Consider the following 282,846-nt stretch of genomic DNA (forward strand, 5'->3'; position numbering starts at 1 on the left):
TATACTAAGTAAAGATTTCATCAGTTTGCACCCACACAGAAACACAAAGTGTAAAAATACTGTTTCAGTACTAGCTATAGCATTACTTCACATTGGACAACCCATTAAGGACAGATCCCACATGGGACGTAAGTACACAGTGACTCTTGATGTTGATTTAACAATTTAACACTCTTGTTTATGGCGTCAGTAATCTCCCTAGGCTCTAGTCATGAGTTGCCGAGGCTATGGAAGCCTTTAGGGTTCACCGACTTTGATCTTATTCTGACAGGGTCATAGTCAAAGTGGAAGTTCTCTCCTCCCTTCAGAGAAAGGTACCTCCTTCTTTGATGGCCCCGTTCTTTCCACTGGGATCACACTCGCTGAGATCTTTCATTTAGGTCTTCTTCTTTTTTTTTTTTTTTCCAGAGTGTCTTGGCTTTCCATGCCTAAAATACTCTCATAGGCTCTTGAGCCAGATCCAAATGCCTTAAGGGCTGATTCTGAGGCCAGAGTGCTATTTAGGACATCTGCCATTCTATGAGTCTGCTGTGTCTCCCCCTGAGGAAGTTTAATTGTAAGATGGTAAATTTCTTATGTGTCTTTGAGAAAACCAAATTTCTATATATAAAGCACTTAGGACAAACCAAAAACAGAATAAGAACTCTGTTATTATAAGTTATTAAACAGCCTCTCCCAAGTTGTGGCATAGTAGGCTAAGCCTCTGCCTGAGGTGCCAGTATCCCACATGGGTGCCAGTTCAAGTCCTGGCTGCTCCACTTCCAATCCAGCTCACTGCTAATATGCCTGGGAAGGAGTGGAAGATGGCCTAAGTACTTGGGCCCTTGCACCCCCATGGGAGTCCTGGAAGAAGGTCCTGGCTCCTGGCTTTGGATCGGCCCAGCTCCAGCTGTTGTGACCATTTGGGAAGTGAACCAGCAGATGGAAGATCTTTCTCTCTCTCTCTCTCTCTCTCTTTCTCTCTTTCTCTCTTTATCTCTCCCTTTCTGGTACTCTGCCTTTTAAATAAATAAAATAAATATTTTTAAAAAAATAAAAAAGCATTCCCTAATATTTTAATTATTTTTGATTTTTTTTTACTTTGAATAGTGGGAACAATCATGTTTATCTTGTAGTCCACATTGTGGTTCTCCTCAACTCCTCTGTGGTACACAGAAATGTGCCTCTGAGATCCTCCTTCAAGGAAGAACCTGTTATACCACTGAAAGGAGTGAAGTCAGTAGCCAGTCTTCACCTATCAAAGCTTTCAATCTGCCTCAGTTACAACTCAGCCTGTATACAGTGACTGAGTAATGCTGAATGTAAAGATACAGCCATTTTAACCTGGCCTGGGCTGCTCTCATTCTGGAGTTCTCCACCCAGTTCAAGAATATTTGTGAGGCTGCATCACAGCTGAATTTCTTGTAGGGTGAAAAAGGTCAAGGAAGGAAGCCTAGGCCCTGCAAATACACTCCTTAGGAGTGAGAAGGAAGTAGCATCTTATTGGGTCCAAACAAGGGCTCCTGCCTTGGCTTCATGTGCTATGGGTTGGAATTATATGAGAAATAAAGGTTTATTATCCTAAGTACTAAGGAGGCACTTCTGGATTCAAGGAGAAATTTCTCCCTTCTATCTGCCAGCTTAAATTTACAAAGCTTACCCAAGACCTTTCTGGCCTTAGTGTTTAGTTATTCTGGGTCTCTGGGGTCCTAATCGAAACTGGAAAATGGGAATCATGGTGTAGAATTGACAGATACAGCACAAAAGCCTCAAGAATGACTACCCGCCTTGGTGAGCACATCACAGACCCTCCCCACCATGCATCTTCCTTACTATTTCCCTGTCTCCCATTTTAACTATAGTTGTCTCCCATGGTTTCCTATCTTATTTCTGGGACCCTAATTCAAGCATCTGGCTTTGGAATCCAACCACATGGAAGTGGCAGGGACTTTCTTCTCCACTACATTGTGACAAACAGCCCTAACAGGATAAAGAATTCTGGGGCCATTGCTGTGGTACAATGGGTTAAAGCCCTGGTCACAGGCCCGGTCTGCAGCACCTTCCTCCCATATGGGCACCAGTTCTAGTCCTGGCTGCTCCACTACTGATCTAGCTCCCTGCTAATGTACCTGGGAAAGCAGTGGAGGATTGTAGGCAGCCTTTGGACAAGTCAAGGCTAATCTAGGCCTGTGGAGTTCTTGGGATAAGAAAGTCACATATTCCCATCCTGAAAGAGGATGTTAATCAAGAACACTCTGTTAAAATTATCTGTGTTATCAGAGCCCCGATAAGTTGCTTACATTTGTTGTTATCTTTTGTGCTTCTTTGTTCTGCAGCTGGTTATGTATAAATACTGCTAGGACTTTAAAATAAACAAGCATTGATCAGCCTTGTTGTCTTGGCTCCATTCTCTGCCATCTCTTGTCCCTCTTTTCAGTCCCTCTCCCTCCCTTAGGTTCCATTCAACTGGGGCGGCAGGCCCACAAAGAGGATGGTCCAAGTCCTTGGGCCCCTGCACCCATGTGGGAGACCCAGAGATCTAAAGGAAGCTCCTGGCTCCTGGCTTCAGATCAGCTCAGCTCCAGCTGTTGCAGCCATTTGGGGAGTGAACCAACAGATGGAAGACCGACCTCTCTTCTCTCTCTCTTTCTCTCTCTCTTTATCTCTCTCTCTCTCTCTCTCTTTCTCTGTCTTTATCTTTCAAATAAATTTTTTAAAAAAGGATAAAGAATTCTGAGATTTTCAACCTCAGCACTGTTAACATTTACAGCCAGATAATTTCTTGTTTTGTGTGACTGTCCCATGCATTATAGGAGGTTTTTCAGTGTCCAGAGCCTTTATATTAGCCTTCTTTGTAGCCTTGACAACTAAAAATGTCTCTGAATACTGTCAAGTATCCCAGAAATATTTGTATTGCCCCAGTTGGGAACAACTATGCAATAAGAACCTAAAGGGTTTTTGAGCAGTGAGCATGGGGTGCAACAGATTAAGTTGCCACTGTGGACACCCACACCCTGTATCAGACTGCCCAGTTCAGAGTGTGCCTGGTTCCAGTCCCAACTACTCAGCTTGTAATCCAGTGTCCTCTTAATGTTACCCTCAGAGGCAGCAGATGATGACAGCACTTGGGTCCCTGACACCCATGTAGGAGACCAGATGGAATTCCTGGTTCCTGGTTTTTTGCAGGCATTTAGAGACTAAACCAGCAGATGGAAAATAAATCTCTCTTTCTGCTATAAAAATAAATTTTAAAAGTAAACATTTTAAAGGGTTTTAAGTAGGAGAGAGAAAAAGAATAAGATTTTTATGGAATTTGGGAAAGCTTTGGGTTTTTTTCCCTAATGCTCATTAAAAAGATCCAAAACTATGGAAAAATATAAAAAGGAAATTTAAAACACACCAAATCCTGCCATTTAGATGAACTTCTGTGAACATTTTAATGACCATCCTTCCATGCATATGGACCTACAATTAACTTCTGTGCATACAGTCTTGCATTCATGATAATGTACAATCTGTACACCCTCTTATAATCTCCTTTCCCATTTAAAATCTACTGTGGGCATCTGTAGAGATTTAACTTGACATGATTGCTTACATCCTAGACATAACTGTCATCTTGCCTTCTAAGAGATCTTAGAGGGCATTCCAAGCCCTTTGATAGGTTAAGCAAAGTCGTTAAGATTAACCTGCTGTTCTTAACTGAAGCACTTACCTGATGCCCAGAATGTCTCTTACCTGAAACCTGGAATATTAATATTTCTTTTAAAATCCAGGTGCATTCTTCTTAGCTAAAGGCCACCTCTGTCTATAAAATCTTCTCTCCTATCTCATGGCCTGGGGACTCATTCTCTTTAAATCACCTGAGACCATGCTGCCATCTGTAAACCCCATAATAAAATACACTTGATTTGTGGCCGGCGCTGTGACATAGCAGGTAAAGCCACTGCCTGCAGTGCTGGCATCCCATATGGGAGCTGGTTCAAGTCCTAGCTGCTCCACTTTTGGTCCAGATCTCTGCTATGGCCTGGAAAAGCAGCAGAGGATGGCCAAAGTCCTTGGGCCCCGCACCCAAGTGGGAGACCCAGAGGAAGCTCCTGGCTTCTGGTTTCAGATTGGCACAGCTCTGGCCATTGTGGCCAATTGGGGAGTGAACCAGTGGATGGAAGACCTCTCTCTCTCTCTCTCTCTCTCTCTCTCTCTCTCTCTCTCTGGCTCTCTGTAACTCTGCCTTTCAAATAAATAAATAAATCTTTTAAAAAAATACACTTGATTTAATGCTGGATTTGTCTACCTCTTTCTTTGGTTCCTTGGCCACTTCTTTTAGCAGCCAGTTCATTTGCAGCCAGCTCTCTTGCAGCCAGTTCTAGACCAAGTTTTCCCAAAACTACATCTTCCAAGGTCAACAAGTATCAGTCTAGTCTAATAATTAATTTGTATAGTATTCATTTGTATATAGTTAGAATCAAGACTTACACTCAATCAGGTTCCTAAATTTTCACCATTCTAAATACCACTGCACCAAGTCCTTGGGCCCTGCACCCGCATGGGAGATCAGGAGAAGTACCTGGTTTCTGGCTTCGGATCAGTGTGGTATGCCGGCCGCAGCACACCGGCCACAGCAGCCATTGGAGGGTGAACCAATGGTAAAGGAAGACCTTTCTCTCTGTCACTCTCTCTCACTGTCCACTCTGCCTGTCAAAAAAATTAAAAAAAAAAAACCACTGCAATTAACATCTTTGAACAAACATCTCTGCATAACTTGAAACTTTCAATTTCACAGTCAACATTTCTTATGTATTTAGGATTTTCCCAGGATCCAGAGCTTCAGACACAGATCTTCTTTCAAAGATGTACAAAAACTGGTAGAAAGAATATGAGTATGGAACAGAATAAAATGTGGCAAATGGTATGGAAATGAGAGTGGTAATGTTGGCAAAAATGAACAGATAACTGACAGGACGTTATTCACAAACATGGGCCTATAAAGTTGTAGTATAAAAGTTATTCTCAGGCTGGTGCTGTGGCATAGTGTGCCAAGACTCCACCTGCTTCAATTTCATATGGGCGCCAGTTCATATCCCAGCAGCTGCTCTTCCGATCCAGCTCTCTGCTATAGCCTGGGAAAGCAGTAGAAGGTGGGGCAAGTGCTTGGGCCCCTGTGCTCACTTGGTAGACCCAGAAGAAGCTCCTGGCTCCTGGCTTCGGATTGGCCCAGCTCCAGCCATTGTGGCCATTTGGGGAGTGAACTAGCAGATGGAAGACCTTTCTCTCTGTCTCTCCCTCTCTCTGTCTATAACTCTGCCTCTCAAGTAAAAAAAAAAAAAAATTTAAAATCTCAGCAACTTTTTCTTCAATGACAGTACTTTTTTAACTAACATAATTCTTTAGAAAGCTCTTATTTAATAAATATAAATCTCATAGATGCAGCTTTTGGAATATAGCTGTTCTTCCCCCCATACCTGCTTTCCCACCCTCACTACTGTCCTACCTCCTACTCCCTCTCCCATCCCATCCTTCATTAAAATTCATTTTTGATTATCTTTATATACAGAAGATCAACTTAGTATATACTAAGTAAAGATTTCAGCAGTTTGCACCCACACAGACACACAAAGTATAAAGTACTTTGTGTTTGAAGACAAGTTTTATCATTAATTCTCATAGTACAACTCATTAAAAACAGAGGTCCTACATGGGGAGCAAGGGCATAGTGACTCCTGTCATTGATTTAACAATTGACACTCTGCTTTTTGTGTGTGTGTGTGTGTGTGTATTAATTCTTTTTTTTTATTCAACTTTTATTTAATGAATATAAATTTCCAAAGTACAGCTTATGGGTTACAATGGCTTCCCCCCTCCCAAAACTTCCCTCCCACCCACAACCCTCCCCTTTCCCACTCCCTCTCCCCTTCCAAACACATCAACATTCATTTTCAATTCTCTTTATATACAGAAGATCAGTTTAGTATATATTAGGTAACGATTTCAACAGTTTGCCCCCATATAGCAACACAAAGTGAAAAAAATACTGTTGGAGTACTAGTTATAGCATTAAATAACAGTGTACAGCACATTAAAGACAGAGATCCTACATAATATTTTTTTTTAAAAATTGATTAATTTTCGGTAACTGAAGACTCGGGAGAGCGGCAAGATGGCGGAATAGGCAGGGAGCACACTATTAGTCCGGAGGAGAGACAGTTTAATGTAAGTGGAGATACTGCAGGGTCAAGGAAGAGTAGGGGATGAAACAGCAGAGGAAACTCTTCCGGAACTAGTGATTCATAGTGGACCTGCGTGGAGAGCGTGGGAGCCCAAGTTCGGGACACCAGCGGCAGACTCAACACACCAGCGCTGGAATGCGAGGTGAGCCGAACCTCAATAGCCCGAGACACCAGCGGGAAAGCGGAAAGAGGAGACTAGAGGGAACGAGGCTTGAAACCCCGTGGGGAAAAGTTCACCAGGCTAACTAGAAGAGAGAGAAGAAAAAAAAAAAGTGACCGATATGGACACGAGTTTCTCTCTCTCCACTCACCCCTCAAGGCTAGCAAGACAAAGAGCAGGCGCCATTTTGGACATACGTCATAAGCAAGGCGACCTCAGGTCTGCACCGGCCCTGAGCCTAGCAGAAAAACCTGACTCTGGGGGGAGGGGTGAAATAACAGGAGATTAGCATCTAACTTGGCAACCCAGTGGGAGACTGCAGGAGAATTGGAGCCCACACTGAGGGCAGCAGAGATTCCCTGTGTGGTCCTTGGGAAAGAGCTTCCGATCTCTGGCTCCTGTGGGTATATCATTTGCCTGCTAACTACCTCCAATTATGTTCAGCTGTGCGGAATTACTTCCCTTTTGAATCAAAGAAAGAAAGATTTACCACACCTAACCTGGGAGTGTCATCTTTGACACACCCTCAACCCTGAGGAACCAAACACAGCTCTCACTCCACACTCATCTCAAGCCTCTAAGGCTCCACTGAAAGCAGACAGTCCACTTAATATAGAGCCATAGTGTAACAAGAAAAAACACCACAGTGAAGAAACCAAATTTCTCCAATATGCCAAACAACAAACGCAAAACCCGAGGTAACAAGAACAAGGAAGACACTATGACGCCCCCAAATGAAAAAGACACCCCAATTCAAGATTATGAAGATGATGAGATCGAAGAAATGCAAGAAGCGGATCTCAAAAAATTGATAAGAACATTAAGAAGTTCTCAAAAACAAATTCTTGAACTACAGAAATCCTTAATGGACAAGATAGAAAATCTCTCTCGTGAAAATGAAATATTAAGGAGGAATCAAAATGAAATGAAACAACTAGTAGAACAAGAAACAGTGATAGTGACTAGAAATCATAATGAAATGAAGAATTCAATACATCAAATGACAAACACATTAGAAAGCCTTAAAAACAGAATGGGCGAAGCAGAAGAGAGAATATCGGAATTAGAAGACAGAGAACAGGAAAGGAAACAGGCAAACCAAAGAAAAGAAGAGGAAATTAGAAATCTAAAAAATATTGTCGGGAATCTACAGGATACTATTAAAAAACCGAACATTCGGGTCCTAGGAGTTCCTGAAGGCATGGAGAGGGAGAAAGGATTAGAAGGCCTTTTTAGTGAGATACTAGCAGAAAATTTCCCAGGTTTGGAGAAGGACAGAGACATCATAGTACAGGAAGCTCATAGAACCCCCAATAAACATGACCAAAAGAGATCCTCACCACGACACGTCGTAATCAAACTCACCACAGTGAAACATAAAGAAAAGATCCTAAAATGTGCAAGAGAGAAACGCCAGATTACTCTTAGAGGATCTCCAATTAGACTCACAGCAGACTTCTCTTCAGAAACCCTACAAGCTAGGAGAGAATGGCGAGACATAGCCCAGGTACTAAGAGAGAAAAACTGCCAACCCAGAATATTATATCCTGCAAAGCTCTCATTTATGAATGAAGGTGAAATAAAGACCTTTCACAGCAAACAGAAATTGAAAGAATTTGTCGCCACTCGTCCTGCCCTGCAAAAGATGCTTAAAGATGTGTTACATACAGAAACACAGAAACACGGTCACCAACATGAAAGAAGGTAAAGGAAGGAAACCTCACACCAAAAGATCACAGGAATCTCAAACTATATATTAGAAAGTATCTTTGGCAAATGGCAGGGCAAAGTTACTCCTTCTCAATAGTCACATTGAATGTTAATGGCTTGAACTGTCCAGTTAAAAGACACCGATTGGCTGATTGGGTTAAGGAACAAAACCCATCTTTTTTCTGCTTACAAGAAACTCATCTTTCCAACAATGATCCATACAGACTGAAAGTGAAAGGCTGGAAAAAGATATACCATGCCAACAGAAATGAAAAAAGAGTGGGCGTAGCCATCTTAATATCGGACAACATAAACTTTACCACAAAAACTGTTAGGAGAGACAAAGAGGGGCACTATATAATGATTAAGGGATCCATTCAACCGGAAGATATAACGATTATCAATGTATATGCACCTAATTACAGGGCACCAGCTTATTTAAAAGACTTGTTAAGGGACTTAAAGGGAGACTTAGACCCCAATACAATAGTACTGGGAGACTTCAATACTCCACTCTCAGAGATAGACAGATCAACAGGACAGAAGATCAACAAGGAGACAGTAGATTTAAATGACACTATAGCCCAAATGGATCTAACAGATATCTACAGAACATTTCATCCTACATCTAAGGACTTTACATTCTTCTCAGCAGTACATGGAACCCTTAGAGGATTGACCACATACTAGGCCATAAAGCAAGTCTCAGCAAATTCAAAAGAATTAGAATCATACCATGCAGCTTCTCAGACCACAAAGGAATGAAATTGGAAATTAGCAACTCAGGAATCCCTAGAGCACGTGCAAACACATGGAGATTGAACAACATGCTCCTGAATGAACAATGGGTCATAGAAGAAATTAAAAGAGAAATCAAAAATTTTCTGGAAGTAAATGAGGATAACAGCACAACATACCAAAACCTATGGGATACAACGAAAGCAGTGTTAAGAGGAAAATTTATATCAATAGGTGCCTACATCAAGAAATTGGAAAGGTACCAAATAGATGAGCTTTCAAGTCATCTCAAGGATCTAGAAAATCTGCAGCAAACCAAACCCAAACCCAGTAGGAGAAGAGAAATAATTAAAATCAAAGAAGAAATCCACAGGATTGAATCAAAAAAAATTACAAAAATCAGCCAAACGAGGAGCTGGTTTTTTGAAAAAATAAACAAAATTGACACCCCATTGGCCCAACTAACTAAAAAAAGAAAAGACCCAAATCAATAGGACCAGAGATGAAAAGGGAAATGTAACAACAGACGCCGCAGAAATAAAAAGAATCATCAGAAATTACTACAAGGACTTGTATGCCAGCAAACAGGGAAATCTATCAGAAATGGACAGATTCTTGGACACATGCAATCTACCTAAATTGAGCCAGGAAGACATAGAAAACCTAAACAGACCAATAACTGACACAGAAATTGAAACAGTAATAAAGGCTCTCCCAACAAAGAAAAGCCCAGGGCCAGATGGATTCACTGCTGAGTTCTACCAGACATTTAGAGAAGAACTAACTCCAATTCTTCTCAAACTATTCAGAGCAATCGAAAAAGAGGGAATCCTCCCAAATTCTTTCTATGAAGCCACCATCACCTTAATTCCTAAGCCAGAAATAGATGCAACATTGAAAGAGAATTACAGACCAATATCCCTGATGAACATAGATGCAAAAATACTCAATAAAATTCTGGCCAATAGAATACAACAACACATCAGAAAGATCATCCACCCAGACCAAGTGGGATTTATCCCTGGTATGCAGGGATGGTTCAACATTCGCAAAATAATCAATGTAATACACTACATTAACAGACTGCAGAAGAAAAACCATATGATTCTCTCAATAGACGCAGAGAAAGCATTTGATAAAATACAAACCCTTTCATGATGAAAACTCTAAGCAAACTGGGTATGGAAGGAACATTCCTCAATACAATCAAAGCAATATATGAAAAACCCACGGCCAACATCCTATTGAATGGGGAAAAGTTGGAAGCATTTCCACTGAAATCTGGTACCAGACAGGGATGCCCACTCTCACAACTGCTATTCAATATAGTTCTGGAAGTTTTGGCCAGAGCTATTAGGCAAGAAAAAGAAATTAAAGGGATACAAATCGGGAAGGAAGAACTCAAACTATCCCTCTTTGCAGATGATATGATTCTGTATTTAGGGGACCCAAAGAACTCTACTAAGAGACTATTGGAACTCATCGAAGAGTTTGGCAAAGTAGCAGGATATAAAATCAATGCACAAAAATCAACAGCCTTTGTATACACAGGCAATGCCATGGCTGAGGAAGAACTTCTAAAATCAATCCCATTCACAATAGCTACAAAAATAATCAAATACCCTGGAATAAACTTAACCAAAGACATTAAAGATCTCTACGATGAAAACTACAAAACCTTAAAGAAAGAAATAGAAGAGGATAGAAAAAAATGGAGAAATCTTCCATGCTCATGGATTGGAAGAATCAACATCATCAAAATGTCCATTCTCCCAAAAGCAATTTATACATTCAATGCAATACCAATCAAGATACCAAAGACCTTCTTCTCAGATCTGGAAAAAATGATGCTGAAATTCATATGGAGACACAGAAGACCTCGAATAGCCAAAGCAATCCTGTACAATAAAAACAAAGCTGGAGGCATCACCATACCTGATTTCAGGACATACTACAGGGCAGTTGTTATCAAAACACCATGGTACTGGTACAGAAACAGATGGATAGACCAATGGAACAGAATAGAAACACCAGAAATCAATCCAAACATCTACAGCCAACTTATATTTGACCAAAGATCCAAATCTAATCCCTGGAATAAGGACAGCCTATTCAATAAATGGTGCTGGGAAAATTGGATTTCCACGTGCAGAAGCTTGAAGCAAGACCCATACCTATCACCTTACAAAAATTCACTCAACATGGATTAAAGACTTAAATCTACGACCTGAAACCATCAAATTATTAGAGAGCATTGGAGAAACCCTGCAAGATATAGGCACAGGCAAAGACTTCTTGGAAAATACTCCAGCAGCACAGGCAGTCAAAGCCAAAATTAACATTTGGGATTGCATCAAATTGAGAAGTTTCTGTACTTCAAAAGAAACAGGAAAGTGAAGAGGCAACCAACAGAATGGGACAAAATATTTGCAAACTATACTACAGATAAAGGATTGATAACCAGAATCCACAAAGAAATCAAGAAAATCCACAACAACAAAACAAACAACCCACTTAAGAGATGGGCCAAGGACCTCAATAGACATTTTTCAAAAGAGGAAATCCAAATGGCCAATAGGCACATGAAAAAATGTTCAAGATCACTAGCAATCAGAGAAATGCAAATCAAAACCACAATGAGGTTCCATCTCACCCCGGTGAGAATGGCTCACATTCAGAAATCTACCAACAGCAGATGCTGGAGAGGATGTGGGGAAAAAGGGACACTAACCCACTGTTGGTGGGAATGCAAACTGGTTAAGCCACTATGGAAGTCAGTCTGGAGATTCCTCAGAAACCTGAACATAACCCTACCATACAACCCAGCCATCCCACTCCTTAGAATTTACCCAAAGGAAACTAATTTGGCAAATAAAAAACCCATCTGCAGTTTAATGTTTATTGCAGCTCAATTCACAATAGCTAAGACCTGGAACCAACCCAAATGCCCATCAACAGTAGACTGGATAAAGAAATTATGGGACATGTACTCCATAGAATACTATACAGCAGTAAGAAACAATGAAACCCGGTCATTTGCAACAAGATGGAGCAATCTGGAAAACATCATGCTGAGTGAATTAAGCCAGTCCCAAAGAGACAAATATCATTTGTTTTCCCTGATCGGTGACAACTGAGCACCAAAGGGGAAACCTGTGGAAGTGAAATGGACACTATAAGAAACAATGACCTGATCAGCTCTTGTCCTGACTCTAGATGTACAATGTAATACTTTATCCTTTTTAGTATTTGTTGTTGTTGTTGTTGTTGTTCTAGTACTAGTGGTTGAACTCTGTAATTATCACACAATTATTCTTAGGTGTTTAAATTTTAACCGAAAAGTGATCCCTGTTAAATTTAAGAGTGGAAAAAGAGAGGGAGGAGATGTACAATTTAGAACATGCTCAATCGGACTTGCCGCAAAGGGTGGAGTTAGAAATGTGCCAGGGGATTCCAACACAATCCCCCAAGGTGGCATGTACCAATGCCATCGCACTAGTCCAAGTGATCAATTTCAGCTCACAATTGATGGCTCTGATAGGTCTAAGAGTCAAAGGGATCACACAAACAAGACTACTGTCTGCTAATACTAACTGATAAAATCAAAAAGGGAGAGAAAGATCCAACATGGGAAGCGGGATACACAGCAGACTCATAGAATGGCAGATGTCCTAAACAACACTCTGGCCTCAGAATCAGCCCTCAAGGCAATCGGATCTGGCTGAAGAGCCCATGAGAATATTTTAGGCATGGAAAGCCAAGATATCATGGAAAAAAAAAAAAGACCTAAATGAATGATCTCTGTGAGTGAGATCCCAGTGGAAAGAACGGGGCCATCAAAGAAGGAGGTACCTTTCTCCGAAGGGAGGAGAGAACTTCCACTTTGACTATGACCCTATCGGAATAAGATCAAAGTCAGCGAACTCTAAAGGCTTCCATAGCCATGGCAACTCATGACTAGAGCCTAGGGAGATTACTGACGCCATGAACAGGAGTGTCAAATTGTTAAGTCAGCAACAGGAGTCACTGTGTACTTACACCCCATGTGGGATCTGTCCTTTCGTGTTGTCTAATGTGAAGTGATGCTATAACTAGTACTGAAACAGTATTTTTTATACTTTGTGTTTCTGTGTGGGTACAAACTGATGAGTTCTTCACTAATTATATACTGAATCGATCTACTGTATATAAAGAGAATTGGAAATGAAAAAAAAAAACCTGGTGTTAAATTGGAAATGGCATAGAAAATTAAATTTTTTAAAAAATTATTATGTAGGATCTCTGTCTTTAATGTGCTGTACATTGTTATTTAATGCTATAATTAGTACTCCAATGGTAGTTTTTTCACTTTATGTTGCTATATGGGCAAACTGTTGAAATCTTTACCTAATATGTACTAAACTGATCTTCTGTATATAAAGAGAATTGAAAATGAATCTTTATGTGAATGGAAGGAGAAAGGGAGCGGGAAAGGGAAGGGTTGCGGGTGGGAGGGAAGTTATGGGAGGGGGGAAGCCATTGTAACCCATAAGCTGTACTTTGGAAATTTATATTCATTAAATAAAAGTTTTAAAAAAATTGATTAATTTTCTATGCCATTTCCTATTTAACACCGGGTTTTTTCATTTCCAATTATCTTTATATACAGAAGATCAACTCAGTATATAATTAGTAAAGATCTCATCAGTTTGTACCCACACAGAGACACAAAGTGTAGAAATACTGTTTCAGTACTAGTTATAGCATCACTGCACATTAGACAACACATTAAGGACAGATCCTCTGCTTTATGATGTCAGTGATCACCCGAGGCTCTTGTCATGAGCTGCCAAGGCTATCAAAGCATTTTGAGTCCACAAACTCTGTTCAATGACAGTACTTCTAATAATCATTTGTTTAGATGCCTTTTCTCTATTTCCCTTGCTCCCTGTGTGCATGCCAGAGCCAGCTATTTCTTCTTTACATGTTGTATATTTATCACATGGCCTTGCACTGAATGAATACAGAGCATTCTCCAAAACAGAAAGAAGGGAGACTCATATAGAAGCATGAGGGCTGTGGATACTAGTTCAAATGCCCCCTCAATTTGCCAAACTCAAAGGCAGATCAAGAAACAGGATGGAAGAGGAGGAGAAAGGAATAGTAAGTGGATATGTACTTTGATGATCCTCTCTTTCTCTTCTGAAAACCTTATCCCAAGAGAAATATCAACACTTGTTCAGAAGGGCATTAAGGATGAATCCTAAATCTTACATGTATGATGTACAGAAACATTTTACTCTCTTCATCTTAGTCTATAATCTGATATAACTCTCAAATCTCCATCCATTGGTTAGATGGAGAGGAAAAAATTAACTCAATTTCAATCTAGTTTAAATTTAGTTCAATATCACCATTTAAATATACTTTTAAGAATTATTTGGTCCCTGTTGGGTAAAAGTGTACTTGATCATCCAGAATGTCTTTTCTTCCTTCTTTCTCTCCCCCGTATAGAGTGTGATGTATGCCAGCCTTGTGCTTCTTATGTTGTAGTTGCACCATCTGCTGGTCTCAGAAGCATAATTCTTTTTTTCTTTTTTTCTTTTTTTTTTTTTTTTTTTTTTTTTTTTGACAGGCAGAGTGGACAGTGAGAGAGAGAGACAGAGAGAAAGGTCTTCCTTTTGCCGTTGGTTCACCCTCCCATGGCCGGCACAGCCGGCACACTGCGGCCAGCGCACCGCACTGATCCAATAGCAGGAGCCAGGTGCTTCTCCTGGTCTCCCATGGGGTGCAGGGCCCAAGCACTTGGGCCATCCTCCACTGCCTTCCCAGGCCATAGCAGAGAGCTGGCCTAGAAGAGGGGCAACTGGGACAGAATCTGGTGCCCCGACTAGGACTAGAACCCGGTGTGCCAGCGCCGCAAGGCGGAGGATTAGCCTATTGAGCCACGGCGCCAGCCATAAATAAATCTTAAAAATATATATATACTCAAGTAAAGCTAATCTAAATCTCTTAACTAGAAGGAAGGAATGAATAAATGACCAGAAAATTGATTCGAGTTACAACTAAATGACTTTAGTTATGATTTTAAAAAAGAATATGTATTTACAAAATCCAAACCTTAATCAAAAGCAAATGAATGAAACTTATTATATGCAAATTTTATCAGAATGAAGATTTTTTAATTTTAGTAAAAATGTTTCTCTCATGGGTCTGAATAAATGTTCATAATTAACTTACCTCTGTTTCATATTGTTTTTCTTCTTATACACAACATTACTCTGTTGGAAATAAATACAAAATTTTATTTTCCTAATTCCTGAAATTATATGAAATTTACAACTGATACCTACATGAATGAAAATATTCATTAAGTTTTTTCTCATTACTAAAATTAATGAAAATGCTCAGAAAAAACACATTACAGAAAATTCTATCTCCCATCAGTATTTTTTAAGTTATAAATATTCAAATTCAAGGATATGTTAGATGAGTAGATGAATATTCATGATGTTGCCATAAATCTGTCACATGGATGAAATCAGACAGCATCATTTTCAATATTTCTTATCAATAATCTTATGGTTTTCTCAACAAAACTTTAGGAATGATGTTTTTGTTGGATCATTTGTTTCAACAATTGTCAGTAATTAGAAGAGATGGGGTCATTAAACAAAATTACTATTCTTGCTCCCCTCTGATGCTAAATGTCATTCTTAACAAAAATGGGGACAGCGCTGTGGCACAGTGGGTTAAGGCTCCAGTCTGCAGCGCTGGCATCCCATCTGGGCGCCCGTTTGAGTCTCGGCTGCTCCACTTCCGATCCGGCTCTCTGCTGTGGCCTGGGAAGGCAGAGGAAGATGGTCCAACTCCTTGGGCTCCTGTACCCATGTGGGAGACCCGGAAGAGACTCCTGGCTCCTGGTGTCAATCGGCTCAGCTCTGGTCATTGTGTGATTTGGAGAGTGAACCAGCAAAATGGAAGACCTCTCTCTCTCTCTCTCTGGCTCTACCTCTCTCTGTAACTCCGTCTTTAAAATAAATAAAATATTTCTTTTTTAAAAAATCATGCTAAAGCATGGAAAAGGAGACTTCACAGACTCCAATATTTTGACATGTTGCTTTGCTTGATCCCCTGGAATTTTAGTAAGAGCAATGTATGATCATGAGATTGTAGATGGGCAAAGAAATGGCTTTCTTCTTTAAAATGAGAGAAAGGTCAATGTGGAAGAGGAGGTGGGAGAGAAAGACAAAGGTTATTTCTACTACTGACACGTTCTTGAGTTGATCCATTTTGGAAAAGAAACATGAAAGTTGCGGACCTGGAAGAAATCTGCTAAATTACTCATGCATCCCCTAGAAAGTCAGTATGTACTCTCCTGCAGATGTGCATACCTCATGGCTTGATGTGGTAAGTTTCAACACATACTTATTGAATGAATTAAAGCAATTGGAAATGGAGATGGCAGTGAGGGTAGAAGTACTAAAGACACTAATTACTGAGCTACAGTGGAATTCAAATGTAATGTCCTCTCTCCAAGAATAAAATCTCTTTTCAATGTTTTTCACAGAGACCTTCCTTAGTTTCCTCATCTACACAATAACTCAGATGCCTTTAACCTGGAGGCCACACACATACAAAGAGTAAATAAATAAAATTCATGGTATACATGACTTTGGATCACAAGACAAAAAAAAAAAAAAAGCATGCCTTTATTTTCACTGACCTGTTACAAAAGGTTGACTGAATGTAACATTTTCTTCAATTTATATATAGGCAGAAAATCACAATAGTATTAGTAGCAATACTACTTCACCAGTAGAAATCACAGATAATTTTGTATTATATTAGTTATAAATGTTTCAAAATATCATTTATACTCAATACTTATACTCAATACTTATCAATACTTTGAAAAATTATAGTACTTACTACACCCACAACTAGATCTTATTATTTAATGCATTAGCAAAACACCACATATTGTATCACCAATTAGGAGATTTTTTAAAATATCCTGATAACAATATAATTAGTTTCAGTTTTAATCCTTCATATTGCATTTTAGACTTTAAAAACCATTATTCTCCCATGTAGGACCTCTGTCGTTAATAAGTTGTACTACGAGAATTAACTGTAAAACTTGTCTTCAAACAGTACTTCATACTTGGTATGTCTGTATGGGTGCAAACCGTTGAAATCTTTACTTAGTGTAGAGTTGGTCTGTTGTATATAAAGTTAATTAAAAATGAAGCTTAATGAAGAATGGGATGGGAGAGGGAGTAGGAGGTAGGACAGGAGTGGGGGTGGGAGGGCGGATATTAGGGGAAGAACCACTATATTCCTAAAGCTGTACCTATGAAATTTGTATTCATTAAATAAAAGCTTTTAAAAATCCATTATTCTCAGAATAGGATTTGTCTGTCTTGATCAAAAAGCACCACCAACAACAAGAATTGTTAGACTGAATGATCAGCAAGGTTCCTTCCAAATTAATGCAGTTTACAGATACCATCTCCTCTGATGTGTCTATTCTCCAACATTTACTTGATTTAAGAGTTTCTAAAATGGGCAAGTAGAAAATAACAGAACCAATATGCAGTGGTTAAAAAAAAAAAAAGTCAGCTAGGTTCAGAGAAAAGAGACAATACAAAAACAAATCAGATGTTTTGCAAATAATACGGACTGAGTTCTACTGTACAGGAAGAAGTAAGCTGGAGTGATCTTTTTAATAATTCAGAACCAGTAGTAAAAGGTGTCAGAGACAAGCATTTACCACAAAGAGGCAAAATTAGTGACACCTGGTGTGGAGATATGATGAAAGCTATTTAGGGACCTGAGCTCTGGCGCAGCAGGTAAAGCCACCACCTGCAGTGCTGGCAACCCATATGGGCACCAGAGTCCCGACTGCTCCACTTCTGATTTAGTTCTATGCAAAGGCATGGAAAAGCAGTGAAAGATGGCTCAAGTCCTTGGGCCCCTGCACCCATGTGGGAGACCCAGAAGAAGTTCCTGGCTCCTGGCTTCAGATTGGTGAAGCTCCAGCTCTTGCGGTCATTTGGGGAGTGAACCAGTGGATGGAAGACCTCTCTCTCTCTCTCTCTCTCTCTCTCTGCCTCTGCCTCTCTGTAACTTTGCTTTTCAAATAAATAAATAAATCTTAAAAAAAAAAAGAAAGCTAGTTATTAAGCAATGTGCCTAGCCACACAATAAATTATGAATAAATAGCTATCAAATGAAAGAAAAAGGAAGGCCAGCATTGTGGCACAGCAGGTTCAGCTGCCTACTGCAATGCTGGTATCCCATATAAGCACTGGTTTGAGTCCAGGCAGCTCCACTTCTGATTCAGCTCCCTGCTAATGCAACTGGGAAAGCAGTGGAAAATGGCCCAAGTACTTGAGCCCTTGCCACCCTCATGAGAGACCAGGATGGATCCCTGGCACCTGGTTTCACCCTGGCCCAGCCTGGGCTGTTGCAGCCATTTAGGGAGTGAGCCATCAGAGGGAAGATCAATCTCTCTCTCTCTCTCTCTCTCTCTTTCCCCCCTCCCCAACTCTCTCCGTAACTCTGCCTTTCAAATAAATCAGTTGAAGAAAGGAGTGAAGGAAAGAAGAAAGGTAGGGAGGAAGGGAGGAGGCAAGAAGGGAGGGAGGGAGAGAGAAAGAAGAGGAGAAGAAGAAGAAGAAAAGGAGAAAGAGAGGAAAAATTGCTGCAAGTAAAGGTGAAATTATCAAGGGACACAGACAAAAAATTCAAAGTTCTATTTCTTATGATTTTTTTTTTACAAATTTGTATTGAAAGACTTATGAACAGAAAAGCACAGTGCTAGCTTGGGGGTAGAGGCAAAGAGAAAGGAGATGGGATGCATGAGTCAGAGTCTCTTTCTGACCTTGAAAGACCTTATAATTTCAACAGCAGGCAGTGGATCTCACTAATAATACAAGGAAATGAAGCAGGGAGGGGCAAGAGCACAACATTAAGAGAGCAAACCAAGTTAGAAACAACTAGTCACCATTTCCAGAGTGAAACATAACCATAGAGGGTTATGCTGATTCTATCCAAATTCTGTGTCTGTCTGCAGCCCTAGACCATCTTGCTTTTGTTGCATGTATATCAGGAGCTTATTTTCTATATTCAACAGCTTTATAAGGTCTCTTGTTTCTCTTTGAGATGTATTTTAACTTGTTGTTATCCTAAATATCCTAGTGACTCTCATTATGAAAAACTCCTTTTAACTAAGCTTAATATGATCATCATTCTATCAGGTACTAGAAACAGGCTGTAATTTTTACAACTCTTCACAAATCAAGATTTTAGGAATAAAATCAGCAATTGTTTTGGGGCCCAATCAACAATTGCTTACCAGAATCACCACTAAATCCCTAACTGAATACCGAGTTCCCTAGAGTGGCTTCCAGAGCACTGCCTCAGAGAAGCTTCCACAGAATAGGATGTCCCAGCTGTTCCACTTCCAATCCAGTTCTCTGCTATGACCTGGGAAAGCAGAGGAGGATGGTCCAAGTCCTTGGGCCCCTGCACACATGTGGGAAACCCAGAGGAAGCTCCTGGTTCCTAACTTCAGATCTGCACAGCTCTGGCCAATATGGCCATCTGGGGAGTGAACCAGCGGATGGAAGACCTCTCTCTCTCTCTCTCAATCTCTCTCTCTCTCTCTGCCTCTCCTTCTCTCTGTGTGTCACTCTTTCAGGTAAATAAATAAATCTTTTAAAAAAAAAAAAGAATAGGATATAAGCATTCAGAGACTCTCTGTAGTGGTGTGGGCAGACACAACCCTCTTCTTCCAGCAAAGGTTATGAAAAACAATCAAAGATTCTTCTAAACATTGTGATCTTATTCAGCAGACTCACAAAACATTGCTTGAGATAGCTTTTCTCACTCTGAGAAACTGACTATAGTTACCACCAACACCTCCTCAGGCGCTCAACCTGGACTCTGATTCATCAGCATTATTACAAGTCCTAGTTCAGCCAGAATACTCAGATAGATCCATTCTGAGTACCTTCCCTCGAGGGTCAGCTGGACACTCAGAGCCAGTGGGTAACACAGGTTGGAAAGTGAGAACAGGGCACAGCTCTGTGATATAGTAGGATAAACCTGGGCCTGTGATGCTGGCATCCCATATGGGTGCTGCATGTCCCATCTACTCCTCTTCTGATCCAGCTCTCTGCTATGACTTGAGAAAGCAGCAGAAGATGGCCCAAGTGCTTGGGCCTCTGTACCCGCATGGGAGACCACAAGAGGCTCCTGGCTCCTGTCTTTGGCCATTGCATCCATTTGGGGAGTGAAGCAGCGGATGAAAGACCTTTTTCTCTGTCTCTCCCTCTCTCTGTAAGAAAGAAAGGGAGGGAGGGAGGGAAAGAAAAAGAAAGAAAGAAAGAAAGAAAGAAAGAAAGAAAGAAAGAAAGAAAGAAAGAAAGAAAGAAAGAAAGAAAGAGAGAGAGAGAGAGAGAGAGAGAGGAAGGGAAGGGAAGGGAAGGGAAGGGAAGGGAAGGGAAGGGAAGGGAAGGGAAGGGAAGGGAAGGGAAGGGAAGGGAAGGGAAGGGAAGGGAAAAGAAAAGGGAGGAAGGAAGGGGGCTGGCACCATGGCTCACTTGGCTAATCCTCCGCCTGCAGCGCCGGCATCCCATATGAGCGCCAGTTCTAGTCCCAGTTGCTCCTCTTCCATTCCAGCTCTCTGCTGTGGCCCGGGAGGGCAGTGGAGGATGGCCTAAGAACTTGGGCTCCTGCACCCACATGGGAGACCAGGAGGAAGCACCTGGCTCCTGGCTTCAGATTGGCACAGCTCCGGCCGTGGCAGCCATTTGGGGGGTGAACCAACAGAAGGAAGACCTCTCTCTCTCTCTCTCTCTCACTGTCTGTAACTCTACCTGTCAAATAAATAAATTAAAAAGAAAGAAGGAAGGATGAATAGATACAGTGCAACTTGGTGCAGAAATAAGGAGTTGAGCAGTCTTCAAAGAATTTTAAAACAGTAATAAAATAACTAAAAGTTAATGTGCTTTTTAATGTCATTTATACCTACAACAATTCTAATGTAATGATATAATAACCCTCAACAAAAAAGCTTTCTTGGTCTAATTTTTTAAAGACTTATTTATTTACTTGCAAGGCAAAGTTACAAAGAGAGGGAGAAACAGAAGGAGAGATCTTCTATCCACTGGTTCGCTCCCCAAATGGCCACAACAGCTGGAGCTGGGCTGGTCCAAAGCCAGGAAGGAGCTTCCTCCAGGTCTCCCACATAGGTGCAAGGGCCCAAGGACTTGGCCCATTCTCCACTGCCTTCCCAGGCACATCAGCAGAGATCTGGATTGGAAGTGGAGCATCTGGGATGCCAATTGTTGCTCTTGGTCTAATTTCTATACAATTGCCAGGGCAACATTAGGTGTAGAGGTTACAATGCTGCTTGGGATGCCTGTATCCCACCCATGTCATAGTGCCTAGTTCAAGTCCTGATTCCTCCACTTCTGATCCAGCTTCTTGCTAATATCACCCTTGGAGGCAGCAGATGATGCCTCTACAAAGGAGACCTGAATTGAATTCCAGGCTGCTGGCATTGACCTAGCCCAACCCTAGATGTTGCAGGTATCTGAGGAGTGAACCAGTAGATGGAAGAACTCTGTCTCTCTCTGCCATTTAAATAAAATGATAAAATAATGTAAACAATTGCTATGATTACCATTGAGTTTTAATCATATGTGTGCAGGCTTCAGATTATCACTATTTTTTAACATATTTTTTAACTAAATATTCTATGTAGAAGTTAATGTGAAAAACTAGTAGATACAGAAACTCTGCCATACAAACTAACTTTGGTGGTAAATTCATAATGATTTGTCATGTTTCAAGCTCATTTCCAGTGCACTTCATGACTCCAACCACTTAAATATAATATATTCCTGGTTTTAAAACAGCAGATTGAAAATAAATGATCTTAATTATATGGGACTTTTCTATTCTTTTTTTAAATAGATTTATTTATTTGAAAGTCAGAGTTACACACACACACACAGAGAGAGAGAGAAGGAGAGAAAGAGAGAGAGAAATCTTCCATTTGCTGGTTCATTCCCTAACTGGCTGCAATGGCCAGAGCTGTGCCAATCTGACACCAGGAGCCAGGAGCCCGAAGCCTCTTCTGGGTCTCCCATGTGGGTGCAAGGGCCCAAGGACTTGAGCCATCCTCTACCACTTTTTCAGGCCATAGCAGAGAACTGAATTGGAAGTGGAGCAGCCAGGACTCAAACCAGCACCCACATGGGATGCCCTCACTGCAGGCAGCAGCTTTACCCACTACACCAGAGCACCAGCCCCTCTATTCTTTTTTTTAATTAATGTGAAGCTTCAAAGGAGGTTAACCTGACACAAAAATATAAAGATACTTCAAAAATGTCTCAAAAAGTAGAATTAAAATATAAGTTCATTTTGGTTCAAAAAAATTTGAAATCCATGCATATATAAGATCTTCAAAAAGGCCATGGAAATGCATATTATGAAAAACCTGCATTTCAAATTCTTTTTGCATGAAAATAAACATCTTTTCATTCTATTATCCACAAACTTTTTGAAGTACTCTCAGAACTACAGCCAGAATAAGCTTTGAATAACACACAGTAAAATATTAAGGTTTAAAATTTTCAAATTTTTGTTGTTGTTGTTATTTTCATGCAAACTGTTGAACTCTTAGTAGAGAGTTGGTCTTCTGTGTATAAAGTTAATCAAAAATGGATCTTAGTGGATAATGGGACTGGGAATGGGAGACAGAGGAGGGGGTAGGAGAGTGGCTGGGAGGGCAGGAATGGTGGAAAGAATCACTATATTCCTAAAGTTATACTTATGAAATGCATGAAGCTTATATTCCTTAAATAAAAGGTTTTTTAGGGAAAAAAATAAAAAATAAAATTTAAAAAATTTACAAAAAGAGAGTACCATGAGAGAAAAAATACTAAGGGGTCTTCAAAAAAGTTCACAAAAAAAAGTTATGAAAAAACTATATTAGATTTAAACTTTTTTGGAATGAAAATAAACTTATCTTTATTTCTCAAAAAATATATAAATAGATATAATTTTCTTCCTTTGGGGAGTGAACCAGTAGATGGAAGATCTCTCTCTCTCTCTCTCTCTCACTCTATTTCTCACTCTCTCTGCCTCTTTATAAGTCTGGCTTTCAAATAAATAAATCTTTAAAAAAAGACAACAGTTTGATACTTCAATTATTTTCACCATGTGATACATCTACAACAGATCAAATGTCAATGTCAATGTTGATTTTCTCCGACTTTTGCAAAATAAAATCTTTATTTTAAATATTTAATATTTATTTGAAAGGCAGAGTTACAGAGAGGCAGAGAGAGAGAGGGAGGGAGGGAGAGAGACAGAGAGAGAGGTCTTCTGTCCACTGGTTCACCCAAATGGCCACAATGGCTGGAGCTAGGCCAATCCAAAGCCAGGAGCCAGGATCTTCTGGGTCTCCCATGTGGGTGCAGGGGCCCAAGGACTTGGGCCATCTTCTACTGCTTTCCCCAGTCCATAGCTGAGAGCTGGATCCGAAGTGGAGCAGCAGGCACTCAAATCAGCATCCACGTGGAATGTTGGTACTAAAGGCAGCAGCTTTACCCACTATGCCACAGTGCCTACCCCTACAGAAGAAAACCTTAAAAGTTTTTCCTATTTAGAAATTTACGATGAGTTTTCCATGAAAATATCTGAACAAAATTCTTCAACTATGAAAATAATTGAAAACTGCACAAATGGTTCCCAAAGAAAAAACATATGGAAGGTATTGTAACTTCTGGAATTTACTGTAAAGTATGATTTGTATAAATCCTTGCCAACGTACCCACGTTTATGACTTTTCTTGTGAGTATCTCTTGCTTCATGAGAAAGAAAACTTCCAAAATAAAAAAATAATAAGTGTTATTTGGTCACCTACAAGCAGAGTAACAAATATAATTACACTGTCTAAAGAACATGATTATGTATTAGTTATGAAGGGCCCCATAACAAAGTAAAACAACTGTGGGGCTTGAAACAACAAAATTTATTGTCTCACATCTCAGGAGGTTAGAAATTAAAAATTATAGTATCCACAGGTTATGTTCTCTGAAAGATCTAGGGAAGGATCTATGATGTTCTCTTAGCTTCAAATGTTTTTGGTAATCCTTGGAGTCCATTCATTAACTTGCAACTATATAGCCAGACCCTCTCTTGATGGTCACAAGCCATTCTCCTTGTATGTCTTTGTCTTTGCCATTCTTCACCCTGTGTGTCTGACTCTTCATTTGCCTTCTTTTCACAAACTCACCATTTTTCATTAACTGTCCCTCCTATTTCAGTATGACCTTACTGTCATTGATTACATCTGCAATGATTCTTTCCAAATAAGGTCACATTCTGAGGTACTTGTGGCCGGAGTGGGGGTGGGGGGGAGGGAATGACAGTTCAACCAGTAAAGAGTAATACTAGCAATCACTGTAAATTTGGAGACGTTGTGGGACTGGCACTGTGGCACAATGGGTTAAGCTACCAGTTACGATGATAGCATTCGGTATCTGAGCAGCCGGTTAGAGTTCTGGCTGCACCATTTCCCACCCAGCTCCCTACTAATTCATGTGAGAAGGCAAGGGGAGATAGCTCAAGAACCTAGGACCGTGACACACACGTGGGGCATCCCAATGGAGTTCCTGGCTCCTGGTTTCTGCCTGGCCAGACCTGCCTATTGCGGCCATTGGGGAGTAAACCAGCAGATGGAACTTCCACATCGCGTCCAATCTCCAAACCCCACTGCCCCATCGTTCTGCCTTTCAAATATTTAAATGAATCAAACTTTTCAAAAAATTAAACTTGCAGAGATTCAAAAGTAAACTATAATGCTATTGCACATGAACAGATAAATGTGTAAGTATGCTTTTTACCCTTTCGAAAAATACAGAGATGTAACTTAAAAATGCTAGCCCATTACTCTTCTTAGCGCTGCGATTTTTAACTGCGATGACTACTTCCACAACAGAAAAGTCTCACTATCTGAGTTTCTTTCCTGGGCTTCCTGGTTACTCATTTCGCCATTACTACACCCACCGGCGGCCCGCGCTCAGTCAGCTCGCAGCAGCGCGACGCCTCCAGGCGCGGCTCCCTCAGACACTCACTTTCCTAGTCGCTCCGCGGAGGAGCCTCCCGTCGGCCTAAACGCCGCCAAGTCGTTTAGGAGGACCCGAAGGCCGCCGCTTGCCACACTAGGTGGCGCCTCGCTCCCTGGCTCGCCGCGGAGCACCGCCTCACAGCGAGGGAAGCCGGCCCAGCTCTCCGCCTCGGGAAACGCTCAACAGCCCTTCTCCGCCCTGCCTCAGACTGCCAGCGAGGCAGTCCGTGATACTCATGCGCAAACACGTCCACCACGCACCGGGCGCCGGCGCATGCGCCCCGCAGCTCCTCCGCCCGGCCCCTCCCCTGGCGTTTCCAGTTCCGGCCTCCGAGGGGAGGGGCGGGGCACTGCGAACATGCGGCTGTCGGTCGCGGCCGCCATCTCCCATGGCCGCGTATTCCGCCGCCTGGGCCTGGGACCCGAGTCCCGCATTCACCTGCTGCGGAACTTGCTCACGGGACTGGTGCGACACGAACGCATCGAGGCGTCATGGGCGCGCGTGGACGAGATGAGGGGCTACGCCGAGAAGGTAAGGAACGAGGCCGGCCTGTCTCCGCGCGCGTCTAGGCTACAGGGGCGGGGTCTGGCTGAATTTGGCGAGGAATTGGACTGCTCTGGTAAACCCTTCCCCAAGTCTGAATCACGTAGGATCCTAGACTGGGCCCACTCCCCGGCGCCTCAAACCGGACACGAGTAAGGGCTCCGTAGTCACGGGCGGCCTGAATTAAAGATCCTTGAGTGGCGGGATGAATTGATTGCGATCTCCTCGCAGCTCATCGACTGTGGGAAGCTGGGAGACACCAACGAACGAGCCATGCGCATGGCTGACTTCTGGCTCACGGTGAGTGTGACCCGCCTTTGCCTCCCAGATGCACTGCTTGCTCCCTCAGAGGAGGGGATTGTTGGAGGGAGGGGGCCGGGCAGAGAGTTAAGCTCTGCCATGTGGACCACTGTTAGGAACTAAATTGGGAACTTGTGTCGTAAGCTGAACCCGATGCGACTATGCATACGCCAGAATGACCTGTGAATGACCCCTCTGTGTAATACTTTTGGGGGGGCGTGGGGGAGGTCTGTGTGCATGTGTTTGGACCCTACCTTTGGGAGTAGCTGAAAATTAAATGCCTCTGCAGTTGTACCTGACTCTACTCTCTCCTGAATAATTCTCCCTCTAGGAGAAGGACTTGATCCCAAAGCTGTTTCAAGTCCTGGCCCCTCGGTACCGAGGTCAGAATGGGGGCTACACGAGAATGCTGCAAATCCCGAATCGGAGTGAGCAGGATCGGGCCAAGATGGCTGTGATCGAGTATAAAGGGAACTGCCTCCCACCCCTGCCTCTGCCTCCCAGAGACAGCAACCTTACACTCCTAAACCAGCTGCTGCAGGGACTGCGGGACGACCTCAGGCTGAACCAGGAAACAAGTATTCACAGCTGCCACACAACTCAAACACCAGGAACCTAACGGGCTGATGGGTCTACAGCTCTCAGTGGTGCCATTGATTACAGGCCTCTGCTGCTCTTTTATTAATGTCTGAGAAGACCTGGAGTGAGAGTTCTGAAATGGACAATCTTAATGGGGTCCAGAATCTTCTGGCCCTTGACTTGCACAGTATATAAAATTCCTTATGTGAATATATGTAAATTGATTTTTTTCTTCTTCCTCTGGGGTTTCTGGAGAATGAAAACTAAATGCTCAGTCTACCTGAGAGAGTAAATTCATGGCTTGATTTTCTGACTCTTAGTTTCGGGTTCCGTGTGTTTAGTATAGTTTATTTTTGTTAATGCCATTTTAGATGGGATACATCTTATAATTCCAATGTTGCTCCTGAAGGTGATTATGTTTTGACACCCAGCATAGAGAGTGAGCCCTTTAGATTCCTTAGAGAAAGATTGCTTTTGATGGGTGGGGCAGTAAAATCTACAAGTGAAACTTTGTCAGTCCACTTTCCTAGGAACCCTCAGGAGACCCTGACACCATTCCTCTGTTTCTCAGCAGGCTCCCACTTTACTCTCGTGTGCTTCCCTCCACTCCTGAATGAGCCTCAGAGGAGAAGACGTAAAAGCTCAGCTATCCCACTACCCTGACCTAAGGGGTGGAGGCGTTCAACAGAGGAAGTTGGATTTCAGATTAAGCTCTTTCCTCTTGGTGGAGAGGGGAGGGGATAAAGGAGAGAGTTGAAGTAAGGAGGATTAGGAAGTTAAACTCACTGGGAATTTCCTGGAAGTTGTTATTGTTGTCAAGTCTGGGGCTCTCTGGGAACTCAGAAAAAGGAAATCCGGCTTCAGAATGGCTTGGGAACGTGAGAAGCAGAGAACTCCTTTATATCTACTAATTACTGTGAAGCTGGGCTTGGCCCAGGCATGCTGCTCCTCCCTTATGTTCAGAGGCAACTAGGGTGATGGTTGCTTTCTCTTCATGAGAAGGCTTAAATGGGAGCTACTACTCCTGGCCTCAACACTTACAGCAGGGCCTGATGGTTGCTATTTCCCACGTAGACTGGTAAGAAGTTTAGCTGTTAGAGTATTTAGCCCACTGAATGCATCTATTATTGGAGTTTAATAAGTAAGGTTAAGAGGAGAGAGGTCACTGGTCTAGTGGTAAGACATGAACTTCAGAAACAGAATTATTCTGGTGTAACTTTACCACAACTGCCCTAATCTGAAACTTGGCTGCTCCAAACTTGGCTCTCTACTTCTTTCCCTTTACCAGTGTGTTCACAAAGTATTGCCAGAAAACTTAATGCAGTAGACACTAAAAACATTTTTCAAATAAACCTAAATTCACTCTTCCCTTGCTTACACTAGAATATAGAGAAGAAATAGCCTCTGCCGTCAAGGAGTTCATAGTCTAATCTGTTGTCACACCATTCTCAAGGGACACTGCATCCTCTGTAATATTTTGGCCCACATAAGATTACCTGAATCCTAGAACATTTGCTAACAGCTCAGGGATAACCCAAGGGAAATAAACCACAATGAATCAGAAATTAGAAATCTGGCCTGTAAGTGACAAATTTTTACTTCCGTGGAATGTTCCTTCGAGTCCATCCAAATTCCAAACCCAAGAGAACAAGAAAAATGAGTCGCCTCTCACGTTGTCAAAGGTTCTCCATCTTGGGTTCTTAACAGTAAGACTGACAAAGTAGTGCCTCCCGTACACACACAGATATGCAGATAACAAATTGTAGTCTTAACACTAATTTTAAGAGGAAACACCAAACCAGACTGTATCCTTAGCATCCGTCTTCAGTGGAATTAGCAGACCACATTGATTTTGTTTCCATAATCTCTTAAATCTACAGTCACCTTTCCTAAACAGATCTAAGGCATGGCTCTCCTGAATTACTGCACTTGCCCCCTAATTTGCCTTGCTTCAGGCAGAGCTGTCATGATAGAAAATTAATCATTTTAATGTCCTGCTAGCTCCTGTGGTTCATTCTTAAGAAGGCCCAGCTGCTTTTCTGTGATTTCCCTTTATAACCAGGCTTTGCTCACTACTGCAGCTACTTTCCTGGCCTCTTAATTTTATTCTCCAGAAGCATAGAAGCCCTTGTTTTGGCTTGTTTCTCTGTGTACCTACCCTTACTACCTTTTAGTTCATGTAGTCCCTACCACCCAGAAAACCCTTCCACTTTCACCTACCTAATTATATTTGAGTAGCTCCTCTGCCCCCATAACCTAAATTCATAGTCAAATTAGGTACTTCTACAGTGTTTCTGTAATACTTTGAATTTGCCACATTGCATTACAGTTCCCGACCGTGAATTGGTTCCCAGACATCCAAGTCTAAGACGGTCTTGTTATTTCCATCTTTCTGCTGATGGGTTCAGGATAGACAGGCATAAAATTTGTGGCAGTAAGAATCCTTGTTCTGTTGTAAGGTTAAACTGGCAAGTTACTCAGTGCTAACAGGGTTCTGGCAGTAGTATGGAAATGGCACTGAAATTGTGAATTAGAATAATAGAAATAACAGTACCTAGAGTTCTTCAGAGGTGAAGTCCTAGTTATGCTGAGATAATCACTTTCATGCTTATTTCTGTTTAAACCTGGCTAGTCTGATAATTGTTCCCAAAAGTAAATACAGTAATTTGTGTCCTGTTTAACCTTTACTGTTTTATCAAAAACCATTTTCACTATGAGTTAACAGACTAAATATAATTTTACATTGCCACTATGCATTTACATATATGACTGAAATAGTAATGGATGCTTCACAAAATACTTATAGAAATATGCACACTAGTATTTTTCTACTGTATTCAAGCTCACTTTTTAAAATGCTGGTCATAATTCACTAAATTGATTTACAGTCCACTAATGGATTACAACCTATTTTTACTGGTCTCAACCAGCATTCCAGTGATAAAACCATTGCCTTTGCTAGACAAACTCCAGATATTTCATGACACAAAGGCTTTCTATGGCCTGGTCTGAGCCACTTGACCTCCTACCATTATTTGCTACCATCCTTCATAGGAAACTACTTGCTATTCTCTGAATATATGGCAATTTTACGTGTGATGTTCCCTTTGCTATAATGCTTGCCCTGTTTCAAGTCAGCTCCTACTGACTCAAATCTCTGCTCAGAAGAAAAGCCTTTTTTGAAGTCTCCAGACTATCACCCTCCAAACAGGGCTAGCTACCTTTATGTGTGCTGTTGTAGTCCTGTGAGGTATACTTGTCAGAGCATTCAACACCCTTTACTACGTAACTGATTCCTTCATTCAACCAAGCTTCTGAAGCTGAAACTAGGAGGCAATAACTACTGTAAGGCCTGATACACAATAGGTGCTCAATATATGTTCATTAAATGAGGAGAAGTAAACTATATCCAGGCCATATTCAACTCTGCCTAAGCCTTAACAAAACTAAAAGATGGTACTATGTGCAGGGACAGTGTTAGGCTATACTGCTAAGTGTCCAAGGCAAAAGAAATGGTCTCCTTCCTCTACAGGAACTTACAGGCTAAAGTGATTGTCAAGAATGTAAGTATATATCTAATTCATTTCTCACATTTTAAATAACAATTTCCTAGAATATTCCTAACCAATCCACAGGCAGAAAACACCTGTACATTTTCCAAGACTGCCAAAAGCTGAAGGGTGACCCCTGTGTTCACTTAATTCCCTAGGCAAAGCTCAATGTTACTCTGGTGGTCCAATTTCTTTAGCTTTCTTTTTAAATTAATATAGGGGCTGGTGCTGTGGCATAGCGGGTAAAGCCACCGCCTGCATGCCAGCATCCCATATGGGTGCCAGTTCAAGTCCCGGCTGCTCCACTTCCTATCCAGCTCTCTGCTATAGCCTGGGAAAGCAGAAGATGGCCCAAGTCTGTGAGTCCTTGCACCCACATGGGGGATCCAGAAGAAACTCCTGGCTCCTGGCTTCCGATCAGCACAGCTCCGGCCAACTGGGGAGTAAACCAACAGCCAACTGGGGAGTAAACCAGCAGATGGAAGACCTCTCTCTGCCATCTTTCTCTCTGTGTAATTCTGACTTTCAAATAAATTTTTTAAAAAAGTTAATATAGCCACTTTCATCCATGCTGTACATTAGATGTCCAGAACTTGTTAGAACTGAAAGTTTGGATACTTTGGCACTCACTGTGCCACACTGTTTCTGTGTTTGACTTTTTAAACTTCCACACATAAGTGAAGTCACACAGTATTTGTGTTTTCTGTCTAACTTTTCACTTAGCAAAATGTGCTCCAGGTCCATCTATATTGTTATAAATTGCAGGATTTCCTTCTTTGTTATGGCTGAGTGAAGTTCCATTGTGTGTGTTTGTATGTATGTGTGTGTACTGCATTCTCTACCCATGTGTTGACAGAGAACTTTCTGAATTGTGGCTATTGTGATTAATGCTACAGTGAACACAACAGTGCAGATATCTTTTCAAGATACTGAGTTCATTCCCTTTAGATACCTACCTGGAAGTGAGATTGCTGGATCATATGAGAATTATATTCTTAATTTATTAAAGAACCTCTATACTGTTTTTACATAATGGCCAAACCAAGTTTTGTTCCCAGCAACAGTGTACGAGGGCTCCCCTTCCTCCCATCCTTACCAACAACACTTGTTGCTTGTCTTTTTTTTTATAATAGCCATGCTAATAGGTGTGGGATATCTCATTGTGGTTTTGATTTGCATTTTACTGATGATTAGTATTACTCAGCATGTTGAGTAATACTTTTCTGTATTGGCCATTTGTACTTATTTGTCATTTTTGGAAAAATGTCGATTCAGAATGTCCATTTTTTAGTCAAATATTTTGGTTTGGTTGGTTAAGGTTTTTTGCTTTTGAGTTGTCTAAGTTCCTGATAATGTTTTTTTATATCAATCTCTTATCAGATATGATTTGCAAATACTTTGTCCTTTCCATAGATTGTCTTTTCTTTTTGTTGATTGTTTCCTTTGATGTGCAAAAGGATTTTAGTTCCATGTAATGCAGCTTATTTGTTTATACTTTGGTGTCATATCTAAAAAATCGGTTTCATATCTTACATTTTAGACTAGTCCATGGGGCCAGCACTGTGGTGCAGTAGGTTAATCCTCCACCTTTGGCACCCACATCCCATATGGGCACCAGTTCTAGTGCCAGCTGCTCCTCTTCTGATCCAGCTCTCTGCTATGGACTGGGAAAGCAGTAGAAGATGGCCCAAGTACCTGGGCCCCTGCCCACATGGATGACCTGGAGGAAGCTCCTGGCTCCTGGCTTTGGATTAGCTCAGTTCTGGCCCTTGCGGCCATTTGGGGAGTGAATCAGCAGATGGAAAGCCCGTCTCTCTTTCTCTCTCACTGTCTATAACTCTACTTCTCAAATAAATAAATAAAATCTTTAAAAAAAAAAAAAAAAGACAGCCAGCACCGCGGCTCAATAGGCTAATCCTCCGCCTTGCGGCGCCGGCACACCGGGTTCTAGTCCCGGTCGGGGCACCGGATTCTGTCCCGGTTGCCCCTCTTCCAGGCCAGCTCTCTGCTGTGGCCAGGGAGTGCAGTGGAGGATGGCCCAAGTGCTTGGGCCCTGCACCCCATGGGAGACCAGGAGAAGCACCTGGCTCCTGCCATCGGATCGGCGCGGTGCGCCGGCCGCAGCGGGCCAGCCACGGTGGCCATTGGAGGGTGAACCAATGGCAAAGGAAGACCTTTCTCTCTGTCTGTCTTTCTCACTGTCCACTCTGCCTGTAAAAAATAATAAATAAATAAATAAAAGACTAGTCCATTTCAAGTTAATTTTTATATGATGTAAGACAAGGATCCAGTTTCATTCTGTGACATTTGGATACTCAGTTTGCCCAACATCATTTATTGAACAGACTTCTTTTCTCTTTTCTCCATTGCATATTCTTAGCACCCTTGTGCTGAGATTAAGTTGGCCACAAAGATTAGTTGGCCACAGATGCCTGGATTTATTTGGGGGCTCCCTATCTTGTCTCAATGGTGTAGGTGTCTGTTTTTCTGCCTAAACAATACTTTTTTGATTGTTACAACTTTGTAATGCAGTTTATAGTTGGGAAAGGCAATACCTCCAGTTTTTTCTTCAAATACAGTTGGTTGTCTTCAGTATTTTGTATTCCATATGAATTTTAAGATTGTTTTTTCTATTTCTGTGAAAAATGCCATTGGAATTTTAATAGAGATTGAGTTGATTCTGTAGATCATTTTGGGCAGGATGTATGTGTGAACATTTTAATAATACTAATTCTTACAATCTAAGAACAGAAGATTTCTTCCCACTTATTAATATAGGGGCTGGTGTCTTCAGTTTCTTTTTTCAGTGTCATAGTTTTCAGTGCACAGATCTTTCATCTCCTTGATTTAATTTATCTCAAAATATTTTAGTTTTTTATGTTATTGTTATTGTAAATTAGATTATTTCATCTCCTTTTCAGTGTCTTAGTTATACTATTTGGCAGCCACTAAATAGTGAGCTCCTTGAGGGAAGAGATCACATCAAATTCACCTCTCCCACCACCAAGTAAAGAACATTGAACAAAATAAGCATCTAGGGGCCGGCGCTGTGGCATAGCAGGTAGAGCCGCCACCTGCAATGCCAGCATCCCATATGGGCGCCGGTTCAAGTCCCGCCTGTTCAACTTCTGATCCTGCTCTCTGCTATGGCCTGGGAAAGCAGTAGAAGGTGGCCCAAGGACTTGGGCCCCTGCACCCACATAGGAGACCCAGAAAAAGCTCCTGGCTCTTGACTTCAGATCGGCCTTTACGGCCAACTGGAGAATGAACCAGCAGATGGAAGACCTCTCTCTCTCTCTCTCTCTCTCTCTCTCTGCATCTCCTTCTCTCTGTGTGTAACTCTGACTTTCAAATAAATAAATAAATCTTAAAAAAAAAAAAGCATCTGTAAATGTCTATTGAATGAATCAGCATGTTATACTGAGTTCTTAAGCCAACTCTGCATTTGGACTTAGTAACTCTTCCCTTCTCCTGTTTCCTCCTATTTCATCTGAAAAAGAGCTTCCTGCAAAACTTTTTCCTCATTGTTCACACCTAGGTAATGTATGTATCCTTAAGGATATCCTCTCTGTGCTCTTAAATGCATAGGTATAGTGTAGCTCTCTAACTCTGGGACATGAATTTGGTGGTTAAGTCTGTGACGCTCTAATAGTAGAAATGGTCTTGTGCTTACAATTTTTAAACTTTTCTGACATTTTGCATTCTGTTCAGTCATATATCTCTTTAATATAAAATAGAGCTTTCAGTTTTTATAAGTTAGATATTTTATATCTCACACACAAAACTGCCTAACAAAATTGGTATTCTGATAAGACAAGCCTTATTTACTCTGTAGTTTCACATGTACCTTGGTATACCACTTATATACCCCACTTTGGGAAGGAGTTTATTTCTGTTTGCTTCAAGAATATGTAAACGCAAAAGCTGTATGTAGGGATGTCACTGGAAGCTTGAATGACATTGTCCTGGCTTAATTTCTAACTATGCTTCCTTTAAATTATTTCAGAAGCTTCCTTAGGATTCTTTTCTCCTTTTATCCCATAAAGAACAAAAGAAAGGATGGTTCAGTGTTGTATTTGCTGACTTGGAAATGCCTGGGAGCATCTGGATCTTGAGAAAGAGGTTGTTACTGGGAGAACAGATTTGGGAGTTGTCAGCAATTAAAGCTAAGGAAATGGATGGAGTGACTCAGAGTGCAGAGGGAAAGGAGGCTGAAGTCAGACATTAGAGAACAGACAGGATACAGAACTTAAGAAGGAGACTGAAAAATTGCCTTTAGGAGAGAAAAACCTGCAGAATTCATCAGAGTACTTACCGTGGTTTCTTGTACACAGGAAACACTAAAAAAGAAAAAAAGAAATTATCAAATACATTTACTAGGCTTATTCCTTCTCCCCTTTAAAGTACTATGCAAATATAGACAATACAAGGATGACCCCCTCAAAGGTCTAAAAGACTAGCTGGACAAACAAATCATAAACAAGTAAGTACCAAATAGCAAGATAAGTACTATGAAAGTAGTTGCACATGAAGCAAACTAGAATAGCAAGAAAAGAGTTGGTTGATGTGGAACTTCGCAGAAGAAAAATGCTACATACAGCTGATTCTTGAAGAATGAGTGGGAATGCATCAAACTTGAAGGAGATAGGGCAGCTGGGAGGGCATGCCAAGCAGCAAGATCTGCAGGTTTAAATACACTGAATTGTGAAACAGTATGGAGTGATGAGAAATTTCAAGTAAGTTATTTGGTACAGCTGGGACTTAGTATTTGAGAGAAAAGTGGAGAAAATGAAGCAGGAAAGCCAGGCAAGATCAAATTACAAAGAGCCCCGTAAGACATGATAAAGTGTTTGGATTTTATCCTGGATCCTAAGGAAAGCCACTGAAGGATTTTTAAATGGAGAGAAAAGGGATCAGATTTACTTTTCAGAAAGACTGTTCTTGCATCAAACTGGAGGATAGGTTAAAGGGGCAAAACTAGAAGCAAGCAAACCAAATAGGTTAGTTTAGGAACCCAAGCAGAGTTATTGAAAAATCAGACTGAGCCAGAGGCAGGGTGGATGGAAAGAGGCTGACAAATCAGCTGCCATAGGAAAGGTGGAGTAGACTACACATTGTGTGTCATTATGTGAGGTGGAGGAAAAAGTTAAGAGTCAAGCATGACACCAGGTTCCTGCTTGGATAGTTGGAAAGAGAAATAATTCCATGCACAGAGAGTGAAGATGGTAGAGGAGAAGCAAAACTGGGATTGTCGTGATGAATCCACACAACCAGCCCACCCTACCAGGCCTCTGGCCCTTTCAAGACCACATTATCATTACCCTTCAAATTTTATCCTCCAGTATCTGACTCCATAAACTCAGTTTGTCTCTAGCTCCCTCAGACCTCTAGACACAGATATCAAACCTTAACCTCTTGCAATTCTAATCCTTTGGACCCTTCCTTTTCCCCTCTGTGCACAAAGATTTTCCTCCTTTTCAGCCAATCCTGAATGTCATGATCCAACAATTCAGCATTCTCACGCCAGCCCCTATTCAGTCCCTTGCCTTTTTTCCCACCCATCTTCTAATCACCAGATTTCTGTACTCTTGTGCCTTCATTGTTGAGCACTCCTAGGGATAAAACAAAAATCACACACCATTAGAACTGCTACCAACAGAGTTGGCCCTGAACACAAGCTGGGTTGCTCACTCCTACCACATCATTGACTCTTACAAATTTTCAATACTTTTCTTAAACCCTTATATCGCCTTCACCTCTTATTATCAGCTCTTAAACTCACTGCCTACTTCTCAGAAGAAAAAAAAGTGGGGTTTATATGCATGGTCTCTTCAATTTCTTATAATCTTAACCCTTATCTGTACCCAGGGCCTAAGCAATTATTGAAAAATATATTTACTGAAGACAGTTCACCAAAGGACAAAGCTACCCAAAGGCCAATTCATCAAATTTTCCAAATTTATCCACCTAAAAAAATTTTCTGATATATTTCAAAATCCAATTTGGCGCAATTACCAACTTGCCAAACTGTTTCTATTGGTCATTTGCAAAGTTTATAGCAATGTGTTCCATGGAAGGATTTAACAGCTTTGTGGAGTCTTTGGGTTTTTTTTGTTGTTGTTGTTGTTTTGTTTTTTTAGATTTATCTTACTTATTTGAAAGACAGAGTTACAGAGAGAGGTAGAGTCAGAGAGAATCTTCCATCTGCTGGTTCACTCTCCAGATGGTCGCAACGGCCGGAGCTGCACCAACCCGAAGCCAGGAGCCAGGAGCTTCTTCCAGGTCTCCCATGTGGGTGCGGGGGCCCAAGGACTTGGGCCATCTTCCATTGCTTTCCCAGGCCATAGCGGAGAGCTGGATCTGAAGAGGAGCAGCTGGGACCAGAACCAACACCCATATGGGATGTGGGCACTTCAGGCCAGGGCTTTAACCCACTGCGCCATAGCGCCGGCCCCAAGTTTCAGTTTTATTTAGATTAGTTTCACCAAAGTCTTTGCATTAGATTAATTATACAGCAGATTTAAGCTCAACTCCATTTAATGTCACCTTTGTATGTGATACGTATTTCCAAACACTTAGAGCTCATAGATAATACTCATTTGATCAAGCTGATAAACAAACATATGAATTAAAAATTAGTTAAAAATGAGCCTTTCCAAGGCAAACTTTTCTTATTTGAAAGGTGGAGTTACAGAGAGGGAGAGGCAGAGACAGAGACAAAGTCTTCCATCTTCTGGTTCACTCCCCAAATGGCTTCTCTCTCTCTCTCTCTCTCTCTCTCTCTCTCTCTCCCCCCCCACTCCTTCTCTCTGTAACTCTGTCTTTCAAATAAATAAAATAAATCTTTAAAAAGTATATATATATATATATATATATATGCAAAATTCCTCAACAAAATACTTGCAAACCAGATACAACAAAATAGAAAAAGAATTACACAGTATGCCAAGTAGAGTTTATCCCAAAAATGCAAGATTGGTTTACACCCTAAAATCTATTCATATAAAATATCATTATTACAGAGTAAAAAACAAAACCACATAATCAACTCAATAAAGAAAATATATTTGACAAAATCTGGTATTTTTTCATTATAAAATACTCAGTAAAGCAGCCAAAAAGGTAAGCCCAATAAAAAGCATATATGAGGGCCAGCACTGTAGTGTAGTGGATGAAACCACCACCTGCAGTGCATCCTATATGGGCACCCATTCGAGTCTGGCTGCTCCACTTCCAATCCTGCTCTCTGCTATGGGCTGGGAAAGCAGTAGAAGATGGCCCAAGACCTTGGGCTGTTGCACCCGCATGGGAGACCCAGAAGCTCCTGGCTCCTGGTTCCTGGCTCCTGGCTCTTGGCTCTTGGCTCCTGGCTTTGGATTGGCCCAGCTCCAGCCATTGCAGCCATCTGAGGAGTGAACCAATGGATGGAAGACCTCTCTCTCTGCCTTTCCCTCTCTGTAACTCTGGCTTTTTTTTTTTTTTTTTTTTTTTTTTTTACAGGCAGAGTGGATAGTGAGAGAGAGAGAGACAGAGAGAAAGAGAGAAAGGTCTTCCTTTGGCCGTTGGTTCACCTTCCAATGGCCACCGCGGCCGGTGTGCTGCGGCTGGCGCACCACACTGATCCGAAGGCAGGAGCCAGGTACTTATCCTGGTCTCCCATGGGGTGCAGGGCCCAAGCACTTGGGCCATCCTCCACTGCACTCCTGGGCCATAGCAGAGAGCTGGCCTGGAAGAGGGGCAACCGGGACAGAATCCGGTGCCCCGACTGGGACTAGAACCTGGTGTGCTGGCGCCGCTAGGCGGAGGATTAGCCTGTTGAGCTACGGCGCTGGCCCTGTAACTCTGACTTTCAAATAAATACATAAATATTTTAAAAAAGAAAAAAGCATATACAAAAAAGAAAAAAGCATATACGAAAACCTCACACCTGGGATTAGCATTATTGTGCAGCAGTTAACATGCCAGGTGGAACATCTACATTCCTTATGAGAGTGCCTGGGTTCAAGTCCCTGCTCCACTTATGATTCAACTTCCTACCAATAAATACCCTGAGAGGCAACAGATGATAACTCCCTTGCACCTGTCACTCATGTGGGAGCCCCAACAAATGATATCAGAACAAATGGATATCCACAGGCAAATAATAAAATTGGACCTCTACCTCACACCATATATAAAAGTTAAGTGGATAACCACTTTAAGTGTTAGAGTTGAAGCTATTAAAACTCTCAGAAGAAAACATATCAGTAAAGCTTGCCCTTGCTTTAGACAATGATTTAGATATGACACCAAAAGCCCAACCAACAAAAGTTGGATAAATTGAAATTCATCAAAATTAAAAACTTCTGTTCTTCAAAGCTTGCCATCAACAAATGAAAGGACATTTCACAGCATGGGAGAAAATAATTACAAATTACCTATCTGATAAGGAACTTTGTATCCAGAATATATTAAGAATACTTACAACTCAAAAGGAAAAAGACAATCCAATTTAAAAATAGGAAAAGGATTTGAATAGACATGCAGTCTATTGAATAGATAGATATACAGTCAGTTTCGGGTTGCACAGAATGTGGGTGTCATATCTGGTTCTCACTGTGAAGACCAAAGAAAATTTTCTCATACTTTCAGAAGTAGGACAGGAAAATAACATGTTTGAAATATGCCCAGAACTCTGTTCTTTTTTTTTTCTGGAGATATAATGCAAATTTTTAGTTTTTGATATCATACTGTAAAGCACAATGAAGAAAATCGTATTTAAAAAGAGGGTAACATTTCTTTGGGCGATAAATCCAATAGAATGCTTCCTGTTCAAACCTATATCTAATGGTGATAATTTATAAACTAGTTTCTAAACAGATGCACATTTTTAAAGATTTACTTCATTTATTTTGGGGAAAGGGAAAGAAAGAGAAAAAAAAATTATTCCATTTCCTGGTTCACTCCCCAAATGGCCACAGCCACCAGGGCTGAGCCAGGCCAAAGCCTGGAAATACATCTGGGTCTCCCACGTGAGTGGCAGGGGCACAAGTACTTGGGACCTCATCTGCTGCCTTCCCTGGCATATTAGCAGGAAGCTGGATCCAAAGTGTAGCAACCAGGACTCTAACCAGCATTCTGAAATGGGATGCTGGAATCACTGTGCCCCAACGCCAGCCCCCAGATACAAATTTTTAATAAATGATAAAAGCTAAGTTTTGCTCAGGAATACTAGTATTCACATACCATGTAGGTTGTTTTATAGCAGATACTGAAGTTTGCCAAGCTTCAGACAGCAAAACGCTAAGTTGTGAGTTCAGTTTTGGCCAGCTAGCTGTTTCCCCTTATCCTGGAGTCTCTGATGTCATCTACTATTGAGAGCATCCTATCACCTTCACTTCTCTTCTCACAATTGAATCCACTATGGTAGATTCTTCAAGTTCTTAAGATGCAGGGCCTACCAAAAAGCTTCCTACAAATCCACTGGATATCACAATGTTCTCTCTGAAACATTCTATTGCTTCTCCAATTATACTGTTTCTTTCAGGTGCTGCTTTATTGCTTGTTTCTTACTCTGCATTTTTGTTTTGTTCACATCTTTAACTTTATTAGTAAAAGTACTTTATTTCCCTCTTGTATGTGCTTTATATAATGTTTTACAAAGTCATGAAGTTCACAGCTTTATACCAAAATGTAAGAAGGCTAGGCTATTTGCTTATAGATATTTTTAAAGTCAAGTCATCTTAGTTATTCTCAACCATATTCGTTAGAAAAAAATCAGAAACCAAGGGTGCTGGAGCAGCTCTAGGTTATAAGAAAGATCTCCAACTGCCTTTTCTTCTTGTCCTTCTCCTTCCCCTATTCATATGGGCTGTGACCTTGAATTCAGAGAAAATCTTTAGTCACCATGTGACCCAGCAGTGCCACATACTGCAGTTTGGAGGTGAGAGACTGTAGTAGGAACTCAGTGTAGTCCAAATCACCTCCAACATAGCTTCTCTACTTACCTCTTAAAATAGTTCTCTTAAATCCTGAGGATCCTATTAATTTGGGGGCAGGAATTACACTCCTATTTTATAAATGTGGCAGACAGGAACAAAACTTTTAAGTAAGCATATAGAAGTAGCAGTTATTTAAGCAAACCAGACACATGCTGTTCAAATCACAGTGTTCACATCTTCTTCAGCTCCCTTCTAGTCACTGTGCACATAGCCACTATGACTGGCAATCAGAAGGAGAAGAAACCCACCACCTACTGCGGTTGCTGTGAGTTTTCCAACTTTCCGGAACAAAATTCCTGCATACCAGTCAGTCATACCACCCATTACAATCTGGGTAACTACTGAGTATGTTTCTGCCGTAGGTCCCAAACTGTGGCCAAATGCTCAATTCCACCACTGGCATCTTGTTGCATACTCAGTTAAATCCAACACTTTGTAAGAGTTGTCATCACTTTCATATTCTTGGGGAGAGGGTATCCAAGTCGCCATGATACCACTGGCCCACAGTGCTTTGTTCTTAACAAGACCTGCCTCACAGGAAACTATTTTACCAGAGCCTAAACAACTTGAATTTTACTGAATCATAACCAATGTGGAGGAAGGGAATTACTCAACTTCAACCCCCTCCAGCCCTGGTCTCTTTAATATGCTGTGTGTTTGGGAGAAAGGAGTGGTGCGGGAGATGAATGGCTGAGAAGCACTTGTGAAGATCACAGCCCAGGGATACAGGCTCACTAAAAGACAGAGACTTAATCATAAACTACAGAATTCTTCCATTTCTCCTCATAACTTTTCACCACATTAATAGGACTCCTGTTTAACAACAGAGTTAGAGCTTAAACAAATGCAATCCTCAAACCCTAGTTAAGAAGGAAACTAGGAAAAGCCAAAGACACAGGAAAGACAAAAACAAGAACAACAGAAGAAAATTTAACCTCTGACACCACAGCTACAGCAAACAGTAAACACAGACTAGCTCCTAGCCAAATGAACATAAAACGACATGCTAAAGGCCTCTCTACCTCAATTCCTTTTCCTTCATAGGTCATGCCCACGTTCGGCAAAAAATTACAAGGCCAAAAGTAAAAACACAATCTCAAAAAACAAAGCAAGCATCAGAATTAGACTCAGACTTGCAAAAGATTTGGAATTATCACACTGAAAATTTGAAGTAATAATGATTATATACTTATTACATCATTATTAATAATTAATATTATTATATGATAATGCTTGCTACATCATTATTATATGATTAAGAATACTAATGGAAAAAGTGGATAACATGAAAGAACAAATGGATAATATAAGCAGAGAAAAAGAAACTCTAAAAAACAATATAAAGGAAACATTAGAAATTAAAAACATTTATAATGGAAATAAAGAATGACTTTGATAGATTTATCAATATACAGGACATGACCAAGGGAAGACTTAGTAAACTTGAAGACATATCAGGGGGCCAGTGCTATGATGTAGTGGGTAAAGCTACCAGCTACCACCTACAGTGCTGGCATCCCATATGGACACCAGTTCGAGTCCCGGCTGCTCCACTTCTGATCCAGCTCTCTGCTATGGGCTGGGAAAGCAGTAGAAGATGCCCCAGGTCCTTAGGCCCCTGTATCCACGTGGGAGACCCTGAATAAGCTCTTGGCTCCTGACTTCAGATTGGCACAACTCTGGCTGTTGCGGCTATCTGGGGAGTGAACCAACGGAAGGAAGACCTCTCTGTCTCTCTCTCTGCCTCTGCCTCTCTGTAACTCTGCCTTTCAAATAAATTAAATGAATATTTTTTAAAAAGATATATCAATAAAAATTTATTAAACTGAAAAGGCACAGAGGGCCTGATATTGTGGCACAGCAGGTAAAGCTGCTGCTTGCAAAGCCCACATCCCGTATCAGAGTCCTGGCTGCTTCCAGTCCAGCTTCCGGCCAAGACAAACGGGAAGGCAGCAGAAAATCATGCAAGTACTTGGACTCCTGCCAACCATGGGAGAGGAGGATGGAATTCCTGGCTCCTGGCTTCAGCCTGGCCCAAACCTGGCTGTTCCAGCCATTTGAGGAATGATCCAGCAGTTGGAAAATCGTGTGTGTGTGTGTGTGTGTGTTTCCCTCGACCATCCCTCTCTGTCACTGTGATTTTTTTAAAAGATTTATTTATTTATTTGAAAGTCAGAGTTACACAGAGAGAGAAGAGGCAGAGAGAGTGGAGTCTTCCATCCACTGATTCTCTCCCTAATTGCCAGCAACAGGCGGAGCTGCGCTGAAGCCAGGAGCAGGAGCTTCTTCTGGGTCTCCCATGCAGATGCAGGGGCCCAAGGACTTGGACCACCTTCTACTGCTTTCCCAGACCATAGCAGAGAGCTGGATTGGAAGTGGGGCAGCTGGGACTTGAACCAGCACCCATATGGGATACTGGCACTTCAGGCAGCAGCTTTACCTGCTACGCCACAGTGCCAGCCTCTATTTACTTTTTTTTAAAGATTTATTTTATTTATTTGAAAGGTAGAGTCACAGAGAAGGAAAGAAGACAGAGAAAGAGGGCATCGTCTGCTGGTTCACTCCCCAAATGACCACAACAACCAGGGCTGGGCCAGGCCATAGCCAGGAGCCTGGAGCTTCTTTCAGGTCTCCCATATGGGTGCAGGGACACAAGCACTTGAGCCATCTTTCCCAGGCACATTAGCAAGGAGCTGGATCAGAAGTGGAGCTGGGACATGAACCAGTGCTACATGGGATGCTGGTGCTGCAGGCGGCAGCTTAACCGGCTGCGCCATAATGTCAGTCCCAAGTCACTGTGCTTTTTAAATAAATAAATCTTAAAAAGAAAAGCAAAGAGAAAAAAAAGGATGTTAAAAAATAATATTTGCAATAACTTCAGGAAAACAACAAAAGATGAAACATACATCCAATAAGAAGAGAGAAAGAAAGGAACAGAAAACAATACCTGAAATAATAAACGATGAGAATTTTCTGAAATCAATGACAGACACCACGCTATGGATCCAGGAAGCTCAGAAAACACCAAGTATAATAAATACTGAAAGACACCTATACTTAGGCATATCAAACAAGAGAAAAATCAAAGATGACAAGAAAATCTTGAAAAAAGCCAAAGAATAAAATACATCAATTTTCAATTCACATATGAAAAAAATATTCACATTAGGAAAATGTGAATCAAAACCACAAGATACCATTTCACGCTCACTGGGATGCATATAATTAAAAACAAGGAATGAAGGTTGGCAAGGATATGGAGAAATTATAACTTTTATACAGTGCTGTTGAAATGTTAAATGGCACAATGGCTTTAGAAACATTTTGACAAATTTTCACAAATATTTCCTTAAAACATTAAGCATAGGGCCTAGGGTTGTGGCACAGTGAGATAAAGCTGCCTCTTAATATGCCAGCATCCCATATCAGAGTGCCAGTTAGAGTCTTGGCTGCTCCACTTCTGATCCAGCATTCCTGCTAATGTTGCTGGGAACAGAGCAGAAAATGGTTCAAATACCTAGGACCCTGCCACTAATGTGGGAGACCAAAATGGAGTTCCTGACTCCTGGCTTCAGCCTGGCCCAGCCCTGACTGTTACAGACAATGGGGTATAAACCAGCTAATTGAAGATATCTTTCCCCACCCAGTCCCCCATCACTCAACCTTTTAAACAAATAAATAGGGCCGGCGTTCTAGTCCCGGTTCTAGTCCCAGTTGAACACCAGACGATGCCCTCTTTCTCTGTCTCCTCTCCAAATTCTGTCCCGGTTGCTCCTCTTCCAGTCCAGCTCTCTGCTGTGGCCTGGGAAGGCAGTGAAGGATGACCCAAAGTCCTCCTGCACCCCCATGGGAGACCAGGAGGAAGCACCTGGCTCCTGGCCATTTGGGGGATGAACAAATGGAAGGAAGACCTTTCTCTCTGTCTCTCTCTCACACTATCTAACTCTGCCTGTCAAATAAATAAATAAATAAATAAATAAATAATTTTTAATGTTAAGCATAGAGCTATAGGTATAATATACCATACCAGCAGTTACAATCTTAGGTATATACCTAGGGGAACTGAAAAGATATGTGTATACAAATGTTCATAGCAAGACTATTTGTAATAGCCCAAAGCTGGAAACAACCCAAATGTCCATCAACTGATGAATGGATGAACAAAATGTGGTATAGCCCTACAATGGACTATAATCCAACCAAATGAAATGTAAGTCTGATACATGCTACAATGTAGATGAATATTAGACATACTGGAAACAGTACGCTGAGTGAAAAAGCCAGATACAAAAGGCTACATATTCTATGAATCAATTTATATGAAATATACAGAGTAGATAAATCTCTAGACAGAAAGTAGATTATTGGTTGCCCAAGAGTTGGGAAGAGGAGAGAACAGAGTTACTGCTAATGGGAGCAACGTCTGGGGTGTGAGTTTGAGGGCATGAAATTTCCTTTTGGATGATGAAAATATCCTGAATTTGATTGTGGTGATATATGCATAACTCTCTATACTAAAATACAATGTGAATTGTACACTTTAAAAGAATGAACTTTGGGGCTAATGTTGTGGTACAATGGGCTAAGCTGCCACCTGCAAGACCAGCATCCCTTATCAGAGTGTAAATTCAAGTCCTGGCTGCCCCACTTTCCATCCAGCTCCCTGCTAATGGGCTTGGCAAAGCAGAGGATGATGGCTGTAGTACTTGGAGCCCTACCACCCATTTGGGAATCCCAGATGAAGTTCCTGGCCTCCTCACTTTGGCCTCCTGTCCTGGCCATTGTGGGCGTTTGGGGAGTAAACAAATGGATGGAAGCTGTCTTTCTCTCTGTGACTCTCCCTCTCTCCTTATAACTCTACCTTTTAAATATAATAAAATAAATCTTAAAAAAAAAGAATGAACTTCATGATATCTCAGTAAAATAAAAGAAAACCAAGTAAAAAGATAACAATTTAGAAGTAGTAACAACTACTTAATCAATAATAAAGATAAGCAGGGACCTTTCTACAATGCAGTCTTCCTATTGTGATATTAATGGAACTAGAAGCAATCTCTACTATATTGTTTACCAACCAGCATGAAAATCCAGTATGGTCATATTGTAGCTCACATCTAAACATCTGCTAAAATTACAAATGCACAAAAAATTTTAAAGAAAAAGGCAAATTATTGGATTGAAAAATATTTGGGAGAACCTACACCCCCTCCAGATTGTTTATAAAATTTTTGACATTTGAATCATTGCACAACACTTGTAGAGTAAAATGTACAAGAAAACCCTATTCCCAAAAGTCTTAGAACTGAAGCAAGGAAAAACTTAGAATACACTGAACTTTGGCCAGCCATGGCAGAATGACTTCAGTGAAACAGCTGCAAATAAATTAAAACTAAAACTGGGCTAAGCTAAACTTAAACTGGTCAGCTGATACTTTGTAGAAATCTTCAAAAGTAGTTAAAATCAGCCCAACCATGCATACTATTGTAACTTTACACATAATTAAGAGAAACAAAATCCAGTAAATTAACACAATTGATTAATTCCAGCAAACTCATCACTCTGTGAATTAGATTCAGAGAACTGGCTTTCTTGACTTCCCATCCCAGAGGATAGAAGTCCTTCCTCTTCTAATATAATCCCTACACCTGTGTTCTAGATTTCATCTCCCCCTGCTTTCTCTGGCTCTTGCTCTATGGCCAATAATAGTTTCCTTTCTGAAAGTCTCTAGGGGGAGTTGAAGTCCTTCAGAGCCTGGAAAACATACTTACTCTTGAAAGATCCCAACTCAGTGCTCCACTTTGGCCATTTTTTAACACTCCTGCTCACTTCCTCTTGGGCTGGGCTCTCTGGAGTTCTAATGGCTTGTGACTTCTCATGAGTGTTTTGAATAAGGAGCTTGGACTTGGAGCTGTCTGGAACCAAGCATTGATGTTACTCAGTGCTGCCTCTTCACTGAGGAACAAATGAATAACAGCTAGTGAAAACTGTCTGCCTCCTTCATGTCATTCAAGATCATGGTTCACAAGGCAGGTCTTTTGGGTCATTTTCCCTTTCCCATCTGGTCATCCCCACACTGCTCTGCCCCTCTTTGCCCCTGGTTAATTCGCCCTCCTACTGCTATTCTGCCTTTTAGCCCTTCCCATCATGGGCCCACCCTTCAATCTTTCCTTTCATTGAAATCTTCACTTCATGGTGGAAAAACCCTAAATTCTGTCCCTTTAACCACCCCTAAGCCTCCAATTCTGGTGCAAGGGATCTGGCTTTTCCTAAGAACTCCACATCTACACTTTCTTCCAAGTCCCTGGAGAGGAAAGAAGATTCTCCACTCTCCAGGCTCCCCAATGTCCAAATAGCAGCAACTCCTCCTCCGTCTTCTCCCCTGAGGCATTGACCATCGTGTTGTCGTCTTCTTCTTCTTCTTCTTCTTTTAAGATTTATTTATTTATTGGAAAGGCAGAGTTACAGAGGGGCAGAAAGAAAGAGAAAGAGAAAGGTCTTCCATCCACTGTTTCACTCCCCAGATGGACGCAATGGCCATGGCCAGAACTCCCTCCAGGTCTCCCACATGGGTTCAGGGACCCAAGCACCTGGGCCATCTTCCACTGCTCTCCCAGGCCACAGCAGAGAGCTGGATTGGAAGTACAGCAGCCGAGACCCGAACCGGGATGCTGGCACTGCAGGTGGTGGCTTCACCCACTATGCCACAGCACCAGCCCCCTGAGAATCGTGTCTTCTTATACAAGCCTCTACCCTCCTCAGTGTTGTAAAATTACTTTCCTCTTTGACATCAGGGACTTCATTGTAGATGTGTTTATATTCTCTGTTCTCTCACTAGCATCCTCAGCTCCTTGCATGTCCTTTAGGCCTGTAAGGCCACCAACCATCATTCCCCTTAATAATGTCTCAATCCTTTAAAGCTTCCCTTAAAATTTCTAACATATTGCCTTCTTCAAGCCCATTTTTCATAAAATTCAAATTCTTCTCCAGAAAGAACAGGATAATCAGGGAATGATGGCCTCGGTTATCTCCCCTATCTTCTTCTCCCACTGTCACATACCATCACTCATGCACTTATCTGCATTTTCATCCATCTAAAGGAGGAGGTACTTCTCTTCCTGTGAACTACCTATGCCTCCTGTTGTCTTGGTTAATTCTTCAGTCCCTCTTCTCTCCTTCTAGGACCTTGCTCTATTAGCCACTGCCTCTCCATTAGCTCCTCACCTGCAGTGTTAAACATATTCCTGTTGCTTTCTTCCAAACCAGCCCTCCCTTAACACCCCTCACTTTGCCTCCAAATCCCCTGTTCTCTCTCCCTCTCCCTTCCTCTCCCCTCCTCTCTTTCTCTGTCTCTCCCCCCCCCCTCATTCTCCATCTTTCCTTCTCCCTCCCCCAGGCACTCACTGAATTGCAGTCCTTGATTCTGATGTCCCACTAACATCCTTTATTCTTGAACAACAATCTCCTTCATGATGGTCATTCAGTTAACAAATATTGACTGAACATCACCTACATGTAGGTATAGCATATATGTGCTACAATGTAAATAAACCAAGTATACTGTTGAATGGAGTATATAGACATTTAATCAAATATTCACATTCCTGGTGGTAATCACCACCCAGAAGAAGTACCAAGAACTACGAGAACTCATCATATGACCTAGTCACATAGCTCAGGGGAAAATGTCTGTTGCAATGATGCTTCAGCTGATAACTGAAGGCTAAATGAGGGCTGATATAACAGAGGAAGGGACAAAAATATTCCCAGGGAAAAGGACAAGTATATGCCAAAGCATTTTTAATAATCAGTCTGAATGGAAGATACCATCTTTCAAGTGACATTGGCACTTGAAAGTGACCTCAAATCTGGTTTGAGTCTCAGCTGCTCTGCTTGCCATTCAGCTCCCTGCCAATGTGCCTGGGAAAGCAGCAGAAAATGGCCAAGTGCTTGGACTCATATGGGTCCTGGACCCAAATGAGAGACCTGGAAGAAGCTTCTCTCTTCGGCCTGGCCCAGCCCTGGTTGTTGTGACCATTTGGGGAGTCGATCAACAGATGGAAGATCTCTCTCCTCTCTCTGTATCTCTGCCTTTCAAATAAAACAAATAAATCTTTTTATTTTATTTGAAAGGTGGAGATACAGAGAGGCAGAGGCAGAGAGAAAGAGAGAGAGACAGAGAGACAGAGGCAGAGAGAAAGAGAGAGAGACAGAGAGACAGAGAGAGAGGTCTTCCATCTGCTGGTTCACCCCCCAAATGGCAGCAATGACCAGAGCTGAGCCCATCCAAAGCCAGGAGCCAAGAGTTTCTTTCAGGTCTCCCACATGGGAGCAGAAGCCCAAGCACTTGAGCCATCTTCCACTGCTTTCCCAGGCCATAGCAGAGAGCTAGATCAGAAGTGCAGCAGCCGGGGCTCAAACCAGCTGCCATATGGGATGCTAGCACTGCAGGTAGCAGCTTAACACCCTATGCCACAGCACCAGCCCCTAAATAAATAAATCTTTAATAAATAAATAAATGTAAGAAGGTAACTGGAAGCTTAGTTAACTCATTCCCAATAAAGCAAAATATCATAATGCAAAAGCAACTAATTTCTTTAAAAAAATCCTAATATCATGATAAGAAGGACACGTCACCTCTGTGGTATTCTTTCTCAGTCAAATAATAAGGAAAATATCAGACACATCCAAATTGAAGGACATTCTACATAATGCCTGGTCAGTATTCTTCAAAACTGCCAAAATCATAAAAACAAGGAGGAGAAATTGTCAGAGACTAGAGGAAATTAAATATGATGACCAAATTCAATGTGGTTTCCTGGATTGAATCTGGGATAGAAAAAAGAATATTAGTGGAAAAACTGGTAAAGTCTGGAGTTTAGTTAATAATAAAGCACCAGTGTTAACCAATGTGGGAACTTTCAGTACTATCTTTACAACTTTCCTATTCATTTAAAATTACTCCAAAATAAAAATATCATATAAAAGACTAGTATTTTATTTTGACAAGCAAAAATAAAATGAAATGAAAAACAGAAGTTAGAGAAAGTCTTAATGATAATTCACACTTCTGGTTCCAGGAGCAGGCACTGTAGTGCAGCAAGTTAAGCCACGGACTGCAACACTAGCATCCCATATGGGTGTGGGTTCAAGTTCCAGCTGCTCCACTTCCAATCCAACTCTCTGCTAATGCTCCAGGGAAGTCAGGGGAAGATGGCCCATGTGCTTGTGCTCCTGTTACCTAGATGGGAGGCCAAGATGGAGTTCTAGGCTCCTGGCTTCCTCCTGGCCCAGCTTTGGCCATTGTGGCCATTTGGGAGAGTGAACCAGTGGATGAAAGATTCTCTCTCTCTCTCTCTCTCTCTCTCTCTCTCTCTCTCTCTCTGTCTTTCCCTCTCTCTCTATAACTCTGCATTTCCAGGAAATAAATAAAAGTTTCTGGTCCCACTCATTAGTCATCTCTGGATTTGCTTACATGAACCAATAAATCTATCCTTCTTTCCTAAACTAATTCAAATTGGGTTTCTTTCAAATGCAATTACTTTTTCAGTCTTATTCACTATCACTACTATTTCACCTTCATTCGCTCCTTATTTCATTGTGGCCCAGTATATTTCCCCTTCTCTCCTGGTTATCAGCTCTATCCTGGCTCCAAAATCTAATGGAGCCCTCTCAGACTCACCTTACAGCTGTACTCTGTCTTGACATCTCTCATGCTAGTAGCCTTCTCTTTCCTTGACACACTGAACACTGCTGTTTGATTCCTGCTTTGTTGGCTGCTGCTCAATCTCCTTCGCGGCTCTTCTTTTTGTTACTTTTTGTCTTTAAAGGCTGCCCAGACACACCCGTCTCCTGCCCCATCCTTTTTTTTTTTTTTTTTTTTTTTTTTTTTTTTTTTTTTTTTTTGAGACAGGCAGAGTTAGACAGTGAGAAAGACAGAGAGAAAGGTCTTCCGTTTTCCATTGGTTCACCCCTCAAGTGGCCACCACGGCTGGCGTGTTTCGACCTGTGTGCTACATGAATGCCAAGCCAGGAGCCAGGTGCTTCCTCCTGGTCTCCCATGCGGGTGCAGAGCCCAAGAACCTGGGCCATCCTCCACTGCCCTCTTGGACCACAGCAGAGAGCTGGACTGGAAGAGGGGCAACCGGGACAGAATCCAGCACCCCGACCGGGAGTAGAACCCAGGGTGCCAGCGCCACAGGCGGAGGATTAGCCTAATGAGCCGCGGCGCCAGCCAACCCCATCCATTCTTAGAGTTACTCTTGCCATCTATGTATTGGTGGCTCTGGAACAGCTACCCTTAGCTCAGTTCTGTCTTCTGGGTTCCAAATTTTGTACTCAGCCACCTGTTGGATACCTTCATTTAGATGTCTCAGTACACTTCCTCCCTAACCCCCCACAAGAAACCTTTTATTTAAGGAATACAAACTTCATGCATTTCATAATTACAGCTTTAGGAACATGGTGATTCTTCCCACTGTACTTGCCCTCCCACCCCCTCTTCCATGCCTCTTCCTCCTCCCAGCCCATTCCCATTCTTATTTGTTACCAGCATCTATTTTCAACTAACTTGATACACACAAGTAAAGAGTACAACAAATAGTATGGGGGGAAAAACTGTTCCTCAACAGTCAAGACAAGGGCTATTCAAGTCATTGCTTCTCAAAGTGTCAATTTCACTTCTATAGATTACCTTTTAGGTGCTCTATTAGTTATCACAGGTCAGAGAGAACATATGGTATTTGTCCCTTTAGGACTGGCTTATTTTACTAAGTATGATGCTTTCCAGTTTGATCTGTTTTATTGCAGGTGACCGGATTTCATTTTTTTTTAACCTCTGTGTTAAACATATGTCCATGGTGTACATATCCCGAAATTTCTTTATCCAGTCTTCAGTTGACAGGCATTTAGGTTGATCCCATATCTATTGTGAATTGAGCTACAATAAACATGGGGGTACAGATAACTCTTTCATATACTGATTTCCTTTCCTTTCAGTAAATTCCCAGGAGTGGGATAGCTGGGTCATATGGTAGGTCTATATCCAAATTTCTGAGGTATCTCCATACTGTCTTCCATAGTGGCTTTACCAGTTTACAATCCCACCAACATTGGATTAGGGTACCTTTTCCCCCACATCCTCTCCAGCATTTGTTGTTTGTTGATTTCTGTATGAAAGCCATTCTAACAGGGATGAGGTAAAACCTCATTCACATACACTTTTTTTAAAAATTTATTTTATTCATTTGAAAGGCAGAATTAGAGAGAGAGAGAGAGAGAGAGAGAGAGAGAGAGTTACAGAGAGGTCTCCCATCTGCTGGTTCACTCCCCAAATGGCCTCAATGGCAGGCACTGGGCCAGGCCAAAGCCAGGAGCCAGGAACTTCTTCTAGGTCTCCCACATGGGTTCAGGAACCCAAGCACTGGGCCATCCTCAGCTGCTTTCCCAGGCACATCAGCAGGGAACTGGATCAGAAGTGGAGCAGTTGGGACTTGAACTGGCACCTAAATGGCATGCCATTGCTGTAGGCATTGCCTTTACCCTCTATGCCACAATGCTGGCCTCTTACATACATTTTTATAAAAAGTAAATTATTTATTATTTACTTGAGAAGCAGGGTAGTTAGGAAGAGAGAGAGCAAGAGAGACAGAGACATAGAGGAAGAGATCTTCCTTCCACTGATTCACTCCCCAATTGACCACAATTGTCAGGGCTGGGCCAGGCCCATGTAAGGAGCCCAAAACTCCATCTGCATCTTCCACATGGGTGACAAGGGTCCAAGTGCTTGGGCCATCTTCTGATGCCTTCCCAGGCATATTAGCAGGGAACTGGATCAGAAACAGAGTATGGGTCAATATGGAATACCAGCATTGCAGGTGGTGGCTTTAACCCCCACACCACAATGCCAGCCCCTCTCACATACATTTTCAACTTACCACATGCAAAATCATATTTGTTATCTTACTTCTCTTTCTACGAATCTATTCTTCTTCCTGTTTTCCCAACTTAATGAGTAACATCACCAGTGTATAACTAGCAATAGGGAGGCCATCTTAGACTCTCCACATTTTACCTCTGACTTCTAGTCAGTCACCAGTATTACAGTTTCATCTCCATAGTTTCTCTCATATCTCACTCCTCTTTTTAAATTCTACTATCACTACCTTAGTTTTGACCCTCATTATAAGCTGGGCAATTGAAACTGATTCCTAGCTTGTTTCTTTTCATTCTCAATATTGCAGACCAAATGATGTTGATGGCATATATACCGGTCATTTTAGTTCCCTTATTAAAGAAATTTTAATGTTCTCAGTTCCTGGGACTTTTGCATGACATATACTATCTGCCATGATTTGGCCCTGTTTACCTTTCCTGCGCTATCTGCTCACACTGGTTCATGTGCCAAACATTCAGCCAAATCAGTGTACTCAGAACCATCACCATCACCACCTTGACACCACTCATGCCTTTGTGACTTGAACACACTGCTGTTCATTCTGCCTCAAAGTCCTTTCTCCAACTTCCTTTCCTGTGCCACACTTCTACTCATCCTTCAAGACTCCGTTCTGCTGTCAACTTTGTGACACTATTTGCTGATGTCCCAGCCCTGGGTTAGGAATCCCCTCTATGTCCACAATCAAGTGCCTTCCTCTAATATCATCATTTCTGGTGCCAGTTTGTAGGTCTGTCTTCATAGCTTACAGTGAGCTCCTTAGTCGCATCTTAATTAGCTATGTGTTTTAAGTATAGCGCTGGCACTGAGCACTTAAGTCTGTATTCAATAAATGAAAAAACAAAACAAATAAATTTGTTTTTCTATTTGAAAAACTGTCTTATCCTCTAAAGTTCCTGTCCCCTTCCCCTTAGAGGTCTCTCTCCTTCCCTGTAGTCAAGCTTTTGGAAGAACAAGCCCTACTCCAAGCCTTCAATGTCTCACCCCCCTCACACTCCTGTATTACTGAGCACTGGCTAGCTTCCATCCCTTCCATTTCACCTACCCCACTGTCTACCAGGTCATCAGGGCCCCCTCCTGGCCAAATCCAGTGGATATTTTTCAATCCTTACTTCCCTGACCTCTATGCCATTCAACACTGATGTCCACTCCCTGCTTTGTGGCTTCTCAGCCTTTCCCTTGGGCTCACTGGCACCACCTACTTTCTTTTCTTTCCCTTCCCTCTCTTCTTCTCACTTCCCTTTGAGACCTGTTCCTCCTATCCTTTAAGTGTTGGAAACTCTCAGGATCTGTCCCAGATATTCTTTCTCTGATGCATATGCTTTTCCCTAGGTAAAATTATTCATTGCTTTAGGGTTTTTTTTTTTTTTAAAGATTTATTTATTTGAAAGAGAGAGAAGGAGAGACAACAACAGAGATCGTCCATCCACTGGCTCACACTCCAAATGGCTGCAACACTGGATCCAGGCCAGGGCAAAGCCAGGAGTCTGGAACTCTATCCAGGTCTCCCACATGGATGGCAGGAGCACCACCACTTGAGCCATCCTTCACCACCATCCTAGATGTATTAGCAGGCAGCTTGATCAGAAGCAGAGCAACCAGGACTTGAACCAGCACTCTAACATGTGATGCTGGTGATGCAAGCAGTGGCCTGACCAGCTGAGCCATAATACCAGCCCCCAACTCCTTTAATTTTACTTACCATCTGTCAAATTTTTCATACCAGACAACCCAAACCTAAGGTGATTCCTTGTTTTCTAAATGAGAAAATGTGAAAAGCTTAAAAAAAAAAACTATTTAGGAAGCAGAGAAATAGAGACAGATGGGTGAACAGACAGCTCCCATCCACTGGTTCATTCCCCAAATGCCCACAATGACCTGGTCCTGGGGCTGCAGCCAAGACCCGGGAATTCAATCCATGTCCTCCATGTGGGTGACAGGAAGCCAAATATTGAGCCATTACCGCTGTTTCCCAAAGTCTACATTGACAGGAAGCTGGGGTCAGGATCCCAAGCCAGGAATGGATCCCAGGCACTATAGTGTGGGTCAGGAGTATTCCAACCAGTGTCTCAACTGACAAGCCAAATGCCTGCCCCCAAAAGGCTTTTTTATTTATAGGTGAATTTTATTTATTTTAAGTGCACAGTGACAGAGAAAGATGGAGAGGTAGAGAAAGAGATCTTCCATGCGCAATGGCTGAGGCTTGGCTTGGCTGAAACTAGGAGTCTGGAGATTTATCTGTGTCTCCCACATGGGTGAAAGTCCAAGCACTTGGGTCATCTGCTGCTTTCCCAGGGGCACCAGCAGGGAGCTGCATCAGAAATGGAGCAGCTAGGATTTGAACCAGTGCTTGATATGGGATGCTGGTGTCATAAGCAGCAACTTAACCCACTGCACCCCAAACCAGTGGCCGCCTTCTCCCCTCCACCCCAGGAAAGCTTTTGACCACCCTGAAAATGTATGCCTTTAATGATGATCATGAAACAATCAGAAGTCTACTTCTACTAATTATTGGATCTTATTATACATGTTTAAATTCATGTGTCATAACATGATGTATAATTTTTTTTCTATTTTCACTTTTTTAATTCAAGTGCATGCATACTCCTAACATGCATCCTCAAAAGTAGTTTCTTCTTCATTATTTCAGGATCACTCTTTCAGCCATCCTACACATGTCCCAGAACGAATGACCTTCTCTTCAGTCTAAGTGAAGGCTTTGGGAGAGGACACAGCACAGTTGGAATCCACAGATGATGCAGTCATTGGAAACTTTATCCCAAGTCACAAGTCCCATTTGCATCACATTAGGGCAGTTGGTTTTTGGCAAGCATCCTGCAAGAGTATGTTCATGACTCCTAAAAAATCACTTGATGTATTTTTAATTAGTGTCTTAAATAGAAGTAGAAAATGTATACAGAAAAGGGTGCAAGCAAGCCATGTCTCCCTCATTCTTGTCAATGTGCTGTCACAAAGTGAAAGTTTGACACCACTCAGGTCAAGAAATAGAACATTTTCAGCATCCCAGAAGCCCCTCCCAAATACTACTGTATTGCTTTTTAAAGCAATCTTTAAAAACTGTATTTAGAGACTTCCAACACATGCAGCTGTGAGGTCATACTGCCAGGAATAGTTACCAAAGCTGTGTTAAATTTCTTTGACTAGGGATTCTGTGGCAGGTGACCTCTACAAGCATTGAAAATAGCATCGTTGAGGACAGTTCAGGTTAATGGGTCTTGCCCAAACATTAAAAACAGCTGGAATGTATTGGGCATTTACTGTGTGTGCCAAGTGCATAGTGCTTTGCATATATAAAATAATTGAACCCTTAGACCCACTTTATTGATGAGAAAACTGAGGCAGAGACAGACTATGTAACTTGCCTAAAGCCACACAGCTTGTGTAAATGGCAGAGTCTGGACCCCGAGCCAGGCAGTCTGGCTCCAGAGTCCACAAGCTTAGTCACCATACCATACTGCCCTATCCAGTGGTTTGTTGTTCAAAATAAAGTAAATGAGAGCAAACCCTGTAATATGAGAGACTTTGTAAGGACTCAAATATAAGGTTACTCCCTCTTTCCTGAGGGATGATTTTGGAAAAACAAAAAAGCAAAAACCTCACCCTATATTCAAGCTTATACGGTATTTGCAGATGACTTCCAAATATTTATGTCCATCCCAGACCGCTCTTCTAAGCTGCGGACCTACCTACCCAACAGGCACTTCAAAGTCAGCAGCCCCAAATCACAAGTCATCATCTTTCTAGACCAACCCCCCTGCAACCTATTGCTCCTTTTGTCTAACACAGTGAATGTCACCACTATCCACGCAGCTGCCCAAGCCAGAAACTGGGATGTCATCAAGGACTCCAGCCTCTCCCTCACTCTTGTCTTCCAAAATCACACCCCTTCTACTTGAACTAAACCTTTGTTCTTTCCCCGCCTCCACCCCCCCTCAAGTTCCTGATTTCTCTGTGCCTTCCCTACACACCGCAATCCAGAACACCTTTTCTGCCTGCAGCCGTGTCACAGTCTTAGGGAAAGGACAGAAAGGGAGAAGTCTCATCTCTCCCAGCTCCTTCAAGTTTGCTTAGTCTGCACGTCTGTCTGATTTCACCCCTCCCCATTTTTGGTATCACACTGGTCTCTCAAGACCCTTCTCACCTCCCTGAGCGATTTCTTTCTCACTTTATTTTTCTGGGGTGTATTCTCAGAGTCAGACACCCCCACCCCCATCCAGGAGCTCTTCCTTGCGATACCTCCCAGTGTCCAGCCTCAAACTGGGGATAGAGGAGGCAGTGAGGGAGAGAACCCGAGGGATGAAAGAGAGAAAAAGAGTCAAGGCAGAGGATGATGAGACGGGAACTGGGAGACGGAGACGGGATGCAGGCAAGGGGCAAGAGGAGGGCAGCGGAAGGGGGATGCGAGAAGGGAGTGGGGAGAAGCAGTGAGGAAGGGGCGACGATGAGGAGCCGGGGAGCCGGAGAAAGTTGGGAAAGTCGACGGGGAGAATTTGATGTGAAGAGGCTGGGGAGACGGGATGGATGGAGCGAAGGGAGAGAAGAGAAGGGGAGACAGACAGGGAGAAGGGAGTGGAGAGAAAGGGAGAGGGGAATGGAGATGAAGACTGGGAGAAGAGAAGGGGACCGTGGGGGAGAGGAGGGGAAGGAGGGGACATCGGGGAACTAGGGGATGGAAGAGGACGACGACGAGGGGCAGAGGAGGGAGGATGTAGAGAGCGGGATGGGAGGAGAGAACCGGGAGAAGTGACCGGGAGAAGGGAAGCGGACCAGGACGTGGGACGGTGCGGCGCTGGGGCCGGATCCGGCGGCGGGGACTGGGGCCGGGAAGTCGAGGGGCGGAGGGAGGGCGGGCGGCGGGGGCGCCTGGGCGCGCAGCGCAGTGGGGGCGGGGGCGGGGGCTCTGCGGGCGGAGGGGCGGGGGCTCGGGTTACCGCGCGGAGGGCGGGGGAGGGGAGGGGAGGGGGCTCGGGCCGCGGCGGCGAATCTCGCATCCTCCGCGGGGCGGCTGTGGAGGAGGAGGCGGCGCCCCGGCGGCGGCGGACGGACCGATCGACGGCCAAGGGCGCGGGGACCGACGGCAGGCTGTCCGGAGGGGATTGCGGGCCGCAGACCGACGGACTACGATGCGCGGCCGCAGGCCCCGCGCGGGCGGGCGCTGCCCGGGGGGCTGACCGCAGCCGGACGGCGCCCCAGCACCGGGCACGGGAGCCCGCGCCGCGCGGAGGTCAGTGCCACGGCCGCCCGGCCCGTCCGACCGCGCCCGCCCGGCCCGCTGGCCTCCCGGGGCTGCGGCGGCGGCGGTGGAGCCGGGGGCTTTGTTCTGAGCCGGAGACAATGGGGGAGGGGGGGCCTGGGCCTGCGGGACGGGCGAACGTGAACGTGAGCGTGGGGGCAGGGCCGGGGTCTTTGTGTGCGTGTGTCATCGAGTGGGCTGTGTGGCGGCGCGCGTGTGCGGGGAGTAGGGTGCGGACAGGGTTGTGTGTGCCACTCCGAGTGTGTGTGCATCTTCTGAATGTGAGCCAGTGCGGTTCCCCGGGAGGCTCTGTGTGCATGTGCGTGTCACTCCGAGGGGGTGTGGGTCGGGATGAGTGTGTCATGGTGAAGGAGCCCCTGTGAGGATGTGTGTGTGTGTGTGTTGCCTAGCTCTGTAAGAGCCATGTGTCAGAACGTGGAGGATGGGTGTGTGACAGAGACAAACTGAGACAGAGACAAAGAAACTGAGGGGTGGGGGGAGCAAAAAGCAGCAGAGGAGAGAGAGTAAAGTCTCAAGCGGAGGCTGGTGTTGTAAGTGGGAGCCAATGCCTGAGCAACTCCTAGGAGTTTGTGTCCAGGATGCCTGGATCAGAATCCCGTGCAGGGGACAGAGGGAGGGCACCACAGGCCTGGGTCCCACGAGGAGGGGGTGGGAGGAGGGAGGTCTAGAAGCACAATGAATTCAGTGTGGCATGGGCTGGGCCAGCAGCCACAAGGTCATAGGCCAGAAAAATATTGTCGCTTATGTCAACTCCTCAAGTACTCACATGGGACATAGTCACAGCCCTACTTAACTCACAGGGGACACTGTCCCAGGCCACATACCTCCTCCAGAGATGCCCTCACAGCCATCACACACCTCCAGGAAGCACTGTCAGACCAACACACACCCATAGTAGACTGTCAAACCTACAGGAGATGCTCTCCTGTCAACAGACTCCCATGGCAAAAATATTGCAATCAGCATATCCCCAGGGGGTCGTTTTTAGGGCCAGCACATACTGTGGGAGACACTGTTGCTGCCAACAACCTCTCAGGAGACACTGTCACAGCAACACACATTCATGGGAAATGCTGTCACAGCTAGCACATCATTTAGGTTTATACACTGACCAGAGCTGTTAGTACATAGCAGGTGTTCCTGAGGCCTGGCACTCACAGTAGGCTGTGTCATAGTCACCCTTACCACAAAGCCACTTATATAACCCCTGGGAGACAGTCATAGGTGACACACATACACTACAGGGAGAGCTTCCCAACTGCTGAACTCTTACAGAGCGCACACCCTTATTCTGTATCTATAGACTTCCCAGACTTAACCTCCAGTTCCTTGAAAGCTTTGAGACCTGAATCAGCCTTCCCCTTGCCTTCAGTCCTGCCATGTCCTAAGTGTTCCTCCATCACCAGCCTCATACTTTGACCTCCTATGCTCCTGCTCCATTCTTCCCTCTCAAGCACCACGCTGTAGAACTGTTTGATCTCTAAAATTCTAAGCTCCTGAATTCCACTCTGCCTGTAGCTCCCTAGAACCTCCTAGCTTTCAGATGCCCTCATTCCCATTATGCCCTCTAACCTCATAATGACCTCCTGCCCTGACCTTTTCATTTCCTCCTTATCCACTCCTTCCTGGGTCTTTGCTCTTCTTCCAGCTCATATGCCAAGGACCATGCATTCAGCTCTCCTTGGCCACCTCTGTTCCATTGTCCTTGAGCCCTCCTATCCCATAAATTCTCAACCCTACTGAGTGATTTCTCAACAACTTGGAGAAGCAATACTTATATAAATTCATGCTTCTATAAATTCTACCACTTGGCCCTCTGTAAATAAATCATTAACTTTCATTACTTTAAAAGCAAAGAGAGAGAGAACACAGACATACAGACAGAGTCTCCTATATATACTGATTTTCTCCCCAAATGCCCACAAAGGCCAGGAGGCCAAAGGTGAAGCTTGGAACTCAATTCACGTCTCCCACATGAGTGTCAGGGACCCAAACTACTTGAGCCATCACCTGTTGCCTCCCATGGTGACCATTAGCAGAACCTGGAATCAGGAGCAGAACTGGAACTCAAGTCAATGTGCCCCGACATGGGATGTGGGCATCGCAAATGGCATCTTAAATGGCTAGACCAAATACCTACCCAAGAGGAAAACTGTTCTGTTTTCTTCACACTCTTTATCCCATACCCTTCACTCCGTTCTTTTCAGTAGATTAATTAATCCATCCAATTCATTTATTCAACAAATACTAAATACTCTCCTAGGCAATAAAAAAAAATGTGATAAGAGCTGACATTATAAGTTGAACAAAATGGATGTGGTCCTTGCCCTCAAGGTGCCTGCAAGCCTCAGGATAAGTGTTGTAACTGCTGCACTCAGCAGGGGAACCTAACCAGGGTACGGAGGTTAAGTAAGGCTGTGACTATGTCCCATGTCAGTACTTGAGCAGTTGAGGCTCTCTGGAGGAAGTGGCATTTGAGCTTAAACTCGATGGACAAATAGAAGTCAATCAAGAAAATGAGAGGTGATACAGAATGGATGGAGACAGTTCCAAGCCAAGGGAGCAGCATGGAACAGCCTAGGTAAAGGTATTGTGTATCTCAGAGATGAAGCATTCAGTGAGTGTGGCATTTATAGAACAAGGGGAGGTAGGTGGAGGCTCAGACCATGTAGGGTCTTGTAGGCCACAAGAAATGATTCATTTAACCAGTGAAGAATGGGGAGTCACCAAATCAGTTGAAGCTGGGGAGTGATAGGATCAGACTTGTCTTAGCACTCTGATAGTGTAAAAGCTTGGAGGAGGAGCATGGAATTAGGCACACAGTAGGCTGTTGTTGTGCAGCCTGATCTGGAGTAGTGGCAGGAGAGAGGGAGAAAGTAGAACTCAGGAGGAGCTCTTCTGACAGTGGCTTCAGCAGGGCTCAGAGACAAAAGGGACATGCAAGGTGGGGAGAGGAGAGGGAAGAATTAGGAGTGGACAACTTGTCCCCTCCATTTGCACTCCCTCAGCTTTCGGCCTCCTCCCTCAGATTTTTACCTGCATCTTACAGTGCTCTCCTTTGTATTTAAGGCCAGTCCTCTACCTGCAATATGGCTTCCACTCCTCCACAGGGACTTCTCTGTGCTGATTACTCCAGGTCTTTCCCGAGTCTGCAGTCTCTCTCCCTCTCCCATTCCTCCTGGGAGCACATAAAGATCCTCCGGCTCTCCTCTCAGTCCTTACACCGTCTAGCCATGTACTTCAGGGCCACATTTGTGTTCTGCATAGATTAGTAACTGTTTCCACTTCATCACTTCCCTTTACTCCTGCGCTTCCAATTAAGAGCTCTGGCAAAGTGAAAGTGACCTCTCCCCTGCCAAATCTGGGGGATTTTTCGAAAGTCCTCCACTGCTTGACCTCTTAGCAGGAGCTGACATTGTTGCCCTTTCTTCCCTTTTGTTCTTTTTTTTTTTTTTTTTAATTATTTATTTGAAAGGCAGAGTTACAGAGAGGCAGAGGCAGAGAGGAGTCTTCCATCCACTGGTTCACTCCTCAAATGGCCTCAATGGCTGGAGCTGAGTCAATCTGAAGCCAGGAGCCAGGATCCTCTTCTGGGTCTCCCATGTGGGTGAAGGGGCCCAAGGACTTGGGCCATCTTCTGCTGCTTTCCCAGGCCATAGCAGAGAGCTGGACTGGAAGAGGAGCAACTGGGATTAGAACCCAGTGCCCATATGGGATGCCGGCACTGCAGGCAGCAGCTTAACCCACTGTGCCACAGCGCCAGCCCCCAAAATAAATAAATCTTAAAAAAAAAAAAAATCCTACACTGTTTATGGGATGAATAAACCCAGCAACTCAGAATGGCCACAATGGCTGGAGCTGAGCCGATCTGAAGCCAGGACCCAGGATCCTCTTTTGGGTCTCCCATGTGGGTGCAGGGGCCCAAGGACTTGGGCCATCTTCCATTGCTTTCCAAGGTCATAGCAGAGAGCTGGATCAGAAGCGGAACAGCGAGGACTTGAACCAGCACCCATATGGGATGCCAGCACTGCAGGCAGCAGCTTTCCCCCCTACTCCACAGCACCATCCTCTCTCTTTTGTTCTTGTCTTTTGGCTTCTAAGCTACCATTTTATTCTGTCAACCTTCAGTGAGCAACCATGTACCAGCTACACTGCTGGGTGATGGGAATCACTGTTCCTGCCTTCAGGGAGTTTACACGTTTGGGGGTGGAGCAGAGAAAAGCAAATGAGCAGATGACCACAGTATGATAGCATTTTTGCTGCTTCTGTCTGCCAGAGCTGCGCCAGACTCTATCGCAGATCACTTTGAGAGCTCCTTATGTGTCTGGGTGAGCCACCTCATTCATTTCCAGGGCTTTAATAATCATCTGCAGGGTCGAGGAGTATTACTTTGCAGCTCCAGATCTGCATACTGGCTCCCTGCTAGATCTTTGCTGTATAGCTCCCAGGCCCCTTAACATCTTCAAACCTGAACTCATCATTCCTTCCTTCCCTAAATGAGCATTCCCACTCAGTTTGCAAGCTAGAAACTCAGAAATTAACTAGGAACTTCTCCCTTCTCCAGATGTCCCATCATTCAGATAATCCTTTGAAACCACTGATTTCCACCTCCTCTCCGGCAGTCTTGGATATCCCATCCCCTTTCTCCCGCCACCTCTGCTGGTGCTTCACCTCACCATCTCTTCATACAAATGTTTGCATGAGCTTCTTAACTTGTCTACCTGCACTTCTCGTCTTTTCTCTCCCAATCCATTCTTCTCATTGCAGCAAGAGAGACCTTCCTAGCTATGTCACTCTCTGCTCGGCATTCCTCAGTGTCTTTCCATTTCCCTTGAACAAAATCCCTACCGGCTAAGGAGGCTTGTGACATCGTGTTCTGACTCTCCCCAGCCTCTTCAGCCTCAGGGCTGGTCCCATTTCCTTAGTCCCCTCACAGTTGGAGTTCCAGCCATAATGAATTCCTTCTAGTTCCCCAAAGACATTGCATTCTTCCATGCTCCTGGCCCTTTGCGCATACTGTTCTCTATCTGAAAGGCCCTTCACTCCCTTCCTTTCCTAGCTAATCCCTTCCCATCCTCAGATCTGCTCTCAAACTCTACTTTCCCAACTCTACCAGGCAGGCTTGAGCTCCTTCTGTTTCTCTGTTGCTTGCTTCTTCCTTGTTCAGTCTCCCCAACAATGCTAGCACCTGGCAAAGTTGTGTATTGTTCATCTTTTGACCTGAGGTCCTACACAGGTGCTTGGCAGTGAACAAAGGAATGAATACATGAGGCTCCTCGCAGAACATCTCTCCCTTGGTCTCAGCTGTCCACATTCTTGAGAAGTTTTCACAGAATTCATTTACCTCACTGGAGACATTGCCACTCCTTTGCCCTATAACTTACTCTTCCTCACCACATGCTCTTCCCCTCTCCCCCTTTCACCTGGCCTTCTCATTTCCCAGATCTTCTTCCTCAACCCTCTCCTCGGTGTACTAAAGGACCATCTGAAGTTTACAGATGCAAGTCCGTTGGACAGGTGTCTATTGGGGTTCCTGGAAGGAATGGAAGATGCAGAAGCTGCGATCTGCCTTCAGGCCTCCAGACACTACAGTGCCTCGCCATGCCCTCCATTCCTCTAAACTTCTCCCCTGGAGGTGCCCTAAGCTACTCCTTCACCCCATCACTTGGAACCCTGGCATCCCTGTCCCTGCTCCCCCATCTCAGGTTCCCTGATTCTTGCCTCTTCCTTCAGCTCCAGTGTCCACGCTTCCTGGGTAACCCTCTAACAACAAGGCATTTTCAAGCACTGCCAGTCAGAGGGCTTCCTGGTTCCCTGTGTCGGCTGCTGAGGGCATCGTCTCAAGGGCTCTACTGGAGCCCTCAAGCCTCAGCCATGCTGCCCCTCTCTGCTCCTGTAAAGCACAACTGCCCTTGTTTTACTCACTAAGCTGCTTGAAGAAGCTTGCTATCCCTCAGAGCCTAGGACACACCTCCCATATGGTTGATGAGAAAGAAGACCAGAGGGGAGAGAGAAGAAAGTGGAGAGGGCTAACCACACCTTAAACCTTCCAGCCACACCATTTATGACCTGAGTGGCTGAGCTTCTCTGAGCTCACCAGGTGAAAATGAGGATAACAGAAAGACAGTTATCAAGTGTTCAGCAATTCACTTAATTTTACTTCTAACCACTCAGTCCTTCAAGCAGCCCTTCAACCTCCCCCTTCCCAGAATGTCTTCCCTCTTGACATCTCTGGGTTGCTACACCTGCCAACTTTTCTGTCAGTTCCAGCCTCACTGGCCTCCTCTGCATCCAAGACTCCAGGTCAAACTGTGACTGCCCATCCCCATCACATCCAGCTCCCTCGTCTGCCCTGTCTATTCTTGTCCAGGTCTCCCCACCCATGCACTCCGTGAAGACAGGAACTTGATCTGTCCGAGCCCTTGCTCTGTCTCCAGTGTTTACTATGTCATTTGGCACTTGGCAGATCTTCAACAGTTAGTCGTTGAATTAATCTATCAGTGAATCACAAACATGTCTTGCCCTGGACTCTCCCCTTCACACATTTCCTGGAGGCCTCCAAGCATCCCCATCTCTCGCATCTTGCCCTGTGTTCACTTGACCCTCGACCTCGACTGGGAATTGCCTCAACCTTGCTCTCCTCCTCCTCTAACCCACTCCGTGCACACTGCCAGATTTAGTCTCCTAACGTAGAAAAGCTTCGATCATTCTCCTTCCCTATTCTCTGACCATTTAGCTGGGCATTTCAGTGTTGTACCAGAGAAGCGGTGTGGTCCAACAGAAAGGATTAGCTTTGCAGTCTGCTTGAACTCCATTCCAGATGTCTGCTTCCTCCTGTAAGCTGCATTCTCCTCATCTGTGAAATGACACTATTGCAGACTGTGTATTTGTGTGTGTGTGAGAGGGGGGGGGGGGGAGGGAGAGGGAGAGAGAAAGAGAGAGAGAGAAAGAGAGAGAGAGAAGCTAACATTTATTGTACCATCTCTGTGGGCCAGACACTGTGGTAAGTTTTTTGTGAGCACTGTTTCATTTAACTCCCATGCCAACCACTTAAGGTATCCACTTTTTTTTTTTTTTCACATTACTGCAGAAGAAACCAAACTAAGGCTTAGAAACATTAGATAACTTTGCCCAGAGTTATGCTGTCAGTGGTAGGGTCGGGACTTGAACTGCTGTCTGACTCCAGAGCCCATCATCTTAACCACTAGGATAATAACCCATGCTTGCATGCTTATAAAAACTTACTGTGTGCCAGATACTGTTCCAGCTACTCAATACACTGTAGTGAGTATTATTATTGTCCCTATTTTGTAAATGAGGAAATGGAAGCACTGAAAAATTAAGTGGCTAGCCTAAAGTCACACAGCTAGTACATGTGAAGCTGTAAATACAGCCCAGGGTTTAGCCCCGGATCCCTGTCTTAACCACTCTCTGGTCCCACCTCAATACAACATGTGAGGGTCTTCAAAAGGTTCATGGAAAATGTGTATTATGAAAAAACTATGCACAAATATCATTTTTGCACCAAAATAAATGTATATTTAGTTCCATTTTTCCCACAAATTTTATGAAGTACCCTTATTGTGTCCCTGTTCTTGTGGGTGTGTAACCATGTATTGAATGAATCTAGGCTGATGGCTGGTCTATGGCTATTTGTAGATGCCTTCTTTCTCATTTCCCTGCATGGGGCTTGCACCCTTATCATGATTCTTTCCAAGGTCACAAGTGACCTCCTTACTGCTAAGTTTAATGGGCTATTTCCTAACTCACTTAAACTCTCAGCAGCACTGGACACTACCCACCCCTCCCTGCTTTCTGAAATGCTCCAGCCCTTCACTTCTGTGACACTGACTCCAGGGAGAACAAACGTCTTCTCAGCTGCCCTTATCTGTGGTCTCCCCAGGCTTCTGTCCGAGACTTGCCACTCTCCACATCCCATCTGATGGGAGTCTCCACATTTATGGCTTTCAGTTACCCCAAGATATGTCTGATCCCACATCTCCAATCCAGGCATCTCTCCTAAGCACCAGATCTCCAAGTCCAAGTATGCCCGGGACATGTCCACATGGGGATCCCCACAGGCACCCAGAAAGTAGTTTCTCCTCTGCAGTATCCTGATGGCAGCACTTCGGTGGTTAGGCCAGACGCCTGGGAGACCAGAGTCTAGAGCCCTTCCCCTCCCTCGCTCTTGCTGTGCAGTCCGTGGCCAAGTCCTGTCAACTTCACCTCCTCACCTCCTTCTTACTGATGTCTGCTCAGCCCCACTGCTCCTAACCTGGAATATTACAGAGGCCTCGCACCTGGCCCCTCCTCCCACAGGTTCTCTTCCTACTTCAAGCCTCCACTGTCCTGGTAGGACTCTCTCCTGTCGGTCTATTTCCCTGATTCTGTCAACATGGAGTGCGTAGACCTGGAATCAAATTAAGACTATGTTAGTTCAGGAAAACTGTTTCACTCTGAGCCTCAATTTCCTCATTGGAAAATGGAAGCTGGGATTCTTTCCTCACAGGATGATTAAATGAGATACTGTCTGAATTGCCTGGCATGGGGCCCAGCATTCTGTAAAAGCTCAGAAAATGTGCTTTCTCTCTGCCTCTTCTGCTCAGCCTCTCCCGAGAGAGTCCTCCTTGGGAGGGACAGAGCCAGGCCAGGAGCACAACCTCTGACTTGTCTCTGGGACACCCAGGGCAGCTAATTTGTCAGCTTTCTCCTCCTCCTGCCCTCACCCTCTCCCCTTCCTCCAGCCTGGCCCCTGCCTCTCCTGTCTGCCTACCCTCATCTCTCCAGGCCTGGCTGTGCTATTTGCACTCACCTCCAGCCACTTCCCTACTTCCTCCTGGAGCACAGCTTTGCCCTGTGATCCCCCCAGTCCTCCCTCCAGCCCACCCCTCTGTCGGCTCCCACATTGCTCCTTGGCTCCCAGGTACTGCAGACACACAGCTCTGCCACACAGTTTCATCCCCCAGCTCCCCCCACCCCACACCCACCACCGGGCCAGAATTCAAGGCTCTCTTCCTCTTTCCTTTAAGCCTGGCTCTGTTTCCCCACCTCGCTTTGCTCACAGAGCCTCCTTTTCTTCCTCCACTTCTAGCCATTCTGCCTTTCGTAGCCCCCCTCCTCACCCTGTTGTCTTTCTGGTCCCTGCCCCTTGCTGGCCCTGGGACAGGAAGTGGAGGGAGGAGGCCTAGGCGGTGCCAGCTCCCCCAGTCTGCTTCCCCTTCTGTACCTCGGGCCACTCCTCTACTTCCTCCTGAAGCACCCCCTCCCCTGTGGTCCCCCCGTCCTCCCCGCAACCCACCTCTCTTTCCTCTCCCATGTTCCCCCTTGCTCCCAGGCCCTGTAGACAAATGGGCTAGGGGTGTGAGGGGGGCTCTGTTAGGGAGGGGGAACTGACATCACGTTTCAGGCCCCAATGAACAGGCTTGCCCCTCCCCCTCTTAATGAGAACCAGCTGTGGTTCCAGAGGCCCAGATGTGGGGAGAGCCGGATAGAGTCAGAGGACCAAGTAACAGGACGGCAGGGGGTGGGGGGCTGGGGTCTGGACAGAGTGAGGGCATGTAGCAAGGCAGAACTGGGTGGCAGAAGAGATGTGGCAGCTCTGGGTAGGAGGCAGCATAGATCGGGGAAAGAGACAAGATGGATAGGGCAGGAAAGATCTGGGGGAAGTAATGGGACAGGCCTGGAGAGGGAAGAGACAAGAACGGGGAGGAGGAGCAGGTCTTAAGGAAGAGACAGTGAGAAACACTGGACAGATGGGAGGAGATGGTGCTGAGAAGAGAGCTGGAGAGAGGATGAGACAGTCTCGGGAGAGAGTCTGGAGTTCGGGTTTGGAACTGGAAGCCTTGGAGCAGGAAGTGATGAGGCATAGTCCAGACAGAGGCTCTAGGGACCTGGAGGTCACAGCTGCAGCCGCAGAGCTGACCACTAGTGCCCCGGCAGCATGTGTGAGAGCGTGCCTGCGCGTGGGTGGGTCTGCAAGTGTGTGCGCGCGTGCCTGCCTTGTTGGTCTCTGCATACATGACAGGGGCCCTGTCTGAGGGCATGGAAGGGTGGGTGAGTGTGTTTGTGTGTGGGGGGGGGAGGAATAACTGAGACTGTGAATGTGCCTGTCTGTGTAAAGTCCATGGGAAAGAGTTTCAGTGTGGGTGTTGATTCTGAGTGTGCATGCCTGCATATATGTGAGGGGTGGGTTCCATGTGAGTGAATATGTGCTGTGTGTGTTAGAAAATTGTTTCCATATGCGAGAAGGGGTGTCCCTTTAATGTGCAGTGGCTATCTATATGTTACAGCAAGCCTCTGTGCATGTGTATACAGGTGTGTGTTGTGTTTCTGTCTGTGTGAGAATTCACCTTTGTGGATCTCTCATCCACGTGTCTGGCAGCGTGAGAGAATGTGCCAGCCTGTATTTGGATCTATGACTTTGTGAGTGTGCACTTTTGTGTGTCCACTGTGTAAGTGTGCTGTGTAAGTCCGTAGTGCACAGAGACCAAAGCTGGATAATGAGGGGTCTACACAGGTTGAGGGAAGGGGCTGCTTTTACACAGAACATTTGCCTGAGCCTGAATCCCTGCTCTTCAAGGCTGATCATTCACCTGGGTTTTTTCTCATAGCATTCATACATCTTTTCATTCAGAAAGGTTATTGATCATGTTTTGCCCTGCTCCTTGCTACACATAAAGGAGAATACAATACAATAGCCAGTTGTCTTGGTGGGGAGACAATTATAGCACAGAGTGTGATAAGTGCATTCACCTCATTGTTATCTTCTCTCCAGCAAACCATTGCTGCTTTCTTTCCACTGACTGCTAAAAGGAATACGACCAGCCTCAACCCTTGATCAGTCACTGATCTGGGCCCCAGAATCATCCCCATACACTCATGCTCCCTTCTCTTTGAGTCATCCTGACCCCCCTGTTCTGACTTCTTCAACCTGTTATTCCATATGGAACCTCCACAGGCTCCTCAGACTGGGCCCATGGGGCTGGGGTGCTTAGAGCCCAGAATTCTAAAGTTCAGATGAAGGCACAGAAGGAGTCCCACAGGGAATGGAATTGGGGAATTAAGGAAAGAGTCTTCTAGATACTCAGCCCTGTGCTCCTTGCTTACAGTCTCCTAATTCTCACAAAATTCCACAGGGTAGATGTCACCATGGCCACTTTACAGATTCGGAAAATAACACTCAGACTGGACTTAAAAACAGACTGAACTCCAAAGCACCTGGTCTTTTTATTGCCTTACACAGATGGGAGAGATAGGGGTTGGAAGTGTAAGTACGGGAAAGGTCAGAAGCCCATCTGCTTTAGGAGGACAAGAAGTCCTAGAGCAGAGCAAGTCAGTGAAGATCAAAGACACAGGTCCGTAGCCACAAGACTGACCACAGTGGCTTCTGACCACTATAGTGTGCTGATGTGGAAGCATCAGCCCTGTCCATTTGTTCGGCATTGATTACTATTATGATGCCTCTACTAAATGCAGGAGAATCAGAGTAAGACGTGTCCCTATCCCCCAGGAGCCTCCAATCCAGTTCACAGGTAGACACACGAACAAACCAGGGATTCTCTGCAACTTATTATCAGCCCTTAGTATCAGTGTGTGCCAAACACAGCAGGAACCCAGGGAAGAATACAGTAGACCCTGCACAGGGCAGGGCATGATGATATAAGAGCAGAATCCACAGAAGACAGGAAATTTGAACTGGATCTTGAAATCTGAGCAGAAGATGGTCATGAGAAGAGAATTTTTAGAAGATATCTCAGGACATGAGAATGTCACATAGAAGGCAAGTAGTTGGGAGGGGGTGAGGTAATAGTTTTACTGTTGGACTATAAGGTGTGGTGGGAGAAGGTAGTCATGGAGGACACTGGAGAGGTTTGGCAAAGCTCAGACTGCAAAAACACATAAAAGATGGTTGGACTTGATCTTTTTAATTTTTTTTACATTTTAAAGATTTATCTTATTTTATCTTTTTAAAAAAGATTATTTTTTATTTAGTTGAAAGGCAGAGTTACAGAGACAGGAGGAGAGACAGAGAGAGAAAGATCTTCCATCCACTGGTTCAGTTCCCAAATCATCACAACAGCCAGGGCTGGACCAGGCCAAAGCCAGGAGCCAGGAGCTTCTTCTGGATCTCCCGCATGGATACAGGGGCCCAAGCGCCTGGGCCACACTCCACTGCCTTTCCAGGCACATTAGCAAGGAGCTGGATGGGAAGTGAAGCAGCCAAGTCTCGAGCCAGCACCTATAAGGGATGTTGCTGTCACAGGCAGAGGACTAACCTTCTCTGCCACAAGACTGGCCCTGTTGGACTTTTATCTTAAGTCAGAAGTTCTGTAGCTAATCTCCATGAAATCCTTGGAGCTGCAGGCATAAGTCTGTACATATGTATTACCTGTATTTGTGTGTGTGTGTGTGTGCGTGCACAGAAGGGTAACAGCTTTCTGCTGTCGGTACTAGGGAAACAGTACGAGCCTTTTACCAGGAGTAGTTTGGTTAGAGTTGTGTGGCTCTCTCCAGTCAAGTTAGATAGATTAGTGTACCCAAGCTCAGAGGCAGAGAGACCAGTAAGGAGCTACTGCAAGAAGAGGAAGGAGAGATGACGGTGCTTAGACTGGGGAAGCAGTAATGCAGAAAGCAAGGAAAGAACAACCTGGAACTATACCTAGTTGAAACAGTCATGTTTTAATGACTGGAAATCAGGACGTAAGAAAAGCAAGAAAGCAAAGAGAACTTCTGGATTTCTGGCCACTGGGATGGACGGTGGCACTATTCACACAGGAAAGGGAACGGAAAGGAAAATCAGTTTGAGGTGATGCTTGGGGGAGTCTAGCAGATGGCTGGACATACATCCAGAGCTCTCTGGAGCTGAATATGAGGATCGGAAGGTCAGCGGCAAACAGATGATATGTTTTTTTAAAAAAACTCATTTGCTACACTTGAGTCAAAGGCATGGGAGTTGAAAAGAGCATCTAGGCACACAAAAGATGCAACCCAAGACTGAGCTCTGGAGAACACCAGTTGTGAAGAATGGGCAGAAGAACTTGCAAAGGAATTGAAGAATGGACGACAGGGAAGCTTGATGGGAACAGGAGAAGGGGTGAGGGGGACGTGTGGGTGGGGCAGTCATAGCACGAAGCCAAGAGGAATTGGCTTTGAGGAGCCAGTATAAGTGGTTCAGTGGTCCAGAATGCGCCAGTAAGATGAAGGTTTAAAAGTGTAGCTGGATGTGGAACATGGAGATGATGGGAAGCTTAGAGGGAACGATGTAAGAGGAAGCCTCACAGCCTAGAGGGAGGAGGGTATGAGAAGTGTGAAATGGAGATGAAACAGCTCTGAGATTGGTAGCTTCTGGATGTTCCTCTTCCCTCCTGCAACAGCTAACGAAATGTCATTTCAATGTAGAGATGTCGTGCTGTATTGTTTAGAGAATAATGACAAGAAAAAGAAGTTGGTGCGTGTTCAGTACAAATGCAAATTTCTTTTACCAATATTTTCGATATAGAATTGGTTGAATTGATAGATGCAGAACCCGGGGCAGGGGGCTGGTTGTACAAATATGACTCCAGGCAAGATTATCGGTTTATTGATGCTGGAAAGTGGGCATGATTACATGGTTATTGAGGCTGAATGAGAAGAAAATGAGAAAGGACTGGCCATATTTTTTAAGCCCAGAGATAGAAGGAAGGGAATATATCAACATTCAAGCCTGAATAATAGGAAGCAGAAAACTCTGCAGAGAGAGAGTGTTCAGGGTGGGATGGGAGCCTACTGGGGGAAAGACAAGAGGGAGCCTTGAAGAGCCCTGAAGCAGAGATCCCTGGGGCTGAGACGGGCTGGGCCAGGGTTGGAGGACTGAGCATTTCTGAGTTTTGATGTGGTCTCCATCCTCGTGTGGGCTGTTGATCGCTTCCCTGGCATGATCATTTTCCATCTCCTTTTCTCGCAGGTCAGGGAACCTGAGTTGGAACCAAGGCCCTGTTTGAACGTGATCCAAAACCTGACATCAAGTTGGGCCCAGAGCCTGATCTGGAGCTGGAGCCCCAGCCACAGCTGCGCAGTTCCTACCATGCAGAAGGAGCCAGGCATTGCGCCTTCCTGGCCTGGCATGAAGAGCCCCAACCCCTTGCTCCTGCTACCACTGCTGCTGCTCCTGGCGGCCTGGGTGCCAGGTGCCCAGGGTCAGGCAGGAAGCCTAGACCTGCAGATTGATGAGGAACAGCCAGCTGGCACACTGATTGGGGACATTAGTGCAGGACTTCCGGCAGGCACAGCAGCACCTCCCATGTACTTCATCTCTGCCCAGGAGGGCAGTGGCGTGGGCACAGACCTAGCCATTGATGAACACAGTGGGGTCGTCCGTACAGCACGTGTCTTGGACCGTGAGCGGCGGGACCGTTACCGCTTCACTGCAGTCACTCCTGACGGTGCCACCGTGGAAGTTACAGTGCGTGTGGCTGACATCAATGACCATGCTCCAGCCTTCCCGCAGGCTCGGGCTGCCCTGCAGATACCTGAGCATACAGCTTTTGGCACCCGCTATCCACTGGAGCCTGCTCGTGATGCAGATGCTGGCCACCTTGGAACCCAGGGCTATGCACTATCCGGGGATGGAGCTGGAGAGACCTTCCGGCTGGAGACACGCCCCGGTCCAGATGGGGCTCCAGTGCCTGAGCTGGTAATTACTGGGGAGCTGGACCGGGAGAACCATTCACACTACATGCTGCAGCTGGAGGCCTACGATGGTGGTTCACCCCCGCGGAGAGCCCAAGCCCTGCTGGACGTGACACTGCTAGACATCAATGACCATGCCCCAGCTTTCAATCAGAGCCGCTACCATGCTGTGGTGTCTGAGAGCCTGGCCCCCGGGAGTCCTGTCTTACAGGTGTTTGCCTCTGATGCTGATGCCGGCGCCAATGGGGCTGTCACTTATGAAATCAACCGGAGACAGAGTGAGGGTGATGGGCCCTTCTCAATTGACGCACACACGGGGCTGTTGAGGTTGGAGCGGCCGCTGGACTTTGAGCAACGGCGGGTCCATGAACTGGTGGTACAGGCACGGGATGGTGGGGCTCACCCTGAGCTGGGCTCAGCCTTTGTGACTGTGCACGTGAGAGATGCCAATGACAATCAGCCCTCCATGACTGTCATCTTCCTAAGTGCAGATGGCTCCCCCCGAGTGTCTGAGGCTGCCCCGCCTGGGCAGCTGGTGGCTCGAATATCTGTGTCCGACCCAGATGATGGTGACTTTGCCCACGTCAATGTGTCCCTGGAAGGTGGAGAGGGCCACTTTGCCCTGAGCACCCAAGACAGCGTCATCTACCTTGTGTGTGTGGCTCGACGGCTGGACCGGGAGGAAAGGGATGCCTACAACCTGCGGGTTACAGCCACAGACTCAGGCTCACCCCCACTGCGGGCAGAGGCTGCCTTTGTGCTGCATGTCACTGATGTCAATGACAATGCCCCTGTCTTTGACCACCAGCTCTACCGGCCTGAGCCTCTGCCTGAGGTTGCATTACCTGGCAGCTTCGTGGTGCGGGTGACAGCACATGATCCTGACCAAGGTACCAATGGTCAGGTCACCTATAGCCTGGCCCCTGGTGCTCATACCCGTTGGTTCTCCATTGACCCCACCTCAGGCATCATCACCACGGCTGCCTCGCTGGACTATGAGTTGGAACCTCAGCCGCAGCTGATTGTGGTGGCCACGGATGGGGGCCTGCCCCCTTTAGCCTCCTCCGCCACAGTTAGCGTGGCCCTGCAAGATGTGAATGATAATGAGCCCCAGTTCCAGAAGACTTTCTACAACGCCTCACTGCCTGAGGGTACCCAGCCTGGAACCTGCTTCCTGCAGGTAGGTAGCCCTCCACACACACACAGCCGGTAGTGTGGTGGGCAGGGTTGGGACAGGACCGAAGGAGACCTCAGAACAGGTGCCAAGCCTGTGGGTGCAACTGCTCATGTGGCTGTGCCATAGAGTTTGAGCTCCAGAGTCTGTGTAGAGGGTGAGGGTTAAGGAGAAGATGAGAAAGCAGGGTGAAAGGGCTAAGGCAGGTAACCGTAGAAGATGGGGGAACTAAGAATAGATGTAGAGGAAAAGTGTCTAGCAGTGTCAGGAAGTAAAGGAGACTCTCTCTACAGTCTCAAAGCTGTTCTACAAGACAGATATGTGGACTTTTCAGACCCACTCAGCTCGTATTCCCTGAGAGAAATCCCTGCATTTAGGGAGTCCTCCATGCCTAGTCCCGTGCAGGCTGTGCTGGAAGAAATCCCTGTGTCTGCCCCTGCGGCAGAGCCTTGGTGGGACACCTAGTCTCAGGCATGAGGACGGGAGATAACGAGAGCTATCCAATGAGATCCTGATGTGCACAGCAGGAAGACCTCTCAAGGGAGGAGACAGGAGCTGAAGGGAACACAGACCGGCCACAAATCAGACTTGGAAGAGATGAAAGCGGAGAGGCAGTCTGAGGACAGATTTCAGAAGTCCCTGGGCACAACACTGTGAGGGCTTAAGGCTTTCCTTGAAAAGCAAAAGAGGTCACTGAACTTGTTTGAGCTGTGAAAGGATTGATCAGATTTTTAAGAGTTTATTTTCTTTCTTTTCTTTTTTTTTTTTTTTTTTTTTTTTTTTTTGACAGAGAGGGTAGTGAGAGAGAGAGAGAGACAGAGAGAAAAGTCTTCCTTTTTGCTGTTGGTTCACCCTCCAATGGCCGCTGCGGCCTGTGCATTGTGCTGATCCAAAGCCAGGAGCCAGGCGCTTCTCCTGGTCTCCCATGGGGTGCAGGGCCCAAGGACTTGGGCCATCCTCCACTGCCTTCCCGGGCCATAGCAGAGAGCTGGCCTGGAAGAGGGGCAACCGGGATAGAATCCGGCGCCCCAACAGGGACTAGAACCTGGTGTGCCGGCGCCGCAAGGCGGAGGATTAGCCTGTTAAGCCACGGTGCCGGCCCTTGATCAGATTTTTTAATCAGCTAACTAGGTTTTAAGGGTAAAGGATGGATTGGATCAGTGGGTGAGTGATAGATCATTCCTTCATTCATAGGTTCAAGGATTTACTTATCCACTGTAAGCCTGGAGCTATGCTTGGCCCAGAGAACAAAGAAAGGAGACAGTCTTGTTCCCAGGCAGCTCCTAGATCAGGAGATGGGCCATTAACTAGTGCTGCACAGGAGGCATGCGAAGTGTTGGGGAAGCTCAGAGGACAGACCTTGAAGACTAGTGAGACTTTGCCAAATGGTGAATACAGGGTGTGTGGATGAAGACTCGAGGCCTGTAAAGAAGCTGCTAAATATATACCAGGATGACCTGAGTGTTCAAGAGCAGCATTGTTCAGGTTGGCCTCAGCTGTACTGATGAGGAGCTGGGGGGAGACAAGGTAGTAGACATGGAGCAGGTCACATGTTTTGACTTTATCTTAAAAATTATAGGGAGCCAATGCCAATGAGGGGCTCTAAAAAATCTGTTTTGTCTTTTGTCTGCACTATAGAGTATGGCTGCAGGAGAGACACTGCAGGCAGGGAGGCCTCTTAAGAGACTAGTGATTTCAGTCCTTATGTCTCCAAAGTCCACCAGATCCCTCAGTCTCTCCTCAGCTGCCTCTTGACCTGGACTTCCAGACCAGTGTTGGGGCCTGACTGACCCCTTGTCTTCCGGCCAGTCTCTGGATGTTGCCTGTCTGGTGCTATCCAGCCCCCAGCACCCACTCTCCCATGTGTTCATGCTTCCTCTTGGCCAGGGCTAGTTGATTACTGCTGCCAAATTTCTTCCCTCCTCAGTTGATCCTGAAGTAAGAGAGCAAGTTTCCAGGTGGTGTCCTGGAGTTTTTATTATTAGCAACCATGGAGAAGTAGGGGTAAAAAATGACCACTGGGGCTTCAAAATTATCACAAAGTCTTAACATTTGACTTACTTACTGTGTAAATAAATATATTTATTGAATTTGCACCATGTGCCAGTCACTATGTTAGATTTTCAGAATACAGAAATGAACGAGTCACCATCCCTTCTCCTATCTCCTGGCGTCCAGAGGGGAGATTTGTGTGCAAAAAAATAGTTTTATTACAATGAGAAAACTCCCATACATACATATATAATAAGTATTACATAGTATAAAATATGTATTTTATATGTAGTATGTATACATATAAATACACACATATAAAAATACAGGTAGACAGACTGTATGTTTTCCTAGAGAACGGGACTCTTGATTTGAGACTTCAGGATGAGCAGTTTATAACAGAACCGGATGGGTGGAGGGTTTCACACAGATGATATGCATAGAGAAGTGGGAAAGCCTGACCAGCTCAAGGGCCTACAAGTGGCTCAGTATCTCCGGAGTCTGGAGATGTGTGAGATGGAAGAGTGAGTGAGTGATGAGATATGCAAGTAGGCCAGATAGTGAGAAGCTGAAACAAGGAGTTCAGGATTTTTAAGACATCAAAATATCTTTGAGTATAGGAGTAATGTGGATAAAAATTTTTTTTTTTCTAAAATTGTAGTCAATATACAGCAGTAGTTCACAGTTTTGGTCCCCTAGCAGGGACATTTTGATAATGTCTAGAGTCATTTTGATGGTCACAACAAGTGGAATGCTACTGGCATCTAGTGAGTAGAAGCTAGGGATGCTGCCAACCATCCTAAAATGCACAGGAAGCCCCCACAATAAAGAATTTTCTGCTCCAAAATGTTAGTAATACAAGATCAAGAAAATGATGGGAGAATATATTGGAGGGTCAGATCCCTTTATAGGGACTTACAGTAATCCAGGGGAGAGACGAGTTGGGACAGTGATAATGGCAATAGAGAGGACAAACAGGGTTTACTTAGTCCTTAGCTGATTGATATACCAGGCAAGAAAAAGGGAAGAACTGATTTCTGGCTTGAGCAGCTGTGTGGATGGAAGAGTCATTAGAGCAGATTTGGAATGCTCACGAGTTTAGTTTTGGACAGGTTGTATTTAAGGTGCCGGCAGGACATCCAAGTGATGTTGAGCAGGCATCTGGATATACAAGTTTGGCGCTCTGAGGAGTGGTCCAGGATGAAAGTACAGACGATGACTAAAGCCATGGAAGTAAAAGAGAAGGCTCTGAGAGAGCATGTAGAGAGGGGAGAGTCGAAGATTGGCTTCAGGAAACAATGGTGAGTAAGAACAGGCAGAGTGAGGGGATGCGGAGGAAGACTGAAAGGTGGAGAGGCAGCGTGAGGAGAGGCAGAGAGAGTGGTGTCCAGTCAAAGCCGGAGGTACCTAGGATGGAGGTTGGGATAGGCCAGTGCAGTTAGAGCTCACAGAGTTGTTCTTCCTTTGTTCCTTGAACCAGTGCATCTGATGAGAGCAAGGAATAAAGTGGGGGCCAGAGGAGAGGAGTGAAATTTATTGTAGTTTGGGGGTAACATGGGAGATGGAGCTGACCAAGGTTGAACTAAGAAGCTAACTGGGAACATGCCGAAAATGGAGACTATGTATTTGCAGTGAAACCTCTGAGCAGGGGCCATACAGGCCAGGAAATCCAGTTCTGCCTTGGTCACTTCCAGTCAATAGCTATCCCCCATACCTTTTGGGGTCACTTCCTGACAACTTCCCCCCACCACTGTTTATTGCTTTCTTCCTGCCGCAAGTCAGAGGGCAGAGGTCTTTAGCAGCTTCTGGAGATGGTGCTGCAGTGGGGTTGCTGTCCGCTGGGATTGATGTAGGGGGAAGTCTGTCTCCTGGGATATCTGGGCTCCCAGCCACCAAAAAGAGTTGGAGCAGGAGCTGTTTCCAGGGTTCGGCTGTGGCAGGGTCTTAGTGTCTCTCAGGAGGGTAAACAATGGCACAGATCACTCCTGTCAAGGGCCTGGGCAACACTCAGAAGTCTTTGGCCAGCTTTCTCTGTGAGCACATTTTCTGTCTGAGAAAGGGCACTGTCTAGCTTCCTCTTGCAGTGTATCATGACCCCAAGGTCTTTCTATCCACAAAGAGCACTCTGTCACAGGCTGTAGCAGTGAGCACCAGCTAACCCACTATTGAGGGTCCAATGTGCACCCTATGTATTAAACTTAGTATGAAAGAAGGTTTTGTTACAAAGCAGGGCAATCAGAATGTCTGTTTACTCAGTGAACAAATATACTCTGAGCACCTACTGTGTACCTGGCTCTGTCTTAGGCTGAAGATGCATGAACCACATCCATACACCCATACAGAAGACCCTATAGCAATCAGACCCTGTTATTAATCAGGTCCAACTCTGTAATGATCAGATTTAATGAAGGCCAGATATGTAATATCGGCCTCAAGCATTCTGTCGGGCAGGTCTCTTCCTGGGCTGGTTATGGGAATTGGTGAGGGCACCAGATCACTTCTGACACCAGATATGGGGGAAGGCTTTCCCCACTCACCAAGCAAGCAGTCCATTCTACCGTGGACACAAAGAGTCCTCTAATTTAAGAGAATTCTGACACCACCTACCCAAGACTGCCCCTTCCCACCCTTTAGATGCAAGTCACAAGCCCCACAACATTCTGCCTGTGCTTCTGAACCACTGGCTATCGGGGTTCCCACAACTCCCTCGTTAGGGTCAGTTAATTTCTCTGAATAGGTCACAGAACTCAGGGAAACACCTGTGCCAGCTTGATCATGTATGAGATGGAGAGGTACACAGGGCAAGGGAGGGGGAGGGGCGCTGAGCTTCCCTGCCCTCTCCGGAGGGCTACCCTCGAGGAACACTGCATGTTCACCTGTCCAGAAACTCTCCAACCCTGTCCTGTGGGGGCTTTACAGTGACTTCATTGTGTCAGCATGATGGCTATAGACTGGGTGGGGAAACCCAGCAAGGACTGTCTGCTCAGATTCTTCAGCATTCCTTCCTCATTGGTATGTGGCTGGATCTCTCTGGAATGAGGAGGATCTTAGGGCCTACTGCTGGACAAGGATAGGTCAGAGAATGTCTTTATAGTCAGCCAGAGGCCAGGAAAGATTAAAGTTTCTATGACCCGCCTTAGGGAAGAGAAGTTCTAGTTTACAGTGCCTGCCTTGGGAAGGGAAGTTATTATAAGCCAGGAACTGTAGATGAAAATATATATATACATATATATATATACACATATATATGTATATATATATTATATAATAGCTTCTCTCTAAAAGTTATTTAAAGCCCTAAAAATCTGTATTCATTGCCAGCACCGCGGCTCAATAAGCTAATCCTCCACCTTGCGGGGCCGGCACACTGGGTTCTAGTCCCGGTCCAGGCGCCAGATTCTGTCTCAGTTGCCCCTCTTCCAGGCCAGCTCTCTGCTGTGGCCCGGGAGTGCAGTGGAGGATGGCCCAAGTCCTTGGGCCCTGCACCCACACGGGAGACCAGGAGAAGCACCTGGCTCCTGGCTTTGGATCAGCGCAATGTGCTGGCCGCAGCGCGCCAGCGTGGTGGCCATTGGAGGGTGAACCAACGGCAAAAGGAAGACCTTTCTCTCTGTCTCTCTCTCTCTCACTGTCCACTCTGCCTGTCAAAAAAATAAAAATAAAAATAAAAAAATCTGTATTCATCACTCTTACAGTCATTCATAAAACATGTTCAGAGAAATGAAAAATTTGACTTACCCAATACACATATTCCCAGCTAAGGTTGAAAAGGTGACCCGCTGCTTTCTTGTTTCAGCTGTCCAGGTGTCCTTTTTGAAGTCTACTTAATGTCACTTTAAGTAGACATTTTAATGCTTTTTGTTGGTAATTTGCTCTTTGAAATGGTCCCCAAGTGTAGGGCTCAAGTGCTTATTTAGTGTTCCCAGGCACAAGAAGGGTGTGATGTGCCTTAATGGATAAATGAGTTCTAGTGCTGTTGACTGAGTTCAGTTTAATGAATCAACAATCTACATTAGATAAGGTATCTTTAAACAGAAAGACACATCAAACAACATTATGTATTGACCAGTTAACAAAAAACCTGGGCTTAGGTGTTGGTCCATGTCCTACTTGTCCCTTCTATGTGCCCACCATCCAGAGACTCTGGGTACCAACTGCTCTTTCTCTGGCTTTTCTGGCCAGCAAGAGGGGGCATCACTCACCATAGCCTTTCCCCAGGTGACAGCCACAGATGCGGACAGTGGCCCATTTGGCCTCCTCTCCTATTCCTTGGGTGCCGGACTTGGAGCCTCTGGGTCGCCCCCATTCCGCATTGATGCCCGCAGTGGTGACGTGTGCACGATCCGGACCCTGGACCGTGACCAGGGACCCTCGACCTTTGACTTCACAGTGACTGCTGTGGATGGGGTGAGTAGGCAAAGCACGGGCAGCTTGGGATATCAGAGTGGGATCCTTGCCAAACTAGGCCCACCTGACCTATGGCTGCATGTCTCACCAGGGAGGCCTCAAGTCCATGGTGTATGTGAAGGTGTTTGTATCAGACGAGAATGACAATCCACCTCACTTCTATCCACGGGAGTATGCCGTCAGTCTGAGTGCCCAGAGTACACCAGGCACAGCTGTGATGAGGGTCCGTGCTCATGACCCTGACCAGGGCCCCCATGGGCGACTCTCCTACCACATCCTGTCTGGCAATAGTCCCCAACTCTTTGCCTTGGATGAACAAACAGGTGAGATTCCTTCCAATCCCAGGGCCTGCCCCCAAAGCCCCATTCCCCACTGTACTACCTCCATCTCCCATTACCCTTCCATCCTTATTCAGTTTCCTTATATATCTCTGTTCCTATCCCTCCTCCCAGGGCTGTTGACTGTAGCCTGGCCCTTGACCAGACGGGCTAATTCTGTGGTGCAGCTGGAAGTCGGAGCTCAGGACGGAGGTGGCCTGCAGGCAGAACCCAGTGCCCGAGTCAACATCAGCATTGTGCCTGGAACCCCCACACCACCCATATTTGAACAACTACAGTATGTTTTTTCTGTGCCAGAAGATGTGGCACCTGGCACCAGCGTGGGCATAATCCAGGCACACAACCCACCAGGTATCATTTAGCATCATACCAACTTGGTGCCACACTCAGATATCCCGGTATAACCCTCCAGTACCATCTCAAGGTACCCTAGAGTATCATCGCAGATAGCCCCAACACCAGCTCTGGTACCAACAACCAGTACCTCCTTAGGCACGGTGCAGACATATAAATATCACCCTAATGCCAACCAACATTTCTGCCAACATCTTCTCTTAATACTTTGAAGGGCACAGATGTGGGCACTGTTGAGCCCTTTTCGAGATCAGAGTCTGGGCCCTGACTCAACAGTACCCCCCAACACCTCCTTCCTGACCCTTCTCTTCTTCTTCCTAGGTCGCCTGGGGCCTGTGACCCTTGCCTTATCAGGCGGGGATCCCCGGGGGCTCTTCTCCCTAGATGCAACCTCAGGGCTATTGCAAACATCTCGCCCTCTGGACCGAGAGCTGCTAGGACCAGTGCTGGAGCTGGAGGTGCGAGCCGGCAGTGGAGTACCCCCAGCTTTTGCTGTAGCTCGGGTGCGTGTGCTGCTGGACGATGTGAATGACAACTCCCCTGCTTTCCCTGCACCTGAAGACACGGTATTGCTGCCACCAAACACTGCTCCTGGAACTCCTATCTATACACTCCGGGCTCTGGACCCTGACTCAGGTGTTAACAGTCGAGTCACCTTTACCCTGCTTGCTGGAGGTGGTGGGGCCTTCACTGTGGACCCCATCACCGGCCATGTTCGGCTCATGGGACCTCTTGGACCCCCAGGAGGGCCGGCCCATGAATTGGAACTGGAGGCCCGGGATGGGGGCTCCCCACCACGTACCAGCCACTTCCGACTGCGGGTGGTGGTACAGGACCAAGGGACCCGTGGACTGGCTCCCCGATTTGACAGCCCCACCTATCGTGTCGACCTGCCCTGGGGCACCACACCTGGAACTCAAGTCTTACAAGTGCAGGCCCAGGCACCAGATGGGGGCCCTGTCACCTATCATCTTGCAGGAGATGGGGCAAGTAGCCCCTTCGGTCTAGAGCCACAAAGCGGGTGGCTGTGGGTGCGTGCAGCGCTGGACCGTGAGGCTCAGGAGTTGTACACACTAAAGGTAATAGCAGTGTCTGGGTCCAAAGCTGAATTGGGCCAGCAGACAGGCACAGCCACTGTAAAGGTCAGCATCCTCAACCAGAATGACCATAGTCCCCGCTTGTCTGAGGAGCCCACCTTCCTGGCTGTGGCTGAGAACCAGCCCCCTGGGACTAGTGTGGGCCGAATCCTTGCCACTGACCGAGACTTGGGACCCAATGGACGTCTGACCTACAGCTTGCGACAGCTGTCAGAAGACAGCAAGGCCTTCCGTATCCAGCCCCAGACAGGTGAGCAGAGGGACCGAAATTCTGAAACTCCACAGCCTCATCCCTAGACTAGTCTCCCAGCTCACATCCCAGCTGTGAAAACCAATACCTGGCGGGCGGGTTCAGCTGTGGCATTCACACCCAAAATCCCCAAACTCCAGCTTCTTAGCCACAAGCCTTAGGCTGTGCATCCCTAAATACCCAATATGTGATCCTCATCTTGCCCTCCCAGGAGAGGTGACTACACTGCAAACCCTGGACCGCGAGCAGCAGAGCAGCTACCAGCTCCTGGTGCAGGTGCAGGATGGAGGGAGCCCACCCCGCAGTACCACAGGCACCGTGCACATTGCAGTGCTCGACCTCAATGACAACAGCCCCACCTTCCTGCAGGCTTCAGGGGCTGCTGGCGGGGGTCTCCCTATACAGGTATGTGAACTGGCAAGACTCTGCCCTGAGGAAGTATGAGAGGGAGTGGGGAATCTCCCCATAGAGCTGTAGGTGTAGGTAAGAGTGGAAAAAAAAAAAAAAAAAGTGGGATCGCTCTATCAGCACACAGGGGAGGGGAACTCTGACTTGAGTTGTCTCAAGAACAGTAAGGAAAGACAACTTAGGTGAGTTATGTCCCCACAGATACCAGACCGCGTGCCTCCAGGAACACTGGTGACGACTCTGCAAGCCAAAGATCCCGATGAGGGGGAGAATGGGACCATCCTATATACACTCACTGGTATGGGGTGGAGGGCAAGGGGATGGAGGATGGGGTACCTTCATGACCTACTCATGCCCTAAGCCCTTATGCTTCCGCTACCTGTGCCCAGGTCCTGGCTCGGAGCTCTTCTCTCTACACCCTCACTCCGGGGAACTGCTCACTGCAGCATCCCTGATCCGAGCAGAGCGGCCCCACTATGTGCTGACCCTGAGTGCTCATGACCAAGGCAGCCCCCCTCGAAGTGCCAGCCTCCAGCTGCTGGTGCAGGTATGGCTGCCCTTCCTACCGTCCGCCCACCTCCCCTTGGCTGTTGGCTGCGGGGTGGGGGTGGGGGGGTGCTCCATCAGCTCCTCTCTGTTCACCGAGCCAGCCAAGATCCCCTTTTGCATGGTTCCTCCTGTTTACCTCCTCCCTCCCTGGTTCACAATAGGTACTTCCCTCTGCCCGCTTGGCGGAGCCGCCTCCGGATCTCACCGAGCCAGACCCTGGAGCACCAGTGCCTGTCGTGCTAACAGTGACCGCAGCTGAGGGGCTGAAGCCAGGCTCCCTGTTGGGCTCGGTGGCGCCGCCGGAGCCCGCGGGTGTGGGCGCACTCACCTACACGCTGGTGGGCGGCGCCGACCCTGAGGGCACCTTCGCTCTGGACTCGGTCTCTGGGCGCCTCTACCTGGCTCGGCCTCTGGATTTCGAAGCCGGCCCGGCGTGGCGCACGCTCACTGTGCGCGCCGAGGGACCCGGCGGCGCGGGCGCGCGGCTGCTGCGCGTGCAGGTGCGCGTGCAGGACGAGAACGAGCACGCGCCCACCTTCGCGCGCGACCCGCTGGCACTGGCGTTACCGGAGAACCCCGAGCCTGGGGCGGCGCTGTATACTTTCCGCGCCTCGGACGCCGACGGCCCGGGCCCCAACAGCGACGTGCGCTACCGCCTGCTGCGCCAGGAGCCAGCTGCGCCCCCGCTCCGCCTGGACGCGCGCACCGGAGCGCTCAGCGCTCCGCGGGGCCTTGATCGGGAGACCACACCCGCGCTGCTGCTACTGGTAGAAGCCACCGACAGGCCCGCCAACGCCACCCGGCGTCGCGCAGCGCGCGTTTCCGCGCGGGTCTTTGTCACAGACGAAAATGACAACGCTCCGGTTTTCACCTCGCCGTCACGCGTGCGTCTCCCAGAGGATCAGCGACCTGGGCCCGCGGCGCTGCACGTGGTTGCCCGGGACCCGGACTTGGGCGAGGCAGCACGGGTATCCTATCGTTTGGCAGCTGGCGGGGACAGCCACTTCCGACTACACCCGAACACTGGTGAGTCGGGCTGGGAAGAGGGCGAGCGGGAGCGTGGATGTTGTGGAGGGCGTGTTGAAGCTTCCACCCACCTGCCTTACCGCTGCTCGTTTAGGAGCGCTGTCGGTGGTGCGGCCTCTGGACCGCGAGCAGCGAGCTGAGCACGTCCTGACCGTGGTGGCCTCGGACCACGGCTCCCCACCGCGCTCCGCCACGCAGCTCCTGACCATCAGTGTCGCCGACGTCAACGACGAGGCGCCCGCTTTCCCGCAGCAGGAATACACCGTCCTCCTGAGGGAGAACAGTCCCCCTGGCACATCTCTTCTCACTCTGAGGGCCACCGACCCCGACCTAGGTAGGTCCTGGGGTACGAATTGGGAGAGGGTGAACCGAGGCAAGAAAGCGTGTGTTTCTGATCGCTCTCTCTGTGTTGCCCCTTCTCAGGGGCCAATGGGCAAGTCACTTACGGAGGAGTCTCGTGTGAAAGCTTCTCTCTGGACCCAGACACTGGAGTTCTCACGACTCTTCGGGCTTTAGATAGGGAGGAGCAAGAGGAGATTAACCTGACAGGTACGTGATGACAGGATGTGGCAAACATCAGTGTCACATACACAGAATCTTCCTGTCCCCACAAAGTGTTACCTTCTAGAAGCTTCCCCCATTACAGCACAGCGGGGTACTTCTGAGAAGTCTAGAGTTTGCCAGGGTGCAAAGTGAACTGGATTCTCCAATGCAGAATGTCACAGCTATGACCTTTAGGCCTCTCTGAGATTATACTGCTACCATTTGACAGAAGAGCGTGTTGATATTGAGTACCAGAGAGATCACATGACTTTCTCAAGCTAACAAAGCTTGGAAGTGGCAGGGCTGGTACTTGAGCCCCAATTTTTTGACACCTCATTTAGTACTTTTGCTGTCACATCACCACTATTCCAGGATACATCTTGCATGCACCAAGCATGGGAGATGGGAAGGAAAAGAGTATCTTCTGACATGATGTTATGACACGTGTTTGGTTATATGTGCACATACATGGGAGGTATGGAGAGATGTGTGCACCTAGCAAATAGGTTTGAATACTCTGCAGTGTGGGCTTCTCGATGGGTTTGGAACAGGCCATACCTCCTTGATTTTGCTTCTCCACAGTGTACGCCCGGGACATGGGCTCTCCACCCCTGTTAACTCATGTCACAGTACGAGTGACTGTGGAGGATGAGAATGACCATGCACCAACCTTTGGGAATTCCCATCTCTCCCTGGAGGTCCCTGAGGGCCAGGACCCCCAGACCCTTACCGTGCTCCGGGCCTCTGACCCAGATGTGGGAGCCAACGGACAGCTACAGTATCGAATCCTGGGTGAGAACCAACCCCGTACCCACTAACCCAGCATCCACTTGCCTGGTTCTTGGCACCTTGATGGCCACTGTCAGCTCTAATCAGTGTTTCAGGGTCTCCTTCCCCTCTTTCTATATCTTTCATTTTTCCTTTCTTGCATATGTCAGAGTATCTGGTTATCTCTCTAAGGCTATCTAGCTCTCCACTTCTCTCTATGTCTGTTTTTATTTTCCTATCTCTTTTCTTTTTCATTTGTCTCTCCCTGTAAAGCTGTCATTCTCAAACTTTGACCTCAGAAACCCTTAACACTCTTTAATTTTTGAGAACCCTTAAGAATTATTGTGTGATATATCAATATTTACTGTATTCAATACTAACACTGAGAAAATTTTACAGTATCATTGCAAAAGAAGCCAATGAAGTTTACTGCTAGGTGTGCTTCTGCACAGACACAAGGGAAATGTTAGAATTTCTTGGACAATAATGCGGTTAACAGAGATTACAACAGGTGTAACTGAAGGTGGCCAACACACACTGAATCTGAAAACACACATATTCATGCTCTGAACTTTTTACCTAGAATATATTCCAGCAAACACAGTACAAAAACACACATTCCATTAATCAAGTGATAATGACGTTGCATGCCATGTAACATCTGCAAACTTCACATTTTTGAGTTAATGAGAATGAAAGAAGCGTATAATAGCTTAGTGCTGTGAGGCTCATCTTGATCTCACATGTGTGAAAGAGTCTCGAGGCGGTGGGAGTTTTGCTCAGCAGTGAAGACACCAAGTAAGACTCCTACATCCCATATTGGAATGTCTGGGTTCGAGTTCTGCCTCTGCTTCTGATCCAGCCCAGCTTCCTGTGAATGGGCAGCCTGGGAGGCAGCAGTGATGACTCAAATTCTTGGGTTGCTGCCACCCATGTGGGAGACTAGATTGGTTTCCTGGCTGCTGCCTTTGGCCTTACCTAGTCCCAGATGTTGTGGGCATTTGGGAACAAGCAGATAGAAGATCTGTCTGTCTGTCTCTCTGGCTTTCTCTCTTTGTGTCCCCCACCCCCATTCTGCTTTTCAAATAAATGGAAACAAAAATATTTTTTAAAAGAATCTCAGGGAAGTCCTAAGGGTTCCCAGCTATACTCTTGAGTATAAACAGTTGCTTTTTCTTGTCCCATCCATGTTTTTCTGTGTTTTTCTTTGTCTACTTCTCTGTTTCTTGGCTTCTCTCCCAGAGTCTCTTCTTTCTTCCCCTTGCCCATCTCTTTCTGCTGTTGCCCATTGGTCACCGCCAGCCTCGTGTGCTGACCCACGTCTGTTTATGTGTATGTCCTTTTCTGCAGATGGAGACCCTGCGGGAGCCTTTGTCCTAGATCCTGCCTCTGGGGAGTTTGGCACCATGAGGCCACTGGATCGGGAGGTAGAGCCAGCATTCCAGCTGCGGATAGAGGCCCGGGATGGAGGCCAGCCAGCTCTTAGTGCCACTCTACTTGTGACAGTGACAGTGCTGGATGCCAATGATCATGCCCCAGCCTTTCCTGTGCCTGCGTACTCTGTGGAGGTGCCCGAGGATGCACCTCCAGGAACCCTGCTGCTGCAGCTACAGGCTCATGACCCTGATTCTGGGGCCAATGGCCATGTGACCTACTACCTGGGTGCAGGTACAGCAGGAGTCTTCCTGCTAGAGCCCAGCTCTGGGGAACTGCGCACCGTGACAACCCTGGACAGAGAACAGTGTCCCAGCTATGCCTTTTCTGTGACCGCAGTGGATGGTGCAGCAGCTGGGCCCTTGAGCACCACAGTGCCTGTCACTATCACAGTGCGTGATGTCAATGACCATGCTCCCACCTTTCCCACCAGCCCTCTGCGCCTGCGCCTGCCCCGCCCAGGCCCCAGCCTCAGTACACCAACCTTGGCTCTGGCCACACTACGAGCAGAAGATCGTGATGCCGGTGCCAACGCCTCCATTCTATACCGACTGGCAGGCACACCACCTCCTGGTACCACTGTGGACTCATACACTGGGGAAATTCGTGTGGCCCGCTCCCCTGTAGCCCTGGGCCCTCGGGATCGTGTTCTCTTCATTGTGGCCACTGACCTTGGCCGTCCAGCTCGCTCTGCCACCGGTGTGGTCATTGTTGGACTGCAGGGAGAATCTGAGCGTGGGCCCCGCTTCCCCCGGACTAGTAGTGAGGCTACGCTCCGTGAGAATGCACCTCCAGGTGGGTCCCCACCATGTCTCTCAGGTTGTATCCCTGGGTGGCTAGGGTTACTCACTGTGACTGTCCTCCAAACTCCCCCAGCTAATGCTCATTGTCCAACCAATGCCATTCTGTCTTCAGGGACTCCTGTTGCCTCCCCCAAGGCTGTCCATGCAGGGGGCTCAAATGGACCCATCACCTACAGCATTCTCAGTGGGAATGAGAAGGGGACATTCTCTATCCAGCCTAGTACAGGTAAGGGATGGGAACAAGGACTCTGAGTGGACAGGCTTCTGGGGAAGCAAGAGCTTTGGGTCAGAGGAGGCTTTGGCGGGGAGGAGCTGCCTTTGAGTGAGGGACCTCAGTGAGGGAGGTTCCAGGGTGTGCCGGGGGCTGTCACTGATGCAGTCTGTTTCCCCTTAGGAGCCATCACAGTTCGCTCGGCAGAGGGGCTGGACTTTGAGGCCAGTCCGCGGCTGCGGCTGGTGCTGCAGGCAGAGAGTGGAGGAGCCTTTGCCTTCTCTGTGCTGACCCTGACCCTGCAAGATGCCAATGACAATGCTCCCCGTTTCTTGCGGCCTCACTATGTGGCTTTCTTGCCTGAGTCCCGGCCCTTAGAAGGGCCTCTGCTGCAGGTGTGGGGTGTGATGGGAAAAGGGGAGGCAGGGGCTGGTGGGACTCATCCGTGGCCAGGCTAGTGTCAGCAGCTTCCTACGTTCACCAGGTGGAAGCAGATGACCTGGACCAAGGCTCTGGAGGACAGATATCCTACAGCCTGGCTGCATCCCAGCCAGCACGAGGATTATTCCAGGTCGACCCAGCCACAGGCACTATCACTACCACAGCCATCCTGGACCGTGAGATCTGGGCTGAAACACGGTGAGGGACAACCCATCCTAGGTCTTTCCAGTGTCAAGCCTGATCTTGCATTACCCTCAGTCCCTAGGCCACACCCTGAATTCCCCAACCCCAAGCTCTGTCCAAGGTTTCTCCTTACCTCCAGACCCCACCCCCTGATTAACCTCTGTGTCCAGGCTGGTGCTGATGGCCACAGACAGAGGAAGCCCAGCCCTGGTGGGCTCAGCTACCCTGACAGTGATGGTCATCGACACCAATGACAATCGCCCCACCATCCCCCAGCCCTGGGAGCTCCGGGTGTCAGAAGGTGAGGACTGGGTAAATGAGAGGTCTAAAGGGCGGCAGAGGCACTCTTCCCGACCCTGGAGCTCCAGCGGTGCCTGGAACCATGCCAGACAGCCTTGTCCCGTGTATTCCAGATGCACTGTTGGGCTCTGAGATTGCACAAGTAACCGGGAATGATGTGGACTCGGGGCCGGTGCTGTGGTATGTGCTGAGCCCATCTGGGCCCCAGGATCCATTCAGTGTTGGCCGCTATGGAGGCCGCATCTCCCTCATGGGCCCCTTGGACTTTGAGCAGCGTGACCGCTACCACCTGCAGCTGCTGGCACATGATGGCCCTCATGAGGGCCATGCTAACCTCACGGTGCTTGTGGAGGACATCAATGACAATACCCCTGCCTTCTCACAGAGCCTCTACCAGGTACCGACAGCCCGGGATGTCCCCATTTTTGGCCCCAGGGTTGTTCCTGCTGGAGGGGAATGACAGACTAGAAGCAGGGTGGGTTGGATGTTGCAGTTCATCCAGGGATGAAAGGGTCCCAGCTCAGACCAGCCTTCCACGTCCTGTGAGATATGTCTGGGTTCTGGATCCAGAACACCCAGAAAGGGGGAAGGGGATGGTGGGCATCACTCTTTCAGATACTAAGGAGTCTGGGTTTAAAGTGGGATTGGATGCCAAGCAGAGCTCTTAGGAGTGGCTCCAGAGCAGAGGCTGAGTGGACAGCTGGGAAGCCTGGCCATGAACGATTTTCCTTTTACCTCAGGTGATGCTGCTTGAACACACCCCCCCAGGCAGTGCCATTCTTTCTGTCTCTGCCACTGACCGGGACTCAGGTGCCAATGGTCTCATCTCCTACCACCTGGCTTCCCCTGCTGAGGGCTTCAGTGTTGACCCCAACAATGGTACGTCTTCCCAGGAACTGACCCCTCATCTTGGACCATGCTGGGCCATATTCTGACCTCATTCCTAGAACATCTGAGCCAAAGTCTTGACTCCTAGATCTCTGAGCCAGGGAGCATATCTTCTCTCTTTATTTTAAGCCATTTGCTAACTACACATCTAGAAGCTGAGCTTTAGATCCTTGGGTTATCGCATAGTCGCTCAGCACACAGCCCTCCATTCCCCAGAGTCTGACTTCCAGAGCCATTGCCTAGACCCTAAGGGCCACTCTTCTCTTGACTCACTCTTCAGCCACTGCTGAATGTGTTTCTTTCCTTTCCCATCTCATCTCAGGAACCTTATTCACAACAGTGGGAGCAGTGGCCCTGGGCTATGAGGGACCAGGAGTGGTGGATGTAGTGCTGGAAGCACGAGATCATGGGGCTCCAGGTCGGGCAGCACGAGCCACGGTGCACGTGCAGCTACAGGACCAGAATGACCACTCCCCAAGCTTCACGTTGCCACACTACCGCGTGGCTGTGACTGAGGATCTGCCTCCTGGTTCCACTCTCCTCACCCTGGAGGCTACAGATGCTGACGGAAGCCGTACCCATGCTACTGTGGACTATAGCATCATCAGTGGCAACCGAGGCCAAGTCTTCCAGCTGGAACCCCGCCTGGCTGAGGCTGGGGAGGGTGTTGGACCAGGCTCCCGGGTACTGGGCTGCCTGGTGCTGCTTGAGCCTCTAGACTTTGAAAGCCTAACACAGTACAATCTAACTGTAGCTGCAGCTGACCGGGGCCAGCCACCCCGCAGCTCAGCTGTGCCGGTCACTGTCACTATACTAGATGTCAATGACAACCCACCTGTCTTTACCCAAGCATCCTATCGTGTGGCAGTACCTGAGGACACTCCCGTTGGAGCTGAGCTGCTGCATGTGGAGGCCTCCGATGCTGACCCTGGCCCTCATGGCCTTGTGCGGTTCACACTCAGCTCAGGAGACCCTTCGGGGCTCTTTGAGCTGGATGAGAGCTCGGGCACCTTGCGACTGGCCCACCCGCTGGACTGTGAGACACAGGCTCGACATCAGCTTGTGGTTCAGGCTACTGACCCTGCCGGGGCACACTTTGCTTTGGCACCAGTGACAGTCGAAGTCCAGGATGTGAATGACCACGGACCAGCCTTCCCACTAAATTTGCTGAGCACCAGCCTGGCTGAGAACCAGCCTGCAGGCACTCTTGTGACCACTCTGCATGCAATTGATGGGGATGCTGGGGCATTTGGCAAGCTCCACTACAGCTTGTTGGAGGCTGGGCCGGGGCCTGACGGCCGAGAGGCATTTGCACTAAACAGCTCAACAGGGGAGTTGCGGGCACGAATGCCCTTTGACTACGAGCACACAGGAAGCTTCCGGCTGTTGGTGGGTGCTGCCGATGCTGGAAATCTCTCAGCCTCTGTCACTGTGTCCGTGCTGGTGACTGGAGAGGATGAGTATGACCCCGTATTCCTGGCTCCAGCTTTCCACTTCCAAGTGCCAGAAGGCGCCCGGCGTGGCCACAGCCTGGGTCACGTTCAGGCCACAGATGAGGATGGAGGTGCCGATGGTCTGGTGCTATATTCTCTTGCCACCTCTTCCCCTTATTTTGGTATCAATCAGACTACAGGTGCCTTGTACCTGCGAGTGGACAGCCGGGCACCAGGCAGTGGGACAGCCAGCTCTGGGAGTGGAGGCCGGACGCGGCGTGAGGCACCACGGGAGCTGAGACTGGAGGTGGTAGCGCGGGGGCCCCTACCTGGATCCCGGAGCGCCACCGTGCCTGTGACTGTGGATATCACCCATACTGCATTAGGTCTGGCACCTGACCTCAACCTGCTCTTGGTGGGGGCTGTGGCAGCCTCCCTGGGAGTTGTGGTGGTGCTTGCACTGGCCGCTCTGGTCCTAGGGCTTGTTAGGGCCCGCAGCCGCAAGGCTGAGGCAGCCCCTGGCCCCATGTCACAGGCGGCACCCCTAGCCAGTGGCTCCCTTCAGAAGCTGGGCCGGGAGCCACCCAGTCCACCACCCTCAGAGCATCTGTATCACCAGACTCTCCCCAGCTATGGTGGGCCGGGAGCTGGAGGACCCTATCCCCGAGGGGGCTCCCTGGACCCTTCACACTCAAGCGGCAGAGGCTCAGCAGAGGCTGCAGAGGATGATGAGATCCGCATGATCAATGAGTTCCCCCGTGTGGCCAGTGTGGCCTCCTCCCTGGCTGCCCGTGGCCCTGACTCAGGCATCCAACAGGATGCAGATGGACTGAGTGACACATCCTGCGAACCACCAGCTCCAGACACCTGGTATAAGGGCCGAAAGGCAGGGCTGCTGCTACCAGGTGCGGGAGCCACTCTGTACCGCGAGGAGGGCCCCCCAGCCACTGCCACGGCCTTCCTGGGGGGCTGTGGCCTAAGCCCTGCACCCACTGGGGACTATGGCTTTCCAGCAGACGGCAAGCCATGTGTGGCAGGTGCACTGACGGCCATTGTGGCTGGTGAGGAGGAGCTCCGTGGCAGCTATAACTGGGACTACCTGCTGAGCTGGTGCCCTCAGTTCCAGCCACTGGCCAGTGTCTTCACAGAGATTGCTCGACTCAAGGATGAAGCTCGACCGTGCCCCCCTGCTCCCCGTATTGACCCACCACCCCTCATCACTGCCGTGGCACACCCTGGAGCCAAGTCTGTGCCCCCCAAGCCAGCGAGCACGGCTGCAACCCGGGCCATCTTCCCACCGGCCTCTCACCGTTCCCCCATCAGCCATGAAGGCTCCCTGTCCTCAGCTGCCATGTCCCCCAGCTTCTCACCTTCACTGTCTCCTCTGGCTGCTCGCTCACCTGTCGTCTCACCATTTGGAGTGGCCCAGGGCCCCTCAGCCTCAGCACTCAGCGCAGAGTCCGGCCTGGAGCCACCCGATGACACAGAGCTGCACATCTAGCTGCGGCCCAGGCTGGGCCCCGACCTGGGATGCACACCGTGTCCCCAACGCAGGCCCCACTCTGAGCCTGCCCTGAGCAGCCTCGAACCATGACTGGCCATGGGGAGGCCACCACCAGGCCCCGGCTCTCCATCCCAAACTCCTCCATTGGGGGCAGGTCCGACATTTCACCCCAGCCCCCTCAGAGCAATAGGACCAGAGGCCATGTTAGTCACTGACCTGTGGTCAGGTCCAATGTGGGGAGAAATACGAAGGAGGTGGTAGCCCTGGGTTCTCAGTGAGGGCTTTCTGCCCTGTGCCAGCACCCTGAGATGGAGCTGAGACTTTATTTATTGGGGGGTAGGGGGTTGGGGGTGGTCCCCCCAACCTGTTGGGGCCCAGCTCCTTTGGGTTCCTCTGACACCCCTGCCCCTGCCCAGAACAAGTGCCAATTCTCACTCTGGAGCCTTAATAAACTGCAGTTTGTATCCAGCCTCCGGCTCTGTTCTGTGGGGATGACTGAAAGACACCTGGATCCGTGTTGTGGACACCTCAAGGGGCACAGGGGTGGTGCACCTGGGGACATCAGGATTCCTGCCTGAGGCCGACAATCATATCTCTCTGCCGTCTATTTTTTTGCCTCTTAATTGAGCAAGAAATCATTCTGGGGCTTGGCTGTAGCAGTAACCTGGAAAGGGACTGGGTTGGGTGGGGAGGGATCCTAAGGATGACAACCTGAGGATCTTCAAAAAGGTGATGCTGGATACAAGAGTAGTCCAGTGGTTTATTTGTTTTTCTTGGACCACTAAATAGCCACATTGTAATAAGAAATCGCATTTGTGGAGTCTGCCATGTCAGGCACTTTGCTGAGCAGTTCGCTTGCGTTATCTCAGTGTAAATTTTCTTTGCAAGTCCATGATGCAGATCACTTATATAATCGCCGTCAAATATATGAGGAAACTTGGGCTCTGAGAGTTTTCTTTCCCCATACGCAGCTAGGAAGAAGTCAGGTTTGTGGGCCTCCAGAGCTTGTGATTCTCTAGGGGCCAAACTCAGGCAGCCTGTGAGAAGTACTGGGCTTACCAAGTGCTTGACCGGCAGGGGAGGGAGAATCTGAGCGGCAGCCCCGCCTTTTCCAGCATTCAGGACAGCCCCTGTGAGGGAGGAGCCAGCACTGTCAGTAGTTACTAGGCAGCCTGGAAGTGCCGGTGGAACAGAGAGCTCATGTGATCCATCACATGACAGCAGACCTGCAGAAAGGCGGAATGGGACTCCGAGGCTGGTGAGAAATGACGGGAAGGTTGGGGAAAAGGGAGCATGCCGGAGGGAGTACATGCTGGAGGTGGGAACGCAGTGACAATCCAGCTCCCGCTGAAACCCACCCGCTCCTCCCTGCAGCCTCCTAGGGCTCCTTGCCCTCTTCGTCGCTGGCAAATGCAGTTACAGCCCAGAACCTGACCAGCGGTGGACGTGAGTTAACTTAGTACCGATCGCCTCCCTCGCAGTGCCCTGTTCTGCACCCACTGTTTTGGTTCTAGTCTCCCTCGTCCCGGTACCGTAGGCTCAGCCCCAGGTTTCCAAGCTCAGTCCCCTGTGGTTGCTCTCCTGTGGTCCATAGCCACTTCTGAGATCCTACCCACGATCTCAGCTGCTAATCTGGAACTTTCCATGATCCATATTTTCCATTCCCACCCTAACTAAGTCCATGTCCGTAACTCCTGACCCTGCAGGCTGCCCCCAGGCTGGGTGTCCCTAGGACGTGTGGACCCCGAGGAAGAACTGAGTCTCACCTTTGCCCTGAGACAGCAGAACGTGGAGAGGCTCTCGGAGCTGGTGCAGGCTGTGTCGGATCCTGGCTCTCCTCGATACGGTGCCTGTTGGGACTGGGGGCAGGAAGTGGGATGAACTGGAGGGACACAGGGCTGGGTTGGGCATGGGTTGGTGCAGATCATGTCAGGGTCATGCTCTCTCAGTACCTGTCATGGGGGTAGTATAGGGAAGATGAACAGCAGTGGCTGTTATTGAAGAGTTTCTGAATGAGTACAGTGGAACTTAACTTTCCAAAATTAACTCACATTCTTCCCCCAAAACTTTCCACTGTGTTTCTCAGTCTAGAAACCAAAAAGTGGATGTGGTTAAAAGCATAGGCTGTATGACCAGAACTGGATTCACATTCTGACTCTACTGCTACCCAGTTACCAGAAAATGGGGAATTAGCACCCAGTACATGCAGGTTCTCATCCACTCAAGTTCTTCCCCCACCTCCAATCCCTTCTCATGACCTCCTCTGTTCAGACGATAGGTGCCACATCTACCTCCTCAATCAATTTTGTATTAGTCCACTCTGGCCATCCCCCAGTGCCACCAACTCAGTGTTTTCTCTCTCCCGGACTATTGCCCAGCTCCCTCACTGGCCTGCATTCTCCTTCCTTCCAGCCCACTTCCCTCTGTACTTCCCACCGAGCTCCACAGCACTCTCTGCAAGGGTCAAACTGGATTGTGCCCTTCCCTTGGTTAAAGTCCTTCATGGCAGGGGCAGCATGTGTGAGGGAGAAGGATGGAGGCAGGGGAGAGGGGCAGTTTCAGATCACCCAAGAGGCGAGAACTAGTTTATATGGCTCTATGTAGGAAAAAGTGATTCACCATCACATTGAGCTTAAAACTCAACAAATAAGAATATTTGAGATAAACAAGATATTATACTATAATTGATTCCAAAAAATTCAAAATTTTTTACTGGAGGCAAAACTAAAATGGAAGGTTTATGTTTGTTAAACTTTTATTTTCACAACCCCCCCCCCCGCCTCCCCTCCTGCCGCACCCCCCGCCCATGATCATGGCAATGCAGGCTGGAGTGCAGCATTTGCAACCTACTGGCCTTAGGATAAATCCATATTCTTGGTCATGGCATTTCAAGTCTCTCCAGCATCTTTTCTCCTGCCCTCCACATGCAACAGTACCTGCAAAGCCTTTCTTTATCCTGCTCCAGGCTCCCTAGGAAGTCCTGATGTCTCCTGGTTGGGGTCCAAAGACAGAAACTTAGAAAAGCAAAGAATAAAGGCAAGATACTCTTCTGAATCTCCATAGGAAAATACCTGACCCTAGAGGATGTGGCTGAGCTGGTACGGCCATCAGCGCTAACCCTCCACACGGTCCACAAGTGGCTATTGGCAGCTGGAGCCCAGAAATGCGATTCAGTAACCACACAGGATTTTCTGACTTGCTGGCTGAGCGTTCGGTGAGAGGAAATGATTGTCCGTACAGAACACCAGTCATCCCATGAGAGACACAGAGACTAATTGTCCCAGTGGGAGGGATTTGGGAGCTTGCTGGGAGTTTGTAGGTGGTGCCTAATGCAAGGGACGATGACGACTGACTGCCAGCGATGCTCAGGGAGCCTCCTCTGCTCTATTTTGTGCTTTCTGGCTTCTGTTCTTCGATCTCTGACATCCAGACAGGCAGAACTGCTGCTTTCTGGAGCTGAGTTTCATCGCTATGTGGGAGGACCTGCAGAGACCCACGTTGTAAGATCCCCACATCCCTACCATCTCCCTCAGGCCTTGGCCCCTCATGTGGACTTTGGTAAGCCCAACAGGGTTGGTGGGGCTTAGGCCTTGGGGCTGGAGAAGTTTAGATTCTACTGGGGGCATGGGATGGGGTCAGAGGTAAAGTGGGTGTTGAAGCCTGTAAGACCTCCTTTTCAAGCCTGATCCCTCCTCCACAGTGGCAGGACTGCACCGCTTTCCCCCCACATCATCCCTGAGGCAACGCCCTGAGCCACAGGTGGCTGGGACTGTTGGCCTGCACCTGGGAGTGACCCCCTCTGTGATCCGTGAGCGATACAATTTGACTGCACAAGACGTGGGCTCTGGCACCACCAACAACAGCCAGGCCTGTGCCCAGGTGAGCCAAGCAGAAAGCCCCAGGATCCTGACAACTTCCCCAAAGTGCTCACAGTGTCTTTCCACCCGAGTTTACCCTCGTCATCTGTGCTGTGACTCCCTCCATAGTTTCTGGAGCAGTACTTCCATGATTCAGACCTGGCTGAGTTCATGCGCCTCTTTGGGAGCAACTTTGCACACCAGGCATCTGTAGCCCGAGTGGTTGGAAAACAGGGCCGGGGCCGAGCCGGGATTGAGGCCAGCCTAGATGTGCAGTACCTGATGAGTGCTGGCGCCAACATCTCCACCTGGGTCTACAGTAGCCCTGGTACTGCCAAGGGGACCAGCTGGTGGGGAAGGGGGTGGGAGGGTGGCTGTTGATCCCTGCTCCATCAAGGGGAATACCCTGAGCTGGAGAGAGTGTGACAATCCCTCAATGACTACCCTTGTGCCCACCCCTCAAAACAAAACCATCCAGGCCGACATGAGGCACAGGAACCCTTCCTGCAGTGGCTCCTGTTGCTCAGTAATGAGTCAGCCCTGCCACAAGTGCATACCGTGAGCTACGGAGATGACGAGGACTCCCTCAGCAGTGCCTACATCCAGCGGGTCAACGTTGAGTTCATGAAGGCTGCTGCTCGGGGTCTCACCCTGCTTTTTGCCTCAGGTGACCTTCTACCCTAAGTTCAGACTTCCCTCTGCCCCGCCTACCCTCACTAAGAGCTTTGACCCCACAGTGATCCATGTTCCTTGTCTCTGACTTTTCATCTAAACTCAGACTCTCAACAGAGACCACTGAACTGACCTCTAAATTCTGACCTCCTGCAATAATAACTGACACTTGAATTTCCCTTCTAACATCTGAACTTACATACCAACCTCTGACCAACTAATAATGAGTGCTAAACTTGCTCTCGGTCCCAGGTGACAGTGGGGCCGGGTGTTGGTCTTTCTCTGGAAGACACCAGTTCCGTCCTAGCTTCCCTGCTTCCAGGTAAGCACCCCGACCCACCTATTACCTGTGACCACAGATCTTTCACCAGGGAGTTCATGATCTAGAAAATCACAGGTTTGACCCCACCAGGTGCTCCTGTTTCTTGGCCTTCAGCTTGACTTGTCCTGTTTTCTGAATTCCCCATTCTTTTTCACTAATAATCCAACCTTTCACAGTCAGTCCTTAGATATTATTTCCAGGGCTTTTTTCTATGTTGGTTTGTAAATCGTATTATGAAGTGGAAAACTCTAATACTTACAGAGCTCAGACAGATATGGAAATGAATGAAGTTGGGAAGTGGTAGAGACGGGAATGAATGAAAACAAAGATACTCCCCTGATGATGACCTGTTACACACCCTTGCTTTTGGGTGCACAAGTATATATAACACTTCCCCAGACAATGCCCAATCTTCTGACATGTGAAGTATTTCCATTGTTTTGTACCTCCTTCTAAAAGAGCTCCTTATAACCCACTAAGGAATCATTACTCTAGCTCTCAAAATGTGGGGCTAGAGAGGTAGACCTTTCTCAAAGGGACTTGTATCCTAGGCCCCAAGTCTCCTGGGTGGGACACAGCTCCCAGTGTTCCTCTTCCCCAGTCACCATACATTTTGGTAAAAGATTTGGTGAGTATTGTATAGACCAAAGTGTGTATAATCAGTTCAGGCCATGCCTTGAGGGCTCAAAACCTCTCATACAACACAATGCATTTGCTTTCCTGAGTGTCTAGTCCCTCCAGGAAGATCCAGGCTGTACTCATCCCTCCTCATACATCTTGGTCCTCCTCTTGGAGGTCCTCTTGGGTCCCCTTCAATACGAATGCTGTCTTCTGCCCTCAGCCCCTATGTCACCACAGTGGGAGGCACATCTTTCCAGAATCCTTTCCGCGTCACAAATGAGATTGTTGACTATATCAGTGGTGGTGGCTTCAGCAATGTGTTTCCACGGCCTTCATACCAGGTACAAGCATGTTTATGTGGATGGGTGGGGGAGGGGAGTGCCTCAGTTCAGCAGACTGCTGAGCAAGTCACAGGTCGGTGCTCATTCAGCGATGCCTTTCAGGAAGAAGCCGTAACCCAGTTCCTGAACTCTAGTCCCCACCTGCCACCACAGAGTTACTTCAATTCCAGTGGCCGTGCCTACCCAGATGTTGCTGCACTTTCTGATGGCTACTGGGTGGTCAGCAACAGAGTGCCCATTCCATGGGTGTCTGGAACTTCGGTGAGAATCAGCCTAGCTCCAAACGCTCACTCAGGGACTAAACAAAACTTTTCAGCCAGAACTCCTGACTTCTCAGAGACCTCTGATCCTTTCACATACCACCCCCCAACCTTCAAAGTCCACCCACTCTGAACCCCTGACCTGTACTTGTACCTTCTCCTCTTCAGGCCTCTACTCCAGTGTTTGGGGGACTGCTATCCCTGATAAATGAGCACAGACTCCTCAGCGGTCGTCCTCCTCTTGGCTTTCTCAACCCAAGGCTCTACCAGCAGCATGGGGCAGGACTCTTTGATGTGAGTGTGAAAGAGAGGGTGTGGATGTTTTCATACAAGTATGGGGAGTGCTAAAATGAACTTGGGGGGAATTCTGATAGGGTAAGATAGCCTCTGGGATGTGAACACAGGATGATAAGATAGTCTGTTAGTACTGCTATCAGCAAGTCCAGATCTGATGCTCACCTCTTCCCTAGGTAACCCATGGCTGCCATGAGTCCTGTCTGAATGAAGAGGTGGAGGGTCAGGGTTTCTGCTCTGGCCCTGGCTGGGATCCTGTGACAGGCTGGGGAACACCCAACTTCCCAGCTCTACTGAAGGCATTGCTCAACCCTTGACCCTTTCCTGTCAGGAGAGCTGTCCTCTCTCCTGCCCTACAGCTAGTGGCTCCATCCCTTATTCTGCCCTGTTGGAAGTTCTGTTGAACCCTCAGTTGTTGAGTGCTTCAGCTTATCTCCCTAACCCTGAAATGCTGTGAGCTTGACTTGACTCCCAACCCTACCCTTATCAGTCATACTCAGGTGTCTCTACTCTAGCCTCAAGTTCTCAGCAAGATGCTATAACCAGTGTTTTTGTGGCTGCCTCCTCTCTTCCTCTCTTTAACCAGGCCTTTCCGAAGGGTTCTCTGCATTGACTGTGTATGCTGTTTTACTTCTTCACTTGTCCCAATTCATGGCATGGGACCTCTGCTCTCCGCTTTTACTCTTTCCTCCCCTGATAAGAAACAGTGGCCTCCCTGCTACTTCATCCAGTGCACACTTGCCAATCTTTGCTTTATACCTTTCCATCATAGCTGCCCATTCTCCTTTCTACCCTAGCATCCTGGGCTTAACTTATTGTCTGATTATCCCTCTCTTCCTCCATGGAGTTCTCTTTTTCTGCTTTCTCATAGAATATTAGAGTTCTTCATTGCTCCTTTCTTAATCATTTGCTGTTCTTACTTTACTCATTGTCCCATGCTACAAATCAATGGCATCTACAGCAATCACTATCTCACTAAATCAGACTTTCTGTACAGTTGTGATGGATACCTCAAATACAAGATGTGTGATACTCAATACTTATCTCGCTCCATCTCAACCCCAAAATATTCCACCTATTGTTTGTCTTTGGTAAACAACATTATGCCTCTTCCAACCAAGCCTGAAATCTGTGCCATCCTTGACTCCTCTATTTCCTTCACCTACCACCATATTCAATCAACAACCCCTACAGATTTTGCCTCTTAAAAAAACAGTGTTTATCAATTTACAACGCATTCCAATTATATTTAAATATATTTAGAACTTACCCATTCTTTCTGTTCCCAGTGCTACCATATTAGCTTTGAACCATATTCTCTCTCTTCTGAATATACAGGAGGCCCTTGCAAAAATAGTGTCCATGCTTCCTACCCAGCCTTAATACATTTTCCAAAGTAAAATGTAAACCTCCTCAGGCCATTTACTTGATTAAAATCCTTCAAAATTACTGGATAAAGTTCAGGCTTGGTTTACAAACCTTTTCTGCTATTTGCTCCTGAGTAACCAAATCATTTTTCCTTCCCTTAAGGAACTCAGCCTAGTTGAAGCCACCCCTGATAGAATTGCCTGGTTAATTTCCAGGATTCTTTACAGACTCAGCTCTAAAGTCATCATCTCATTGAAGGTTTAGATTCCCAGAAGCTAACTGATTTTTGTGTAGCAGAAAAATCCTAGATTTTTGTAACCAAACCTGAGTGAACCTTGGTTGCAATACAAATGAGACCCTTGAGCAAAAGAGTTTATCGCCTTGAGCCCATTTCCTCATTACCTGTCTTTCATAATAATCAGGGAATAATTCAGTGGAATAATGCCGACAGAGCGCTTGGCACCTGGAAGTAGGCAGCAATTGTTCCCTTCCTCCATTGCACTGCACGCACTGCATACCTCTAGCATCGTTAACGCCCATATGGTATTGAAATTGCCAGTTTACCTCCTTTTCCAAGACCACTGGTGCCTACAGAACTAGAATTTTGTCCTACTTAACTTTGTATTCCCAGTCAAGAGTGGCTCAAGAGTTGGCAAATACGAATTAAATAAATGTTTGCGGAATGGGAAACCTCATGCTTTCGCTTGTGTGATTTTGTTTCCTTAGGCTGAAATACTCTCCTCTCCATCTACAGCATCCCTGAGTGCGGCACTCTCCCCTGCAGGCAGCTGGCTTGGGAGGGGGCTTTCCAACGCCACTATGAACCTTTAAAAGGTTGAATAAGGAAACCAGGAAAGATGCGGACTGGCAGACTAGGGGTGCCGGGCCGATGAGCCCCAAATCAAGGTCTTGGAACGTCCCACTGAATGAGGAGTCCTCGACCCGTAATTAGAGCCCCGGACGCACAAGTGCGGAGTCGACTGGGAGCACCGCGGGGTGGAGGGTGGAATGGCGACCGCGTAGTTCTCCCGGATTGGTCTCCGCCCCGTAGCCTCCTCGCCTAACCCGCCGGGAGGCAGAGAAAGGAGGCGGGAAGCCGGAGGGACAGAGCAAATATTGTGACAGGCGGGGCGAGTCGGGGAGCGCGTGACGTCACTCTGGGGTGTGCGTAACGTGAGCGGAAGCGGAAGCGGCTCTGTTCGCCGCCTCTCCCACCAGCCCGATGAGCTGCAGCGGCTCCGGCGCGGACCCCGAGGCGGCGCCGGCCTCCGCCGCCTCGGCCCCGGGCCCGGCGCCTCCGGTCTCGGCTCCCGCCGCGCTGCCCACCAGCACCGCCGCGGAGAACAAGGCCAGCCCCGCGGGGACAGCAGGGGGGCCTGGGGCTGGAGCCGCGGCCGGGGGCACGGGACCCGTGGCGGCGCGGGCTGGGGAGCCCACCGAACGGCGCGGGGCGGGTGAGGGCCGGGACGGGTGAGGGTGAGGGAAGAGCCTTGGACGGGGCTTTGCGGCGGGTGAGGGTTGAGGGTACAAGGCGGATCTGCCTGGGACCCTGCGCCTGTCACCTCCGTGTCTCAGTTTGCTGGTTCTCCTCCAGCTCCAGTGTCGGCGGGCGGCGCGGCACCCCCGGAGGGGGCGATGTCTAACGGGGTTTACGTACTACCGAGCGCGGCCAACGGAGACGTGAAGCCCGTGGTGTCTAGCACGCCTCTGGTGGACTTCTTGATGCAGCTGGAGGACTATACGCCTACGGTGGGCTTCCCGCCTGAACAAGGCCATCTGGCCTGCATCCACGCCAACTTACAGCCACACCTCCGTGCTTTCCAGCGTCATCTTACATTTGCTCCCCTACTAGCTCTTGTGATTTAGTCCCTCCGCCCACCCAAACTGTGAGCTTCTTGATAGCCAGGCCTATCCTCTCTTTCCCTCACCCTGCTCCCACAGCCCAGCAGGGAGCAGGACTAATGCTGACAGTTGTCTCATTGATTTCTCAGATCCCAGACGCAGTGACTGGTTACTACTTGAACCGTGCTGGCTTTGAGGCCTCAGATCCACGCATGTGAGTAAACCCAGGGTAGGCTAGAGCTTTGAGTGCTTCTGCAGGTTGTTGTCCACCTCCTTCTCATACCAGTTTTTTCTCTCTAGAATTCGGCTCATCTCCCTAGCTGCCCAGAAATTCATCTCAGATATTGCCAACGATGCCCTACAGCACTGCAAAATGAAGGGCACAGCCTCTGGCAGCTCCCGGAGCAAGAGCAAGGTGTGAGGGGAGGCTCACTTAACCAGTAATTACCCTCCACAGCAGCGGAGGCTTAACTTATCCTGAGAGCCCTGTGGGGAAACTAAGTCCTAGGGGAGGTGTAAGGCTACTCAGGATCACCCACCTGGGACTTCAATCTCGGATTCTTGTGCTCAGCTGGTACTCTTCCCTCTTCCCTCAGGACCGCAAGTACACTCTAACCATGGAGGACTTGACCCCTGCCCTCAGCGAGTATGGCATCAATGTGAAGAAGCCGCACTACTTCACCTGAGCCACGCAACCGAAATGTACTTCTCTATCCCCATGTCCCCACACCAGCCTGTTTTCGTAATAAACTTTATTGTGACAGGCGGGGCTGATCCCTCCCATGCTGGGAGACACCGTGTGGCAAGTGACAAAGCTCTGAGCCCAGCCCCTTTTGGGGCCACAGTGGTAGGGATGGGGGCAGAGGATGGGCCCCATGGCTGGGGTAGTACCATGACTAGAGGCAGGGGAGGCAACCAGAGGCCTACTGCTTTGGGGAGTTACACTCCCCGAACCGTGTCCTGACACCTTGGAGTTTTGGCAAGGACCTTGCAGTCCTATTTGTCCTGCATCTTCTCCAGGATAGGCACAATCATGTCAAATTTGGGTCGCTTAGCAGGGTCTTCATTCATGCAGATCTTCATGAGCTTGCACACATGGGGGGAAATACCTGGCGGGATGGTGGGCCGAAGGCCTTCCAGTGCCACCTGCGAATACAAGGAAAAATAAGATGAGCTTCATAATTTGCGTGTGTAATACAGGAAGAGACCCCTGGCCCTTGGGACAGGATTATGTATCTGAACAACTGTGGGTAGAGCTACAATTATTGTCACCACACCATCTTTTCTGCCCCAACAGAAGGGTATGCACGTCTGCTCTCACCTTCATTCCAATCTCCATATTGGAGAGGTCAGCAAAAGGTACCTCTCGTGTCACCAGTTCCCACAGAAGCACTGCAAAACTCCACATGTCTGCTGAGCGTCTGTTTGTGTCTTCAGGCTTCTTCTGCAAAGCTGGAGAGATAGGGCTTGTTTGTTCCAGCTGCCTGTCCTGTCTGCCTTCTTCCACTGCTACTCAGCTGGTCATTCTCTACCTCCCAATGCAAAGCCCTCACCCACCTTCAGGGGCTACCCAGGCAGGTGCATACATGCGTCCAGGGCATTGGAAAGAGAACTTGACATCGGCCATGCTGATCCGGGCAGTCATGTCCTCATCAATCTGCAGAAGATAGGTATGTGGAAGGTGAGTCCTATTCTAGATAGGCAAAGGGCTATTGGGCCTGGGCCAGGAGTGAACTTGTGGCCTCACCATTACACTACGGCTATTGAGTGCATGTCGTGGGATGAGGGGCTCTAGTGTGTGTAGGAATGCCATGCCCCTTGCCATGTCCAAAGCAAACTTCACAGCTTGGCTCTGGTCCACGACAAAATCTAAGAAGAGACAAGAGTCAAATCACTTTGAGAGGCTCATGTACCATTCCTCATCCCTATCCCAGTGGAACTCAGCATCCCTACTCACTGGTGCCTTCATGTAGTACATTGTAGAGGGATCCATATGGCATCCAGTGCGTGATGAGGGTTGGGTGAGGAGCAGGTGGAGACTGGCAGGCTCCTAGCACTGGGAGAACATTTGGATGCGAGAAAATCCTGGGAGAGGGAGAGAGTGTGGCTGAGACCTAGTGTAGAAGTTATCCCTCTCAGTGCTATTGAAGGTTCTTTGGAACCAGTAGCTTGCAGTTTAGGCCTTGCCCCACCTGAGCCGAGGACACTCCTCATTGAAGTCTCTGCTCTTCCTTGTACTCCAGTCTCGAACCTTCAGCACCTTCACCACGATGTCATTGCCCTGCCAGCGGCCCTTCCACAACTGAAGGACAGGTAGGGATTAGGAGGCTTTAATTAAGGCTGCCACTTCTTTGCCCACTAACTGGAGGGAAACTTAAAACAGGTGTAAAGCAGGTAACTTGAGTGCAATTAAAGAGGAAGGGACAAGAAAGGCAGAGGTCACCTCTCCTGAATGATTCTCGTTGAGCTTCGCCAGAAAGTTGAGCTGTTTGAAGTCAATGCCAGAGTGCTTGTTCAGAGTCCCGTTTCCTGAGAATGGGGACAGGTCAGATATCCCGCAACAACCCTGACCCAGCCCGAGGAACCCATGGTAATTCTCCCTTACACCCCTCCTCCCCCAAACTGACTCACGGGGCCGAGTGCGGGTGGTCCCCTTCCAGAATGTGTCCTTGTATGGAATACGGTTCAGATTCTGGCCCATCTTCTCTGCCCGCTCTGGGGGGGAAAAAAAACAGTCTTAGCCTGAGCTGTGGTAGGGAGGGACAGGATGACAGACGCTGCGGGTGGGAGCTGGACCTCGGAGAAGCTCTCTCAGGGGTGCCTTTGCTTTGTCCACAGGCATCTCTCCATACTTGTTACAGATGCTGACAAGGGCCCCATTAGCCACCAGATCCTGGAATGAAAAGATGGTTGTAATGAGGACCCCTGCTACTTCCCTGGAAGTCCCAGCTAGCCCCCCCCCCACACACACACACATGCTGTGTACAACCCCATAAATTATCACACAGTGCTGACAGGTTAAGGGTTCCAGAGTATTCACTCAGGATCAGAGGTTGCTTCTCACCAATCCCAGGACTCACCTCTGCCACTTGGTCTTGGCCCCAAAAGCAGGCATAGTGCAGGGGCACATTCCCATGCTCATTCACTGCATTGATGTCAGCTTTGTACTGCAACAGCTGGACCCCATAGCCAAACAAAGGGAAAGGCACAGTCAGTCTAAATGAGCTCTCCGTGTGAAAAGGAAGAAGAGTATACACTTTCTACGGTATATTCCAGTGCCTGTGGTGGACCTTATGGCATGTATATCATGTGGGTGATGGAGGGTTCATACATACCTTCTGTACAATATCACGGTGTCCATGGCTGGCAGCCAGGTGCAGGGGGGTATCATCTCCACGGTTCATCACATTGATCCGTGCACCCCGCATGATGAGCATCTCAACCACAGCAGAGCGACCCTCTCGGCAGGCCCAGTGCAAAGGGGAGAAGCCATGATCATCCCTTTGAAAAAGGGGCAATGGTAATTGGGTTGGATGGGACAAAGGCTTTTATTTATGAAAAACAGTCATATACTCTCTGGGAAGGCGTTTTTAAGGACTTCAGTTCTCGTTCAGTTCCCAAAGCTGTGCAGGTCAGCCCTTGCCCGAGCTTCATGCCCAACCCATGACCTAGATAACCCAGGAACTCAGTAGAATTCAGTTTCTTCCCTGACATACCCTATTTCATTGTTTCTCCTGCATCCCTTTCGCAATGTCTGTCGGTCCTGTTTTTTGCTGCATCTTGTACCTCCTCCTACTGTAGCACTTGCCACACAATATTGTAAAAATCTGTTAAGAAACTGCCTTGCCTGTTAGACTGTAAGTTTCTTGAGGGACTGACAGCAGGTCTCCAGTGCATGTTAATGGTGGAAAGAGTGTTTTGTAAAAGGCAGGCCACACTTGCTGGAGGGAGCAAGCTTACTGTCTGGCTCAGGCACTGAAACCAACATCTAAAAATGGAATGGAATTAAAATGATGTTTTGGAAGGGTCTACAATGAAAAGGAGAAATGCTTTTGATTACTGATGAGACAGTTAACAAATCACCACACAAGGCAGAATTCCCCTATTTAGCAATCTCAGGTACAGTGAGAAAATGAGTATAGCTGCTTAAGAATGAAAACTGTATCAGGCTTTCTCTTTTCTCAAGGACCTGTATTTTATAAAGAAAAGTGTACAAACAACAATTGGGTGGGAGCTGAGCCTTCCTGACAGCCTGGGGCCATAAAAGGAAATTCCCTCCAGTTCCCGACTGCAGATCCAAGGGGCGGGGCTGGGGGCGGTCCGTGGCTGGGCAGGCGGCCTCCGGATGCTTTAGTGCTGCAGTCACTTCCCCTGCGGGGGCTATGGGCGGAACCTAGAGCTCCTCAGGGGTCTGAGCGCACAGCTGTACCTACAGCTCAAGGGAGGCGTGGCCTTTAATCATTTCCCTCCACAGCCTGCCTCTTCTGCTCACACAAAAATAGCCACAAGCTTTCTCCGGATGTGGGTATCCCAGGAAGCAGTTACCACCCTGCCTATCAGTCTTGTTTCCTAGACCTTTAATTTGTGCCCTGACTTAGCCTCCAGCAGTCATCCCCACAGCAGGTCGAAAGCAGAGGGCAAAAGTATGGGAACAGGGTTATGCCCACCATCAGGTTGCATTACCACTGGGCCTGGGGCTTTGATCAAGGAGGCCTACAGGGAATTAACTCCCTGCACGTTGCCACCCCTCCCATCCTCTCCCCTCAAAGTAGCACTAACATCCAGTGTCATTAATGCCACCCTTTTGCTTTTCTGCAACAGTTTTCCAAGTTGGCAGGCCAACTGGGCAACTTTGTTTAGTCCCTTGTTTCCTCATCAGCAAATAGTAACAGCACTGTTTCACCCTTTGAGAATTATGTGGAGAAAATGGAACAAATGAAATATTAAGGAGAAATCTGTGTAGAGCCTAATGAGAATCACTGAAGCCTAGACTTCTGACGATAGTGATCCTCACCTGTGAAACCTAAGAACTAAATTCTCCCAACCTTAAGAAGTAAAATATTAAATGGAAAAATAAAAATCCACCACCCTGAGTCACCATCAGTGCTGCTTTTCTTGCCTTCTAACTCAGCCAACCTTAAAGAACTTATCTACATTACTTTCTCTATTTCCTCACCTCCCATTCAATTCAATGGCAAGTCTGCCACTTGGAAGGCAGAGATTCTGTCTGATTTTGGCATGTTAGCACCCAGGACACAAGGTGTTAAGTATAGTTCCTTAAAAGGGAAACCTAATGTGATCAGGGGCCTTCACCTGCCAACCCTCTGAGATTATCAGGCTTCCTAACTGTAAAGCCAATGGCTACTCTGAAATGCTCATGTTCATTGACCTATCAGCCTATACTACTCTTGACCACTCCCCCTTCATGAAAACATTTATCTTCTAAGCTTTACTCACATATTTTCTGTTCTTTCTTCAACTTCTGGCTGCTCCATTTCTGTGCCGCAGGCTTTTTATTCCCTGCCCTCTTGTCTTCCACACTTCTGAGGCACTCATCTTCACATTCCTGACTTCAGGTTATCATCCACTTGCTAATATCTCCCAAATCTGCGTCTCCAAAACAGGGCTCATGCCTGAACCCCAACTCTGCATGACAACCTACTCAACATTTCCACCTTGCTGTGTTGTCACCTTAACTGTCACTTGTCTAGAATAAAACCCCTTGTCCATCTCAGTAAGAGCAACCACCATCTATCAGGTGCCCAAACCAGAACCACGGTCATCACCTTTAACCTTCCTGACTTCCCACAAGTCCACTAATTCTTCGTCCTAAAGGTTTCTGGAATCTGATCACTCCTCTTTTTTACCTGCCCCGATTCCAGTACAAGGATTATCACTTGTAGAATGGACTAGGCAACTGGCTCCTTTCCACCTGCATCCTAAAATATTTAACAAATGTATCCTCTCATCCTCCCACTATGTGAAAACCTTGCTCTTGGAAGGAACACCTTATCAAAGCCTGAATATGCCTGCCTGATCCGATCCAGCCCTGCAGATCTCTCCAGCCTTATCTTCTGTGCTTGTTCACTTGCACCCAGTGCCTCAGTCCATAGAGTTCTATCCTCCAGCCAATTTCCTGGCACCTTTTGCTCTGTCTTGCCTTCTAGCCTTTGTTCATGCTGTGCACTGAAAAGCTCTCTGCAGTCTGCCTGCGAAACTCAGTAATCAAGATTCAGCTCAAACACTGCTCCTTCTGTGGAGCCCCTCTGCCCCCGACAGGCTGTGCTTCGCACTCATCACACCGGATGGCAAAGTGAGCCGCACCCACCAGACGTGAGCACCCCACGTAGCGGAGAGGAGATCTCTAGCCCTCCTCTCACCCACCAGCGGCCTCTGCTCACCCCTGGTTGAGGTCGTTCTCGGTGTTGTCCAGCCACAGGCGCACGGCAACCGCGTTGCCCTCCCGACACTGCGTGAAAATGTCGTCCATAGCACGTCCCGGCGCTGAGTCCCCGGGGTTGGGGAAGCCTGCGGACTGTGGGGACCCAGGGAAATGGATGAACCTCAATCTTTGTCCGCTACAGGAAAGAAGTTTTGGGGATCTGGGTGGGGGCTGGGCGCTGCGTCTCTGGCTAGTTGGGGGTCTGTAGAGGAGTTCCGAGCAGCGAGGTCTGCCTGGGCGCGAGAGAAAGGCGGGTCCCGACAGGACAGGGAGTGATGAAGAAGTGGTATGGTATCTCCTGAGCGGATGTCACAGACCAGGCACCGAGACCCACTAACTGGGCTGGGGGAGGGGGAGGTACTAGTTCCGTCTAACCTGGGAAGGAGGAGATCGGGGGTCCTTTTCGGGGATAGCCTCCGTTCCTTACTTAGAACTCAGGCAAAGTGAGGGGTGATCGGTTGGCTGGGCCTCACTCTTGGGCAGGGGTCGCGGGTCCTCCCGCACTCACTCACCGGGACTCGGGCTGGAGGCGCCTTCTCCGGGGAACTCCCGTCCGGCCGCGCCCGCTGACCGGCCCCGCCCCGCCCCTGGCCCTCTAGGGCCAGCGCGGGCCTCCTTCCCTTCCTATCTCCTCCCTTGCCCTTCTAGCCCGCTAGTGTCCAAAACTCGATGGTTTCTGCGCGGCGCCGGCCGTTCTAGCCACATCGGGCTTTCACTCTTTGGTTTCCGGATCCGATCGGATCTGGGCGCTTTACCTCCTGGGTAAGCGCGCTGCACGTGGAGAGGCGAGTGGGCTTCCGGACCCTGCGCTGCAGCCCGCATGTTCGAGGAGCCTGAGTGGGCCGAGGCGGCCCCAGTAGCTACAGGCCTAAGGCCCGTGATCTCACGGCCTCAGCCTGCGCCACCTTCGCAAATCAAGGTGAGTGGCTCCCGCCGCGCAGGGTCAATGGGAGCTGTTTCGCATCCCAGATCGGAGCAAGCCTGCAGGTACAGACTCAAGGATCCTAGTAGTTCCAAAAGAAAATGACGCTGGAGTTGAGAGAGAAGCAGTGAACAGAAGTTGGTGAGGTGAAGAGGGTTCCTTGGATATACATGCAAAGGCCCTGGGGCAAGGGAATGTGTTCTGTTAGAGTCACACACAAAAGTGAGCGTTGGTTGAAGCACAGGGTGCAGATGAGAAGGGATGTTGTTGAAAAGGCAGGATTCTAAAAGTTTTGTGTATATTGAGGGTAGAGGGACGTCGGTGAAGTGTTCCCAGCAGTTACTTCTCCAGGTTAGCTTTCAGTGGTTATTGACTGCAGTGCGGATTGGAGAGAGGAAGTGACAGTGAATGGTTGTCAGTCTCACTGCTCAGCGGATGGTAGGGGGAACTGAGAACTTTCAAGGTCCTTGCCTAGCCCAGGACTTCAACCCAGGGTCAGCCTCCCAGACAGTAGAGCTGCTTCTCTGAGCCCCTGCAGATGAAAGGCTGCTGTGCCTCCTCGGGCTTTTCCTGCCCATTAGTCAGCCTCCAATGTGGACTCCGCCGGCCTCGTTCCCTCTCTCATCCCTTCAGCCCACAGCCACAGTCCAGGCCGCCTGCCTTTCTGTCTGTCTGTAGCCCCATCGGCTTGTTTTCTGCGCTGCAGCTAGAGGCATACGTAGCACCCACGAGCATGACATCCTGTGTTCAGAAGCCTTCCTGTCTCTTACAGAAGTGTCAGCTGGAGGCACGTCTGGGCTGGGCAGTTCAAACTCCTAGTCTCTAGCCTTGGCCCCCTTACTTCCTCCACCAGGCGTCGCCCCTTCCCCTACACTGAAGGAGGTAGAGTGGGTGGTGTCTCTATCCTCCAGTCTCCCAAAGCTCTGCATGGTGTCGTGAAAGTTCTTCCAGGTCTGGCTGGCCTCGTGGCAAGGTAATTTGGTTGACTTGGAAGAATCAAAATGCCTCTGCCATCATCTGAATCAGGTCCCGTTTTCCCTTTCTTATGCAACAGGCTTCATCCATTCTCCTCGTCCCCTCGTCTCATCCCTTGTTTTCCTCCAGGGTCCCAAGCGCCGCCAGCTCTTGGCTACATTACGGGCCTTGGAAGCAGCGTCTCTTTCCCAGCAACCCCCTAGCCTACCTGACAGTGACTCTGAGGAGGAGGTGGAAAGGAAGAAAAAGCAACCTAAAAGGACATCATTTGCCAGTGCCTCTGTTGAATCAGGGGACAGAAAGAAGAAGAAATGTCGAAAGCAAGGCCCTCCTTGCCATGACTCTGAGGGAGAAGAAGTAGAAAGAAAGAAAAAGGTCGGCAAGCGGGGTCTTGTTGGCAGTGACTCTGCTGAGGAACAGAGAAAAAGGAAATGCCAGAACCCAGCCCGGCACCTGAACAGTGTTGACCAAACAGGTACCATTTGGTGTATATATGTGTGGGAGAGGAGGTCTCCTGGTTCTGCATGCAACAGAGGGTGCCCTGCCACCATTAGGGTTGGAATTAGGCAATAAGAAGTGCTTTTAGGGGCAGGCACCGTGGCTCACTTGGTTAATCCTCTGCCCATATGGGTGCCAGTTCTAGTCCCAGTTGCTCCTCTTCCAGTCCAGCTCTCTGCTGTGGTCTGGGAGGGCAGTCGAAGATGGCCCAAGTGCTTGGGCCCTGCACCTGCATGGGAGACCAGGAGGAGGCTCCTGGCTCCTGGCTTCGGATTGGCGCAGGGCCAGCCGTTGTGGCCATTTGGGGAGTGAACCAACAGAAGGAAGACCTTTCTCTCTGTCTCTCTCACTGCCTATAGCTCTACCTGTCAAATAAAGAAGAAGAAGTACTTTTATCTGGACCACAGTCTTCTTTGTCTCAAAGATGAGGACAAAGACGATGACCAAGTCTCTGAATTTAGGGGATTTTTTTTAAAGATTTTATCTATTTACTTGAGAGGCAGAATTACAGACAGTGAGAGGGAGACAGAAAGGTCTTCCATCTGCTGATTCACTCTCCAAATGGCCACAGTGGCCAGAGCTGCGCCAGTCTGGAGCCAGGAGCCAGGAGCTAGGAGCTTCTTCTGGGTCTCCCACATGGGTGCAGGGCCCAAGAGCTTGGGCCATCTCTACTGCTTTCCCAGGCCATAGCAGAGAGATGGATTGGAAGAGGAGCAGCCAGGACTGGATCCGGTACCCATGTAGGATGCTGGTGCTGCAGGCGGAGGATTAACCCACTGCACCACAGGGCCTGCCCCTTAGGGGATCTTATTCCAAATACACCATCTCCCTTTCTGCAGATTCCCAAATCCAGAAGAGTAGTGCTGCAAATGGGCCACCCAAGTCAAGTCCTGAGTCCTCTTGCCCTAAACCCTCCCAGACCTTGACTCGCAAGCAGTGGCGGAACCGGCAAAAGAACAAGCGGAGGCACGAGAACAAGTTTCGGCCAGCTCAGGCTCCAGACCAGGTTCCAGCTGAGGCCCCCACAGAGGAGACAGAGGTACCTTCTGTTCCCAGGCCAGACAGCCACGAGGCTCGTGCTGAGGCCCTCCGAGCCCGCATGGCGCAGAGGCTAGATGGGGCCCGATTTCGCTACCTCAACGAACAACTTTACTCGACGCCCAGCAGTGCTGCGCAACGCCTCTTCCAGGAAGACCCTGAAGCTTTTCTCCTCTACCACCGTGGCTTCCAGAGCCAAGTGAAGAAGTGGCCACTGCATCCAGTGGACCGCATTGCCAGGGATCTTCGCCATCGGTGAATGGGGGTTGGGCACTGTGAGGAGCAATGCGGGTCAGTCCTGGGCCCATGCCTGACCAGTTTGTGACTCTTGCCTTCCGCTCCCAGGCCTGCATCCCTAGTGGTGGCTGACTTTGGTTGTGGGGATTGCCGCCTGGCCTCAAGTATCCGGAACCCTGTGCACTGTTTTGACTTGGCCTCTCTGGACCCCAGGGTCACTGTGTGTGACATGGCGCAGGTAAGCCCCTCTGTGTAGCTGGCCTCTGCTCTAGGCCCATAGGCTAACCTGTAACCCTTCCAGCCCTAGCCCTCAGTGCTGGCTTTCTCCTTCGCACACTGTGTTTCAACCTACAGGTGCCTCTAGAGAATGAGTCAGTGGACGTGGCTGTGTTTTGCCTTTCACTGATGGGAACCAACATCAGGGACTTCTTAGAAGAGGCAAATCGAGTACTGAAACCAGGGTAGGAGTCCCCAGGCCCCAGATGCATGTATGTGTGTGCATGTGTGAGTCTGTGTTTTAACATAGAACTTCTCCTTCACAGGGGTCTCCTGAAAGTGGCTGAGGTCAGCAGCCGCTTTGAGGATGTTCGGAACTTTCTGGGGGCTGTGAGCAAACTGGGCTTCAAGGTCATCTCCAAGGTGAGAGTTCTGAGAGATCTGTCCCTATTCTCTGATGTGTGACCCTTTTCAGGGTGATGGTACTCAGGAAGGAGCCCATGGGCACAGGACAGCAAGTGTTCCCTGGGGCACACTTCAGAGTAGAGCCCTGGGAAGCTTTCTGGGCAGGGCCAGGACATGGTGGGAGGTTCTGAGGAGTTAGTGTGAGGATTTGGAGCTCACTGGATCTTTTCTGCCCCTAGGACCTGAGCAACAGCCACTTCTTCCTGTTTGATTTTCAAAAAACTGGGCCTCCTCGGGTAGGGCCCAAGGCACAGCTCTCAGGACTGAAGCTTCAGCCGTGTCTCTACAAGCGCAGGTGACCTGGACGCCCGTTGGAAGGAGAGGCGGGGCTCAGGCTCCAGGTTCAGGATGGTGAAGACTCTCAAGCAAGGTGGTGAGCCAAGACCGCACTTCCTCTGGCCTATGAGCAAAGTGTGATAACACCGTCGCTCAGCTCAGCCCCAGTGAAGTCTTCTTAGAAGCATAAAGTGACTTTGGCTAGCTAAAGAATAGGGAGTTTATTATGAGAACCTGGAGCTGTCTGGGGGATCATGTGTCACCTTAGGTAGCATGAAAACTGGACTGTTTGGAGATCAGGGATCTCTGGGTTTGACTCCTCTTTCCAATTCTCTAAAGCCACGTAGCTTCTACTCGTTCTGTTTCCGTCTGCTCAAGCCCTGAAGGCCGCAGACAGGCAGCTCTTGCTTCTAGGCAATTCCGATCCTGGCTCGCCACTTAGAGCTGGGGTCACTTAATCTCTGAATATCATATTCTTCATTTGGAACATGGTATAATTCCTGTCTTAGAAGGCTGTGTTGGTTAACTGAGGAAATCTATGGCCAGGGCTGGAAACATAGCAGGTGCTCAATAAACTAGCTGTGGCTGTTACATATTGTAATCCTTGTTCTTTGAAGACCTTCCCTAAGCTGGATTGGAGGTTGAAGGGTGAGAAATAGATTTGTTGACTAAGAAAGATTGTAAGAGAATTCAGGAACAGGCTCATTTCATCCACTACGTGGAGACTTCTTTTTTTTCTTTTCATTTTTTATTTGAAAGGCAAAGAGCAGAGATCTTCCATCCTCTAGTTCACTCTTCAAATGCCCACAGAAGCTGGGACTGGTCCGCACTGAAGCCAGGGGCCCAGAACTCAATTCAGGTCTCCAGAGTGGGTGGTAAGTTCCCAAGTCCTTGAGCTGTTCCCTGCTGTCTCCTAGGGTGCACATTAGCAGGAAGCTGGAATCGGAAGCAGAGTCCTGAGACTCAAACCCAGGCACTCTGAGAGACTTTTTTAATGGGTTCCAAGCTGTCCTTATAGGTGGGAACTGGGTCTCTGTTCAGAAACAACAACTGGTTGATACCCTGTTGGGGTGGGAGATTGGTAGGCTCAGACTGGGATATTCTCGGCAAGCTATAGGCAAAGAAGCCTGGTGCTGGGGGGAAATAAGCTAGGATGGTAGATCCTATGCTTCCCCTAGAAGGCATCTGCCATAGGCCTGGGTACAAAGATACAGCCTCTTTCACCTGTTTTCACAAACAAGACTTAAGTTGGGTGTCTCCAATAAGGGAGAGAAATTTTGAAACAGGCTGTAGGCTAGGAGGTAGGTTTGGAGGTTGAGCTGTGAACCATTCAGCAGGCACTGCATACTGCCTTTGCATGTGCTATTCTTTTTTTTTTTTTTTTTTTTTTTTTGACAGGCAGAGTGGACAGTGAGAGAGAGAGACAGAGAGAAAGGTCTTCCTTTTTGCCGTTGGTTCACCCTCCAATGGCCGCTGCAGCCAGCTCATTGCGCTGATCCGAAGCCAGGAGCCAGGTGCTTCTCCTGGTCTCCCATGTGGGTGCAGGGCCCAAGCACTTGGGCCATCCTCCACTGCCTTCCTGGGCCATAGCAGAGAGCTGGCCTGGAAGAGGGGCAACCGGGATAGAATCCGGTGCCCCAACCGGGACTAGAACCCGGTGTGCCGGCACCGCAAGGCGGAGGATTAGCCTGTTGAGCCACGGCGCCGGCCTGCATGTGCTATTCTTAATACTTACCTGACTGGCGAAGTTTATTTGTCTTTCCAAAAAGCCTAGAAGTATTACATGAAGAGTGCTACTTTAGCATGTAAATATTTAGTTGTCATTGCTTTGGGCATTTGGCTGTAACCTGCTCAAGCCATCTTTGAATTCCTAGAGCTTATTATGTGAAATAAAGCCAGTGTACTTTTCACCTAGGGAGGGATCAGGAACAACATGGTCCAGCTGAATGGAATTGATGAGGTCATAGATGCTGTAGAAACCCAGGTTCAGGGCTGGTGTTGTGGTGCAGCGGGTTGGGATGCTGCCTTTGATGCCAGGATCCCATATGAGCGCCAGTTCGAGTCCCAGCCACTCCACTTCCTAAATATCTCCCTGCTAATGTGCCTAGCAAAACAATGGAAGATGGCACAAGTGCTTGGGTCCTGCCACCCACATGGGGGCCTGGATAAAGATCCTGGCTTCTGACTTCGGCCTGGCCATTGGGGCTATTTGGGAGGTGAACCAACAGATAGAGGATCTCTCTCTCTTTCTCTCTCTCTCTCCCTCTCCCTCTCTCTCCCTCCCTCCTTCCCTTCCTCTCTCTCTCTCTCTCTCTCTCTTCCTCCTTCTTCCTCTCTCTCTGTAACTCAGCCTTTCAAATAAATACATCTTTAGAAAGCAAAAAATGAAAACCGGGTTCAAGGCACAAGATGAGGGCGCTGTGGACTATTGATGATGGAAGAAGTGGGATGTTGAGGGTGAGACAAAGGAAACCAAAATAAATCTCAGATTTCTGGCTTGAGCAGCTAAGCTGAGATGCTGTTTAGAGCGTGGGACTTTAGGTGCTTGTTAGATGCTCATTTGAAAGTCGGACATACATGAGATGTAAGCTGAAGGTTTGGGAATTTAGCCTAGAGGTGGTAATTGAAGTCTTAGGAATAGAGGAGATAAGGGGAGGAGAAAATGGCTCAGAATGGTATTTTGGGGAACATTGGATGGGCAAAGGAAAAACAAACCAGTAAAAGTGACAGGAGATAAGAAGATTGAGCCAGAGATAGAAGAAGAAAACCAAGAAAGTGGCTCTTTTTATTTATTTATGTATTTTTAAAGACATTTATATATTTGAAAGAGCTACAGAAAAGGAGAAGCAGAGGCAGAGAGAGAGAGAGAGATCTTCCATCCACTGGTTGACTCCCTAAATGGCTGAAATGGCCAGGGCTGGGCCAGGCCAAAGCCAGGAGCTAGGAGCTTCTTCTGGGTGTCCTTAGTGGTTGCAGGGGTGCTAGCACATGGGCCATCTTCCACTGCTTTCCCAGGAGCATTAGCAGGGAGCTGGGTCAGAAGTGGAACAATTAGAACTCAAACCGGCACCCATGTGGGATGCCAGTGTCACAGGCTGCGGCTTTACCCACTATGCCACAACACCGATCCCAAGAGTAGCTTTTTCATATGGGAAGAATGGGTAGGTTGTCAGCTATCCAATGGTGTTGAGAGATTTGAATTTACAATATTATTTTCCTGAATTTATAGTTATACTCACTAACTCAGTGGTGTGGTTATCTCTACTTGCTCAGGAATCTAGGAGTAGTTGTGGAAGAGGTGAGCACTAAGGGATCATCCAGAGTTCATTCATGCAATGGAAATGAAAGGATGGTGAGCAAAGGAGCTTCAGGCCATTAGCAAGTCAGTGATGGTTAAGCTGGATTGTGGACTTTTGTGGGACAGGAAGGAGAGTGAAGACAGAAGTAGGCTGTTGAGAATAATAGAGCAAGTGAGTTGAGAGGATGAGAGACTATGTCAGAAGTTGGAATGCCTGAATTAACTCTGGAAGCAGAGAAACTCCAGATGATGGCCAAGTCTAGGGTAAGTGCCTAACAGGCGTGCAAAGGAGGTTACCTGGAGATTGGTTAATGGCCTGAAGGATCAAGTATTGGAAGGAATTGTCTTCATGGACTTGTAAGTTCTCCAGAGTGATGGCAGAAGTTGGTGGTGGAGTAGGTGCCAGCCTTGAGTGGAACAGGGATGGATGTGGGAGGAGCCAGACGATTTGTAGACAAATGAAGGGAGATGTGGGATGGCAAGAATTTCAAGAGCAGAGAGATTTACACAGCCTACCAGAAAGAGCTCTATGTGGGGTGTGACGGGAGGCAGGGAAGCAGAGCTGGCAGCCAAGCAGCTCACATCAGATGCCCCAACAGCTCTCTCTCTGCAGACTGCTAGGATTCAAAGAGCTTATCGGGAAGACCTTACTGTTGTGGCAGCTCCAAGAGGGGGAGGCAGGTCACAAAGTCCAAGCAGTGTGTTATAGCAGAGTCTGTTTCTGTAGGACACAGATCACCTCTTACACCTTGTGTTCTTTCCCAAAGGTTATTTCTATTCTTAGATCTTCATTGATTTTTCTGTTTTATAATCATGCTCAGCAGGACAGTTGGGGTCCCCCTCTTTGGCTTTTTTCCCTTACTTATAATCTGAATTCTCCCTTCAACTATTCTGGCTCAGCCAATTGAATAAACATCTCTGTGGCTGTCACTCAGGCTCCAGGCTCTCTCTCCCTCAGCCCAGCATTCATTAGTGGCTCCCCTCTGTCCCCTTGATTCTGAAAGCAGGACTCTCTTTATGCTGATCTGGGTTCCCCCTGCTCCATCATCAGCTTCAGAGCAAGCTCTTTTTCAAATCCATGCCGAGCTTCTGAGTTTCATGTTGAGAGCCTATACTAATGAGAGAGAGAACAGTTTCCCTGCTGTTGAAGGAACAATGAGACCTATGTGGCTGGCATGGATGGGAGAGGCTAGAATAGTAAAAGGTAAGTGGGGGAGGGGAGGAAGGCAGTGGTCTCGAACCTCAGAGTGTATCAGAGTCACCAGGAAGGCTCTTGGTACCACAGGTTGCTGAGTCCTTTCCCAGAGTTTCTGAGTCACTGGGATAAAGACCCCAGAAATTCTTTTCTGGTAGCTTTCATTTTCTCAGTGAAGCAGGAAGCTAATTTATCAGTTGAGAGTGAGAATAGAGAAGGGAGAGTGGGTGTTTGAGGAGTAAAGAATGAATATTACTTCTTGGAGAGTGAAAGAGAATGAATGACCTAGGAAAATACATTATGATGGTTGGCAGCATTAACAACACACTTGACGTTCAAGGTCATGAAGTAGAGGATGGGATGGGAGGAGACTGGTCTAAGATAGCTTTGTAGAGTCCCTTGCTCTGAGACAGTGGACAGCTGGGTTGTCAGAACGCAACTCCTTTGGGTATTGGTGGGGGCAGGTTTCTGCTCTCTTCCTCAAGTCTAGTTAGGGATTCCACTGAGACCATTTGGGAAGCAGGAGGTATTTGTTCCCACAGCTGAGGAATGACGAGTCTGGAGTCTGACTCCTGCTCTGGAGATGTAGAGGGCAAGCAGAGACTCACTGTTACATTGTTAGGGCCAGGGACATACTGTTGCTCCTGCATTCTCAGAATTTGCACTGGCAGGCGATGCAATGTAATGCATGAGTGTGTCTGCTGTGCACCTTGCAGGGGAAGGCAAAGTGTGGGGTGGTCGTGGATCCTTGCCAGTAAGAACGTTGGAAGCAGCAAGGAGACCTCAGCAAAAGCTGGGAGTGTGCTGTGTGGGCTGAGGAAGGAGTTGCCAGGGAGCAGAGCTGCATCTCCACAGTTAAGAGAACCAAGGGTCGGGGACAGCAGAGATTCCCTCGTTAAATATATGCCACCTCCATATGGCGTAGAACAACCCAGCCAGGCAAGACTGTTTTATCCCCTGATTTCTTCTCCCTCTCAGCACTGGCGCCCAAGGCAGTCAGCAGCAGTGAGCTGGAGAGGAGGTGTGGAGATAAGTCATTCAGTAACACAGGCCCCTTAGGGAGGTAGAGCTAGGAAGAAAGAAGATTTAAAGCTAGGACAGATGCTGCTTATTACTACACAGAGTTGGACATTCTAATGACTTAGTTGGGATTGCATTTATACCTTGAACTATCAGCAAAGAATATCACAAACTTGCTTCAGCTTTTGTCCCCAAGAGGGAGAGTATCCCACAAAGAGGGAAGTTTGCAGGGCTGGAAAGAGACAAGAATAAAGTTGCATTTGAATATCAGGCCATGCTTGTCCTTGTCATCGTCACTTTTAGAGGTCTCCAAGTTCCTGCTTCTGCAATTACTGCTCTGTTCCTGCTTTTGTTCTTATAGTGTAGTCCTAAGGGAACATAGTTCCAAAAGAAACAACATGATCTTGGCAGAGACACAGCTTAGCTCCAAACACTCAACCCGTTATGTAATGGCACAAAGCCCTCCACAGCTTTTCACCTACAAAGACTGGTAATTAGAGCCTTTCATCCCTAGGTTGTCCTTCTTCCCAAGTGACTTCCCTAACCAGCCACCTGGTTCTAGGCTATTTGACTACTCTTGTTCTTTCTTTCTTTCTTTTTTTTTTTTTTTTTAAGTTTATTTATTTATTTGAAAGCATTAGAGAGAGAGAGAGATTGTCCATCTGTTGGTTTATTCCCCAAGTAGCCACAATAGCCAGGCCAAAGCCAGGAGCCAGGAGCTTTATTTGGGTCTCCCACATTGGTGGCAAGGCCCCAAGCACTGAGACCACCTTCCACTGCTTTTCCCAGACCATTAGCAGGAAGCTGGATCAGAAACGAAGCACCTGAGACTTGAACTTGTGTCCATATGGGATGCCTGTGTCACAAGGAGCAGCTTTACCTGCTACACCTCAACATTGGCTCCTAGGAATGATCTCCTTCATCAAATTCTGTACTCCTATCCCCAAAGCAGTCCATTTTCCACACTGCCAAGTCATCTTTTTAAAATGTAAATTAGATCACACACTAAAATCCTTCAATAGATTCTCATTACTCGGAGAACAAAAGACAAACTCCTTCCCAGGCCCTGTGTGATCTTGCCTTGGCCTCTGTCTCCAACAGCATCTTAATCCATTCCTCCCCTCCCGCAAACTCCAGCCACACAGGCTTTCTGTTCATTCCTCAAGTGTTCCAAGCCATTTCTACCGTGGGGCCTTTGCCCGTTCTGCTCCAACCTTTCTAGAATACTCTCCCTGGTGAGCTTGTTTTCATCTTCCAGATCTTCATACCAACATCACCTTTTCTTCCATGGAACAAACTGGCTAAATGGACACCAAAATGCTGTGTTTCCGGATACGCAGTCAGGTATTTTGCCCCGCTCCATGCATCTAGGCAGGGCTATGTGATTAGTTCTCACCAATGGAAAGTGAGAAGTGATGTTTTAGTACCAGACCAAGGCCGTTAAAGGGGAAATGGGCCTTTTCCATGTTCTCGCACTCCCTCCTCCACCTAAGCTGACCTTGAAGCACATGTTTTGAAGGTGAGACAAGTCAGTATAGAAGTCTAGATACCCAAGTCACTATTTGGAGAAGAGCTACTTCACTGAGAGTATCCACATTGACCTTTGAACAAGAAATAAACCTCTACTGTGTTAAGCTAGTGAGTTTTGGGGGTGTTATAGCAGTTAACATTATATTCCCCGCATGTATTTTCTGTAGGCAGCCTGTCCACCTCACTCCACAAAACCCTTTTTGTTTCTTTCCTTCAGGGTTCTTAAACATTTTATTATCTTACCTGATGCCTGCCCACACTTTCCATTTGTCTCATGAATTTAAAACTGGGGGGGAAATGCTCACATCAGGATGTTAAATACTCATTTTACCATTTTGGTTATAGGGGGAAAAAAATCCTACCAAAGAGTGCCTTAAAAGGATTTTTTTTCTCCTCATATAACAAGAAACCTAGGGGTAGGTGACTTGGCATTGGCTGAGGAGCTCCAGAATGGTAGGGGTGAGGTCTCTGAATCTCTTGGTCTCTTGATTTTCCTGGTCACAAGATGATATGTTCTTGACTCAGCAGGGACATCCTTCTAAACCATTAAATTGGGTACTCACTGATTGGCATAGCTCCTATCCTTTTGGCTTCATATCAGGGGTCCTTCTACATTCTCTGGTGTAAATATGTTTCATTATTTCCTATAGCATTACAAAGATCAATGTAAAATACTAATATTCTAAATTTTAAAAAATTCTTTTAGAGTACTTTGATTTAATATGCACTAAAAATATATACCTCTTAGACAATTGTGTCAAATAATTTTTTGAGTAGTCTACTGGCTGAATTGCTCAAGCTGATTTTTTTTAAAAAGGCAAATTAGCTTGCCACAAATCTGCCAACATCTGAAAAATATCTAATGGCAAATTCTGTGAACCAGAGCCAAGTTGGTTTATGCGCCTCAGGTGCTGTAGCCTGGGTAGTACAGGTGGGTTTACTTCAGTAACCATTCAAGTGGGGATTGGCTCATTTTCAGAATTTACTTTCAGGCCTCTTCTAAGTCCTTTAAGCCCCCAGTCCATGCAAATGTCCCACTTGGTGGACAGATGAGTAATCTAACCCCACCGGATTTATCTTAATATTTTGATATTTCAATAATAAACTGCTCCTGAAGATTTTTTTGAGAAGTCTGTTCTCTATTAAAATAATATAGAACCTCAAAATATGAATATGAAATTAGAAATAGAATATATTACAAACCCATTCTTGTTAGGAACATTAGTAAGAATACACGTTAGCTTAGAAAACAATATTTAAATGTTTTTTCCTTCCCACATATCAGCAATTCAAAATGGCTCTCCCTTTCGCTCCCTGAGATGGGAAAACATGATCTGTTTCTTTCACTCGTTCTTTTTCTAAAAAATTTTTTTTGCACACATGATAATTGTGCACATTTATGGGATACCCTATATATATATTGTATAACATCTAATCAGGGCAAATATATCTATCTCTGGTGAAAAATTCACAATCATGGGTTCTGTTTTTTTTTTTTTCCTGGTCTTTTTATCTCTCACTCTGTCATTTTTTTTTTTTTAAAGGAAGAGTGACAGTTTTTCCATCTGCTGGTTCACTCCCCAGATGCCTGCAGGAGGTGTGGCTGGGCCAAGCCAAAGCCAGGAGCCACACTGGTGGTAGAGACTCAGTCCTTGTGCACCTCTAAGGGGCATTAGCAGGAAGCTGGATCAGAAGCAGAGGCAGAGGCAGGACTCATCAAATGTACCCCAATATGGGGTACAGGCACCCCAAATGGTAGCTTAACCTACTGTTCCACAATGCCCATCCCTGTTTTTATTTTCTTAGAAATCACTCATTGAATGGGGAAGGATCTTTTATGGGAAAAAAGGCTAAATTTCTGGGATAATGTGCCATTGAGATGTTCTACCAAGACAAAAATTTAAATGTGAGCTTTGGGGGATTTGGTTGGCTCTTTATGGTACACAGACCACACTGCTCCCGACAGTGACAGTGTATCCACAGTCTCCTAGTATTAACGCACCTCCCCCAAGCAGGCAGCCCTCCTGGGAAAGGTCCCAACAAAGCCTAAAGATTGGTTGCCTGTCAGGGAGCTCACAGAACAGTCATGCACACTGGTATTTGTCCTGCCACACAGTGGACGTGCAGCCCAGCCCACAGCTGACATTCCTCTCCTTGCTCTGCTCCAGCCATGCTGACTCTGGCTTCTCCAGAAGCACCAGTCACTATTTTATGTGGTTCCAGATCCTACGTTCTCCCTAGACTCCACCCCAGTAGCCGTAGGGAGTTGGGTCTGTATCTGAGCCTGGCAAGCCTCCAGCTAGAGAATGTAATGCTGAATGAATGTCGCGTTTCCCTCTCTGATGGGAACACAAAATGTCTACAGATGGTTCTTTTGGAGTGCTCCTCACTCAGTTTGGGATGGAGGGAACAGCAGGGAGATATTCTCTGTTCCTAAATATTCCCACCAGTGAGTCTTCCATTTCTAACTCACATACAGTAGAAAGTACAGTTGTCTCTGGATCAGCCTTACCCTTTTAGAATAAACCCTGTGTGGATATATCTAACAACTACATTTAGTATGTGGTTTTTTTTATTTTATTTTATTTTTATTTTGACAGGGTAGAGTTATAGACAGTGAGAGAGAGACAGAGAGAAAGGTCTTCCTTCCGCTGGTTCACTCCCCAAATGGCTGCTACGGCACTGCACCAATCCGAAGCTAGGAGCCAGGTGCTTCTTCCTGGTCTCCCATGCAGGTGCAGGCACCCAAGCACTTGAGCCATCCTCCACTGCCTTCCCGGGCCACAACAGAGAGCTGGACTGGAAGAGGAGCAACCGGGACTAGAACTAGGCGCCCATATGGGATGCTGGCACCGCAGGTGGAGGATTAACCAAGTGAGCCATGGCGCCAGCCCAAGTAAGTGTTGATAGTACCTTTTGTCCTGTTTTCATTTTTTGTCCAGAGATCTTCGGTAGCTGGAAAACTCATTTAACATCGTCTTATTTAGTCAGGTTTCTTGTAAAATGTAAGTTCCTTTGTGTGTGTGCTTTATATAAAGTATTATCTACAAATCATTTTTTTCATTTTTTTAATTATGGTTTTAATATCCACACATGTATTAGTTAGGACCCAGTCAGGAAAATAAGAACCACACTAAGTATTTCAGGAGGGCATTGAATGTGGGGAATAGACTACAATTGCTAGAAACCCGAAAGAGAAGGAAGATGCTGATGTAATTCCACAGCTGATAACTGCAGATACCACGCAACATCACAAGGCTTGTGAGGACAAAACAGAAGATGTGGTGTGATTACCAGAAAACAAGAGCTCAGAGATGGAGTCTCCTTTGACTGATACTCAGGCTTATGTGGGGGCAGCTCCCTCTCATCTTTCTTGTGCCGGGGCCTTTGAGGAAAGGCATGGCCCTGAGGGTGGGGAAGGAAGGTATGACTAGTCTCTGACTGCCAGGGAGTTACCTGGTCTGCAGCTGTCTCGGACTAGTGTAGCAAAGCCGGTGCTGAGTGCAGAACAAGCTGCATCTGAGGTCATGTGACAGCAGCTGGAAAAGTGGTATGAAGTCCCTCCTCCTGTCTTTCACTCTCAGTTTCCCTTTAGGGCATCCCTTTGTCAGAACCTTACAGGAAACCAGCTGGCAGTGGATTCTGGGATACAGTGTGCTGAAGCCAGAGCTGCTGCAGAACAATCAGAGAGGTGGGCGGGGAGGTGTGTAACCTAGGAAGGTATGGAGAGGTTAGGAGCTGAAAGAAGAAAACAGGCAAGTAACCAGTATAGTCCAGGTAGCTGTCTATATATCTTGTTTGTTGCTTCTGTCAGCGGCAGAGTATCCCATAGTGGGCACGCCCCTTCACTTTGCTGCCTTGGAGCTAGGGTTCTGAGTACAAAGTCAGTTCTACCGATTAGATCACTCATTTGAGATCTGGGAGGTAAGTGTTCTCTTACTGCTGCTGTTTTCGCTGTGATACTGGAAAGCTGGTTTGTGAGGATGTTGAGCTGTTGGCAGCAGCTCTTCAGCTTTGGAAACCTGTGGCATTCTCGTTGAAGCCAAAAACAAAATATTGATCCTACTGTAATGGCTAAAGTTAAACATAAGACCAAGGTGTGTGTGTATTTTTTAATGAATTACAAGTGGAATCTTTTCAAATTTCATTTTCTGCTTTATTTTATATAGGTATGCAAACAATATTTTTGTGTTGTCATGGAGCAACACCCTTGCTATTTTTTATTCTCTTGCTCGCTCGCTCGCTCTCTCTATATATACACACACACTCCATCTAATAAGCAGTTTTTTGTTTCTTCCTTTCCTATTCTATGTTATCACTTCTTTTTCCTGCTTTATTCCACTGGTCAGAAGGTCCATTACTGTGTTTGACAGAAGTGCTGGTAGAGGTCTTTGTCTCATTCTGAAACTCAAGCTTTTAACATTCCATCATTGGGTGTGATTTTTGCAGTGAGGCTCTTGGAAACACTCTCTTCAGATTAATGATTTGCCTTTCCAGTTGCTATTTTGTTTTTAATCATGAATTGGATTTTGAATTTTACCAAATGATGCTTTTAAATTTAGAGGATCATAAAATTTATTTTATTCTGTTTTTGTTTTTTGACAGGCAGAGTGGATAGTGAAGAGAGAGAGACAGAGAGAAATGTCTTCCTTTTTGCCGTTGGTTCACCCTCCAATGGCCGCTGCGGCCGGCGCATCGCACTGATCCGAAGCCAGGAGCCAGGTGCTTCTCCTGGTCTCCCATGCGGGTGCGGGGCCCAAGCACTTGGGCCATCCTCCACTGCCTTCCCGGGCCATAGCAGAGAGCTGGCCTGGAAGAGGGGCAACGGGATAGAATCCGGCGCCCCAACCGGGACTAGAACCTGGTGTGCCGGCGCTGCAAGGCAGAGGATTAGCCTGTTAAGCCACGGCGCCGGCCCAAATTTATTTTATTCTGTTAGTATAGAAAGTAGCAGATTAATTTTCTTAATGTGTAATCAACCTTAAAATAAGTTTATTTCGTTATTATACTTTTTTATATTGCAGAAATCAGCTTGATAATATTTTCCCATAAAGCTTTCTCTTGTCACTCAAGGTGATGCTTGTTAAGATTTAGTTATGTTGCTGTAGGTACCTGCAGCTCACTTTCTCCTCCTCTCCAGATGCTCTGATGGTTTTCCATCTGACTCATATGAGGGAATGTCAAAATATTCTTTGAAAAATGGAATTAAATGATAAAAAATACAAGCATTGCTCAACATAAACTCCATCAAGTTTTTAAGATACTTTTATAAGCAATCATATCAGCCATTTAGTCCAGAACTGGGGCTCCTGAGCATTTAACCATGTCAATGCAGTCTTTTTTGCATTGCTTACTGAAGGAAAAATGAATTCCTTTGAAAGGTTTTTTTAAGATTCGGAAACAAGGCTGGTGCCGCGGCTCATTAGGCTAATCCTCCGCCTACAGTTGCCAGCACCCCAGGTTTCTAGTCCCAGTTGGGATGCCGGGTACTAGTCCCAGTTGCTCCTCTTTCCAGTCCAGCTCTCTGCTGTGGCCCAGGAGGGCAGTGGAGGATGGCCCAAGTGCTTGGGCCCTGCACCTGCATGGGAGACCAGGAGGAAGTACCCGGCTCCTGGCTTCAGATTGGCGCTGTAGCGGCCATTTGGGGAGTGAACCAACGGAAGGAAGACCTTTCTCTCTGTCCTCTCTCTCACTGTCTATAACTCTCTCTGTCTCTCTCTCTCTGTCTAACTCTGCCTGGCAAAAAAAAAAAAAAAAAAAAAGAAAAAATTAGGAAACAAAAAAAGTCAAAAACAACAAAATCAGGACTGTAAAGTGGATGTCTAATATTTTTCCCATCAAAGTTCTTACGAAATTGCCCTTGTTTAATGAGAGGGAATGAGAGTGTTTTTCTGCTAAAGCTTTGTTTAAGTTTCCCAAAATACTCTCCTAATAAGCAGATGTTATCATTCCAGAAAATCAACAAGCAAAGTGCCTTGAGCATTGTTATTAAAAACACACACACACACACACACACACGATTGCCATGACCTTTGCTCTTTTTTTTTTAAGTCTTGGTAATCTCTCTCTCTTTTTTTTTTTTTTTGAAAGATTTGTTTATTTATTTATTTGAAAGACAGAGTTACACAGAGAGAGAGGAGAGGCAGAGAGAGAGAGAGGTCTTCTATCTGCTGGTTCATTCCCCAAATGGCTGCAATGGCTGGAGCTGCTCCAAAGCCAGGAGCCAGGAGCTTCTTCCTGGTCTCCCATGTGGGTGCAGACCCCCAAGGGACTTGGGCCATCTACTGCTTTCCCAGGCTATAGCAGAGAGCTGGATCGGAAGTGGAGCAGCTGGGTCTCAAACAGGCTCCCTTATGGGATGCCGGCACTTCTGGCCAGGGCGTTAACCCGCTGCGCCACAGCGCCGGCCCTGACCTTTGCTCTTGATCAGTACTTTTGCTTTGACCAGACCACTTCTGTCATTTGGAAGCCATTGCTTTGATTGGGGTCTGCTTTCAAGATTATACAGGTAAAGTCATGTTTCATCTCTTCTCACAGTTCTTCAAAGTGCTTCAGGATCTTTATCACAGTTTTTAAACTCTCTATTGAAAACTGCTTTTGTCTGCAGCTGATCTGGGCTCAACAGTTTTGGCACCTATTGAGTAGAAAGTTTGCTGTGCTATAATTTTTCAGTCAGTGGTGTGGGTTGTTGTTTCTCCTGCTAATTGTGGGGGTCCTCTTCTGTTAGGATGTGGCCAACTTTAATTTTTTCTCACAAATTGATGTGGATGGCCTGCTACAGGCCTCATCTTCAACATCATCTTTTCCCCTTTTAAAGTGAATTATATAAATGTGTAAAACTGCTGATTAATTTGGAATAAACTTTTCATGAAGCATTAGTGATTTCACCATTTTTCCACTCAAGCTTCAAAATAAGTTTGGCGTTTCTTCTTGCCTCAGTTTCTTTTTTTTTTTTTTTTAACTTTTATTTAATAAATATAAATTTCCAAAGTACATTTTAGCAGCTTTTTCCCCCCATAACCTCCCTCCCACCCCGCAACCATCTCTTCTCCCACTCCTTCTCCCATCCCATTCTTCATCAGGATTCATTTTCAATTATCTTTATATACAGAAGATCAATTTAGTAGATACTAAGTAAAGATTTTAACAGTTTGCACCCACACAGAAATACAAAGTATAAAGTACTGTTTGAATACTAGCTATACCATTAATTCACATAGTACAACACGTGAAGGACAGAGATCCTACATGGGGAATAAGTGCACAGTGACTCCTGTTGTTGATTTAATAATTGACACTCTTGTTTATAGCATCAGTAATCACCCTAGGCTCTTGTCATGTGTTGCCAAGGCTATGGAAGCCTTTTGAGTTCGCCAACTCTGATCTTATTTAGACAAGGCCATTAGTCAAAGTGGAAGTTCTGTCCTCCCTTCAGAGAAATGTACCTCCTTCTTTCATGGCCCGTTCTTTCCGCTGGGATCTCACTTACAGAGATCTTTCATTTAGGTCCTCTTTTTTTTTTTTTTTGCCAGAGTGTCTTCTTGCCTCAGTTTTCATCAGAGTTCATTTGGCTATTAGAGGCTCTTCTTCTTCTCTTTTTTTTTTTTTTTTTTAAAGATTTATTTGTTTATCTGAAAGGCAGAGTTAGGGGGGAGAGAAAGAGAGAAGAGAGATCTTCTGTACACTGGTTTAACTCCCCAAATGGCCTCAATGGCTGGAGCTGGGGCTGATCTGAAGCCAGGAGCCAGAAGCTTCTTCCGGGTCTCCCATGTGGGTACAGGGGGCCAAGCACTTGGTTCATCTTCCACTGCTTTGCCAAGTATATTAGCAGGGAACTGGACTGCAAGTGGAACAACCAGGGCTTGAACTGGTGCCCATGCAGGATGAGGGCACCGCAAGTGACAGCTTTACCCGCTGTGCCACAGTGCCAGTCCCTAGACACTCTTTTCAAACTGATGTCTTACCCTTCTTGGTGTGTCACACCAGGGCCTGTGATAGCAAGTTTATGAGTTTAGTTTTATTCAAAAGTTTGTAATCTGTAGATAGTTTTTCTCATAGTAGCATTTTCCATGAACTTTTTAAGACCCCTCATATAATCCAGAGTATTCTGCAGAGCCTTATATTATCTGGATTCCAGATTACCTCTCTGAATTTATATCTCTTTAACACTGACCTCCTTGGGGATCAAACAAATGTACACAGAGTCCTAGAAGGAAAGAATAACAAATAAGGAGAAGGAAATATTTGAAGATATAATGGCTACAATTTCAGTATTCTTAAAAAACATGGTCGATCTTCTGTATATAAAGAGAATTGAAAATGAATCTTGATGTGAATGGAAGGGGAGAGGGAGCGGGAAAGGGGAGGGTTGCGGGTGGGAGGGAAGTTATGAAAGTGGGGAAGCCATTGTAATCCATAAGCTGTACTTTGGAAATTTATATTCATTAAATAAAAGTTTAATAATAATAAAAAAAAATGGTCGAGACTGGTGCTGTAGTATAGTAGGCTAAGCCTCCACCTGCGGCACCAGCATCCCATATGGGCACTGCTTCTAGACCTGGCTGCTCCACTTCCCATCCAACTCTCCGCTGTGGCCTGGGAAAGCACTAGAAGATGGCCCAAGTTCTTGGGCCCCTGCACCCACGTGGGAGACCTGGAAGAAGCTCATGGCTTCAGATCGGCCCAGCTCTGGCTGTTGTGGCCATTTAGGGAATGAACCAGCAGATGGAAGATCTCTCTCCCTCTTCCCCACCCCAACTCTGCCTTTCAAATAAAATTTTTAAAGAAGAAATTGCGTATACATAGATTAAGAAAAATTGTGACCTAGTCTCATGCTTTATAAAAAAATTAACTCAAAATGGATCATAGACTCAAATGTAAAACTTAAAACTATAAAACCTTTAAGAAAGAAACATAGGAGAAAATCTTTGATGTCTAGAGTTAGGCAACATATTTTTTAAACCTGATACTAAAAACACAATCCACAAAAGAAAAAAAAAGAAAAATATTGATAAGACTGACTTCAAAATTTAAAAACTTTTGCTCTCTGAAAGACTGTTTAGAGGATGAAAAGACAAGCTTTAGACTGGGAGAAATATTTGCAAACCAGATATCTGACAACCCTCAAAGCTCAACAGTAAAAAAGAGAGACAGTCTGTTTAGAGCATAAGTCATTTACATTACATCAAAAAAGATAAGCAGATGGCAAAGAAAACAATGCAAAGATATTCAACATCATTAGGCAGTAGAGAAATGCAAACTAAAACCTCAATTTCTAACACTATGTATCTATTAAATGACCTATTTTTTAAAAATATAAAGTGAACACTAACAGGATGAGGAAAAACTGAACCTTGAACTAATCACTTATATATTTTGGTGGTGGGGATGAAGAAATGATGTAGCCATTTTTAGGAAAAATTTAGCTGTTTTTTAAAACTCTAAGCATGCAGTTCCCATACAACTTAACAACTGTACTCTAAGGAGTTTATCTTAGTTGCATAATGACTTAGGCTCACACAAAAACCTGCACATTAATGTTGATAGCAACTTTGTAATAGTCAAATCTGGAGTGGGTGAGTAGTTAAGCAAATTTTGGTGAATCCACACCATGAGATACTTCCCAACATCAAAAGGAATGGACTGGCCAGCGCCATGGCTTAATAGGCTAATCCTCCGCCTTGCGGCGCCGGCACACCGGGTTCTAGTCCTGGTTGGGGCGCCGGATTCTATCCCGTTGCCCCTCTTCCAGGCCAGCTCTCTGCTATGGCCCGGGAAGGCAGTGGAGGATGGCCCAAGTGCTTGGGCCCTGCACCCACATGGGAGACCAGAAGCACCTGGCTCCTGGCTTCAGATCAGCGCAGTGCACTGGCCGCAGCGGCCATTGGAGAGTGAAACAACGGTAAAGGAAGACCTTTCTCTCTGTCTCTCTCTCTCACTGTCCACTCTGCCTGTCAAAAAAAAAAAAAAAAGATGCAAACAGTAAACAAAAAAGCTGGAGCAACTATATTAATATGAAATAAGCTAAATGCAAGGATTATTACTTGAGATGAAGAGGAATATTTTATAATGATAAAATTATCAATACATTAAGAATTAAAAGTGGGTATTTGTTAATAATAGTTTTGGGTTTTTTTTGCCAATAATAGTTTAATACTTGACATGAAACCTGTTGGAAATGAAGGGAGGAAGAGACAAATCCATAACCCTAGGTGGAAATTTTAATACATCACTGATGTATTAAAAGTCAGTAAGGGGCTGGCTCCGCGGCTCAATAGGCTAATCCTCCGCCTTGCGGCACCGGCACACTGGGTTCTAGTCCCGGTCGGGGCGCCAGATTCTGTCCTGGTTGCCCCTCTTCCAGGCCAGCTCTCTGCTGTGGCCAGGGAGTGCAGTGGAGGATGGCCCAAGTGCTTGGGCCCTGCACCCCATGGGAGACCAGGATAAGCACCTGGCTCCTGCCATCAGATCAGCGTGGTGCGCCGGCCACGGCAGCCATTGGAGGATGAACCAACGGCAAAGGAAGACCTTTCTCTCGCTCTCTCTCACTGTCCACTCTGCCTGTCAAAAAAAAAAAAAAAAAAAGTAAGGATATTGATCTAAATGTTATTATTAGTCAACTTACTTTAGTTGTAATTTTTAGATTACTGCACCACAGACCTGCAGAATGAGCTATTTTGTTTTCAAATGCATGTGAATTCTTTGTATGGCAAGATAAATCCAATGTTGGATTATAGAAAAAAATTCAGTTGATTTCAGAGTTTGAAATCTTAGAGTATGATCCCTGAACACAATAGGATTAAGACAAATCAATAATTAGAAATCTAGAAGAGTCTCCAACATTTGAAAATTATAAAAAATATTCTTCCAATAATGGACTAGGCAAAGAAAAAATTTAAAGCTGAAAAAAAGTACAACATATCAAAAGTTGTAAGACAAAGTAGTTGTTAGAGAAATTTATAGTTCTAAGTGCTTATGTAGACAGTAAGAAACACCTAAAATCAAAAATCTTATGTTTCCATATTAAGAAACTAGAAACAAAATTAACAGAAAAGTAAATGAAACAAAGGAAATAAAAAACACTTGAAGGATATGAAATAGACATTGGGGAAACAGTAGAGAAAAATCAATGTAACCAAAAAACCAGTTGTTTAAAAGGAACAATAGAAATGATGGTTTCTAGTTAGACTGATTAAAAAAAAAAAAAAAGACACCAATAATAGGAATGAAAAAGGGGATACCTCTATGGATCTGTAGAGATATTGAAAGAATAATAAGGGGGTTTTAATGAACAACTTATACCAGTAAATTCAACAACTTATATTTCATCTAAGAGGAAATTTTTGAAATTATCACAAGTGACTCAAAGAACTAGAGTACCTGAAGTCTTACATATATGAAAGAAATTGAATTTGTAATTTAAAACCTCTTCCATCAAAACAATCCAGGCCCAAGTGGCTTTACAGGCAAATTTCTAATAACCATTTAAGGAAGAAAGAAATACTCATACTGTGAATTCTGCATACTCTCTTTTGGAAAGTAGAGTGGGGTAGAACACTTCCCAACTCATTTTGTGTGTGACCCTCTAGGACATAAACCTGGTATGAGATTGCTAGAACATGATGTAAATTTTACTAAGTGCTATCAGAATAGCTACACAAATATACTCATCCATCAATCATGCATGAGAATTCTTGTTTTCCACTATCTCATCTACATTTAGTATGGTAGAGTCAACAGATTGCTCCAGAAATAATGAATTCTGGAGACAAATGCTGGACTCTACCATTTTCTGTATGATCTTTGATAACTGATTCTGTGTCTCCAGAATCAAATTTAATAAAACTCAATAAACAATAGAACCTAACTTATAGATACTAGAACTTAGTAGTCATTTGTGGTGAAAATGGCACTTTCTGTTTTCTATTTCAAACATTTTTCCCATTTATCCTAATTTCTGAATGAGGAGTTCAAATTAGTCTGTAAAGTTGAAAAAATAAATGACTTTCAGGCAAGCTGTCATGTACAAGTCAGTGAGATTTTTGGTCTTTGAATTACTAAGTGTATGTTATGTACAAAGAAGGATCACAAATTTCCTCATAGATTTGGCTATGTAAATAAAATTTAGATCCTTTCTCAATTGCTGATTTGATTTTCTCCTCCAGAATCTCACTCCAGTTCTCTCTGCTCAATAGTGGAAGAGCCTCTTCCACTATTGGTCAATCTCTCTCTCTCTCTCTCTCTCTCTCTCTCTCTGACAGCAGAGTTAGTTAGAGAGAGAGAGAAAGGTCTTCCTTTTCCGTTGGTTCACTCCCCACATGATTGCTACGGCCAGCATGCCGTGCCGATCCGAAGCCAGGAGCCAGGTGCTTCCTCCTGGTCTCCCACATGGGTGCAGGGCCCAAGGACTTGGGCCATCCTCCACTGCCTTCCTGGGCCATCTCTTCTTGAATTAAGTGCCCAGAATTGCAAATTCCTCCTATTCCACTTATGTGTCTCCCTAAAATGACATCTGGGTGTAGACGTTGCTATAGTATACTTATGATTTAATTGTGTCCAAGGCAAAACATCCATGTGATTCGAGGCTTGGTTCCCAGAGTGGTGCTATTGGGAAGTGGTAGAATCTTTAAGAAGTGAGTGGAGGCCAGCGCCATGGCTCACTTGGCTATTCCTCCGCCTGCGGCGCTGGCACCCTGGGTTCTAGTCCCAGTGGGGGCGCCGGATTCTGTCCCGGTTGCTCCTCTTCCATTCCAGCTCCTGCTGTGGCCCGGGAAGGCAGTGGAGGATGGCCCAAGTGCTTGGGCCCTGTACCCACATGGGAGACCAGGGGGAGGCACCTGGCTCCTGGCTTCGGATTGGCACAGCACGTCGGCCGTAGCAGCCATTGGGGGTGGTGAACCAACGAAAGGAAGACCTTTCTCTCTGTCTCTCTCTCACGGTCTAACTCTGCCTGTCAAAAAAAAAAAAAAAAAAAAAAATGAGTGGAGCCAAGTAAGAGGTATTTAGGTCAGTTGGGGCATGCCCTAGAAAGGGATTGTGGAATCCCTGTTTCTCTGCTTCCTAGCTTGATATGTGACCGCTTTTCCCGACATATGCTCCCATCATTGCTGTCCACCATTTGCCCTGAGGTCCTTATCAGAAATGCTGTTCTCTTGAACTTCCAAAACTATGAGCTAAGTAAACATCTCTGTAAAAAAGAAGTAGCCTGGGGACCGGCATCCTATATGGAGTTCTGGCTGCTCCACTTCCCATCCAGCTCCATGCTAATGCACTTGGGGAAGCAGTTGAAGATAGCCCAAGAGCTGAGGCCTCTGAACCCATATGGGAGACTTGGTTAAAACTCCTGAATCCAGGCCAGCGCCGCGGCTCAATAGGCCAATCCTCCGCCTGCGGCTCTAGCACACTGGGTTCTAGTCCCAGTCAGGGTGTCGGATTCTGTCCCGGTTGCTCCTCTTCCAGTCCAGCTCTCTGCTGTGGCCCAGGAGTGCAGTGGAGGATGGCCCAAGTCCTTGGGCCCTGCACCCGCATGGGAGACCAGGAGAAGCACCTGGCTCCTGGCTTCGGATCAGCGCGGTATGCCGGCCACAGCATGCTGGCCGCAGCAGCCACTGGGAGGTGAACCAATGGAAAAAGGAAGACCTTTCTCTCTGTCTCTCTCACTGTCCACTCTGCCTGTTTAAAACACACACACACACACACACACACACCCCTGAATCCTGGCATCGGTCTGGCCCAGGCCATTTCAGCCATTTGGGGAGTGAACCAGCGGATGGAAGATATCTGTCTCTTCCTCCACCACCCCTCTTTAACTCCACCTTTCAAATAAAATAAATCTTAAAAAAAAAAAAAAAGTAGCCTGTGTCCATTGTTTCATTACAGTGACACAAAGCAGAGAGGGCACATATGACTTTTGATATCAGAAGGAGCGGGTCCCCTGACCTAATGTTGGTTCTCTGATGCACACAAGTTAGAATCCTCTGAGTGTGGATGACCCAGTTCCATACCTGGGAATTCTGCTGACATTTGTTTCTAAAGCTGATGAATTTGTGGTCAAGTCTTTTTTAGCTGTCAGAGCCGTGTGCCCCTCCCTACAGTTTGGCCTCCACTCAACAAAATCTCTTTGGTGCTGCAGACCCCAGTGATTTTCTGCCTCATATTCTCCCCTGCCTTCTTTTTTTTTTTTTTTTAATTTTTTTTTTTTTCATTTTTGACAGGCAGAGTGGACAGTGGGAGAGAGACAGAGAGAAAGGTCTTCCTTTTACCGTTGGTTCACCCTCCAATGGCCGCCGCGGTAGGCGCGCTGTGGCCGGCACACCGCGCTGATCCAATGGCAGGAGCCAGGTGCTTCTCCTGGTCTCCCATGCGGGGTGCAGGGCCCAAGCACTTGGGCCATCCTCCACTGCACTCCCTGGCCACAGCAGAGAGCTGGCCTGGAAGAGGGGCAACCGGGACAGGATCGGTGCCCCGACTGGGACCAGAACCCGGTGTGCCGGCGCCGCAAGGCGGAGGATTAGCCTAGTGAGCCGCGGCGCCGGCCATCTCCCCTGCCTTCTTAATGCTCTTGGGGCCACAGTGAGCTCACAATGGGCCATTTCCCTTCTAGAGTTCCAATAGGGAAAAATCAAGTCTCGCCGGCGCCGTGGCTCAACAGGCTAATCCTCCGCCTTGCGGCGCCGGCACACCGGGTTCTAGTCCCGGTCGGGGCACCGATCCTGTCCCGGTTGCCCCTCTTCCAGGCCAGCTCTCTGCCGTGGCCAGGGAGTGCAGTGGAGGATGGCCCAAGTGTTTGGGCTCTGCACCCCTGGGAGACCAGGATAAGCACCTGTCTCCTGCCATCGGATCAGCGCGGTGCGCCGGCCGCAGCACGCTACCGCGGCGGCCATTAGAGGGTGAACCAACGGCAAAGGAAGACCTTTCTCTCTCTCTCTCTCTCTCACCGTCCGCTCTGCCTGTCAAAAAAAAAAAAAAAAAAAATCAAGTCTCTTTGCTCTTGGTACATCATTTTATCTACTGTTCCTTCTCCCCATGAGGTTTCAAAGTACTAGATCAAGGTGATTATGTCTTACTCCTCCCTCTCTCTACTTCATCTACCTCAAACCTCCAGGGAGGGAGGAGACATATTTCTCCCCTTTGTCAGTGCCTTATTTCTTCATTGCCATCTTGTTTGGAGCTTTAACTTTTAAATTTATTTACAATGAAATCGTCAAATCTTGGATATTTTTACATGGCAGTCATTGCCCTTGGGCTACATTATCACACTCATAATCTCGGCAAAGTTCAAGAATGCATTCCTGTTTACAGCATAGTGTACATTTGTAGAAAATATGACATTACCAATTTTAGATGGTTTTCAAGATATCTAACTATTACTACCCGCTCTCATTGGAAGATAAATGGTAGTTATGGTAAACAGAGGGTTCATTTATCCAAAAGGACTTCAAGATTCTACCAGTCTCCTTTCCTGAAGGAATAGCCATGCCCCTGTCTGACTGCAAAAAAAGAAAAAGGAGGGATTTCTGAGGAAAGTAGCAGCTTTTGCCTCTCTACTCAGCCTTTTGTTAAAGGACATTATTTGCACCACAGTAACTGGCAGTTACTGATTGTAAAAAGACTGTATAGAATAATGTTCATTATACAATTCCTTTGTGTTTCTTCTTCTCATGTAGCTGGTAACTGGCTAGTTACATAGTAAGGGAACGACGTTACACCCAGTACATGTCGGCTCATGCGGGCCTTTAGCTCTGCCGTGCTCTAACCCAGTTTTCATCAGATAGGCTTTTCCTGGGATAGCATCACACAACTGGTAGTACCTGGGCCATATTAAAGCAGAACTCCCAATTCCCTACATCAAAATTTTTACTGCCTCAAGTTTCCATCTCCCTTAATGACACCATGAACCACTTAGTTGCTCAAGTTTCAAATCCAGGAGTCATCTTAGATTCTCTCGCTTCCCTACATCTCCACATCCAATCCATCAGTCCTCCTGAATATGCCTTAAATCTGTTCACTTTGTCTCCACGTTATGAGTCCAGTCCAAGCTCCATCATTTCTTACATGAATTACTGTCAACAGATCTCAGCCATTCTGTTCGGTGCTGTGGACCACCGTGGTTCTCTGCCTCACTGTCCTTTGGACTTTAAGGTTCTCTACTCAGTATCCATACCATATAAGGCGCAAGGGCCATCTCTTCTTAGCCATGCCCTTTTGCCTTCCTAATGCTCTTGGGATCACAGTGAGTTCCTCCTTGTTTTGGATTTTCTACCAACCATCCACCACAGAACAGCCAGAGTGACCTTTGAAAACTGCAAATTATATTCTATCTTCTCCTACCTACTGCTGTCCAATAAATTAGTATGCTTTTGAAGAATACAAGTTCTTCACCATGACTATGTGATCTATACCTTTCTATCATTTTGGATCACCCCACCTGCCCCTCACCATAGTCCTGCTACGTGTTTTCTTCCTTGAATACACCAATGCTATTCCTGCACCAAGATTTTTCTAACTACTGAGGGCTCTGAAAATTTCTAGATTTTCAAAGCTCACTCTCAAAATTCAGGAAGCCTTTTCATGGCTAAACTGTATAACCGTTCCCTTCTAGTCAAGTCACACTATATCAAGCTATTTTGTTTTGTTTATAGCACTTCAAAGTCATCAAAATTATTTATATGTTGACTTTTTGTTCTACATAAGAACAATCTCATCAGTGCCTGGAAGAACTCCTGGTTGGGAAGCGTGCTCAATAAATTTCTGTTGTGGCCAGCACTGTGGCGTGGAGGTTAAGCTGCTACCTGCTACACTGGCATTCTGGGTGGGCACTGCTTTGTGTCCAGAATGCTTCATTTCCACTCCAGCTCCCTGCTAATGGCCTGGGAAAGGCAGCAGAGGACGACACATGCAGGAGACTGAGATGAAGCTCTTGGCTCCTGGCTCCAGCCTGGCCCAGCCCTGGCCATTGCAGCCATCTGGGGAGTAAACTAGTACATGGAAGATCTGTCTTTCCCTTTCTCTCTATAACTCTTTCAAATAAAATTAAATCTTTAAAAAATAATAACTGTTGAACATAGGATCTTGTATATCCTTTGGCATTTTTTTTAAAACATGTATAACTGGATCAAAGAACCCATTACCAGGGGAGAGATTTGTGTTAGGGTGAGATAGGGGCATTCCCAATAATACCACTAGATACCTTAAGAAGGCATTTTGAGTCCTATAATGTTCTTCCTTTAAAAGTACCAACTGTGGATTTAGCATAAGTGCTGAGATCACATTGAGGATTCTGTGTGTTAGCCATTGCTAGGCCTGCCTAGTTGGTTGGATATGTGACTAACACCAGGTCCCTGCCCCAAGGTGTACCTAACCTCCCCTCTCCCCGTTTGCCACACAGGAACCCTTTGCTGCCCTCAGCGTGAACACACCTCTTTCATATATACTGTGTATGTCCTATTCTGCCTTCTGGCGGTGCACACACCCTCCTCTCCTTCCAAATCTCAGAAATCTCTCATGGAATCGCTGCAACTTTATTTTGGTAGAGGGCTCAGGGCAAAGGTGGGCTGCATGCGTGAACTCTCCGTTGGATACAGATGGCTGGGCTGATCTTTGTCCGTAGGGGCAAGTGCATCAGGATATTCCCACTGTGCAGCTTAGTGGTGCCGAGGGGCCCTGCCATGTACACGGGACAGGAATACACAGCCAGGCCGGCTTGGAGTGGCAAGTCATTGCCACCCGGGGGCTGTGCGCTTACGCTGATCGGAGGCAGAGGGCTGGGCTGGCTGCAAGAACTGTCCTGCAAGGCCCCAGCTACCGGGTCCCACTCAGCATGCTGGAGCTGTAACCCGATCAGCAGCAGGCCCATCTCTGGAACCGTGGGATTTGGGTCATTCTCCACCTGGGGGCGCCAGAAGATGGTCATGTAAGGGTAGGAAACTGGGGAATTGTGGCGAAACGGGATTCCGATAGGTGAAGGGGATTGATGGGGGAAGGAGCACGAAGAGGCAAGATACGGTAACTGCGAGGTATGGTGAGAGAGACTTGGAGGAGGAAGAATGAGGAACCAAGGGGGGCGTGCTAAGGTACCCGGAGGCAAAGAGCGTTGCTGTTCAGCTCCTGACGTTTTTGCCGGAGAGGACTGGCGCCTAAGCTTTGGCTATCAGGGCAGCTCCAGCTGGGCACACACCGGTCCAGGGCAGCCTCCCAACGCAGTGCCAGCAGCAGGCGGCGCGGGTGGCGAAAGGCTGACAGGTGAAAGACACGCTCTGGTACTTCAGCGCCGGTATCCGCGCCCAAACCTCGGTAGCGAACCAATAGCTGCCCACGGCGCGACAGCTGCCGCAGCCAGTGCCAGGGCGGCTGCGGACCGGCGGGCGCATGGGATCGCCAAGGCGCGGGTAAGCGACCATTCCAGAGAGCGTGGGCCACAGCTGCGCAGCGCTGGGAGGGGCACGGGGGCGCGCCTTTGAGCTGCTGCAACAGGCAGTCGAGGTCTCTCTGTAGCCTGCTCACCAGCTGTCCCAGCTCCAGCGCCTCGGTCTCTAGGAAGCGCTCCAGAGGCCTCTGCACATTTGGCCCCAGCACGTCCCATGAGGCGCCAGACTCGTCATGGCGAGGAGCTTCGGTCAGCAGAGCCTGCAATGAATCCAGCCTCCGCCGAGCTTGCACTATGCGTTGCCGCAACCTCCTTTCGGTTCGCCGGGCCCCTGCAGGAGCCGCAGGAACCCACGTGGGTGAACTCCTCTGCAGGGCGCTCAGGAGTACACGACTCTGGCGTCGCATCAGCGAGGCCTGGGGACCCTCAGTCAGTCCGCAGATCCGAGGTTCAGGTGGTGTGGGCAGTAAGTGCATCTGGGCTTTGCACTCTGCTATTGCATCCAGCTCCTCTAGGTCTTAAAAACGGATGTGAGGGGCAAGGTAGGCCTCCTCTGATCCTTTATGCCACTTTCCCCCCAACATAACTGTCTATCCCTCTCCTGGTACTGCTGTTCACATTCCTGTGGGAGCTGTCCTGCTCTGCACTGCTCCCCAGCCCCAACATACATCCATGACGACAGCTTACCTGGGCTGGGCATCAGCGTGGCCAACAGATACTGAGGTGTGTGTGGCTGGGCCCAGCTCCTGCTGCTAGGGCTCAGGCAGGCTTGTGTGAGGCTAACCAGGGCCTCTCTGTCCTCGGTGTCCCCCAGAGCACCCCCGTAGAAAATTGAAGCTGAGGATGAGGTCAGGGTCTCTGGTTTGAGCCCCAGCAGTTTGCACCACCTCCCAAAACCAAAGCTGTGAGGCACGTCTGGGTCTCGACACTCCCACCCCCACCTTTTCCAGGCTTTCCCGGGGCTGATGACTGCCATGGGGGACAGGAAGGGTCTCACCAGCCAGCTCCTGCATGGCAGTACTGGGGTTGCTGACAGTGGCCCACAACCGATCTTGAGTCTGAAGGACCTGGGTCAAGGTAACTTGACTCCTGGGGGAAGGGAGCAGAAAGTAGGATTTCAGATATCCTCTATATTGAGGACTCTGCGCCCAAATGTCTCTCCTGAGTTCCAGGCTCATGAGGGCTCACTAATCACTGCAAATTTAAGCACCTCAAGTGCAACTTGTTTTCAACGGAGATCATCATTTTCTCCCACAAAACCTGCTCTACCTCCTATCTCAGCTGCCCAATTGCCTAAGGCAGAAATCTGGGATCATACTCACCTCCCTCTTCTTCACCACGTTTACTCCCTACCCCTGCTGTAACCACCAGCCTCATCCCATCACCCATACCATGATCTCTTTCCGGGACACTGCCAGAGCCTCCTAACTCTCCTGCTTGCCCCCAGCTCTGCTTCCTCTGGTCCTTTCTGCATACGGCAGCCAGAGTGATCTTCATGACAGCTAGGATTACGTTTCTCCTGCTAAACTCCCTTCAGGTTTAAGACTTCCCGCTGCCCTGAGGATAACACTGGGCCCCTGAGCCCATATACCAAGAGGTCCTTTAGGATGAGCTCACCTCTCCCACCTCAGCTTAGCTCCCTCTGCTCAGAAAGGCCTTATCTCTACCTGATTTGCCTCTGCTTTTAAGACTGCATTGAAAGCGAATTTCAAAAGTCCTTGGAGAAGCCTTCCTTGACTTCTCTTTGCCCTCATGCTTTGAGATTCCCAAAGATAAATTAGTTTTACTTATCCCAGTATGTGGGAGTTACTCCAGTGTTTGCTGAATGACTGCCTGCCTGAACCAGATGGGTTGGGTTTCTCACCAGCGCCCCCTGTGGCCCTGCAGCCTCATTCCATAGAGCTGCCGGTGTAGCAGGAGGCCATGTAGGAAAAGCAGAGGCAGTGCCTGGTAAGGAGGTTGCATGTAGAGTCCTTGCTGGGCTAGCTCCATACTATCAATCAAGACATGGCCCAGTTCCAGGGACTGGTCCCAGAAAACAGGCATGGAGTGATGAGCCAGCACAGCTGGGGAGGAAGAGGAATATGGAGTCAGCACAGCACAGCTGCCCTCCTCCCTCCAGTCTAAGAGCCTGAGAGGGAAACTTCTCACCTGGCAAGGAAGCACTGGCCTCTGCAGACACAATAAGCCAAAGACGGAAATCTCTATGGACAGTGGCCACATTCCCGTTTTCAGACCGGGCTGAAAGGAGTTCTGATTCCATGTCCGAGACCACTAGGGTCAAACACAGAGCTGAGATCAGTCCTCAGGTAAAGGGTCAGAAACAAGTTCAGGGATCAGACTTGAGGATGGGGAGTCAGGAGTCAGATTTAAGGCCCAGGGCCAGGCCTGGAGCTGGTGGAGCAGCCATGAGGCCTAACTCAAGCTCAGGCCCAGGGGTAGAGTAGGATCCTAGAAGCCACCTCTTGGCGGCAAACCTACCCTTGGCTTCATCCAGCAGCTGCAACAAGGGCTGTAGCAGCTCTTTTGGCCAGTGGGGCATCAGATGGCAGTTATCCAGCACCAGCCAGTGCCCCTCGTGCACAGCCTGGCATAGAGTGCTTATCACAACCGGGACTGGGTCCCAGGCTTCAGAGCCCAGGGCTATCACCTTCAGATGCTTCTGCCCCTGGGGATGAAAGAGAGATGGCAGAGTGACTGAAAGTGATCCTGAGGTGACCCAACAGACCCTAAGTATTGCCACAATAATCCAGAAGGTCCCTAAGCAATCTGGAAAGACCCATAAGAATGCTGGGAGAGGGCCCCCACATCTCATCCTAGATCTTAGGGAGCCCAGGGACAATGTGCAAACAGATTAGGTTCAGACCTGTTCATGCTTGGATGCCAATTTCTCAATTACAGTCAAAGGATGTAGGGTGGCTCTAGGCTGACCAGGTGGTGGCAACAAGATCAGTATGGGCTGAGTAGCCCGACTACGTTCCAAGGACACGGTGGGGGTACACAGGTTTTCATCCAGAGGCCGACCCAAGAGGCTGGTGGTGAAGTCTTTCAGGGCTCCTGCCAGAGTCTCCGGTCGCAGCACACGCCACAAGATCAGCTTCTGGAGGAGGCTGAGGGGCTCGGACCCAGGCCCAGGTGCAGGACCTAGCACTGTGGATGAGAGTGACAGGTAATCCTGCCACATGTTAGGATGGCCAGCCAAGGATGCACACAGCCCGACAAATGGGGGCAGCAGCTCCAACACCCCACATTCCTGCCAGGCTTTCGGCCCTAGCCAGGCAGGTCGAGCCACACCTGAGGCTGGCTTTCTATGGCTTGTGCTGGGAGATGCTGCCAGTCCAGGCCAGAATGCCAGCCTCTCAAGCTTTGTTGCTTTACTTGTCACTTGTAACAGAGCCAAACCACCCAAGGCTCCCACCAAGGGTACTTGGGTCAGGCCCAGTGCAGTCACTGTGCTGCCCAGCAGCTGATGTGTCAGATGTATTTTCAGTTGCAGCAGATGGCTGTCCAGGTCCTCGCCATGAAGATTATCATGTGGTTTCATGTTGTCCAGAGCCTTCTTGGTGGCTGCCAGCCAGTTCTCTGGACTCATACGGAAAAGCGGTAGCAGGTTCTGCAGTGGGCTTAGGGCCTTTACTATGGCCATCCCATGCCAAGCCACGTGCCGATATGGTACCCACAATACCACCTCCTGTATCTTCTGCTCTTCTACTTCTTCACAGTGTGCACGCAGCTGACATAGCTCTGCCTGGGCCCTCACCATGTCCCGCAGAAACTTGGCTGGTTTCTGATGCTTTGGGTCCTGGTGCAGCAGCATCAGCAGCAGGTGCTCCTGCATATCATCAATTGTTGGATTGATCTGGACCTTTCCCACAGTCCCCAAGTATCTTTACCCACATCCACCCCCATACCTGAGCCCCTCCAATGCTCATCCCAACCATAAGCTGGGCCCAAAGCACCTCAGCAGCCTCCACAGCTTTGTGAGCATTCAGGGCTCTCAGTTTTAGGTCATGCCAGCGGTTCTCGAGCTCAGGACGCTCTCTGCACAAGATTTCATGCAGCATCTGCTCTTCTAGTATTTCCATGTTCAGGCCCAGATCCAGCACATTCATCCCCTTCAGCAGTTCACAACCTAGCACTTGAGGTCACATGGGAGATACTTAACCCCTTGGAAGAGTTAGGGGGTTGGGGCAGCCAAGGAGCATGAATCCCTCCTGTAGTCCTGAGCCTGCTTTGGGACAGGGCTGGTCCTGGAGGCCTATTGTGTCCACAAAGCTGTGCCGGCAACTTACCAACTAGGTCTCACCTTTTTCCAAGGTATGGAGGGGAAGGGTAGTGCTCAGGTACAGACAGAAGCCAGGCTGCACCTCGGGTGGACTCAGCTGGTCCCGCTGCAGCAGCCATTGCAATTCTTGGCACCTCAGGCCCAGCTCCATGTTGGTCAGGAGCACAGGAAGGCCTGTGAGGAGGAGGCAAAGACAACCTACCCATGATGCCAGCATCCATGCCACCCTCTCCCCCCAAGCACAAGAACTGGCTCTGACCAGCATCCCCTGGTCAGATGAAGGACAGGAGCTGAGGTCAGCCTGGGGTGAGAGGCCTGAGGGGTCGCAGAATGGGGGGAGGATGTAATGGGGTATGCTGGGGGAGGGCCAGTTCTCACCGCTGGCAGCTGCCTCACAGAGCTGAGGACCCAGCCCTGGGTCAGCACCTGAGAACACACTGAGGCAAAGAGGTGGAGACGGAGTCTCAGAGGCCAGCTGTGGCCCCTGACTCTCTGCCTCATTCTCCTCCTCTTCCTTTTCTTTTTGGTCTTGCTCTTTCTTCTTCTCAGTTTTCCTTTCTTCTGCCTTCTGCTCTTTTGATTGTTCCTCAGCCTCATTCCTCTCTCTGTTATTGCCATCTTCCTCTTCCAAATCCTCCTCCCCATTCTCTCTGCTGTGGCTTCTCATGAGGTCTGAGCCTGGGCAACAGAGATGCAAAGGGGCTCTTCTTAGAGGAGGAACTGCATCTGGGGACGGCTTCATTTCAAAAGAGCAGGTGTGCAGGAAAACACCTCAGGAAAGTCACTTGCACTCCCTATCACTCAGCTTCCTCACTTGCAAAATGGGGTTGATATTAGTGAGGACCGCATAGGATTTCTATGAACATTAAGTGAAATGATTCAAAGAAAGTCCTCAGGCTGGCACACAGTAAGCACCCGATGAATGCTGACTACCGTTGTTTCTCTAAGATTACGAGGAGGGGTTCTAGTCACCTCTGAAACCGGTTCCATCCCTGCCCTTTCTGTAGGCTGCTTAGAAGAGTCGATGCCTTTCCCTTTTTTGCCTAAGCTAATTCTGGCACTAAGAATTAAGCAGTTGTCACTTATATGGAAATCAGTGACTCATGCACGAAAGACCATAAACTGTGGAATTAGCCACATGATGGGCGCTGAAGTGGACACAGATGGTTGGCCAACCAACAGCCACCCCAAACCTCCTTGCCTCCTCTACTGCAGGAGCTGGGAAAATTAAATATTTGGTTTTTTTTCCAAGTTCTCTTGCAAGTGGAGATTGCTAGGCCCACAGCTTTGCTTTACTGCTAACATATTACCACAAATTCAGCAGCTTAAAACAACACCTACCTATTAGCTCACAGTTTTGTAGGTTAGAAGTCTGGCACAGCATGACTGGATTCTGTGTTTAGGATTATGCAGGGTTAAAAAGCAAGGTCCCAGCTGGGGATTCCGGTCTCATCTGAGACTTAGGGTCCTCTTCCACGCTTACCAGTTTTTGACAGAAATAATTTCCTTCTCATGCTTGCCCTGTAAGCCCCCTCTGTCTTCAAGCCAACAATGGTTCATTGAATCCTTCTTGCATTCCAAATCTCTCTGACTACCTTTCCACTTTAAAGGGCTCTTCTGAGTACTTGGGGCTCACTGAGGTAATCTGTGATAATTTCTCTATCTCAAAATCAATTGATTAGTAACCTTAATGACATCTTCAAAGTATTTCTTACCATGTGACATAACATAATTATGAGAGTAACACCAGAAAGCCAAGGTTATAAAGGCCAAAATTATGCCTACTAATTTGACTACTCAGACTTCCACAGACCTTTTGCTTTCTTGACAAAAAATGGCCAGCACGGCCCTTAATATGATGCTCAGAAGGGTAGCTGATATTTTGCATGTAGGTGATTAGTTTCCCAAGACCGCCACCAACATACTGTCACAAACTTAGTGGCTTAAAACAACAGAAAACTTCACCCTTCTCTGGTCTAAGGTTAAGGTGTTGGCAATGCTATACTCCCTCCAAAGGCTCTGGGAAAGAGCCCTCCTAGCTTCTTTCAGCTTGCAGGGGTTTTAGGCGTTCCTCGGCTTATGGCTGTGCAACTGCAGGATCTGCTTCCATCTTCACATGACCTTCTCCTCTGTGCATCTAAGCCTTCAGGATTTAGGACCTCTCCATGTAAGGATCAGAATGATCTCATTTTAAGGACCTTAACTTAATTACACCTGCAAGGATCCTTTTTCTATCTATCTATCTATCTATCTATCTGACAGAGTTTTAGACAGTGAGAGAGAGAGACAGAAAGGTCTTCCTTCAATTGGTTCACTCCCCAAATGGCCACCACAGCTGGTGCTGCGCCAATCCGAAGCCAGGAGCCAGGTGCTTCTTCCTGGTCTCCCACGCAGGTGCAGGAGCCCAAGCACTTGAGCCATCCTCCACTGCCCTCCCGGGCCACAGCAGAGAGCTGGACTGGAAGAGGAGCAACCAGGACTAGAAACCAGCACCCATATGGGATGCCGGCGCCACAGGCAGAGGATTAACCAAGTGAGCCATGGCACTGGCCCCCAGGACCCTTTTTCTAAATAAGGCCACCAACTCAATTCTCAACCCTTCCTTCTGGGAAACAAACATCCCCTTTCCTTCTCCTAGAAAACATTCCTTCCAACACTCTCTCTACCCAGATAGGTTTCGTAACCACAGTAACAGCAATAGTCCCTCCTTCTGCACAGAATTTCTGGACATTGGATACATTTGGGTAGCGAAATTTTGGTTTGTTGGCCAGATATCATGAACTGCTCAGAAATATACATTTAGAATCACTGTAATATGGGCAAAAGAGGTAAATGTGAGCAAATTTATTAACATGGTTTAGGCTGGCAAAATCTGGCATATCCTGGCCATAAAACTCACCGTCTCCCTTATGAAAGGAAAGACCACGTGAGGTTGAGAGTGTTGAGCAGTTCAGATGCTCCAGAAGCATTGTTTATTATCCTTGGCCTTACCTCTGCCTTCAGTGGGGGTTTGTGCCACGCATCTAGTCTCTTCCAGAGGCAGTGGGTTCAGCCAGATGAGGGCCTGGTTGCTGGGGTCAAGTAGCAGAGGCCAACGACAGCTATCATAGTGGGTGAGGCTTCTCAGGAGGAGGCCTGCCAAGCGAGCTGACTTTGCCTGGGGCTTCAGATCTTGGTCCCACTGGTACTGTTCAGATTCAGAGCTCAGCAAGGCCAGAATACTGAAAGGAAAGCTTATGGGCAGCAGGGGGTTCTTTGGTGGCCTGCTGATAGATTTCTGCCCCTGCTTCAGTGCCTGTGCCACATCATCTGGACACAGAGCCTCCTGATAGCCCCTACACAGGGCTAGCCACTTGTCCAGTAGCTCTTGACGCCGCAGTGGTGGGAAGGGACCCAGGTAGACGATGGCGGCTGAACATAGGAGGACATCTCCAAACATAGTCATGCAGCGCACCTTCAGCTTCTAGTGTGGAAGGAAAGACCAGAAGATGTGTAGGCCAGTGAGGGGGAGAGCAAGCAGCAGGCATTTCAGAGGGGATGGAAGGCAGGGTATGGAGGAAAGCAGGGCAAGGGGGGTGGAGTGGGATAGAGGGAGGCAGTGAGGGCCCAAGGAGGATGGGAGGAGGGAAAGGGTGGAATGAACTACGGGGAGACATCTGTGAGGGGCTGGTTACCTGTAGCTGTGTAATCCAGGTGTGCATGGGCGTGAGCAATGCAGCCTCTATGGGCCATTTGTGATATTGACCATATTGTGCCTGATTGAGGGTCTCTATTACTTGGCTGTGGGAAGCTTGGGCCTCTTCCAGCTTCTTAGTCAGAGACATAGTATGCTCCAGCATCTCCTGTGCCTGAAACTGGTAACAGCCTAGGCGGGCCTGCTCCCGAGTCAGCGTCGCCTCCACCTGCCTCAGCAGCAGGCCTGTGGGCAGTCCCCGGCGCTGTGCCAGCCCATAGCGCAGAAGAGCCCACAGCCAGACTGCCAGGTTTGCTGCAGGTATGCTTACGGCCCGCAGGGCTGCCTCGCTCATACCTGGAGCCTTCAGAGCTTGGTTTAGCTTTATGAGCTCTGAGTCTGTCATCTTCTCCTTGGGGAAGAACACCAGCTCCTGGGAGGATGTGTGTTAAGGGGATAGGGGAAGATGTGGATGCACTGGACCTTGACCCAACCAAGTCCTACCAACTCCCCTTCACAGCTCCCTCTGCCTCTCTCACTGCGGCCCACCTTCCCTACCTGATAAAAATCCTCGGTGCATAGCAGCTGCTTGGCACTGGCCCAGCCTGTGTCGCGGTGGAAGAGGTCACACAGTGCATCTGTCACTCGGACCACAGATTCTGGTGGTGATCGATAGCTCCGTATCTCCTCAAAGTCAGTTACCTGCAGCTGGCTTAAAGGCCCCAGAAATGCCTTGCCCATCTACATGAGGAGAAATAACAGTCTGAAATGAGCTCCTGAGCTCCTGAGATGTTTTGCTCTCTCTTCAAGGTGTTTCCAGGCAGGATCATCTCCTCCTAGGAGTTCCCATTAGGGGTCACTCCCTAAGCCATCCTAGTACCTTTGTCCCTCCCCCCCACCCCCACAGAAGACTGTATGATGAGTCACTCTAGCCTCTCCTCTGGGCATCCCATGTGGAGTTGGCCTCTCCCAACAGAGAGCCTTGTAGGGCAGGAAGCAGGAAGAACCCACCTGCTCCAGGAAAGCCTCATGTTGAGCCCGCAGGGCATCCCGCTGCTTAATCAGGTTCTCGATGAGGTTCTCCTGGTGCCGACACTCTAACAACTGTCGCTTGTACAGAAGCTTACTCTGCTCTAGTTGCTGCTGAAATGTGCTGACGTTCTGTGAACAGAAGTCCAGGCCTTGCAGCCCCAGGTCCTGGGTCATGTGGTACCACCCCAAAAAGGAGGTCCTAGGAGCTTGAGACCCCAGAATTCTCCTCACTTGATAGGGTGACCAAATTGGATTCCAAGTAGGCCACAAATAGAGTCTGAGCCCTGGATTTATCATTTACTATTCTGTGAGTTATACCTCTGTATTTTTAAAACACATTTATTATTTATTGGAAAGAGAGAGAGAGAGACTTCTTCTGTCTGCTGGTTCACTCCCCAAATGACTGCAATGGCCAGGCCTGGGTGAAGTTGAAGCCAGGAGCCTGGAAACTCCATCTGGGTCTCCACATGGTGGGCAGGGCCCAAATACTTGGGGCATTTTCTGCTGCTTTCACAGGCACATTAGTATGGAGGGGATCAGAAGTGGAGCAGCTAGAATTCGAATAGGCACTCAGATGGGATGCTGGTGCCACAAATGGTGGCTCAACCACTGTGCCACAATGCTGGCCCCAAGTTACACTTCTATTAATATAGCCCCAAGCAAGTGGATGCTTCTCCTGCAGCTGCTAAACCACCCAGGCCCAGGCAACCTGAATCCAAAGCCTAAGAGTGTAACTATTATGTTGCGCCCCTTATCTTACTCCACCCACTATAACTTTCCACAGCAGACAGTGCCCTCCTTGAGGTATTCTCCATGGGCCTGTATGATAATGTGTACTCCTTGGACCTTCTCCAACTTCTCTGGCTGCTCTTTCTTAGTCTTTTCCTCTACCACCCTTACCTATTCCTCAGCTGTTTATTTCACCCTATGCTTCTACACGCCCTCCCGAATCTCATGGCCATGATTACCGCTTAGATTCTAACAACTGCCAGATCTTCCTCTCCAGATTGGTTCTCTCCCTAGACGTCCGTGATGTTTCCAACTGCTTAGTGGAAATCTCCCATTGGATATCTCACAGGTCCCCCAGACTCAACATGCCCCAACATGAAGGTATTGGTGCTATCTGTTCAGCTTTCACTCTGCCCCTGTGTGCTCATTTTCTCAGACAAGCCATGCCAAAACATAATCCATTTTCCCAAGCATGAAACCTACTTTGTTACCTTTGACTCCAGCTCCTCTATTTCCCTAAACCCAGTGCATCTTTGACACTTAGCTTCATTCTACCTCCTAAATGTCTCACATCCACTGGCATTCCTATCATCTGTAATTCTCACTCATGCTCTCTGTCCTGACTTTCTACACCAGCTTCCTTACTGCTCTGTCTACTCTTATTCCCCTCCTTTAATCCACTCCCTATGCTGAAGCTTGATTCGACTTTTTAAAACCAAATTGCGTCATCATCATCATCATGCCACTTGCCACTTGTCACTACTCCCTTTGGTTGATGATGCCTCTGTGCCCAGGTGTCTGCTCATCTTTTCAACCTCACTTCTCTACTCTCTCAGCACTTGTCTTCAGCCATTCCTGAATTCTGTTCCTCCACATTATCCTGCCTCTGGGCCTTTGCTCATGCTGTTACTTCAGCCTGGGACATTCTTTCTCTTTGTCCCCTTTTACACCTGGCCAAATCTTTCATTTCAGATCTTTCACCCTCAAGCATAAATTTTGATGTACTTCACTCACTTGTCTATGTATTTAAGGAACGCTTTGGAGCCTCCACATGTTCTACACATGCTCTATGCTACGTATTAGGACACTATGCTTTTCCTAGAAAGTTTTTTTGTTGTTGTTGTTGCTTCAGAGCACTCCAGACCTTCTCTGCCATAACATACTGTTTTGTAATTGCCAGTAGGCGCTTGAAGGCAAGGAGTGCCTTATCTTCTTATCTTAGGAGGCAATATAATCTAGTGTTAATAGTAACTAATGCTTATTGAGCTCTTATTATGTGTCAACATTTTTAAATGCCTTCCATGTAAGATCTAGCCTACTCCTTATCAAAACCTTATGGGTTAGACTTCCCTAACTTCTCTGGATCTCTGTTTTCTCATCTGTAAAATGGAGGGGGGGGCCAGTGTTGTGAAGCAGTGGGTTAAGCCACCAACATGAGTCCTGGTCATTCCTCTTCCATTCTAGCACCCTGCTAATGTGCCTGGGAAGGTAGAGGAAGATGGCCCAAGTGCTTGGGTTCCTGCTACCCATATGGGAGATCTGGATGAGGTTCCTGGCTCCCCATGAAAATATACTGAGCTTCACGCAGTCAAGGCACTTGGATCAACCAGAAGCAGACACTTGGATTTCATGTCTTATAAGAATCAGCCTGGTCTTAGCCATGTAAACTTTTGAGCTGAGCCCTCGTGGAGTAAGTAACAAGGATTAGAGATTCCCCTGTGGAAGGGGGGAGGGGCTCCAGGGGACAAGAACCAAGGTTCATCCTGGATGGTTCCTCCCAAGTCTCCTTTTGGGGCCGTGCTTTGACACTAGCATGTAGGCCTCACAACATTCTTCTCCTTACCTTGTGGGAGCCTTTCAGCTGCTGTTCCAAGTTGAAGACCAGGCTGGTGAAAGTACTGTGCTGCTCAATCAGCATGCGCAGATTCTCCAGGGCATTCTGGATCCTGGAGATACAGTGTGCCAGTGAGTAGACCCAAAGGAGCAGAAGGAGGGACATTGCAGAGAATGGGGCCGCTCACCTCCGGGCCCTATTCTTCATCTTCAGGGTAAACTGTTGGTGCAGCAGCAGAAAGGTGTTCAGAAAGTCTAGGAAGGTCTTGGGAGTCACAAGTGGCAATACAGGGCACAGGTGTTCATGATAGCTAGCAGCTGAGAGATGGATGAAGGCCATGGCTTTGGCCACACTGGGAACTGAGGCCTGGAGGTCTGGGTACTTCAAGGAGCCTGTAAAGCTCATGGCTTTAACCTGGTCTTGTAAGTTTGTAGGGAAATAGGAAAAGGAGGGCAGGAAAAATGATGGGACCTCAATGGGCTCTACAGAGATAGAAAGAGAGATTAACCTGGTTAGTAGCCTTTATCAGAACCTGGTTGAGGTAGTGATAAGGACAGGTAAAAAGGACTCACTGTCATCATGGGGTAGATTCTGAGCACCTGCCAGGTGGTACTTGGCCACCTTGACTAGGGCAGCTTGGTCCCAGGGTTCATAGTGGTCAATGCTGGTGGTGGTCAGTTGAAGAAGCCTCAGAAAAAGGGTGGAGGGCAGCTGCTTGTGGGCCTGGTCATCTCCAATCAGGAAGAACATGTGCAGATGGCTGCACACTTGCTGGTAGAACCTGTGCAACAGAAGCTCAGCTGCTTTCCTTCTCCTTGACCCATTTGCCCATGCAGGTCCCAGGTCCAAAGCTGATCCCTTAGCCCTTATCTTCTGAGCCCTAACAGTATCCCACAGATTTCCCTTTGGCCTTTTTGGCCAGGAGAGAGTAACAGCAGAGAAAGACTCAAGTTGGGGTTCTTGTCCTCACCTCTGCAACAAGCATTCCTTCTTCGTGCTCTGTTTGACACCAGTGTTCTCCCTGGGGAGTTGTTCTTCTATGCTGTCCAGATCTGACTCTGTGTACTGGTCAGGGAAACTGCCTGAGGTTGCCAGGGCTAGCAAGCGATGAAAGGTAGTGAGATCCACACCTTTGGGAACCAGCAAGGCTGTTGGCTGGTTTAATACACCAGCATGCCAGCTGGCGTCTCGTAGGCACTGGAGAACAGCCTCCTCTGACCCACATGGCAGGTGGAAAAGGCGGACCTGGCAAATGCTAGTGGCCAGAGTGATGGCAGTACGGCGCCCAGTACCCAGAACCCCTGAAAGCAGTAGGCCATGCTGCCGGGGCCTGGCTAGTACCCGGACCAAGCGGGCCACATGCTGGGCCATGGAGTGGCACCGGGCAAGGTGAGGGCTCAGCCTCAGCTGGGTAGCGGAGGTGGCTAGCTGCTCCTCCAGGGTCTCCCACTGCCGTTCCAGGTACAAGTTTGGGCTGTCAGAGTTGGACCCCAATACCAGCTTCTGACTGAAGACTAGGTCTGAGGGCTTTTCCTGGGGACGGAGTAGTAACACGGGCAGCAACAGGGGTGAGACCAGGTCCATCTGGGGTGCCTTCTGCCACACATTCTTACACTTCTTTGCCTGGATCTTATAGCTAGAGGCCTTTGTGGCTTCCTCTTGCCCTATCTGGTGAGTTGTGCTTTCTGTAGTCTCCCTGCTTCCTGGCCTCGTGGATGGTGCTGGACACGGATCACTCATGTGTGAAGCTGTGGTGACATGAAGGCCATAAGGGTCCTCCTCCTCCTCTGTCTCACTGCCACTGCTACTTAAATCCTCCCACTGAGCCAACTCCCCATCAGATTCCACTTCAGGCACCTTCTCCCTCTCTTCATCTTCCTCGTAGTCCTTGCCCAGGTGCTGGGGCCCCACCCCACAGCAGAAGACATTCTGAGCTATTTCTAGGAGCAGATCGGCACAGTAGGAACGTTCCCTAGGGGTGTTGAGTCGGTCACAAAAGGTTCTCTGTGCCTCATGCAACCAAAGACGCACCATGTTACGCATGGCCATCATGACAGTCAGGCGAGTGCCACGTAAGCCTGACACCCTGCGCAAGTGCTCCTGGTGGTTCAGACAGTCCATACAACTTCGAGAACCCATTCTGGTGGGCAGCAGCTGCAGGCTGCCGAGGAGGTGGCTCACGGAGTGCAGGGAGAAACGATAGTGTGGGTGAAGGGGTGAGGGCATGAAGTAGTTGCACATAGCCTCCCAGGCCTCCACTGAGGCCCGGACTAGGGCTCTGGCCAGAACACCTTCCTGTTCTATAGAGGGGAAGCGCTCGAGCCAGGCCTGGATGCTAGGGGTATGCCTGCTCAGCAGAGTGGCCTGGGTCATGCTGCCTAGGGCCAGCACTGTGAAGAGTCTACAGAGGCGTGGGCACAGTGGGCGCTCACAGCATCCTGGTACTGTGGCAGTGGCAAGGAAGTTGACTACAGGTTGCAGTGTCTGCAGTTCCAAGGTGTTGTGGGCATACACTGTGCCATCCATGGCCTGGCGCAGAGTCTCCAGCACTGGTTGGCAGCTCTTCTCTGGGTCTGTGTGACATAAAGAATAAGAGAGATCATTGTGAGATCATGCACAAGTCCACTCTTCCTCTTCTTTTTGCCTCCTGGATTTGCCTCTGGCACACACAGGGTTCTAAAGGAATTCTGCCTCTGACGTGTTGGGAATTGGTGACAGATGAGTAAAATGGTTCCTCTTTGCCACACATTCCTTAAAGTTGAGTCATTTCTTCTCTCTTATCCCCCAGATCCTACTTCTATGACCATTTGATTCATGCAGCTGAGGGAAAATGAATACTGTACAAAGATTTGGAAGCTGGGATATTTGGAAATTGGATCTGACCACAGGGAAAAAGTACAATCAATTCAGTTAAAAAGAGTGGAGTTGGGCAAAGGAGACCTTTCTCTCTGTCTCTCTCACTGTCCACTCTGCCTGTCAAAAAAAAAGAGTGGAGTTGTATGACAAGTATACTTTTTAAAAATCAACTTCAGAGGCAGGCCCTTAGCCTCCTGCTTAAGATGCCTATTAAGGCGCATGTATCCAACACTGGAGTGCCTATGTTTAATTCCTGCCTCTGGTTCTCACTCCATTTCCTGCTAAGGAAGACCCTGGGCAGCAGCAGTGATGGCTCAAGTGGCTGAGTTCCTGTCAGCTGCATGGGAGGCTTGGATTGTGTTTCCAGCTCCTGGCTTAGGGTTAGGCCCAGACCTGGCCATGGCCGTCTTTGGGGAGTAAACCAGTGGATAGAAGCTCTTTGTCAGTCTGTTTCTCTCTACCTCTAAAATAAATGAATATAAACTTTGTTAAGACCTGATTTAAATACATAAAATGTACATATTTTAAGCACTACTCAATGAAGGTTTAACTGCTTAAAAAGATTTATTGATTTATTTATTTGAAAAGCGGAGTTATAGATAAGGAGGGAGAGAGAGAGAGAAAGAGAGAGAGAGAAATATCTTCCATCCACTGGTTTACTCCTCAAAATGGCTACAATGGCTGGGGCTGTTCCAGGCTGAACCTAGGAGCTTGGAGCTGCTTCTGGGTCTCCCACGTGGGTGCAGGGGCCCAAACACTTGGGCTATCTTTTGCTGCTTTCCCAGGTGCATTAGCAGGGAGCTGAATCATCAGCAGAGTAGTTGGCATGGGATGCTGCATCATAACACTGGTCTCTATCACTGTCCTTTAAGAAACTGAGGAAAGAGAAAGATAGTCAATTATATGTACCCAAATATTTACTATTTCTGGTACCACTCTTTTTTGTGGATCTGAGTTTCCATATGGGTGCCAGTTCAGGTCCTGGCTGTTTCATTTCCAATCCAGCTCTCTGCTATGGCCTGGGAAAGCAGTAGTAGAGGATGGCCCAAATCCTTGGGCCCCTGCGCCCACATTGGAGACCAGAAGAAGCTCCTGACTCCTGGCTTCGGATGAGCACAGCTCTGGCCATTGCGGCCATTTGAGGAGTGAACCAACGGATGGAAGACCTCTCTCTCTCTCTCTCTGCCTCTGCTAGTCTGTAACTCTGCCTTTCAAATAAATTAAATATCTTTAAAAAAAGAAAAGTTCTAGCAGTAGTGAAGTTTCTCAGCTTTAATGTGTCTCAAGTGTTTTATTTCATTCTCACTTATGGAAAGTATCTTTGCTAGATAAATAATTCTAATTTATTTATTTTTCCTTTAGTATTTTAAAGATGGTATTCCAACATAATCTGGAATCCATTGTTTCTGATGAGAAGCTAATCATGACTTTTTTTTTAAGATTTATTTATTCATTTGAAAGGCAGAGTTATAGGCAGAGAGAGAGAGAGAGAGAGAGAGAAAGAGAGAAAGAGAGAATCTTCAGTCCACTGGTTCACCTTCCAAATGGCCACAATAGCCGGAGATGAGCCGATTTGAAGCCAGGAGCCTGGAGCTTTCTCTGGGTCTCCCACGTGGGTGCAGGGGCCCAAGGACTTGGGCCATCTTCTGCTGCTTTCCCAGGTACATTAGTATTGAAAGTGGAGCAGCTGGGAACTGAACCATCACCCATATGGGATGCCGGCACTGCAGATGGAGGCTTTACCCACTACATCACAGTACCAGCCCCATTAACTGTGATTCTTAATGTTTTTCCTATACATATACTATGTCTCTTATTTCCCCCATGACCACTTTCAAACTTTTTCTTTCTTTGGTTCTCAGCAATTATATATGTGTTAGACTGAAGTTGTATTTATATTTAATATATATTTTTTAAAGATTTATTTATTTGAAAGAGTTACAGAGAGAGGTAGAGATAAAGAGAGGTGTTCCATGCGATAGTTCACTCCCCAGATGGCCACAATGGCTGGAGCTACGCTGATCCGAAACTAGGAGCCACGAGATTCTTCTGGGTCTCCCATGTAGGTGCAGGGGCCCAAGGTCTTGGGCCATCTTCCACTGCTTTCCCAGGCCATAGCAGAGAGCTGGATTGGAAGAGGAGCAGCCAGAAGTAGAACCAGCGCCCATATGGGATGCTTGTACTTCAGGCCAGGGCTTTAACCTGCTGCACCACAGCGCTGGCCCCATTTTTTTCCCAATATTTTTATAATCAGGTATCAATGACTTTTTTCTGCCATCTGCAACCTGTTGTTAAGCTTGTGCAGTGAGTTTTAAATCTTCAGTTATTTTCTAGTTCCACATCTCCATTTAGCTCTGTTTTAATAGTTTCTATTTTTCTGCTGAGATTTCTTGTCTGTTCACTCATTTAGGTTATGTATTCCATTAAGTACCTGAATACTTTTAAAAATAGCTACTTTAAAGTATTTGCTAAATCCAACCTTTAGACTGTCTCTATAGACTACTTCTTGATGATGGATCACATTTTTATGTGGGTTTTTTGTATAGTTATTAATTTTTTTATTTTATATTGGATGTCTGGTGACTATTATCCAAAGACAACTTTTTACACTTTGCCATGTGTAATACTCTTCACCCTCTAGTGTTGCTTTCCATGCTTTCAATCCTCATTTTGAAATGTCTTCTCAGTTCCAAAATCTCTTCATAGGTCTGGTTATGTTGCCCTTTACCCCTTCTATTGTACACACTCTAATTACTTGTGTAAATTTGTGGCAAAGGCCAAATAGTATGGCTGGAAAGAATTACATGATTTGGAATCAGATAGGCTTGAATTTTAATCTTACTTCTGACACTTAATAGCTAGGATGTCTTTGGCAAAACTGTAAAATTTCTGTCTCAGTTGCTTCATTTTTAAAATAAAGCATCTTACTATGCTTTTATGAAAACCATGACACAGATAAAACATGTAGCACTCAATAAATCGTACTTGCTATTATTAAGTACCTATACCTGGATTGAGTTCTATAAAACATGAGGAATTTAAAAAGTGTGGCTGAATGACCTATCCAGTGCTTTCAGGGGTAGGGGATATCCAGCCCACAGGGCATATCAGGCCTGCAGAATCATCTGGTCTGGTCCTGCCAAGGCAATGGCAGGCAGGACTCAAAACTCAATAGATCTATAGAAGGCTAATTTTTAAGTTGACAATTTTGTATGGCCTGCAAACGATGCTATCCATATCCGAACAGTCCTTGGAAGAATAAAGGTTCCCCACCCCTGCAAGCCCACTGACTTCCTTGATTCCAACACCTACACTTGTACCTTACCCCTGCTCATTCCCATGGCCATACTTATAAACTGTCATCATCTGGAGGTATGCCAATTTAGAAAATTTAAACATCAATATCTCAAACATTCATCATAATCTCTCTCCTTTTCTTTGTTATCTATTCTTCCACAAATTCTTACTGAGCACTTTCTTCCTGTTGAGTCCATCAAAGCCAATGAGACAAATCCCTGTCCTCCTGTAGCTCAGAGTGTGGGGAAAGGGACATGCAAGTATGCACATATTATTATAGTAACAGTTGTCACAGGTTATTGTATGGGATGGGTATCTAACCTAGTCTGGAGGCCTGGACTCCTGGAAGAGTCAATGAGTTACGTGACTTGAAAGGAGTAAGGAATATTTAGTCCAATAAACAGGAGAGAAGGCAGAGATAAAAGCAATCCCAGAGAATACAGAAGACCTGATTTGTTGAGTCCAGTTAGAACACAGGATAAGAAGCTAGAGAAGAAAACCTTATCACAAACAGTTTTGCAAGAGCATTTGCCAAGGTTCCAGGTAATGATTGTCTGAACCATGAAAATAAGAGGAAAACATTTGAGAGATATTTGGGAGGCAGAATTAAGAGACATGGTGATTAGACATTATTGAGAAAGGAGGAAATGTGAACAGCATTTCTTGCTTAAGTGATCTGTTGGCTGGTGGTACTAGTTAGTGAGGACACACAGGAACAGATTTTGGAGATAAGATGATGAACTCAGCTCAGAGTTGGGTCTGAGATGCCAACAGAACAACCAGGCTCTAACATACAGTGGCTAGTTGGATAAATAGGTCTGGTTCTTTGACAAGAAGCCTATGTTAGACAGAGAGATTTAGCAGTGAAAGTAAAGACAGGGTGGTTGAGGCCATGAGAGTAGATGAGATCGTTCATGAAGCACATGTAGAATGAGAAGATGTAAACAATACAACACTGCAGATCCATCTATAGGCATTAATTTGAAAATGCTGCTAGCTATTTTGCAGTCTCAAGAGATGACAGTAGCTTCTTCCTTCCCTCCTCCCAGCTCCTCACCAGAAGTAGCCAGGTGCAGATCCTCCAGCAGGAAGAGAAGGGAGCCTTTAGAATCCTGACGTTGCCCAGGCCGAGGGCTGGCTTGTGTTTGGCCCTGGAACCCTCTGCTCAGCAGGAGGCGAAGGTGCGTGGAGCCGAAGGCAGGGTGAATGGGGCTGTATGTATAAGGGTTGTTTGGCTCCACTAGCACCTCAACAAAGGTTGACTTCCCTGTGGCTGCCTCTCCAGCCAGCATCACTGGCTGTCCCCTCGACAGGAGCAGGTCCACAACATACAGGAGCCGTTCAGTCTGCAGGGCAGAGCAGGGCTTACTGTAGCAATGCCAATGGAGGGCAGTAACCTATCTGAAATTTGTTCTTAAAGCTATACTTGGAGAACACATCATGTACTCTTATGATTATGAAAATATATCAAAGACTGAGAGCTGGTGGGCCTCAGCAGGACCTTGAACATGGACCACCCCTAGGATAGCTTCTTAAGTCCCAACCCCAGTTACTGCCCTGCTATCCTCACACCTGAGTAGAGGGGTGGAAATTTCCCAGAATCCCCTTGATGCGGCTGCTCAGGTACTGGCCAGTGAAAGGGACCAATGTCCCATCCTCGGGGCTTACATGTAGATCAAATACCAAGACTGAGGGTGGTAGGTCAGGGTAGTTGGAGAGACAATTGATAGAACTCCTCATGAACGTATCAAAGAGGGGCCAGAGCCTGCTCAAATGGAGACACATGCAAAACAGTCAGAAGTAATAGTACTGTGACATACTCAAAAACTCCTCCACACCCCACACAGGTTGTCACACAGGTTTTAACTTCTATGGGCCCGTCCGTCTCAGCCCTCTGCATCCCACATCCCCTATCCCTATAGATACCTGGAAGGAAGATGGGCTCCAAATCCCCAAATTAAGGCAAAAAGAAAGCTGCTGACAGCCCTCAAATGTTCTCTTCGCTTATTTGGCTCACCATCACTGTCAACCTTGGACTTGTTCTGAGAGCTGCTTTTTGAGGAGCAGATTCTTTGGACCACAGGATCACTATAGATGAGGCCCTCTGCAATGGCCATCATGCCCAGAATAGGAGTCCCAGCAGAAAAAAGCAGAGACAGAGGAGAGGGGAGAGGTTGATTGTGTTACTTCTCACTTTCAGCCCCCCAGCCCAGCTCCACCAAAATATCATGCCTCTGGTTCCAGTTATACTCCAGCCACCCCCAGAATTGAATCTCTCCCAAACCAGCTCTTCCATCTCCCCACCTGAGCCATGTGCCTTTTCTTCCTTATCTTGGCGCAGGTGAGGGTCAAGCAGACCACGTAAGATGCGGGCCAGGCTGGTGACTTCAGCCACGCCTGGGCAAACAGCCTGCTGCTCATGTACCTGCAGCAGAGAGCTGGCACCCTGGCGGGTCAGGAATCGGAACGTTGCAGGCACCAGAACTTCAGCCAGGCGGTTGAGTTCAGTGACCGTCTTGAGCTGCAGGCGGTACTCATGGGGCAAAGCTGCCATCAAGATGCTAAGCATAGACTGCCAAGTCTGCTCCCCACCACACCAGACTAGAGCACAGCGGCCCACCAAGGTAGGGGACATGCCTGTTGCATCTGCCACTTCCATCAAGAAAAAGGTACCTGGAGGTCGTGCCATCTGCTGGCCATTGGGGAGGCTAAGCTGGGCGGGGTCACTGAGGAGGCACGTGATGGAGTCCAGCCAAGCAGCACTGGAGGCTCCATCACATACTATCCAGTGCTGAATCCCTTTTGATTCCTCTGTCTTCCCTTTTGAACCCATGCTGTTATACTGAGGGGCTGCACGAAGTAGTCTGGGGAAGACACCATGGTGCCAACAGGGGCCCTCTAGCCATCCCAGGAACTCTTGGGAGCTGAGTGCACTGGGGTACAAGTGGGTAATTTCTACTTGTTGATAGCCCTGGGTTGAGGTGCCCTGCGTGGCTATTTGCCGATTCTGAATCTTAAATAAGCTTTGCCAACAAGTAGTCTTGCCACTGCCTGCAAGGCCCAAAAGCAGAATGCCCGAGGACCTGCTCAGGGCCTGGCTCAGCTGATCCAGGGATCCCAAAATGTCAGGGCCAGGATACAGACCTACCTGTCGCAGTTCCTCCACCATTAATGGCTTCATCAGCCTGTGAGTCACAGGCTCTGCCAGCACGTGGCTGGCACTAGGAAAAAGCCCACAGAGCAGCTCTTGGAGGTTGTGCAGGCGAACCCTATCAAGGATGTTGAACAGTGGTGAGCGCAGCAGGGCATGCAGTAGGGCAGCCTCCTCAATGGCCGCTAGACTACAGGGCTGCTGGGAATTGAGTTCTACCTTGGACACATTTAGTGTTTGTATTGTATCTTCTAATATTTGCTTGAGCAGTGGCAAGCGGCCAGGCAGGGATCCAGACACCAGCTCCCGCTCTAGAGAGAAGAATTTGGATAGGCGCGTAGCCATGCGGGAGGCATCCCGCATCCCTGCACCCAGCAGTGTCAGCTCTGCCACTCGCTGAAGGTCAGGCAGTGACAATGACACAGGTCTCAGTAACAGGTGCAGGTTGGCAGGCACAGCAGGGCCCACTGCACGCAGTGTCAGAAGACAGCCATAGCCAAGGCGCATGGACACCTGGTGTTTCTCAAAGAAGCCACTGCCAAGTAGCTGGGGCTGGGTGGGGTCTATGGTTCTGATGCTTCGGGAAACCTCCTGGTACAGTGGGGCATAGAGGTGGTGCAGTTCATCCAGGCGTTGGCCCAAGGCAGAGAGCAAGCCAGGGGGCAGATGCTGAACTGCCTCCAATAGCAGCCAGGCACCACCCTGCAAGGCACCATTCAGGTAGTTGCTCAAGCACCGGGCCTCTATCTGACGCAAGCAGGGCATCATCACCAGCTGACGGCCCAGGACCCATGCCAGGCCATTCACCATAGCTGTCTTGCCCACACCATCAGGACCCACTAGGGCCCCACAGGCCACTTCCTCCAGGGCCAATAACAGAACCAGCACTGGCCGCTCAGGCAGCAGGATAGGAAGTGGCTCTAGTCTGGGACCTAGGTACTCATAATTGTACAGGAAGGACCGGCCCAGTACATCTATCCAGCATGCAGGTGGCGACAGAGAGGACTCAGTAGATGCAATAGTCTTAAGATTCTGCAGGGGGCTTTGGGGGAACAAGTGAGGTGAACCCAGGTGATACTTGAGTTGGCGGACCCAGTGGAAATCTGTCAGGTCACTCACCTGATGTTGTTCCAGCAGCTGTGCTATATCACGGTGAGTCACTGCCATGACAAGCAGGGCACTGAGCAGGCTGGTCTGGCGGACAGAGAGCAGTGGTTGCCCATCCTGGGGGGCCCTCTGAGCCCGTACAAATTGCACCAGTACCTCAAGCTTGTGCATATGCTCAGGTACCATGGCCAAGATTCCACCCTCAAGTAGAGTCTGTTCCATCTCGGCACACCACACCACCTCTTCTGCTACCAGCACACACTGCCATGGGAAAGCCTCCACTAAGTCCAGCCAGTGATGGACATACAGTTGCTGTGACAACTGACTCTTTGGGTGCAGCTTCTTAAAGGCCTTGCCTAGGGATGGGCCCCGAGCGAGGCGGGTGGCCACACAGTCCTGTAGCATGTGCACCAGTGCCAAGCGTAGACACTTCTCTAGAGAGGCCAGCCACTTGGGAAGGTCAAGGTGCAGAGGAAGGGGCCCCTGCAGCTTCACCTCCTCCCCACTCGCCCCTCGCACAGCAAATGCCTCTACCTGAGTCTGTGTGCCTGGGCTTGCCTGCTGATCACCCATATTTTTCTCATCAGTTGAACTGGACTTGAAGCTCACAGCATGCACATGAGGAAAGCAGCGTTGCACCCACAGCTGGGTCTCATGTGACTCCAGAGGGGCAGCCAACAGGGCCACCAGCTCACTGTCACTGAGGAAGAAGAGGCGGGGGAAGTGAGCACACACCTCATACAGCACATTCTCCAGAGCCGTGATGATGCCCTCCAGCTCCGCTGATCCAGCTTGCAGCAGCTGCTGGAGCTGCTGGCCTTGGAAGTAAGGGCTCCTCTTGGCACTGGGCACAGTGAGGGACAGAACCATCGGGTCAGCTACGGAGATGCACATCAGGGTTCGATAATGATCATCCATGGCCTTGAAACGAGAGTGCTGTGACAAGGGAGAGGGTAAAAGTGAGAGCAAATGTGAAGTGGCATCTCTGTCTTCTCACCCCGAGCCCCGCTATTCAGGAGCACCTTGCCCACTCTGCTTCAACCCCCTTCCCTACCAGGTCAGCACTAGGAAATGGGATCTTCATCTCATACAGAACTTTATTCAGAAAAATCCACTTCTGCTGGAAAGTCACCCACACGTCCAGCAGGGCACCTGTGTTAGCAGCCAGAAAAACATCAGAGGGAGACACTAGAGTCCTATCTTCTGCAAGGGGGTCCAGCCTGCTTTTGACCTCTCGAGTAGCCCAACCACCCCAATCAAAACACTCGGTTCACCAGGACCCAGTGGCTTAGTTAGGGGAGATAAAACCTTCACTTCAAGGCCTGGTCACCTCATCCCAAGAAACAGTCCTCAAGGAGTTCCTCATTCTGCCCTTCATATCTTTGTCTACTTAACCTCCACCTCTCACTCCATTCTCTCTCCATCTTTACTCCCTCTGGGCCAGCCTGCCTCAGAGCCCACCTATCAGCCCAGTTAGAGGCCTGCACTCACCCAAACCATGCATGATGGTCACCCACTCCAAAGCTACTTTGTGTAAGTCTCCTGATTTTTGGGTGGCCAGGATGTTGAGCAATGTCTGAAGACTTTCTTGGATGGAATCCTCCAGGCTGCTGTAGCCTAAGGAAGCAAAGGCTGAGCTGGCAGTCGGATGAGACAAGGGAAGGGACTGGGGTGGAAAAGAATGCACTTATAGAAAGAACCCAATTCCCTTTCTACCATTGAGGACTGTATTGGTCAACAACATAGAATTGTTACTTTTAGTAAAAGATGAATCTAATTATGATGCAGAAAAATGGTGAAGGTCAAGTAGAAGCAGTTCTGAAAGCACAGAAACAGGGTTACAGGTGGGCGAAAGGGTCTGCCTAAAACGTGTTCCTTTAAAAAATGGAGAGATAATTAGCTTTGGGTCTTGATGAAAATGAAAATGTTGGGGCCGGCGCCACGGCTAACTTGGCTAATCCTCCGCCTGCGGCGCTGGCACCCTGGGTTCTAGTCCTGGTTGGGGCGCCGGATTCTGTCCCGGTTGCTCCTCTTCCAGTCCAGCTCTCTGCTGTGGCCCAGGAAGGCAGTGGAGGATGGCCCAGGTGCTTGGGCCCTGCACCCACATGGGAGACCAGGGGGAGGCACCTGGCTCCTGGCCTCAGATTGGCACAGCGCGCCAGCCGTAGCAGCCATTTGGGGGGGGGGGGTGTGAACCAACGGAAGGAAGACCTTTCTCTCTGTCTCTCTCTCACTGTCTAACTCTGCCTGTCCAAAAAAAAAAAAAAAAAAAAAAAAAAAATAGAAAGAAAATGTTAACTGAACATATTCAGCCTTTGTATCTATCAGTCAATACCAAAAAAATCTTATGAGTCCTTAATAAGGGAGATATGAATAAGGAGTCTGGACATCATTTATCAATTTGCTCCAAATGCAAATTGGGGAAGCCATCCTTAACAAAATACTGGACATGAAAAGGTGATAAGGATAAAGAGGTTGTGAGACAAGGAAAGTCCATGCTAGCATACAAAGGACACACACTCTCCTCCGGGCACAAGTTGGACCAATTACACATCTTGCCAAGTTGGACTCCTATTAGCTTGTGTCCACTCACTTTTCTCTTTCTCCACTGCTACCATCCTACTCTAGGACGCTATTGCTTTTAGCTTAGATTAGACTATCTCTTAACTGATTTTCCAGTTTCCATTCTTTGCCTCCTTTCAGTCCATCTCCATATTGAAACTAGGGTGATATGGTTAAATAAAAATAAAAAATTTCCCCACAGAAAACATGTCAGGGGCTCTCCATTGTTTTCATGTCATTGAGTAAATTCTTAACATGGCCCAGAAAACTTTGCAGGATCTCACCACAGCAGCTCCATCTGCCCCATTCCCTTGTCCTTTATTCTCTAGACTTGAGCCACGGTGAACTGTAAGTTCTTTTAGTAGATGTTCCCCATTATTACCATAAAATATCCTAATGCCCCAAACAACTAAAACTCACTGTCCTCAAGTGGAAGATTCAAACATTTAGCTTCTACAAGTTGAACTGTGTGCTCACTAAGAGTCCAGTGTGTTTGAAAATCTATTTATGTGAGTTATAATTTTAGTAACAGAATTTAATCTAATATTGCATTAACCACTGAAATGGCAGAAAAGGGTTGTTGTTTCTATGACAGCTATGATGGTTTTAGTAAAGGTGAGACAATAAAAACATTTATTAGGTGTAAGTAGTCAATTTATAAAAATTAGTAAATTATAATAAAAATCGAGAAAATTTCTGGCCTCAGGTAACTTTCTTTTTCTTTTTTTTAAATTTTATTTATTTGACAGATAGAGTTAGACAGTGAGAGAGAGAGAGAGAGAGAGAGAGAGAGAGAGAAAGGTCTTCCCTCCATTGGTTCACCCCTCAAATGGCCGTCACGGCCAGCACCAGGAGCCAAGAGCCAGGTGCTTCCTCCTGGTATCCCATGCAGGTGCAGGAGCCCAAGCACTTGAGCCATCCTCCACTGCCCTCCCGGGCCACAGCAGAGAGCTGGACTGGAAGAGGAGCAACTAGGACTAGAACCCAGCACCCATATGGGATGCTGGCGCCGCAGGCAGAGGATTAACCAAGCGAGCCACAGCGCCAGCCTCCTCGGGTAACTTTCTAAGTGTTTGTGTTGCTGCCTGCCTTTACAGAGAGTGACTGTAGAAATAGCAGACCCTGTATTAACATAAGAAAGGCATGGGGAACTATCAGTGAACCCCAAATCAAAGATGAACTCTTGTCTTTAGGTTAAAAAATTAGCAAATATGAATGTTTGCTTTAAGCTAAAATAAAAATCTTAGGCCATGTATGAATCAAATTTGATAATTTCCCTATTTGACTAAATTTGGACTCACTGATTTGAGTTCCAATTGTGTTGCATAAGACAATTTCTCCTCTACTCGCAGTTCCCCAACTATATCATCTTGGATGCTTGTACATTCAGGTGTGCTGTTCCCTCTGTGTGGCATGTCCTTCTCACCTTGCAAGTATGGCGTATTTCTACCTCTAAACACAGCATGAGGCCTCTGCCAAAGGAAAGGCCTCTTCAATTCTCCCTGTTTCTTTGAGCTACTTCTACTACCCTCATTAAGATGTTCCATCAAGGCCGGCACCGTGGCTCACTTGGTTAATCCTCTGCCTGTGGCGCCAGCATCCCATATGGGCGCCGGGTTCTAGTCCCGGTTGCTCCTCTTCCAGTCCAGCTCTCTGCTGTGGCCCGGGAAGGCAGTGGAGGATGGCCCAAGTGCTTGGGCTCCTGCACCTGCATGGGATACCAGGAGAAGCACCTGGCTCCTAGCTTCCAATCAGCACAGTGCCAGCCGTGGTGGCCATTTGGGGAGTGAACCAGCAGAAGGAAGATCTTTCTTGCTCTCTCACTGTCTAACTCTGCCTGTCAAATAAAAACAACAAAAAAAAGATGCTCCATCAATCACATATACTATTTTCTGTCTCTCACCGTACTGAAGAACCCAAGGGACAGGGCTGAGATCTGTAAAACTCAGAGTCTCTTGTATTTGGCACAGAAGAGGCAAGTCAGGTGAATCACAAGAGGGAAAGAATAAATAAATGAATGTATGATGCATAAAATCAGGCAACAGAGTGCAATGCAGAGGACGGAGTATTGGAAAGTGGAAAGAAGGGACCAGGAGGAATTTCTGAGGACACCCAGAAAGGGAAGGGCCTTTACCAAAGGAGGCAGGCATTGGGTGGGAAGAGTGGGGCTGGTGTGGGGGATGGGCCCCATGGAGATTAAGGAGCTCATGGAAAACACTGCAGGGCTGGGTGGATGTGGGAGATGAAAATGGCCCCCAGTGTGGGGCACTCACTGGGTCACATGGGCTGGATCTCACCTGAGAGGATAAAGGTGCCACTATCCTTGCCCACTACCTCCAACTGGGAACTGTGGACTGCCTGCCTCTTAGAGTGCTCCAAGACTGGAGGCTCGTAGGGGACGTGCAAGATGAAGTTGAGGAGGCGTAGCTGGCGCATTTCCCAGTACCGCTGTAGCCGCTGTAGACTCTCTTGGGCATGAATTCGTTCAGTCTCACATTGCCAGACCTGGAATAGCTGGGTCTCAGGAACCAGGATTGGGTAATGACTCAGCAGGTATCTTAGGAGCTGGGACTTAGGGAATGGGTCTAAGGCAGAACTTTGGGCCATGGCTTAGGGGAGTGGAGGTCTCAGAGATGAAGGGCAATTGAAACCATCAAGGATTCAAACACAGGTCATCAAGCAGCATCGAACTACTTTGACCCAGGGCCACTGCCTTGAGACCCACTCTTTTGGCAAGGCTCTGGTTGAACCAAAAATACTTCAGTCAGCACAGTGTTCTTCTGAGAGAAAGTGTTAGGAACACCTACCATTGTGTGCCCACATCTTTGAGACTGCCACTCCCTTCTTCCCCAGGGGCCAGGGAGAGTCTGGAACCACCCATCACTCCTTATCCAGAGACTTAAGGAGACAGTTCCTAGGCAGGTTAGCAATCTCAAATCCTCACTCACCCATACGCCAACATCCACCACCCCCTAATCTCAAGGTCCTAGGCTTGTCTCCCTCTTCCCCCTTCTCTACCTCCCTCCCTTCTGTGGGTCCCACCTGGCTGATTCGATCTGCAAACTCCAGCAATGGACAAGAGAGCAGCTGGCCCAGTGTTAGGAGTTCCATACTCTGGAGACTGCCCAAACCTAAGGCTGGAGGTAGAAGAGACAGATCAGAACAACACCTTGTTTGTGACAGAGTCCAGCCCATATTCCAGAGCCTAGCTCCACCCTGAGTCCAGAGCCCAAATCTTGGACCCCGGGCCCAGCCAAGCCTAGCTCAAACTTCAGACTACGGATGTCAGAGCACAACACAGAGCTGAGAACTCAGAATGCAAGGTCCAGAGCATAAGTCAGAGCCCAGAGGTAAGACTCCAGCTCAAGCCCAGTTCCCATCAGGAGACAGGATCCCACATAGAAATGATTAAGATTAGAAATTTTGGGGTTGGCACTGTGGCGTAGAGGGTAAAGCTGTTGCCTGTAGTGCCAATATCCCATATGGGCACCAGTTCGAGTCCCAGCTGCTCCACTTCCAATCCAGCTCTCTGCTATGGCCTGAGAAAGAAGTAGAAGATGGCTCAAGTCCTTGGGCCCCTGCATCCATGTGGGAGACCCAGAAGAAGCTCCTGGCTCCTGGGTTTGGATTGGTGCAGCTCCGGCCATTGCAGCCATCTAGGGAGTGAACCAGTGGATGGAAGACCTTTTTCTCTGTCTTTGCCTCTCCTTCTCTCTCTGTGTAACTCTGACTCTTAAATAAATAAATAAATCTTTTAAATAAATAAATCTTTAAAAAAGAAAAGAAATTTTGATCCTTTGGGCAAAAGGATGCTATGGTATACGGGGAAGAGTGAGGAGCAACCAAGGAAGGAAGGGTTTCCAGCAGGAGCAGCTGGGAATGGAGCTGGTGCACTGTCCTTCCCTTTCCCTTCATCCTGACTCTAGGCCAACCCACCTCGAAAGAGGGACTGGTAGTTGATGTTCTGCAGCTGGAGACTGCTCAGCTTAGTGAGCAATGGCAGGTAGCTGCGAAACTCTTCCAGCATGCGCATGCAGCGCTGCAGTACTGGACTGTGGATCCCCAGGGTTGTGCTCATCCGCGCTGCCTCTGTCAGCCAGCCTTCTGTCTTTTCCTGGGCCATAGCCAAATTGAACTGCAGGGCAAAGGGTTCACTGTCACCTTAAAACCCTGCCTCACCTCCACCTCTGCAGTCCTCCACTCCCAGGCAAGAGCTCCAAGGAAGACCGTCAGTACCTTAGCAAAAGCCATGCACTTCCACTCACTGATGTTCTCAGAGATGACTCGGTAGAGGTGCCAGATGCGTTGCTGCTGCACAATAGGACGGGTCCCACAGAGTGGCAAAGGCAAAGGACTCTCATCCCCTGTGGGACAGAACTGGCTGAGACCTAGGCTTTGTGGGGTGGGGGAATGAGCAATCAAAAACCCAATAATGACAGAAGAGAGGGCTCAGAAAAGTGATGGGGGTGGGATGGGGTTTCAACTTTCTAGTTCAGGGGCCAGCGCTGTGGCCCAACAGGTAAAGTTGCCATCTGTAGCACTGGCATCCCATTTGTGCTCCGGTTCAAGTCCCGGCTACTCCATTTTTGGGAAAGCAGTGAAGGATGGCCCAAGTGCTTGGTCCCCTGCATGTGTATTTTAAAATGCATGAAAAAAAAAAACAGAGTAAATAGCATAAAAAATAGAAGCTTATAAAACAAGCTCCAGGCGCTTTTCCAGAACTTAGAGGAAAAAAAAAAAACATGAGTGATGATGAAGACAAAAGAAATGAAGGGGAAATCCAGTAAATCCAAAATGCATGTAAAAATCCTAGAAGAACTGAGCAGGGGCCGGTACGGTGGCATAGTTAGCTGAGCCTTCACCTGTAGTGCTGGCATCCCATATGGGCACCGGTTCATGTCCTGGCTGCTCCTCTTCTGATCCAGCTCCCTGCTAATGGCCTGGGAAAGCAGTGGGAGATGGCCCAAGTGCTTGGGCCCCTGCACCCATGTGGGAGACCCAGAAGAAGCTCCTGACTACTGGCTTCAGATCAGCCCAGTTCCAGCCACTGTGGCCATCTGAGGAACGAACCAGTGGATGGAAGACCTCTCTGTAACTTTGCCTCTCATATAACTAAGTAAATCTTAAAAAAAAAAAAAAAGAGCAGATATAAAACTCACTATCAAATAATGGCTAAACAGATTACCTACAAAAGAAAAAGAGCAGATTGATTTCAGTGTCATCCAAAATGTTAAGTGTCAGAAGAAAATAATACAATAGAAAAAAAAAATATGTGACTTCAGAATTCAGTATTCAGACAAGATGTGATACAAGGACATTAGAAAGCTGCTCTCAGCGTATAAAGAATTCTAAGATTGTAACACCATTAACTCTGTTCTTACAAAACAAAGTACTCAAAGAAATACTCTAGCCATCTGAATAAGGAATGAAAATATGTACTTTAAAAAACAGTAGTAAGAGATTCCCCAGTGTGCAGCGGCCCTGCTCATGCACTAGGGTAGGGGCGGTTCTTTATAGGATCTGGCCATGCTCTGTGCACTGGGATGCGCCAACTGCCAATGGGAGCTGATGATTACAGCTCTTACTGTGACCTGGGCTACTGGTGCTACACACTCTGTGCTTCCTGGAGATGCAAGCACTTGAGCAAGTATTTGCTGCCTCTAAAGATGCATCAGCAGGAAGTTGAATTAGAAGTGGAGCAGCTGGGCCGGCACCGTAGCTCAACAGGCTAGTCCTCCGCCTTGCGGCGCCGGCACACCGGGTTCTAGTCCCGGTCGGGGCACCGATCCTGTCCCGGTTGCCCCTCTTCCAGGCCAGCTCTCTGCTGTGGCCAGGGAGTGCAGTGGAGGATGGCCCATGTCCTTGGGCCCTGCACCCCATGGGAGACCAGGAGAAGCACCTGGCTCCTGCCATCGGATCAGCGCGGTGCGCCGGCAGCAGCGCACCTACCGCGGCGGCCATTGGAGCAAAAGGAAGCAAAAAGGAAGACCTTTCTGTCTCTCTCTCTCTCACTGTCCACTCTGCCTGTCAAAAAATAAAAAAATTTAAAAAAAAAATTAAAAAAAAAAAAAAAAAAGAAGTGGAGCAGCTGGACCCAAGTCAGCACCCCAGTGCAGGACAGAGGTGTCACAAGTGGTACTTAAACTGTTGTGTCATGTTTTCCCCTTTATACTTCTTTAAGTCAAAAATGTATCTACTTCTTATCTACTTCTTTTGGCCTCCATTAAATTATCTTCCAGTGGGGGGGGGGGGGGGAATGGTAGTAAGTAAACAAAACCAGTAACTCTCATAGGTCAAAATAGTTGTTAACATGGTTATAAAATAAAGCAAATGCAAAACTACTGAGTAAAACAAAAGATACACAGTGGAAAATAAGGAATAGTTATTAATCATTTGGATAGAAAATCCTTGATTATTTAAACAAAAACTGAGGGTTTGTTAGGGAGGTAGGGAAGGAAGAAGGGAGTAATATCAATGCTGCAGGGTTTCCAGGTCCTACCACCAAGTGATCCAACCCCCTTACTCCGCTTTTTCACAAACATAGCCAACCCCTTGCAGGAAAGCTCAAGTCTATAGTCCATGTCACTCAGTGTATGGGCTGAGGGTCTTCTAATACTCTGGCAAAGAAAGACTTCCTGACTTGAGGACAGATCCAGAGTGTCCATCACATCCGGCCATCTGGTCAAATGGCCTTGGGACTGGGGATGTCCACAGGAAGGGATGGTAATGTTGGTAGTGGGCCAAAGGGCAACTCAGAAGTAATGTACTATTCTAAAGGATTGAACAGATGGAATTTGAGAAGGGAAACTGGAGCTTACTCAGTTCTTTATGTGCAGGAAGGAAACCAGCCTAGCTGTGCCACTCTACAGAAGAGCTCAGATCAGCAGTTCTGTCCTGCTCTCTTCCTACAGATGAATGAGGCCCTCAAAGCCTTCTCTCCAGTCCTCACTGACTAGAGACAGTGGCTGCTGGAACATCGGGATCCATTCTTATGTGGAGCCTGCTGCCTAGTGTAGGATTGCATTGAACAGAGCTACACAAAGGCTAAGTTCTACACGAGGGCACCCTTACATTTCTCCTGCATGGCATTTCAACCCCTGATCCCATCACATTCTAATGAAACAGTCAATTATTTGCCTTCCCTTCCACACTGTGAGCCCCTTCTACCTTCATCCTAAGCACAATATCGACATATCCAATATATAAAGATTTTATCCTACAATTTTCATTTTTAAAAGAAACCAACAGAGGCATGGGATCCCTAAGGCTTGCCTAGTCTTGCATGAGACCACAGTTCCAACCCTTATCTCAGTTGGAGAGTCTATCACAGGGTGGTGTGGAGAGGGCAGTGATCTTTAGTACCAGTGAAGGTGGTATAGGTGTAGTGCAGTTCACTGACATGGCTGACTGTGTTCTGGAACTGACGCTCTAGAGAGATGAGCTGGTGCTCAGTGCTCCTCTGTTCTTGTGTAGGGTCCATGAAAGGACCAGACAAAGCTTTTTCAAGCAGGCTTTCCAGTTCTGCTAATGCTGCTGCGATCAGCTTCTGCAGCTTGGGCACAATGGCATGTCGGTTTCTGAGCAGGAACTCCGAGGCCTCACTTTTCTCAGACTGAAAAGTCTCCCATACACTCAGAAGCTGTGGAGAAAGCAGAAGACAGTAGAGTAAATGTGGCTATAAGGACAGGGAGACAGGGATGGGTGGGTGACTCCCTGAATTGCCCTCTCACCGAATTCTCCAATGCCTCATTCTCAGCAGTGAAGAGGCTGAAGTGGATGTGGATGAGTTCGTGGAGTGACCGGATGTATTCCATTCGCTTCTCCAGGCTGACATACTGTTCATTGGCCTCGTTCAACTGCAGGGACTAAGCATGAGACCAGCACCCCAACAACCCAGCATATCTCTTTGGGGCTACCCCTAAAGGGCAGTGCCATCTTTTGGAGTGCCGGGTACAGATCCAGCTGCAGCCTTTTAACCAACTGGGACCAGGTCTCCCTCTGACCTAGTTTTCCTTGAAAATCTAGTACTCAACAACCAGACCGCCACCCTGACAACATGGCAATATATTTCTGTCTGTCACAAACAGCAGAACCACATCTCCCAAAGTAGGCCTCCATCTCTCCTACTACAACAGGTCTCCTCCCCCAACACTCTTCTAAGATGAGGAAATTCAGGGTCATACGAACAGGGCGAGAATTAGGAAGTGCAGATCACTTATATGAGCAGTTTAAGAATGCCAAGCCCTGTTGAGAGCTTGACAGAAACCCAAAGACAGAGTGCTGAACTTCTGGGAAGGATTGGCCCTGGATAAGCTGGGAGGAGTGGATGACAGCCCACCTTCTGGGAGCACTGTGCAATGGCGTGTACGTCGGAGTTGATGATTTGGAAGACCCGTATGAAATCTGTGAGTTCTGTCATTAGCTGCTGACTGCGGCTGCAGCACTCATTCTGCACCTGTGTGAGAATGTCCTTCCTCATGCTCTCTAGCTTGGATTCTGAAAATAGGAGAGTCAGGTGTTAGGGGATATATGAAAAAGAAGGGGTGCTGGGGGCAGTACTGAGGGTCCACAGTGGGAATGGACTGAAAGGGAAGCCAGACCATCAATTTATTCCCTCACGCACCGAATATTTACTTGACCCCCCTGCTCAATGTCCAGCCAGCTGCTATACACTGAGCCTATGCTTTGCACCAGTAGACAAGAGTGAATGGATGAGAAAGTTTCCCAAGCCTCAGAAGCTCACAATATGATGGAGAGGCAGATATACAAATGGACAATCATAAATTCTCTGTGAGTGCCCAGGAGCACTAGAGTTTCCTTAATGAAGGGAGGGGGTGTTATAGGGCTAGGAAAGGCTGCTTCAGAGAGGAAGAGATTGCAGGTGCATATATTGATTGGCTAACACTTCCAGTAGATGAAAAAGTATGTTGGGGGTTGGTATTGTGGCATAATAGGTTAAGCTAGCACTTTCAACATCTACATCGCCCATAAAAGTACTGTATCGAGTCCAGGCTGTCCCACTACTAATCCAACTCCCTGCTAATGCACCTGGGAAATCAGCAGAAGATGGCCCAAATGCTTTGATCTCTGCTACCCACATGGGAGATCCAGATGGAACACCAGACTCCTGACTCCTGACTTCACCCTGGCTCAGCCCTGGCCACTGTGGTCATCTTGGGGAGTGAACAAGTGAATAGAAGATATTCTCTCTCCCTCCCTCCCTCTCTCTCTCTTTCCCATTCAAATAAGTAAAACAAATTATTTTTAAGGTATGTGTAAAGGCATGTAAATGACATGTTCATGAATAGCAGATGCCCTATCAAAGATGAAAGTACTCTGCTCTTGGACCCTTATTGCCTCTGTTGTAGTAGAAGAAGCAACAAGAGGAGATGCCTTCTGTTTCTAATGATTAAAAGACAGAAGCCCTCAAGTGTCTGTGGGGTCTGAAGATAATCCTGGAAGCTGCCGTTAGGGATAGGAGCAACTTTCATTATCTCAGAGGGCAGAAATAATACACATATGATACTTTATCAAACCTAAGATATTATTAATTGTAAGGACACCATTATTTTATATACCACTAAAAAAGAAAAAGGTGATATCATCTAAACTCTAACATGTCATCAAGCATAAGACAGCTCTTAAGTTCAGGGATGTTAATATATGCACAACAAGAGCAAAATACTATACAGAAATATGGTTTAGCACCAAACACAAGAGAGAGTACTTATTACATACCAGACACTATTTTCAGGTATTTTACTTATATTATCACACTTTATCATCACAAATTTCCTTTGAGGTAATCAGTATTATTGTCCTTACTTTTCACAAGCAGGCTAAGACTCAGCTTATATAACTTGATCAACATCATATAGTGGCAAAGCAAGGATGTGAACTTAGGCACTCTGGTTCCACTCCATTTATTTTATTTTTTTAAAAGATTTATTTATTTGAAAGTCAGAATTACACAGTGAGAAGGAGAGGCAGAGAGGGGGAGAAGGGGGGGGGGAGAGAGAGAGAGAGAGAGAGAGAGAGAGAGAGAGAGAGAGAAAGGTCTTCCATCCGCTGGTTCACTCCCCAATTGGCCACAATGGCTGGAGCTGCGCCAATCCGAAGCCAGGAGCCAGGTGCCAGGAGCCTCTTCCGGGTCTCCCACATGGGTGCAGGGGCCCAAAGACTTGGGCCATCTTCCACTGCTTTCCCAGGCCATAGCAGAGAGCTGGATTGGAAGTGGAGCAGCTGGGTTTTGAACCGGCGCCCATATGGGATGCTCGCACTGCAGGCGGCGGCTTTACCCACACTACCCCACAGCACCGGCCCCCCACTCCATTTATTTTGTTATACACATAAACATATATAAAACTATAGAGCTAAACATGAGAGGCTTCAAAAAGTTCAAGGAAAATGGATTTAAAAATGGAAATCTCTGTGTACAATGGGGTATTCAAAAAGTTCATGGAAAGTATGTATTATGAAAAAACTATACATGGAGTTCAAATTTATTTTTGCACTAAGGAAACTTATCCTTTACTTCCATTTTCCATGAACTTTCTCAAGCCTTCCCCTTCCAACACACACAAACAACGTTATATGAAAAGCAAACTGCCTATCCCCTTTTTAGCATCTCTGTAGCTAGAAAGTGCAAACTGGGTATAAGCCTTTCAGAGTGTTGGAGGAAGTGAAAAAGAGGACTTGGTAACAATAGCTGAAACTGAGAAAACCTATGGAGTCTATTGAGATTGAACAGAACCCAAGGATGTGAATTTGTTCTTTTTCAAAATATCCCCCGGCCCACAGCAGTTGCAGTGGTGCTGTTGCAATGGTGCTACTTTTGGACCAGAAACATCAGGCAGGGGAAGGCAGCTAGGAGTGCAACAGCGACACCATATGGCATATACGAGCATTGGCAGGGAAGCTGGAGCTGGCTGGGAAAATACATTGGAGAGGTATTTAGGAAGCAGAATGGAAAGGATTCGGTGATGGATTGGATGTGGTAGGATTAAAGACAGACAGAAATAAAGGATGGCTGCATGTTTCTGGTGAGGCCAAGTCACAGAGTGGATAATCAGGGTATTCATTGTTCAAGGTAGTCCAGGAAGGAAAACAGAGTTGGAGAATAAGAAGATAAAAATTTGATCAGCAATAATATTAAGAGGGACCGGTGCTGTGGTGCAGAGGGTAAAGCTGCCACCCATATGGATGCTGGTTCAAGTCCCAGCTGCTTCACTTTCAACCCAGCTCTCTGCTATGGCCTGTGAAAGCAGTGGAAGATGGCCCAAGTGCATGGGCCCCAGCACCCATGTGGGAGACCCAGAGGACGCTCCAGGCTCCTGGCTTCAGATCAATGCAGCTCTGGCTGTTGTGGCCATTTGGGGAGTGAACCAGTGGATGGAAGACACCTCTCTCTCTCTCTCTCTCTCTCTCCCTCTGCCTCTCTATAATTCTTTCAAATAAACAAATAAATCTTTAAAAAAAAAAGAATAATGAGTAGACTGAAGAAGGTAGGGTAGCAATTAAAAATTAATAAGCATATTCTGCATGCCATACTTAATGTTACAAATACTGCAAATAATAACTCATTTAATCCTCCTTTCTATAGCCCTCGAGTGATTTCCACGTATCATGCCCAGGTTACAAACATGGAAACTGAGGCTCAGAGATCTAAAGTAGCAAAGCAAGTGAAAAACAGAGTCAGGAGTCCAAACTCTGTGCTTTTTTTTTTCTCCACTTCCTCCTCCTAAAGAGACCAATGAGTCCTGGACTAAGGGTCAAGAGGCTAACAAATAAGAAAGACAACACAGCCGGCGCCGCGGCTCACTAGGCTAATCCTCTGCCTTGCGGCGCCGGCACACCGGGTTCTAGTCCCGGTCGGGGCACCGATCCTGTCCTGGTTGCCCCTCTTCCAGGCCAGCTCTCTGCTGTGGCCAGGGAGTGCAGTGGAGGATGGCCCATGTCCTTGGGCCCTGCACCCCATGGGAGACCAGGAGAAGCACCTGGCTCCTGCCATCGGATCGGCGCGGTGCGCCGGCTGCAGCGCGCCTACCGCGGCGGCCATTGGAGGGTGAACCAACGGCAAAGGAAGACCTTTCTCTCTGTTTGTCTCTCTCTCACTGTCCACTCTGCCTGTCAAAAAAAAAAAAAAAAAAGAAAGACAACACAGACTATTGGAATAGCACAAAGATTGCCCAAAACAGGGCCAGAAAGAAAACAGACCAGTCACAGGCCCTCCCTATTCCTGCCCTGCCCGCCTGAACCCCTATGTGGAAGTAGAGAGTTTTAGTGGCCAATAAGACACCTAAGGAGTCCCATGCTTCCATCTGTTGAGGTGCAGTGGCAGGCAGGGAGGGCAAAGCAGACTGACAGTGACTTTCAAGCAAACTCTTTCCAAGCCACAGTTCCAAGTCCTTGCACCTTTGTAAAGAGGAAGCAGGCCTTGGGGCCAAGGGTGTGACAGTATCTGCAAGAGTGGATAATGTTGGTTATTGCCATCTTAAAGGGCTGGGCAATGAAACAGAACAATCTCTCTGTCTCCTAGAAGAACAAATCAACGGATTTCCAATCAATGCCACTGCAAGACTCGCCAAGGCCAGCTCCTAGGCCAAGGCATTTAGCCAGTACACAACAGCATGAGACATCCTTCTTATGTGAAGGGAGAAAGAGAAAAGAGGGGAACAGGCTAGGTTGTGAACCAGATTTCTCAGGGACCCATGGATGCCAATGACTGAACTTTGGCCAGGTGGCAGGCAGGAAATGTCAGGGGAGAGAAACTGAGAGGCATTGAGGCAGAAACAGACAGCAGGGTATGCTTTCCATGTGGAAGGAACTCTGCTAACGGACAGCTTTCAGGATGCCCTTATGCTAACATGAAATATTAGAGTGGAAATCATGCTGTTATATATTTGAACACAAAGAGAGCCAATTCAGAGCTTGCAAGTCCTCTACAGCTCCGAAATGGCAGGAGATGTGAAAGACAGCTGAGAATAGGGTCTGGATGGGGGTCCTGTGTTGAGAAGTAAGGGACTCTGAGGCAATATATGTAAGGTGGCCAGGCTAAGACAGAGACTGGATGAAGGATTCACAAAAACCCCAAGAATTTTCCATGCCAGGAGCCAAGGCAGGGCAGAGTCAGTGAAGGTGGACACTCTGGGCTCCTACTAAGTCAAGAGCACACAGCCCAGCTACACCAGCCCCGAACCCATCATCACCAGAAGCAGCAATATCAGGAGGGCAGTGACCAGTAAGAGTGTACTATACCTCAGAGCAAGCAAAGAACACATGTTACAGAGGCCTTCCCCGGTGCCAGACGCCTGGGGAATTTTGTGCAAAATTTTGGGAAGGAAAAGGGAGCCGGGGGACACTTGAGAATAAGAAGGACTCAGAACTGTAACATGACTTCTTAACTGACCAAATATCCAAAACAGACTAAGCTAGACCAAAGGTAGCTGCTTGAAATGTAAAAGCTTTTTTTAACTGGAAAAGTTCTGTTCTTTCAGCACCTGCAGAGAGTAATTTTTCACACATGCAATTTCTAGTATAAATTCTCATTCTGTTGCATGAGAATCTCTGCAAAGAAACTGAGCTCAGTACTTCTAGGAGCAGTCACATTTTGTTTAGATTACTTCTACACCAGAAAAGAATAGAAAGTGTCAGGCCACAGGAACATGACTCCTAAGGAATATAGGGGAAAAGCCACAGAGAGGCCATCCCCTTAGGCATTATCCCCTTGTAGGCAAATACAAGAGGCTGTGACCTGGAGCTTTGGGAGATTCTAAAAGTGCAACAGGGGCACTAGAGGACTTTCCAGGCCCAAAGCAGGCCAGTAGATTGATATAAGGAAGAAGGGAGGACAAGGAAGAAGATACACAGTACTTACTCAACTCCGCCTGCACATCATGGCAGCTCAGCAGCAGCAACTTGCCTTTTGTGAGCAACTCGACAGGCATTTTGGAGACCTGGGCCTGCCACACATTCAGGCGGCTCACCAGTGTCACATAATTCTTGATGGGACAGCCTATCATGTCCTCCAGTTTCTGAGGCCCCCAGGGTTGCAGGAACTCATAAATATCTGTTATCCACTGATGTTCCTTGCAGAATTCCTGCACCTCCCACAGCATGCCCTAAGGGGAGACAAGGTCCTGGGTCAAGAGGTGGGTGGCTGTGATGGGAACTGGTAGGCAGCATCCTACTCTTTAACCTCTGTTCTTACCTCCAGGAGTACCTGTTGTGTAGTCAGTGCCTGCTGGATCCCAGCGTTGTTGTCCAGATCTTCCTGCAGCTGCTTATAATTATGGGGCCAGTACTGGCCCCGAAGCTTGCACCCACGGACTACCAAATTATCAATAATTGAGTGAGATTTCCAGGGCCACACCAATCCTACATTTGGGCCACAGAAGATACGTACAGCATCGCTGGGCTGGCTCTGAAACTTGGGTACCAGGAATTCTGTGTCTGAATTCTCCTCCTCCTCCTCCTCTTCTTCTTCTGGTGGAATACGCGTCATAATTGTCCATAAGTGCCCTCCAGAGTCCACATACAACATCTGTCTCCAGCCTGAGTGTACACACACACACACACACACCCCTCACGCTCCCTGCTCATAAGGGAGTTTCCACACATATCTATATCACAAACGACACCAGACTCGTGGAAGGAATTTATTAGTTGGGTTCAGATACAGAGAATATAATCTACTCTAGCTGGTGTACATGGGAGGAGAGTTGTCACAGAATAGTAAAGGAATTGCAGAATAATTAGAGAGCTGAAAAATAAAAACACTTTAGATGGAACATCTAGGACTCTGCGCTGCCTGGCAAACTGGTCACTGCCACACCATCAGTTACAAAACATACTGCCTCTGAAACCAACTGCAGAATGAATACAATGTGCCTTCTCTCCCCACCCCATTCAGTTCCAAACTGAAGTCTCATGTAGATCGAACTGGTAGATCCCACGTCACACAGGACACACAGCTGCAAGGGGTTCCAGGCCAGTATAGTTTGTTGCTCTCCAAGTTTTGCAGAACACAGGAAGAGATTAGAAGAAAGGACAGTTCTCAGAATCTGCCTTAGGAAATACCCTTGAACCTACCCTTACCTTTTTAGGAATTGGTTAATTGCCACATTTAGTATTTGTGTTAAAATTCTGCACAAAATTTGTGTTAAAATTTTGCATCGAAATGTTGAGAAATCAGATCCTTACTACCCTAAACTACACAGTAATCCCAAAGCTCAGACATTTGATCTTTTCTCCATATATTCTCACTCTCCTAGGATGTCTCACCTAGATTCATGGTTTTGCTCTCAAAGTTATCAGTAGTTCAGATCTCTCATTGAATTTCAATCCCAGTTAAACAACTGCCTATTCTGCATGTCTACTTGCAAATATACTATGCTCTCAAACTTAATGGTGCCAAAAATAAGCTCTGATTTCTCTCCTTCTGCCATTTGCTCCATGTCTTCTAATTTCAGGAAATGGGAACTCCATTCTTCCAGTCAAAATCTGTATTAGTCATCTTTGAATTCTCTCACACATAAGACAACCAACCATCACAAAAATCCACCTAGCTGTACATTCAAAATATATCCAGATGGGCTGGCCCTGTGGCACAATGTGTTAAGATGCAGGCTGCAGCACCAGCATCTCATACAGGTGCCTGTCCAATTCCTGGCTGCTCCACTTTTGATCCAGCTCCCTGATAATGCTCCTGGGAAAGCAGTAGAAGTGCTTGGGCCCCTGCACCCATGTGGGAGATGTAGATGAAGTTCCTGGCTCCTGGCTTTGACCTGCCTCAGCCCTGGCCATTGTGGCCATTTGAGGAGTGAACCAGTAGATGGAAGATCTCTCTCTCTCTCCCTCTCTTTCTCTGTGTCTATCTGTCTGTCTCTGTAATGCTGTCTTTCAAATAAAAGTATTTCAAGCTCCATTTTGAAAGAACATGACTGAGAATCCTGCCCCAGAATGTTAAATACCAAGACATATTTTATATTAGTGGATTTAAAGGAAAAAGAAAAAAATCTAGGCAAACAAGACCAAGTGATTTTGTAAGGTAAATAAAATTAGACTATCATTAGATTCTTTGATAGTGATCATAACTCCCGGAGAAAATGGAGTAACACATTTAAGATAGGCAAAGGAAAAAAGCATGAGTCAATGATTTTATATCTGGCAACACTAAGCTTTCAGAAGGTACAAACTATTACTAACATAGAAGGATTTGAGAATTTTGCTCTCACAAGCCTCTGCCTGAGGAACCTATTAAGAGAGAATGAACTTCAGACAAACAAAATTAATAGTCATCTACATATGGACAACTGGCAAGCTTAAACATATTGTTACTTGCCGAACTAAGATTAAATGAGGGCTAGAAGGGGAAACGAATAGTATGAAATGAGTTTGTAGAAAATGCTAAAGATTCTCTTGCATACCAAGTAGAGAGAGCCTATCTGAAAGAATGGAACCTGGAAGGCACATTGGCTGACTGCCCAGTTGCTATTCCCTTCAACCTTTTTCTGTGGTGGCAAAGCCTATCTTCCATGAAAAGCTGAGCATGTCAGTCATTTGATTTCTTGTCTCTCACAGCTAAAGGTAGCCACACAACCTAGAGTTTGACAATAAGATACAAAAGTGAGGCTGCTAGGAAGTTTAAGGAAAAGATTCCTTTTCCTCATAAAAAGTGAGGGTCAGGAATATAGAGCTCTTTTGCTAACCTTCCTCCCCTTTTCTCCCTGACTCTGCTTGAAAATGGGATGCTTGGAGGTACAGCCATGTCTTGCAGCTATGAGGCAATAACCCTGAGCAAGAAAACAACAACAACAAACACTGATCGCAGCCTCCCCTGCCATATCCAACCACCTAAGAGGATCCGCTCTTCCCTGTAGCTACAAGCAGGAAGGAGTGAGGGAAAAGATATAAAGAACTTGGACCTGGTCCTTGATGCCACTTTTGAGCCATCAAACCAATCTTGAAGCACCTACCTCAAGCCTGTTTTTATTGTTTAGGCCTCTGTAGCTGAATCCAGCTATATCCATGAATTGCTGAGTTATGAGAGTCAATAAATTCCCTTTTTTGCTTACTTAATTTTGAGTCAGGATTACGTAATCCAAAACCAACCCACAGGGCTGATGCTGTGGCACAGCATGTAAAGCTGCCACCTGCAGTGCTGGCATCCCTAACAGGCTTCAGGTCAAGACCCAGCTGCTGCACTTCTGACCCAGCTCTCTGCTTTGGCCTGAGAAAGCAGTAGAAGATGGGCCCTTGGGTCCCTGCACCCACATGGGAGACCTGGCTTCAGATCGGCCCAGCTCCGGACATTGCAGTCAACTGGGGAGTGAACCAGTGGATGGAAGATCTCTGTTTCTCTCTCTCTCTCTCTCTCTCTCTCTCTCTCTCTCTCTCTCTCAAAAAGATTTATCTGTTTGAGAGTTTGAGAGGCATAGTTACAGAGAGGCAAAGTCAGAGAGAGAGAGAGAATTTCAAGTCATTTTGAAAGAAAAGTTACAAGGGAGGAGAAAGTCCAAAAGAAACAGAGAAAACTGATCTCAGGAATCAGGGGAGTTGGGAGGATGCACAGAGAAGGGTAGAGATGAAAGGATAAGCAGCAATTTAAAAATGGGAACACTAGGGGACTACGTTGTGGAACAGCATGTTAAGTTGTCTCCTGCAATGCTGGAATCCCATACGATTCAAGTCCAGGCTGCCCTATTTCCAATCTAGCTTCCTGCTAATATGCCTAGGAAAGCAGTGGAAGATGACCTAGGCATTTGGGCCCCTGTACCCAAGTGGAAGACCCAGATGAAGCTCCTGGCTCCTAGCTTCAGCCTTGCCCAGACTGGGGTGTTGAGCCCATTTGGGGAGTGAACCAATGGATGGAAGATCTTTCTCTCTCACCACTCCCGTCCTGTCCATCCCCCTCTCTCTCTAACTCTTTCAAGTAAATAAATATTAAAAAAAAAAAAAAAGAAGGGAGGTGGGAAGGAAGAAAGAAAGAAAAAGAGAATGAGAAGGAAATAAAAAAAGTGAGCCCTCTTTGACTTTTTAGTTTTGATTTGATTTTGTTTTGGTGCATCTACTTCTTTTCTGCCTTTGAATTTAGTAACTTGCAGTTTTGTAAGCTCCAAAATGCAATATAAGGTTTAAAAGCAGTGACTCGAGGTGCTAAGACCCATGAGAGAGCTCAGGCAATATGGTGCTATATGTCAATTCAAATCCAAGCAACAGAAAGAAAAGCTATCCTATTTTTAGGCAATTTGGCAAAAGGCACGTCCCAAGAAAACAAAACAGATAAATTCAAGGTCAACGCAAGAGTGAAATGAAGTTGCTTATGATGAGAAAGTATACATACTAAGCCAAAGAAACATAAGTTACTTGTCATTTCTGAGAGATTTAGGACTTCAGTTAAATTTTATCAGTATAATACATATAAATTGACATAGAGTTGCACTTTCAAATAGCAATCCAACTTTGAAAGACCTAAATAAAATATATCTTTATTTCTCCCTCATTTCTGAAGTATAGCTTTGCTAGGAATAGTATTCTTGACTGGCAGGGGCTTTAGTTTTTTCTCTCAGAACTTAGATTATGTCGCTCCATTCCCTCTTAGGAAATTTGGGCTGAGAAATGTGCTGTTAGTTTAACTAGAATTTCCTCAAACATGACTTGGTGCTTTTTTGGTGCAGTTTTTAGATTTTCTCATGCTGTGTTTTTGATAGTTTGACTATAATATGTCATGGTAAGAATCTTTTCTGTTCATAGCTATTTGGGGTCCTATGGACTTCCTGTACCTGGATATCTGTATCTTTCCCAAGATCTGGTAATTTTTCAGTCATTATTTCCTTAAATAGGTTTTTTTTTTTTTACCTATTACATAAAGTATTTATTGAAGTTTTTAAACTTTTTCACTATTATAGATGACCATGTTCAACCATGAAGAATTCAATTTTTGCAGCTTTGTTATAATCAAGAATTCTGTGGATTTCTCTTACAGTGAATTCTATGAACCCAATGCCCTCATGATGGAAGGAGCCGTAATTGCTGGTTTGTTGGTGGGTCTGAATGTTATCGATGCCAACTTCTGTATGAAAGGAGAAGATCTGGACTTCTCAGGTGTGAGAAAGATGCTTATTTACCTAGTGTGTCAGTCCATCTCCCACTACTTTAGAATTTTGATTAATTTTATGCTGACCAAATTATAAGAAGTTCTGTGAGCTTCAATTCTTATGTGAATAATAAAAGTAGCCTGCTTCCTTCCAACTTGGCTCATTTATGTATTCTGAATGTTTTCAAATTTTTGCCTTAGCTGTGATCCCTACTAAACATGTATAAGGGTATTTCAAAATGTTGGAAAGTAGAATTAAATGGCAAGTTCAAAAAAATTTTGAAATCCATCCATACAAAAGTTCATAAAAATACTTATAGGAAAAATCATGTAAAGATTTAAATAGGTTTTATATACATTCCCTCTTTCTTTGTCTTCTGGGACGCCAAATATTCAAGTTTTTGTTCATTTAATAGTGTCCCAAGGCTCTCACAGTCTGTCTTCATTCTTTTTTACATTTTCTTTTCTTTCTTTTTTCAGTCTGACTGGGATATTTCATAAGATGTGCCATCAAGTTCAGATATTCTTTCTTCTGCCTCATCTAATCCATTCAGACTTTCTTTTTTTAATTTTTTTAAAGACTTACTTATTAATTTGAGAGGCAGAATTACAGAGAGAGAAAGGGAGAGACAGGGAGAGGGGTCTTCCATCCATTGGTTCACTCCCCATATAGCTTCAATGGCCAGAGCTGGGCCAATCTGAAGCCAGGAGCCAGGAGCCAGGAGCTGCTTCTGGATCTCTCATGAGGGTGCAGGAGTGAAAACACTTGGTCCATCCTCCATTTCTCAGGCCATAATCAGAGAGCTGGATCAGAAGAGGAGCAGCCGGGACACAAACTGGAGCCCATATAGGATGCTGGCACGACAGTAGGAGGTCTAACTTACTACGCTACATCACCAGTCTCCTGTTGAGACTTTCAACTGTTATTTTTTACTTCACTTATTGAGTTTATTTGTAAGATTTTTTTTCCTTTTTCAAGATCTATAGGCTCTTTGCTGAATTTCTCCTTCATAACATGCATTGTTTTCCTGATTTTGTTCAACTGTATTCTACCTTATTTTTTGGTTTTTATACTTTTATAACTTTCAAATACTAGGCCATTTGAGCACTAGTTTGAGTGCTAATGTGCCTGGGAAAGCAGCAGAGAATGGTCCAAGTACTTGAGCCCCTGCACCCAGTGGGAGACCTGGAATGAAGCTCTGGCTCCTGGCTTTGGATTGGCCCAGCTCTGGCCATTGTGGCCATTTGGGGAGTGAACCAGCAGATGGAAGTACGCCCATGCTCGCTTGCTCTCTCTCTCTCTCTCTCTATATATATATATATAATATATATATACATACACACACACACACACATATTTCTCTCCCTGTAACTCTGCCTTTCAAATAAATCTTTTAAAAAATACCATTGCAGGGGCTGGCGCTGTTGCGCACCAGGTTAAAGCCCTGGCCTGAAGTGCTGGCATCCCATATGGGTACCGGTTCTAGTCCTGGCTGCTCCTCTTCCAATCCAGCTCTCTGCTATGGCCTGGGAAAGCAGTAGAAGGCCCAAGTCCTTGGGCCCCTACACCCATGTGGGAGACCCGGAAGAAGCTCCTGGCTCCTAGATTCAGATTGGCACAGCTCCAGTCGTTGTGGCCATCTGGGGAGTGAACCAGCAGATAGAAAACTTCTCTCTCTGTGTCTCTATCTCTCTAACTCTGTCTTTCAAATAAATAAAATAAATCTTTAAAAAATACCATTGCATATCATAGTATGGATTAGTAAACCTATAATGAGAAAATACTACAAAATGTCTGACTTACTTGAGATTACTTAAGGGGAGAGTCCGAAAGTCTGTAGCATGTATTATTAAGAGCAGAGTACCAAACTGGACACATTACCCCTTTTAATTTTCAAAATAATTCTCCAAGTTAGGTATTTTTGCAGATTAGTAAACTAGTATGTCTGATTCCAGAGCCGTTCTCCTTTTCACTATGTAAAACAAATGTCAACAGTCTCTATCAATTAACCTAAACTAATTTAGGGAAAAAATGTCTCGCAACTCTGGTGTGATTTGTAAATAAATAAATTAAAAAAACCTCCTTACAGTGGACCATTTTCCTCTGTCACCTATTTCATAAAATTAATTTTGTGTCTCTAAATCATCTTAATGAAAACATACTGGTTGAGAAGGAAAATTCTAAAGCATCTACTTGTCAGAGATGACTGAATACATTTAATTATCTTAGTTGTGCAGCATGCAAATAAAGGAAATGTAAAGAGGAATTTCCTCCCTGATAGTTAACATGCCTGAGAATTAATAATCGATAATAACTAGTAACCATAAATTATCTCAATAATAGAAGTGAATGCCTCTATATGAAATAAAAGACTAAAATAAATATTCAGCAAGCAGAGTCCTTCAAATAAGCAAAAATTAGCAATCAAATTCAATAGTAAACAAAATGAAATTATAACATTGGAGGGAGAAAAAGCTCACAGAGTTTTGGATGAACCAGGGAAAGGACAACATACTCACACTCTTTCCTATATCCCCTCATTTTACACACATACACATAAGCGTATTAGTGAGTAAAAGCACCCCCAGCACTCTCAACCCCCACACACCACGTGCAATACACAGGTTCAAGCCGCTACATTCCTGCCCAAGGCCTGACTCTATGGCTGGGCCTGCTGCTAGCTTCTCATGCCATTCACACTCTACACATGCCTTCCCCTTTCCTGGCCTTCCCAGGTCTCCTGAAATACCTTCAGAAGGCAGGGAATCCCCGGAGGTCTTCAGGTCTTTAGACTTGACTACCTTCATGTAAAAGAAGGGGTACAAATGGGAAAATAAGGAGGGCTTCAAACTGGGCTGAGAGCTTCTGATGACACACAGAATAGGAGCTGGGAATTCCTCCAGCTTGCTCCCCTCTCCAGCATCCAATACCTGCAAGACAGAGGCCTTGACAGATTGTAGGCCCTCAGTTAGAATCCGGATCATATTCTCACCACAAGGCACATGAGACAGCTGGCCGTGATCATTAAAGACCAGTCGAGACAAAAGAAAGGGTTTCTGCCTCGGGGCCTATAAAAGAAGGGTTAGAAGAGATTGGGGGACACATTTTAGTCTGCATTCGTAATCTGTTCCTTGAATACCTGCCCACCTCCACACATTCCACCCACCACCTCACTTGCAGGATGTTGGACACAAAAGACGTAATCTCATCTTCCAAGATAGAAACGAGACTCTGACAAATCATGTAGTTGACCAGACGGGCAAACTTCCCCAGCTGCAGCAACCAGATCTCTGCCTGCTTCAGCTTCTTCTCCAGCTGCTGGCGCTGTACCCTCTGAAGGTATATAGAGCCTTGGCCTGTCCTGATCCGGTTGCAGTTTTGCACTCGCTCCTGCAGGCCCTGTTGCATGTGGTATGTGTCGTCATGAACCTGTGAGTATAGAGAGTAGAAGCTCATTGGCGATAGAGAGATACAGGGTAAATCAACTCTCAGGTCTTGGAACCTGGAATCTTGAGCCTAGATAAGCATATGGAGAGGGCTCCTTTTAGCCCCAGAAATATTTAAATGACCAAAAAAGAGAACTTATATTGAGAGACCACAATGTGCTAATGTGATAGGCCAGGACTGTTTACTGTTTACTGAAAGGTAGAATTCAAACAGAAAATTTACAAATGTGTAAACAGAGAGGTTCATGATACAGAATAGACAAAGGAAAATACTGGATAAGTTAGACTCTGCAATAATTTCAGGATCTGGACCCTAACCATTGAGCCTGGGTGATATATATGATCTGCTGGGTTGCATAAATTGCTTTATGTTACAGAAGCTGCTCCTGAGAACTGACAGAGAATTTTTATCTGGGGAGAGAGAATCCGGGATAAAAGCCTGGGAGCCTATTTGTGAGTCCTCAGGTTTAGAGGTTTCTCCACCTGCAAAAGATACTGTCAGTTGTCAACTGTCTGGATTTCCCTTGTTGAGGAACAGAGGGGAGAGACCAAAAGTCTATGCTCAGCCAGATGGACCCTTTGTTCTCACTGTTGTCCTATTCTTTTTGATGCTCCACAAAGCCTGGGGTTAGAACTGACTGGTGTTTGTGAATTACATTTCTATATCTATGAGCTCAACTCCTAGTTTTCTGAGACCCCAGCAAACACATGTCATGTACAAACATGCCTTCAGACTTAATGAAGTATGTCTTCCACGCTCCCACAATACCCTTAATACCTAGAGCTTCCTGCTTCACAGGAATATCGTTATCTAATATCTGTATGAATTATATACTACAATATAAGCTCCTTAAGGAGGGCGCTCTGTCACACCTTATTTCATCTTATTATTGCTTAACACAGTACGTGGCATGGGATCCCACAGTAAATGTTTATGAAAGAATGTATCACTTCACATCAAAAGGGCTTACTGAGTGCCAATTAGAATAAAATAATTCAAACAATAATTATTATGACTGCCAGAAAACATAATCAGTATATATTTTGAAACATCATCATTGGCGGCAATAACTTTAAATAATAAGGAAATTTTTTAAGCCCCGAATTTTATACCTAGTGACAGTATCACTAAGGTTTAAGTATGAATGTAGACATTTTTAGAAATAAAAAAACTTGGATTTTTTTTTTACTTTTTCAAAAATTTTATTTAAGTTATGTAAGTTTTATGTATTTTATATATACAGATTTAGGAATATAGTGATACTTCTCTTCCCCTACCCTCAAGACTTGGAAATTTTATCACATACAGATTCTCCCTGAAAGGTAGAAAGAGAAAGAAAGAGAGAGATCTCCTATTTGCTGGTTCATTGCCTCAAATGCCTGCAATAGTCACAGATGGCCAGGTTGAAGCTGGAATCCAGGAATTCCATCCAGACCTCCCACATAGGTGGCAGGGATCTAAGTACCCGAACCACCCTCTGCTGCTTCCCAGGGTGCAAATTAGCAGGAATTTGGATTGGAAATGGAGGCGTGAATCTGTCCCTGGCATTCCAATTTTGGATGTGCACATCCCAAGCAAAAGTTTAACCTGCTGTGCTACAATGCCTACCCCATATCATCATTTAAAAATGAGTAGTTTGTAAAACAAGAGTGTTCATAACCATCCAGAATTAAAATTTTAAGAGATATCAGTATGAATCTAGAAGTAATAGGAGTAGACAGAGTAAGGGAAGAGAGAAAGGAAATCAGGAAAGTCCTAAGGTTCTCATTCTGCTTACAGAAAGATGTGACTACAAATTCAGTTAACAGTTATTTATGCTGCTAATATTTGCTGAGCATACAGCATACGGCATTTCCTATAATAAGTCCTAGAGATATATCAGTGATTGAAGCATAAAAATCTCAACCATCAATATGTCTATGTGTGTGGGAGGGGGACAGTACAGGCAAGAAACATAATGAATAATTTATATCCTATGTAAATAGTGATAAGTGGACCAGCCCTGTGGCATAGCAGGTAAAGCTGATGCTTGAAGTGCTGGCATCCCATACAGGCACCAATTCAAGTCCTGGCTGCTCACTTCCAATCTAGCTGCCTGCTAATGTGCCTGGGAAAGCAGTGGAAGATGGCCCAAGGGCTTGGGCCCCTGCACCCCTGTGAGAAGCCCGGAAGAAGCTCCTGGCTTCACATGGGTCCAGTTCTGGCTGTTGCAGCCATTTGGGGAGTGAATCAGCAGATGGAAGACCTCCCTTTCTGCCTCTCCTTCTCTCTGTCTGTAACTCTGCCTCGCAAATAAGTAAATAAATCTTTTTTAAAAAAGTGATAAGTGCTATTAAAAAAAAAAAAACTAGAGCAGGGAAAAGACAAACTAGGAGTGCTGTTGATAGTAGAGTCTGCAATTTGAAATAAGATGACATATCTGAGGAGATAGTTTTAGAAAAAGATTTGAAAGAGATATTTCATAAAATTTAAACTGAACAGCTACATATATTTTCAATTGCAACTATAAGAAAACTGTGGCTTAAGCAAGTAAAATGTTTATTTAATGCAATAAGAAAGTCATTGATGACATATTGACCCAATAACATCAAAGCTCCTTTCTTCCTCCTCCCCCACCCTTAATATGACATTCGCCCTATGGTGCGATGTCTTCTCCATCACTAGAAATTTCATACAAGGGTTAGGTAATGAGACAGGGATAAAAATGACAAAGGCATTTCAGCTGAATTTGTCTCTTTAAAAAGTTTTCCCGTGTCTACCACACATGATTCATTTCCCAGAATTGAGTCACATAGTGTTTCCTCACCCATAGCCCCGCTCCCAGCTGGGAGAGTCTATGAAAAAAATCAATTCTAAAAATTAAGAAAGATGAGTAGACAGACACCGACTAGTGCCTGGGAAACTATCAGAAAAGTGAAATGTATAACACCCAAATCATTAGAGGACAATAATAGCAACAGAAATATAAACAATCCAACAATAGACGACACTAGGAAGAATCAAATAGAAATCAACAAGATGAGATGGGAAAAATAAATTAAAATCTATAAACAATCATAACAAATTGGATAAACATAGACTCACAGATCAAATGTTCTCCATCTATTAAATACACATAAAGTAAAATAACAAATGAAGATTAAAAACAGAGGGATAAAAAAGAGAGCAAATAAACCTGTTAACATCAGACAAAAAAGAACTCTGAGATGTAAAGCTGAACCAGAATGAAGACTTTTATATCAAAAAGGATTAAGACACCAAGAAGTGTTACAGACTTTTATGCAAACAACAACATGATTTGGAAATTCCTTTAGCAATAATTGAAAGAAGAGAAAGGAAGAAATGACAAACTTTTAATATAAATAATAGAAGCATATCAAAGTAAAATGTCCTACATCCTTGTTCATTGTCCTATAGCTAAGGAAGAAAATGTCCCTACTCTTAAGGAAAACCTTCCTGGCATATTTAGGGGTAAAGGAATTTGATAATTGTGACTTACTCTCAAAACAATGTAGAAAAAATAATGTGTACATTCACAAAGAAAGAGAAAGTGCATAATTGATAAAGTAAACAAAATAATAATTTGAATAAAATGTACATGAGTGTTTATTACACTATCTTTGTACCTTTTCTAGTAAGTTTGAAATTATAACAAAATATGGAAGGAAGGAAGGAAAGAATTAGATTTATCTTAGTCAATCCAACGTGGTCTAAAACTGACAATTCACCATATTAACACACTAAATGAGAAAAAACTCACATTCATCTAAATAGATGCAGGAAAAAATCATTAGACAAAATTTGACACCCATTCATGATAAAACCTCTTAGCAAATAAATGAAGTGTATTTATCAAACACCCATAATTAATATCATGTCTCTAATGTTTCAAATGTATTTTAGTTCCTCAGTAATGCCACATTTTAATGGACAGCAGAATGCTTTTATTTAGCACAAATGCAAGCTTGGTTCTAAAACAATTCAGTTACAAGCTGTGATTGGTTATTTTTTAAAAGATTTATTTATTTATTTGAAAGTCAGATTTATACAGAGAGGGAAGGAGAGGCAGAGAGAGAGAGAGAGAGGTCTTCCATCCACTGGTTCACCCCCCTAATTGGCCACAACAGCCGGAGCTGCACTGATCCAAAGCCAGGAGCCAGGAACTTCTTCTGGGTCTTCCCACATGGGTGCAGGGGCCCAAGGACTTGGGCCATCTTCTACTGCTTTCCCAGGCCATAGCAGAGAGCTGGATTGGAAGTGGAGTAGCTGGGGCTCAAACTGGCACCCATATGGGATGCCAGCATTGCAGGCGGCAGCTTTCCCACTACACCACAGCACCGGCCCCTGTGCTGGTTATTAATCTGCACTTTTCACCCCTCCTTCTCTACCCCTACTCCTTTGGGGTGCTGCCAACATGCACAGGTTCTATCCCATTCCATGCAGCAACATAGTAGCTCCATGTGTTGCATTTGCTTGTCTTTTCATTTTCAATGGTGTTTCTAACACTAAAAGAATTAAATATAAATTCATTGACTTTCATATTTATAATTTTCACACTTTAAGAAACTCCTCTCTTGAGATAATAAAAATGTCATATTTTATTTTCTAAAAAGTTTTTCTTTTTTCCTTTTACACTACATCTTTTATTCACCATGAACTAAGTTTTGTAGCAAATAACATAAAACAACATAAAACATAAAAAACAATTTTTAAATATCATTTACAATAGCAACAAAACTCACCAGATGTATAGTAATAAACCTAATAAAATGTGTTCGAGATCTCTATAGAAAACCTACAAAATATTGTTAACCAAAATTAAAGAAGGCAAAACAAATGAAGACATTAATATTAATGATTATGAGACTAAACATTAAGCTACCCATCGGTACCTAAATTCAACCACAGACTCAAAGACAGTCCAATAAAAATTTAAGTAGGTTATTTTGTGGAGATTAACCAGCTGATTCAAAACTTGTATAGAAACTGGCCGGCGCCGTGGCTTAACAGGCTAATCTTCCGCCTTGCGGTGGCGGCACACCAGGTTCTAGTCCCAGTCGGGGCACCGGATTCTGTGTCGGTTGCCCCTCTTCCAGGCCAGCTCTCTGCTATGGCCCGGGAAGGCAGTGGAGGATGGCCCAAGTGCTTGGGCCCTGCACCCTCACAGGAGACCAGGAGAAGCACCTGGCTCCTGGCTTCGGATCAGCGAGATGCGCCGGCCACAGCGGCCATTGGAGGGTGAACCAACGGCAAAAAGGAAGACCTTTCTCTCTGTCTCTCTCTCTCACTATCCACTCTGTCAAAAATAAAAAAAAAATAAAAAATAAAAATAAAAAAATAAAAAACTTGTATGGAAACTTAAATAACCTAAAATAGCCAAGGCAATCCCGAAGAATAGAGAAATTGTAAGACTTGCAATATCAGATATCAATCTATTATAAATCTATAATAACCAAGACAGTGTCACACTGGTAAGAAGATAGGTAAACAAAATAAATGAACAGAATAGAGTATAGAAACAGAACCACAAGGATACAATTACTTGATATAAGAAGATACCACTATTATTAAGTGGGAAAAGGATAGTCCAAACAATAAATGGGAAAATAAACTTTGACTCTTAACTTATATCACAGATGGAAGTTAACTTAAAATGTATCATAGACCTAAATTTGAAAGATACAGTAATAAAATTTCTAGAATAAAACCTAAGAAAATATTTACATGACACTGGGGTAGGCAAAGATGTCTTAAACCAGGACTCAAAGGGCTCAATAAAGTTGGGGATGGGGAGGCATTAATCAAGAAAGATTGATAAAATGAATTTCAAGGAAATAAAAATCTAGGGTAGGGACTGTGGTACAATGGGGTTGATTAAACTTATTGTTAAGCTGCCCCTGGGGATGCCCACATCTTTCATCAGAGTGCCTGGTATGGAATCCCACTTCACCTTCTAATCCAGCAGTTGACGGCTGATCGTGGGACTTGTCAGCCTCCGTCCTTGAGTGAGCCAAACCCCACAGCGAGTTCCCTCTCATGCATCTGTGTGCTTACATTGGTTCTGCCTCTGCAGAACCCTGACGGATACAGTTAGTAAAAGTTAGTAAAAGTTCTGCCTCTGCAGAACCCTGACGGATACAGCTGTCATCTGCTGTCTCCCACAGTGTTTTCCTTACTCTCACATACATCATTTAATACAGCACAACTGACATTAGATGTGAGGATTTACTCCCACCCCATTCACAAGCAATTCTTCAGCAGATACCGACTCATAAAAAATGTCACTCAACTTTGACACGATCTACCTAGAGGTAGCAACAGATCCTGCAAGTTGAATGCTTGTCCCACACTTGAAACACCAGTTACAGGTAGTAGGTTATACGTATTGTTTGAGTTCATTTGCATCCCTATAACAGAATACCTGAGGCTGAGCAATTATAAAGAACAGAAATTCATCTTCTCCCAGTTCTGGAGGCTGAGAAATCCAAGGTCTGCTGAGGATGTCCTCGTTGAAACCTCTGAATAAGAAAAGTGTCATGTCCTCAAGTCGGGGAGGGTGAAGGATAAAGAAGCAAAGGAAGGCTGAGCTGGCCCTTGCATAGTAGCATTAATTCCACCCGTGAGGGCAAAGCCCAAACTTCCCAGAGTTCCCATCTCCTAACACTACCACAGTGCCAATCAAATTTCAGCATGGGTTTTGAAGGGAACAAACATTCCAACCTAATATATTACCTATATTTCTGACCAATAGGCTACAGATCAGAGGGTCTGATGATTCCCTCCACACATCTGACAAATTTGCTAGAGCAGTTCTCAAAACAAGGAACTCACATTTGCCAGTTAATTAACAAAGGATACAGATGAAGAGACACAGGGTGAGATCTCAAAGGATACAGAGCACAAGAGCTATTGTTCTTCTGGAGCTAGCATAAACCAGTATCCCAGTAGGTAAGTATGTTTGCCACCTTGGAAATTCTCTAAACCCAATCCTTTTGGGTTTTCATGGAGGTCTCTCCACATAAGCATGATCAATTCAATCACTGTCCATTTGTGATTAGCTCAACCTTCAGCACTCCCTAGTGGTGGTGGAAGGGATGGAACTCAAAGTTCAAACTTTAATTGCATGGTTAGTTCCCCCTGACAAATAGCCTCTACCCTGAGACTATCCTGAAGTCCATCAACAGTCACCTTTTTAGAATACAAAATATCCCCCTCCTGGCTATGGAATTCTAGGAGATGCAGGAGCACTGTGTCAGGCTCTCCTGTCACTCAGGAAATCACAAGTGTCTTAGGAGCTATGTGTCAGGAACCAGAAGCAAAGAACAAATATTAGAATAAAAGATTCTGGGGCAGGCATCGTGGAGTAGCAGGTAAGGCTGCCGTCTGTGATGCTGGCATCCCATATGGACACCAGCTTGTGTCCTGGCTACCCGACCTCTAAACCAGCGTAGAGTAGGGACTAATTAACTGCTTTTCGCTTCTGTACTACGTAGCTTGCTTAATAGCTAGATACAAAGCACTCGGAGAGAGAGCCGATGCTCCTCCATGACAGGCTTCATTTCAGGTCAGAAAAGAGGTCAGAAAAGAGATAGGCCCCATTCTTGGCCCAGCAAACAATTCCTGGAATTTACGGCCTGTTCCTTCCCACCACTTCCCTTGTGTTTCCTGCCAATTCCCTTGTGTGACGTATAGCCCTTTACATTTGAAATACACCAATGAGATGCACAGATTTAGGTAGTTGCCACATACAGAATAAGGAAGTAGCCTACGTGTGTGGTGACGTATGTACTTGTTTATTAAAGAGTATAAAGTTGCTGGGGCAAGGGGAGAGGGGGTCTTTTGCCTTGACACTGCAGTACTGCTATGTATGTGGGTAAAGGCCCCAGTCGGCTGGAACAAATCCTCTGTTTTTTGCATCCGTGACTGCCATTCGTGTATTATTTGGGAATCAGGACACAACACCAGTTCCCTGCTAATGGCCTGGGAAAAGGAACAGAAGTTGGCCCCAAGTGCTTGGGCCCCTGCCATCCAAATGTGGGACCCGGACGAAGCTCCTGGCTCAGCCCTGGATACTGTGGCCATGTGGCAAGTGAACCAGTGGATGGAAGATCTCTCTCTCTCTCTCTCTCTCTCTCTCTCTGAAGCTCTGACTTCAAAGGAATAAATAAATCTCAAAAAAAAAAAAAAGAATAAAAGATTCTCCTACTGCCTGCATTTACAAGGGTTTTAGGAGCTCCATGTCAGGAACAAGATAAAGGGAACAAAAATTATATTTTTCTGATTATTTCACAAACTCCTACAAATTAATAAGAAAAGAAACAGACAACCCACAAAAATGAACAAGAGCCTTGGACATTTCACAGTACAGAATGCATCTAATATATCCAAGGTGCTTCAAAAGGTTCATGGAAAATGTGTATTATCTTTACTGTTACAAATTTCAAGAGGCAGAGAGACAGACAGACAGATAAACAAAGAGGGCATCTATCTGTTGGTTCATTCCCCAAATGCCTAGGCTGAAGCATTCAAGCATTCTAGCACTGAAGCTAGAAATTCAATCCACGTCTTCCACATGAGTGGCAAGGACCCAACCACATGAGCCATCACCTGCTGCCTCCTACAATTTACATTAGCAGGAAGCTGGAATCAGGAACAGAGCCAGGACTCAAATCCTGACTAATCACAATATGGTATGTAGGCATTGCAACAAGTGGCTTAACTGCTAGGCCATGTACCCATCTCCCATGTTACCTTTTAATTTCATTTTCCATAAACTATTTGAAGCACCCTTATTATACATGAAAAGATGCTCAACATCATAGAAATGCAAACTAAAGCCACAGTGAGATACCATGTATAGCTACCAGTTTGGACAAAACTAAAAACCCTGACAAAACTAAGTATTGGTGAGACTGTCAGGTAACTAGAAATCTAAAATTTTGATAAGAATGTAAACTGGAAGACTGCTTGGCACTACAAAACACATATATGCTCTATTCCAGAAATTTAATTCCTGGAATATATACCAAATAAATGAGTATTTATGTTCATCAAAAAACATGTAAAAGAATTTTCATAGCAGTATTATTCATAACAGTGAAAAGCTGAAACTAACCCAAATGTTCATCAATAGGAAAATAAATATACAAATTATGGTACACTCATATACTGAAATATTACATAGCAATGAAACTAAGCCCCTCAAAAGTACCCCCAATGCAGTTGCTAGATAGTATCAGGCCCCCTTGTGCTAACCTCCCTCACTTAGCTTAGAGTGACTTAGTCCTGTCTTGAAAGCACTGAATTGAAGGACTGATGCAGTCTGCCCTATAAGGTTCTAACCACAAGACTCAAGGTCATTGGCTTCTCCAACAGGTATCACCTTGCTGACTGGTATTGTTTCAAGGGGATTTGTTAAGGGACATCCAGGTCTGATCAGGAGAATTCCAGGCTGTGAGCAGGAAGCACTGAAGCTCACGTGGCCATCATAAAAATTCCCTGAAGAGTATAGCATTGCTGACCATTCAGGAACTTGGACACAAGCTGAATATGTACTGGATCAAATAACCACCATGACTCCAACCAGCCCCTTACTCCCGGGCTGGAGGCCAGCACACAGCTGTCCCTATCCTTTGTTCCCCTTATTCCTGACTTTCCCTTCCTCGTAGCCTTAAAAACCCCAGAGTGGCCAGCGCCATGGCTCACTAGGCTAGTTCTCCATCTGCGGTGCCGGCACATAGGTTTCTAGTCCTGGTTGGGGTGCCGGATTCTGTCCCGGTTGCTCTCTTCCAGTCTAGCTCTCTGCTGTGGCCCGGGAAGGCAGTGGAGGATGGTCCAGGTGCTTGGGCCCTGCACCTGCATGGAAGACCAGGAGGAGGCACCTGGCTCCGGATGCGCGCAGGAGCCGGTTGTGATGGCCATTTTGGGAGTGAGCCAACAAAGGGAAGACCTTTCTCTCTGTCTCTCTCTCATTTACTCTGCCTGTCAAAAAAAAAAAAAACAAAAAACAAAAAACAAAAAACAAACCAGAACACCCTTATTCAGGAGCGTGATAGTTCTTCAGACATGATCTGCTACCTCCGCACCTATCCATTGGCTGAACTTTCTCTTTCCTTTATCTCCAAACATTGTCCATGTAGCTGTGATTCAGCACCATTGAAAAGGACTGAGAATTTGGTTACAGCAATACAATAAGAGTGAACCAATGCTACCTCAAATGTTACTGATCAATCTTACAAACATAATGTTAATGCAAAATGTCAGACAAAAAACAACACATACCATCCAATTCCATTTATATGAAATTCAAAAAGTCAGACAAAACTAATCCATGGTGACAGAAGTTATAATAGTTGTTACCTTTGGGGGATTATTAACAAGAAAAACACCAAGAAACTTGCTGAGGTGCTGGAAATGTTCTCCCTCTCTCTCTTTTTAAAGATATATTTATTAGGGCTGTCACCATGGCACAGGTTAATCCTCTGCCCGCGGCACCAGTATCCCATGTAGCCTTGGTGCTAGTCCCGGCTGCTCCTCTTCCAGTCTAGCTCTCTGCTATGGCCTGGGAGGATGGAAGAGGATGGCCCAAGTGCGTGGGTCCCTGTACCCACATGGGAGACCGGGAAGAAGCTCCTGGCTCCTGGCTTCAGATCGGCACAGCTCCGGCCATTGCGGCCATTTGGGGAGTGAACCAGTGGAAGGAAGACCTTTCTCTCTGTCTCTCCCTCTCACTGTCTGTAACTCTACCTCACAAATAAATAAATATACCTTTAAAAAAAATAAAGATTTATTTATTTATTTGAAAGTCAGAGTTACAGCGAAACAGATGGGGAGAGACAGAAATCTTCCACCTGCTGGTTCACTCCCCAAATGGCCACAATAGCCAGAGTTGGGCTGGTCCAAAGCCAGGAGCCAGGAGTTTCTTCTGGGCCTCCCTTGTGGGTTCAGGGGCCCAAGGACTTGAGCCATCCTCTGCTGCTTTCTCAGGCACATCAGCAGGGAGCTGGATCAGAAGTTGAGCAGCCAGGATATGAACCCACATCGATAATGGATGCCAACACTGCAAGTAGTGGCTTTACCCACTGTACCACAGTCCTGGGCCCATGTTCTCTATCTTAATATGGGTATGATTACATGGATGTGTACAAATGGAAAAAAAACATCAAACTATTCTACTACATGAAATTATACCTTGGGCTGATGCTGTGGCGTAGTGGGTAAAGCTGCCACCTTCAGTGCCAGCATCCCATATGCTCCACTTCCAATCCAGCTCTCTGCTATGGTCTGGGAAAGCAGTAGAAGATGGCCCAAGTCCTGGGCCCCTGTGCTCACATGGGAGACCAGAAAAAAGTTCTTGGCTCCTGGCTTCTGATCAGCCCAGCTCCAGCACTATGGCCATTTGGGGAGGGAACGAATGGATGGAAGATCTCTCTCTCTCTCTCTCTCTCTCTGCCTCTGCCTCTCTATAACTCTGATTTTCAAATAAATAAAAATAAATAAAATTTAAAAAGAGAAATTATACCTTAATATAAAAAGTTAACTACAGTTTTCATAATATGAAATACAAACGTAAGATTTAGGAACTGGGAGGTAGAGAAAGGCTGTGGAGCAGCTTACCCCATCTCCTGCCAAATTCAGACTGGACAATGGCAGGTCCAGCCACTTGACATCTGGGGATCTGAAGGCTGTTGCTCCTATTTACTCCTACACCATGGCTCTAGGATCCTAATGCTGCTGATGCCATTGGCCCTCTTTCCCCTTACCTCCTGAAAATAGATTGAATTTTCCTCTTCGGTCACTCTTCTAAATCATCCAAAAAAAAAAAAAAATCCCTGATAGGGTCTAATTAGTACAAACTCATAAAACATGCAGGGGCACCATTAAGTTCAAAGTCTTAAACTCTGTGGAGGTATTATTGAACATTTTTCTATAAAGACTGTTCTAGATTCCTCAGATACTTCAGAGAGGAAAGCAAAGATGTGGAGGTTAAATTCTACCATGGGGAGCAGGTAGCTATATGGCGTTTTAAAAGGTGAGAGCAAATATAGAAAAGGATAAAGGCTATTCTATGATAAACATAGAAGATAGGTAAGGAAGATAGGTAATTCTTAGAGAAAAAAGGATTTTTTATTATTTAAAATTTTGTGAAAATGCTTTTCTTACAAGTTTTATAAACATTTAAGATTTTGAGCAAGAGCAATCCATATTTGACACTGCTTCCTTCTAGGAACAGAAATTTCCTGCAGTCAAGGCTATCTTTGAGACTGCAGAGTTCTGTCCTTAGTAATTAATCTTCTCTGATAAAGTTTAGGGCAACACGCAGAACCCCAGGCCTGGAACGAGCCAGACAAGGTGCTCCTCCTTCAGATTAGTTCTTATTTTCACAAAATTGAAGTGAGCCCCTTCTCTCACATCTGCACTATCCACACATGATGATTAGCTAGAGAACTGTATGACTATCCAGCCCCACTTGACAACAAACCATGATAACAGCCCACCGGGCAAAAGACAAGTACACAGCAGCGTCCTCCAAGGCCCTAGGTAGAGGGCGTGCACCACCGATGAAAAGTAGACATAATTAGGAAGGACTCTATGGTCTCATGCTTCTACCAGTCACAGTGACCTGCCAACAGCTTAAGATAGGTACAAAGGTAAGCCCAGAAGCATGAAAGATCAGGATTCCATTTCTTAAATTCCCTAATGCCCTAATTCTCTAAAGTCAGCACAAGGAAGTGACAAAATAGACATTGTTAGGGTCCTTCTCCTCGCTGCTCCTAGGCCAGGACAAACCCTGAGGGGACGTTTAAGTCCATGCCTCTGTCCTCTTGCTATTGATCCATTACTACAGTGCAGAAACTGCTGTTGTTGGCCAGGGCAATGGCTCTTATCCAACTGCAGAGTCCAGGACACACAAGAGATCCCAGGAAGAACTTAACTAAGAGGAAGCCTGAACTCTGGGGAGCTCAGCTTGGAGAAAAGGTACACAATAAATTGAAGCCTCTTACCAGATGAAGAATAGATGAACAAAGCTTCAGGCAGTGGCACAGCAGCCGTAGAGCCTTGTGGTTCTGCTTGGCTAGAGCCTTCTGCAGGTCGGTAAGCTCATAGCACACGTCTGGCTCCTGAGGCAGCCAGGACACAGAGTGTAGCTCTTGTAAAAGTCTGGAATCAAGGGCCAAGTTGGTCAGAGCTGGAATCCCAGTACTCCTAAACTTAAACTACAATTCTGACCCCTTCCTAGCCCAGCTCACCTCAGATTGAGCAAATGTTCACAAAGATTTTAATATTCCCAGTGACCAACAGTGATACCTTCCTCTTAAAGTTGTCGGCTGGGGAACTCTTTGGGAAAGGCTTAGGGTATGTGCAAATGTTTATACCTACTGACCTCTCTGTCAGACGAGGTCAAATAAGACCCAACAACTGACTGCAGGGAAAGACTGCAGGGGCTTCTTCCTTGGAATAGGGAAGGCTGAGGATCCTAGAAGTCTAGATAGACAGGTGAGTTCTAGGGTCAAAGATAATGAAACTGCAACTTCCATGGGTTGACCATCCTTGAAGAAGCCTTCTGTTATATCCACTACTCCCTGCTTCCCAGAGAACTCCATATCTCTAAATATTCTCAAAAAAGGTGAAAGATTCCCAGTAAGACCACTAGGAGGCACTGAACGTAGCACTTTAATATAGCACTTATAATTCTCATTTCAGCTTTGTAGTAAAATCTTTATCTTAGTTTGCAGATCAGGAAACTGAGGCTTCAAAGTAAAGTCCCTTGCTAGTACAAAGGCTATAAATTCAGATCTGGGGGCCGGCACTGTGGCACAGCGGGTTAATGTCCTGGCCTGAAGTATCAGCATCCCATATAGGCGCCAGTGCAAGTCCCGGCTGCTCCACTTCTAATCCAGCTCTCTGCTATGGCCTGGGAAAGCAGTAGAAGATGGCCCAAGTCCTTGGCCCCTGCACCCCCATGGGAGACGTGGAGGGGGCTCCTGGCTCCTGGCTTTGGATTGGCATAGCTCCACCCATTGCGGCCAACTAGGGAGTGAACCAGCAGATGGAAGACCTCTTTTTCTATCTCTCCTTCTCTCTCTGTGTAACTCTTTCAAATAAATAAATAAATCTTTTTTTAAAAATTCATTAAAATTGTGTTTTTAAGACCTCACCTGTTAATGTTGAGCAGCCCAGCTCCAAAGTGGGGCACAGCTGAGAGAAGATGATTCCCTATGACACCCTGGAGTCGATGTAGCTCCTGCAACCTCACATTCTTTTTCCAACTACAAGTTAAAGGTTAGTGATAATATGCTGCTTCTCTCACCCATTTCCCCATGAATCCCATTCCCATTATCACTTACCTGGCCAAGGCCTTGCGTAAGAGGCAATACTTAAAGAATGGAATGAACTGGAGCTGTTGCCAGAGAACAGAGTGGCGGTGCCAGGTACCCAGTGTCATCGCCTCATTGCCCTCCAAGGGGTGTATGTGCAGGATCCCAAAGGGAGAGAAGATGTAGTGCTCAGGATTCACCTTGTTTGGGGGCACCACCTTCAGGCTGTAGGGCCTTTAAAAAAGAGCTTTGATCAGTGGATAAGAGAAGAATGGGCAAAGGGGGTACCTTTCTCGGAAGGGAAGAGAGAACTTCCACTTTGATTATGGCCCTGTCTAAATAATGTCAGAGTTTGTGGACTCAAGAGGCTTCTATAGCCTTGGCAGCTCATGACAAGAGCCTTGGGTGATCACTGATGTCATAGATAAGAGTGTCAATTGTTAAATCAACAACAGAAGTCATTTGCACTTGCTCCCCATATAGGACCTCTGTCCTTAATGTATTGTACTATGCGAATTAACGGTAAAACTAGTCTTCAAACAGTACTTTGTGTGTCTGTGTGGGTGCAAACTGTTGAAATCTTTACTTATTATAGAGTTGATCATCTGTATATAAAGATAATTAAAAATGAATCTTACTGAAGAACAGGATGGGAGAAGGAGTAGGAGGTGGGATGGTTTAGGGGCTGGAGGGTGGGTATGGGGGGAAGAACCATTATAATCCCAAAGTTGTACCTATGAAATTTATAATTATTAAATAAAAGCTTTCTATAAAAAATAAAATAAAAAACAGAAGGATGGGGGAGGATGGAAAAGAAGCAGAAAGGAAAGCAGAATGTGTAAAGAGGAGAAAGAGAGCAGAATGATTTTCAAACTAGAAAGATGGCACACATAAATTGAAGCCAATGATAGACGGGAGCAAAGAAAACGGCACCTGCCCACTTCCAAGAAATTCCTATATCCAAACCCAGACATCTCACACCCCATCAAAAGTCAGCTACAGCCTTATTTTATGAAACATTAAGATTAAAAAAGTGCTTCCCATATGACACTTCATCAATTTTGTAATGCATAGTGCAATCTTGGAGATGTTAACTTGTAAAAAGATTGCTCGCCTTAGAAATGACAAGGTACATATAGAACTAGGTAACAAAAAAAAGCATGCAGAGATAACCAGAGAATACTGTTTGCAATAATTGAGATTGAGAAAAATGGGGGAGACTAGAAAACTAGAAACAGACGAACAAAGATGAAAACTGCACCCTACCCTGCCAGAGCAATTTCACAGTCCAAACAGACCTTGGGTTCTCTGCCTTCAGAAAATGCAACTGCACTCTACATCAAATGCAATTTATATGTAGCTACATAATAGTTGTAACTAATTCCAGTGGACCAGTTAACATAATGCTATATTTGGTAACATTTAATAAAGAATGTATTTTTATTTTGTAATTTTCATAACTCTAAACTAGTTATTTTTAAGAAGATGTATTTATTTATTTGACAGGCAGAGTTACAGAGTAGGGGAAGAGATATCACCCATCTTCTGGTTCACTCCACAAATAGCAGCAACAACAAGGGCTAGGCCAAACTAAATTCAGGAGCTAGGAACTTCATCTGGGTCGCCTGCATGGGCACAGGGACCCAAAGACTTATGCCATTTTCCACTGCTTTCCCAGGCACATTAGCAAGGAGCTGGTTGGGAAGTAGAGCTGCTGGGTCTGAAATGGGCACCTATAGGAGCTACCAACATTGCTGGCAGCAGCTTAACCTGCTGTGCCACAACGCCAGCCCTAGAACCAGCACTATTTTTAGCATTAAATATATGTTTAAGCCCTTTAAAAGTTGTGTCCTAGGTCTCATGTCTATAATGCCTAAGAGATAAAATGTCCTTCCTCTATCTTTTATCTTTCTCAGCTTTCTGGACTACATGATTAACTGATGTAAGACTTAAATAGATACCAGAATGGACTCATTAAGTCATATAAAAGCTTTATTTCTTTTCTGACAGAGTTACTAGGCCTTCTCAAGTACTATTATCCCCAAATTATAGGTGAGAATACTAAAACAAAGAACATTAAAACTTTGCCCAAGGGGACCAACACTGGTGTAGCAGGTTAAGCTGCAGCCTGCAGTGCTGCTATTCTATATGGGAGCTGGTTGGAGACCGGCTGCACCACTTCTGATCCAGTTCCCTGCTAATACACTTGGGAAAGCAGCAGAAAATAGCCCAAGTCCTTGGGTCCCTGCACCCACATGGGACATGGATAAATTTCCTGGCTTCTGGCTTTGACCTGGCCCAGCCCTGGCTGTTGCAGCCATTGCAGGTTGAACTATCAGATGGAAGATATCTCTGTCTCATCCTCTCTAACTCTGCCTTTTAAACAGATAATTTTTTTAAAAAAAAATTGGAAAAAAAAAATCTTCCTGACTCAAACCACCTCCCTTAACCAATGGACCACATAGCTTTCTGTCTCTAACTCTGTCTTCCAAATAAATGAATAAAGTAGAGAAGATACAGGATTTAAAAACAAATCTGAGGTCCAGCATTACGGCATAACAGGTTGGGCCACCGCCTGCAGTGCTACTATTCTATATGGGCACCAGTTTGAGTCCTGGCTGTTCTACCTCCTTCCAGCTCCCTGCTAATTACCTGGGAAAGCAGCAGAGGATAGCCCAAGTACTTAGGCCCCTGCACCCATGTGGGAAACCTGGAGAACCTGGTTCCTGGCTTTGTACCAGCCTAGCTCTGTCTATTGCAGCCATGTAGGGAGTGAGCCAGCGGATAGAAGACCAAGTTATTTAACCTGGAGTTGGCATTGTGGCACAGCAGGTTAAGGTGCTGCCTGTGATGCTGGCATCCCATATGAGCTGTTCCACTTCCAATCAACCTCCCTGATAATGTGCCTGGGAAGGCAGCAGAACATGTACCAAATGCTTAGACCCCTGCCACCCACATGGGAGACCCAAATAGAGTTTCCAGGCTCCTGGTTTCAGCCTGGCCCAGCCCCAGCCATTACAGCCATTTGGGGAGTGACCCAGGGGAGGGAAGATCTTTTCTTCCCTCCCTCCCTCCCTCCCTCCCTTCCTTCCTTCCTTCCTTCCTTCCTTCCCTCCCTCCCTCCCTCCCTCCCTCTCTCCTTTCCTTCCTCCCTCTCTCCTTTTCTAATTCTGCATTTCAAATAAATAAATAAATCTTTTTTAAAAAGTTATTTAACCATTCCATACCTTAGTCTACTTATTTTATATGCAAAAATAACAGCAACTACTGGTAGAAGGAGATTAAATAATATATGTCTGGTTTTCATTAGCAAATGGCTGGTATGTAGAAAATCTTGAATAATGGTAACCATTAGTATTATTTCTGGGAAGTGGTAAGTCTTGAAAAGGGCTTTTAAAATTAAATTTTTAGCTAATAGGAGACAGTGAAACAAATGTCTCTTGGATTGTATGAAATTTATTTTTAAAGTCCCAGTGATAAACCTTATTTTTAAAGTCCCAGTGATAATACTAGGACCAGGTGGTAGACGTTAAAAATAGATTTTCGGGGCTGGTGCTGTGGCGCAGCGGGTTAAAGCTGTGGCCTGAAATGCCAGCAATCCATATGGGTGCCAGTTCAAGTCCCGGCCACTCCTCTTCTGGTCCAGCTCTCTGCTATGGCCTGGGATGGCAGTAGAAGATGGCCCAGATCCTTGGGCCCCTATTCCCACATAGGAGACCTGGAAGAGGCTCCTGGAACCTGGCTTCGGATCGGCACAGCTTCGGCTGTTGTGGCCATCTAAGGAGTGAACCATCAGATGGAAGACCCCTCTCTCTGTCTCTACCTCTCTCTCTAACTCTTTTAAGTAAATAAAATAAATCTTTTAAAAAATTAAAAAAATAAAAATAGATTTTAATGCAGTCTAAGAAATAGAATATCTTCAGGGAAACAAGCTTCCCTGATACTACGAAGATTTAAACACCTGATTCTTGTATTGGAGTTGAAAGAGATCACCATTAAATTCACTTCTGAGGCTATGACCAAATGTTTCTATCATTCTAGAATAAAGACGAAACAGTGAACAGTGTGAAAAGGATGACTAAGCCAAAAGGCTATGAGAGCAAAGAGAAGAGGAAGCAGACAGCAGAGAGGAGAGAAAGGAGGCAGAAATCAGAGACAAAGGAGGAGTATGTGGAGGAGGGACAGGGGAAGGGGTAGGCACGGGTAGAAAGATGAGGAAAGAACTACCATGGAAGGAAACTGGGGAATGGGACATGCAGAAGAGGTCTGGACTTAGTCTCTTACCTAAAGTAGCGGTTGGGAGCCACATTGAGATAGAGGAAGTGGATCTTCTTCAGGTATCTCTCTGTCTTTAGAATAGTTATCACCTCTCTACCCTGGACAGAAATGTTAGGTAAGGAATAGTCACTGCTTTTTTGAGGGAAGGTCTTCTCCATAGGAACTTCATAGACCAGATGAGACCTATATAACGAGAAATCAAGAAGGAAAAGGTAGAGTAAGGAGGTCAGGTAGCTGGAGGTAGGTCTTGCCACTGTTGGCCCGTGAAAGGAGGGCTTAGATCAGGTGTCTGAGGAGCATCAATGAGGCTTTGTCAGACCCTGTCTACTACTTATGTACAAAGATGACACATAATGAGCAAATAGAGTCCATTCAACAACAGTTAGGCAACTATATTCACATAGACAAATGCAAGAACAGCCTCTTGCTTTCTGATAAATGAATCATTCTGTATGGATTGTGATTACTGTGAAGTCAGTATTATATAAAACTTGTGCAAATAATGAGATGACTTACTTTTTCCCAACTTATCACAGTCTTGGATTTTTCCCATCAATGTTACCTTTCTACATCTGATTTCCTATCTTTACTCTCATTACACCTGCTTTCCAACTCTGCATGATCTCTGTGCCTCCTATGCTTGCTCTTGCTCCCATAATCATTCTTGCTCTTCCCTCACCATCATGCAAATTCTTGCTTCATATACCCATTCCTTTCCATCCTTCAACTTCCTTAAGCTTACATCAGTACTCTCATCTTCTAACTCTTCCACCATACCAGCTGGCAAATTTGGTATGAAGAGTCATTATATAAGAACCCAGAAGTGACTTACCTAGATGAATAATTTTGCTTGGAGTGACCTTACCAAAAAAAAAAAAAAAAATCCTAGGAATGATTTTATTTAAATTTAACCAAAGTATAATTAATTGACCAAAACTTAGATCGGCAGAACATTCTACCCTAGGGATAACAATCCTATTCTAGAGTTCATATCAAAAATAGGATTTGTGATCTAGATGTTGGACCAGTACATACTAATGGTGTAACTGCTAGTACATGCTTATTTCCTCAGTAAATTCCTACATAATACAGTAAATTCAGAAGATCACAGAACCAGGAATATTGGCTCCTCTGTAGATCCCTGGTATCCAGTCTCATCTGGGAGATTATTCTATTTTTTTGTTGTTTTGTTTAAAGATTTATTTATTTGAAAGGCAGAGATACAGAGGCAGAGGCAGTGACAGAGAGATCTTCCATCTGCTGGTTCAGTCCCCAGGTGGCGGCAACAGATGGAGTTGCGCCAGTCTGAAGCCAGGAGCCAGGAGCTTCCTCCAGGTCTCCTGTGAAGGTGTAAGGGCCCAAGCACTTGGGCCATCTTCTACTGCTTCCCCAGGCCACAGCAGAGAGTTGGATCAGAAGTGGAGCAGCCAGGACTCCAACCAGCACCATATAGGATGCCGGCCCTGCTGGCAGCAGCTTTACCCACTATGCCACAATGCCAGCCTGAATATTCTGTTTTTTGATGGCTTAACGCAAGTTCCCCAGAACACTACATCTTTCTTTCTTTTTTTTTTTAAGATTTATTTTATTTATTTGAAAGAGAGTTACAGAGAGAGATAGAGACAGAAAGAGAGGCCTTCTATCCACTGGTTCACTCTCCAACTGGCCGCAACTGCCGGAGCTGCGCCAATCCGGAGCTAGGAGCCAGGAGCTTCTTCCAGGTCTCCCATGTTGGTACAGGGGCCCACGGACTTGGGCCATCTTCTACTGCTATCTCAGGCCATAGCAGAGAGCTGGATTGAAAGAGGAGCAGCTGGGACTAGAACCAGCATCCATATGGGATGCCAGCACTTCAGGCCAGGGCTTTAACCCACTGTACCACAGCACTAGCCCCAAAGCTACCTCTTTCAATTTCCCATGTCCACCCCACCAAGCCCTTCACTTGATACCATTCTCTGCTTCCTCCCTTGCATGGGGGAAAACTCAGGTTCTAAGCCATGAACTAACTCTCTTAACTTCAGTTGCTTTCCCACACATTATCTGGCCCCCAATTTGATAGGCAAGAGTATCCTTTCTTTTCTGCAAAGCTAATTCCTCCATCTGTGCTCTGGATCCCTTAGCCCCTTTGTAAGATGTATTTTAATCTCCTCTTCTTTCCTTAGCCTATTTATTCATTCAGTCTACAGATAATTATTTATTGAATACCTACTCCTGAAGCACTGCCTCAAGGACTATAAACATCTCCCTATCTTTAAAAATGAGTTCCATCCAGACATCAAAATTTTTTCAAGCTACTGTCTTACTATCTGTCTTTCCCTTTCAAGCCAAGCTTCATGAAAGAATAATAAAATGTGATTTGAGCAACTTCATCTCCCTTCCATTCACTCTTAAATATACAGTTGGCTTCCTCCCCTCAAAACTACAGAAACTGCTCTCACCAGCCAATTCCTTGTTGCTAAATCCCATGACATTTTTAAGATTCTTACTTGCCTCAGTAGCATCTAACATTACTGTTTCCTCTTCCTTGAAATTCTTATTTAACCTCCTAATCTATAAGATATTTTGCTAACCTAATCTAGATTGAAATTCCTCTGATAAGCTTTCCCCTAACTATATGTACACAAACACACTCCAGAGAAGCAGCCAGGCCAAAGGCAGTGTTTTTTTTTGTTTGTTTGTTTTTTCGTTTGTTTTGTTTTTAATATCTCCTTAACTAAACTGTAAGGTTACAAAATGAGGAACTGAGTGACTGAGTGTAGTTCACATCTGTATTTCCATCATCTAGCAATTAGTGATACAAGTATCCAACAATATTTATTAACTATCTGAATGCCTAGGGAACCAGTCTGGGAAAACTTAATGCAAAATAATTCATATTCAGATTTACTACCGTTTTCAAAGAGAGCACAGACAATCTGATTTTTGCCAACATCTCAGCCCACTGTTATTTCAGTTAAGTTCCCTCGGGAAAGGAAGCTGCACTCAGGGCACATGGTAGCTCTTTGAAAAAGGAAAAGTGTGGGTGGTGCTGTGGCATAGCAAGTTAAACTACCACCTGTGATACCAACATCACATGTCGGCATGGGTTTGAGTCCTGACTGCTCCACTTCTTATCCAGCTCCCTGCTTATGGCCTGGGAAAACCAGTTGAAGATGACCCAAGTGTTTGGGCTCTGCCACTCATGTTGGAGATCCAGAAGAAGCTCCTGGCTCCTGGTTTCAGCTTGGCCCAGGCTTGGAAGCTCCTGGTTTCTGGCTTTAGCCTAGCCCAGCCCTGGCCATTCTGGCCATCTGGGTAGTGAACCACTGGATTCAGGATGCTTTCTCTCTCTCTCTCTCTCTCTCTCTCTCTCTCTCAAATAAATAAATAAATAACTCTCAAAAAAAAAGGTAAAGTATTTGCTAGGGCTCATCCCAGGAGCCTGCCTAACAGGGCTCCAAGACTTTGGGCAAAACTTGACTCATTCATAACCTCAGAGCAAAAACTGAGGAAGATAAGTTTGATTAAAGGTAAAACTAGCCTACTTTCCAGATTTAAATGTGTCATAGACAAGCTACAAAGCACCTAGAAAATCATGCCAGAGGGTGGGGAGAAATCCCAAAAATATAGAACTCTCAGAAGAGGAGGGCTCTGTAGGAATTCTGAAATCCTAAAGAGAGCACTGATAGCCGTAACTCTGCTTTTCAAATAAATAAACAGAATATTGGAAATGAAAAGAGAAAGAAAGCTATTGGGTTAGGATGAATACCATCCAGTAGTGTCATCTACTTTATTCTGCCTTTGAGCCACATTAGCTCACACAGACATGTAGGAAGCTACTCACAGCACTCGCTAGGAGTATCCTGAGGGAAGGAACTTTATACCCAGCATCTAGGACCCAATACGTGGTAGGCACAGAGACAAAAGTCAAGTGGCTACGAACAAAGGAGAAAAAGAATGAAAGAGGCTTCTGGCACTATGTGAGAAAGAAGTGTGGAAACTGGAAAGTCAAGTTGTTTACTGAAGACGTGGTTTCCTAATGGCTGACTTCTGATTCTCATTAATTCCTGCATTTACCTATGGGGATTAACAATAAAGGCTCATTTTCTAGATGAAAATTAGCTTGGGGTCAGGCTAATCCCTAAGACCAATTGGGAGCTGGCTCTATCGGTACCCACCAACTGGCTCTTTTCCTTCTTTGCCCAAAGCCCAGATGGAGTCCCTCACTTACCTCATCTCTCTTCTTCCAACAGGTTCCTCCACTGCTTTGTCAGTACCAGCATTTTCATATTGTACAGGGATGTCCGTTGCCAGTGCCAAGGGCAGGAGACTAAGGCCATCCAGCCACTGGGCCTCTTCTAGGGCCACCTCAGCACCAACGATGCCCAAGCAGTGCTGTAGTTCAGGCAATGTCAGCGGTCGCAGCCAGGTGGCCGAGTCATCCCTCACTTGCTGCCCACCCCACCGGGCCTGCACCAGAGGGCAGGTTGGGCAGGGATGCTTATGATAGAACTTCTTCTGGGGACCGCAGTCAACATGGGAGGCACTGTCTAACAAAGAGCTGTCAGGGGGGAAGGCCTGGTCTATGGCAGTTAGCAGGTCTAGCTGGAGATGGCACTGGACCCAGGGAGCCCAGCAGAACAGCTGCTCCAGGAAGGGCAGCAAATCAAGGTGACCGGCGAGCAACTCACGATACGGAGGCAGCAGACCAAGTACTCCATGCAGGTAGCACCAAGCTGCGGGGCTGTGATCCTGGAGCACAGCTGAGAACAGAGCTTTGAGCTCAGCTAGCAGGAGTTCCAGCACTGTGGGCTGCTCTGTCTCGGGCGCTGCCTTGAGGAACTGCCTCTGTTTTCTCTGATGGGCCCCAGGCTGTCCTTTGCTGCCCAGGGCACAGATGGAATGCCAAGACTCAAGGGCATCAGATGATGTTTCACCAGGAGGCGAACCTACCCACCTCTCCTCTGTGACCAAGAGGAGCTGGGCTCGCAACTCCTGTCGAAGTGACCTTGCCCACAACTCAGGCTTCAACCGCCAGTTCCAGGCTCTCGATGGCTGAGCCTCACCTGCAGGATCCAGTCCAAGAGAGGGGCAGGAGAAGGGCCCTCAGGCTTTGGGCATGGGGATGGTCAGGGTCAATGGCTTGGGGGGAAACGGGGAGGAAGGGACTCAGGGAAATGGATGGCAGCAGAGGGCTTTTCCTGAGGCCCTAAGTCCTCTCCAGAGCCTCCCCGAAAAGAAGCAGCCCCAGGTCAGAAGCAGGAACCTTCTTGCACAGGAGTTCCTTCCCACCTCTCAGTACCCTGTTCCCCTCACCTGGCTGAAGGCGTACAGGAGGCAAGGGAAGGGAAGAGAGCCAGGTCCGCTGATGAGGTTTCATTGCGGGGGAGCGCCTGCTTGGAGAAGTGAAGGGACCTGGGTCAAACACAGCCACATACGGACAGTGGCACACGCACCTGTAATCACGTGAGGTAAACTGACACTCCCACAGGGCCCCTCACTCAGAGTGGAAGCTGGGAATCACATGAAGGGGAAGGCGCGGTAGATTCAGAGGCGGCAAAGCTCAGTCCTGGGACGTCTCCGCCCACAGGCTCTGCAGGTCTTGAGGACAGAAAGCTGAGAAGCCGACGCGGGAGAACAAACTACCTGGGGATGTGGGTCGGGGAGACGAAGAAGGGACAACGGAGCAGGCTGAGGGACAGGGGAGGAGGAGGGCTCCGTGGGAGCGTGGGAGACGGGGTCCTCCTGGAAGCAGAGGCCAGAGCCGGTCCTGGGGGATGAAGGGACGCGTTTCCTGGGCAGAGGTCTCACTCGCATCTCCATCCGCTCCCAGCTGTTAGAACGGTTACTAGAAGCTGGGAGGCCCGAGCCTCCGCAGCTCCAAGGAGGCGGGGCCAAGTCAGGTGTGGGCGGGGCTGAGGACCGTGATCAGAGCAGGGAGGGGTGGGACTGGGGCCAAACCTGAGGGAGCCACAAGCCAGGGTTGGGGAGACTGGCAGAGGACCTGGCTGGGTCTGGACAAGAATGACACGTGGATTCCGAGGAATAGCAATCCCGAGGGCGTGGAAGCAGGTGTCATCGTGTGCCACTTTATCCATTCACTGAGTGTTGAAGCTAATGCCAGACTCCACCAGGATATTCGTGGACCCCATCCCACCTCCTAAAATTAAATCTGAGTAAGACAAAACCTTTGATCTCAAGGGGCTCAAGATCTAGTTAGGGGATGAAGGCATAGGGATGACTGGTTTTTAAAATTTAGCTCAATGATTAAAACAGAAAAAAAGTTCAGATCTACCGCTCCTCAGAAGCCCACATTTGTGCATTCAACTGCCTCTGTAGTGTTTCCACTTGGATATCTGATAATTATTTCACACTTGAAAACTTGTGTGCAAAGCCAAGCTCCTAACTATCCCCTCCCATAAAGGAAACTTTCTCTTTTCACTGTCCTCTCCATCTCCGGAAACGGCAAGTCTGATTGCTCAGACCAAAACTTTGGAGTTCTCTCTCTCTCACACACACACACCCCATAACTAGTCATTCAGGAAATTCTATTGGCCATATCTTCAAAATATATCCAGAATCCAACTATTTCTCACCACCCTAAGTGCTACAGCCCTGGTCTAAGCTGCCATCATTTCTCGCCCGGATTATTCCATGACCTTCTAACTGGTTTTCCTGCTTCCACCTATGTCCCTATAATCTATTCTTTGTACAGCAACCAATGACCCTTTTCAAATATAGGCAGATCCTATCACTCTTCTGTTCAAAGTTCAGTAATGCTTTCTCATCTCATTCCCACAGGTAAAAGCCAATGTCTAACTAAGACCTACAAATTTCTATTTGATAGCTTTGTGGCTCTGCTGAGTCATGTCAAGGATACTCCCACCTAGGACCCTTCCATATATGCTGTGCTCTCTGCTTGTGTATCTGTCAGGAGACACAAAGTTGTGATGGCTGATTTAGTGTCAACTTGACTGGGCTAAGGGATGTGCACATAGTTGCTGAAGTTATTCCCATGTGTGTCTGTGAGGATATTTCTGGAGAGAAATTTCTATAGACTGAGTAAAGAAGATTGTTCCCAAAAGTGTAGATGGGCATCTTGCAATCTATTGCTTGAACAGAACAAAATGGCAGAGGAAGGGTGCTTTTGCTTTTTGGATTGAGATATCCATCTTCTGTCCACAGATACCAATGCTCTTGGGTGTCAGGCATTCAAATTGGGTCTGAATGGGTTCCTTGGTTCTCCAGTAAACTGACAATAAATTGTGAGACTTCTCAGCCTATTGGTTCTGTTTGGAGAACCTGCACTAACATGTAAGTTTTCTGTATCCCTGTACCGAATTACCACAGACTAAGCAACTTAAAAACAAGACCAAAGTAGAATCTCACAGATTAGGTGGGGTCTTTGCTCAGAGTATCATAAGCCTGAAATCAATGTGTTGACTGGGCTGAATTCTCATACAGAGGCTATAGGGAAGAGATCTACTTCCAGGTTCATTCTTATTGGCAGAACTCTGTCCCTAGTAGCTCTAGGACTTGAGGTACCTGTTCCTTCCTGGCCATCCAACACAGGCCACTCTCAGGTCTCAGCACATGCTCCCCCCATCTTCAGGACAGCAACAGTGTCTCAAATCCTTCTCCTATTTCAAAGTTTTCTTAGACCCTCCTCTATAACCAGCTACAGAAAACTCCCTGTTTTTAAAGGGCTTGTATAGTTAAGCCAGGCTCACTCAGATCATTTCCTTTATTTAGGGTCAACTATGCCATATAATACAACCTAACCACAGCAGTAAAATCTATCATATTTACAGATTTGAGAATATACAGAGTGTATACACCATGGGGCAGGAAATCTCAAGGATTATTTTAAATTCTACCTATCACACGAGGCTATAATGAAAAAAAAATACAATGGCATAAAGATGAAAGCAGCTTATTTTTTCTTAAGTAACTGTCCAAGTTTAAGTACCCCAGGACTAATATGGTATCTTTTTAGTTGATCTAGTTTTTCCAAGAAAATAGTCCTTGTTTTTAAGATCCAGGAATTCACAATCATGTCTGCTCTGTCCCACTCCAGCCACTAAGATAAGGAAAAGAAAAAGGAGAAGCCATGCATCTTCTCCCTCTTTTTTTTTTTTTTTAAAGACATAACCTGACAATTGCATCCATTATTCAATCACATGGCCACACCAAGCTATAAGGGAAGCCACAAGAAACCTTGATCTTTGTTTTCAGTGGTCATGTACTCAGATAAAATTCATGGATTAGTGAAGAAAGGGACAATGGATGCTAGTGGCTTATACCAGCAGTTGAAGAGTAAACACTCTTCTTTCAAATGTCCACAAGGATTACTCTTTAACTTCAAATCTTTGTTTAAATCCTACTTTACAGGTGAGTCCTTCCTTAATCACCCAATAGAAAATGGCAACACTTCTCAAAATCCTTACCCTCCTTACTCTGCATTATTTTTCTCCATAGCACACACCACCTTCTCATGAAAATGCTTATTTGCTTATTGACTATTTCCCCGGACTAGAATATTAGGGTATTTCACAAAGTTCATGGAAAATAGGATTAAAAATATGTATATTTTGGTACAAAAGAAATGTATGCATTTGCAGAGTCTTCAGAAAATTCATGGAAAATGCATATCATGAAAAGATTATGCATGGATTTTAAAAATCTTTTTGTACCAAAATAAACTTTTAATCTCATTTTTCTATAAACTTTAAAAATATAACTTCATATAGGGTCCCTAGCAGCAGAATTCTGATTGCTGCCTGCTTTATCCCCAGTCCCTAATGCTAGGGTAAAAGATCAGAAAATATTTATGGAAAAATTCATAAATGTATATATCTTCATTAGTGAATAAGAAGATATGCTGTGCAGTCAGACTGCTTGTATTGAAATCCTGACTTCACCACTTACTAGTCATGGGACAGTTGACTTCTGTTTCATTCCTTGAAAACAAAGATATTAATAATAGTAATTAATTTAGCTGGCGCCGCGGCTCACTAGGCTAATCCTCCGCCTTGTGGCGCCGGCACACCGGGTTCTAGTCCCGGTCAGCGCACCGGATTCTGTCCCAGTTGCCCCTCTTCCAGGCCAGCTCTCTGCTGTGGCCAGGGAGTGCAGTGGAGGATGGCCCAAGTGCTTGGGCCCTGCACCCCATGGGAGACTAGGAGAAGCACCTGGCTCCTGCCATCGGATCAGCACGGTGCGCCGGCTGCAGCACACTGGCCGCGGCGGCCACTGGAGGGTAAACCAACGGCAAAGGAAGACCTTTCTCTCTGTCTCTCTCTCTCATTGTCCACTCTGTCAAAAAAAAAAAAAGTAATTAATTTATCAAGTTGTTATAAGGATTATTTGTATATCAACTTTTTTTTTTTTTTTTTTTAGTGGGAGGTAAAAATAGCAAGGTTTATTTATTTATTAATTTTTTTTTTTTTTTTTGGACAGGCAGAGTGGATAGTGAGAGAGAGAGAGAGAGAAAGGTCTTTCTTTTTGCCGTTGGTTCACCCTCCAATGGCCGCTGCGGCCGGCGCATCTCGCTGATCCGAAGCCAGGAGCCAGGTGCTTCTCCTGGTCTCCCATGCGGGTGCAGGGCCCAAGCACTTGGGCCATCCTCCACTGCCTTCCCGGGCCATAGCAGAGAGCTGGCCTGGAAGAGGGGCAACCGGGATAGAATCCGGTGCCTCAACCGGGACTAGGACCTGGTGTGCCGGCGCCGCAAGGCGGAGGATTAGCCTGTTAAGCCACGGCGCCGGCCTAGCAAGGTTTATTAGGGAAGGGACATCCGTAAGGACGGATGGGCACCTCTCCAGACAGAGCCTGAGACTGAGAGAGTGCCCAGTCGCTCGGACTGGGGGGGGGGGGGGGGGGGCAAGGGGAGAAAGGAGCGAGATTACATGGTTGAGTGGAGAGAGTACACCTGGCCAGACGAGGCGGGTGGCTCAGCAGAGGCAGAGGGCTGAGCGCTGTATATCAACTTGACTAGGCTACAGTCTCCAGTTATTTAATCAAACATTCAATATAATTGATGTGTGCTTATTGATTGTTCATTTTGACTGAATGGTAAATAAGACAGAACAGGGTTCAGTGAGGGTGGGAATGACCGCATGGACAACCCTTCCTGGAAAGGGTAAGTCTCCAACTCACAGGAGGCCATAAAATTTAAGGACTTAATGCACAGGAGCTTACCAGATGGACAAGGACAGAATGGAACTTTGTCTAGTAACCTCTGCAGAGCCCGAGCCCTCAACACTATGTAAAAATCTAATCATGTTTGTCAGTTCATCCTTCCATTATGTGCAAAGACTATTTCCAGCCTCCTGCACTCTTTCATCTTCCACTTTATTCTGCTTTATTCTCAGATGATGACTTCACCTCCTATTTAAAAAAAAGAAAAAAAGATGCTGTATCCATCAAGGTTCTCTAGAGAACCAGAACCAGTGAAATACATGTGAATATACATAAAGAGCTTTATTTTAAGGAATTGGCTCAAATGACTGTGGGGGTTGGCAAGCCCAAAATCTGTAGGGCAGACCAGCATGCTGGAGACTCAGGCAGAAATTAATGCTGAGGCTTGCCTTTCAAGTGACTGGTGAGGCTAACTCATATTATCAAGGGTAATCTTTATTTTTGTTATGTGTTAACCACATCAATAACACCTAGCTTAGTGTTTGATTAAATAACTGGGTACTGTGGCATAGTCAAGTAGACACACAAAACTAAGCATAATAGCTACTATTTAAAAAGGAACTCATGGGGTAGGCACTGGGGCACAGCAGGTCTGGATGCCCATTTCCCCTACTGGAACACCAGTTCAAGTAACATCTACTCCGCTTCCAATCCAGCTTTCTGATAATGCATCCTAGGGGAGAGTAGATGATGGATCAAGTGCTTGGGCCCCTACCACTCGCATGAAAGACATAAAGGAGTTCTGAGCTTTTAGTCCAGCCTCTGGCTGTTGCAGGCATTTGGGAAGAGAACTAGCAGATGGAAGATCACTTTCTCTCCCTCTCTCTTTTCTGTGTCACCCTGCCTATTAAGCGGATAAAAATAAATTTTTGAAAACTAGTTTTAAAAAAAGTAACAAGAATTCTCTAAATACCAAATCAGAATACTGCTTAGATCTACTCCCACACATTTCCTCTTCCTTCCAGTTACCAATTAGGGGTGTTCCTCCCCTCTCAAAGCCACACTACATATCTTTGCACTGGAACCATTCTCTCTTGCCTCCAAAGACTCAACAAAATATTTATTGAGCATCAGCTGTGTTAGTTATTTAGTTTACCAGTATACAAAACAGTAACAATGACAAAAATTCCTGACTCAAGGAACTTCAGGGGAGACAGATAATAACAATAAATAAAATCAGTAAGTGAGAAATGCTATGAAAACAGCAAGATAAAGGGAATCAGGAATGTCTGAGTGGAGCATGGGTTGCAACCTTAAATAGGGTTATCAGGGTAAGCCTTAATAAAAAGTGACATCTGAGACAGGAAGAGAGTAGTTTTTCTTCTTTTTGTCTGGTTAATTCTATAACATCCTTTGGATCTCCGCTTTAAAACATCTCCTCAGGGGAACTGCCCTTCATCTCCTTTATCCTTCATAAGCAGGTTAAGTTTGCACTACTATACAATACCCATTTCTTCTTTGTAACAGTTGTGGTTACTTTTCCTATATCAGCCTTAATATATCGGTTTAGTTTCAAGAGAACAAGACTGCATCTCTCATTCATCTCTGTATCTTCAGGGCTTAACTTAGTGTTTGTTGCAGTCACTGGAATATCCTGGATTGTGTGAATATACGGATGAATGTGGGAAACATCCAGAAAAGGAAAAATAGAGCCCAGAATTAGCCATATGTCCAAGCAATATAAATAGGGTGGTCTTTCATCACCAAGGATAAGAGATAATCAGAATGTGAGGAAAAAGGGTTGAAGATGAGGTCAAAGACTTTCTCTGATCAGAGAAGGCCTCAATTGAGATGCTAGAGTCTGAATTGTCACAGAAAGCCCTAAGTAGATGAATGTCATAATTAAATTCATATTTTACAAGAATCACTTCAGCTAATATGGAAAACAGAGTCATAAGTATCTCCCAATAGCCTTTCTTCTCTTCTTCTTTAGTAACAGAAATCTGATGTTTAGTTGGACAAACGACTGGTAAGAATAAAGATTACATTTCCAAGTCTCCCTTTTAATAAGATCTGGCCACAGAACACATTTCTGATGTGCAACTTCCAATATACATCCTTCAAAGGAGGAGGGAATTACCCCTTCACCATCACTTCCTGCCGCATTTTGCCCCTTGGAGTACATCAGCTTTGTCCTAGAGTTTTACTTGAAAGAGAAACAGTAGTAACTTTGAGTCTCTCTTACTTGTAATAGAGTTAAATTTTAATTAAACAAAAGGGGGCCAACTCAAGACAAAAACCGTAAGGGGACTGCTGCTGTAGTCTGTATAAGAGCTGATGAAAGTCTGATGAAGGTGATGACAGTGGAGATGGAGCAAAGGGAAAGATTCAAGTTCTTAAGCAGAATTATAGGGCATAGAAATTGAGTGGAAATTCAAATGACAGACAGTGATTGGTTCCAGATGGGACCTTTCAGATGTTAACCTCTCTGTGAATATTAAGGGTAAAAGATACTACCCCATGAGACACTGGATGAAAAAATCCACCTAAATCTTTGGCAAATTCGCCGGCGCCGTGGCTCAACAGGCTAATCCTCCGCCTTGCGGCGCCGGCACACCGGGTTCTAGTCCCGGTCGGGGCACCGATCCTGTCCCGGTTGCCCCTCTTCCAGGCCAGCTCTCTGCTGTGGCCAGGGAGTGCAGTGGAGGATGGCCCAAGTCCTTGGGCCCTGCACCCCATGGGAGACCAGGAGAAGCACCTGGCTCCTGCCATCGGAACAGCGCGGTGCGCCGGCCGCAGCGCGCTACCGCGGCGGCCATTGGAGGGTGAACCAACGGCAAAAGGAAGACCTTTCTCTCTGTCTCTCTCTCACTGTCCACTCTGCCTGTCAAAAAAAAAAAAAAAAAAAAAAATCTTTGGCAAATTAAATTTACAGGTTCACTTCTATCTCTTCTTGACAAAAGGCCTTTCTTAGTTAATAAATTTGCTGGGAACTCTGGCCTCAGAATCAGCCCTTAAGGCATTTGGATCCGGCTGAAAAGCCCATGAGAGTATTTCAGGCGTGGAAAGCCAAGACACTGTCAAAAAAAAAAAAACAACAACAACAACAAAAAAAAACCTAAATGAAAGATCTCCGTGAGTGAGATCCCCGTGGAAAGAACAGGTCATCAAAGGAGGTACCTTTCTCTGAAGGGAGGAGAGAACTTCCGCTTTGACTATGACCTTGTCTAAATATGATCAGAGTCGGTGAACTCAAAAGGCTTCCACAGCCTTGGCAACTCATGACAAGAGCCTAGGGTGATTACTGATGCCATAAACAAGAGTGTCAATTTGCTAAGTCAACAACAGGAGTCACTGTGCACTTACTCCTCATGTAGGATCTCTGTGCTTAATGTGCTGTACATTGTGATTTAATGCTATAACTAGTATTCAAACAGTATTTTACACTTTGTGTTTCTATGTGGGTGCAAACTGTTGAAATCTTTACTTAATATATACTAAACTGATCTTCTGTATATAAAGAGAATTGAAAATGAATCTTGATGTGAATGGAAGGGGAGAGGGAGCGGGAAAGGGGAGGGTTGCAGGTGGAAAGGAAGTTATGGGGGGGAAAGCCATTGTAATCCATAAGCTGTACTTTGGAAATTTATATTCATTAAATAAAAGTTTAAAAAAAAAATTGGGCTGAGATGAAAGATGTTCATTCAAGAAATACTTGTTGAGTATCTACTATGCGCCAGGCACTTTGATAAAGATACAGTGGTAAGCAATATAGACATGGCCTCTGACTTCATGAGGTGTACAATTACAAACTGTTGAAATTTTTACATACCAAAAACATGAGGGATTATAGAAGCTGGAGTATTAGAAGGACTCACTGAGGAAACAGTATTTGAACTAGACCTCAAGAATGAGTATCAGTTCAGAAGGAAAGCATTGCAAACCAGAAGGTAAAAAGGCCCTGAAATGGAGAAATGACAGTTTGAGAAAAGAAGGCCAGGATGGTTACAGTACCGGGAGATAGAAAATGAAGTGTGATTCAAGTCAATTTAACAAAAAGTGCTGACAGTCCAATATTTGATACTCAATGATAAGGTAAAACCAGAGGTAGGAAGAGGCTAGATCTTGCAGAGCCTAGGTCATGTTAAGACTCTCAATTTTTATTCCAAGAATGGCAGACTACTGAAAGATTTTAAGTACCAGTTTGTGTTTTCTGGCTAATGAGTGGAGAGCAAACTGTTAGGGCACAAAAGTGAGTAGCAACAATTCCAATAATCCTTGTGGGAGTCCATGATGAAGAAGAAGAAAAGCAGATATTCTAAATATCATGGAATATTTAGAAATGTAAACTGATAGGACTTGGCAATTGAGTGAATGTATGAGAATGGAGGAAGTATCTAAGTTTCTAGTTTCTGCAACTAGATGAGTATCAGACACAGGGCAGTTTATAAGAAAGCTTGTTAAGTTGGGATGTTTTTGAGATACCTAAGTAGAGATGTCAAATAGCTTGGAGATCGAGGAGTCATTAATAACTGAAGCTCACAATGGGAATGAAACTGCATTTAAAAAAAAAGAAAAAAAAAAAGGCATTGAAAAATAACAGACCTAGCTAGAGAAACTGAGATTGAAAGGTTAGCAGGAAGGTGAGCCTACAAAGGAGGCTAAGCATCTGTGCTCAAAGAGGTAGTAGTAGTAAAACTATGGGAGTGAAATCAGGCACCAATTGAAGTGGATGAGGAAACAGAAGATAGCACCAAATGCTACTGAGAAGCGAAATAAACTAAGGACTATGAAATAACCATTGGATTCTAGGAGAGTGTCGTCAGTATGAACTATTTCAATGGAATGAGAGTTGAGGAAAGATGATGGAGAGGTTAACTGTTAAGTAGAAGATAGGCTGGGAACTAGAGGGGAAAAGGTATAGTTTTTTTTTTTTAAGATTTATTTTATTTATTTTAAAGGCAGAGTTACAGAGAGATAGAGAGAGATCGTCCATCTCCTGGTTCACTCCCCAAATATCAGCCAGGGCTGGGCCATGCTGAAGCCAGGAGCTTCTCCTGGGTCTCCCACACGGGTGCAGAGGCCCAAGCCCTCAGGCAGTCCTCTGCTGCATTAGCAGGGAGCTGGTTCAGAAGTGGAGCAGCCAGGACTCCAACTGGTGCCCATTTGGAATGCCAGCACTGCAGGCAGTGGCTTAACCCGCTACACCACAACACCAGTCCCATGGTCAGGGGAATCTTTAGCATGTTTAACAAAGTGGGAGGAAGTCAGAGTATCTCAAAGAAGGAAGGACTAAGATCCAGACTGCCAGACTAGGCACTGACCTTAGATTAGGGGCATGCTTGCTGTTTAGACAAGAGACAATGACGTATTTGTACATGTATGTGGGTAAGTTACAGGATGTTGAGGGAGTTACCAAGTGATAGTTTCTGCTTTTGTCTATGAAGTAAAAATACAGTTACCAGCAGAAATCAAAGGAAAGAGGCAGGCAATAAGAGGCCTAATAGTGCCATTTTGAAGTAGTCATTATGATGAGCTGTAAAAACAAGTAGGAAAAATCTAGTGGAATTGTAGGAGCTGAGATTCCATTTGAAGTTGATAACTGTGGATTTAAGAGTAGGTTAAGTCTGCCCTATAGTGGTTTCCTTGGGTGGTATTTAAGTTTCCAAATGCAGGCACAGATCAATGTTTCATTTTATCTTGAGTCAAAAAAAAAAAAAAAAAAAAAAAAAAGAGAGAGAGAGAGAGAGAGAGAGAGAATGAAAAGCAAGAGAATTCAGCCTATTCAATTAAAAATCACCAGAGTTTAAACTGGTTAGGAATCTAAAGAAGGAAGGTACTAATGGAGAAAAGGTAGAAGCAATGGCTATAACGTTGCAGTGCAAACAATGACAGTAGAAAATGGTTCAAAAAATGAAGCAGAAGGAATAAGTGGATAAAATACAAATAATAGCATTTTGAAGACAAAGAAGCTTGGGTGATGACAATGGCCAGAATATAAGGGACTGGGTAGTTAAGGTAGAGTGGAAACTACTGGAGATTAGGTCAAGGGATTGAGACCAAACTATACAATGGCTTATCTATGTAAACAGTAAAGATTAAGGGGGTAGATAGGAAGATCAATGGCTAGCTGCTGAGAGGAAAATAACAAGAACAGTAATTAACAGAATAGTAGGACAAGGTACCAGAGGGTTCTATGAATGTGTGACTTCATTCAAAGGAGTCGGCAGTTAAGTTCTAAAGCCAAACCAGAAACATCAGCGCTGTCTCTAATATGTATATATGTTATGTGATAAATCTTTGCCAGTAACTATCCCTGTTTGTTGTGCTTGGAACATTGCTATCATTATGCCAACAGCTATCACTTTATGTCAAGACATGGGACAAACCAGTGACTGTGGAAGGAGAAATAGTAGGAATAAGGTTCTTCTCACTAACTGAACATATTATAAATAGAGAAGAAAGGACCAAGACTGAACAGATTAAAACCTACGGGACTGATAGGTCAGCTTGAGGGACACTTGTTTTTCTATTCCTAGAGGCAGGTTGGGTACACATAAGCAAGCAGACCAAAGATCTGGAAGTTCATAGCAAAGGTTTTAGTCAGACAGATCATGTTCCTGTCTCTTCTCTGCAGTTATAAATTATGTGATATCTGGAAAGGCACGGATAATTCACAATGGAAGTTTATTGCAAAGATACCCACAAATGTTGGAGGGAGGGGAATTCTTTCATCTGGTGCATAATATCCCATTCATCTAGCTCTGGAAATTGAGAAATTCACAAGATATAACACTTGCATTTATACTTCACAAGGAGAGAATTTTATTGGATAAACAAAGCCACTTAGAAGGGAAGTTCTTGGTCAGCAACTTTTAACCTTCTTAACATACTTTTCTCAATAAGTAACTGTGTGTAAGATGGGTTTCTGGTACCTTCTGGATTCTTGCTTTCCTCATCTGTTAAGTGGGGATACTACTACTTACTTGGAGCTTTGTTGTGAAGGTTAACCAAGACAAAGCATAGCATCTACCAACATCAGAACCCATTCAAAGTGGGTGCTCAATAAATTACTGAGAGGCACCTGGGTTCAGGAAATGGACTTTCAAGTCAGATCTGCATTTAATACAAGGTCTGCTATTTGAGAATTTCAACTTTCTGAATTGCAAATGAAAAAAAAAAAACTGCTTTGTGGGTCATTGTAAAGAATTCTTTTATGCCTAGCACATCAATTCCTCTGTAAAAAAATGAAAGTCTCCTGATGAGGGATGATCGCGATTAGAGAGCAAAGGAGGTGGGAAATATCTGCCCTAGTGAAGACGAGAGAGAACAGACCAGGAAGCCATTCAGGGCTGTATGTTGGTAGTGAGGGCTTGGCTGAAGCTGGAAGCCTTGACTATTTGGTAGTATTCGTTACACAACTATTTTACTCTACAAGTCTGAAAGGAGGATTAGAAAAAATCAAATAAGTGGGACGATAGAAAAAGGAGGACATCCTCCACAAGAAAATGGGGTGGAAGGCGATATGTCATTCAGACTGCTGAATACAAAAGAAAAGGTAGTTGAGGGAGAGGAGGGAGTGCTAACTAGAAAAGAATGGAGAGCATGGGACTAGAAATCACAAAACAGGCATACTGGACAAAGTCAGGTCCGGGGTAGAAAGCTACAGTAAGATTATAGACAAGTACCTTAAGATTAAGGTAACATTAAAAAGGTCCCCATGATTTTGTTTTATCCCCTTTTTCATAACCACCATCATCTACTTTTCCCTTTTTTTTCCCCTCAAGTTTGATTATATTGAAGAGGATGGTCTCCAAGTTTGCCCCTTACAGACTGCTCCCGAAGACAAGGAAACAGCCCTTCTTTGTTTAAGGTTTTACTGCTCAACCAAGACAGAAATACTAAAAAAACAAACTGGGGAAATAAAGTTCCAGAACATTCAGAATTCTTAACAGATTTCATCTCTGTTCTATAGCTCCTGACTTTGTAAGGAAGCAGTACCTAAAATCCCTGTGGCTTTTGATCTATTGTTCATACATACACACACACACACACACACTTCCTTTTCCTGGAACCAGCAGAATTAAGACACAGTCCACAAAAATAGTCACATACCAATCCACACTTGACTCACAGGTGCATCTTTTAAGGCGGGCTTAGGATGGCCAGACAGGGCTTCCCATTTCCACCATCCGGGAAGGAAACAATTCTATTGTTACTACCGACCTTGATCTTGTCCCTAGAGCCTGCCTTAACCAGCTGCTTGAACACGCCGACGTTTTCCTTCTACATATAGAAAGCAATTCCTCAGTGGTCAGGGCTGAGGCCAGCAGATATGCACTAAACGACAGAACAAAGGACGGTGCCTACAGTGAGCAAAGGTTCCCTGCCCATAATAAACCAAACGGAGTAAAAGGTGGGTTTATTGGCTCCAGGAAAGGGAGCAACGGTACCCAACTTTCAGGCAACCCCTCGTGCAGGCTTCACCTAGTCAAAGTCCACCGGGTCCTTCAATCTGAGGGCCCATCCAAGGCCTTCCCTTTTGGGACTGGGGGTGGCTAGCTGCTGGACCGTGAGCCTTCGGGCTGTTCAGCGGCCACACCCGGCACAGCTGAGGCAGCCTCATAGTCTGCGATGCGGCGCTGTACCAGGGCAGGCATGAGCTGCACGTAAGCGGCCATGAGGCGGTGGTTGGAGTGGATCAGCTTCCCAGCACAGCTGTGTAGACAGGCCTCCTGCAAGGAAAACAGAGGGGGGGAAGTAGAGGCCAAAGTGGTCCCGTTAGGACCGCCTTCGTCCTTCCCCAACCGCTGCCTAGGGGTGAGGGTCAGGCCGGAGAGGAAGGGGAAGGGGGCGGAGGAGGCAGACGACCCCGTAACAGAGCATCGAGGGTAACGTCCCTACATAGTTGCCCACCTCCTCAGCGTCCAGGGCTCGGTGGTGCAGGCTGGGCACACAGCGCTGAAAGCAGAGTTCTGTCATCCGATTGTAGACCAACAGGAAGTCCCGCAACTGGAAGAAAAGGGGACCAAGAACTCAGCGATATGGGCCCCACACCTCAAGGCCCCGCAGCCACAGGGCTCCCAGGACCACGTTTCACAGCCGTTTGTTCCCAGCCTTCGCATCCCTGGCTCTCTGCAGTTCCTGCAATGCGAGCTCACGGCGTGGCTCTAGGGCGACTTAGCAGCACTCACGTTTCTCAGTTGTTGCTGTTGCTCCATCCCGCCAGGCGCTCACGCCCTACGTCACTTCCGTTTCAAGGTCTGGGTACCGCCCCGGAAGTAATCTCTCGTCGCTCCCCCGCCCTCCCCCCCACCAAGGACTAAAGGGTTGGCCCCAGGATAGCCCTGCCCCTGGCTGCTACGTCACCTCCGCCCTTAGAATCTGCGACGTGGCCAGCTTCTTCTGCCCGGAGAGGACGTCACTTCCGCCGAGTCCCTGACCTGCTGCTAGGATCGCGACGGGAACTGGAGCCCGAGGTCCCCGCGCCGCTCGGGCCTGGCGCCCTGAGGGGAAGAGCTGCCCGGCCCGAGGTGAGAGGGACGTGCTTGGGCGAGGGGAAGTTGAATGCACGAACCTGTCCTGAGGGCAAGATGTCCCTGAAAGATAGGCAAGGATGAGGACACACCTGATGCCCAGGTGTGTCGGGGGGAGGGGAACAGGGACTCCACACACCTGAGAGACACAACTGACTTTGGAAGGGATCACCTTTGCTCTGGGGAAGAGAGAGAGGCTTTTAGCAGCGACCAGCTGTTTCAACCGAGGCCTGGTGCGGAGGGCCCCAGGAAGAGGAGGTGTATGAGATGGAGGGGGGGGACCACCTTGAAGAAAGAAGGAAAGAACATTTTCGGAGTATTGAAAGGCCGAGCAATAGAGAACACACCTGAGTGGGGAGAAAGCACCGGAGCCCTGGAAGGGGGCTTGGCTCCTGGTGGGAGTAAGCGCACCTGCACGGGGCTAAGTTCCAAGAGACGGGAGACTTTATCTCTCTTGTTCAGTGCTGTGTTTCCATTGCCTCAGATAGTGGCTGTCACATAGTAGGCACTCACTAAATGTCTGGTGAATGAGTGAATGCATGAACAGGCACCAGGTCCTGAGGTTGGGAGGTGGGGGAGGCTGTGAGAAGACACCTGAGGCTTGGGTGTACGTGTGTAGAAATGTGCGCTTCGGTGGGGGAGAAATACATATGCCTGAGGAAAGGAATGGTGGCTGAACTCCAGGACACTCAGCCTGGGACTACCTCTAAAACCTGAGAAATGGCAGGAGCGGACTCTCTCTTCCAGACTGCTGGCCACTTTCCAAAACTGTCTGTTGGGCTTTGCAGGGTGCTGGGGTGGAGACTTTGGCTCCAGCCCCTTCCCTAGCCATGACGGACGGGATCCTAGGGAAGGCAGCCACAATGGAGATCCCGATCCATGGGAACGGCGAAGCTGGGCAGCTTCCTGAAGATGATGGGCTGGAACAGGTGCTTCTCTTTCATTCTCGTTTCAGTTCGGGAATCCAATTTATAAAACCTGGGCTCTCACCCCTATTCCAGCAACCTTCCTTAACTTACCTACCTCACTTCATTCTTTTTACAAAGCTTCGTTCTGATTCTGTGCAGACTTCTCTAGTGTACTGTCTGTGGTGCTTCATCCAAGCTTGTTCCCACTCCCACAATGCCTCAGCTGCCCCCCTCTTCTCTGGCCTATAGGACCTCCAGCAGGTGATGGTGTCAGGACCCAACCTCAATGAAACCAGCATTGTGTCTGGGGGCTATGGGGGCTCTGGTGATGGACTCATCCCCACAGGTATGAATGATCAGAGACAGGAAGCCTGAGTGGGGAGGGGGGTAGGAGTGGTTTGGAGGAGCATGGTATACAAGTGTATCTCGGAAAGCTTGGGAACTTCTGCTCATACAAACCCCATAGAGTCTTCTCAGCCCAAGGCCAGCTCCCAGAGTTTGCTGTCGGCTTCCCACTTACCAGTTAGCCCCTGACATGGCATTTTTGTCCTTTCCCTGCTACAACCATCTGAACCAAGTTAAGACTTCTGGTTCATAGAAGTTCTCCTGCTCTAAAGCTTAAGCCTAATTTGGAACTCTGTGAGGCTTCTCAGTTTTACTTTAGACTCTAAAGTTTAGAGGAACAAACAGTCCCAGATGTCACACTGACTGGGATTCCACATGGAGATGCCTACCAGATTTCCAAGGACTCACCATCTTTGACACCCCACCCCCAACACAATGTATTTTCTTGTTGTCCCTGCCCTGCACACCAGCAACACTCCTCCCAACCTTCCTCCACCCCAACACACACACACACACAAAGGTGGCCAAATGTGTATTGGGATTGGGTTCTCAGGGCATGAAGTATGTACGTGTTCCTTCTAGTGAGCAGGAGAATTCAGTTGTCTCAAGCTTCTTTAGGGAAGTCATTTTCATGTGCTGGAAGGAAAGTATGAGTGAGGCCTTAGAGATGTCTGATTGTATCTGAGAGCGGCTGGTGTCAGAGAACTTGGTCCTTTAGGGTCTGGCCGCCATCCATCTCACAGCACCACTCCTGCTGGCCCTGGAGATGAAGTGGCTCGGGGCATCGCTGGAGAGAAGTTTGACATTGTCAAGAAATGGGGCATCAACACATATAAGGTGGGATTTAGCCCCTCTCCCTTCCCCAAAACTCCCCCTGGGTACTTTTCCCCCAAAAATCCTAATATGCCATCTATGGCTGAGACTAGGAGCCTGGGGGTGCTGGAGTACGTAGCTATTGGGAGGGAGGCAGGGTGCTAGGGTTTCTGACCTATTCCCTCACTTCCCAATCAGTGCACAAAGCAACTATTATCAGAGCGATTTGGCCGAGGCTCCCGGACTGTGGACCTGGAGCTAGAGCTGCAGATTGAGTTGCTGCGTGAGACGAAGCGCAAGTATGAGAGTGTCCTGCAGCTGGGCCGGGCACTGACAGCCCACCTCTACAGCCTGCTGCAGACCCAGCATGCACTAGGTGACGCCTTTGCTGACCTCAGCCAGAAGTCCCCAGAGCTTCAGGTGCCTCAGCCAGACCAAAGAGGGTTGGGGGACTGGGCCCTGGCCCTCCCAGACAGTCACTCCTCAGCCTCCCTCCCTCCCTCCCTCCTGCAGCCCACAGGGAGAACCCCTTCAGGGTGGGCCAAGCCCTGCCCCCAGCAGCACTCACCTGTGGAGGCAGCCTAAGGGTTTGTACAGAGGTTGAGACGTTGGAAGGGGTGGGGGAGGGGGCACACTAGGTGCTTCACGAGTAATCCCTCTCTACATTGTCAAGAATGCCCTTGGTGCTCAGCCTAATTGGAGCTCCTCCTGCCTGCTGCACTAGCTCTTCCCCATTCTGGTCTTGTGAACTTATCTGAGACACTCCCACCCTCCACAATCCTACCCCAGGCATCCCCGGGGTTGCCCTACTAACTTTGTGGCAAAGAGAGCCTTGCTGCAGGCAGTCCTTGGCTGTGCCAGTTTTGATGGCTGTTTCCTCCCTGGGGAGGAGGGGAATAAAAGGCTCTGCAGCTCCACTCGCATAGAGACTATTACTCAAGGCTGGTCTCTTCTGCCCTCAGGAGGAATTTGGCTACAACGCAGAGACACAGAAGCTGCTGTGCAAGAATGGAGAGACACTACTAGGGGCTGTGAACTTCTTTGTCTCTAGCATCAACACATTGGTCACCAAGACCATGGAAGATACGCTCATGACTGTCAAACAGTATGAGGCTGCCAGGTGTGGGCACTGGCAGAGCCTAGGTTTGGGGAGTTGGCTGGCATGGGTGGAAGTTTGGGCATTTTGGGCATAAGAAGTCAGGAAGGAAAGGAGAGTGTATATTGAGGACAAAGGGATGGAGACCAGCCTGTATCATCCCCTCCCCAGGCTGGAATATGATGCCTACCGAACAGACTTAGAAGAGCTGAGCCTAGGCCCCCGGGATGCAGGAACACGCGGTCGACTCGAGAGTGCCCAGGCCACTTTCCAGGCCCATCGGGACAAGTATGAGAAGCTGCGGGGAGATGTGGCCATCAAGCTCAAGTTCCTGGAAGAAAACAAGGTGCTAACCCCACTCCCTTGATCCTAGCCCACCTTCCCTCAGAAGACACAAACCTTTCCCTCAGGCCCTCCCTGTTATTGGATGGGGAAATGCAGGGTACATAGGGGTGAGATGTTTCCCTCAGCCCCTTCAGCTCCTGGGCCTTTCTAGGGCACCCTCCATTTAATCTCCAGGCCTTTTCTGTTGGAGGATCTGGCTGCTGGCCCAGGAACATAACTGGGAAGGGTCACCCACTGAGCTGAGGTACCAGGACCCAAGGCCCAGTAGTCAGGTCAGACTTCTTCCATCAGATTGACCCTTCTCCTTTGACTCCCTGGGTAAAGTTCAGCCCTTAAGCCACAAGCAGCATCAAAGCAGAGTCCACGTGCCCAGGCCCAGGCTCACAGCCCCTCAAGAAGGGCTCCTGAGTCTACCCTTATCTGACCCTGCTGGACCCCCAGATCAAGGTGATGCATAAGCAGCTGCTGCTCTTCCACAATGCCGTGTCCGCCTACTTTGCTGGGAATCAGAAACAACTGGAGCAGACCCTGCAGCAGTTCAACATCAAGCTGCGGCCTCCGGGAGCCGAGAAGCCCTCCTGGCTAGAGGAGCAGTGAGATACTCCTAGCCCAACTTGGCTGTCAAGAAGGACATTGGAATGGGCAGCCCCAGGGTGGGGGAGATTGGACACGGGACATCCCTTGCCCTCTGGCTTGGGCTCCCATTCCCTGGCTGCGGCCTGATACCAGTTTTGCCCACACTGCTGTGATGGGAAAAGGGCCTGTAGGCCCAGAAGCTGCTGCCCTGTCCTTTTATCCTGCTGGCCATGGGCCTTCATTTCCAGATCTTTTCCTTCCACTCCACAGCCAAAGGCTTTGACAGAAACCACTCCCTGGCCAATGGTATCACTCCACAGGCCTATCCTCAGTTCCTGGAGTGTGCCCCCTGACCAAAGGCAGAGCCTCAAAAGGCCCTGTCAGCCAATGGCAGCTCTTCTTGGGCTCCCCTGGGCCAATGATGTTGCCTCCAATACCCTTTGTCCCTCCTCTATGCGTGTCCATTGCAGAGAAGGGGACTGGGACCAAAGGGGTGGGGTTAATGGGGAACCCCATTTCTGGCCCTGCATCTGGATGGGCCTCACCTCCCCCACCCACCACCCAATTTAATTGTGCTCAGAGCCCAGGTGGATTGGGATCTAGCACTAGGAATAAACCTTTCATAAAAGCAGGCCCAGTGAGGTCAATTTGTGGGGGACTGTAGGAGGGTGGTCTGGGTGGAGAACCGTTCAATCTAATCATACCAAAGCCTTACCAAGTCGAAAGAACTGGAGCCAGACAGCTAAAGTCAGGTTTCAGAAATGGTGTAAAGACCCAATCTGTTCCCCCAAGCCCAGTTGAAGCCAAAGTTTTATTTGTCCTTCAGGCAAGTACCAAGATAGCTATTGAGTCTCTAGAGCAAACAGTCGAGAGGGGGTTGGGCTTGCTGAACTTCATCGTGTATTCATTCATACAGCAAATATTTACTGAGCGCTTTTATTTGCCAGGCACTGCGTTAGACCCTGGGGAAACATCAGTGAATAAAACACAGTCCCTGCCTGCAGTGCTTAGGGCCTAATGGGGGATAGAGACAAGTAACCAGGCAACTACAATACAGTGATAAGTACTAGGAAACAGAAGTCAAGGCTCTGTGGGAGCAGAGGAGGGGCATCTAGCCTAGACTGGGGTGGAGATGGGGATGTCAACTTGAAAGCTGAGAACTAAAGAGTGAGCAGATGACAGCCAGGCGAAGAGGTCAACACATGAAGGCTCTGAGCAGCAACTGAGAGGAATTCAGTTTGCAGTGAAAACTAGAGGAAGACTGCAGGTTGGTTAAGGGCTTTGCCCTTTGGACAAAGGAGAGCAGGAAAGCTTAAACAGCTTTGACAGCATGAAGTCTAGGTTAAGGAAAGTCCTTCTGAGTAAGAAAATAGTGTCATCCAGACCCCAGTTCCTTATTACAGGGTAGTTTTGTAGCTGTAGCCAGACACCAAGCATGAACCCACCTACACAAGGAGCTCAGCTTGTTGAGAGGTTGCATTCCCATGGCTCCTGCTGCACCCAGCTGTTGAGCACAGATCTGAACCTTATGTGAGAAATTAAAGCTATCCAACACAGCCCAGATGTCATCACCTCTATTGCCCCTTTGGCCAAAAAAGCTCCCAGATTTTTTAACAGTTTCCCCATATATGGAGAGCTGGAGAAATAGGAAAACTCAGCAGACCGTCTTAGCACTGGGACCCACTGACTTCTTTATCACCAACACTACAGTGCCCAGGCAAGCTTCCTGAGCTTTGGTAAGCCTGCAGTCAACTGGCTGGAACTTGATTGTTAGGAAGGGTGGTCCTCATTCAATAAGCCCCCACTTTGTGGGCCACTGAGGTTTTCAACATGAAAGGTTCTGCCTTTCCAAATGGCCAGAGGCAGGACCTAAAAGCAAATTCTGGTTCCGCTGTTTTCTAGCTGAGAGATCAGAGTTAATGGCTGTGGGGGGCCAGAACCTCTTTTCTTTCATTGCAAAATGGCTAATTAAAGCAGCTACCTTTTCCAGTTATTAAATGAGACACTACGTGTAAAAGTGGTCCTTCTGTCTGGCACACAATAAGCAGTCATCCCTGTTATCATAGGTCATTCCGCAAATGCCCTCAACCACCAGCTGGGAGTTGAGAATTCAGCCCAGATCCCTCAAATTGGTGGTAGGGGCCCAATTACTTGGGCCATCAAGGCTGTCCCCCAGGTTCTACAGGAAGCTGTAGTTAGGAGCCAGAGGCGGGTAGTGAACCCAGGTACTCCCAAGCGGACTCAAGCTTCTTAAACTGCTAGGCCAGGGCTGCTTTTCTGTAATGTAATGACCGAGAATTGCTCTGAGTCTATTTTCCATAATACAATGACAGAACTGCTCCGAGTCTGGTGTGAGAGAGTGATCTGAACCGTGATTTCCCGCAGTGCTCCTGAGGCACCTAGAGCCCTATAAGCCCGTTCTCCCAGAACTCTAGGTAATGCTCTGCTGCTGCGCGGAGCTCTGTGCGAGGTACAGGCAGTCCCTTCCTCTAGCTCCGAGGAAGCCTGACTAGCACCGTTGGAGCCCCCTGAGAAAGCCAGAGAGGGCGCCCCCAAGAGGCAGCCTGGGTGGGCTCCTGCATCCCGAAACTCCGGCTGCCCCAGCTGCCTGTGCTGAACGGAGCTTCATCGCAGTCCCTTAGACGGACTGCACCGCCTTTCTCAGGAGCTGTAGGCAGCTGGCGGAGATCCGGGATCGAGATCCGGGATCCGGCTCGCCAGCTCCCCAGCCGCACCGCCAAGGCAGCGCCCGCAGGAGCCGCAGGGGCTTGAGGGAGGGTGTGAGGGGGAGGGCGGTGCGGGAGGGGTGGGGCCTCCGCGTCGGCGGGCGGGACGTGGGTGGGTCTTCAGTCCTGGAGTCGCCCCCTCCCCCGGCTGGTCCGCAGCCCCGCCCCGGCCCCTCCCTCCGGCCTGTGCGGCTGGTCCGGCGGCGGCGCCAGCGCGGGGACAGGCGGAGGCGCGGGACGTGGGGCGGCGCCGCGGGCAGGGCCGGGCGGACGGGCGCTGGCAGCGAGGGCAGCGCCGCGGGCCCCTCGGAGTGGCCGCAGTCCGGGCCTTGCCCTCCCATCCTGCTCCAACGCCGTGAGTGCGACGGGCGGAGCCCAAGGGTACGTCTGTATCCCCGTCCGTCAGGGTCCGGGTCCGAACGGCCGTGTGTCTGTCCCAGCGTTTGTGGGTGGGGGCGCGGATGCTTTTCAAAAGCTGTTCCTGTCTCTGTCCACGTGAGGCGTGTCCGTGTCCATGAGAGCAGCGGGGGGATTCTTTGGGCTGTGGCTGCTCACGTGAGGTCCATGTTTCAGGGGGGAGGCGCGGGTGGATGGGTGACGGTTCCGTGGAGGAGTGCGGGTTTTGGGAGCTTGTGCGTGTTGGCGGAGGGTGCTAAACGCTGCGGCCGGGGGTTGGGTTGGGGGGGCGCAGGGTGGGGTTGCTGAACAGGACCCTGGAATCTCATGGCCCAGCTTGTCTGAAGGATTCCTTTCTCCCTGGTGCAGACTCCTCCGCCCCTTGCGCCCCCTCCATCCTCCTCAGGCACCCAGAGGCCCACCAGCTAGGGTGGAGGACTGTCTTTCCTCCGCCAGCACTGCCCGCTGGCCAGGAAGCTTCATGCGGAAGGTGATTCTTTAGGAAAGGACCCCTTTGATTTTTCCTGCAGCCCGGGCCCCACCTGGAGCACCCCAGACCCTACCCTGGGCCTTATCTCCCTCCTGGATTTGGCTTCAGATCCTGGGCTGCAAACCTGCAGGGACAGATGGTTGCAGGCTGGAGGGGCAGGCTGCAGCCCAGAGAGGTCAGTCTGACTACAGGCGGACCGTGGGCTTGTTTCTGGTGTGGTGGTCTCTGAAACCCAGAACTGGCCCCAACAGGAAGATCAGATGGGGGGGGGGGTGTGCAGAGATTTTCTTCACAGGTCTCTCCCTGCCAGTCTGCCCAGCTCATCAGTGCCCATTCATGCCCTAAGCAAGTCTGATTTGCTGCAGAATTGGAATTAGAGCTGCAGGCCTGACAGGTGCCCTGCCTCTCTTGGCTTGCATGCCTCCAGTGACAGAGCACTTGCTACCTTATGCTGTGGGAAAGCTTCCTTATGTTAAGTGGAGGTCTCCCACTTTGGAACTTGATTCACTTGTCTTGTCATTGCCGTTTTTTGCCTGTCTCTCTGATGAGGAGGAACTGCAGATTTAAACCTGACTCTCATGTCCCCAAAATATACTGAGTACTTTCTGTGTGGCAAGTACCACCTTAGTCACTTGGGGACCATGGCATTTTTGCTGAGACAAGAACTTGAGGACAGGGCCCATAGTTGGAATTGTACATCCTGTGTGCAGATAAAACACAAAAACCTTATGACTAGAGTAGAAGGTGCCCATAGTGGGTGTCACAAGTGACTTCATGTAAGGAAATATTTATTTTAGAAGACGGGGTGGGGGCAGCTGTGACCACCCTCTAACCTAGCCTTACAGTGGACACTAGCAACCAAATCATCAAGGTAATACAAGGTGGAATTTAATCATGGGTGCAGATTAGAATCTGCCGTGGCCCTTAGCTTGAAAGGGAGCCCTTGGGAATCTCAGATTTTGAGAACAAAAAGACCACACCCTTCCCAATTTACAAGTGAGGGGATGGGGTGGTTATTTGCCCAGAGTCTCACATTGTGTTACTGGAATTAGTGACACAGTCAGGACAAGATGCTAGATCTGATTTTTTAAACCTAGACCCATTATAGAGGCAGAATTAAGGATATAGTCATAGCATGTATTTGAAAAGTGAAAGAAGAGGAGGAATTAATACAACCAGGATTCTGGTGGATGCAGCTGGGTGAATAGTGGTACCTTTTTTGAGATGAGAAACACAGCAAGAAAATTAATTCAGTTATGGACAAGTCCTTGTGCATCATCCAGATAGAGGCGTCCATGATACAGCTGGAGATACAGAACTGGTGTCCAAGAGCAACTCAAGCACAGGAGTTATGGCTTCGGGACTTACTAGCAATTGGATGGTAACTGAAACCATGGGAGACAATGAGAGTGCCCAGAGTATGAAAAGCGAGAGAAGCGGCCCCAAAACAAAATCCTAGGGAACTAATCATTTGAGGGAGCACCCAAAGAGCAAGTGCAGGACCTATGTTGAGAGACAGTGGAAGCCTCCGTACAGCCTCTGCCCTTTTGAGTCTTGCTTGCTTGCCCAACTGGTCAGCGTTTCTTAATTGTTCAAGCTTCAGTTCCTTCACTCACTGTTTTCCCCGTGTACCTAACAGTCTCCTATTTGTCCCTCAAGACCCAGCTCGCATATCCTTTCCTCTATGAGCCTTCTTTACTCCCAGCCACTTTCAGAGTCAGACACTTCTTGCCATAGCAGTTTGAACATGTTGGTATCATGGTACTTACCACATTGTAATTATGTACAAGTATTTCCTGGTCTGTTTCTCACACGAGTCTTAGAAGTCTGAAAGATAGGGAGTACCAAAGGTTCAGCTTTTTGTCTCCAGTTCCCAGTTGGAGGGCTTGGCTCAGGGTATGCCCCCAGGAAAGTTTGAATGGTCCGTTCATTCGCTCAGCCTGGGCTCGCCTGGCGGTGGTGGGGAAGATGGTACTGTGGATTTCATCCCTTTCCCTGTCCATATTATCGAAAATGTTCCTTGCTTTGAGGACTTTACCTCATCCAAAGCTGCTTCTGTTCCAGAGAAAGCTGTAACCTGCAGTCATTTGTTATTTGCTGAGGCCTCAAATGATCAAATACACCTGAGGGCGAGTGAGTAGGAGCTAGTCATTTTAGCAAGCAAATGAGCCTAACTGACCTCATGGCCACTTGTTGACAGTGCCTTGAGCATCTCCACTCACAGCTGTTCAAGTCATGGATCCTGGCAATCATGTGAGGTTGTAGGAGGAAGTCATGGAGGAAATTAGGTACTGTTTGAGAACTTGGAGGAACTGAAAAACCTTGAAACATATCCTTTACAGATGTCAAGGATCTAGTGGAGTGAGTACTGGCTGTCTTCATTTGTTCACAGTCATCTTCTTCCTTAACTCCCTGAATCTGGTGTCCTCTCCACCATCTCCTGGAAACCACACTCCCTGAGGTTAAGGACAGCTTCTTTTAAGGGTTAATCTTCCTTCCAAATGAAGATCATTCCCTTGTTCAGGAAGCACTCTTCTCTCTTTTCTGGTTCTGTGCCTCTCTGGCCATACCTTCTCAATCTTCTTTTTAGACTTTGCTTCCCAGGCCTATTCCTGGGGACTCAGTTACAGTCCCTCACCCCATCTTACTTTCCCTTCTCTGAGTGATGCCATCCACTTCCATGGCTTCAGGAACCATCTCTATACCACCAACATTCAAATCCTTGTCTCCAGGCTAAATTTCTTTCCTGAGCTCCAGCCTATATCTCCAGCTGTACCTCTCCACTTGAACCGTGGATACATCATATTAGGCACTGAACTTAACACCTCTTATCCAAACTGCTCTTCTTCCAGAGTTGCCAAGCTAGGAAACTAAGGATTTTCTCTAGTTCCTTCTTCTCCTCTGACTCTGCATATAAAATCAAGTCCCCAGGTTCTGTTGGTTCCTCCCATGAAAACCACTTCTTTCAATCTCTCTACTCCTAGTCAAGGTAGTCTCCTCTTTCTCTTTTAAAGATTTATTTATTTATTTGAAAGACAGTTATAGAGAGAGGTAGAGACAGAGAGGTCTTCCATCTGCTGGTCCACTCCCCAGATGGCCACAACTGCTGCAGCTGAAGCCAGGCGCCAGGAACTTCTTCCAGGTCTCCCATGTGAGTGCAGGGGCCCAAGGACTTGGACCATCTTCTACTGCTTTCCCAGGCTATAGCACAGAGCTGGATGGGAAGTGGACAGCTGGGACTCGAACCAGTGCCCATATGGGATGCCAGTGCTGTAGGCCAGGGCGTTAACCCGCTGCACCACAGCGCTGGCCCATCTCCTATCTTAATGTTCCACTCGACCTCAAAATTTTGCTTCTGTCACTTTATACTTCATCCCCCTCCCCACTCACCACCAATGTTTTCCCCTGATCTTTGGATAAAACTTCAGCTCTTTACCAAGAAAGGGTAAAGGATCAACTCTTTAATAAGGCCAACAAAACATTATGTGGTAGAGCTGCTGCCTACCTCTGTGTCTTGTTTCTTAGTCCTCCTCTGTCACACTGTACGATCCAGCCTCCCGATGAAGAAGGCACCAAGCTGTTTTTTATCCTGTAGTTCTTAGCTGGAATGTCACTTTCTTTAGAACACCCTTAACCTCCAACTTCTGGGCCCATCCCTGTCCCAGATCTAAGTCAGATAACCTTTGTGCTCTTGCAGCAATCTGTGATTTCCCATCACCACCCTCACCACCTTGCATTGCAGTCATCTCTTTCTTATACTGTGGAATCCATGAAGGCTGAGCTGTGATTGTTTATCTTCGTATTCCCAGGCCTAACAGAGCTGTTGAGTAAATGCTGAATGAGGTGCCTTTAGAACTGAGCCATAAAAGATGACTGGGAAATGTGGTGTAGAGATGGCAAAAGGCAGGCGGTGGAAGGAGTGAGTGCAAAATCTAGCTGAGTCCAGGACCCTCCGTGGCAGCTGTGATCAACAGTCCACTTGAACACTGCCTAAAGGACCTCGCCTAAAAGATCTCTAGAGCACCGTAAGATGGGAGAGATGGGACTAGGAATCTGGGAGGGGAAGGGAATCTTAGATTCAGGCTGTGGTGTGCCCTCAGTGGCTGTAAGCGGCCCAGTCCATCTGGGTGGGGAACTGAAGCAGGAAGGGGAAGGGAGGGAGGAGCTGTCCGTCCTTGGACGGAGCCCAATTCCCTCCCCTACGTGACAGGCTGGGAGAGCCCCTGGGGCTTAGAGAGAGGTGGAGCTTGACATTCCGCTGCCCAGCAGGGCCCAGCAGACCACTCCCACTCTTCCTCCCAGCCCTGCCCTTCACCAGATGGGCGCTTCAGACTGCCTCATCCTCCTCAGGGTCCTCCCACCAACCCTCAATCTGTCTTCCACCCTGCTGTGTTGTCCTGGTGTTAAGTCTCTGGATTCAGAACACATGTAGGGAAAGCACCTCAGGACCCCAGTGGCCACAGCAGCATTTCCCCAAACCTGGAGATGACCCTGGACCGACCCCTAGTATGCATTCATTGTCTTCAAGAGGCTCATGGTGCATCTAAGTGGGCATAGCAGGTCACTGCGTGTTGTATAGTAGTCTAGCTATTTTTCTGCCTCTCTTCATGGCCACAGTTCTGTCATGAATTGTCTACATCTGCTGTGTTAACTTCTCTCTCATTGCTTCTTCAGTCACTCTGACTTCTGCCCTGCCCACTCCACCACCACGAAGTCTAGTGGACACTCTTCTTGATTTCTTTGGTTCGCACTCTCTTGGTTTGCCTCCCAGCCCTCTGGGTTCTTCTGTCCAGTCACCTCCCTTGTACAGGGCACTTTCCTTATCACTCAACTCTGTGTCCCAAGACAGTCTCATCCATTCTCGTTGCTTTAAATACCACTAACATGCAAGTGATTCCAAATCAATAACCCCTGCAGATCTGTCTTGTATTCTGTTCCTGACTTGACAGCTGTACCTGGACATCACTGAGATGTGTCAAACTTAGCATGTCTGGAGAAGAATGCCCCCAAATCAGCTCTTCCTCAGCTTTTGCTGTCTCTGTTCATGGCCCACCATTTGCTCAAGCAAGAAACCTGGGAGCCATTATTGACATTCCTTTCCCTCTCTCACATCTAATCCATCATGATGTCCTTTTGGGTCAGCCTCATGAATACTTCTGGAATCAGTCCACATTTTTGCCTACAGCTCTGCTAATATGCCGTGTTGCCTTACCTGAAGAACTGTGGTGACCACCTACCTGGTCTCCATGATCCCGCTATTGCTTCTCTTCCTTTCCAGTTCTCATAATTACAGAGTAGCATTCTAATTTATTTGTAAACTGCATAATCTCCCCTCAGAGCTCTGCTTACTCCCTCACTGAAAATAAAATGAAAATCATTTTTTCAAATTTTCGAATTTATTTTCATTTGATTTGAAAGGCAGAGAGCCAGGTAGACAGGCATAGAGAAATCTTCCAACCACTGATTGACTTCCCAAATGCCTACAACAGCCAGGGCTGGCCAGGCTGAAGCCAGGAGCCTGGAACTCAATCTGATCTCCCAGGTGGTCGCAGGGGCCCAGGCACTTGAGCCATCACCTGCTGCCTCACAGGATGTACATAGTAGAAGGCTGGAATCAGAAGTGGAGCAGGAAACTCAGACCCAACACTCTGATATGGGATGTAGGTATCCCAGGCAGCTTAAGCACTGCTTCACATGCCTGCACCTTTGTGATCTCTTCCCTATTTCCTAAACTCACCTCTTTTTTTTTTTTTAAATGCTATTTATTTACTTTATTTAAGAGGCAGAGAAACATTGAGAAAGAAAGAGAGAAATCTTCCATCCATTGATTTACTCCACAAATGCCTGAAATTACTAGGGTTTGGCCAGGCCAAAGCTGGGAGATAAGAACTCAGTTTGGGTCTCCCACATGCATGGCAGGGACCCAACCACTGGAGCCATACCTGCTGCCTGTCAGGGTCTATGTTATCAGGAAGCTGGAATCAGAAGCTGAGGCAGAATCTGAACTGAGTGCATTCTGACAGGCGATGTGGGTGTCTCAAGCAGTGGTGTCTTAACCTCTACTCCAAACTCACTTACTCACTGCGCCCCAACCACATGGACCTGCAGGTCCCCAGGAGCCGTTCTGAGAACCTTCACCATGCCGTCGCTGTCCCTGCAGCATGAAGGATTTCCCTTCATTCTCTCTCCCTATTCCTCACTCTCACCCTTACCATTTTCCTCCCATCTCCAGAGCTCTGCTTAATGACCGCCTGCTTGCAGAACCCTTCTTGGAGCACACAGCCAGAAGTGTTTCTTCTCATAGGACTCCCTTTTCTTGATGCCACTCCCCTGGCACCAGTCTATGATTATGTATTTACTTTTTACGTATGTGCTACCCCTCCCCATCACAAGGACAGTGACCATGTCTGCCTTGTTTATTACTCCATTTCCAGTGCCTATGCAAAATAGGTACTTAGTGAATAAATATTTGTTGAATTACTGAATTAATTAAATAAGTATAACTCAGTCTTAGGTCAGGCTGTGTTTAAGTGCTAAAATATAACAACCTGCCCTATGTGGAGGGGGAAGCAGAGAAGTAAGAAGAAAGTTACATATAGTATATAAAAGCTAAGGGAAAGGAAATCTTTGTACAGTTTGCTGAGGAACACAAAGGCAAAAGCACCTCACCTAGACTGTGGAATCACCCGTGGTTTTCTAAAGGAAATGACATTTACATGGGGGAACCTGAAAGATAAATAGGCATTGGTGGGCAACAGTCAGGCAAGGGGATCTCAGGCAGAGTGGACAGAAACCAAAGAGAACCAAGAGTTTTCCAAGAACTGAAGCAGCATGTCTGGTCATAGAATCGTGACACACGAAGTTGTAGAGAGTGTAGAGGAAGGTATGGGCCAGAAACAGCTAAGCCTCTTTGGATTATTTAAGGAGTTTAGACTTCATTCACTGGACAGTGGAGAACCTTTGAAGGAATTTAAGCAGGGAGTAGTGACAAGATCAAGTTTGTGTTTTAGAAAATTCGTTCTGGCTGCAAGGGATTCAAGAGATGGATGGGAAATTCCAAGTGAGGAGAAAAGGCCACCAGTTAGGAGGTGACTGCTGTGTTCCAGGAGATTGATGGTGGCCTGAATTGGAGGCAGCAATTGGTTGGAGAGAAGGGGATAAGATATTTGGGAGACAGTCCTTACCTCAATACTGATTAGATATGAAAAAGAGTACAACCCCAGACAGATTTGTTTAGAGGTGGGTCAGAGCCTAAGCAGAAGAGCTGCAGGTAGAGGAGAGACACTCCACCTGGAAGGCCTCTTGGGGGGTGCAGAGGAGAGGAAGCCTGGGTGTGTCCATGAGCACACTCATCTCTGGACCATGCACTTGACCCGTACTATTTAAGATTTTCCAAGCAACCATTTGAGGTAGGGATTGTTACTCCCATAATTACAAATTAGGAAACTGAGTCTCAGAGAGACTATATGCATTGTCCAAGGGCTCCTAGCTGGTGAGAAGTGGAGCCAAGTTTGCAGCCAGGTCTAACCCCGACTCTGTGCTTCTAAACAGAGCACCCTGCTCAGGGGTCATTCAGTCCACCCACTGCAGCTTGCTCCTTCCAGCCACTGCTCTGGCCAGCCTCTAGCAGGGAAGAAAGTGAGGGGCAGTTCTCTGTGGGGCATGTGAATGGTTGGGTGGAGGCAGGGAGTGAGGGCCTTCCAGGTGCTGACCGTTTCTCTGTACACAGGCTGGTGTGAGTGGCAGGAGCCATCTGTGAACACCATGGCAAAGAGGGAAGACAGCCCTGGCCCGGAGGTCCAGCCAATGGACAAGCAGTTCCTAGTGTGCAGCATCTGCCTGGATCGGTACCGTTGTCCCAAGGTTCTTCCTTGCCTGCATACCTTCTGTGAGAGGTGAGGGGCTTGTGTACCGGGGAGGGATAAACACATCAGAGGGGAGTGGCTTATGTAAACCTGAAATAGGTGAGGGAAATGTGCATGCGTGGGGGAGCAGGTGAACCCTAACCTCCAGGAAATAAAGTTTTTGGGTGAGAAGACTAGAAACTTAACACCAGACATGGTCCCTGGCCAGAAAAGGGCCTACTCTGCTGCTTCCTAAATCCCAAGGCAAAGAATCAGAGGGTGCTGGGACTTTTAACCAGCTCTTTCACCAGCAGAGTTTGTGACTAGTGGGCGGATATTTGAAGCCAGGTATGTCCGACGCTGCACATCCCCATTGTCATCCTCAGGCCTGAGTGAAAGGCAACCCCTCCCAGCCTTCAGGCTTCTATCTGTCATTCATTAATTCAACACATGTTTATTCAGTGAGTAGCTACTTTGAGCCTGCACCTGCTGAGGCAGTGGATATGCAGCAATGAACAAATCCAGATATGATCCCTACTCTTAAAGATCTTACAGTGTGGTGAAGAAGAAAGAGGGAAATCAGACAATTCTGCAGCCAGATTATGGATTACTACAACATGGCACCCTTAGTAAGGGCTGCAAATAAAGTGCTAAGCTAAGTTTAGCATAGGAGATGTGCTATAGTTTAGAGTATCGAGGAAGGCTTCTCTAAGATGCTAATCAGAGAATGAGTTGGAATTAACTGGGTAAAGGGAGTTGGAAGGGCATTCTTGGCAGAAGGAGAATGTGGGTAACAACCATGTGGCTTGAGGGGATATGCTAGGTAAGTGGTTCCAGAAAAAGCCTGGGTGAGGGGTGGCTGGAATAGAGCGAGTATGGTTTGAAATGGCATTGGATAAAAATAGGAAAGTAGGTGGAGGCTTCGTAGACCTGGTAAGGAACCTCACTTTTACCCTGGGAGCAGTGAAGCCTCTGCATGTCACCTCACGTGTATTGTTACAAGATGCTCTTTTGGGTGCTCATTCCTCATTGCATTATCTTGAGTAGCCTGGTCCCTGGATCCTCTCACCATTGCCTTCAATTCTCCAAGGCAGAGAAATCAGGTAATAGTTCTGCCTCCACTGAAACTTGTGTTTCAGTGACACTGCTTCCCTTCCAGGCCAGCTCTTCGAAATTCCAACTTTACTGCCCTCTCCCTTTCAACTGGAAACAATCTCAGCCTTTTTCCCCATTCAGTCTATTCATTCAGTTGGGGACTTCAAATTACCCACCTAGCCCTGTTGGTTCTTGACTGTTTCTCCAAAGATGTCTCCCACTTCACCTCAGTAGCTCTCTCCCAGTCATGCCCTGGGAGATAATACCACTTGTGTACTTAGAAACTCCAGCATCCCACTCCTGGCACCCATAACCCCACTCCCACTATACCACCTTTGACTCAGTACAGACATCTATCCCCCTCGACTGCACCCTCTTTTCCCAGTTACCAACTCCATCCTGGCCTCCTTTTCTTTCCTGCCCATCCTGGATGCCATGACTGACCATCTGATTGGCCCCCATACAATTTCCTCACACCTTTGTCCTTTGCTCAGCTCACACATTAGAAGCCCAGCACTAGATCAGGGCATGATCAGACATCTCTGTACTTCTTCTACACCCAGATCACTGAGTACTCCAAATGAAAAGTAGTGAGAAATTATAGTGATAATAGCTACCATGTATTGATCGGTTGCTTACTATTTTCAGGGACTTTCTAAGGGATTTACATATATTGATTTACTTAAGCCTCACAACCAGTACTTTATTGTCCCTGTTTTAAATGGGGGGAAACTAAGGTTCAGAGTCATTAAGTAACTAAAAAATATTTCCAAGGCTACACAACAAGTAAATAACTGAGATCCGAATCCAGGTTTGAATGCAGAGCCTTCACAGTTAACTAGCACTCATTCATTTATCCCTTGGTCCCTGTTCTCCAAGAGCTTAGACTTGCATGGGCAGTGACCAACAGTAAGCAGGGAAACAGTAGCTCATGCTAAGTGTTTGTCAGGAAATAAACAGGTAAGTGCAGATGACTGGGCCTAAGGTTGTTGCACACAGTCATCAAGGAGGACTTCCCAGAGAAGGTGACATTTGATCTGAGTCCTGAGGATGAGAGGGAGACAGACATGAATAGATTTTTTCAAGCAATGAAAATTCTGCAGAAAGATCTGCAAGAAGAAGTAAACAGGCCATACTGAGAGACCAGAAAAGAAGCCACAGATTGAAGAGAAAAGTGGGATGAGGTGAAGTCAGAGAAAGTCAGGACAGTTCATTGGGGAGTTCGAAGGTTTTGGAAAAGTGATTGTGTTTATTCTAAGTGCACAGGAAAGCCATTGGAAGATTTTATTTTATTCATTTTTAAAGATTTATTTGTTTATTTGAAAGGTAGAGTTACAAAGAGAGGAGAGAGGCCGGCGCCGTGGCTTAACAGGCTAATTCTCCGCCTTGTGGCGCCGGCACACCGGGTTCTAGTCCCGGTTGGGGTGCCGGATTCTATCCCAGTTGCCGCTCTTCCAGGCCAGCTCTCTGCTATGGCCCAGGAAGGATGGCCCAAGTGCTTGGGCCCTGCACCCGCATGGGAGACCAGGAGAAGCACCTGGCTCCTGGCTTCAGATCAGCACGATGCGCTGGCCGCAGCGGCCATTGGAGGGTGAACCAACGGCAAAAAGAAGACTTTTCTCTCTGTCTCTCACTATCCACTCTACCTGTCAAAAAAAAAAAAAATAAAAACAAACAAACAGACAAAAAAACCAAAGAGAGGCGAGAGAGAGAGGTATCTTCTATCCTCTGGCTTACTCTCCAAATGGCTGCAATGGCCAGGACTGGGCCAGGTTGAAGCCAGGAGCCTGGAACTCCATCTAAGTCTCCCACATGGATGGCAGAGGCCCAGGTACTTGGACCATCTTTCACTACTTTCCCAGATACTTCAGCAGGGAGCTGAACGTGAAGTGGAGCAGCCAGGACTGCATATGAGATGCTGGTGTTGCAGGTGGCAGCCTAACCTGCTGCACCACAATGCTGGCCTCAGGATTTTATTTCTTTAAGCAGAGCGTGCATTTTTTTTTTAAAACCCACTCTAGAGCGTGCATTTTTTTTTTTTTAAAAACCCACTCTAGCTGTTGTGTGGAGTGGATTATAGAGGAGCAACAGTGGAAACAGGAGACCATTTAGGAAGCTGTTGTAAGGCAGGCACTTGCAACAAACAGAAAGAAGGTTTGCAGAAGAAATACTAGATTCAGTGAGCTGGGAAGAGCTGCATGGGACTTGAGTGGGAACGCAGGTTTCCAGGTTATGGCTGATGAGGTATACGGGCAGTGGTCATATCTTACCACAGTTGTGGTAAAGTGCAGGCAAAGAGCATTGGAGGTGAGGAGGCAAGGAATTGCAAATTCACGATGGTGGGTGGGCCATCTTGTACACATCAGAGATCCTGAGAATGCAGACAGAACGTTTTCCATGTGGAGGTGGGGAGGTATATAAGAAAGCAGAGCCAGGAGAAAGACTTCAGCAAATGGGGGAGCAACTGTTAGGTCACTGGAGACCATGACAGGGAGGGAGAGTATAGACAGAGCAGGAGCTTCAAAGGAGCTAAAGGCGAAGCGTTCAGAAATGTTCCAGTTAGGAAGAGGGAGGACACAGCCCCACCTTCTGGCCCTAAGGAATGTGGAGTATGAGATAAAAACCTCTCTCCCCTTCAGAGGACTGCAGGGGAAACTAGGTCACAATTAAAGAACTTAATATTTGCAAAGCACTTAGGATGGGGCCTGGCACATAGTGTGTGTTAAATTTTAATTAATTAAGATCAAAAGGTAGAGGGAACATTAAGAGACTGAGGATAGGCGGGAGTGCACAGTGCAGGTCTTCCCTTCGCAGACTCGTGGTCCCCAAACACAGCTGCCTGCAGCCCTGATGGCTGTTGCCAGGAAGTGTCCTCTCCCCCTCCCTTCAGTGATTAAACCCAGCCATCCCCCTTCTCTGCAGTCCTCGGGCAGGTGAAGCACTTTGTCCTCTGGCTCCATACTCCTTCGTTCAGAGGATGGGCTCCATCCACTCCTCCTCTTCCAGCCAACTGGAGCCCTCCCCCACCCCCAAACCTTGTCCTGCCTTCCAGCCTTTTCCACCTCCCTCCCTGCTGGCTCCTTCTCTATTTATAAACATGCTTCAAACTCCCATCACAAAAGATGAAAACTCTTTGTCCCCTTGGCCCACTCTAGCACCATCCCACTTTGGCTCAAACTTGGAACACTGTCCAGCAGTCAAGTTCTCATCCCCCAGCACTCCCCCCACCCAGTTTTCCTAACAGACAAAAGTGCCCTCACAATGCCACGTTCGTTCGTTGGACATTCTCTAATCTTTACCCTGCCTGACTCCTTGGCTGCTTTCCACACTGAGGACTGCTTTTCCCTCCGTCTGGAAATGGCACCGCTCACTTGGCTGCACGGATACTGTCACTCTTCCTACCTCTCTGCCCATTCTCTCTGCTCTCTTCGTTATGTACTGCATGCTTGATCCCCCGCTCTCATCACTGTCTACTTGCTCTCATCCTCTCCCGTGGCTGTTGAGGCCATCTATGTGTGGATGGCACCCCACCTCTGCCTCTCACCTGCCCTTCCCCAACTGTCTGCTGGTTTGCTCTACCTCTGCTGCCTTACCACCATGATAGTAAATCCAGCCATGCCAAGGCCGAACTTCCCAATACGCTACAGCACTGTGCTTCTCATCTCAGTATCACCGCTGTCATCCAGTTATCTAAGCTGAGAAGCTGCGACACAACCAAGACTTCTTTCTCACTCTCTGCACCTAATCAGATAACACCTCCCACTGCTGTGCTTATAGTTCTCATTTGTGTCCCCACCCATAGTCCACATTACTACTGACGAAATCCAGGTTCACAAAAGGCAGGTGGTCCAAGGCAACAAAGCTAGTGAGACCTGGAGCCTGGATTCAAATGCAAAGCAAAGCATTTGATTAATCAATATAGTCGAGGCAAGAGTGGAAGACGGCCTAAATTTAGTCAAAGTACATGCAGTGCAAAGCATAGCTCTTGGCACACAGGTGCCTAATAAATTGTAACTAGATGATGGTGATAATGTCTGCCATCTTAGTCCCTTCAAGTTCATCCTCCACACAGAGATGGTAAAGAGGAACCTGATAAGCTATGAACCTTGCCCTACTACCTTTCTTGGCTCCCTATTGCTGTTGGAACAACTCCTAAACTCCTTAAATTCTCTCACCATAGCTTGCCTTGGACTTTGTCTCCAGCCATATTAAATTGCTTATAGTTCCCTGCCCACACTGTGCTGTTTCCTCCTGCCTTCTATGTCTCCCTTCTCTCCTTACACCTTTCTTTGGTCAGGCTAGCAATGATATATCCATGAAAAATTAGTGTATATCACCCTTACCTCCTCGGAAACCTTTCCTGGCCACCCTCTCCATCCCTCTGAGTCGATGCATTTCCGTATCACTGCATCTAACTGGACTCCTTGTATTGAAGATAAGTAACACTGGTCACCTACCATATATAGTGCTTCTGTGAGTCAGGCATTTGACACTTAATCCTCTTTACATGTAAGTAAGTACTTTACATTTAATCCTCTAATCCCTGGGAAGTCTGCACTCTCTCCTTCTTACAGAGAAAGAGTCCTAGGCTCAGGAAAGTTGAGTAACTTGTTCAGGATGACTTGTAAGTAAGCTATAAGAGGTGACTGGCCTGGGAGTTGAACCTGGGGCAGCCTGCACCAGGATCCATCTCTTTAGTACACCACTGACTTCTCTGGACTCTCTTTCTCTCTTTTTTTTTTTGACAGGCAGAGTGGATAGTGAGAGAGAGACAGAGAGAAAGGTCTTCCTTTTTGCCGTTGGTTCACCCTCCAATGGCCGCTGCGGCCGGCGCATCGTGCTGATCCGAAGCCAGGAGCCAGGTGCTTCTCCTGGTCTCCCATGCGGGTACAGGGCCCAAGGACTTGGGCCATCCTCCACTGCCTTCCCGGGCCATAGCAGAGAGCTGGCCTGGAAGAGGGGCAACCGGGATAGAATCCGGTGCCCCAAGCGGGACTAGAACCCAGTGTGCCGGCGCCGCAAGGCGGAGGATTAGCCTGTTAAGCCACGGCGCCGGCTTGAACTCTATTTCTATGACCTTTTTTTTTTTTTTTTTTTCTGTAGATCGGAATATTTTCAGAGCAGGCACTGTGTTTTTTCTTTTTATCCCCAGAGCTTGGCACAAATTTGACTGCCTGGTCAATAAATGTTTAATGAGTTAAGTGTGTGTGGGAAGGGGCAAGTGGGGCTGGTTGCACATTCCTTATGAGAAGGGTTTGTAAACACCTGTGAAATGTGAGCCCGTGTGTCTGCCCGCTGTGAGGAATGCAGCTCTGTCTGTTCTGAGAGAGGTCATGAATATGTCGTGAGAGTTGAGGCCTTGCACACCTGCTGCGAATGAAATGTGCGTGTCAGCCAGAGATTCCAAAACCAAGCATAATGGCACTCCTGTGAAGAGGGGTCAGCACCCATGCGAGGTGCAAACAAGGGACGTTAATGCTTCTCCACCTCCTCCTTCCTCTGCCTCCTCCTCCTCCCTGGCCAGATGCCTCCAGAACTACATCCCTGCTCAGAGCCTGACGCTGTCCTGTCCGGTGTGCCGGCAGACGTCCATCCTCCCAGAGCAGGGTGTCTCCGCACTGCAGAACAACTTCTTCATCAGCAGCCTCATGGAGGCCATGCAGCAGGCGCCTGATGGGGCCCATGACCCTGAGGACCCCCACCCCCTCAGCGCAGTGGCTGGCCGCCCTCTCTCCTGCCCCAACCATGAAGGCAAGGTGGGCCCAAGCGAGGCCCAGTGAGGCCAGGACTTAGGGTGGGAGGAGGAGGAGCTGGAGAGGTGTTGGGTGGGCTGTGTGGCTGTGGGTAGGAAGGTGTATCTCGGGGAAGGTGGTCCGGGTACCAGGTGCATTTGGAGAGAGGCAAGGAGGACAGATGGGAGGGGAGGGGTAAAGAAGTGTGAGGTGTAGCCACTGCCTGATTGGAGTCCTTGTACCTGCAGACGATGGAGTTTTACTGTGAGGCCTGTGAGACCGCCATGTGTGGCGAGTGCCGTGCAGGGGAACACCGGGAGCATGGCACCGTCCTGCTGCGGGATGTGGTGGAGCAGCACAAGGCGGCCCTGCAGCGCCAGCTTGAGGCTGTACGAGGCAGGTAGGACTGTGCACTGAGCAAGACCTGGACTGGCCAGGTGGTCTCAGCAGGGGCAGGGGAGGGGCTTGGGGAAGGGGGAGAAAGGGTTAGGGAGGGTAGAGGAAAGGTAACCAGGGGGAGGGGGTGGTTTAGTGAGGGTACCCCCAGCAACCCTAGTATGAGCCGTTTCCCCTTCTCCAGGTTGCCACAGCTGTCAGCAGCTATCGCCTTAGTAGGGGGCATCAGCCAGCAGCTACAAGAGCGCAAGGCAGAGGCTCTGGCCCAGATTAGTGCAGCCTTCGAGGACTTGGAGCAAGCCCTGCAGCAGCGTAAGCAGGCTTTGGTCAGTGACCTGGAGACCATTTGTGGTGCCAAGCAGAAGGTAGGTCTGCTCACCATCCCCCATCATGCTCTCTGAGATGGTCTTATTGCCTCCGTTGCTTCCCTGCCTTCCAAACTTCACTCCCCTTTCCCCAGCCCACACCTTTTGCTTTCTGATGTGGCCCAAAGATGCTGCGGGCATTAGTGTCCCTTGTCCTCTTGCACCGTCCTGTGTTTCTTCCATGCCACAGTACCACAAGTTCATCAGTAAACACAGAGACTGCTTCTGTGCCAACCTGCTCACTCACCCTTCCCCTTCGCCCTACTCAGGTGTTACAGTCCCAGTTAGATACCCTGCGCCAGGGGCAGGAACACATCGGCAGTAGCTGCAGCTTCGCGGAGCAGGCACTGCGCCTGGGCTCGGCCCCAGAGGTGTTGCTGGTGCGCAAGCACATGCGAGAGCGGCTGGCTGCGCTGGCGGCACAGGCCTTCCCAGAGCGGCCACATGAGAATGCACAGCTGGAACTGGTCCTTGAGGTTGATGGGCTGCGGCGATCGGTGCTCAATCTGGGCGCGCTGCTCACGACAAGTGCCACCGCACATGAGACAGTGGCCACAGGCGAGGGTCTGCGCCAGGCGCTAGTGGGCCAGCCTGCCTCACTCACGGTCACTACCAAAGACAAAGATGGGCGGCTGGTACGCACCGGCAGTGCCGAGCTGCGTGCCGAGATCACGGGCCCTGACGGCACTCGCCTTCCTGTGCCGGTGGTGGACCACAAGAATGGCACATACGAGCTGGTGTACACTGCGCGCACCGAAGGCGAGCTGCTCCTCTCAGTTCTTCTCTACGGACAGCCGGTGCGCGGCAGCCCCTTCCGTGTGCGTGCCCTGCGCCCTGGGGACCTGCCACCTTCCCCAGATGATGTGAAGCGCCGCGTCAAGTCCCCTGGCGGGCCTGGTAGCCACGTGCGCCAGAAGGCAGTGCGTCGGCCCAGCTCCATGTACAGCACAGGCAAACGGAAGGACAACCCGATTGAGGATGAGCTCGTCTTCCGCGTTGGTACAGAGGGCCCAGGGCGGAGCTCAGTGGGGGTGGGAAGTTCAGAGTGACCTCAGAGTGAAGCCTTTTGTTTTTTCTCCCTGCCTTCCTTGCAGGCAGTCGTGGAAGGGAGAAAGGCGAATTCACCAATTTGCAAGGGGTGTCTGCAGCTAGCAGTGGCCGCATAGTGGTAGCAGACAGCAACAACCAATGTATCCAGGTAAGCGCCTTTACCACTTCCACTTCCACCAAATGGAAGAGTGTACGGGTATCTCCAAAGATGAAGCTCTGTACATGGTACCATTCCCTAAAGCACAAAGGATCAAAGCACCACCCCTCAACGTGCCCACTCGTCACCCTGCCCCCACAGGCCACAGGAGTAACCATTACCTTCAGTCAAGAAGCAAGGTTTCGCAGCCTGTATCTGCTGGGCTTTGGCCCAGGAGGGCTCAGCTACTGGACTCCAAGGATCTGTCTCATTCCCCTTGCCTCTACCTAAGCCTCCAGCTGGCTGGCCTACTTCCTCCCTACTGTTCCTCCCGGTCAGGATACAAGCCTGCCCTAACCTGCTATCTTCCAACATACTGCATACCTACGTGGCTCTAGAATGCATGTTGTCTTCTTGGAGTCTCTGCAGTCCTCTGGTTGACTAGACAGTCAGATGGGGGTAACTTGGCCAAAGAAGGTTCACAGCCTCACAGGTGGTCCTGCCCCTGCCTCCCCCAGTACCTCACATACCTGGTTAGGGCATCTGCCAGACTGAGTGGACTTAGGCTGTGCAGCACTGTAAGCTCCATCTTGGAACCAGGAACCTTGGCAGCTTTTTGTTTCTCTGTTCCTTGTAAGCTCAGCCCAGGACAGTGGTCACCGATATGGTGGACAGCATCACAGTTGAAGCCCAGGCTTTGAAACAAGACACTTGGGCTTGAATCCTGGCTCTGCCATGGACTAATAAGTCATGTGACCTCTCCGGGCTTCAGTTACCTCATTTGTAAAATTAGGAAAAGCATACCTCATGGGGGTGGTTAGGAATATTGGATGACATAATATACCTGACACCGGGTGAACTTTCTGATGTTAGCTCTTATTTTAAAAATATTGTTTTCATTGTCCTGTGGAGGCTATAAAGAAAAGCAAGGGAGTGGGGAAGTGCTGCTGGAAATTCCAGGGAGCTGGAAGGGTCTGCAAGGGTCCCATTGGACTAGAGCGAGGTTACTGTTAGGAGCCAGGGTGCAGAGGAGCTGAGGTCAGGCTGTAAATGGATTTGGACATGATGAGGTGGAATTTAATTTTGCTCTGTAGGGATTGCATCTAGCCAACACGTACTTCAGTTCTTGGGAACGTTTTATTGGCTAGCAGACCTTCCCTGAAGCTTCTTACACCTCTACATTTGGATTTTGTGATCCTGCCCAAGCACCCCTGTCATGGCTGCAGCTCCACTAAGGTCTTTCACCTCAGTGTCAGCTCCTTCTTGGCTACCGTTTTCCACCTGGCAGGCTAAAGGTGCCAGGAACTCTTCCGTAGCCAGACTCCCCGTCCTATCAGCCTGCCTTTATTCCTATCCTGTTCTCAAGAGCAGAGGAATGGAGAGGTCCAGTCCAGCACAGGGAGGCATTTAGACCCAGCCTTGATGGTGAGGAGGATCCATTTGAGTTTGCAGGGTGTGGAGTGATGCTGAGGCCCTACTCAAGCATATCCACCCTCCTCACTCCTTTCCTCCTGCTTAGGCCAGAGATACTGGCACAGCAGTTGAGATTTCAGACACCTTCCTTGTTGTACACAAACACGAGTGGGTACTCACATGCACCCAGACAGTTGCTGCTTTATTTCCCCTGGTGTGGGCTGTGCTTGTCCATTGTTTCAGGGTGGGGAATTAAGAGGGAGGCCTGGCCTAGTCCCCTCTCCCTTTCAAACATCTGCTGCTCTAATAACCGTCTTCCTTCTTGCTTCAACTGCCACCCACACCCCAATGTCTTAGCTTCTAGGAGCCTGACTTGTGGATTCCAGAGCTGGGTTTCTGCTTTACTTACTCTGGGATCCTCAGGGTTGGTGTGGGACAAATCCCCTCATGAGTGAAGATACCATTAGCTGACTTAGGACAAAAAACATTTTGTGATTTTTGAATTAAGATGTTGATTTGTATATATTACATCCTCATGTGGTTATTCTAGTCTTAAAAAAAAAAAAAACCCAAAAGTTTCCTCATTCCCTTTAGGCAGAATTTTAATCCTATTTGTCATTTGTCTTTGAGCTCCCTTAGCCTTTTGCTGTAGTGCTTCTCATACATCACTGGAATCATTGGTTTCTTGTGTTTTTTTTTTTTTTTCCTTTGGTTTTGTTGTTTCGGTCTCTGCCACTAGACTCTGAGATTCCTAAAGTCGAGGGATCCACCTATTGCCCCTGTGGTATAGGAGAGGGATGTACGGACCACGTGAGAACACCAGCAGACTCTGGAGATATTCAGGAGGAAGATACAGCAGATTATGATGAGCCCTCAGATGTCAGGGAGGAGAGCGGGATGAAGAACGGCAGAACTTGGTGGACTGGGCGAGTGGTGTTGCCATTCAAGGGAAGGGCTGGGATAAGCTGATGAATTTGTTTTGACACATGTTGAGTTTGAGATGATTGTGCAGTGTCCAAGGGGAGGTGTCCAGTTCTGGTCTGAGATACCAGCTTGAGCTGGGGAATTTGTCCCTTTGTTGTGTCTGCTGTGTGTCACATGCTACCCCAGTGCTGCAGATGCAGCAGCAGACATACACATGCAAGCTGTGCACCATGCAGTGCCTCCTTCCCTAGAAGGGACATGGAAGTGTAAGCTACTTAGCTGCAAAGAGAGTTGTTAGGGGTAGAGCTTTAAAGAGTGTATCATGGGGACATAACTTTGTGCATGTTGATTTGAGGTTGGGAGTTGGTCATTAAAGCCTTCTCTGAAGAAGTGACCTGGAAATTCTGAGACTTGAGAGATGAGTAGGATTTGGTCAAGGTGTAAGGGTTGGGATAGGAGAGGATAAAAAGAACAAGCCCTCCCAAAACCTTATGTTGAGCCTGGAACTGAGCTGCTCAGACTGGAGGGGGCAGATGTGTCACCTTAGGGTAACCTCAGTAAGTCCCCCTCACTTCTGCTCTGTAGACCTGGGTCCCTCTTTTCTCATGCTAACAGTAGCTGTGCTGATTGGGCAGGTGAGAGCTTGCTGGAAGGTCCTGCATTAGGAGGAAGTGATGTCTGTTGGTCTGTTGGTAGGAATCCTTTAAACAGCCCTGCAGGCCTAGGAGATGGGCAGGGATCCCAATCCACCAAAGAAAAGAGCAGGTCTGGATCAAAGAGCAATCTAAGGCCCACAATTTGAGTTCTCTAGGGCTGCTCCTAGTTCTGATTCATTATGTGTCCCCAGAGCCTATAACAAAGCAAAGTGTGTGAGACTTAAGGAGTGAGCAATGTTTTGGTTATAAGGAAAAACATGAAAGCTTAGCTTAAGAGTGACAGAACACTGGAGGAGGTGCTTCTAGGATAGGGAGACCTGAGCATGTTGGCTGGCTGAGGAGGAGGAGGTAAGAGAAGAAGAGAAGTTGGAAGGTCATTCTGTCCAAGAGGAAGGTTCCCTTGTCAGCCCCATAGCCTGAAAGGACTGGTCCTTGAACGCGTTCTCCTGTCTCACCTACCCCTTTCCAGTCTGCCCCTAAATCCTGTTGAGTGTACCTCCCACATTTCTGAGTCCTTCTACTTCCCCCCAGCCGATTTCCGTGATCCAAGCCATCCCAGTGTCTCGCCTGGACTCCCGCCACAGCTCGCTTCTAGTCCTGACTTCTTCCTCTGGCCAGAGTCTGCTTTCTTAAAACCAGATCCAATCTGGTGACTGCCGCCCAGTTTCCAGAGCCTCTTTTTATTGCTGGGATAAAGCCCGACTCCTGTGCCCTTTCTCTTACTTTCCTGGCAGACTTTGGTCTGTCGTCTGTCATCCTCGTTAGGCTGTTAGCTCAGATATGCCCTTCTCCTGAGTGTCCCTTAAGGTCTGTTACCGTGTTTGATTCCTCTCTGACCCCCACCCCTGGTGTGGTGCTTGTGGAATGACTGAAAAAAATGATGGGGGGGGTCTCCTCCCTCAGGATCCTACTCCCTTCCCTCTGTGCCCACAGTGTCTCCCCTCCTCCCCGCTCCCTCCCTTGCTCCTCTGCTCTAGGTTTTCTCCAACGAGGGCCAGTTCAAGTTCCGTTTTGGGGTGCGAGGACGCTCTCCTGGGCAGCTGCAGCGCCCCACTGGTGTGGCAGTGGACACCAATGGAGACATCATTGTGGCAGATTACGACAACCGTTGGGTCAGCATCTTCTCCCCTGAGGGAAAGTTCAAGGTGAGAGGCCCACCGGCACTGTATTCTGTACCTCTGGTGACCAACTGAGCTGAGCATCCGACTGCCTCCTGGTGGTCAAGGCCTGGATTTGTCCAAGCCTTTCTGCTTGTGCTCTCTGGCCCATTCCTAGCTCAAAGTTTTGTTTTGATGCTGGGAAGAGTTACCCTCCCCACCAGTCAGGAAAAGGCCCCTAAGGGGTATCCTCTTCCTGCAGACCAAGATTGGAGCTGGCCGCCTCATGGGCCCCAAGGGAGTAGCCGTGGACCGGAATGGACATATCATCGTGGTGGACAACAAGTCTTGCTGCGTCTTCACCTTCCAGCCCAATGGCAAGCTGGTTGGCCGTTTCGGCGGCCGTGGAGCCACTGACCGCCACTTTGCAGGTATAGGGGATGGTCCAAGGTTTTTCGATAACTGTGTCCCACATATACCTCATGGAAACCCCAGCTCTGAAGATCTCTCCTCCTATATCCTGGACCTAGAGATCCCCTTTCCCTACTCCCTAGCTCGTCATTCCAGAGATGATTTATCTTGGGCCCGGAGACTCCACCCCTCTCCTAACACCCTACACCCTAGCTTTATTCTTCCAGGTACTCTGCCCCATCCCACTAAACATCTGAGCTTCCTGCCCTAAAGACCACTTTATATTTTCAGGACCCCATTTTGTAGCTGTGAACAACAAGAATGAGATTGTAGTAACGGATTTCCATAACCATTCCGTGAAGGTCAGTGTCCTCCCTCCCTCCGTGACACCGTCCCAGCGTCCTTTCCTCTTCCAAAAGACTCCCGTCTCCCTCACCTCCTTTCCATTCATTCAATCAGGGAACATTCATGGCAAGGCTACAGTTCTGAACAAAGCAAACACATTCCCTGACTTCTTGCTTATAGTGTGGTGGGGAAGAGAAGAGGGTAACCAAGACATTAGGATAGTATGATGTGATTGATTCTGTGGTAGGGAGGCACAGGGAACTGAGGGAGGACATAGCAGGGGCATCTGATTCAGGGAGAAGGAAGTCCAAGGAAGTCCTGAGGCATTAATTGGGAATTAACCAGAAGGGAGAGAAGAAGGAGAGTGTTTGAGGGAAAAGGACCCAGGGGGATCCAAGAATGGGAGGTGGGAACCCTTACAGTGACGAGTAGGTTTGGGGAGAAGGTGAGGCCTGGTTGCCCTGTAAGGGCCTTGCTCTTTTCCCAATGGCTGTAGGAGGCATTGAGGGGTTATGTAGGCAGTAGAGAGACGCAGTCCTGTGTGTGGAGTAGAAAGATCACTGTGCCTGGGGCAAGATGAGAGGCAGGAAGATCAGTCTTCTGTGGTGATTCAGATGAGAAGCGATGAGAACCCAGGCTGTGATAAAGGAATGACAGTGGCTACAGATTTGAGGTAGAATCAAGGGTTGCATGAATTCATTGGCCAACAAGAAGAGGAGAGGTGGAGTCAAGAACGACTCATAACCATCGGGGTGGTGCCAGTCCTTGAGACAGAGAACTCAGAACAGCCATCTTCCAGGGAGGGTGAGCTGTGCGATTTGATTTGCCTGAAGAACAGCAGCTGGAGATGTGCAATAGGCAGTGGGATACATGAACGTGAAGCCTAGGAAAAAGATCTGGGGGGCCTCAGGCCAGGGGCTTCATCCCATCCTCCCCCAATGACCTGCCCCCTGCCGGAGGCCAAATCCCCAGTCCTCAGCCCCCTCCCCCGCCAGGTGTACAGTGCCGACGGAGAGTTCCTCTTCAAGTTTGGCTCCCACGGTGAGGGCAATGGGCAGTTCAATGCCCCCACGGGGGTAGCTGTGGACTCCAATGGGAACATCATCGTGGCTGACTGGGGCAACAGCCGTATCCAGGTGAGTGAGGCCCAGGGATGGCATGCGGGGAGGTTTCCTGCCAGTCTCTCATCTGCCTGATTTCACCTCTCCTTCCATTCTTCCTCCTTTCCCAGGTATTTGACAGCTCTGGCTCCTTCCTGTCCTATATCAACACATCTGCAGAGCCACTGTATGGTCCACAGGGCCTGGCACTGACCTCAGATGGCCACGTGGTGGTAGCTGATGCTGGCAACCACTGCTTTAAGGCCTATCGCTACCTCCAGTAGCTGCACAGGGGCCCTGCCTGGCTCATGAAGGGATGGACATAGGGGTGATTGGACAAGAGGGTCTGGCTGGGAGGTGGGCCAGACCTGGCAGCACTGAATGTGGGCTGTGGGCATGGGTATGCCCAGTGCCCTCCCTCTCCTCCCCCACCCCTCCCCCAAACCCCACGGTTGCACTTTATTTATTCGGTTCTTGCTTTGGTGAATGGGTGGGCCTGGACTGGTCCCAAGGATGTGTGCAGAGCTTCACCTACCCCCTTTCACACCTCCCCTACCACCCTCAGTCTGCTCCCTGCCCCCAGCCTGAGGCCAGAACAGCCTCTTACTCCAGGGCAGAAGTCCTTCTGGTTGTCTCCCTACCACCCCATACACACTGACAGAGACAGCAATACCCCACCCCACATATTAAATAAATGTCTTCGCCAAGGTGTTTCTGCTGGGTTCTTGTAGGGTGCGGCTTTGAGGGAATAGGGTGGTGGGGCTAGCACTTGACTAAAAGATCAGTGAGCAGGCAGGCAGGGGAGCAAGCTTTCCAAACTGGTCCCAATGTCTTGAAACTGCAGAAGATTCCTCAGAATGCTGAGCCACCTGCCAGATCTCCATCATCCAGGCCCTGCAGAAATGGGCAGGTCTTATCTGCCCTGGGGCTGGGATGGAAGAGGAGGGATGACCCAGTTCAGAAAAAGCCAGCAGCTGCAGGGCAAGAGACTCCATGGCCAGTTTCAGAGCTCAGCCCTGAAGGCCTGGAGCCCTGATTGATCTCTTGCCCTCTGTCCCAAGGTTGCTGCCTTTTCCCCACAGCAGAATAAGGGTCTTTGCACCCACTCCTGGGCCCTAGCCTGCCAGAGTTTGGCTGCCAATTCCAGAGATAATGGAAACTGGAATTCAGTGATCTGGCAGGTAGGGACTATGATTTCTTCTTCTCTACAAAAGACAGAAGCTCAGAGAAATAGGTCCTATAGCTGAAGGAGGGCAGAGCCCAGACTTGAAACTGTGGTTGCCATAATTCACACTGGTAAGTTAAAGCACCGTCCTCATCCTTGTGCCCCTTGCACGTAGTGTGATGAGTGGCAAAAAAGGCACCCAACAAGATTTGGGGAATGATGGATCTGGGATGATTGGTTGTGAGAGATCATGAAGAAAGATCAAGACATTGTCCTACTATAGCACAGTCCCTGGGGCTAGGATAAGAGGGGCTATCTATAGACCTGTGGAGACCATGGGAATTTTGCAGAGATCAAAGGAGCACCACTTGGATCATACGGAAGCCTGAGTTATACTTAACTCTCTGTCACACTGCTTGGGATTTGGTAGGTAGCAGAGGGACAGATGGACTCCCTTTACATTCTAGTACAGGTGTTCTTATAGGGCCTGGACATGCCTCTGATTATGAGTAGGATTGCCTGAAACCAGATTTCATACCCTGGCCAGCAGAGATGGTGTGCCCAATTATCAGTCACTCGGTACCAGTGGAAGGTTCCTTGAGAGCTCTCAGGTGATGGTCTGGTCCTCCCTGCACCCCCATGTTTAGCAAAGCACCAGCACTGATACAGAATGAAAGTCAAAGTTCCGAGATCCCAACCTCTACCTGCTTACATTAGGAACACCTAAATGTACCTGGGGAATAAAACGGTATAAGGGTGACCTTTCTTGGGTGGCTCCCCTACTAGCCCAAGAATTAGCTGCTAGGGATCAGATTAGGTAGCCTTCCTAAGGTTTGCAAAAGGCATCTCAAGGTAGGGTCACTCAGGTTCCCTGGATCACAGAGGACATTTTCTTTCCAGTTGAAGACTTGGGCCCAGGTAGGTGGTAGTATCACCTGGCAGTGGAGGCCATGCCTTGACTGAATTGGTGTTAGGTCTTGAATGAGCTTCACAGACTTGGGACTCACATCAAAGCTCAGAAAGTAATCTTGTGGTCCTACAAGGGCTCACATCTAGCTCAATAGGGCTGACTGGTGATCAGAACAACCCTGTGGCCATATAGGGCCTTGCAGGTTCATTTATTCATTTAACAAATGTGTGCCGAGGCACTTACTATTGGTGAGACAGAGTGATGGGTCCTGGGAATAGAGGCAGAAATGATCCCTGCCCTTCTGGGTCTTACAGGGAGACAAGTAGGCAACCCAAAGAACTAAATGTTCATGACAGTTTGAGCAATGAAGAGAATGAACAGAATGCAGAGATAGAGAGTATGGTGTTTAAAAAGGTGGCCCAGGAAGGCCTCTTGAAGCAGTGACCTTCAGGTTTGGAAGTTGGTCAGACAGCTATTTGTTAAGAGGAAGAGATTTCCAGACAAAGGAAGAACTGGGACAGAGGTCCTGAAGGGTTGAGGGTGAATGGTGGAAGGAGGGTGGAGGGAGAGGAAAGGAGCAGAGGACAGGCAGAGTGGATAGTGAGAGAGAGAGAGACACTCTGCCTGTCAAAAAAAAAAAAAAAAATTAAGCAAATGCATAAAGAGGTTCATGCATTAGTAGTTATCACAGCTTTATTTAAGAAAAATCCCAGAAAATCCTCAATGACCATCATCAGGGAATAGTTTATATAAAGCTTTCCTTAAACTTATAGCAGAATTATATGAACCCAACTTAAAGATATTAATGTCTTAGATACTGTTAAAAAAAGCCAGGCTGGCGCTGTGGCTCAACAGGCTAATCCTCTGCCTTGCAGCGCCAGCACACCGGGTTCTAGTCCCAGTTGGGGCGCCGGATTCTATCCCGGTTGCCCCTCTTCCAGGCCAGCTCTCTGCTATGGCCCGGGAAGGCAGTGGAGGATGGCCCAAGTCCTTGGGCCCTGCACCCGCATGGGAGACCAGGAGAAGCACCTGGCTCCTGGCTTCAGATCTTCGAGATGCACCGGCCATTGGAGGGTGAACCAACGGCAAAAAGGAAGACCTTTCTCTGTCTCTCTCTCACTATCCACTCTGCCTGAAGGAAAAAAAAAAAGCCAGAAGTGTCATAAGTCATATCCTTACATGTTTTAGAAAGCATGTAAGAATAGAAATAGTCTGGAATAGATGTTCATAGTGATGTGTCCTGATCAGTAGAATTAAAACTTTTTTTAAGCAAAAAAAGAGTTTTAGGCAAGAGCTTCAGGGAATCTGATGTTTTTGGAGATCACCATGGTTGTTAGGAGGGTAGGTGGTAAAAGAGTAGGGGGAGCATGGAGGCAATTTCACGTGAGCAGATAGTAGGAAGGTACTTCAAAAGATTCATGGAAAATGGAATTAAAAGATAAGTGTTTTGGTGCAAAATATTTTTGAAATCTGTGCATTTGGGGAACCTTCAAAGAGTTCATAGAAAAGTGAAGATTATGAAGACAACTATGCATGGATTTAAAAATTTTTGCACTAGAATTTGTCTTAATTTCATTTTCTGTGAATTTTTAAAAATGCTCTCATGTTTTCACTGTTAAAGAGGTAGAGAGAAATGGACAGACTTTATGTATAATTATGCAGTAGGTACAACAGAGTTCAGTGCTTATTAAATTACAGTATTTCAGGCATCATTCTAGTTGTTGAAGACAGAGCAGTGAAAAAAGCAGATAAAATCCTTGCCTTGTATTTTCAGGCAATATAATACACAGTGGGTGCTGGAGCTGGTTCACTCACCCTGGCTCATTAGAGTTGATTGCACAGTTTAGGAATTTTGAAAGCTGGTGTTAAAACCCAGCTGTTATTAAAAACTAAGCTTCATAAACTTAAATGCATTTTGTTAAAATCGAGAATATCAAGTTTCATTCCTTCCTAATTTTTTTACTATTACCTAATCTCTGAGGTTGTTTATGTCTATGGTGTCTGTCCAGTGGGGCTGTCAGAGTAGTATGTTATTGAGTAGTATGTTACAGTACTTCTCTTCCCCAGCTCCATGCTTGGTGACGTCTTGGTAGGTTGACAGTAGGAGTATTTGCCTCACAGAAGGCAGCGAGTGTCAGAGGTCATTTCCCCTACAGAGCAGCTGTGGGATGTTTACCAGCATGGTCCTTGACAAGAGCACATCCTGAGGAGTCAAGCAGCCAGCATGTAAATTACGGCGCTACCACTTGTTAACAATGTGATTTGGCTAATGTGTCAGCGTTTTGTTACTGCAACAAAATCCCTGAGCTAGCTCATAAAGAGAAAAGGTTTATTTGGCCTGCAGTTTTAAGTGCTCCATTGGCTTGGCATCTGGTAGGGCTTGTCACATAGCAGTGGTGGAGTGAGTACAGAGGAAGGACCACATCGGGAGCCAGGAAACCAAGTGGTTGGACCCAGCTTGGGCTTTTCTCTAGAACTGCCTTCCAAGGGCACATCCCCTAGGCCCCACCTCCTGTGAGTTCCACCACCTCCCAGTAGCTCCCTCCTGGGGACAAAGTCTTACACACACTGGCATTTGGGGACTTTGACATCCATAACAGCCAGAATACCTAATAGTGATTTCCTCGTTCATGAAATGCGACTAATAGTACTATCTTAGTCCATTTGTGCTGCTATGACAAAATGCCTGAAACTGGGTACTTGATAAAGAACAGACATTTATTTCTCACAGTTCAGGAGGATGAGAAGTCAGAGATGGAGGCATTGGCGGGTCCTCTGCTAAAGGCCTGGTCACCGCTTCCAAGATGCTGCCTTGAATGGTGCATCTTCTGGTGGGAAGAACGCTGTTCTTTACATGGCAAAAGAGCAGAGGAGACAGAACCTACTCCCGTATGCCTGTTTTATGGCAACATTAATCCTAAACACCTCTCATTGGTCCCCACCTATGAACACTGGGATTAAGCTTCCAACAAATGAATTTGGAAGGCACAAAAATATTTAAGCCACAGCAAGCACTATATACTTCTGTGTACATAATATGAATGAGATAATCCACGTCAAGGGCTTGGCACAGGGCCAGACAGGGACAACTGCCCAAGAGATATCAAATTATTTTTTGTTAACAGAGAAACAAGAATGGACTATGCAGAAGGTCCAGTATAGACAGAGAAAGGCAAAATGTTTCTGTTGGGGGATGGGGAAGCGTTGGGATCAGTGAGCTGTGTTGGCTGCCCGAAGCTTTGTCCAGGGGAAGGGGGAAATCCTGCCTCTGCTCCTGTGAGTACACATTGCAGGCATCAGGCCCAGTGCACCCAGCGCTCAGCGAACCCCAGGAGAAATAGCTGAAGTTAGAGAACTCAAGGATAACGGGGAGGCTGGACATGGCCATTCCAAGGGAATGGGTCAGTGCTCAGCTTACATATTCTCCTGGCAATGTAGGAGGACTCTGTCCATCAAGACATTTGCAGGCCCACATTCAGACCGCTCTGGGGGAAGTCGAAAGCCGATTGTGAGACTATAAGGAAAAGGAAGTAGTTGAATTTTTTGTACTTGAATTCATCAGGAAATCAAGCGATACTGAGGTCCCCAAACTTGCTCTGGGCAGCAGATGTCTGCAGAGGAAGAGAAAGGAGCACTGAAGGGGATGTGCCACCAAGGCTGCACATAGCTGAGAGGTGTGGGAGAGGAAGGCTACCGAGAGCTGGTAGTAGGGAAGAAAAACTGGTCTCTGGCATCCTGGTGAAGGGTGGGAGTGCACTATTTACTTCAGCCTTCAGGGGGCGCTCAGGCCTAAGGACAAGCTTCACCCTTCAGCCCAAGCCAGAGGGCTGTGAAGGACTCAAGAAAAGCAGTGACCTCCCCAAGTGAGAAGAGAAGCAAGGCCATCCCTGTCTTGGGTACCCTGAGAAGGATTGCCTCGTTCACTCTGACCAGCACCAGGTGGGCTAACATGAACCAGATGCACACAGTTCTCTACCTCTCTGCTCCTGCCTGAATTTGAGCTTCAAGCTCAGCTGCCTATGCTTCAGAACACTGCTGGTCTAGACCCTGGGGGCCGGGAAGAGGGGGAGAGGGAGAGGACTAAGTAGGGGAAGGCTCAGATAATAGGATCTAAGCCATGCTGGGGTAGACAAATTAATTAAGAAACAGCAATGGAGAAATAGCCATGAGGCACCTTCCCAGACCAATGGATCCAGGGGTGCTGTGATGGGGGTCACAGCTTTGTAGGAGAGAGGCCAAGCTGAAAAACTGAAAATTCCGGGAAGAGGACCTAGGATTTCAAAAGCTGAGAGGGAAGGAAAAGGTGAGGGAGGAGCAGCAGCCCCATGTGCCCAGGGCCCAGTAGCAGGGGTAGAGCAGTCCAGCTGGAGATGCCCGGTGAGGGTCAGCCGTGGTTCAGGCACTGGCCAGAGGAGCTCATGTTGCCATGGACTAGGAGGGTCCAGCTCTGACCCATGAGGAAGGAATGATGTCCACAACACTGTTTCATTTGCAAAGTCAGGAGAGAACTTTGGGGCTGATGGATAGCAGAGGCCTGGTAACATGTTGCTCTACAGGGCCCAGAAGTCTATGTCTTCCTTCTGAGAGGAACCTTTGCAGGGTAGAAAAGTTTCTGAGACTTTTGCTAAGGTTACATAAAGGGCTGTCGGGAGTGTGGAGCCACTGGAAAGGGATCAGGGCCCTTTGAGGGTTGGCAAGGGAAAGGCATCCTGGAACCTTAGTCTGGCCCCTGGAGATTCTACACATACTACTTTTCTCACCAGCATCCAAATCTCAGGTGGAAACGGGGCAGATCTGGGGAGTGGTCCCAGAGAGTACCGAGGATAAACAGTATGGCAGATAGCAGATGAGATTCCAGGAGGAAAGGATAGATGCGGGACACTGGAGAAACAGGGCTATCAGAGAGACGATGACAAGGAAATGCGTGAGCCTTTGGTTTCGCTATGCTCCCTATCATGACAAACCTCTAATTCCCAATATTCCCCTTGTTGGCTGCAACACTAGCAATACCAGTAAGTCCTTAAAATGCATTTTTTCATTCAACAAATATTGAGTAATGATTATTCCCCAGGTTCTGTTTTACGTGGCAGGGAAATGGTGATAAACAAGATAGGTGAAAACAAAGCACACACACACAATCTGTACACAGACGAAATAATTTCAAGTTTTAGTAATAGATGGGAAGGATCTAGCAAGAGTCTGAAAGGACTGGGTACAGTGGTCAAGAAAAGCTTCCCTGAGAAGCATGTAAGCAGGAGTCAGCTGTAAATATTGTGAAACCCCAGTTAGAGTTCTATTTGTTCTGTGATGAGTAAATAAAACATTTCCCCCCTTAAGGTGGAAACCACCAAGAAAGACTAATTACCGGTGGTGGCAGTGCTCTCTGGAGGAGAGACACCTCCTCTTCCTGCCCATTACCATCAGCCCTTCCCTCCTAGGCAATTTTGCAAAGCTCATTGCCAACAAGGATTGAGGGGGTTGGGCTGGATGTTGGATCATAGTGAGACATTATTGTTCCCCAAATCACTTGTCCAGCAGTAAAGCTGAGAAGGCTTGAGAATGCTGCAGAAATGCCGCAATGGAGCCTGGAAAAAGCTGTTGTCTGAGTTCTTTCTAAGTTTATCTGTGTATAGGGTTACGGAGTGTATGTGTCAGTGTCTTTCCCTGCCTTGCAGCAGGCTTGACACTTAGTACACAAAAACGTTGCTTTTCTCCTCTTCTCCCCTTTACCATTGTAAAGATAAATTTGGCCACAGAAAGGTGATCCTCAGTCTACCCTCACCCCTGAGTATAGGCACCTAGACCCATTGCCAACGTGATGAGAATCATGGTTGGATGTCAAAAGCATGGGTTAGTCACTGCTGGAAAGTTGCTGAAGGGGGATGGGTTACTGCCGGGAAGAGGGAATCTTGGACTCGGATTACTGTCCAGACCCTGACCTTATTTGCAGTGATGACATCAGCCAATATTGGCATAGTCCTGGGAGACACTCATTCCCATTGGGGTTGGAAGTAGGGGGTGGAGCTGCTGCCAACTCTATATAAAGAGTTCAAACATGTGCCCAGAGGATCTCTCCTGTGGCATCTCCAGCTCAGCATGGTTAAGGCATCAGGAATACCCATTGCATTGGGGATTTTGGGCCTGTGCTGGTCTCTGGCCACTGTCAACTCTCTTCCTCTGTAAGTAGAGCTGGGGCAAGGGACAGAGGATTGGAGTCTGGGCTACAGTAAGATAGGGCTAGTGTGGGGGTCTTGGTCAAGTTTGGGGTCAAGAGTTACAGGTGCTGGATTGGTCCCAATGGACCTAGACATCTGCCTGTGTTCTCTCTAGGACCAGTACCCATGGGAACGTTGCTGAAGGTGAGAGTGGGACCAAGCCAGAAGCAGATGTGATCGGTGAGGCTCCAACCCCAAAAGTCTATTTGTCTGTTTGTGCCTCTGCATTCTGTCATCTTAACTGATTTTTCTCTCTGCCTGTGCCTCAGAACAGTGCTCAGATGGCTGGAGCTTTGATGCTACCATCCTGGATGAAAATGGGACCATGCTGTTTTTTAAAGGTAGGTGGAGGCTGGGGTTGGCTCATTTGGGACCTCAAACTTGGTTCCTTCATAGGAGGTGTCTCCATTGATGGGAAATCTCAGGAATGATCTCAGGGTGTCTCTGACAGCTTCTCTGTGACTGTATCAGTTGGCCAAAGGATTTTTCTGGGTCCTTCAGCAAGTATGGCTTTTTCAGATGAGTTCGTGTGGAAGAGTCACAAAGGGATCCGGGAGTTGATCTCAGAGAGGTGGAAGAATTTCATCGGTCCTGTGGATGCTGCTTTCCGCCATGGTCATACCAGTGTTTACCTGATTAAGGTACTGCTGGGCCAAGAACAGAACCAGGCTGGAAAGTGCTGGAATCAACACTAGAGGCCCTCTCCTGAGAGGCTCTGGCATGGAGCCCATACCAATGGCTATTGGGTTTACTTCCCCTCTGCCTTCCTTTCCTGAAAAAGCTCAGGCTAAGGGAGTGTGAGTGCATGGGGCCTGGCAGACACAACGTCCAGTAGCTACCCTTCAGCTCTAGTCCTAGTTGTAGGCCAGTCTGCTACATCTCGTGCTGTTGGTCATCCTTTCCTTCCTGGTGACATCTTTCCTTGGATTCTGTCACTCAGCATCAGGTCCTTTTCATATGGCCGGACAGGCTGCTCCCAACAGAAGGGCACCTGGATGAAGTGTGTGAGTGAGGGATGATATCTAGCCTACTGTGCTCATCAGGTTTCATGCCGGGGCCCAGGCTGTGTATGGGCAGAGAAAAGGGGCTTTCTCCTAACTTGCCAAAGGTGCTGTGTGGTAGAGGCAACCCTGACTAACAGCATTGTTTTCCCTCCTATCCCTTTTCTCTCTCCTCAGGTGGCCTGTCCTCAGCCAGTTCCTAAATGTCCCTTGTGGTTCCATGCTGGCCCTTTCCTGAGTGATCTCAGCCAGACTCTGAGGACGTTGTATTGAGGAAACCAGATCTAGATCTTTCTCCTGAGTTCCAATTTTTTTCTATTTCTTTCCAATTTCCTGGCAAAAATCCCTTAGATGTTCCACAACCATCTCAAATTCAGAATCCCACAAACTGAACTTAGCATCTTCCTTAGAAACTAACCCCTCAGGCCGGCGCCGTGGCTCAGTAGGCTAATCCTCTGCTTTGCAGTGCCGGCACACCAGGTTCTAGTCCCGGTCTGGGCACCGATCCTGTCCCGGTTGCCCCTCTTCCAGGCCAGCTCTCTGCTGTGGCCAGGGAGTGCAGTGGAGGATGGCCCAAGTGCTTGGGCCCTGCACCCCATGGGAGACCAGGAGAAGCACCTGGCTCCTGCCATCGGAACAGCGCGGTGCGCCGGCCGCAGCGCGCCTACTGCAGCGGCCATTGGAGGGTGAACCAACAGCAAAAAGGAAGGCCTTTCTCTCTGTCTCCCTCTACTGTCCACTCTGCCTGTCCAAAAAAAAAAAAAAAAGAAACTAACCCCTCTACCTGTATTCCCTATTTCAGTAAATAGCACCACCAGGTGCCTGGTTCTACAAGCTAGATGTGTATGGGGACTCATGATCTAGTTCTTACATATCTTTTCAGGTTTGTCTCCTTCCCTGCCACATTCTTTCTATGCCAGCCACATGAGATTACATAAGTGATCTGAGCACACTGTCCTTCCTTGTGCTTGGACTCTTACATGCTGCTCCCTCTGCTGGTAACACCCTTTCCTCACTTGTCCACCTGGAAAATCCCTGCTCATCTTTTAGCTGTTATACCAAATATTTCCTTTTGACTGTGAAGTCTTCTGGAGCTTTTCTAGGCAGGCCTAGCACTCTGCCTATATCGCCAATGCACTCGTCATGCTTTCCACTCTGATGGCTGCATGGCCGGGACTGTAGGAACCCTTTATGCTTTTGAGCAGTGAGCTCCTCGAAGTCAAAGGCAAAATTTTGTCATCCCCTTTTCCCCAGTGCCTCTCACCATACCTGACAAGCAGTAGTCACTCAGCGACTCTTTCTTGAATGAATGCAGGAATAAATGAACATCTGAATGGATGAATGGATGGATGATTATAGGATGACTATTTGTGGGGGTATTTGCCAGGTTAATGGTGTTGCACGTAAGTGTGTCATGAGAGATGGTAATGAGGATGGATTTTCACAAACTGAGGGTATGTACTGTGCAAAAGGACAGCACACACTGATAGCTGCTGATGGATTGAGAATGTGTGGAGCTACAGGAGGATATTCTATCAGTCTAACTGATCAAAAATGTCTACATGAATGCAGAGTAGCAGTACCTAGGGTGCACAATCAAAAAGAGACTTCTTTTGGATGCAGGGGGACAAAGTCTGGGTATACACTTCTGAAAAGAATGAGAAAGTCTATCCAAAGTCCCTCCAAGATGAATTTCCTGGAATCCCATTCCCATTGGATGCAGCTGTGGAGTGTCACCGTGGAGAATGCCAAGATGAAGGCATCCTCTTCTTCCAAGGTCAGTCCAGGCTAGAATCTGAGTACCTGCAGTAGTGGAGGGTTGGTGGTGTTAGGGTAATGGTGCCCACAGTAATGGTAGTGTAGTGAGGGTGGTAGTGGAGCCACTGTATGGCTATTTAAGGAAGGAAAATGGCGAATCCAATTATGGTCTAGAGGTCAAGTAAGGGGAGGGAGAGGAAGTCATTCTGGTGAAGGTACCTGGGTATAATTCTGTTAAAGATCCCCATGTTCCCCATGACCCTCTGGACAAATAGACACTCCTCAGTCTCATATGCAAGGCTCTCCTTGACCCAACCCCTGTTGATCCTCCAGTTTGAATATTACACCTTTACATTGAATAGTAAGTTTCAGGAACTTTGCTACTTCCTCTTCCCTCAATTTTCTTCATGTTTCCAGCTCTTTCCTCTCTCTGGAGTTCCACCCCTCCCTCTAGTCTGTCCTGTAGCTCCTACTTGAGATTTCAATTTAAGTATCACTTTCCCTGGGAAGTTATCCTTGACTCTCCCCACTGCCCTTATGATATCATGAACCTTACTGCTGAATTCTATTGTATGGTCACTCTCCTCACTGTTTCCTTTCTGTGCTGTGAGCTGCATGTGATCAGTACCATATGTGGCCCATCCTAGGGCTCAGAGAAAGCACAAAGAAGGGCATAACCCAGCCTCACTGAATGTTTTTTTGATTGATTGAGCAAAGGTAACCGCAAGTGGTTCTGGGACTTGACTACTGGAACAAAGAAGGAGCGTTCTTGGCCGGCAGTTGGGAACTGCACCTCTGCCCTGCGATGGCTCGGCCGCTACTATTGCTTCCAGGGTAACCAGTTCCTCCGCTTCAATCCTGTCTCAGGAGAGGTGCCTCCTGGGTACCCTCTGGATGCCCGAGACTACTTCTTATCCTGCCCTGGCAGAGGTGAGAAAGCCCCAACCCCTGGGACTTGCTAGAATACATCTACCTTCTCTGAGCCTGCAGACCAGACCCAATGTGCCCCAATTCTCACCTTGTCTCTGTGTTGTAATACCTCAGCCCCTACCTTAGCCCCATTTCCATTTGGGCTCTTCCAAATTGTCCTTTTATGGGGAAACCCTCACACTCACCAGCCCCAGCTATCTCTTCCACCTCAGATCTTGCTCTGACCTCTGGCCTCCCTGTGTTCCCCTTACCTATTTTTCTCCCCAGGACACAGATCAAGCCATGGGAACAGTACCCAACATGGGCACGAGAGCACACGCTGCGGCCCAGATCTAGTCTTGTCTGCAATGGTGTCTGACAACCATGGTGCCACTTATGTCTTCAGTGGTGAGATACCTCCATACCTCCTTTCTGCCCCCCATAGATTTCACTAGTGCCTCCTAAATCTGACACATTTCTTCCACTTTCCTCACTGCATCCCTTATTTTGTCCCCTGTGTCCCCCACTGTTGCATGCCCTTTTGTATCCTTCATCTGCTCTGATGCATGTTTTTCAATCTTGTCTGTTACTGCCTACCTGCCTTTCACCCAGCACCATCTCCTCCTATGTCTGTGCATTCTGTAGACCTCTCTGGGCTCCTATGACTCTTCACGTCATCCTTGCCATGGACATGTGCCTCCATGGACCCATTTCTTTTGCGTTTTCTGAGTCCTCTGGCTCTCACTGAATTTAGGCTTAGGAGCTCCATCTTTTCCCAGGTTTCTAGTTCCATGTACAGGCCTCTGGGCTCCTAATTGCCTGAGGATGAGATGTTCCCATTACTGAGAAACAGTCAAGAAGTGTTGGCTCTCTAGACCTTTAGAGATGGATTTAAGAGCTTTCTCCTCTGGCTGGTCAGTGTAAACACCCATCCCTTGTTCTGTGGCATCAATAGATAAAGCCATCCAGTGATACTAGCAATGTTCTTGGGTAATGAAGCAGCTAGTGGCGAGCTGTGTCCCACATTTGAGAACACCTCCAAGAGGGGGAGTGAGCAATGGCATTACACCCAGTGATCAAATACAAAAGGAGGGTAGTAGTAAGACTATCGAATAGTGAAAATACTCCTTTGCTCCTAACACCTGAACTAATCTAATCAGTTATGACTACCAAGTTTTATTGAAAAATGCAGTCACATGAAGAGCATATCTGGTTAGCAGGAATGCACACTGTAGTGACAACATAGAGTCTTGATGAAACACACATCTAATAGTATGTATATATATATACAATACAGAAATATATATTTTATATATTATATTATATTATAATATATTATATATTAATATTATATATTATTATTTATTTTTATATATATACAGTACAGAAATATACCAAGAACATATGCCATAGTGAGAACATACAATTATCAGAGCACACAATGCTGATTAGAGCATGAGAGCATTTGGAGGATACTTGGACACACACACACACACACATACACACACGGAGGGAGAGAGAGAACCTGAGAAAAGAAGCCACAGTAACCACACAGAAATATATATAGAGAGAATATAACCAGAGAGATCACAGATCACAAAACTTCAAGTCCATGTGGCCATAAAGAAAATGCAGCTGAACCCCTAAATGAAATCTTCTATAGCTGTTATGAGAGTACACAGCAATGGAAAGAACACTACTATGTTAAAATTACTAAACTGAATTGAGGTGAGGACACATTGTCTAGGTGAAAACACCAAAGTGACCCACCTATTAAGCACAGTGCTTAAAAAAAAAAAGCATGGTGCTGGTCATCTCTGATAAATCTTTCTCCTTTTTGTGTAAGGACCATCGTGTCCTCTCCATCTTCTCGCCACTACATGATTTTCTTACAGGTATGGTTGGGGCTTCTGTGTCCCCCTTCCCCCTCGGTTCTCTTCAATTATACATCTGTATCCTCCTCCATTGAAATTGTTCTGAGCAAGGCCACCAGTGTCCTCCAGCTTTCCACATCTAATGGTCAGTTCTGTGTCTTCAGCTGACTGCCTCGAAGTGGCATTCACCAGCTCACCACGCCCTTCCTCTCTGAAGACCTTTTTTGTATCTTGACGTCTGGTGTTACTCATCTTTTTGGGCCTCTTTCCTCCCCACCTCCCCCACCATGGACCCTCACTCCTTTGCTGATATCACCTGGTCCTGGGACTTTAAATACCATTGACATGCTGGTGACTTCCAACCTCCCCTCTTCGGCTTTGACTTTCCACTCCTGTGAGCTTCAGGCTCCAACTCAACTGACTACCCGACGTGTTCCTTTGGTGCTATTAGGCACCAGAAACCTAGCCTGTCCAAACTGATTTCTGTCCCCATTGGATATATACACACACAACATTTCCTCCCTAATCATTTCCATTTTTGGAAAAAGAAACTATCAGCCACTCAGTTTCTCAGTCCTAAAAAGCTAACTCATTCATAAAACCTTTCTTTTTCCTTCACTACCCTGACCAATATCAGGTTTATCAGTTTAAGCTGTCAGTTGTGCTTCCAAAATATAGGGTGGTGACCCCTCCACACCTCTCTGTTTATCATGCTGGTCCATGCTGTCATCACTTCTAAGCTGGACAGCTGCGGGGTATCCTAGCTGGATTCCCTGATTGCACAATTAAAACTTCATGTGGTGCTCAACAAGAAGCCACAGTGATCTTTTTAAAAATAAGCTAGAACATATCACTGAAGACCTTCTCTTTGCTTCCTTTTCATGGTTGAAAATCCTTCCCAGGCCTGTATAACCTGGCCTCTGCCTCCCTCTCTTTCAAGCCACTCACCTGCTCCTCTGTATTCCAGTCACATCACCTTCTTTTTTTAGCTCAAACATGATCTCTTCAGAAGAGCCCCTCATTCTCCTCACTTCTGCTCCATTATCCTGTCTTATTTTCTTTATAGCTTTTAATTCTACCTGAAAGCATCCTCTTTCTTTCTTTCTCTTTCTGATTGTTCTCTCTCCCTCTGGCAAGATCTGTGAGGGTAGGTGACTTGTCTGCCTTGTTGACTATTAAATTCCAGGCTCTAGAACAACAGTCAGTGCCTCTAAGGTGCTCAAAAATATTTGATATTCTTGCTATGTCCACAGCTCTGTTTGTAGCTGTGACCTGAGTATGCAGTGGTGATTGACATATCCCCCTTCTCCTCTTCTTCAAGCTACCTGTGTAGGGCCTCAGCTTTGAGAACCAGACCATACTGCTCTTTGTGCAGAGGAAATAAATGATGAGCTTCTAACCTATCAACAGCTAATACACGGGTTACCCTGCATCCAATTTAATGTGGTCCTGTGTGAAAATATGGGTTAGGCCATCAGATTTCTTCTCTGAAAATCTGACCAGGGAAAGAGAACAACTGAGGGAGTCACCAGTTGGAGCTGAGGCTGAAAAATCATGAAGTGGAAAGAAGATGAGAAAGGGAAAAGAGGAAAGGTCATTTGGCTCTGCAGTTGAAATTCTGCCTAGGACACCTGCATCCCCTATCAGAATGCCTGTTTGGGTCCCAGCTCCACTTCCCATCCGGCTTCCTGCTAACGCGTGCCTTTTAAGGCAGTGGACCATGGCTCAAGTACTTTTGTCTCTGTCTCCCGCATGGGAGACTCAGCTTGAGTTCCTGCCTCTTGGTTGTGGCCTGGCCCAGCCCTGGCTGTTGCAGGTAATTTGGAGGATTAAACCAACAGATGGAAGCTCCTGCACTGTCTCTCTCTGCCTTTCAAATAAAAGTGAAAATACATAAATAAAATTTAGAAATGAAAGAAAGTGGGAGAATAAAACTGAGGTGCTGGGCTGACTACTCCCCCATCCTCCTGCCACCTCTGGCTGGAGAACACAGCCAGAGTGAGAACACTCAGTGGAAACTTTTGGTGGTGCTTCATTTTAACTTCTGGCCACCGTACCTCATCACCTGTAATCCTGTCTTGGTACATGGACACCTGAGATACAAAGAGAGCCCCTGCCAAACCCCAAAGTATGGGCCTTACCTGGAAACCTGACCACTGTTCTGCTTGCTGGCCTTCCCATCAGATCTCTGCTGATTCTAGTTCTAGCCGGCCCCCAGTGCCCCACACTGCTGACCAAGTGCTGCACACCTCTTCCTTCTTAGCCTCTGGATGCGTCCTCTCCCACTCTGACTCATCCCTGCATTTCTCCTAGCCTCTTGTTTGCCTAGCCTTTTACCACCAGCTCTAGAGCTACCTATAATACCTCACAGGGTCCCACTACTGGCGCCTGGACACCAACCGGGATGGGTGGCATAGCTGGCCCATTGCTCATCAGTGGCCACAAGGTCCTTCAACAGTGGATGCTGCCTTTTCCTGGGAGGATAAACTCTATCTGATCCAGGTGTGTTTTGGGAAAGAGGCTTGGGGTTGAGAGTGGAATACAAACGCCCAGCTTCATATTGATTGGGATCCTTTGTCCTCCAGGACACCAAGGTATATGTCTTTCTGACAAAAGGAGGCTATACCCTGGTAAATGGTTACCCAAAGCGGCTGGAGAAGGAACTTGGAAGCCCTCCTGGGATAAGCCTTGAGACTGTGGATGCGGCCTTTGTCTGTCCTGGGTCTTCTCGGCTCCATGTCATGGCAGGTGAGAGGCTTCTGGGTGGTAAGGGGTGACTTGTTCTGCTTCCTGTCCATGGTGTAGATCTCCACCAGGGCACATGATGGGATGGATCAGGATTCCTGTGACATGGAAGTCATGTTATGTTTGGTGTCTTCTTCCTAGGACGGCGTCTGTGGTGGCTGGACTTGAAGTCCGGAGCTCAAGCCACATGGACAGAACTTCCTTGGCCTCATGAGAAGGTTGACGGGGCCCTGTGTATGGAAAAGCCCCTTGGCCCCAACTCATGTTCTACCAGTAGTCCCAACTTGTACCTCATCCATGGCCCCAATTTGTATTGCTACAGCGATGTGGACAAACTGAATGCAGCCAAGAACCTCCCCCAGCCCCAGAGAGTGTCCAGACTCCTGGGCTGTACTCACTGAGGTGCCTTCTGACATGAATCTGGCCCAGCTCCTCCTCCCTGATTTCTCACAATAAAGCCAGATTTCTTCTTCACTTAAATCCAAGTGCCTTGGTTGTTGAACAATCTTACTTTTTCCCTTGAGTTGAAAAGTTAATGATTTCTCTTTTGAGGCTCTCAAGCTTAAACAGGACTTCAGGAAGCAAGGAAGAGGAGGAATAAGGGACAAATCTCATTTCTGAGAGGGCTCCCATTCGCTGGTTCACATCCCAAATGCCCACAAGGGTTATGGGCCTCAAAGCTGGGAGCTAAGAACTCAATTCTAACTCAGATCTCCCACATGGATGGCAGGAATCTAGTCACTTGAGCCATCATCACTGCTTCCCAGGGGCTGCATTAGCAGGAAACTGGAGGCAGGAGGAGGATCCAGGAATTAAACTGATGTATTACAATTTGGGATGGAGGTGTCCTAACTGGTGACTTAACTGCTTGTACTTGCCCCATGCACAGATGATCCCGAATCCAGATTATAGACTGGCATTTTCTAGACTATGTACACATAGTGAGCAAAAGAGGACCAGAGTAGGAGGACAAATTGCTGAGTTTACACAGCATAGGGCAGAGCTAGGACTCTGACCCAAACTGCTAATAATTGACCAGGGCTTGGCCCCAAGGCATCAGGAACCTTAGGGCCAGGGATAGCTCTGCTTGTGCAAAGTGGATTGGCTCAGAGTTGCTGTGCAGGAGCTTAGCACCATTCAGAAGACAGGCTTCGGTTGCCATGGGAGTGAAATTGAGGTTGGTGAAACAAAGACACCAGCTCATTGTCAAAGGTAAGTTGGAGAGAAGAAAGAAGGGATGAATGAGAGACCTGATACCATGAAACACATTGCTAGAACACAGCCTACGGAATGGGAGCTGCTGGGGGATGGGCTTCCTGTTGGAGCCATAGGAGCTTGGTTAGCAGACAGGATCTGACCTACCCTTTCAGTCTCATGGATGTCTGTGCCATCTAGGATAGCAGGTGTTGCTTGTATAGATTGCAATGCTTGATTCTTTTCTGGTCATAAACTGACCAAGGCTTTATGTCCCAAACTGCTAACAACCATTTGACTAATGAGTAGACTTTAACTGAGACCCTACACCTCTTCTATCTTTCCAACTTGGTTGAGGCTGGAAGTTGGTTTGTTTTAGGCTTAAAAAATAGCCCGAGGGGGCCCTTACTCTGAGCTTCCATGTCCTAGCTTCAACTGCCTTCTGTAAAGTAGGTGTAATTTTAACCACCTTCCAATGACAATGAATGTAGACTCAAATCCATCCCCTGGAGTCCCTCAGGAAGGGACCCTGTCAGTCAACTAAGACTGTGGACCCTGGCCTCATCTGGTTTAGGTCTTATCAGCCCCTCCTGACCTAACTGTCCCTTGCATTGTGAGGTTTCAGTGGGTAGTAGATCGACAGACTCCTTTACTGTGAGAAGCCAGGCCATGAACTGGCTCCATCCTTAAGAGCTGGGGAGTAGGGAGAGGGTGAATGAGTCCGAGCTTCTCTGATTGGAATCCACTTAGGCAGTTGCTTGGGACTGGGAATAGAGGTTAGGGGCCAGGCATCAGGGATGTGAGATCTACTTCTAAAGAATGTCTTGAGCTTTCTCTTTCATCCCTGGTGGTGTCTGCTTGGTTCCCCCATGAGGTTGCCAGCCAGTCTGAGGGTGGAGATAAAGCCAGGGTCTTAGGTGTAGGCCTTATTAAGTCTACGAGGTACACCTGGGGCCACCAATGCATCCTGCAAGGGTGCTTATGGCAGTCTAAATACTGACTAATAATTCTGTTACTCAAGGTTAACTCCCTCCACTCTGTTGATGGGGCAGTACTGTCTCCTCTTCCATGTCTCCTCCCACCTGTTCCATGACAGGAAGCCTCAACCTTCCTAGAATTAACTCCCAGAAAAGGTTTGTCTCAGTCCACTTGGGTTGCTATAACCAAATCCTTTAGATTGAACAATTTATAAACAATAAAAACTTATTCCTCATAGTTCTGGAGGCTAAAAAATCCAAGATCCAGGCTCCAGCAGATTCATTATTTGATGAGGACTTGTGCTTCAAAGGCACCTTCTTGCCACATGCTTACGTGGTTGCTCTGTCCTCACAAGGTAGAGAAGAGACAAGCAGGACCAGCTTGTGGCAAAACAGAGTAAATCTCTGCTTGTGATACCAGCATCCCATATGGGCCCTGGTTCAAATCCAGGTGCTTCACTTCCAATCTGGCTCCCTGTTAATGCACCTGGGAAAGTACCATAAGATGGCCTAAGTTCTTGGTCCCCTGCACTCACATGGGAGATCTGAATGAAGCTCTGAGCTCCTGGCTTTGGCCTGGCCCAGTTTCCTGTCACTGCAGCCACTTGGAGAGTGAACCAGTAGATGAAAGATCTCTGATTCTCACCTCTCTCTCTCTAACTCTGCCTTTCAAATAAATAAAATAAAATAAAATATACAGAAATCACTTTAGTTATTCCAAGTAGAGAATGATTTTAACACAAGGATTTTTTTTTAAAGTGGGGGGGGGGGGCAGCACTGTAGGCAGCCCATAAACAAGTCATAGACAAGTCAAGGTCAGTCTTGGCTTGTGGAATTCCTGGGATGAAAAAAAAGTCACCTATTCCCATGCTCTAGGAGAATGATCAAACAAGAACACTCTGCTAAAATTAATATGTTGTGACTGTGTTGTAGAAAGCCCGATAAGTTGCTTGTGTATGTTGTTAACTTCTGAGTTGCCTTGAGCTGCAGCTGGTTATGTATGCATAAATATCTCTGAGACACTGGAATAAATGAGCCTTGATCAGCCTTGTTGTCTTGGCTCCATTCTCTGCACCCTTGTCCCTCTTTTCATTCCCACTCCCTCCTTCAGGTTTCGTTCAACTGGTGCAGCAGGCCTGCACAAGCACTGTGGTTTAGGGGATTAAACCAACACCTTCAGCATTATTATGTGCTGGCGGTTCAAGACCCAGGCTGCTCGCTTGCTTTTTTTCTTTCTTTTTTAGATTTATTTGTTTGTTTGAAAGGTAGATTTACAGAGAATCAGAGAGAGAGAGAGAGAGAGAGAGAGAGAAAGAAAGAGAGAGGGAGAGGGAGAGATGTCTTTTTTTGTTTTTCTTAAGACTTATTTATTTATTTGAAAGGGTTACACAGAGAGAGAAGGAGAGACAGAGAGAAAGCGATCTTTCATCCGCTAGGTCATTCCCCAGTTAGCCGCAATGGCCAGAGCTGCACCGATCCAAAGCCAGGAGCCAGGAACTTCTTCTGGGTCTCCCACATGGGTGCAGGGACCCAAGGACTTAGGCCCTTCTAGTGCTTTCCCAGGCCATAGCAGAGAGCTGGATTGGAAGTGGAGCAGCTGGGACTTGAACTAGCACCCATATGGGATGCTGGCACTGCAGGCGGTGGCTTTACCTGCTAACTCACAGCACTGGCCCCTGCTCCTCTTCTGATCCAGCTCTCTGCTAATGCTCCTGGGAAAGCAGCAGAAGTGGCCCAAGTGCTTGGGCTCCTGCACCCACTTGTGAGACCTAGATGGAGCTCCTGGCTCCTGGTATTGGCCCGGCCCAGCCCTGGCCACTGGGGCCATTTGGGGAGTGAACCAGCAGAAGGAAGACTTCTCTCTCCCTGTACCTCCCTCTCTAACTCTGCCTTTCAAATAAATACATAAATCTAAAAGAAAAAAAGTGTTGTGGGGAGGTTTGGAGACACATAAAAGGAAAAGCATAGTTACCCAACAATCAGGAAGCTACTAGCTATCTCAGTTAGACAAGCAAAAGAGAGAAAGGCATTACCCAAAGATCAAGAAGCTGGAGCCACAAATCTTCACCACTGATGCTACTGGAACCACCTCCACTTTTGCTAGGCATGGACCACTGCTACTAATGTTGCCAAAGGCATTGCCAGAAATGGAAGGGCTTTTCCCTTCCTCCCACCTTCAGACCAAGCCAGAACCCTGCTGACAGTGAGTCTGAGAAATGAGGCTTTCAAATTGTTAGCCTTGATAGAACAGGGGCAGTATAGAAAGAATAGTGGATGTAGAAATTAGTACCAACTAGCAATATCTGCCACATGTATTCTATTCAACATAACTCTTGGTTGCAAGTGGTAAAACCCAACTTAAAATGGTAAAAACAGGGGCCAGTGCTGTAGCATAGGGGGATACCCGCGGTGTCAGAATCCCATATGGGCGCCGGTTTGTGTCCTGGCTGCTCCTCTTCCAATCCAACTCTCTGCTATGACCTGGGAAAGCAGTGGAAAAATGGCCCAAGTGCTTGGGCCCCTGTACCTGCATGGGAGACTCAGAAGAAGCTCCTGGCTCCTGCCTTTGGATCAGCTCAGCTCCAGCCATTGAGGCCATCTGGGGAGTGAACCAGTGAATGGAAGATTTCTCTCTCTTTCTGCTTCTGCCTCTCTCTCTAACTCTACGTCTCAAATAAATAAATAAAATATTTAAAAATAAATAAAATGGTATAAACAAAAATGGAATTTACTGACTTATGTAGCTGAAAAATCCACCTTTGACTTCAAGCCAAGCTGGAAATTGTTAAATTGGTGTTAGGAGGCATCTGTTTGTCTACATCCCTGAGCTCTGCTTTTTTTGAGTTGGCTTCATTCGCTGGAGGGCCAGCCTTCTAATGGTAAGATGTCTATCAGGCTTACACTAGCACCTCTTGCCCAATAATTCCAGGAAATTTCATGGATTTGGTTTCCACTGGCAGAGAAATAATGCTGGGCAGATAACAACAATGGCAACAACACAGATATTCACAACAGGAAAGCATTTATCCTTGTTTTTCTTCTTCCCCATCCAACCCTCCATTCCTTCCTGAGCTTAAGACTTTGAAAATATTGATATTATTAGACATGGAATATACCTTCCCAGCTTCCATATTTTAAATTAACCTATTAAACTCCTGCCCTTACCTCTATCCCTTCTCTCTACAAGGTTAAGTCATCCGGTTCTTCCAAGTGAGCCTGTGATCCCCCCATTGTCTCCAGCATCTCACTCACTCATCTTCTTTATCTTAAAATGCACCTTCTCTACTGTTGATTTTGGTAATTCATAGCCATGTTTGAGTCTCCACCATCTTAAAAAAAAAAAAAACAGATAAAAAGAAAATCTGTGGAACTTAAAGATAAACTTCATTTGATTTTTCAATTTTAAGTTATTGATATTCTTTTTGGTTAACAAATCACTAATTGTATACATTTATGGAATACAACTTGACATTTGATAAATGCAGAATGATTAACTCAAATTGATTAATATATCCATTACCTTGCTTACCTATTTTTTATGGTGAGAGAGTTGAAATTTATTCTTGGTTATCTTGAAATATACAACACATTATTATTGTAAGGTCCCGGGTTTCAGCACCAATGTAAGGCCACCACAAAACACACCAGACACCGGAGTAAGTGGAAGGGTTTATTGGGGAAAACCCAGAAGGCCAGAGGGAAGCGGTGAGGAAGAAAAAAGAGAAAGGAGAGTGTAAGAGAGAGAGAGAGGCAGAGAGGAGAGGAGCTAGCGAGGAGAGGAGAGAGCAGAGAGGAGCCGAGAAATAGAGGGAGAGGAGAGAGGGGATCGAGAGAGAAGCCGAGAGAGCAGAGAGACAGCGAAGGAGGGGAGGGGAGAGAGAGGGAGAGAGAGAGAGAGCAAGCAAGCAAGAGACAGGAGAGAGAGAAGCTGAGAGAGAGCCACGTGTTCAGGAACAGGTCCTTTTCAACTTTGCCAGAGGGCAGGCAGGGAAGCAGGAGCAGTGAATCTCATTAGGATGAGGGTGGAGCTTGACACTGGTGGTTGGGCCATGTGGCCACCTGGCTTCCAGCAATGGCGGTGGGGGTTAGAGCCTAGGATGGTGTCAGGGTGTAGATCGCGCCATAAGTAAGACTGCACCAGTTTCCTAACATTCCCCCCTTTTGTTTTTTATAAAGCAGGAGTTGTATGGGATTACATTTGTCCCAAAAGTCCAGGAGGGGTAGAGGGACAATGATCTGTCTTTAGAGCTACTTCCTGCTGACATGGGGTGATAAGGCACTCTTCACTGGCATGGGGCGATGTCTCAAGTCGTTATCTCTTGGGTGGGGAGCCGAGTATATCCCTGTAGCAGCATTTGGTTGACTGCCTGGTTGCCAAAGGCCTTGGTTCATTCCATTATAACCTGCTGTAAACACTTAGACACTGTAGTATAAAAGACAGGGTGAGAATAGCAACCAATGATCCTAAGAGTGACATTAACCAGGTAATGAGAGGATTTCATAGAGGAGAGGAAATGAGGGGGAAGGTCTCTGGACCCTTGTGAGGACTGTTTGATGGATACGGTTTAAAGCTGATCCCAACCAAGACTGGGAGAAAAGCCACTCAACTTTTGTGAGTAGAGGAGTTTGTCTGCAGAGAAATTCTGAACAATCATACAACGTTAAGTGGAGGAGAGGTACCTCAATATACAGAGGTTGGGAGCAGAGTCATTGATGTTAGAGTAGAGGCTATGATTATAAAGGAATGAGGCCCAAGTGGGCTAGATACAAAGGACAAAGTCATTATCAGAGGACCTAACAGAGGTTCTGTCTAAGCCATGAATAAGTTCTCCGATTGAGAGGCAAATATAAACTGACAGAAGAGGCTTGATAATAATCTGGTGGGCTTTGAGGCCTTATATGTTATGAGGCCCAGACTCATCTATGTCTTCACATGAGGTACATCCTAAGGGAGGTGTGAACCTCCTTGGGGAGGCACTCTGTTGATGTCCATTACCTAGCTGGCCTGGGAGGAGAGCTGGCTAGGTAAAGGCAGGTGGCATCTCTAACAGGAAATTTACAGTTCTGCCTGCAATGTTGCTGACCCTACTTGGCCATCCACTCAGCAGCAGTGGTCACCTTGGAAGCTGGGCCGAGTGAAGGGCTTTCAGCTTGGAGCCAACAAGATCTGTGGCTCTGACCTGAAGTCTTTTGACTCCAGGGCAGTTTCATTTCTGGTGATCCAACTCTTGGCTGGCAGAGCTGCCAGGGCTCTTCACAAGCTGACTTCTGCTGAAGCCCAGGCTTATCATATTGCAAGCCACTGCAGTGGACTGGCCTGTTGGGTCTCCTTGAGGGCAGATCACTGTACAGAGCTACATTTAATAGGCCTGCCACCTATCTTTACATTTCTTCTGATGCCTAGCTTTCTTTTCCTCCTGGTTTTTGTTAAAGCAGACCAGAGGATGCAAGTCTTGGGGGTGCACAAGTCCCATCTCTAATCTTCGGTGGCCTGAACTACAAGTCTATAGTCACAGGCATGTTCTGTAGTGGTTTTTCTGAGGTAGACATGCCCATGAGGAAAGCCATGTCCTCACTTAAAACTTTCCCTTTTTTGGTCTGAAAGAGAGGTTTTGCCTGTTTACTGTGCCCATGGCAAAGTAAATCTAGCTGTGAAATTATAATTTAAGCTCTCATTTTGGCTATGCTATTACAGAAAATGTTAGCCATCCCTTTTCTAAGATATAAAGATCAAATTTTGTATCCTGGAGAGTCCTTCAGAATAAAGTTAGTGTCCTACCTCAAAGAGAATAGAGAAATGAGAGAACCAGTCGGGTTTAGAAAAGAGAAATGTGGGAGCAAATCCCAGATAACTTACTGACAATAGCAATATCAAATGAAAACTTAGCAAACAATTTCAACCATTAGATAACAACTTAGGAAAACATTCACCAGAAGGTCCAAAGCTTCTATAAATTTTAAGAATACATGTATTTGGAAACATCTCTTGAATATCTAACATGGTGTAGCTTGTTTAACCAGCAAATTTAAGCACAAGCATATAAAATGTTTTTAGTTTCTTTCTACCAACAAATTTAAAACATCTGATACAGACATTCAGGTCACATGAATCAAAATGTATCTTTGATCAACTTTAGCAGTTTAAATTTATGAGCAATCTTTTATCTATAAGCCAATTAAAATAAAGCTCTTAATAAATTTTCCCATGTAGACATACAATATGTATACCCATATAACATAACATAAAAGAACAATAAAGCAGTTTCAGTAAATGCTTTTTTTAAAAAAAATCTTTAACTCCTTTTTGTAAATTACCAAATGATTCAAATTACTTTCTGCTCTTAGTAACCTCAGTTAACCATACTTTCTCTCAGTTGGTTCCTGTAATACATTATTGGCTTCATCTGGTTACAGAACAGTCCCAAAGTACTGAATACAATAGATGTGGCTGGAAAAAGTCCATCGTAACCTATACAAAACTGTAGATAGCAAAGGACTTTAAATAGCCATGTTTAAAATTATAAACTCATTAACCCACAAGAGGCACTTGCTTACTTCACACAGTATTTTTGAAAGCACCTGTAGGATTTTACAAAGCATTTAACTCTTTAGGCCTCTGGGCCTTTTTCATTAAGATAACCATTGCATCTAATAACACAAGATCATTAGACTTTTTAATTCTCAGACATTTGTATCAATATCATTTTATATTGTAGAAACTTAAAATTTAGCACTACTTCACATCTTGACAGTACTTCTAATATAGTCCAAATAGCCTGATTAGTTGGTGTCTCAATAAGATGAGAGACATATATATGTCCTTCAATTTTTTCCAGTTGGACCCAAACTGAAAAAACCAAAGTCCAAATTTACTGGAAATTTCAGAGTCCAAATTCTTTGGAACATTGATTTTCTGAATGCCTGTCAAGGATGCCAAGAGGGCTTAAAGTATCTGGTTGAAATAAGATTCTTTAACATCATGACATAATATAGACCAAAGTTGATCATTGTTACAAGGTGATTATTCAAAGGTTTGAAAATAGGCACATATTTAGATAACACATAGCTCTTAATAAAAAACTCAGCTATTTTCAATTAGAATTACTTTAACTCAATTACTTTAACAAAGAATCAGATTCTAATTCTATGTCAAAGAGAAATAGATTAGTATACTTGTGATTTTTCCCATCTGCCAGTGTCCTTGATTTACATTTTGAAATAACCTGTCAAAAATCTCCAAATTAAGATAATATTTTTAAGGGAAAGTGTTTATTGGGGAAAACCCTGTAGACCAAAGGGAAGGGGCGAAGAGGGAACAAAGAGAGAGAAGGAGTGTGTAACAGAGAGAAGGAAAGAGAGAGAGGAGAGGAGCTAGCGAGGAGAGAAGAGACGAGAGAAGAGAGAGCGAGCAGGAGAGAAGAGAGAGCGAGAAAGAAGAGAAGCCAAGAGAGAGCCACGTGTTCAGGAGCAGGTCCTTTTCAACTTTGCCAGAGGGCGGGCAGGGAAGCAGGAGCAGTGAATCTCATTAGGATGGGGGTGGAGCTGATATCAGTGGTTGGGCCATGTGGCCACCTGGCTTCCAGCAATGGCGGCAGGGGCTAGAGCCTAGGATGGTGTCAGGGTGTAGATCGCACCATAGATAAAACTGTGCCACTTTCCTAACAATTATTATTATATAGTCACCTTGTTGTACAACAGATCTTAAAACCTATTTATCCTGGGGCTGGCACTGTGGCATGGCAGGTAAAAGCCACTGCCTGCAGTGCCAGCATTTCATATGGGCACTTGTTCTAGTCCTGGCTGCTCCACTTCCGATCCACCTCTCTGCTATGGCCTGGAATGTCAGTAGAAGATGGCCCAAGTCCTTGGACCCCTGCACCCATGTGGGAGACCTGGAAGAAGCTCCAGGACCCTGGCTTCAGATTGGCCCAGCTCTGGCCCTTGTGGCCACTTGAGGAGTGAACCAGCAAATGGAAGACATCCCTCTCTGCCTCTGCCTCTCTGTAACTCTGCCTTTAAAATAAATAAATAAATAAATAAATAAATAAATAAATCTTGAAAGAAAAAAAAACTATTTATCCTTTCTGTCTTGAACTTTGTGCCCTTTGATCAACAACTCCCTCTTCACTGTTCCATCCCCATCCCTTAGTCATGAGCATTCTATGATCTACTTCTATGATTTCAATTTTTCTGGACTCCATACATCAGTCATATGATGTGGTGTCTTCTGTGCCTGACTTCTTCCACTTAGCATAATGCCCTCCAGGTTCATTTATTTTGTCACAAATGACAGTATTCCCTCCCCCATTTAGGGCTGACTAGTATTTCATTGTGTATATATACTGCATTTTCCTCATTCTTTCAACCACTGAGGAACACAAATTGCTTTTGCATATTTTGGCTATTGTGAATAATGCTACAACAAATAGTGGGGTGTAGATATTCCCTCAACATATTGGTTTAAGTTCCTTTAGATTTATACCCAGCAGGAGAATTCCTGGACCATATGATAGCTCTATTTTCAGTTTTCAGAGGGAACTCCTTGATATAAAAACGGAATCTTTAACCTCATAAACTTCTCAGCAACTGTCCATTCTTTGTTCCAAAATTCTAAAGAGGGTAGGTGGGTTCTGCACTTATTGTACTTCCTCTTTCTCTATTTGCTTAGTTCATTGCATATGGCTTCTACCTCCATTTTCTGCTAACACAGATTAATTCATAAAGATCCATGATGTCCATGTTGCCAAATTCAAAAGATACTGGGGCCAGCGCCCTGGCTCACTAGGTTAATCCTCTGCCTGCGGCACCAGCATCCCATATGGGCACCGGGTTTTAATCCCAGTTGCTCCTCTTCCAGTCCAGCTCTCTGCTGTGGCCCAGGAAGGCAGTGGAGGATGGCCCAAGTGTTTGGGCCTTGCACCTGCATGAGAGACTGGGAAGAAGCATCTGGCTCCTAGCTTTGGATCGGCACAGCACCGGCCTTAGCGGCCATTTGAGTAGTGAGCCAACAGAAGGAAGACCTTTCTCTCTGTCTCTCTCTTCTCACTGTCTATAACTCTACCTGTCAAATAAATTATAAAACAAAGATACTTTTTTGCCTTGACTTTATTGGAAATATTTGCTACATTTGCTGCTGCTGATCAGTATTCTTCCTTGATTCTCTCTTCTCTTAGGTTTCTTTCATGATGCCACTCTCTCCTGATTCTTCTCTTACCTGTTGTCAGTTTTCTTCCTGACTTATTTTCCTTTGCTGGCTCTCTGCACATTGGCATTCCTAGAGCTCAGTTCTCAGCTCCTTTCTCTTCTCATTCTCTGTACTGTTCTTAGTGTTTTTTTTTTAAAGATTTATTTATTTATTTGAAAGTCAGAGTTACACAGAGGAGAGGCAGAGAGAGAGAGAGAGAGAGGTCTTCCATCCGCTGGTTAACTTCCCAGATGGCAGCAACAGCCAGAGCTGTGCCGATCTGAAGGCAGGAGCCAGGAGCTTCTTCTGGGTCTCCCACGTGGGTGCAGGGCCCAAGGACTTGGGCCATCTTCTAGTGCTTTCCCAGGTCATAGCTGAGAGCTGGATCGGAAGTGGAGAGCTGGGTCTTGAACTGGTGCCCATATGGGATGCTGGCACTTCAGGCCAGTGTGTTAACCTGCTGCGCCACAGCGCCGGCCCCCTTAGTGTGTTTTCGAACAGCTCTGATGAAGAAGACTGTTGAAGTTCTTCTCAGGCTGTGAATCTGACTTAGGAATTCTACTTTATGTCAACGTGGGAAGATTTTTTTGTTAAAGATTTTCTTTTATTTATTTGAGAGGCAGTTATAGACAGAGAGAAGGAGAGACAGAGAGAAATGTTTTCCATCTGCTGGCTCACCCTCCAAACAGCCACACCGTCTGGAGCTGGGCTGATCTGAAGCCAGGAGCCAGGAACCTCTTCCAGGCCTCCCGTGTGGGTGCAGGGTCCAAGCACTTGAGCCATCCTCTGCTTTCCCAGGCCATAGCAGAAAGCTAGATCGGAAGTGGAGCAGCTAAAACTAGAACTGGTGCCCACATGGGCGTCTGCACCACAGGTGGAGCTTTAGCCCACTTTGCCACAGTTCTGGCCCCAATGTGGGAAGATTTTACTCCTTACAGATCTTCTAAATTAAAAACCACCACCCAGAAGAAGGGAGGCCTATAAGATCAACTACCCACAAAATTGCAATATCAGACCCATACTTATATGTAGTGAAGGACAGATCTGCCTTTGCTCCAGAAGTGTTTCTGTGTTAATGGTGATGACTCCTGCAGCCTTTCATATAGCAGACTTGAGTATCAACTGCCTGATAATGCTAACTGGCTGGTCTAGCAAACCAAATTGCCATTCCATTTGGTAAGTGACTCTGGAGGGATTTGCTTTTAATTCGAGTTTTACCTGATACATACAAAGTAATAATTTTAAAAATTGCTGCCTCAAGTGGAGCCACATGGACCAGAACCATACATAGCATCTAAGGTGGTTCCTAGGCTGTTGGTTGCTCCTTTGCCATACACAGCATCAGAAGTGAGGAGAGTAGGGAAAGGATAGGTTAGGAGCATAGCT

The 282,846-nt window shown here is 46.8% G+C and overlaps 11 protein-coding genes and 1 pseudogene across 15 annotated transcripts; 8 read left to right on the forward strand and 4 right to left on the reverse strand.

Moving 5' to 3' along the window:
• Positions 1 to 25,275: 25,275 nt before the first annotated feature.
• Positions 25,276 to 26,675, forward strand: MRPL17 (mitochondrial ribosomal protein L17). The gene is made up of 3 exons (XM_062196577.1): positions 25,276 to 25,478; positions 25,722 to 25,790; positions 26,122 to 26,675. Exons 1-3 carry the CDS (start codon positions 25,305 to 25,307, stop codon positions 26,407 to 26,409), a joined length of 531 nt encoding a protein of 176 aa, XP_062052561.1. The 5' UTR covers positions 25,276 to 25,304; the 3' UTR covers positions 26,410 to 26,675.
• A 12,667-nt stretch (positions 26,676 to 39,342) lies between these two features.
• On the reverse strand, positions 39,343 to 40,389 carry LOC133764473 (FUN14 domain-containing protein 1-like; annotated as a pseudogene).
• A 16,653-nt stretch (positions 40,390 to 57,042) lies between these two features.
• DCHS1 (dachsous cadherin-related 1) lies at positions 57,043 to 92,346 on the forward strand. The gene is made up of 21 exons (XM_062196578.1): positions 57,043 to 57,095; positions 71,068 to 72,972; positions 79,177 to 79,365; positions 79,457 to 79,688; positions 79,818 to 80,054; positions 80,379 to 81,404; positions 81,616 to 81,809; positions 82,014 to 82,110; positions 82,202 to 82,359; positions 82,523 to 83,387; positions 83,482 to 83,721; positions 83,811 to 83,936; positions 84,513 to 84,722; positions 86,049 to 86,927; positions 87,048 to 87,161; positions 87,330 to 87,541; positions 87,631 to 87,785; positions 87,941 to 88,071; positions 88,184 to 88,467; positions 88,811 to 88,949; positions 89,281 to 92,346. Exons 2-21 carry the CDS (start codon positions 71,188 to 71,190, stop codon positions 91,890 to 91,892), a joined length of 9,885 nt encoding a protein of 3,294 aa, XP_062052562.1. The 5' UTR covers positions 57,043 to 57,095; positions 71,068 to 71,187; the 3' UTR covers positions 91,893 to 92,346.
• A 720-nt stretch (positions 92,347 to 93,066) lies between these two features.
• Positions 93,067 to 100,325, forward strand: TPP1 (tripeptidyl peptidase 1). Its single transcript, XM_062196579.1, has 13 exons — positions 93,067 to 93,153; positions 93,270 to 93,341; positions 93,602 to 93,741; positions 94,959 to 95,109; positions 95,326 to 95,453; positions 95,596 to 95,774; positions 95,882 to 96,080; positions 96,231 to 96,419; positions 96,677 to 96,746; positions 97,588 to 97,708; positions 97,811 to 97,969; positions 98,137 to 98,262; positions 98,439 to 100,325. Exons 1-13 carry the CDS (start codon positions 93,110 to 93,112, stop codon positions 98,577 to 98,579), a joined length of 1,719 nt encoding a protein of 572 aa, XP_062052563.1. The 5' UTR covers positions 93,067 to 93,109; the 3' UTR covers positions 98,580 to 100,325.
• A 501-nt stretch (positions 100,326 to 100,826) lies between these two features.
• TAF10 (TATA-box binding protein associated factor 10) lies at positions 100,827 to 102,241 on the forward strand. Its single transcript, XM_062196586.1, has 5 exons — positions 100,827 to 101,084; positions 101,225 to 101,379; positions 101,622 to 101,686; positions 101,773 to 101,887; positions 102,069 to 102,241. Exons 1-5 carry the CDS (start codon positions 100,853 to 100,855, stop codon positions 102,156 to 102,158), a joined length of 657 nt encoding a protein of 218 aa, XP_062052570.1. The 5' UTR covers positions 100,827 to 100,852; the 3' UTR covers positions 102,159 to 102,241.
• Positions 102,210 to 108,532, reverse strand: ILK (integrin linked kinase). The gene is made up of 13 exons (XM_062196585.1): positions 108,427 to 108,532; positions 107,874 to 108,007; positions 104,808 to 104,973; positions 104,553 to 104,648; positions 104,269 to 104,365; positions 104,104 to 104,187; positions 103,916 to 104,001; positions 103,665 to 103,774; positions 103,430 to 103,557; positions 103,220 to 103,341; positions 103,030 to 103,129; positions 102,794 to 102,924; positions 102,210 to 102,618 (listed from the first exon to the last, which is right to left on the reverse strand). Exons 2-13 carry the CDS (start codon positions 107,960 to 107,962, stop codon positions 102,469 to 102,471), a joined length of 1,359 nt encoding a protein of 452 aa, XP_062052569.1. The 5' UTR covers positions 107,963 to 108,007; positions 108,427 to 108,532; the 3' UTR covers positions 102,210 to 102,468.
• Positions 108,533 to 108,568: 36 nt separating this feature from the next.
• RRP8 (ribosomal RNA processing 8) lies at positions 108,569 to 181,737 on the forward strand. Of its 3 annotated transcripts, none has more exons than XM_062196583.1 (8): positions 108,569 to 108,833; positions 109,941 to 110,286; positions 111,149 to 111,602; positions 111,693 to 111,822; positions 111,939 to 112,045; positions 112,127 to 112,223; positions 112,445 to 112,560; positions 181,460 to 181,737. In XM_062196583.1, the coding sequence occupies exons 1-8, from the start codon at positions 108,735 to 108,737 to the stop codon at positions 181,665 to 181,667; spliced, it is 1,557 nt and encodes a 518-aa protein (XP_062052567.1). In that variant the 5' UTR covers positions 108,569 to 108,734; the 3' UTR covers positions 181,668 to 181,737. The 3 variants fall into 3 exon arrangements, 2 of the variants coding, with proteins under 2 accessions (XP_062052567.1, XP_062052568.1); XR_009866381.1 differs by having other exon boundaries at positions 108,576 to 108,833; positions 112,445 to 112,635; positions 181,460 to 181,545; XM_062196584.1 differs by lacking the exon at positions 181,460 to 181,737 and having other exon boundaries at positions 108,576 to 108,833; positions 112,445 to 114,858.
• DNHD1 (dynein heavy chain domain 1) lies at positions 137,100 to 209,799 on the reverse strand. Its single transcript, XM_062196580.1, has 44 exons — positions 209,555 to 209,799; positions 208,910 to 208,986; positions 207,825 to 208,659; positions 203,621 to 203,797; positions 199,367 to 199,570; positions 199,178 to 199,288; positions 198,023 to 198,179; positions 184,746 to 185,000; positions 184,502 to 184,639; positions 184,321 to 184,372; positions 176,684 to 176,952; positions 176,351 to 176,594; positions 170,813 to 170,970; positions 170,205 to 170,330; positions 169,837 to 170,113; positions 166,711 to 166,838; positions 166,411 to 166,609; positions 165,517 to 165,611; positions 164,772 to 164,979; positions 161,404 to 161,529; positions 160,967 to 161,064; positions 157,959 to 160,848; positions 157,581 to 157,758; positions 157,227 to 157,419; positions 156,712 to 157,000; positions 150,472 to 152,074; positions 150,074 to 150,282; positions 149,689 to 149,983; positions 149,511 to 149,613; positions 146,918 to 147,067; positions 146,465 to 146,647; positions 145,908 to 146,339; positions 145,225 to 145,696; positions 142,612 to 142,911; positions 142,255 to 142,407; positions 141,908 to 142,086; positions 140,815 to 141,780; positions 140,430 to 140,616; positions 140,100 to 140,222; positions 139,813 to 140,014; positions 138,946 to 139,037; positions 138,636 to 138,785; positions 137,660 to 138,465; positions 137,100 to 137,471 (listed from the first exon to the last, which is right to left on the reverse strand). The coding sequence occupies exons 1-44, from the start codon at positions 209,689 to 209,691 to the stop codon at positions 137,121 to 137,123; spliced, it is 14,577 nt and encodes a 4,858-aa protein (XP_062052564.1). The 5' UTR covers positions 209,692 to 209,799; the 3' UTR covers positions 137,100 to 137,120.
• A 12,341-nt stretch (positions 209,800 to 222,140) lies between these two features.
• Positions 222,141 to 223,007, reverse strand: TIMM10B (translocase of inner mitochondrial membrane 10B). Its single transcript, XM_062196587.1, has 3 exons — positions 222,928 to 223,007; positions 222,650 to 222,745; positions 222,141 to 222,468 (listed from the first exon to the last, which is right to left on the reverse strand). The coding sequence occupies exons 1-3, from the start codon at positions 222,952 to 222,954 to the stop codon at positions 222,292 to 222,294; spliced, it is 300 nt and encodes a 99-aa protein (XP_062052571.1). The 5' UTR covers positions 222,955 to 223,007; the 3' UTR covers positions 222,141 to 222,291.
• Positions 223,008 to 223,155: 148 nt separating this feature from the next.
• Positions 223,156 to 228,012, forward strand: ARFIP2 (ADP ribosylation factor interacting protein 2). 2 transcript variants are annotated; one of them, XM_062196588.1, is made up of 8 exons: positions 223,156 to 223,266; positions 224,058 to 224,198; positions 224,427 to 224,523; positions 225,241 to 225,359; positions 225,534 to 225,755; positions 226,298 to 226,455; positions 226,603 to 226,777; positions 227,218 to 228,012. In XM_062196588.1, exons 2-8 carry the CDS (start codon positions 224,100 to 224,102, stop codon positions 227,371 to 227,373), a joined length of 1,026 nt encoding a protein of 341 aa, XP_062052572.1. In that variant the 5' UTR covers positions 223,156 to 223,266; positions 224,058 to 224,099; the 3' UTR covers positions 227,374 to 228,012. The 2 variants fall into 2 exon arrangements, with proteins under 2 accessions (XP_062052572.1, XP_062052573.1); XM_062196589.1 differs by lacking the exon at positions 225,534 to 225,755.
• A 2,342-nt stretch (positions 228,013 to 230,354) lies between these two features.
• TRIM3 (tripartite motif containing 3) lies at positions 230,355 to 254,308 on the forward strand. Of its 2 annotated transcripts, XM_062196590.1 has the most exons (12): positions 230,355 to 230,459; positions 238,694 to 238,859; positions 245,428 to 245,659; positions 245,884 to 246,035; positions 246,216 to 246,396; positions 246,666 to 247,395; positions 247,491 to 247,594; positions 251,553 to 251,720; positions 251,935 to 252,103; positions 252,375 to 252,445; positions 253,424 to 253,564; positions 253,660 to 254,308. In XM_062196590.1, the coding sequence occupies exons 2-12, from the start codon at positions 238,729 to 238,731 to the stop codon at positions 253,810 to 253,812; spliced, it is 2,232 nt and encodes a 743-aa protein (XP_062052574.1). In that variant the 5' UTR covers positions 230,355 to 230,459; positions 238,694 to 238,728; the 3' UTR covers positions 253,813 to 254,308. The 2 variants fall into 2 exon arrangements, with proteins under 2 accessions (XP_062052574.1, XP_062052575.1); XM_062196591.1 differs by lacking the exons at positions 230,355 to 230,459; positions 238,694 to 238,859 and having other exon boundaries at positions 245,486 to 245,654.
• A 7,355-nt stretch (positions 254,309 to 261,663) lies between these two features.
• Positions 261,664 to 270,585, forward strand: HPX (hemopexin). Its single transcript, XM_062196592.1, has 10 exons — positions 261,664 to 261,782; positions 261,934 to 261,998; positions 262,088 to 262,159; positions 262,338 to 262,459; positions 264,443 to 264,596; positions 265,295 to 265,507; positions 265,775 to 265,894; positions 269,732 to 269,862; positions 269,946 to 270,108; positions 270,247 to 270,585. Exons 1-10 carry the CDS (start codon positions 261,700 to 261,702, stop codon positions 270,504 to 270,506), a joined length of 1,383 nt encoding a protein of 460 aa, XP_062052576.1. The 5' UTR covers positions 261,664 to 261,699; the 3' UTR covers positions 270,507 to 270,585.
• Positions 270,586 to 282,846: the final 12,261 nt, after the last annotated feature.

Source organism: Lepus europaeus, chromosome 7 (assembly GCF_033115175.1).
Source record: "Lepus europaeus isolate LE1 chromosome 7, mLepTim1.pri, whole genome shotgun sequence".
In the NCBI taxonomy this organism is placed as follows: Eukaryota; Metazoa; Chordata; class Mammalia; order Lagomorpha; family Leporidae; genus Lepus; species Lepus europaeus.

Bases quoted from the DNA above. Each gene is read 5' to 3' on its own strand.
- MRPL17 (XM_062196577.1), top strand. From the start codon at position 25,305: ATGCGGCTGTCGGTCGCGGCCGCCATCTCCCATGGCCGCGTATTCCGC. The intron at 25,479-25,721 runs GTAAGGAACGAG...ATCTCCTCGCAG, and splicing joins TGAGGGGCTACGCCGAGAAG to CTCATCGACTGTGGGAAGCT. The intron at 25,791-26,121 runs GTGAGTGTGACC...TTCTCCCTCTAG, and splicing joins TGGCTGACTTCTGGCTCACG to GAGAAGGACTTGATCCCAAA.
- DCHS1 (XM_062196578.1), top strand. From the start codon at position 71,188: ATGCAGAAGGAGCCAGGCATTGCGCCTTCCTGGCCTGGCATGAAGAGC. The intron at 80,055-80,378 runs GTATCATTTAGC...TCTTCTTCCTAG, and splicing joins CCAGGCACACAACCCACCAG to GTCGCCTGGGGCCTGTGACC. The intron at 87,542-87,630 runs GTGTGGGGTGTG...TACGTTCACCAG, and splicing joins TAGAAGGGCCTCTGCTGCAG to GTGGAAGCAGATGACCTGGA.
- TPP1 (XM_062196579.1), top strand. From the start codon at position 93,110: ATGACAGCAGACCTGCAGAAAGGCGGAATGGGACTCCGAGGCTG. The intron at 93,342-93,601 runs GTGAGTTAACTT...CTGACCCTGCAG, and splicing joins GAACCTGACCAGCGGTGGAC to GCTGCCCCCAGGCTGGGTGT. The intron at 96,081-96,230 runs GTACTGCCAAGG...AAAACCATCCAG, and splicing joins CTGGGTCTACAGTAGCCCTG to GCCGACATGAGGCACAGGAA.
- TAF10 (XM_062196586.1), top strand. From the start codon at position 100,853: ATGAGCTGCAGCGGCTCCGGCGCGGACCCCGAGGCGGCGCCGGCCTCC. The intron at 101,085-101,224 runs GTGAGGGCCGGG...GTTCTCCTCCAG, and splicing joins CACCGAACGGCGCGGGGCGG to CTCCAGTGTCGGCGGGCGGC. The intron at 101,888-102,068 runs GTGTGAGGGGAG...CTCTTCCCTCAG, and splicing joins GCTCCCGGAGCAAGAGCAAG to GACCGCAAGTACACTCTAAC.
- ILK (XM_062196585.1), bottom strand. From the start codon at position 107,962: ATGGACGACATTTTCACGCAGTGTCGGGAGGGCAACGCGGTTGCCGTG. The intron at 103,342-103,429 runs GTGAGTAGGGAT...GTCTCTTCTTAG, and splicing joins TGTACTACATGAAGGCACCA to ATTTTGTCGTGGACCAGAGC. The intron at 102,619-102,793 runs GTGAGAGCAGAC...TTGTATTCGCAG, and splicing joins ATATGGAGATTGGAATGAAG to GTGGCACTGGAAGGCCTTCG.
- RRP8 (XM_062196583.1), top strand. From the start codon at position 108,735: ATGTTCGAGGAGCCTGAGTGGGCCGAGGCGGCCCCAGTAGCTACAGGC. The intron at 108,834-109,940 runs GTGAGTGGCTCC...GTTTTCCTCCAG, and splicing joins CGCCACCTTCGCAAATCAAG to GGTCCCAAGCGCCGCCAGCT. The intron at 112,224-112,444 runs GTGAGAGTTCTG...TTCTGCCCCTAG, and splicing joins GCTTCAAGGTCATCTCCAAG to GACCTGAGCAACAGCCACTT.
- DNHD1 (XM_062196580.1), bottom strand. From the start codon at position 209,691: ATGGATAAAGTGGCACACGATGACACCTGCTTCCACGCCCTCGGGATT. The intron at 184,373-184,501 runs GTATTGGATGCT...TTTTACATGAAG, and splicing joins TCAAGGCCTCTGTCTTGCAG to GTAGTCAAGTCTAAAGACCT. The intron at 149,984-150,073 runs GTGAGTCCTTTT...CTATCTCTGTAG, and splicing joins GAATCTACCCCATGATGACA to AGCCCATTGAGGTCCCATCA.
- TIMM10B (XM_062196587.1), bottom strand. From the start codon at position 222,954: ATGGAGCAACAGCAACAACTGAGAAAC. The intron at 222,746-222,927 runs GTGAGTGCTGCT...CTTTTCTTCCAG, and splicing joins AACAGCAACAACTGAGAAAC to TTGCGGGACTTCCTGTTGGT. The intron at 222,469-222,649 runs GTGGGCAACTAT...TTTTCCTTGCAG, and splicing joins GAGCCCTGGACGCTGAGGAG to GAGGCCTGTCTACACAGCTG.
- ARFIP2 (XM_062196588.1), top strand. From the start codon at position 224,100: ATGACGGACGGGATCCTAGGGAAGGCAGCCACAATGGAGATCCCGATC. The intron at 224,524-225,240 runs GTATGAATGATC...TTGGTCCTTTAG, and splicing joins TGATGGACTCATCCCCACAG to GGTCTGGCCGCCATCCATCT. The intron at 226,456-226,602 runs GTGTGGGCACTG...TCCCCTCCCCAG, and splicing joins AAACAGTATGAGGCTGCCAG to GCTGGAATATGATGCCTACC.
- TRIM3 (XM_062196590.1), top strand. From the start codon at position 238,729: ATGGCAAAGAGGGAAGACAGCCCTGGCCCGGAGGTCCAGCCAATGGAC. The intron at 246,036-246,215 runs GTAGGACTGTGC...CCCCTTCTCCAG, and splicing joins CTTGAGGCTGTACGAGGCAG to GTTGCCACAGCTGTCAGCAG. The intron at 252,446-253,423 runs GTCAGTGTCCTC...CTCCCCCGCCAG, and splicing joins TCCATAACCATTCCGTGAAG to GTGTACAGTGCCGACGGAGA.
- HPX (XM_062196592.1), top strand. From the start codon at position 261,700: ATGGTTAAGGCATCAGGAATACCCATTGCATTGGGGATTTTGGGCCTG. The intron at 264,597-265,294 runs GTCAGTCCAGGC...GATTGAGCAAAG, and splicing joins AGGCATCCTCTTCTTCCAAG to GTAACCGCAAGTGGTTCTGG. The intron at 265,895-269,731 runs GTGAGATACCTC...AATACCTCACAG, and splicing joins TGCCACTTATGTCTTCAGTG to GGTCCCACTACTGGCGCCTG.